Below are 288,358 nucleotides of genomic sequence, written 5' to 3'. Positions count from 1 at the left end.
ATAAATATATATGTCTTAAATGCCGTTCAGCGGTGAAGTTACATTGTACTACAGCCATTTACGTGGTGTATTAAAAGGAAATATATGTACGTTCCATTAGCCGTTCTGCGGTGAATTGTGATTGTTACATTTCTTTTTTTGGGGTGTAGAAATAGGGGGGAAAAAAGCAAAAAATATATGTCATAATTACGTTCAGTGGTGAAGTTACATTGTACTACAGCCATTTACGTATTGTATAAAAGAAAATATACGTACGTCACATTAGCCGTTCTGCGGTAAATTGTGATTGTTATATTTCTTTTTTTGGGGTGTAGTTGTAGGAAAAAGAATACGTCTTAATTGACCTTCTGCGGTGAATTGTGATTGTTATTTTTTTTAGTGGGGGAGTTCATTAATCAGAAAAATAAATATATATATATATATATATATATATATATACATATATCTTAATTACCGTTCAGTGGTTTAGTAACACTGTACTACAGCCTTTTTTGGGGAGTATTATTTTAATTTTATTATTTTATTATACGGTATGTCAGACAGACAGGTGACAGGTCCTTCAAAGGGAACGGGCAGTGGCCAAAAGGTTTCTGTCGCAGGCAGCAGAAGAAGGGGGGGGTGGCAGCAGGAGTCGCAGCAAGAGGCCTGCGCTCCCTGTGTCATCTTGCGGTCGTATTTTGACCAGCAACCCAGCAGTGCTTGAATGGTTGACTCTGTCTTTGACTTCATCTCAAGTGACATCAGACACCCCCAGCCAAGAGTCGGTGGGTTCCTCTGACATGACGCTTAGGCTACTTTCACACTCGCGTTTTAGACGAATCCGTCATGGATCTGCAAAAAACTGATCCATTTCAATAATATAACCGCATGCATCCACCATGAACGGATCCGTTTGTATTATCTGTAACCTAGCCAATACAGATCCATCATGAACTCCACTGAAAGTCAATGGGAGATGGATTTTCTATTGTGCCAAATTGTGTCAGAAAAAAAGGAACCGTCCCCATTGACTTACATTGTGTGCCCGGACAGATCCGTTTGGCTCAGTTTCGTCAAGCAGATAACAAAACGATACAGGCAGCGTTTTGCTGTCTGCCTCCAGAGCAGAATGGAGACTGATCAGAGGCAAACTGAGGCATTCTGAGTGGATCCTGTTCCATTCAAAATGCATTAGGGCAAAACTGATCAGTTTTGGACCAATTGTGAGAGCCCATGACGGATCTCACAAACAGAAAGCCAAAACGCGAGTGTGAATGTAGCCTTAGTTAGCATGGCCTGGGAGCAGGCCCTGTGCCGCCACCAGTCCTGAACCTTCCTCTGTCATTTTCAGTTCCCTCAGCACGAGAAGTGTTATATGCCGTAGACTCGGCTCCACTTTTCAGCAAGGACGAGCTACTAGAGGACAGTCAACAGCTACTGCTCAAAGTGCACGGCAGTGCCAACGTGTGGAGCTGTAACTGCGGTCAAGGACAATATATGTCCTTTATGGTCCACAGGGTAAATGTGGTTCCTGCCCAGCCACACCAGCAACTTGGTCAGGTGACGGCGCTTCACCCTCTCACGCCATTGGTCCTGCGACAATGTCCGCCTCTGCCTCCTCATCCTCCACTGTGGTTTTTATACACAGGTGACAGGAGAGGAGGAGCAGGAGCAGCCTGGGGAGCTACAGGGCGATAAGGAAGACGAGGCAGAAGACCCAGACACACCATGGCAGTATACAGTGGAGATGGAGGCAGGGAGTCCCTCCGAGTCACTTGGGCAAATGGCCCGATGTATGCTCAGTTGCTTGTGTAGTGACAGCCAAATTGTCACCATTCGGCAGAGGGATGATTATTGGCTCTCTACCATGTTAGACCCTCGCTACCAGTCCGAAATGGGGTACTTTTTTACACCCGCTAAAAAGGGAGGACAAACTGAACTACTATCAAGTAGTTAGTTGGCCGCTGCCTATGTGCGCCATCGCCCATCCTCACACAGGTCTGACCGGGGAGGGGGGGCCCTCTGCGCTCACGTTCCACTGCAATGGCTGCTGGGGGGATTAGGGGGGCAGGAGCAGTACTAGCTCCATTAGCAGCAACTTAAGTCTTCAGGCAGTTTTCAGGATTTTCAAACACCAGTGCCTGATGCATCAGACTAGATCATCCATGGTGCCACACCTACACTTTGACAAAAGAGACCTATTTCTTCTGGCTATCTGCTTCAGCTACTATTCTGATGATGCCAGCTGCCTGATGACACACCTGCTGCCAGGTGTTCCTACAGCCACCCACCATCTTCAGCTGGTACTGGTATTGCCCCCACCTCCCTACTATGTCACTGGGCCACTCTGTGGTCTCCTCATGCTGCTGCTACCTCACCACTATTTCACTGTGCCACTCTGTGGTCTCCTCATGCTGCTGCCACCTCATCATTTCCCGAACTCGGGTTCGGTTCCAAGTGGTACTTTGGAACTGAACCCGAGTTCAGGAAATGTTTTTTTACAGTACAAGTCATTGTGTGAAGTCTCACAGTAAATACTGGTAATGAGTTCATATTGAGCTAAAGACATAGATTTACATAATTCATTACGGTTTTCCAATGTTGGCTGTTGGAGATTTTGGGATAAGTTGTCCAGAAAAAATATAAATTCTGGTCGGCAAGTATAGGCATTTCTATAATAGGGACAAAGAAAAGTGCAGGATGCACATGTTTGGTATCTGTATTTTGCAGATCCACAGTTTGCAGACCACTAAATAGATACGGCCATATGCAGCATTTGCCATATCAAATGAGGAATGTACACAGCATATGACATGACTACAGTATGGCGCATCATAGCCTGGAGCTAAACATGTCTGACACGTGAAGGCGGATATTGCAGGGCACGAGTCTTCCTGTAGATGAGAAGCATGTGCTGTGTAATTACACTCACAAGAGTCTATATCACATGCTCTGAGGCCCTGCACCCTCTAACCTCTGCAATGTGTTAATCCTCAGCTTAACCCCCACACTGCCACTCTAGGTCAACTCTATGAGCCATGCTGGTAAGGGGTTATGATTTTAAATACTGCGGATCCGGAAAAAAGACGGATGACATCCGTATGTCATCCGTTTTTTTTGCGGATTCCATTGTAACAATGCCTAAAATGGACAAGAATAGAACATGTTCTATTTTTTATTTGCGGGGCTACGGAACAGACACACTGATGCATACAGCACACGGTGTGCTGTCCGCATTTTTTGCGGACGTATTGAAATGAATGGGTCCGCATCCTATCCGCAAAAAAAACAACGAATGGACACAGAAACAAAATACATTCGTGTGCATGTAGCCTTATGGGCATGATGAAAGTGAACAAGGTAACTCGAAGGGTTGTCACAAGTTTTCTCAGAGTCCTGAATGCCAAATCTGCCTGTTATGCAACAATGCAGAGACTGATGGATGTAGCACAGGGTTTGTCCAGTTTCAGACAGATGCTTCCCCAAATACTAATAAACTCCAAAAAGCACGGGGTTGCAATGCTCCACAGTGACCACCGCACATACAGAATACATGTACTGCTTCAGAATTTCTGCATCTTAAATATCTGCAAGTTCAGATGAGCTCCTAGGTCTTCTCTGTATTCCCCTTTCCATCTTCTGCCTGCCAAGGTGAAGGGACCTGACAGTTATGGTATAACTGATATCATGAATGTCATCTGACATCACATCCCTCAAGTGATATCCCATTCATTACACCATTACACTACATTGTGACTTTCATTAAATGATGTCTTGACTGTCTAAGCAGAGAGCTAAGAATACTTGGTCAATGTCTAGATGTTCTAATACTTGCTCTGCAGTTTCCCTATTGAAGTCAATAATTGAAAACCGTAAAAACTCAGCTTTTTTCTAAATCCCACAGCCACCAGAAGGAGCTCTGAGAGAGTTCAATAATAAATCTGTTGAGGCTTCCGGTTCCGGCGCGCACATGTAAGGCGGCAAGAAAGGAGAGCTCTGTCTCCCCAGACATTATCTGCGGGCACAGCAGAGACCCGGGGCTTAAGAACGCCGATATCATACCTCCTGCTGACACCAGGAGGTCCATGGAGAAGTTTGTAGTGCGCAGTGGCTCCCCGCTGACAAGTTCTCCCCTCCCGCCATGAGATATCTCTGCGCAGCAGAAAAGCAAGATGGCCAACGCTAAGAAGCCAGCGACCTGATCCTCGTCCCAGCCTCCCCCACCAACGGATGCAGGTGAGTCCCAGAACTATCAGCTGGAAACTACCCAGCTAAATTCTGGACTTGAACTGCCCTGTAAAGAAATGGCCATTACAGTGGCTAAACTATTGGCCCCGGACATAAAAGCCACACTGGAGGCTACAATGTAATGAAGTTCTTTCTGCAGAAAATGACGACAGCGGAAGACTATTGAAATTAACCTTAGACACGGACGCAGGTAAACTAACTCTGTTTAATGTATATGGCACTCAATATGGGGTAAATTGATCAAACTATTTATTTAAGGGAAGATTCCCACAATAGCAATAGAATATAACAATAAAATATTATAAAATACCATAAAATCACTTAAATTCACATAAACGAAAACACTGATCAAATAGCAGCAATGGTAGTCATATACTTTAAGATAGCAATGCGGCTTCGATTTTAAATACCGCAGCCATTATTCCAGTCTGGAAGAAATCGTAATTCCATATATTGTGAAAAGTCTTATGAACACTCGCCGGTCTTAAATCGGTAGTCACAAAGTGCAATTGTGCACAACGGTGGCGTCCCACCTAATTGAGCAACTATGTTGCTTTGTTTTACCTGGCCGGTATGTCCTTATCCTACGTCCGGACCTAAAGAGATGCGCTGTGGGCACGATGTCACCCGGATATCCACTCACGAAACTGTGTTTGTGGCTTTTTGTGCAGGGATTCCTCCGGTGTTCGTCGCTCTCAATCACAGCTGTTCGGTTTCAAAAGTCCAGGGGAGCTACTGTTCCAGCATGCCGGTACAAGGTGTTTAACCATACGCGTTTCGGGGTTCTCTGAATGACCCCTTCCTCAGTGGTAACCTTGAAGTGCTTCCCCACATCCTTTTATATAAAATCGTGGAAAAAGGCAAAGTCCGGACAAGGATTTCATCATACCAAAAACATGGAAAACTCGGATTGTCCGGTATAATCATTGTATGCGGTTTTTCCTATGCAATTCTTAAAGTGCGTTTTTTTAGAATGCGTTTTTTTTATAAATTGCGTTTTGTGCTCCAATGCTGCTTAAATATAAATTAAATAATATACCATATACTTTTTATTACAATGTAATTTTTAAAATGTGTTAAAAATGTAAAAAACATGTAAAACACACAATTATATCACAAAATCAACAATTCCCTCTATTCTTATTCATCAATAATTTGAGGGGAGGAGGGGAGAATCAAGAGTCATGGGATCACAGGAAGCCAAAAAGTTCCCAATCGGCATTCAGTCCCTTTGGGACTAGGGAACCAAAATCAAATATGAACTTGGATTCCACCCTTGACATCTTTTTTATCAAATCACCTCCCCTTCACTCTGGCGTCACCGTTGTTAAAGCTGTATAAATAAGACCTGTTGGGTCATTATTGTGACATAACTTAAAGTGCCTTGAGACGGTGTGATTTTCGTAACCTTTGCGAATATTCGCTACATGTTCCGAGATCCTTGTCTTAAGGCACCTCTTAGTGCGACCAATATATTGCTTTCTACAGGGACAAGTTAACAGATAAATAACATTCTTGCTGTTACATGTAAAAAAGGTTTTAATTTCATATGTGTATTCGTTTCATTGTTTTTCTCGGGAAATTTGTTATTTTACAATTTGAGCATGTTCTACATCTAAAAAAGCCCTCAAAACACAACCATTGGTTATCCTTTTTTTTTTATTACTTCTAGATGTTTTTATCGTAGGTGCTATTTTTAGACCCAAATTATTAGCACGAGTGTAAATTATTTTTGGTTTTGCCGGCATCAGTGGTCCTATAATTTTATCTTTCTGCAGAAATGACCAGTGCTTCGCAATGATGGTTTCGATTTTCTTATATTGGGTGTTGAAGGGCAGAATCATCTGTAACTCCCCACATGTCATCCCATCACTGCTAGATGCAACTGGTTTCTCTGCAAAAAAATCCTGCCGGTCTAAATTCCTCACCTTGCTCAAAGCTTTTTCGATACAATCATTAGGATAATTTTTTTCAACAAACTGCTGCCTCAAAATTTCAGCTTCATTTTCAAATGTTTCATTTTTTTGTGCAGTTTCTTTTGAGGCGCCTGAATTGGCTTGTTGGTACGTTCAGCAGCCACATGGGAAAGTGGCAGCTTGAGTGTAGAATAAAATTATTCCTCGCTGTGGGCTTATAATAAGTGCTACAGCTAACCTTATCCTTATCAATATTAATTTTCAGATCCAAAAATTCGATCCCTGTTTTGCTCACATTTGCTGCAAACTGAAGGTTTTGATCATTCGAATTGATGTTAGATAGGAAGGAGCCCAATGCCAAATCTGTACACCTCCAGACAAAAATCACGTCATCTATGTACCGCTTCCAGAGCACCAGATCCGCACCCAGTATTGGCAGAATATATTCATCCTCCCAAATAGCCATAAAAAGGTTTGCATAACTGGGTACGAACCTGGTGCCCATCGTGGTACCAGATTCCTGTAGAAAAAATTCTGTATTAAAAGTAAAATAATTGTGCTTCAATATAAAATTTACTGCTTCTAAAATATACTCTATTTGTGCTAATTTAAAATAACCACTTTTATCAAGTTGGGATCTCAACGCCTCAAGTCCCTGATCGTGCCTAATGGATGTGTAGAGAGATCGGACATCAAGAGTCCCCAGTGTCCAATTTTCCTCTACTGTTAATTCCTCCAAGATTTTCACTATCTGTGTGGTATCTTTTGAATAGAATTTTGTTTTTTTGACTACCGGTTGCAGCTGATGATCAACATATTGGGAAAGGTTGGCCGTAAGGGAATTAATCCCCGAAATTATAGGACGGCCAGGGGGATTTGTGAGGCATTTGTGTATCTTCGGCAAATAATAAAATACAGGAAGTCTACACTGTGTACTCAGTATAAAATTTGCCTCACTTTCTAATAAAATATTTCCCCTTGTGCCCTTCTCACATAGCTGTGTCAGCTGCGGGTAAAAATCATTAGTGGGATCCGCCCTCAATTTGGTGTATACATTTGTATCCGACAATTGTCTCTGACATTCTTTGTTATAATCGTCGGTACTTAGAATTACTATCGCTCCGCCTTTATCGGCGGGGCGTATGGTAATCCCATCGTCCTTCTGCAGCTGTTTGATTGCTGCAATCTCCTGGTTGGAAAGGTTTGATTTTTTCTTATTTGTACCACCTAGAGTTCTAATATCCCTTTCTATGTTTTTTCTGAATGCTTCTATCTCTGGACTAATTTCATTCCTAGGATATTTAGTCGACCTAGGTTTTAATTCCGTATGAATGAAGCCAGATGTTTCCTGAGATTCCAATGCAATGGGATTCTTCATAAAATACTTTTTAAGACAGATTTTTCTTACAAATTTTTCTATGCCCACATAGGTATCAAATTTATGTTTGGGATGATGTTAAGTTGACTCCACTCAGATTAATGATAGAGCTCTGTGATGGTGCTGCTGAATCTAATATCTGTGTCTGTCTTTTTTCTCTTTGCCCTTCGTGTTTTTCTCTTTGTCTTTGATAGTCTTGTGTCCAATCTAGTGACCTGTCTGGTGTCCTGTTGTGCCTCCAATGTGGGTTGTAATTCGGGGGTGGGCTGTGTAACGGTCCTCCGTGATTCCAATTCTGTGTGGTTTGTTTGTTCCGTAAATTGTACGTGTGTTGGGCTGGGGGGTCTAGGTGATGTGTTCTCTTGGGGGAGTGTTGGATACGTTGTCGTACATTCTGAGTTCGGTAATGTGCAGGACTTTGATCTAAAAAAGGTTCCCTGCTCAATACTTCATATTTATTTGAAGTTTTAATATTAGTGTCTAAATTTGTGTCTATTTCCTCTATAGTGTTTCTATGTGTTTCTTTGTGCGTATCTCTGTGTTTATTTTTTCCTTTCACCTTTGACTGTTGTGTAGTGATTTCCTTTGCCTGCACTACCTCACTTGTATGTTCCCTATCATTATCTGAGTGTCGTCTATTATATATTTTTTATTTTTTTATCTATTATTTCTTGTTCCAATCTATCTATATTTTTACAGATCCTCTGTTGCTAATTATTATAATCTTCATTTTTAGGTAATATTTCAACCTTATCTTTAATCCTCATAATTTTCCCAGATAGATCGTCCAAAATCTGTACACGTCTCTTAATTATTAATTCCATTAATACAATGGACTGGTTTTTAAGTAATTGGTCCCACTCTGCATTAAACTTATCTTCACATAGATCTTGTGCTGGAGTCTTTGAGAGCGGTAATCCCTTGGGAATAATCCCATTTTTAATATACTGTGTGAGGGATTTAATCTCCCACTGTTGTTTAAGTTGTTTTTGTAATAGAATTTCAAGCTCTCCAAATACTCCTGCTACAGACTCTGAGTAACTTCATCTGTCATCAAAATTAAAAGAATCTATTGTTTGTTTTTTGATCTCAATAAAACTCCATATATCCATGTTCCCAGCCGAGGAGCTCATCAGAAAGGTGGATAAAGTGAAATCAGAGTACGATATCTGTGGATCACTACAGCTGGGTAATGGATTCAAGGTGCTCTTGGTTTATGTGACCCACCCATTCACAGAAAGAAGTTGCAAAAAATATAAAGGTTAAACCAGGCACTCAATATGGGGTAAATTGATCAAACTATTTATTTAAGGGAAGATTCCCACAATAGCAATAGAATATAACAATAAATTATTATAAAATACCATAAAATCACTCTGGAAGTGGTACATAGATGACGTGATTTTTGTCTGGAGGGGTACAGATTTGGCATTGGGCTCCTTCCTATCTAACATCAATTTGAATGATCAAAACCTTCAGTTTGCAGCAAATGTGAGCAAAACAGGGATCGAATTTTTGGATCTGAAAATTAATATTGATAAGGATAAGGTTAGCTGTAGCACTTATTATAAGCCCACAGCGAGGAATAATTTTATTCTACACTCAAGCTGCCACTTTCCCAGGTGGCTGCTGAACGTACCAACAAGCCAATTCAGGCGCCTCAAAAGAAACTGCACAAAAAATGAAACATTTGAAAATGAAGCTGAAATTTTGAGGCAGCAGTTTGTTGAAAAAAATTATCCTAATGAATGTATCGAAAAAGCTTTGAGCAAGGTGAGGAATTTAGACCGGCAGGATTTTTTTGCAGAGAAACCAGTTGCATCTAGCAGTGATGGGATGACATGTGGGGAGTTACAGATGATTCTGCCCTTCAACAACCAATATAAAAAAATCGAAACCATCATTGAGAAGCACTGGTCATTTCTGCAGAAAGATAAAATTATAGGACCGCTGATGCCGGCAAAACCAAAAATAATTTACACTCGTGCTAATAATTTGGGTCTAAAAATAGCACCTACGATAAAAACATCTAGAAGTAATAAAAAAAAAAAGGATAACCAATGGTTGTGTTTTGAGGGCTTTTTTAGATGTAGAACATGCTCAAATTGTAAAATAACTAATTTCCAGAGAAAAACAATGAAAGCTTCTTCGACCAGCAACGAATACACATATGAAATTAAAACCTTTTTGACATGTAACAGCAAGAATGTTATTTATCTGTTAACTTGTCCCTGTAGAAAGCAATATATTGGTCGCACTAAGAGGTGCCTTAAGACAAGGATCTCGGAACATGTAGCGAATATTCGCAAAGGTTACGAAAATCACACCGTCTCAAGGCACTTTAAGTTATGTCACAATAATGACCCAACAGGTCTTATTTATACAGCTTTAACAACGGTGACGCCAGAGTGAAGGGGAGGTGATTTGATAAAAAAGATGTCAAGGGTGGAATCCAAGTTCATATTTGATTTTGGTTCCCTAGTCCCAAAGGGACTGAATGCCGATTGGGAACTTTTTGGCTTCCTGTGATCCCATGACTCTTGATTCTCCCCTCCTCCCCTCAAATTATTGATGAATAAGAATAGAGGGAATTGTTGATTTTGTGATATAATTGTGTGTTTTACATGTTTTTTACATTTTTAACACATTTTAAAAATTATATTGTAATAAAAAGTATATGGTATATTATTTAATTTATATTTAAGCAGCATTGGAGCACAAAAATGCAATTTATAAAAAAAACGCATTCTAAAAAACCACACTTTAAGAATTGCATAAGAAAAACCGCATACAATGATTATACCGGACAATCCGAGTTTTCCATGTTTTTGGTATGATGAGATCCTTGTCCGGACTTTGCCTTTTTCCACGATTTTATATAAAAGGATGTGGGGAAGCACTTCAAGGTTACCACTGAGGAAGGGGTCATTCAGAGAACCCCGAAACGCGTATGGTTAAACACCTTGTACCGGCATGCTGGAACAGTAGCTCCCCTGGACTTTTGAAACCGAACAGCTGTGATTGAGAGCGACGAACACCGGAGGAATCCCTGCACAAAAAGCCACAAACACAGTTTCGTGAGTGGATATCCAGGTGACATTGTGCCCACAGCGCATCTCTTTAGGTCCGGACGTAGGATAAGGACATACCGGCCAGGTAAAACAAAGCAACATAGTTGCTCAATTAGGTGGGACGCAACCGTTGTGCACAATTGCACTTTGTGACTACCGATTTAAGACCGGCGAGTGTTCATAAGACTTTTCACAATATATGGAATTACGATTTCTTCCAGACTGGAATAATGGCTGCAGTATTTAAAATCTAAGCCGCATTGCTATCTTAAAGTATATGACTACCATTGCTGCTATTTGATCAGTGTTTTCGTTCATGTGAATTTAAGTGATTTTATGGTATTTTATAATATTATATTGTTATATTCTATTGCTATTGTGGGAATCTTCCCTTAAATAAATAGTTTGATCAATTTACCCCATATTGAGTGCCTGGTTTAACCTTTATATTTTTTGCAACTTCTTTCTGTGACTGGGTGGGTCACATAAACCAAGAGCACCTTGAATCCATTACCCAGCTGTAGTGATCCACAGATATCGTACTTAGATTCTTTAAAGACCTAGAACTGAAGATCTTACAGGAAAATCAGGGTGGAGTTATAGTGGCGGGAGACCTAAATGCCATCCATTTGGATGGATAGTAGGAGGGCAGACAGCGCAAGTCTGCCTATGCGCGCTAATTCCACGGCCAGACTGTCTTTTGAACCCTTTTTGCAGTCTACAAATCTGATAGATGTGTGGAGACATTTAAACCCGATTGAGCACGAATTTACACATTTTTCCCATGCCCACCAGTCATGGTCTAGAATAGACTACATCCTGATTTCGACGCAATTCTTGGGAAAGGTTCTACGGTCGGAGATATCGGACATGGTAATATCAGACCATGCTCCGGTATCCCTGACTCTTTCGGAAAATGTACCTAGAGGAACAGACTATATTTGGCGTATGCCCAGCTATCTCGCTACTGATGAGGACTTTATCCTAAGACTAAAAGGGTGGTGGTGGGAGTATACAGATACAAATGCGGAGCATCGAGATAATCATTCACTATTTTGGGATGCGGCAAAAGCGGTCCTTAGGGGACGCATTATATCTTCTGCCGCAGCGAAAAAACTAGCCCTTAGTCTAAATGCCGCAACGGATGAAGTCCGTAAGATGTATACAGCCTACTTGGTGAATCTGACTGAGTTACATAGGGTACAATGGGTCACGGCCAAACACAATTATGACTACTATGTTGAGCAGAAGACGAAGCTGTTTTTAGATCATAAAACAGCGCATTTATTTAGATTTGACAACAAAGCAGGAAAGATGTTGGCAAACTTGGCAAAGCCATTTGTACACGGCACAAGTATCAGGTGTATTGTAAATACTTTGGGGCAAAGGATTATGGATCCTAAAGGCATAGTTGATTGCTTTGGGCAATACTACGCTAAGTTGTATTGCCAGACTGACTATGACCATGCCAAGGCAGAAGAACTTCTATCAAAAATTACACTCCCGCGCCTCACGGAAGATATGCGATCAAATCTTAATAAACAGGTTACAGAAGAGGAAGTTAAATCCACTATAAAATCACAAAAAAATGGGAAAGCACCAGGCCCAGATGGCTATGGGGCGGATTTCTATAAGGGCTTGTCGGCGGAAGTTGCCCCTATTTTGACGGCCTTGTTTAATGGTTGCCTGGGAGGAAAAGATATTATGCACTCGGGCAATATGGCGCATATTAAACTTATACCGAAACCGGGTAAGGATCCTGATCAGCCAACCTCGTATAGGCCGATTTCACTAATCAATCAAGACCTTAAGATATTGACTAAATTAATGACTAACAGACTGGCACAATACATGCCGAAACTTATAGGCACCCACCGGGTGGGATTTACAAAAGGGAGAGCCACAGTAGTGAATATAAGAACGGTATTAGCAGCACAGGATTATATCCTGCATAATGAACATAGAGGGGGCAGCCCTGCCTTTCTGTCTGTCGACGCGGAAAAGGCATTTGATACTGTGAACTGGAGGTGGCTAAGGAGGGCCCTGGAAGCTTTTGGGATAGAGGGCTCGTTTAGATCCCTATTAGAAAGCATCTATAAGAATTCACAGGCGCGGGTCAGCACCCCAGGTTTTTTGTCGGAGCCTTTCCGTCTCGGCAGGGGTACGAGGCAGGGCTGCCCTCTGTCCCCTCTTCTCTTTAACCTGGCCTTAGAGCCACTTGTCCAATACCTTATCCAGTCCGATACTTTTTCGGGGATTTGGATTGGAAGGAAGGAATTAAAGCTCGTCTACTTTGCTGACGACATCTTGATATTTATCAATTCCCCGAATCTGCATCTCCAAAAGATCTTAAACACACTTGAATATTATGAAGACACCACTGGTTACAGGATTAACGTAAGTAAAAGTCAACTGCTTTACTTGAGTAACCTTTTGTGTAGGCTCCCAACCCAGCAGGAATCGTGCGGAGTTGAGGTGGTACCCCATTATTTGACTTACCTAGGCATTAAAATAGGCAGACACCAGTCATCATTATACAAGTTAAATTATGACCCCTTAATTAGGAAGATTGAGGTTTAGTTGGACAAGCGGTCTAAATTGCCCCTATCACATTTTGGTAGGGCTCACCTTCTGAAGATGGTGAGTTTCGCTCGGTTGCTTTATCCCATTCAGACTATACCCCTTATGATAACACATGCTGACGTTAGCAGACTCCAGAAGGCATTCGTACGCTTCCTGTGGCAGGGGAAACGACCATGGATAGTGTACGATAAACTCTGTCTAACGAAATGGGAGGGAGGACTCCAATTACCGTACATAAGAAGATATAATCTAGCTTCTTTATTCCGACACGCTAGGGACTGGCTGAGAGGAACGTCGCAATTTTCTAATACTCCCCTGGAGAAAGAACTAGTGGCCCCATGGGATCTAGTGGCAATTTTGCATACTAGAGTGAGAGATCTTCCTTCTCCGCTTAAACATTATGTAATATTAAGACACCTTAGCCGCTTGGAGGGAGCTACGAAAAATTTATAGATTGCCTATGTACAATACTCCCTTTATGTACATTCCCAGAAGGCAGACAGTCCAGCATGTTCCTCTTATGAAAAAGCAAAGGTATCACCTCAGTGAGGCAACTGCTGAACGAAGCGGGTACTGAGCTCCTCACATGGCCTGACATACAATCCAAGTTCCAGATACCCGCTTCCCACTTCTTACCATATAAACAGATACATTCCTACTGTACGACCCAAGCCGAGAGATTGGGGGAACCTGAGAGATTAATGTGGTTCGGAGCCTTGGTGGGATCCCAAGACCTTTCACTATCGGACCTTTATAAGAGAATCCAAAATATCTTATCTACCTCACTGGGAGACTCTGTTTATAAGAGGTGGGAATTGGAAGAGGAGATGGTGACACCTAAACTGAGAGAGGGGATGGAAAGAGTTCGGCAGGCAATTAACAGCGAGACTTGGAGGGAAATGCATTATAAAATCCTACATAAAGCGACATGCATTTGACTTACCTTACAGAGATGCTCCGGCGCACTATTTGAGATGGTGTCCCAAATGTTTATTGCAAAAAGCCAATTTATTGCATGGGTTATGGAACTGCCCTAATCTGAAATCCCTCTGGGAAGACATTATTGAGTACATAAAGCAAGTCTGGGGGATACAACTACAACTTACACCATTGCATTGTATATTCCAATATATTCCCTTTGATAGTAATGGAGAAATTTCCCACTCCACGCAAGTTAAAGGAATACATCTATTTCTCTTGGCGGTGAAAAAAATAATACTCAGACATTGGATATATCCCACTGTTCCTACCATGCAAGAAGCTATAGGGACAATTAAATATATAATGTATATGGATAGACTAGATATAGAAAAAAACAAGGAGAAATCAACTAAAGTTTTTTTCCGTAAGTGGAGGAAATTCATTATTCACTCACTGACCTCTACGGAAAAAAAAGAGGTAATGACACCATTTATGGATACTAAATGGTACTTGGAGGAGAGGCTAAAAGGGACTCTGGGGAGTCTGGAGATGGTTTGAGGAGCATGGCATACAGTTTGGAGATAGGTGGGAAAGGGGGGAACCGTATTCTATAGATTAAGAAGGTGCATCCAAGCTAAATTGACGAGAATCACAAGATTTGTTATCATGACACTGTTTATTGGTAAAATGTTGGGGGGGAGGGTTTGGGTTGTTGGGGATATATAAAAAAATTAGGAGAATATAAATCTCTTGGTTTGAACTTGACCAAGTATATGACAAGAAAAAGGTCATGTAATTTAGATGTGAAGATCTGAAGTCCGATTGTCATATTTACACTTAGCCTACTTTCACACTGGCGTTTCTGGGTCCGCTTGTGAGATCCGTTTCAGGGCTCTCACAAGCGGCCCAAAACGGATCAGTTTAGCCCCAATGCATTCTGAATGGATAAGGATCCGCTCAGAATGCATCAGTTTGCCTCCGTTCAGCCTCCATTCCGTCCTGACTTACAATGTAAGTCAATGGGGACGGATCCGTTTTCACTGACACAATATGGTGCAATTTAAAACGGATCCGCCTCCCATTGACTTTCAGTGTAAGTCAAAACAGATCTGTTTGCATTATCATGAACATTTATTTTTTATTTTTTGTTCATGGTAATGCAAACGGATCCGTTCTGAACGGATGCAATCATTTGCATTATAGGTGCGGATCCGTCTGTGCAGATACCAGACGGATCCGCACCTAACGCAGGTGTGAAAGTAGCCTTACTTGTATACGGTAGAAAAAAGAAAAAATGTAGCAGCACTACAAAAATTGAATATTGTTCCTTACTGTGGTGGTGCCCGCTGTGTCAGAAGCCAGTCTTGTACTTCCCAGATGCAATTGTAACAAAACTGCAGCACTCTCTTACAATTGCATCTTACTTGTATACTGCTGATGTATGAGATGTCTATTTTGATATGTGCACAATCTCCCGTAATAAAAATGTTTAAAAAAATATATATAATATTAATAAATCTGTCTCCCCCAAGTGCTGGCTGGGTGAAAGGAAAGAGGGGATCTGGTGACTATACAGTAGTCCATAATAATGAACTGCAGGGACTCTGTGCCTCTAAATGGTGATTAAAAGGCAAACATTTCCAAGCAGGTAAGGCTAGTTTCAGACATGTGCTAAAGCTATCTGGCAGAGGAACAGCCTGCCGGAGTTCTCTATTTCTGGCAAACCAGGATAGTGCCACACACCGCCGGGCCCCATTGACTATAATGGGATTCAGCGGAGATACAGACACTCCCCAGCATAAACGCCAGGATTCAGCCAGACAAAAACTGTTTTGTGCAGAATTCCCAGCCTATAATAGTGACTGGGGTCCAGTGGGAATGCAGCACTATCCAGCTATGTTAGATCTAAAGAACCCCAGCAGGCTGTTAGATTTGCTTTGCCATGTCAAAGTAGCCTTAAAGGGCATCTTTCAGCATTTGTACCTATGAAACTGGCTGACCTGTTACATGTGCACTTGGCAGCTGAAGGCATCTATGTTGGTCCCATATGTGCCAAAATTGCTGAGAAAAATTAAATTTGAATATATGCAAATGAGCCTCCAGGAGCAACAGGGGCATTACCTTTACACCTAGAGGCTCCGCTCTCTCTACAACAGCCGCACCCTCTGTACTTTGATTGACAGGACCAGGCAGTGTAAATGTGATCATCCCTGACCATGTCAATCAAAGTGGAGAGAATATAGAGTTAATCCACGGCACTCCAAAAGATTTGTGCAAAATAAATTTTCACATTTAATTCTTAGTTTGCAGAATATCATTTGTGTACATCCAGAGCAATTCATTTATACATCATAAGTATTAAGCCATATCAGACAAATAATCCCGGACGTTTCGGTCATTGCGACCTTCTTCAGCGAGGTCTAGAGGGATATATAATGTATATACAATGTAGTCACAGAAGATTTGGAGTATAACAGATATTCTGCTAAAATTAGAAGAATAAGTGAGAAGAGAAGAAGTTTAATAAATTAGGGGAGGATGAGTCCTAATGGAGGTTAAGGAAAGGGGGAGAGGAAAAAATCACAGGGTAAAAGTCAAAAAGTGATAGCCCTAGTTGCAGTAAAATAGGAGATATAATCCAATTGATATCAAAGGCAAAAAATCTAGTGACCTAATTTAGGTTATCTTTTGGTGTAATATCGAGTAACAATTATAGCATATATCATAGAGTGATTCCATTTACTGGCTGTAGGTCTGGTGCTATTGAGAGTTCTAAGTTACCTTATGGCAGAGTAGAGAGGCAGGCGTTGGATGCGGCGTGCAAACAAATCTGGCGCTCTTTTAAGGCGGCTGGCCGTATTGGAAGGCGCTCAGTGATGACGTAAACACGTCTAGCGCTTCTAAATCCCACATCCGCCATCGCACTAAAAATTCAAAAAGTACTCAAACCATTACAAATCCACCAATATAAATCGATTACAATACAGTAACCTTTCTTACTAAGCAACATCCTATTACTCCTGTCTTTTATATACTTCCAAAAATCCACAAAAATTTGCAGAACCCCCCAGGACGACCGATCGTAGCATCCACTGACTCAATCCTGTCACCTTTATCAATCTTTCTAGACCGCTTACTAACACCACTCACCAGAACCACACAGTCATTCATTCTAGACACCAACGACTTTATCACCAAACTCCAGAATGTTAGTGACATCAGATACCTTACTTGCAACCATGGAAATAAATAGCCTGTACACCTCCATTTCACATGAGAAAGGCATTGAAGCAACCAAATCACTTCTAACATTACATTCAAAGTTATCTTCACCAGAACAGGAATTCTGTATACAACTCCTGTCACTTGTTCTGAAAGAGAATCATTTCTTATTTGGTGAACAATATTACATACAAAAATGCGGGACCGCGATGGGGCCCAATATGGCGCCGCCGTACACTAATACCTATATGACCGATTTCGAAACCAAGTTTGTATACACCCATCCCCTTTACCAACATCATGCGAAAATATGGTTGCGTTTTATAGACGACTGTGACAAACTCCCCTCTTTTGAGGTTGCCACGAGTGCTTGGAGAGGACTACTTACCAGCCTCTTACCATGCGATTATGGTCCCATGTTGAATGCACCGGTTTTGTGCAGAAAAGCCATGAGTACAGCCAGGCCAAAGAGACTTTTGAATTCCTGGTCTAATTCGTGTCATTTTGGGATGTGTTAAATGTCTATGTGTATTGTAAAGGGTGGGACATTGTATGTTTGAGTAAGTGATATCTGTTCCATTGTCTCTCTGTGTGTATTGGCGATTGTCCTCTGTCCTGGAGACAACCGAGTTGTAATTCGATTGTCTCTCAGGACAGAGGGCAATGTGTATTCTCCGCCTCCTCTTAACCATGGAGTCTATGTGGGTTGTAACCTTTGTGTTATGGGTTAATGTATGTTTGTTGTGGGTGTCTCCCTTGCATGGGAGCAGGGGATAAAAGCAATTGTATTTTTTCAATGTGAGGCCTTCCAGTAAAGTATTTCTAGCATTCAGCTTGGGCTAATGTATAGACTTATTTGGCGATACCGACGATACCAGCGATAATAGCGATCTATTGCTCTGTGGATTACTTGGCGGTGCTATTTCAAGGGGAGAAGGGAATATTAGACGGTGACACGGATGGTGGCAAGCAGCAGGATTTTCCCTTCTTTTTCCCTGCACAGAGGATTCAAGGAAGGCACTAGTGTATGGTGCATGGAGGGCAACGCTGGCACTCGTGCAGCGACCCTGGCTTTGAAGGAGCTCAAGGGACAGAGCTAGCTACCAGGCAGCGTTCCTAACCACAGCAACATGGAAGAGGAGTTTCACTGGAGGTTGCAGCAGTACTTGGCCCAACAGGATGGGCCTTTATCAGAGGAGGGCATACTGGACTACAGAGATGCCACTCGAAAGGGGCTGTGGTATGACGCTTTGGAGGAGGTACAGCGGCAGCGGAGAGAGAGTCTTCCCAGTGAGGAACAGAGGCTCCAGGTACTCGTGGCACTGCGGTCACCCTTCCTAGGAAAGCAACCCTTGGCTGAGTGGGTGACAGAACTGTGGACCCTGAGTTGGAGGGAGTTGTGGCTGGACAAAGCGTACCGGGCACTAAAGTGGTATGCCACCCAGCGCAACCCATGGATGACTAACCACTATCTGCCGGAGGGAGAGGATTATAATGGTCCGGGCTTACTGTGGGAAGCCTTTGATGAGGGCAATGACTTTGGATGCCCCACAGAATGTCGTTTCTGGAACATCCACGACATCAGGGAAACCGAGCTGGACCTTCCCCGAGCGGACGACCTGGGGCCAGACCTGATTCATCTAGTCACCATGGAGTGGGAGCTGGAGCAGAGCTACCGTCAACTGTTCAACCTAGCTCAACCACCATCCCTCAGCCCAGAGGATTGCCTGGAAATTATACCCTCTTTTGCCCAACCAACCTCAGAGGTGAGCAACCTCATAGACTTGTCCTGGGAGGACCCACAGATGGCAGGTGGAGATGGGACCGAGGTCTCTCTACCAGCCCTACAGGGATGCTGGGCCGCCTGCCCAGATCTCCAGCGGCAGTGCATATCACAGGGAGAGGAGACAACCGGTCTCTCTCCCCAGCGGCAACCTGAGTTCCAGGGGGAGGAGATGCTGGGTCCCTCTGCCCTACAGCAACCAGAGTCCTGGGGAGGAGAGGCAACCGGCCTCACCTTCCAACAGAAGCCAGAGATACCGGGAAAAGGGGAACACAAACCCCTCTACACGGGCGCAGATGAGACCGCGGGCTCTGTGCCAGTCCTACAGGGATGCTGGACGGTCGGTCCAGATCCCCAGCCATCTCTGCAGGGATACCAGGAGGATGAGGTAAGCGAGCCCTCCCCTTCCCAGCTACTTCCCAACCAAGTTCTGGGGGCAGGGGATGAGCCTGCGATGCCCACTGATCCCTCCAGCCGAGTTCTGTTGGCAGGGGATGAGCCTGCGATACCCACTGATCCCTTCCCAGCGGAAGAGCTGGCATCCGGGCAGAGCGGACCCCCTTGTTACAGGACTGGATTGCACCCTCCTCGCCCCAGCAGAAGTGCTGGCATCAGTGCAGAACACCGCTGGCCGCTGTTCCCCAAGTAGCCCCAGCGGTTTGCCTAGCTGCACCAGGGAGACTGAGGATGCGGAACTGTTTCACCACAACCTGGGACCTACAGACCAGTACTGTCCCTGGTGGGTGAGCTACCCTGTTAACTATTTACCGTGGGTGGGCAACTCTGCTAATGTTTCTTTGTGGGTGGGCTTCCCGACTAATCTAGGTACTGACCGACAGGAGGTCAGATACCTGTTTAGTCTTAACCCCAAAGGAAAGATATGTGACAAACTCCCCTCTTTTGAGGTTGCCACGAGTGCTTGGAAAAGACTACTTACCAGCCTCTTACCATGCGATTATGGTCCCATGTTGAATGCACCGGTTTTGTGCAGAAAAGCCATGAGTACAGCCAGGCCAAAGAGACTTTTGAATTCCTGGTCTAATTTGTGTCATTTTGGGATGTGTTAAATGTCTATGTGTATTGTAAAGGGTGGGACATTGTATGTTTGAGTAAGTGATGTCTGTTCCATTGTCTCTCTGTGTGTATTGGCGATTGTCCTCTGTCCTGGAGACAGCAGAGTTTTAATTCGATTGTCTCTCAGGACAGAGGGCAATGTGTATTCTCCTGCCTGTGTTGATTATGTTAACCATGGAGTCTATGTGGGTTGTAACCTTTGTGTTATGGGTTAATGTATGTTTGTTGTGGGTGTCTCCCTTGCATGGGAGCAGGGGATAAAAGCAATTGTATTTTTTCAATGTGAGGCCTTCCAGTAAAGTATTTCTAGCATTCAGCTTGGGCTAATGTATAGACTTATTTGGCGATACCGGCGATACCGGCGATACCAGCGATAATAGCGATCTATTGCTCTGTGGATTACTTGGCGGTGCTATTTCAAGGGGAGAAGGGAATATTAGACGGTGACACGAATGATACCGTCACAACGACATTTTCCTGATATGGGATGGACCTAAAGTCCACCTAGAATCCTTTTACAATGATCTCAATAACATTTATCCGGAATTAGGTTTTACTATACACATTGATAATAAAGAAGTTAGCTTTCTAGACACACTAGTACAAAAAGACACCAGGAACCAGCTCCAATTTGACCTGTATACAAAACCCACTGACAGGAATAGTCTACTCCACTATTCTAGCTGTCATCCCCACACCACCAAAAAGGCGATCCCATCATCACAAATCACCAGGGTCGAACGAATAGTTTCAGACTCAGCAACACGTACACTGAGAGTCTGAGAATTGAGCAAAAAATTAATAAACAGAGGATATCCACCCCATCTAATGAAACAGAAAAGTAAACAACCACCTGCAACACCCAAGATAGATACACCGCGCATCCCTTGTATAACCACATACCATCCTCTCATGCCCAAGATACATAGTATAGTGCGCCAGAACTGGTCCATCTTACAAAATGCATACCCATCAGTTAAAGAATTTGAAAACCCCCCACGCACGTGTTACAAACGAGGCCCCAATATAAGAGACAAACTCATCCGTGCGGACTTTGGAGGGATCCAAAAGATCCCCAAACAACGTTTCTTGACAAACCCTAAATATGGAACCTTTCCATGTTTGCATTGTGCTCAGTGCTCCAACATCTTGAAAGGCGACTTGATAACACATCCACATACAGATAAACCGTTTCATATCAAGGAATTTTTCACATTTGACTCATCTTTTGTCGTTTATTTGATCAAATGTCCGTGCGGCCTAGTTTACGTCGGGGAAACCACTCAACACATCCGTGACCGCATTTGTAAACACAAATCCACAATACAGACTAAGCAACTCCTTTTACCTCTACCGGCACATTTTGAAAGACATAAACATCAAATTTCTCAACTTCGGTTCCAAGTCATTGAACAGTTACACCAACCAAGACGTGGGAGTAACAGGATCTCGCTTTTACTAGAACGGGAATCATATTGGATTCATAAAATGGACACACTGGAACCAAAAGGTCTAAATAGGGAATGTGATTTCCGCATATTATCATGATTATAATTTATTCCCTGTTTTTCTCTGTTCTAGGCTCGTTGATGGGGACTAGGCGAACATGGGTGAGAAACCCTCCCCTCCCCTTCCCTTCCTTTCCTTTCCCTTCCCCTTCCTTTCCCTTCCCCTTCCCTTCCTCTTCCCCCCCTCTCATCCCATGCTAGCAGTTTTTCCCGGATTTCTGTTTACCAATATTACTAATATTATTCATCTATTGTCAATTGTAATCCTTTACCATAATTTGTTTTTGCTCATTAAATTATTCTTTTTCTGTACACATCTGTATATCCATACTGCTACATCATGCCAAATTTTACTACACTGACCTATGACATATTGTATATGCATACTTATGACTATATGCATCTTTTGCCCTTTTGCCTCCGATACACCCCTAGCAGAATCGTAATTACTCTTCTTCCCTTTCTTAATTAATCCCCCAGTATCTCCAATGCACTACCCTCGTCATTATTGGCCCCTCTGTCCCCCTCTTCTTCCTCCTCTTGCATCTCCTCTGCGTCTTTGCCCACACTTCTGCCCACACCATACCGGCTTGTAGAGTGCGCATGCGCGCGCACGATGGTACGTAATGACGTCCGCATGAATCGCTGATTCCCGGCATACAGCCCCATGCGCGTGCGTTCACTCCTTAGAAGCGCTACACGTGATTACGTCACTACTGAGCGCCTGTCAGCACGGCATGACGTCCTCTTGAATCGCCGATTCTCATCACATAGCCCCAGCGTGTGCGTTCACTCCTTAGAAGCACTAGACGTGATTACGTCATCACTGAGTGCCTTCCAATACGGCCAGCCGCCTTAAAAGAGCGACAGATTCGTTTGCATGCCACATCCAGCGCCTGCCTCTCTACTCTGCCATAAGGTAACTTATAACTCTCAATAGCACCAGACCTACAGCCAGTAAATGGAATCACTCTATGATATATGCTATAATTGTTACTCGATATGACACCAAAAGATAACTAGATTTTTTGCCTTTGATATCAATTGGATTATATCTCCTATTTTACTGCAACTAGGGCTATCGCTTTTTGACTTTTACCCTGTGATTTTTTTCCTCTCCCCCTTTCCTTAACCTCCATTAGGACTCATCCTCCCCTAATTTATTAAACTTCTTCTCTTCTCACTTATTCTTCTAATTTTAGCAGAATATCTGTTATACTCCAAATCTTCTGTGACTACATTGTATATACATTATATATCCCTCTAGACCCCGCTGAAGAAGGTCGCAATGACCGAAACGTCCGGGATTATTTGTCTGATATGGCTTAATACTTATGATGTATAAATTAATTGCTCTGGATGTACACAAATGATATTTTGCAAACTAAGAATTAAATGTGAAAATTTATTTTGCACAAATCTTTTGGAGTGCCGTGGATTAACTCTATATTGTCTAAGCCACTCTCACAGGCACCCACACCGGATCCTAGGTGTGCAGAATAAAATATTCATTGCATTAAAGTGGAGAGAGCACAGCAGTTCTTCGGATTCAGCATAGCCACCAGACCCCTTTCACTATTATAGGCTGGGAATTCTGCACACAACAGTTTTTGTCTTACCGAATCCCTCCATTTATGCTGGGTAGTGTCTTTATCTCCGCTGAATCCCATTATAGTCAATGGGATCCGATAGTGCGTGGCACTATCCTGGTTTTTATTAAGACATCATTTTTCTCAGCAATGTGGGCACATATAAACATGGGACCAACACAGATGCTGTCAGCTGCCAAGCGCACATGTAACAGGTCAGCCAGCTTCATAGGTACAAATCTGCTGACAGATGTCCTTTAAGTAACTAATTTAACATCCCCTTTGACACTGATATTGATCTGAGTGGTGGATAAACCCACATATCAGATCTAGAGAACACAGACCTTGTGGATTGCTGGGTTCCTATGAAGCGTATCAGCTTATGCTTATTTCCTGACCTTGTTATGTGTTTTACTGAGTCCACCAGTTCTGTGAAAAGAAGCATGATGACTGTGTGTGATATATCATACGCTTTCATACCTGCCAACTTTTTGGATGGTCAAAGAGGGACACTTATGGTTCATTGTGTAAAAGTGCACTTTTCCTATATATTTATACACTTTAATAGTTGTCGGGGATATAAAGCAAATGGGTTTATATAAAAGAAAGGATCAATGGAAAAATGTCAAAGGCTATTGAAACCTTCGAGGTGGACATATAAAACACCTCTGAAAGAGATTGTGCAACATAATTAAATTAACAACAATCAGTAAATCATGGTACAAGTGTCGATGCAAAAATATAAATGATTTATTACACAAAAACTCTGGAGTAGAGTTAACACTCCTGTTTTCTGAGATTTCTGAGTTGTGTTATCTAATCTAAGCAAACACCTTTAATTGCTTTTCAATGGCTTTTGTCTCAAGATAACATGATGAGTTAAGAAATTTGAGTTAAGAGATGGAGTGCTAACCCTGCTCCATCTGTAGATACGAACCCTTGCTCTGCACAAAACTATGACAAATCTCGGATAATCGGGTAGGATTGTCACACAACTTATTATCAATTTACATAAATTATCAAGCCTGGTATGACTATGGAATGAAATTATTTCAATCATGGAGTTTCCTCTGAAATCAATATTTAGATCTTTTATTCAGTAATATGCATCTTTACTGAATAGTGACAATATTGATGTAGCACTGTTAGCACTATACATCCGCCCTACAGTGGGGAGTTTTTAAAATATCAGGCTAATTAATTTATATCAACACTACCCGGACTAAATTTATATGTTACCTGAGAATGCAGATGATGTGCAGAGACTAAGGGAAGTCAGCTCCAAAGTCTGTTCTGGTCATTGGGATCTTTCTCTTGGGCTTTCTTTGTTTCTCTGTGTTTTCCTTGTTCCCCTGTCTCTTTCCTGTTGCTCTTCTTTTTTTCCTCTGTGTGTGGTTTATGATCACAAACTTATCAGGTAGACACACCTTCCTAACTTTCAGTTTTCCAATCATTGTCGGCTAGGCGTGTACATATGATAATGACGGTGATGTCATTGTATTACCCAAAATTCATTTCTGCTGTTGGTGTAATGTTATTTATTTACCCCTAGGTGACACTATTACCTAAACTATTAGTATTATTCTAGTAAGGGTTAAATATCCAAGTATGACTTTATCTCACATTCCATACACATGACATATGAAACCTTAAATCAGAGATAATGGATTAATTTTGACACAAAAACTAACTAAAACACAGACTTTTGGGCACTATTTAGATTTTTTCCATACTCTCAGAATTATGTACCGATAAGAATATAATGGACCTTGTTCTCTCACATATATAACTGTGCCTCCTCTGCTACTCCAATGGGTGATTGATGATTAGTGGAAATAACACATCTTTTCCTAGACAAAGACTCATTAACACGGTTTATACTTAAACTGTTTTCATCATACTCTAGGAATGCATGTGTTCTTATTGAGAAATATATATATGATAACAGATATATAAATGTCCTTAACCACCTCAGCCCCCAGTGCTTAAACACCCTGAAAGACCAGGCCACTTTTTACACTTCTGACCTACACTACTTTCACCGTTTATTGCTCGGTCATGCAACTTACCACCCAAATGAATTTTACCTCCTTTTCTTCTCACTAATAGAGCTTTCATTTGGTGGTATTTCATTGCTGCTGACATTTTTACTTTTTTTGTTATTAATCGAAATTTAACGATTTTTTTGCAAAAAAATGACATTTTTCACTTTCAGTTGTAAAATTTTGCAAAAAAAAACGACATCCATATATAAATTTTGCTCTAAATTTATTGTTCTACATGTCTTTGATTAAAAAAAAATGTTTGGGTAAAAAAAAAATGGTTTGGGTAAAAGTTATAGCGTTTACAAACTATGGTACAAAAATGTGAATTTCCGCTTTTTGAAGCAGCTCTGACTTTCTGAGCACCTGTCATGTTTCCTGAGGTTCTACAATGGCCAGACAGTACAAACACCCCACAAATGACCCCATTTCGGAAAATACACACCCTAAGGTATTCGCTGATGGGCATAGTGAGTTCATAGAACTTTTTATTTTTTGTCACAAGTTAGCGGAAAATGATGATTTTTTTCTTTTTTTTTTTTTTTCTTACAAAGTCTCATATTCCACTAACTTGTGACAAAAAATAAAAACTTCCATGAACTCACTATGCCCATCACGAAATACCTTGGGGTCTCTTCTTTCCAAAATGGGGTCACTTGTGGGGTGGTTATACTGCCCTGGCATTCTAGGGGCCCAAATGTGTGGTAAGGAGTTTGAAATCAAATTCTGTAAAAAATGACGAGTGAAATCCGAAAGGTGCTCTTTGGAATGTGGGCCCCTTTGCCCACCTAGGCTGCAAAAAAGTGTCACACATCTGGTATCTCCGTATTCAGTAGAAGTTGGGGAATGTGTTTTGGGGTGTCTTTTTACATATACCCATGCTGGGTGAGATAAATATCTTGGTCAAATGCCAACTTTGTATAAAAAAATGGGAAAAGTTGTCTTTTGCCAAGATATTTCTCTCACCCAGCATGGGTATATGTAAAAAGACACCCCAAAACACATTCCCCACCTTCTCCTGAGTACGGAGATACCAGATGTGTGACACTTTTTTGCAGCCTAGATGGGCAAAGGGGCCCACATTCCAAAGAGCACCTTTCGAATTTCACTCGTCATTTTTTACAGAATTTGATTTCAAACTCCTTACCACACATTTGGGCCCCTAGAATGCCAGGGCAGTATAACTACCCCACAAGTGACCCCATTTTGGAAAGAAGAGACCCCAGGGTATTCGCTGATGGGCATAGTGAGTTCATGGAAGTTTTTATTTTTTGTCACAAGTTAGTGGAATATGAGACTTTGTATGAAAAAAAAAAAAAAAAAAAAAATCATCATTTTCCACTAACTTGTGACAAAAAATAAAAAATTCTAGGAACTCGCCATGCCCCTCACGGAATACCTTGGGGTGTCTTCTTTCCAAAATGGGGTCACTTGTGGGGTAGTTATACTGCCCTGGCATTTTCCAGGGGCCCTAATGTGTGGTAAGTAGGTAAATGACCAGTGAAATCCGAAAGGTGCTCTTTGGAATGTGGGCCCCTTTGCCCACCTAGGCTGCAAAAAAGTGTCACACATCTGGTATCGCCGTATTCAGGAGACGTTGGGGAATGTGTTTTGGGGTGTCTTTTTACATATACCCATGCTGGGTGAGAGAAATATCTTGGTCAAATGCCAACTTTGTATAAAAAAATGGGAAAAGTTGTCTTTTGCCAAGATATTTCTCTCACCCAGCATGGGTATATGTAAAATGACACCCCAAAACACATTCTCCACCTTCTCCTGAGTACGGAGATACCAGATGTGTGACACTTTTTTGCAGCCTAGGTGGGCAAAGGGGCCCATATTCCAAAGAGCACCTTTCGGATTTCACTCGTCATTTTTTACAGAATTTGATTTCAAACTCCTTACCACACATTTGGGCCCCTAGAATGCCAGGGCAGTATAACTACCCCACAAGTGACCCCATTTTGGAAAGAAGAGACCCCAGGGTATTCGCTGATGGGCATAGTGAGTTCATGGAAGTTTTTATTTTTTGTCACAAGTTAGTGGAATATGAGACTTTGTATGAAAAAAAAAAAAAGAATCATTTTCCACTAACTTGTGACAAAAAATAAAAAATTCTAGGAACTCGCCATGCCCCTCACGGAATACCTTGGGGTGTCTTCTTTCCAAAATGGGGTCACTTGTGGGGTAGTTATACTGCCCTGGCATTTTCCAGGGGCCCTAATGTGTGGTAAGTAGGTAAATGACCTGTGAAATCCGAAAGGTGCTCTTTGGAATGTGGGCCCCTTTGCCCACCTAGGCTGCAAAAAAGTGTCACACATCTGGTATCGCCGTATTCAGGAGACGTTGGGGAATGTGTTTTGGGGTGTCTTTTTACATATACCCATGCTGGGTGAGAGAAATATCTTGGCAAAAGACAACTTTTTCCATTTTTTTATACAAAGTTGGCATTTGACCAAGATATTTATCTCACCCAGCATGGGTATATGTAAAATGACACCCCAAAACACATTCCCCAACTTCTCCTGAGTACGGCGATACCAGATGTGTGACACTTTTTTGCAGCCTAGATGCGCAAAGGGGCCCAAATTCCTTTTAGGAGGGCATTTTTAGACATTTGGATACCAGACTTCTTCTCACGCTTTGGGGCCCCTAGAATGCCAGGGCAGTATAAATACCCCACATGTGACCCCATTTTGGAAAGAAGACACCCCAAGGTATTCAATGAGGGGCATGGCGAGTTCATAGAAATTTTTTTTTTTTGGCACAAGTTAGCGGAAATTGATATTTTTTATTTTTTTCTCACAAAGTCTCCCGTTCCGCTAACTTGGGACAAAAATTTCAATCTTTCATGGACTCAATATGCCCCTCACGGAATACCTGGGGGTGTCTTCTTTCCGAAATGGGGTCACATGTGGGGTATTTATACTGCCCTGGCATTCTAGGGGCCCTAAAGCGTGAGAAGAAGTCTGGAATATAAATGTCTAAAAAATTTTACGCATTTGGATTCCGTGAGGGGCATGGTGAGTTCATGTGAGATTTTATTTTTTGTCACAAGTTAGTGGAATATGTGACTTTGTAAGAAAAAAAAAATAATTCCGCTAACTTGGGCCAAAAAAAAGACTGAATGCAGCCTTACAGAGGGGGGGGGCGGGGATCAATGACAGGGGGGTGATCAATGACAGGGGGGTGATCAGGGAGTCTATATGGGGTGATCACCCAACTGTCATTGATCACCCCCCTGTAAGGCTGCATTCAGACGTCCGTATGATTTTTACGGATCCGATCAGTCTATCAGTGGATCCGTAAAAATCATGCGGACATCTGAATGGAGCTTTACAGGGGGGTGATCAATGACAGGGGGGTGATCAGGGAGTCTATATGGGGTGATCACCACAGTCATTGATCACTCCCCTGTAAGGCTGCATTCAGACGTCCGTATGATTTTTACGGATCCGATCAGTCTATCAGTGGATCCGTAAAAATCATGCGGACATCTGAATGGAGCTTTACAGGGGGGTGATCAATGACAGGGGGGTGATCAGGGAGTCTATATGGGGTGATCACCACAGTCATTGATCACTCCCCTGTAAGGCTGCATTCAGACGTCCGTATGATTTTTACGGATCCGATCAGTCTATCAGTGGATCCGTAAAAATCATGCGGACATCTGAATGGAGCTTTACAGGGGGGTGATCAATGACAGAGGGGTAATCAATGACAGGGGGGTGATCAGGGAGTCTATATGGGGTGATCACCACAGTCATTGATCACTCCCCTGTAAGGCTGCATTCAGACGTCCGTATGATTTTTACGGATCCGATCAGTCTATCAGTGGATCCGTAAAAATCATGCGGACATCTGAATGGAGCTTTACAGGGGGGTGATCAATGACAGAGGGGTAATCAATGACAGGGGGGTGATCAGGGAGTCTATATGGGGTGATCACCACAGTCATTGATCACTCCCCTGTAAGGCTGCATTCAGACGTCCGTATGATTTTTACGGATCCGATCAGTCTATCAGTGGATCCGTAAAAATCATGCGGACATCTGAATGGAGCTTTACAGGGGGGTGATCAATGACAGGGGGGTAATCAATGACAGGGGGGTGATCAGGGAGTCTATATGGGGTGATCACCACAGTCATTGATCACGCCCCTGTAAGGCTTCATTCAGACGTCCGGATGCGTTTTGCGGATCGGATCCATCTATCAGTGGATCCGTAAAAATCATGCGGACATCTGAATGGAGCTTTACAGGGGGGTGATCAATGACAGAGGGGTAATCAATGACAGGGGGGTGATCAGGGAGTCTATATGGGGTGATCACCACAGTCATTGATCACTCCCCTGTAAGGCTGCATTCAGACGTCCGTATGATTTTTACGGATCCGATCAGTCTATCCGTAAAAATCATGCGGACATCTGAATGGAGCTTTACAGGGGGGTGATCAATGACAGGGGGGTGATCAGGGAGTCTATATGGGGTGATCACCTCCGTCATTTATCACTCCCCTGTAAGGCTGCATTCAGACGTCCGTATGATTTTTACAGATCCGATCAGTCTATCAGTGGATCCGTAAAAATCATGCGGACATCTGAATGGAGCTTTACAGGGGGGTGATCAATGACAGGGGGGTAATCAATGACAGGGGGGTGATCAGGGAGTCTATATGGGGTGATCAGGGGTGATCAAGGGCTAATAAGGGGTTAATAAGTGACGGGGGGGGGGGTGTAGTGTAGTGGTGCTTGGTGCAACATATTACTGAGCTACCTGTGTCCTCTGGTGGTCGATCCAAACAAAGGGGACCACCAGAGGACCAGGTAGCAGGTATATTAGACGCTGTTATCAAAACAGCGTCTAATATACCTGTTAGGGGTTAAAAAAATCACATCTCCAGCCTGCCAGCGAACGATCGCCGCTGGCAGGCTGGAGATCCACTCGCTTACCTTCCGATCCTGTGAACGCGCGCGCCTGTGTGCGCGCGTTCACAGGAAATCTCGCGTCTCGCGAGAGGACGCACCGGCGCGTCCACCCAGAACAACAGGACCGCCGCAAAGACGCAATCCTGCGTACGGCGGTCCTGAGGTGGTTAATAATATTCAATATAAAACAATACATAGGTCCTATTGATTTTCTTATACAAAAACCTAAGGTTGATTATACGTGTATATAGATATTAAAGATTTTCTGCTTCATTAATAGATACCAAACTGTAGAGATAATTAGCACCAGCTGCGACTAGAATATATCCTGATCTTAGAAATAAATCTATAAGGAGACAAGAATGCCTCTTCTCAGACTGGTACATTCATGAGAAGAAATCTTATGAACAGTGTCCTTTCCATGAACTTCTCTCGGCTGTCTTTAAAATACACATAGGTCTAATCAAATCCACTATAATTGGGATATTTAAATATGTAAGGGACATGTAAGGAGAAAAGAAGGACGGAGGGACTTGGGTCCAAAATAGGGACTGTCCCTCCAAAACAGGGACGCTTGGGAGGTCTGCACTTGTAAGGGGCGGTGTTGTCATATGTCGTGGTGGTGGCCAGGTCCCCTTATAGGCCCTAAATGAGATACGTGGCTCCTCACTCTAGCATGTCAGAGGGAAACAGGAGGACGCAGTTGTAAATTAAACACAGCAGCGTTTACGTGACTCACGTGGAGTAACAAACTTACTGTTCCAACAGTCTTTGACAGGAGAATTCTTCTTAGTAGGTGGCAAGCAACAGCACTATCTGTGTCCTACTAACATGTGACTCCATTATGTTGTGACTAGCACCTACGTATGCTTGAAAAAGGGTGTTCTTATAAACCTGAAACACTGCAATTAATTGATTCATGTGTGAATGGAAATGTCACGCACGTACTGGACGTCCCGGTGACAGTGAGTGGCAGGAGATCTGTGAGACTGGCAACTCGTAGTTTGATCTGACAGGTTTTCCTTGTGAATCAATAGGCGTCTATGTTGTTTCTGGTAATGGCCACACCCCTTGACTCCAGGTGTTGCTTATGTGGTTATTTAACCTTCCTTATTTATAGTTGCTTCTTCCACAATGCTGTGCAGTTTATAGCTTCTGTTGGACCTGTGAATAGTTGGTGGTTGGATCTCGGCTGAGTTCCTGGTGCTTCCATAGCGCCTTTGAAGTTAAGTCTTTCCTTTCCCTTTCGTATTTTGTTTGGGTTCTGTGTGTTGCATTTCCCTATTGTTTGTATTAGGCCTGAGAGAGACGCCTGCTCATCCTTCCTTTTGGAGGGACAGGTAGTCTCATCCCTGCCATTAGTACCAGGGTCCTATAGGGCTAGATAGGACTCTAGGTATTCCTACGTATGAACATACCTACCTCTGGGGTCTGTTGATACTGGTAGTCAGTCAGGATTTTGGTTAGGGTTATACTAGGAGGTGTCCATCTTCCTTCCCTAGTTCTCAGGCCTGATTCCCTGTTCCCCCTTCCCTCCTATGCTTGGTGTGGTGTTTCCCTCCCACACCGAAGTATTGCAGGAATCTTATGATATATAAGCTTTGGCAGAGAAAAATAAAGACTACCGAATTGCAGTAAAAAGTGCAGTCTTGATATATTGAATTAGGAGCTAACAGGATTAGTGGTTATGAGGGCATGGACAACAGTATAACTTGTCTTAACTGTCTTATTATATTACTGTCACACTAGCGTTTTTCTTTTCCGGCACTGAGTTCCGTCAAAAGGGCTCAATGCCGGAAAAGAACTGATCAGGCATATCCCCATGCATTCTGAATGGAGAGTAATCCGTTCAGGATGCATAAGGATGCCTTCCGTTCAGTCATTTTGACTGATCAGGCAAAAGAGAAAACCGTAGCATGCTACGGTTTTATCTCCGGTGAAAAAAACTGAAGACTTGCCTGAATGCCGGAATGCCGGATCCGTCCTTCCGGTCTGCGCATGTGCACTACAACTGCACTCACTCTTTTCCATCGCATAATCTCTGCATAGGGACAGATGATTATTAGGACAGAAAAACTTGAGGAATTTGAAATGATAACCACATTCTAGTCCTTGGTCTGTTGTACCCTGGAGCAAGGACTTTCATGAATATTTAGCCCTGTTGCTACTACTCAAAGCCATCAACTCACTACTTGCACTTGGAAGGGTTAACTTGCACTGTGATTTATGCTGTTGTGTGCAAACTTATTTATATTGTTGAAAGGCATTTTACATGTTTATTGTAATATATCCTGTTTATTTTTACCATTATTGCACTATATCTGCAATGTGGAAAGGGTTAATGCATAGTCATCTAATACTAAGAGACTTTGGAACTTTCTGTCTATGCACTGAGAAGTTAAAAATCTTCCGCAGTTACTATGGGACTATGCAAAGTTTTGGAAGAAAAAAACTGACACACTGACCTTTTAACTGTCTGGTTTAGCTCTATTGTCTACAACTGAAGACTTTTTTATGTCTTGAAAAACTGCTCAATTGTTCCCATAGACATGAAACTCTATACAAGTCCATGACAAACTGAAATTACAACATTGCTTCTGTTTAGACTGTTCTTCTCCACTACTTCCACTAGAAGGTTCTGTATATAAGGAGAGCAATCAGAGTCACTAGTTGTCTGCACATAGGGACCAGTGTTTAGTAGAACAGACTCTGAAAGACTGCATGAGTGCCAAGGCAAAGATGTCTTGACACTCTACAGACCCTGGGCCACCTGCCGAGAGAGATGCCGAGAGAGAGAGAGAGAGAGAGATGCCGAGAGAGAGATGCCGAGAGAGAGAGATGCCGAGAGAGAGAGAGATGCTGAGATGCCAAGAGAGATGCCGAGAGAGAGAGAGAGAGAGATGCCGAGAGAGAGAGATGCCGAGAGACTTTCCTCAGCACCGAACCTTCTTCTGCCATAGAGGAGACAGGAGAAGCCAGCTCAGTACCTTGACTGTATTGTTTTGCATATGAGGTTCTCCAGTAATAAAGCACACTGGTTTACTGCAGACTCTGACTCTCTGCACTTACAGTCAGGTCCATAAATATTGGGATATCGACACAATTCTAACATTTTTGGCTCTATACACCACCACAATGGATATGAAATGAAACAAACAAGATGTGCTTTAACTGCAGACTGTCAGCTTTAATTTGAGGGTATTTACATCCAAATCAGGTGATTGGTGTAGGAATTACAACAGTTTGCATATGTGCCTCCCACTTGTTAAGGGTTCAAAAGTAATGGGACATAAGGGAAGGAGGGAGAACAACATTCCAAACCGACATCAATACCACTACGAACAAGGCCAAAGAGAACTAGAAGGGGAAAGGGGAAGAAGGAAAAACCACAGAGATTGAGGACACATATAGAGACAGACTCGATTATCAACTTGAGCCACACAATACTTACCCCAACACAAATTAATTTGTTGAACGAGGGATTAAAATTTGCCCCAACAACACAGCCGAATAAATTAGATATCTATATTGGTATAGAAAAATTTGTTAGAAAATTATGCCTCAAAAAACACTTTATGAGGAATCCTATAATCGGAAATTCCATTGAAAAGAATACATACATTCATACCAGTTTAAAACCAAGGAGTAAGATGTACCCGCGACAGCAAATTGGACAGGAGATTGCAGCCTTTAAAAAATCAGTAGAAAAAGATATAAAGAAGCTGAAAGTAAACGCAAAAAATGGGAATAATATAACACCTCAGGAAATACAGGCGATAAAACAACTTCAAAAGCAGGAAAATATCACCATTAGACCTGCTGATAAGGGAGGGGCCATCGTCGTACTTGAAACACAAAAATATGAGGAGGAATGTCTGAGACAATTGTCGGACGCCACCACATATTCCAGACTGATGAGAGACCCCACTAAAGAATACAACAAGGAATTGAGTGACTATGCCAGAGATGGTTGGGAGCAGGGAATTTTGAATGAGCAAGAATTTAAATACATTACCACGCCCCAACAACGGTTACCAGTTTTTTATTGCCTCCCTAAAGTCCACAAAGATCAGTTCAATCTTCCAGGGAGGCCAATCATCTCTGGCATAGGATCACTCACCTCAAACTTGTCAGAATATATAGATAAACACCTTCCACCCAGCGTAAAGAAGAACTTTGCATATATCAGGGACACCACGCAAGTTATAAAAATAGTGGAGGGACTTAAATACGAAGCTGACTGGATACTGGGGACTCTTGATGTGAGTTCGCTTTATACGGTTATAGATCATAACCAAGGAATCAATGCATTAAAAACTCAGTTAAGAATGCATAGCAATTTCCCTGAGGACCAAGTTGAATTTATAGCAGAAGGGGTAAATTTTATCTTAACCCACAATTATTTTGCGTATAATCTTGATTACTACCTCCAGATCAGGGGGACCGCTATGGGTACCAGGTTTGCGTCCAGCTATGCTTATTTGTTTATGGCGCAATGGGAGTGTGATAAGATCTTGCCCGTGCTGGGGGCAAGCCTGGTACTCTGGCATAGGTTCATCGATGACATCCTGTTTATCTGGAGGAGTACGAGAGAAGATCTCAACTTGTTCCTGGAGGGAATTAATATTAATACACATAATCTAAAATTTTCTGCAAATGTTAGCACAGAGAGGATTGAATTCTTAGATCTGCAGATTAGAGTACAGAACGATCAATTGGTCTGCAGCACATACCAAAAAGAGGTCTCTCGGAACAGTTATATCATTTTTTCAAGCTGCCATCTACCTAGGTGGCTGCTTGAAGTTCCTACAGGACAATTCAAAAGGATAAAAAGAAACTGGACTTTGAAAGGGAATCTAGAACTATGAAAGAACAATTTCTAGAGAAAAAATATATCTCATTAACATATTGGAGAAAGCACTGACAAAGGTAAAACATATGCAGAGAGAGACCTTCTTTGTGGAAAAAAAACACACAAAACACAGGAGAGAAAAAAGAAGAGAAGTTGAGAATAATTCTGCCCTTTAACAAACAACATAAGCAAATAGAAACAATTGTGAAAAAACATTGGCACCATTTATTAGGCGACAGATTAATAGGTCCTATGGTAAGTGAGGGTCCCTTGATAACCTATACAAGGGCCCAAAACTTATCTCTAAAGGTAGCCCCAACAATTAAGAACAAAACAGGAAATCGAACTATACACAACTGGCTAAATTTGCAGGGCTTCTATAGATGTGGGAGTTGTGGGGTGTGCAAACTCACGTCATTCCCTAAAAAAAACAGAGATTCAATCAAGGGTTAATTCCTTTAAATGGAAAATAAAAGATTTCCTTACCTGCAGCTCAAATAATATCCTATATATAATTGAATGCCAGTGCAAGAAACAATATGTGGGGAGAACGAAACGGTCCCTTAAGAAAAGACTGGGAGAACACATTACTAATATTAAGAACGGGTATGAGAAGCATTGCATTACAAACAATACCACAACAAGAATCCTGGAGGTATGGTCTTCGCAGCCTTTGAGAAAGTAGATGTACATTGGAGAGGGGGGGACCATATCGCCAGGATGTCAAGACAGGAATCCAGGCAGATTTTTGAGTTTGAAACACTTCTTCCCCACGGTTTAAATTCCGACTTCGAACTATTTGGTTATTTATAGTGGGGGGGTGGGGGGGTGCCTTCCTCTGATGGAACGTCCTGAGTTAGGCTGTTTATCAGCACCAGGAAGTTCTCTCGGGGGGAGGCTCCCTTCCCTTAAACAACATTCTGCATTGGGATACATCATAACTAAGTGAACTTTTCAATACACAGTAGTGGCCGGGGAGATATAGGATAAAGGAGGCCAAGATTTTGATCCCTATATGGGGTAATAACTTTGCCCTCAATCTGGATGATATAGAGTATAGAAAAATCCTTGATAGAAGCATTATGAGTATACTTTATGATACTTATATATCTATATCTATATAACCCTTCTAGGAGTATACAGAAATCACGTTCTCAAAGAAATACACCTTTAGTAATATTTTTGAAAAAAACGCACAAGAAACGCAGGTGCGTTTTTTGGGAAATTGATGCGGCCTTTCGAGATCCCCTCATGATAGTATATAAAGAAAGAAAATGAGGTAAAAATTAGGAAAATTACAATAAAAGATATACTTCCGATATAGAAGATTGATTATAAAGCAGAATAACGAAAATAAATAAAAAAGAAGGTGAAAGGATAGACACTCAGATAATAGAAAACGCCCTACAATCGCAGATGCGTTTTGGTAGTGTCTCCTCCCTAGCTATGATCCTATGACTGACCATTTCCTTCCTTCTCTTTCTCTATTGAGATTTATCCACCAGGAAACAACTAAAAGGTGGAGAAGAGATACAATTAAATCAAATATAATAATAGGATGAGTGTTCTTAGGTTCTAATTGTGATTTTAGATTAGATTTTATGAGCTTAATCGGACTGTCATACATAAGTCTGGAGAATTCTCGATTTAACTAAGGAGAAATGTTAAAACAAGTATGTATATAACATAAATCCATGCCAGGGTTTAGGTGGGTGGTTGGGAACCACACAGTATATAAGTAGGGGGTAGTTGGATCTCACATCAAAGCCACTGAGGAAGAGGGCTAACCCTCGAAACGCGTCTGGACGATTTGGAGAGGAATAACTACCCACCTAAACTTAAAGAAAGCGTATCTAAGAATATTGCTTCTTAAACGGACTGGTATATCCACTCATCTATTTACAATCAGGAGCATTGATCTGGCTTATCGCGAGACAATACGAGAGTTGCCGGGATAGTGACACGCAAACCAGACAAGGTTTGATGACCTCAGAGGGAGGCCACGTGATACACTAAGAACGCTGAGGATCCCGTGAACAACTACCGGACCTGAGGGAACATTCAATATTATACGGGGACGCAATATAGTGATACTATACAGCTAATCCCACTGAAGCGGACCACTATTGCAAAGGAATAAACACCGCGCAGGGGAAGGTAAGAGGGCGCGCATCAGGGGGACGCCCCAGACGCAACCCCTATACACTAACACCTAACCCCATATACTAATACTTAACCCTCAAGCTGTATTGATTGCTAACATTGGAGGAATATTGATGAACATTGTGATACTAAAACGTCTGTCCTGAGGTTTGAACACTGCATGAGGACTTCATTATAGTTTGCAAAACTGGATATTTCTACATCTTTTTTATATTTTTGATATACCTTTTTTACGTTGGATACATTATTGATAAGTTTGACACATTGTGGACACTTTTTTGATGGACATTCTTTTTGCAATTGGTACACACGTCGTAATTGCACTAGGGACACGTTATAGGAATATAAATACCTAAGGCAGAATATTATATCTCCAGATATCAATATGAGCAAGACCTAGAGATACCTACCAACTAGCTTCAATACATAGGAACCAAAATAGTGTATTATTGATATGATAGATTTAATTGTGTATATGTTTTAGGCTATTTTATATATGATAATATGTTGTAATTGATTATTAGTGTATTTTAAGATATTGTATTAAGATAAACAAGACTAATAGTATACCAGGTGGTGAGTGCCTGTTTTATTTATTTAATTATTTGGAATTTCTTGCATATCGGGTGGATAGGTGAACCATCCGTAAAACAGAGCACCCTTACCATAAATCAGATACAGGTGAGCCACGATATATATTTTATCACACAGTTTGCATATGTGCCTCCCACTTGTTAACTATTTTCTATAAAGGACACTATCTGGGAAGGGCTTATTAATTACACAAACACTACTGCCTAACCGGCTACTAACCACTCTTGTCCCAGACTAATAAAACATAACATTTACTTTTTTATCTTTAAAACTGGTGAAAAGATATTTTGTGAGCTACCTAAAGGGTTAAGAACACTGTGCCCCATGAGAGATGCTGTAAATGCAGGGTCAGTGAGGGTGTATAGGTAGGTGGGAGTGCACTAACACCGCTCAACCACACACCACCATCCCAGCTGTATGAACAAGGTACTATGCTGTGCCTGATGTCTACTTGGCCCCCATATCTGGGGTGTTAGCACCAAACTCAGATGAGCCTAATGGCAATACGTGTTATTACATCGAGCACATAGGTTGCAGCAATAGCTCAATAGGGTCCAGCAGATTAAAACCTAAAATCCGCCCCCCAACATGTTTCGCCAGCTATTCTGGCTTCATCAGGGGTATCGGGCAGACTTGAATAACTAACGCTGGTGAGAGCATTTATCCTCTGCTCTCTCACTTCCTGTGAGAGAAAGCACCAATCCGAAGGGGGTATGGATCTAACTAGTTAATTGTAGCCTATCGTTATAGTTGTTATTGTTATGACAGGTTAGTGGCGTCATTAGGAGGGGAGGTCCAGTATGATCAGGTGCGCAGTAGTGACCGCCGCAAACACATGCGTGCCCATTGCCTTGTAGTGCGCATGCGCTGGGACTTAGATGAAAAAACCCAGCTGCGCAATAGCGATCGCCGCAGACACTTGTCCTCCATTCGCGCCCACTAGTTTCCACTGCGCATGCACCGGGACTTAGAGGAAAACAGGGCTATGGAGGGTACTGTGGCTGCTCCTATACTTGGTTCGTATTGCCACTAGCTAATATGCGCTTGCGCATGCAAAAAATGGGGCAGTAAGAGCCTGGCCAAAGATGTCACTGCAATTGCACGTATACTTAGTTAATCCTCATGAAACTTGATATCCACATGCGCATGCTGATTTTTGGCCATTGCGCATGTGGGAGAACTTAACCGTATAAAGGCCCTTTTCCTTCCACTGAGCATATGTTACAACTTCTAAGTAAGACTCCACCAAGAGTGATACTGCGGCTGCGCCTAAACTTAGTTCAAATGCGCCAAAGAGATCGCATGCGCCTCCGCAGAGCCGACTGGCTTTTATTTATTTTGTTTAATGGGCACTTTTATCTGCAGTTGGTTGGGACAGCTATGAGGAGTAAATGCGCACCAAATTTCGCAAACCTATTTCTAGGTTGGTGGGAGGACACTAGTTTTCACAGATGATTTTTCACAGTATACCAAGTACATTATGTTTATCGTAAGGATAGCATTATAAATGCAAAATCAATATACAGGGTAGGCCATTTATATGGATACACCTTAATAAAATGGGAATGGTTGGTGATATTAACTTCCTGTTTATTGGGAATTTCACAAGAAAAACAATGGTGTGCTTGGTTTTTAAATTTATTCTTTCATGAGTTATTTGCAAGTTTCTCTTTGTTTACAGCCATTGACATGTCGCTGAGGTTAACAAGTGAGGAGCGGATAGAAATTGTCTTGATGTCTGGTGAACGCAGTAACCGGGTCATTGCAGCAGATTTCAATGCAAGACACCCTACGAGACCACCCATCTCCCATGCTACAGTTAGCAAACTGCTTGCTAAGTTTCGTGAAACTGGCTCAGTGTTGGATTTGCCAAAATGTGGACGCATGAAATCTCTCTCTAATGAAGAAACATCAGTGGCTGTCCTAGCTTCATTCAGCAAGAGCCGAAAGTGTAGCACTCGCCGCATGTCACTGGAGAGTGGCATTAGTCGAACATCCCTTCGGCGGATATTAGCTACTCACAAATGGTACCCTTACAAACTCCAGCTACTGCAGCATCTCAACGAGGATGACCCAGATCGGCGCACTGAATTTGTAGAATGGGCAAAACAAAAATTGGAACAGGACCCTCAGTTTACGCAGAAGATTTTGTTCAGTGATGAGGCAAACTTTTATGTGAATGGTGAAGTTAACAAACAAAACCACTGCTATTGGTGCATTCCTAGATGAACAGTTTCCTGAAAAGTGGATTAGTCGTCGTGGGCCAGTTGAATGGCCCCCAAGGTCTCCCGATCTGACCCCCTTAGACTTCTATCTTTGGGGTCATCTGAAGGCAATTGTCTATTCTGTGAAGATACGAGATGTGCAGCACCTGAAACTATGGATACTGGAAGCCTGTGCTAGCATTTCTCCTGCGGTGTTGCTATCAGTGTGTGAAGAGTGGGAGAAGAGGGTTGCATTGACAATCCAACACAATGGGCAGCACATTTAACACATTTTATAAGTGGTCAGAGACTTGTAAATAACTCATGAAAGAATAAATTTACGTTTAAACCAAGCACACCATTGTTTTTCTTGTGAAATTCCCAATAAGTTTGATGTGTCACATGACCCTCTTCCTATTGAAAAAACAAAAGTTGGATTCAAAATGGCCGACTTCAAAATGGCCGCCATGGTCACCACCCATCTTGAAAAGTTTCCCCCCTCACATATACTAATGTGCCACAAACAGGAAATTAATATCACCAACCATTCCCATTTTATTAAGGTGTATCCATATAAATGGCCCACCCTGTAGTATAAAAACTTTATTTGAATAACTACCATCATAATATGAGGAGAGTGAGAGATTGTGTAGCCCTCAGGGTCTCTTACAGTGGGTCTGTAAACTAGAATAATTATTCGCATCATCCCCTGTGTGAGGATACTCAGAAACTGTAGTGTTAGTGTCGATCTATCAGTGGCACATATGATGAAAGTAGTGGTATAGGTGCAGTGGTAGTCCCTGTTGGCCCTGTTTTTTGAGGGTTTCTATAAGTGCAATAAAAGCCAGTCGGCTCTGCGGAGGCGCATGCGATCTCTTTGGCACATTTGAACTAAGTTTAGGCGCAGCCGCAGTATCACTCTTGGTGGAGTCTGCTTTAGAAGTTCTAACATATGCGCAGGAAAAGGGCCTTTATACGGTTAAGTTCTCCCACATGCGCAATGGCCAAAAATCGGCATGCGCATGTGGATATCAAGTTTCATGAGGATTAACTAAGTATACGCGCAACTGCAGTGACATCTTTCGCCAGGCTCTTACTGCCCCATTTTGTTGCATGCGCAAGCGCATATTAGCTTGTGGCAATACGAACCAAGTCCCGGTGCATGCGCAGTGGAAACTAGTGGGCGCGAATGGAGGACAAGTGTCTGCGGCGATCGCTATTGCGCAGCTGGGTTTTTTCATCTAAGTCCCAGCGCATGCGCACTACAAGGCAATGGGCACGCATGGAGGGTAAGTGTTTGCGGCGGTCTCTACTGCGCACCTGATCATACTGGACCTCCCCTCCTAATGACGCCACTAACCTGTCATAACAATAACTACTATAACGATAGGCTACAATTAACTAGTTAGATCCATACCCCCTTCGGATTGGGGCTTTCTCTCACAGGAAGTGAGAGAGCAGAGGATAAGTGCTCTCACCAGCGTTAGGGCTCTTTCACACCTGCGTTATTGTCTTCCGGCATAGAGTTCCGTCGTCGGGGCTCTATGCCGGAAGAATCCTGATCAGGATTATCCTAATGCATTCTGAATGGAGAGTAATCCGTTCAGGATGCATCAGGATGTCTTCAGTTCCGGTACGGAACGTTTGTTGGCCGGAGAAAATACCGCAGCATGCTGCGCTTTTTGCTCCGGCCAAAAATCCGGAACACTTGCCGCAAGGCCGGATCCGGAATTAATGCCCATTGGAAGGCATTGATCCGGATCCGGCCTTAAGCTAAACGTCGTTTCGGCGCATTGCCGGAGCCGACATTTAGCTTTTTCAGAGTGGTTACCATGGCTGCCGGGACGCTAAAGTCCTGACAGCCATGGTAAGTGTAGCGGGGAGCGGGGGAGCAGTGTACTTACCGTCCGTGCGGCTCCCCGGGCGCTCCAGAGTGACGTCAGGGCGCCCCAAGCGCATGGATCACGTGATCGCATGGATCACGTCATCCATGCGCATGGGGCGCTCTGACGTCATTCTGGAGCGCCCCGGGAGCCGCACGGACTGTAAGTATACTGCTCCCCCGCTCCCCGCTCCTACTATGGCAACCAGGACTTTAATAGCGTCCTGGGTGCCATAGTAACACTGAAAGCATTTGGAAGACGGTTCCGTCTTCAAATGCTTTCAGTACACTTGCGTTTTTCCGGATCCGGAGTGTAATTCCGGCAAGTGGAGTACACGCCGGATCCGGACAACGCAAGTGTGAAAGAGGCCTAAGTTATTCAAGTCTGCCCGATACCCCTGATGAAGCCAGAATAGCTGGCAAAACATGTTGGGGGGCGGTTTTTAGGTTTTAATCTGCTGGACCCTATTAAGTTATTGCTGCAACCTATGTGCTCGATGTAATAACACGTATTGCCATTAGGCTCATCTGACTTTGGTGTTTACACCCCAGATTGGGGGCCAAGTAGACATCAGGCACAGCATAGTACCTTGTTCATACAGCTGGAATGGTGATGTGTGGATGAGCGGTGTTAGTGCACTCCCGCCTACCTATACACCCTCACTGACCCTGCATTTACAGCATCTCTCATGGGGCACAGTGTTCTTAACCCTTTAGGTAGCTCACAAAATATCTTTTCACCAGTTTTAAAGATAAAAAAGTAAAAGTTATGTTTAATTAGTCTGGGACAAGAGTGGTTAGTAGCCGGTTAGGCAGTAGTGTTTGTGTCCCACTTGTTAAGGGACCAAAAGTAATGGGACAACTGGCTTCTCAGCTGTTACATGGCCAGGTGTGTGTTATTCCCTCATTATCCCAAGTACAATGAGCAGATAAAAGGTCCAGAGTTTATTTCAAGTTTGCTATTTGCATTTGGAATCTGTTGCTGTCAACTCTCAAGATGAGATCCAAATAGCTGTCACTATCAGTGAAGCAAGCCATCATTAGGCTGAAAAAAACAAAACAAACCCATCAGAGAGATAGCAAAAACATTAGGCGTGGCCAAAACAACTTTTTGGAACATTCTTAAAAAGAAGGAACACACCGGTGAGCTCAGCAACACCAAAAGACCCGGAAGACTACGGAAAACAACTGTGGTGAATGACCGAAGAATTCTTTCCCTGGTGAAGAAAACACCCTTCACAACAGTTGGCCAGATCAAGAACCTCCAGGAGGTAGGTGTATGTGTGTCAAAGTAAACAATCAAGAGAAGACTTCACCAGAGTGAATACAGAGGGTTCACCACAAGATGTAAACCATTGGTGAGCCTCAAAAACAGGAAGGCCAGGTTAGAGTTTGCCAAACGACATCTAAAAAAGCTTTCACAGTTCTGGAACAACATTCTATGGACAGATAAGACCAAGATCAACTTGTACCAGAGTGATGGGAAGAGAAGAGTATGGAGAAGGAAAGTAACTGCTCATGATCCTAAGCATACCACCTCATCAATAAAGCATGGTGGTGGTAGTGTCATGGCGTGGGCATGTATGGCTGCCAATGGAACTGTCTCTCTTGTATTTATTGATGATGTGACTGCTGACAAAAGCATCAGGATGAATTCTGAAGTGTTTCGGGCAATATTATCTGCTCATATTCAGCCAAATGCTTCAGAACTCATTGGACGGCGCTTCACAGTGCAGATGGACAATGACCCAAAGCATCCTGACCTAAATCCGATTGAGCATGCATTTCACTTGCTGAAGACAAAACTGAAGGGAAAATACCCCAAGAACAAGCAGGAACTGATGACAGTTGCAGTAGAGGCCTGGCAGAGCATCACCAGGGATGAAACCCAGCGTCTGGTGATGTCTATGTGTTCCAGACTTTAGGCTGTAATTGACTGCAAAGGATTTGCAACCAAGTATTAAAAAGTGAAAGTTTGATTTATGATTATTATTATGTCCCATTACTTTTGATCCCTTAACAAGTGGGAGGCACATATGCATACTGTTGTAATTCCTACACCGTTCACCTGATTTGGATGTAAATACCCTCAAGTTAAAGCTGACAGTCTGCAGTTAAAGCACATCTTGTTCTTTTCATTCCAAACCCATTGTGGTGGTGTATAGAGCCAAAAATGTTAGAATTGTGTCGATGTCCAAATATTTATGGACCTGACTATTTCTCATTGGGGTGCACCATGCCTTACCATCCCCTCTGGAGAGCAGCAACACATGGTGACACCTTGACGGTGTCCGGGGACCAAGCACAGTGTTGGCCAAACTGGCCACTGCAGACCCAAAGGCTGAATTTAACACCTGTTTTTTGAGCCACTATATGGACACATCTCATACTCCCCCTACTGTGGTTTCAAATCCCTAATCAACACAATCATCACCTCTTTTGCACTTGTCAATTTGTAACAAAACCACAGTGTTTATTGCTCTGTCTTATCTTAATTTTCATAGCTTGATGTAACATTCTCTAAAGCAGTGGTTCTCAACCCTTCTAAAGCCGTGACCCCTTAATACAGTTCCTCATGTTGTGGTGACCCCCAACCATTAAATTTTTTTCCTTGCTACGTCATAACTAATTTTGCTACTGTTATGATGACCCACCAAAAACACGCACAGACACCAATACACCAAATGTTAATTCAAATACACAAGTATTCATTCATAACCACAGAACTTTAGCATAAATACAAAATATTTGTAAACCAAATAAATAACTTGAAAATAAATAATAAACAACAAATACCCCCTAAAAAATAAATCAGTGGTGCGCACAGTACCCCTCAAATAAATAACTCAGTGGTGCTCACAGTACCCCCCCAAAAAAAAAAAATAATAATAATCAGTGGTGCTCAGGGTACCCCTCAAATAAATAAATCAGTGGTGCTTCAAGTCCCCCCCAAATAAATAAATCAGAAGTGCTCAGGGTCCCCCAAATAAATAAATCAGCGGGGCTTTAGGTCTCCCCCAAATAAATAAATCAACGGTGCTCAGGGTACCCCCAAATAAATAAATCAGTGGTGCATCAGGTTTCCCCCAAATAAATAAATCAATGGTGCTCAGGGTCCCCCAAATAAATAAATCAGATGTGCTCAGGGTCCCCCAAATAAATAAATCAGCGGGGCTTCAGGTCCCCCCCCAAATAAATAAATCAGAAGTGCTCAGGGTCCCCCAAATAAATAAATCAGCGGTGCTTCATGTCCCCCCAAATAAATTAAGCCTTGCTCAGCCAAATAATTAAAATAAAATTAGCCAGGCTCAGCCAGGCTCAATTAAATCATTGGTGGCAGTGGTGCTCAGCGGCAGTGTCATTAACGAAAAAACTCGGACCTCAGCAGACAGGCTTACCCGTCCAGACGTCAGGCTCCTTCAAGCACAGGCAGTGATAGGACATCACTTCCTGTGCGCGAGGATAAGGGGCCGCTGCCGTTGTGCGGGCGACCCACAATAGGAAGCCTCAGGCGACCCCCCGGAAAGGGCCGATCGACCCCCAAAGGGGTCGCGACCCCTAGGTTGAGAACCGCTGCTCTAAAGGCTATATTAGACAGCAAGATCAGGCAGTTGTCGGAATGGAAGCCTGGCTCTTTGGTCACAGGGCTGGTGACCCAGAGTCTGTGACTCAGCATCCCTATCCCAGCATCAGCTCACTCATGCAGTCTGGCAAAGTTTCTCCTAAGCACTGATCCGTAACTGCAGAACACTAGGGGCTGACTGCTCTCCTTATATACAGTTTCTAGCTGAAGTAGAAAATACTAGTGGGAGGGGTGGAGTGGAGAAGCACAACCCAAACAAAAACAATGTTACAATTTTCATCTGCCCTGGACAGTTTTTCCAGAAAAAAACAAGTCTTTAGACATAACAGCTTAGCTCAACCAGACATTCAAATGGTCAATCTGTCTGGTATTGGTAGTAAACAAGTCTAGCTTTTTCCATCCAAAATATACTCTTCTTTAACCCTTATGGTAACTGTGAAAGATTATTAGCTTCTCATTATTAGCCAGAAAACGCAAAAGTCTCTAATTAACCCTTTCCACAGTACCTTGCAAATACAGTGCAAATGAACAGGATATATATCACAACAAGCATATAAAATGCAGTTACACAGTATTAAACAGTATAAGGGCTCTTTCACACTTGAATTCTTTTCTTCCGGCATAGAGTTCCATCGTCGGGGCTCTATGCCGGAAGAATCCTGATCAGGATTATCCTAATGCATTCTGAATGGAGAGAAATCCGTTCAGGATGCATCAGGATGTCTTCAGTTCCGGAACGGAACGTTTTTTGGCCGGAGAAATACCGCAGCATGCTGCGCTTTTTGCTCCGGCCAAAAATCCTGAACACTTGCCGCCAGGCCGTATCCGGAATTAATGCCCATTGAAAGGCATTAATCCGGATCCGGCCTTAAGCTAAACGTCGTTTCGGCGCATTGCCGGATCCGACGTTTAGCTTTTTCTGAATGGTTACCATGGCTGCCAAGACGCTAAAGTCCTGGCAGCCATGGAAAAAGTGTAGTGGGGAGCGGGGGAGCAGTATACTTACCGTCCGTGCGGCTCCCCGGGCGCTCCAGAGTGACGTCAGGGCGCCCCACGCTCATGGATGACGTGTCGCATGGATCACGTCATCCATGCGCATGTGGCGCTCTGACGTCATTCTGGAGCGCCCCGGGAGCCGCACGGACTGTAAGTATACCGCTCCCCCGCTCCCCACTACTACTATGGCAACCAGGACTTTAATAGCGTTCTGGGTGCCATAGTAACACTGAACGCATTTTGAAGACGGATCCGTCTTCAAATGCTTTCAGTTCACTTGCGTTTTTCCGGATCCGGCGGGCACCTCCGGCAAATGGAGTGCACGACGGATCCGGACAACGCAAGTGTGAAAGAGCCCTACGTCAGTGCAAGTTAACCTTTTTAAATGCATTAAAGTAAGAAGTTGATGACTGAATAGCGAAACAGGGGCAAATGTCCACAAACATCCAGACTTTAAAGTACCCCTGCTCCAGGGCACTACATAATTATATAAAGAGAACGTCCTGGTTATACTACCATGGTATCACTATATACAAGAAGATGTATAACTTATACCAGCTGTACATATATAATTATATACATAAGATACCCAGGTTATACCAGCATGGCCCATATCACTATATGCAAGATGTATAACTTCTACCAGCTGTACATATATAATTATATACAGAATATGCCCAGGTTATACCAGCATGGTCCATACCACTATATACAAGAAGATGTGTAACTTATACCAGATGTACATATATAATTATATACAGAAGATACCCAGGTTATACCAGCATGGTCCATATCACCATATACAAGAAGATGTATAACTTATACCAGCTGTACATATATAATTATATACAGAAGATTCACAGGTTATACCAGCATGGTCCATATCACTATATACAAGAAGATGTATAACTTATACCAGCTGTACATATATAATTATATACAGAAGATTCACAGGTTATACCAGCATGGCCCATATCACTACATACAAGAAGATATATAACTTATACCAGCAGTACATACAGTATATAATTATATACAAGAAGATGCCCAGGTTATACCAGAATTATCCTGTCACAAATTTACCTTTCTAGGCTCCAGCAGTGAGATCTCAAGATGTGCTGCAAAGCCACGCCCCCTGGTGACATGACAGTATCCTTAGCAACAGGATGCAATGCCCATTCTCCCCACAGCGGGTGTGTGCTGGAGGAGACTAGCAGTGGGATGATTGCTCAGCTGCTTTATTCCTGTGTGCTAGTGTTCTGACTAATGGATCACTGAGTCATGACCTATCAGGTTCTGATCCTAGGACTCAGTGCTCTATGTAAATCCCTTCCTAGTCATATACCAGTGCCAGTTATAGTCTTGTTTGGGCTCACTAGCTAGGTTCCTTGTTCTTGGCTTTGTTTGTGCTTTTGACCTGGCTTGTCTTTTAAACACTCTCTGTCTCATGTGATTAGTACTGTGCATCCAGTCTGGTATTTGTCTTTTGTCTACTCTCTGTTTTTGTACTACGTTGTCCGCCTGGTTCTGACCCATTCACGGACGTCGATGCCTTTGTGTTGTTTTTTTCTCTTGGTGTTTGTCTGTCTCTGCACCTTAGTGGCGTAGAGACTGTCAACTACTTACGGTCTTGCCATCTAGTGCTTGAACTGCAAGTAGGTAGGGAAAGTATGCTGGGTTCCAGGTCAGGGCTCACTGTCCGTATTTGTCCCTATCTATAAGCATTACAGATCTATAACTATATACAAGAAGATGTATAACTTATACCAGCTGTACATATATAATAGTATACAGAAGATGCCCAGGTTATACCAGCATGGTCCATATCACTATATACAAGATGATGTATAATTTATACCAGCTGTACATATATAATTATATAAGGAAGATGCCCAGGTTATACCAGCATGGTCCATATCACTATATGCAAGAAGATGTATAACTTATACCAGCTGTACATATATAATTATATACAGAAGATGCCCAGATTATACCAGCATTGTCCATACCACTAGATACAAGAATATGTATAACTTCTACCAGCTGTACATAGATCATTTTATACAGTACTGAAGATGCTCAGGTTATACCAGCATGGTCTATATCACTATGTACAAGAAGATATTTAACTTACATCAGTTGTACATATCTAATTATAGTGTATACAAGAAGATACCCAGGGGTTTCCAACATGGACCATATCATTATATGGAAGAAGATGTATCACTTATACCAATTGTACATGCAGTACATAATTATGTACAGGTGATACCCATGTTATACCAGTATGCATAGGTTATACCAGCATGGTTTGGGAGGGGGGGGGGTAGTATCTCTCCTTGGAGATAGAGCGCCTTAATCGGCGTGAGGAGACTTAAAGTCCATACATAGTTCTCTGGAATTCTGGGAAGAAAGGCCTCTAATACCACCAGATGTAAGGCAGCAGTCAATGTTCGACACTTTAAATAGGCCTTGAGACATGACTCGGATATTAAATAAGCCAGCACCTCATCTGCAGACAGCTGTTTCAGGGTGATTGACCCTCATCAGTGCAGAGCAGAGAGTACTGGCTTAACTGGGTATTCCAGAGGAGCATGTATGGCATATAAGTCTCCTCACGCCGATTAAAGGGGTTGTCGGGGTTCAGAGCTGAACCCGGACATACTCTTATTTTCACCCAGGCAGCCCCCCTGAGGCTAGCATCAGAGCATCTCATGCTCTGTAGCGATCCCTTGCCCTACGCTAAATTGCGCAGGGCAAGGTCTCTTGTTTTCAATAACACACTGCCAGGCTGAAACTTCTGCCCGGCAGTGTGTTCGGTGACGTCACCGTCTCTGATGGGCGGGCTTTAGCGCTGCCCTAGCAGTTTTACTGGCTAGGGCAGCTCTAAATCCCGCCCATCATTGATGGTGATGTCACCGGGCTTCCTGGCAGCCCTATGGAGAGCCCGGTACGTCACCGGATCTCCAAAAAATGCCTTTGCCCTGCGCGATGTAGTGCAGGGCAAAGGAAAGCATCGGAGCATGAACTGCTCCGATGTTCAAGTCAGGGGGGCTGCCGGGGTGAAAATGGAGGTATGTCCGGGTTCAGCTCTTCATATTTTCGGCTCAACTGGGTGGAGCCTGCCGGTGTCTCCTTCTCCCAGGCTGGAGTGCTGGCCAATCGCAGCACTCAGCTCATAGCCTGAGAGAAAAAAAAAACCTCTCTCAGGCTATGAGCTGAGCGTTGCGATTGGCCAGTGCTACAGCCTGGGAGAAGGAGACGCCGGCAGGCTCCACCCAGTTGAGCCGAAAATATGAAGATACCGGAGCCTATACCGGGAGAACGGAGCGGCGCCCAGGGATAATAGTAAGTGCAGGGAGATCCCTGGGCGCCGCTCTCCATGTCTGTATGCTTAGTTTAGATTTTTTATTGCAGTGAAAGGTCCTCTTTAACGGGTCGAACATTGACTGGCATTAGAGGCAGATCGTGTTAAGAGCTCATTTGCATCCCTTTCTTACCTGCATGGTTAAACACTTTGGTACCATCTACTTCCACACATTAGATTAGTACACATCCACCCAATCACGAGGTGGAGTCATAGAGATATGTTACACTTGTTACACAAGGACATTAAATATTATTTCCCACATCCATCTTAATTTGCCATATCATTTTATCATTGGGATAAAGAAACATTTGTTCATAAAAGAAACCGTATTTCCTGCAAGACAGACCCGTTCATCTAGTCATGCAAGCAAGGCACTGCAGTGCCAGCCCTCTCTCGTACAAGCAATGATGCTGCTGTTCTGGTGCACATATCACTGTCCACATGCTCTACCAGAGCCAGAAATAAAATTTGGACCTAGAACAATTATATTTTGCTTTTCATCATCATAATTTGTATCTAAAAAGAAGAAATGCTTATTAAAATGTGACCATGTAGTTAACAAAGGAGCCTTGTGGGCATTCCATAGAAGTCATTCATTAGAAGTTTCCCAACAGTTTGATATTTAAGGCTGTATGTGACAAAAGGTCTATGTACCATAGGGGTGGCCCCAGACATTGCAATGGAGCGAGTCGAGAGAGGTGGGCTCCACTGATTTCCGGCCCCAGGATTCTCTCCACAAGTAGGAGCAACTGGACTAACCGTTATAATGCCCAATTCTACACACATGCGCCACATATGCAGCAAATTTTATAATACTAAGCCACACGTCTAACTCTACCCAGTGCATATCTACAGGGAGTGCAGAATTATTAGGCAAGTTGTATTTTTGAGGATTAATTTTATTATTGAACAACAACCATGTTCTCAATGAACCCAAAAAACTCATTAATATCAAAGCTGAATATTTTTGGAAGTAGTTTTTAGTTTGTTGTTAGTTTTAGCTATTTTAGGGGGATATCTGTGTGTGCAGGTGACTATTACTGTGCATAATTATTAGGCAACTTAACAAAAAACAAATATATACCCATTTCAATTATTTATTTTTACCAGTGAAACCAATATAACATCTCAACATTCACAAATATACATTTCTGACATTCAAAAACAAAACAAAAACAAATCAGTGACCAATATAGCCACCTTTCTTTGCAAGGACACTCAAAAGCCTGCCATCCATGGATTCTGTCAGTGTTTTGATCTGTTCACCATCAACATTGCGTGCAGCAGCAACCACAGCCTCCCAGACACTGTTCAGAGAGGTGTATTTTTTTCCCTCCTTGTAAATCTCACATTTGATGATGGACCACAGGTTCTCAATGGGGTTCAGATCAGGTGAACAAGGAGGCCATGTCATTAGATTTTCTTCTTTTATACCCTTTCTTGCCAGCCACGCTGTGGAGTACTTGGACGCGTGTGATGGAGCATTGTCCTGCATGAAAATCATGTTTTTCTTGAAGGATGCAGACTTCTTCCTGTACCACTGCTTGAAGAAGGTGTCTTCCAGAAACTGGCAGTAGGACTGGGAGTTGAGCTTGACTCCATCCTCAACCCGAAAAGGCCCCACAAGCTCATCTTTGATGATACCAGCCCAAACCAGTACTCCACCTCCACCTTGCTGGCGTCTGAGTCGGACTGGAGCTCTCTGCCCTTTACCAATCCAGCCACGGGCCCATCCATCTGGCCCATCAAGACTCACTCTCATTTCATCAGTCCATAAAACCTTAGAAAAATCAGTCTTGAGATATTTCTTGGCCCAGTCTTGACGTTTCAGCTTGTGTGTCTTGTTCAGTGATGCTCGTCTTTCAGCCTTTCTTACCTTGGCCATGTCTCTGAGTATTGCACACCTTGTGCTTTTGGGCACTCCAGTGATGTTGCAGCTCTGAAATATGGCCAAACTGGTGGCAAGTGGCATCTTGGCAGCTGCACGCTTGACTTTTCTCAGTTCATGGGCAGTTATTTTGCGCCTTGGTTTTTCCACACGCTTCTTGCGACCCTGTTGACTATTTTGAATGAAACGCTTGATTGTTCGATGATCACGCTTCAGAAGCTTTGCAATTTTAAGAGTGCTGCATCCCTCTGCAAGATATCTCACTATTTTTGACTTTTCTGAGCCTGTCAAGTCCTTCTTTTGACCCATTTTGCCAAAGGAAAGGAAGTTGCCTAATAATTATGCACACCTGATATAGGGTGTTGATGTCATTAGACCACACCTCTTCTCATTACAGAGATGCACATCACCTAATATGCTTAATTGGTAGTAGGCTTTCCAGCCTATACAGCTTGGAGTAAGACAACATGCATAAAGAGGATGATGTGGTCAAAATACTCATTTGCCTAATAATTCTGCACGTAGTGTATACACGCCCAATCCCACCCAGTCCACCTTAGTGCGCTCACATAGAACTTATATCTACATAGTGCCCCCTCACAGTAGTAATGTCCACATTGCGCCCACTCACAGTAGTAATATCGACATTGTGCTCCCTTCACAGTAGTAATGCCCACTTTGTGCCCTCAGTTATACAAGTTATATCTACATTGTGCCCCCTCACATTTGTTATGCCCACATTGTTCCCCTCACAGTAGTAATGCCTACATTTTGCCTCCTGGCAGTTGTAATGTCTACATTGTGTTCCCTCACAGTAGTATTGTCCACATTGTGGCCCCTCACAGTACATATGCTCACATTATGCCCCCCTTTCAGTAGTTATGCCCACATTGTGCCCTCCTTTTTGCAGCGGTCCACTGCCAGCATCTGGGGGATCCCTTGCGCCTTAGGAGGTTTCTACGAAGTATGTCCCTCTTATAGAGCAAGTAAACGTGACGTTAAGCAATGAGGACATGGAGTCCCCTTTGTAGATGGTAATGTTGTTACCCAGGGTAGGATTGCCAGAGTGGTGTAGAGTGGCCTACAATCTCTGTAGATGTTGTATACACAGTGTTTCTACCTAGATGTCCTTGGATCCCAGACGTGGTGTAGTCCGAAGCAAGTGCAAAAAGGGTAGTTGAACTTGGATGATGAGTAAATAGAATAAATGGAGTCCAGACTTGTAGTAACATTGAACACAGCTTTACTTTGCATGAACGGTAATCCAAACAGTTTCCAAACAGTATCTTGGTCATCAGCAGGTATTGGCTTAATCTGGCAGGCAAATACTTCTCTGCAACAATCTCAGCTCTGCTATGCTAGCTAAAGTAAATAGGAACTTTTCTTCTTCTGCAGGAACTTAGTTTAGCTGTCTGTAGTCTGTCTCTTACTTTAATCCTAGGAACTTCTTCTCCTGGCTTTGTAGTACCTCAAGCTCTAGCTTCAGCTTGGATGAAGGCAATGCAAGCCCAGGAGGGGACAAGCAACCATGTAGACTTTAGAGGCTGGGCCTCTGGCTCTAGCAGAGCCAGCAGTGCCAGCAGTGCTCTGCTAGCCAACACATAACTTCTCCCTAAGGAGGGTGGACTAGACTGACCCCACTAGCTAAACTCCTCCCTCTCTAAAGAGGGCTGGAACTTCTGGAAGGGAACTAGAAGGTTCCTCTCCAGAGAAACTATCTCTGCTCAGATCTGCTGCGACCCGCTGGTGAACCAGGCACATTACATTTAAACATCAGTTTTGCAAGGAAATTAATACACACATTGCAGGAAATGACATTAAATATCAGAGATGATGCAGGATGCATCAACCAATATAGTAGGGTACAAAGGAGGTGGTAATGCCCACTCTGGGGTATTACACTTTCAATAGTTATGCCCACATTGTGCATCTTTTTTAGTAGTGCCACCTCTGTTAATAAAATAAAAAAATGAAATACTCATCTGGGCATTGCCCGGTGATCGGGGCACATCCTCCACTCCCCAGTAGGCATAATCCACATCGCACTTGTTTAGCTGTGTAGGAGGAGACCACAGGCCGATTCCTGGGCCAGCACTTAGGGCCGGACTGCCCGTCTGGCAATTCTGGCAATGCCAGATAGGCCACTGCCGGAAAGGGCAGTCTGCTCGAGAGGTGTCACTAGGCCAAACATTCAGTGCTTGGCCCTTGCCCAGGGCACCGAGCATAGTGGCCACTACAGATACAATTGTATAGCTATTCTCAGAATGGCAATAAAGTTGCATAATATGGTTGGGCACAAGAGGCAGCTTAGGCTACAGCCAGAAAGGGCCTGCTTTTCGGATGGAAACCTGAAGAGGGAGTCAGGTGAGTATTTTTTTTTTCCTGTCACTTTGAGGGAACATTCTACTGGAGCTTTGCCCTGTAGAAGGGTACTACAGGGAGACATTAAAAGTACTGGGGCACTACAGTGGGCATTATAACTACTGGGAGAACTACAGGGTACATAACAATTACAGGGGAGCAACCGGATGCATTATAAATCTTGAGGTCACTATAGAGGGCATGATTACTCAGGAACTACAAAGGACATTATAACTACTTAGGGTACTATAGAGGGGCCTTTATTACTACTGGATCACTATAGAAAGGCATTATTACTACAGAGGGCACTACTGAGGGGTCTTACTACTACTGAAGGCTCTACAGGGGGCTATATAGAGGGTCTTTTCTACTACTTTAGGGAGTCTTATTAGTACTGGCGGCACTTTAGGGAGGCTTATTAGTACTTGAGGCCTTATTACTAGTGGGAACTATTTAGGGGGTGATGTCACTACTGAAGTCACATTGAGACATTATTACTTCTGGGCATACTGTGGGGGCATTATTATGGAGCAGAATATGAAGGGCACTACTACTAATGAGGGCACTAATAGGGAACATTATGACTTTAGGGGGCACTAATAGTAATGAGGACACTGGAAGAGAATTATAATTGGTGGGACTTTTGGGACCCCTATTAGTATGGGGGGCTATCTGTATGATGCTGTTACATCTTCAGTAGAGAATTTGGAGGCATTGAGATGCATAGTATTGGGCGTAGCAGCAGGATAACAGTGAAAAGTGAGGAATCTAAGATGTCTGCTTGGCAAATGTGCATAGACAAGATATGGCTGAAATAAGTCGTCATAATGGAGAAGATTAAGAAAGAGTAGTTGCATACTCAGAGGAGACATCATTTGATGTAATAGGTATGTAGTGCTGTATACCCCTATATTTTTGGTACTGCTGATTGTAATTTCCATCCAAATATGTCATTAGCACTGGGGTAAGTGGGAGCTGAATATCAGTCCCAGTCCAGCCCTACTCCTCCTACCCAGCCAGCAGAGCCATGTGTGACCCACATTGTACCTGCTGGGTTTACGGGGAGACAGTTGACAGTGGCACATACCTCAGTACTCCTGGGACTGCGGGACAGCCACCAAAATCCGGGGCTGTCCTGCCGGATCCGGGACAGTTGGCAGGTATGTAATAGGCCTGTTGGATCCGAACTCGGCGTCGGTTCCGAGGTACCAGTACCAAATTTTAAAGTTGTTTTGGACTTTAAAAAGCAAATACCGAAGTTATTCAGCGAAGTCTCGTGAGACACCGCGAATCACTAACTTCGCCTCATCGGAGGCCATATATTTTAATGCTGTATGGAGACAGATCTCCATACAGCATTAATCTGAAGTTTTAAGCGAAGCGACTTCGGATCTAGGATCCAAAGCTCGCTTCACTCATCACTACACCTGGGTACCAATACATAATCTAAACCCGACCCACCTAACATATGCCACAAGATGTCTGCCTATGTAGCAGAGGGATCTGGGTGCTTCTGTTGCACCCCCAACACCAGCGGTTCCCTTCAGTTGATAGAATTTTTTTTTTATTGCCAGGAAGAGACAGTCCCTCAGCAAATTAGAATCAGATTGTGATAATGCCGCTCACATGAGTCTCAGCTCTTTTCTCCTTAACTTCCAAGCCAAGCGGAGCAGCTTTCCACTTCCTTTTCTGCCATATAGCATGATAGAACGGAGCTGAGAGATCAGCCTGTGCCTTTCAGGAGGATGATGACTGCCACTGAGGGGTTCAAGGGCTGCAATGGCATGGATAAAACAGCATTCAAGGTAAGCCCCATTACCTCCTACTAGCCAGCTGTATGTGTGTACACCTTCTTCTCTGCTTACTGTTGGTGAATTGAAACAATCGAATTGAATAAAGTATTTTTCTGCAGTATTTTCCACTGTAGAATCAATTTACCATTGAATCGAATAGAGAGATTCTCATACCGGAAATCTGCAACATACTTCACACCAAGAAATCTGCAACAATCTTGCAGATTTTCTGGCAGAATTTTCCGCAAAGTTTGAAGGCACCCTTTAGCTCTATAAAGATTTTGCCACAATCAGATCTCTAAAACAACTATTTAAGAAAGTTGCAGTACTTACAGTGTGTATGTCTCATTGACATAAAATCAGGCAATCCTTTTAATCATTAGATAAAGAAATATTGAGCAGACATCACCATTTTCAAGATCCCTGCTTGCTGTCAGGGAACAGGGACATTCTTGTTTACATTTAGCAACTGAATACAGATTTTGTGCTACACACAGCGGAGGGTTAGTTACAAACCGGATCTGGCATGAAAATCAATGTAAGTCAATAATGGCAGATCCGTGGGGGGGGGAGTTATTAGTGAAAAAAAAAACGGATCCGCATTGACTTACAATTATTTTTATACTGGATCCGATTGGTTCAGTTTCGATTTAATACAACCAGATCCAGCTAAAAGCATGCATCCGGATATTTTAAATGGCACAAATCGGTTTGATTCTGGTTTTGAGATCTTCTGTGGGATCTAAAAACTCTAATGCCACAACGCAAGTGTGAAACTGTTGTATAAAGCTAAAACAAAGGTGGGGCTTTGGTTTCTACGAGTCTGTAGGCTAAGGGTGCCGTACATGGTCAGATTTCTGCATGCAGTTTTGGAAGCCAAAACCAGGAGTGAATTCAAGAAAGAGGAGAAGTCCCGTATACTTTCTCTCCTTTTATGATTTTGGCACTATGTGGCTGCACCCTTAGGCTACGTTCACATGACCGTAAAAAAAAAAACAATCATTGACAGTTTTTCATGGCCATTGTGCATCTATGTGTGCATCTATTTTCTGTCTGTTTGTCCGTTTTTAATGGCCGTTTTTGCATCTGTTTTTCATGGCTGTTTAGCAACCCAAACCTTGCAGTGCCCACAATACACCCCCGCAGTGCCCCCAGCATCTATAATGGTCCCCCTGTAGTGCCCCCAGTGTCTATAGCATAGTAGCCCCAGTATAAATAATGCCCCCACTGTTCCCCTGTATATAACATACCCCCCAATAATACCACCCTGTATATAAAATCCCCGAAATAGTGCCCCAAGTATAAATAAGTCCCCTCATAGTGGCAACCTTATCCACTCTGCACCAGAGAGGAGTGGAACGACATAGCATTAGGTGTGTCAGGTGGTTCCAGTCCCCTCCACTGCAGAGTGAATGTCAGCGCATTCAAGAGGGTGAGTAATTTTATTTTTTTATTTTAACCCTTGAAAGGCACTTTAACCCATTTTAATGGCCTTTAGATGAGTGCATTCCTGTCTATACTGTTGTTAAAAAAAACGGGCCCATTGATTTCAATTGGGGTACATCTGGCTTTGATAACAGCCAAGAATAGGACATGCACTATTTTTTGATACCCGCTATTAACTGGCCGTTAAAAAAAAAAAAAAGGCCATGTGAATATCCCCATAGATTTTGTTTGGTTATAAAAACGACCGTCAAGGCCATTACTAAAACAGACATCACAAGGTCTTCCTTGTGTTTCTGTGTGCTTCCGGGTCTGTGCCTCTGCTCCGTAAAACATAGGACATTTCCTATCATTCACTGCATCTTGTGGATCACTGACCCATTGAAGTCACACGGCCGGTGCCCATGTTTTTCAGACCTGGGGTTTGTGGTCTGTAACATGGGCACAGTGGCACCACGGATGCGATGTGTGCAGTGAATACATAGTATCTGGATAGAATCCTAACCTCATTCATTTCAATGGGTATGTGTACATGAGTGTCCTTTATCACAGATCATCTCTGCTTTCAGGAAAAATCGCAGCATGTTCTGTATTGTGAGTTGACCTGGACCCATAGACACGAATGGGGCTTGTGTGAAAAAATAGAAATCATCTGGATGCAATCCGGACACAATGCATTTTTCGCTGATAGTTGCTAGGAGATGTAGACTGTTGGGGTCCATTCACACGTCCGCAACGTGTTTTGTGGATCCGCGGATCCGCAAAACACGGAGAGCGGCAATGTGCGTTCCGCATTTTGCGAACCGCACATTGCCGGCACGAATAGAATATGCCTGTTCTTGTCCACAATTGCGGACAAGAATAGGACATGTTCTATTTTTTTCAGGAACGGAATTGCGGACCCGGAAGTGTGGGTCCGCAATTCCATGTCCGGGCAGCACATCGTGCTGCCCCTAGAAATGAATGGGTCCGCAATTCCGTTCCGCAAATAGCAGAACGAAATTGCGGACGTGTGAATGGATCCTTATTCAGTTTTTCTTCACACACATGAAATACACATCAAAAACTAATTGCATCCGTGCAAAAAAAAACAAAAAAAAAACACTGAACACAGTCACAGACAAAACTGATTGAATTTGTGTGCAAAACCATCAGTTTTTCCCTGGACAGACCCTGACTCATTCCATATCACTTGTGTGAAACGAAAACTTTTGCAGCTTTTCAATATACTTAACTGTCAGGGAATGGAGGATGTGGCTGTCTTGAACATGTCATGCTCACACACCATCAAAAAGTTATCAAGAGCACAAATCTCTATATCTACCTTTCATGGCCTAGTCTTGCGCACAGCTGATGATTTGTTATGCTGTATCAGTATAGAAATCTTCAATGATGTGCAGAAAGCCACAAGAACCAGATGGAAGCGGTAGTAGCTCAGTGGTTGTACCCACAAATCACAGTGTCAATTCTCACACTGGCACTTTAGATCCCCTGCTTTTGATGTGTTTGCAACTGGATACATTTGTCCAGTTGCCTGGTCTGTTCCCCTCTCCAGTAGGCATACATGACTGATGTAAACGGTTTTGAATGGTCTGACGTGACACTTGGATGCCTCTTGCCACCATTAAATATGCCTGGATATGCGAGGTATTCATCATTCGGTTCCGCAGGACACTGTTCACAATGAAGAAGTCATCAGTGTGGGATGTGGCCAAAGGACGTCCACTTCTATGCCTTACTTACTCTTTCAGTCTCTCTGTATGGCCTCTTTCACACTGGCGGGCCCCAAATACACGGGTGCCGTTCCGTGGGCATTCCGCATCACGGATGCGGACCCATTCACTTGAATGGGTCCGCAAATGCGGAATGGTGCAGAACGGAACCACGGAACGGAACCCTACGGAAGCACTACGGAGTCCTTCCGTGGGGTTCCGTCCCGTACTTCCGTTCCGCAAAAAGATAGAACATGTTTTTGCGCAACGGCCGGATCGCGGACCCATTCAAGTGAATGGATCCGCTGCGGCTGCCCCACGGACTGTGCTCGTGCATTGCGGCCCGTAGCACGACCATGGGCCGCACACGCCAGTGTGAAAGAGGCCTATCTCTGTTGTTTCTCTGTTGCAACCTGCTGATGACACTCTGACAATCTAAGCTCAGTGGCCACTTCCATCTGAGAACATCCTGCTTGAAGCCTCGCAATGGCGAGGTACTGCTGATCAATTGTTAGGTGTCGTCTTGATCTCATGATGTCAAAATGTAAACAGCATGAGGATGGGGACTGTTTAATAGTGTTGAGCACGAATATTTGAATAGCGAATTTTTATCGCGAATATCGCCACTTGGAGAATTCGCAAATATTTAGAATATAGTGCTATATATTCGTTATATCGAATATTCGTCATTTTCTTCCATCTGAACACATGATTCCTCTCTGCTTCTTGATTGTGGGCCAATGAGAAGGAAGCAATGTCAAGTTCACAATACTTAGTGCACCAATCAGTAATCTGTAGTCATACCTGCTAAAATGTGAAGTTGCACGTCTATCTGCATATAAAGCTATTCTATTGTTCTGCCGTGCCAACCATTTTCTCCAGTCTCAGGAAACTTATACCAGCTCGAAAAATGTAGCCAAAGTGACCTACGCCTGTATTTCGCGTTACGAATTCGCATTATGTGATTTTTTCATTGCCGATTTATCGCATTTAATAAAATAATCTTGAAATTCGCAAATATTCTACAAACTATTAGTGAAGTATCACAAATTCGAATATAGCCCCTGCAGCTAATCACTACTGTTTAAAGGGATTCTGTCACCTCGTCTTAGCTTATAGAGCTGTGGACATGCACGGCTAGATCGCCGCTAGCATGTCTGCAATATACCTGTCCCATGAAGCGGTGTCCTTTTATTGTGCTTAAAAAATGATTTTAGAGATATGTAAATGAGCCTGGTAAGGTGCCCAAGGGGGTTTACTAACCTTCTTCGTGCCCAGCACCGCCTGCGTCCTCCGAATATCCTCCTTTCTTCACAGTTAGATTGCCGTAATCTCGCGATGCGCGAGCTCGTGCATGCGCAGTTCCTTCCCTGAGGCTGATGCCAGCACAGGGAAGGAACACTATACCGTCACTGCGCATGAGCGAGCTCGCGCATCGCGAGATTACGGCAATCTAACTGTGAAGAAAGGAGAAGATTCGGAGGACGCAGGCGGTGCTGTGCTCCTTCACAGGGGGGCATGGCTGGGCACGAAGAAGGTTAGTACAGCCCCTTGGGCTCCTTACCAGGCTCATTTACATATCTCTAAAATCATTTTTTAAGCACAATAAAAGGACACCGCTTTATGGGACAGGTATATTGCGGACATGCTAGCGGCGATCTAGCCATGCATGTCCGCATCTCTATAAGCTAAAATGAGGTGACAGAATCCCTTTAAATACCAATTTTAACTGAACCAATTTAGTGGGTGATTCAAGGATCAAATACCTTGTTCTGTCTTCATACACGTTCACAGAGTTTGCAGTCTGACATTCAGTATAAACCATTCCTGCCTTACAAATAAGAGGACTGTTTTCTGTAGTCTAATTTGTTTATTGGTCAGCAGGATTGTGAATTGTTAAAACTACAGGAATACAAATGGCTTGTGTAAGTAAAACATAGAATAGCATGTACAGTAAAACATTGACAGAGAAAGCAGATGTCCAAAATGGCTGCCTATACATAGAACTGCATGTCTAGCTAACAGAAATAACTCCCTGAGTGACACTTATACCTAGCTAAACAGCTCTGCATAACATGTCCCTGAAACAAGGTAAATCTCACTCACCAGATATACTTACACAAAGATGGTGGAGTTTAAGAAGGAGAACTGCATGGAACAGCTCTGCTGATGTCCTGTAGTCTGTATGTAGACTGAAGACTGGGCTTCTCCTTCCCAGAATGCCTTGCACTACCCACAATGCCTAGCACCTCCCACAAAGCAATACTCTTTATTAACAAGGTACAATGCATTTTTACCACCGCTAGATGGTGCTGTTACCTAACTAATAACTACAGGAATACAGAAATTGCAGCAGAATGAGTTAGAAATTAAATCGACGTGAACTGAAATGAATCTCTCTCTGCTGGAGGCAGAACACTCTCCATCTGGCATCAACGGACACCACTATTTCCTTCTTTCTTAGCCACCCATTTTGGTCAATGGTGGGATCAAGCTTCTTCAAAGCGCTATCTTTAGAGACTGTTTTGCCTTTGCTGAGGTAGTCTATTTCCTTAGCATGACATTCACGTTGTATTGTGCAAATTATTATGTTCTTGGACCTTTCCAGATTAGGAGCGGTAGAGGTATGTTTGCAGTGATGCCAGCCTTTGCAGGGCTTCTGGCTCACAGGTAATGTCTGAGCTGTATGGACTACACAGGCTATAGAACAAAAGAGCAACATCCAGGTGGAGAACCTGTTGAAACGATGGGATTTGCGTTGGTGGTTCGAAGTCACTGTGTATAGAGCAGATACTTATGGTCGGATTTCTTCATTGGCATCTGGGTCTACCAATTTGAATGTGTCGGATCCGATGTTGCAAGTCATTGAACGGTACAGGAATGCAGGACCGATAAACCATGTTGTGTCCTTAAGGTGGCTTGGTGCGACAGACCTAGTTGCGTGGTCCGCAGGATTATTCTGTGTGGGCGCATAGTGCCACTGTTTAGGACAAGTGGATCTCCTGATCCTTAGCACCCGATTGCAGACGTAGACATAAAAACGTCTGGTTTCGTTGCAGATATATCCTAGTTATAAGTTCAGCCAACTCCACTGCAAGCACCACAGTGCAGAGCTCCTGTCTGGGAATCGTGTGTTCGCGGAGTGGCGCCAGTTTGGTCCGGCTCATGAAAAATCCTATATGGCATTGTTCTATGACATCAATGGTCTTTAGGTATTCTACAGCAGTAATCTCCTTGACTGAAGCATCGCAAAAGACATACAGTTCTTGCATCCCGACTTCAGTAGAAGGCACGGAAGCATATGGTCGCGCCACATGAAGGCTGGTCAAAGCTTCGAGAGACTTCTTCCAACCTGTCTACAGGTCATTTTTCTCCATGCAAAGTGGATCATCCCAATCAAAAGTCTCTTTGTGGGGAAGTCCCTTTGCATCATTTTACCTTGGATGGTAACAGGTGATATATAACCCAGAGGATCATATAAGCTGTTTATGGTGGACAGATCTCCTCTGCGTGTGAAGGGCTTTTCTTCCTTGCTGATTTGGAAGGTGAATGTGTCTGCCTTTAAATCCCAGAGCAAACCGAGGCTCCGCTGCATGGGAAGGGAGTCGGTGCTAAGATCCATGTCCTTGTATGGTCTTGGGGTGAGAAGGCATCCATTAACTCACGGCTGTTGGAGGCGATTTTGTATAACCTCAAATTATCTAGAGCGAGTATCTCTTGAGCCCTTTTTAGGAGACTGATTGCAGTATCGTTCGTGTGTGTGGATTTCAAGCAGTCGTCCACTTAGAAATCTTTTTCCACAAAGGATCTGACATCTGACCCATACTTTCCTTCACCCTCTCGGGCTGAGTGTCTGAGACCGTAGATAGCGACTGCAGGGGAAGGACTGTTTCCAAAGATGTGCACTCTCATTCGGTACTCTACAATGTCTTCATTGAGGTCGTTGTTGCGGTACCAGAAGAACCTCAAGTAGTTTCTATGTTCTTCCTTTACGAGGAAGCAGTGGAACATCTGTTGTATGTCAGCCATAAATACTACGGAATCTCTGCGGAAGCGTAGAAGTACCTCTAGAAGTCTGTTGTCTCGACCAGACAGTAAGACATCATTGAGCGAAACGCCTTCGCACCTGGTGCTCAAATAGAATACTACTCTTATCTGCCCTGGATTTTTAGGATGATACATGCCAAACAGGGCCGGGCCGACACAGAGGCTGGGGAGGCTCCAGCCTCAGGGCGCAGCTTGGGCTGGGCGGAAAAATAAACCTTTTTTTTTTTAATCTCTTACTTGTCAGCAGCGCAGCGCTGCCGGGCGCCCTCCCCAGCCAGTCTTCACTCTAAGCTGCGCTTGTGTTAAGCCACAGATAGGAGCAGGAGGCTGCTGATTGGCCAGTATCAGCTAGCTGCCCTGCCATTGGTCCATCCTTTCACACCCCCTTCTCTCTGGAGCTGAACACAGCAGGAGGCAGGCGTTCTCACAGTGGATCATGTGACCATGAAGGAGCATGTGACCAGTGACGTCACAGACCTCCTTCTAACAAATCCATTCCAGGCAGCATCTACCCAGCATGTAAGGCAGGACTCTGCTGAGCAAAGACCATGTGCCCAGGTGAGGTGACCACAGAAGTGCCCTGGCATCTGTCTGCTGCTGGAAGCTCAATGTGGAGCTTTATGAATGTAAAAATTAATACCCAAGAGGCTAAACAAAACCCTGCTTGTCTGCTTCTGACCCTAATCTTAACACATAACGTTCATTTGATTGCAATTTACTCTAACACCTAAAGGGATTTGTTTAAAGCCTGCTGTTTCTCTAGATGACCTTATGTTGATAGTAGTGTTAATAGAGTCTCAAAGGTCTGTAAAAATAGGGTAACTGCTTTTATAGACCCTTGAGACTCTATTAACACTACTATAAATATAAGGTCACCTAGAGAAAGAGCAAGTTTTTAAAATTATTTTTTTCCTTTAGGTGTTAAAACATAACTTATTTGATTGCTTGAACACCTAAAGGAAAACAAATTAAAAACCTGCTGTTTCTCAAGATGACCTTATGTCGATAGCAGTGGTAATAGAGTCTGAAAGGTCTATAGAAGCAGTTACCCTATTTTTACAGACCTTTGAGGCTCTATTAACACTACTGTCAACATAAGGTCATCTAGAGACACAGCAGGTTTTTAAAATGATTTTTCCTTTAGGTGTTACAGCAATCAAATGAAAGTTATGTTTTAACACCTAAAGGAAAAACATAATTAAAAAAACCTGCTGTTTCTCAAAATGACCTGATGTTGATAGTAGTGTTAATAGAGTCTCAAAGGTTTGTAAAAATAGTGTGCCTGCTTCTATAGACCTTTGAGACTCTATTACCATGACTTTTAGCATAAGATCATCTGGAGAAACATCCGTTTTTTTAAATTATTATTATTTTCTTTAGGTGTTAGAGCAATCAAATGGAGGGGGAGAAATGTGACATGGGTGAGGATGGGGTTACATGATGGGCCGGAGACAATGTCTGTAGCCTGCCTGTGCCATGGACGGGGAGAAATATGACATGGAGGGCTGATGGCTGACATGGGGGTCTGATCTGAGGCATTGGGGCTGTGCCTGTGAGCTGAGGTCTAATTAACATTGGTGGTCTGATGGCTGACCTGACCTGAGGTGGAATGAAAAATATTGTTTCCTATTATCCTCCTCTAAAACCTAGGTGAGTCTTGGGGTGGGTTGGGGTGCGAGATCATTAATAACAAACATACATATTTAAATGGTGTGGGGGGGGGGGCTTGACTTGAGTCATCTACTGATCAGTGATCATCAGAGCATTAGAGCTGCAGGAATAAATAACATCTAAATGTCTGGTGGGGTAGATGGGGGGGGGGGCGCACTTGGGCAGCTCAGCCTCTGTTGGTGGTGGACCTTGTCCCAGCCCTAATGCCAAATATGGGTAAGTACTGTAACAATGGAAAAATGGGCGAGCACTCATACACTTGGCAACCAAATTGACATATGCAGAAAATATTTATTGTTAAATCCCCATAAAATTGTAATAAAAATAATAAAAACAGTGTATTATAGCAATGACATACAAAAACTACAATCACAAACTATAGTACATATAATAGTATAGTCGATATTGTATTGAATGCTAAAATATATGATAATAAAATATTCGATACTAGTCTATAGTCAATAAATTCACTGATATAAATCACACACCAAAAACTTCAAGTATTGTCCAGGTCTTATATATGCTGTTATTGTGAAGGGGGAGGTAATTCCTCTGTGTATATATCTCAGATTGGGAAAATAAGTGTCACTTTAAATATTGTAGGTGTATTTCCCCTGGGAGCGTAGTGTATTCATAAAATGTCCACGGGAATCCTGATAATATTGGAATAAAAAGTCTCTTATGGTAAAAGTCGAGGTAAACTTTAAATCGGTATTTGGCTTACCATCTGGTGTCTGCTGTCTCCCTGGTGCTTGAGTGGAGCTTTAAATGTCTGCCGGCTTATTTGATCGCTCCTTCCAACAAGCTGGTTCAAATTTCGCGGGAGTTCGAAAGATCGCGGGAGTTGACACTCTGTTCCGCAATTTCCTTCGGTACAGCTTTTCGACGATAAAAGTAGTTGTTCCTTTACTGTAAAGATTTTTTTTTTCTCTGTATGGCCATACAGTTTTATCGGAGGCTTCTCAATACAGGTACATCACTTGTTTCACCATACACGTTTCGGGTAGATTTGCTCTCCCTTCCTCAGTGGTCAAGTGTCTGCCTGACTTGCCTCCATTTTTATCCATTCCTTAATTACTTCCCAACTCTCAAACACCTGCTGTTCATGCTGTTCCCAATTGGTCAGGAAATCCTCCCACATAATCAGGGGATAATTCTATACAGCATTGAAATTTTTATTTTTTTTTTCTACTTGCAGTTTCCATGCGTTTTTTGGGGGACACATGCGTTTTTTTGCCCAGATGTCCCAATTGGTGTGATATACTGGTGTATGAAATATAAACTTAATATCTAATTGCTAACACTTATAAAATCACATTTTAATGATAAAATATTATTAAACAAATTATTTAGATTAAAATCCGGATATAAAACTATAAATACTCCCCAACATTTATAATGGATTTGAGGAATCTTGAAAGTTGGAGATTTATAGGATTCTTGAAATTTGATAAAATTCTTGGAATTTGATAGAGAAGGAAGGGTGGGTATCTAGGAGCCAAGGACACGTCGCAGCGCCGATAAACGGCCTAGTATGCGACGTGCCGTCGGCCACAAGACACCCAACCTACATGAATCCAAAAATCTCCAACTCCGAATTAAGACCTTTCGGTTGTAGAGATCCAAATTCATAAATGCGCCTGGATTCTATCCTAGACATCTGTCTAATAAAATCACCGCCTCTCCAGTGTTTCTCCACCTTCTCCAGTGCCACAAACATCAGACTGGATGGATCCTGGTTGTGTACGTCTTTATAATGTTTTGATAGTAACATAGTAGTAACATAGTACATAAGGCCGAAAAAAGACATTTGTCCATCCAGTTCGGCCTGTCATCCTACAAGTTGATCCAGAGGAAGGCAAAAAAACCCTGTGAGGTAGAAGCCAATTTTCCTCACTTTAGGGGAATAAAAAATTCCTTCCCGACTCCAATCAGGCAATCAGAATAACTCCCTGGATCAACGACCCCTCTCTAGTAGCTATAGCCTGTAATATTATTACACTCCAGAAATACATCCAGGCCCCTCTTGAATTCCTTTATTGTACTCACCATCACCACCTCCTCAGGCAGAGAGTTCCATAGTCTCACTGCTCTTACCGTAAAGAACCCTTTTCTATGTTTGTGTACAAACCTTCTTTCCTCCAAACGCAGAGGATGTCCCCTCGTCACAGTCACAGTCCTGGGGATAAATAGATGATGGGATAGATCTCTGTACTGCCCCCTGATATATTTATACATAGTAATTAGATCTCCCCTCAGTCGTCTTTTTTCTAACGTGAATAACCCTAATTTTGATAATCTTTCAGGATACTGTAGTTGCCCCATTCCAGTTATTACTTTAGTTGCCCTCCTCTGGACCCTCTCCAGCTCTGCTATGTCTGCCTTGTTTACAGGAGCCCAGAACTGTACACAGTACTCCATGTGTGGTCTGACCAGTGATTTGTAAAGTAGTAGGAATATGTTCTCATCACGGGCATCTATGCCCCTTTTGATGCAACCCATTATCTTATTGGCCTTGGCAGCCGCTGCCTGACACTGTTTTTTGCAGCTTAGTTTGCTGTTTATTAAAATTCCTAGATCCTTTTCCATGTCAGTGTTACCGAGTGTTTTACCATTTAGTATGTACGGGTGACTTGCATTATTCCTTCCCATGTGCATAACTTTACATTTCTCAGTGTTAAACCTCATCTGCCACTTATCTGCCCAAGACTCCAATCTATCCAGATCCCTCTGTAGTATTATACTGTCCTCTTCAGTGTTAATTACTTTACACAGTTTAGTGTCATCTGCGAAAATTGATATTTTACTATGCAAGCCTTCTACAAGATCATTAATAAATATATTGAAGAGAATAGGGCCCAATACTGACCCCTGAGGTACTCCACTAGTGACAGTGACCCAATCTGAGTATGTACCGTTAATAACCACCCTCTGTTTTCTATCATTGAGCCAGTTACTTACCCACTTACAGACGTTTTCTCCGAGTCCGAGCATTCTCATTTTATATACTAACCTTTTATGAGGTACAGTGTCAAATGCTTTGGAGAAGTCCAGATACACGACATCCATTGATTCGCCGCTGTCAAGTCTAGTACTTACCTCCTCATAGAAACTGATTAAATTAGTTTGACATGACCGATCCCTCACGAAGCCATGCTGATATGGCGTTATTTGCTTATTTCCCATAAGATGCTCTAACATAGCATCTCTCAGAAAACCTTCAAACAGTTTTCCCACAACAGATGTTAAACTTACCGGCCTATAGTTTCCAGGCTCTGTTTTTGGACCCTTTTTGAATATTGGCACCACATTTGCCATGCGCCAATCCTGTGGGACATTCCCTGTCAGTACAGAGTCCGCAAATATCAGAAATAAGGGTCTGGCTATGACATTACTTAATTCCCTTAGGATACGGGGGTGTATGCCATCCGGTCCTGGCGATTTGTCTATTTTGATTTTTTTAAGTCGCTGTTGTACTTCTTCCTGGGTCAGACAGGACACTTTTAATGGCGAATTTATTTCAGCATTCAGCATTTCATCTGACAGTTTATTTTCCTCAGTGAATACATTGGAGAAAAAAATATTTAACAGCTTTGCTTTCTCCTCGTCGCTCTCTGCGACTCCCCCCTCCTTACTCTTTAAAGGGCCGACACCTTCAGATTTATACTTTTTAACATTTATATAATTGAAGAACATTTTAGGGTTAGTTTTACTCTGTTTGGCAATTAATCGCTCGGTCTCTAATTTGGCCGCTTTTATTTGTTTTTTACATGTTCTGTTTTTTTCCTTATAGTTTTTCAGTGCTTCCGTGCTACCCTCCTGTTTTAGGGTTTTATATGCTTTCTTTTTGTCATTTATTGCTTTCTTTACAGTTCTGTTTATTGCTTTCTTTACAGGGAATGTTTATCGTACCCCTTCCTGATGTTAGCAATATGCTCGGCCACTCTTTTTTTGAATGGCCTCTTAGTGCGTCCTATATATTGTCTATTGCAAGGACACTGGAGAAGGTAGATAACTCCACTGGAGTCACATGTAAGACAATCTTCTATCTCCCAATTAAAATCATTCTGAGTCGAGGGGACAGTCGTCGTTAGGCGGGGTTTCTTATTCATTCTACAACCCATGCACCTTCCACATTTATAATAACCCTTCAGACTCAGCCAGGTTCCTGAGAGACTCAACTTGTTCTGTTTCCAAGGTTTTACAGTAGGGGCCACCTTAATACCTAGATTAGGTGCCCTAGTGAAGGTAATCGTCGGAACAGTCGGAAGTAGATGTCCCACAATTTTGTCATTCAGCACGTGGTGCCAATGGGTTTTAATAATTTTCTGAATCTTCCTATAGTTCTCATTAAATGGAAGAACAACCCTAATAACTTCTTCTTTGTTTTGTGTTTTATCTTTCTCATTTTTATCTTTGTTGACTTCCTTCTCAAAAAACTCTCTTCTATCTAGTTTCATAATTTGATTCAGTGACTCCTCCACTAAGTTTTCAGGATATTCCTTTTCAATAAATTGTCTTTTCATCTCAATGGCCTCTATCTCAAAAGTGTGTCCCTCTGTGCAGTTCCGCTTTATCCTACGGAACTGACCAGAGGGAACATTTGTCAACCATTTTGGCAGGTGACAGCTCGAAAAATCAATATAGCTATTTCTAGCTGTGGGTTTGCGAAACATCTCACATATGTATTTATTACCAGATTTTCTGATTAGTAATCCAAGAATTCGGTGCTCTCCTGTATGTTTGAGGTAAAGACCAAATGTAAGTTATTAATATTAATTATTTCTAGGAATTTTTCCAATTCTTCTTTACTTTGTTTCCAGATGAAGATCACATCATCTATGTAACGGCGCCACAGGGCCAGATCCGTCCCCAGTCTCGGCTTGATGTGGTTATATTCCCACTCGGCCAAGAATAAATTAGCATAGCTGGGGGCGAATCTGGTCCCCATGGCTATACCCCGTTTATTGGTAAGTACTGTTGTCGCAAATTATACGACACACTTCTTCTTTTGTGTGGCTCCAAATCAGTTAGGATTATAAGTATGAGCTCATACAGCTTTCTCAATGAGACCAATACAGGCTGGTATCATGGAAAATATGCATATCTTTATTCCAGTCACATACACTTATATAGGCAATATGAGGTAGACAGAAGGGTGGTCCTAAATGAAAGTTTATTGGCTCTGTGACAAAAAGGGAGTAGTTTACTAACTTTATTCCTGAGTTTCATTGGCACATTTGAAACTAGCAACTTAACTCCTCCTTTCTTTCACCAATGATCTTACAACAAAGAAAATGTACACGAGGCTCTTAATTGATTTCTCTCACAAATCCCTCCTTTTTGCGGTAAATAGATACAAGATGAATAAGCAAAGTGAGGTACTCTCCCAACGCCCTAAATGGCGAAGAGCTGGACTTTCCTTATTGCTTCACCAGGTCCCCCCCAACTCCCTTTCGGCTTTGCTTTCATCTGGTTCTATTTATTCTGCAACTATCAACAAGATTTTATTTGTCTTAGGACGAAATCACATTCCTCAAAGAGGTGCTCAAAATAGACTTTGGGGTTGTCAGTGTCACATGGTACATGGTGTTTGCAGGCAAGGTTGAATTGAACATTTTAAAAACAATTTTTCTAAAACAAGGAATGACACAACACCCTATTAATGCCAATACCAAAAATACTACCACCAGTGTCATTAACAGATTAGCCAACACACTAGACCAGTTCCCAAACCACTGTTCTAGCCATGAAGTAAATGGGTTATTGATTCCAGAGTTTTCCTCTAGTTCATTTGATAAAGCAGTCAGTCCTTTCAAAGCCTTTGTGATGCTTCCATCAGGGGCAGTGTTGTTCGGAATAAAGGTGCAGCAGAAACTTCCAATCATCTTGCAGACACCTCCTTTCTCCGCTAGGATCATGTCGAGGGCCAGTCGATTCTGTAACGCCATCACCGATGAAGAGCTCAGTTGTTCTGCTATTCCTTTTATCGGATCTCGGGTATAATTTACGAATCTCTGTTGATTATAGTACAAATAGTTAATCCAGCCTACATTTCTATTTACGGAAATTATGGGAAATATTGATTTGAAACAAGCAGCTATCTGGTTTCTAGCCTTGAATTCATCAGGAACTCCTCTAGGGACTCCTATAGCATCTATGTATACATGAGAATCAAAAGATGTAGGGAGTGACCTCCTTAGCCGTGACCGGACACTGGTTTGCTTATTGACTTGATCCCACTCAAGAGTCGAAAATAGAACAAATGGCATCAGCACCTTTAATCAAGGTACATTGGCCAATCCATTCCATTCGTATCCTGGGTCGGAGCTTCAGATATCCGAATGTTGATAATCTTGGTGGACAAACCATTTGTCAGGGTAAGCGGCAGAGTCGCTCAGATAGATGTTATAGGAACAATATCCTGGAGGGAAAACACCAATGTCTTTGCCTGTACCATTGCGATTGAAACAGGTATAATTTCCAGGGTATGGCGTTATACCGAAACCCATATGGTCTTTATCATGAACAAAGTAATTCTAATGGCCTGCAGTGGGAGGTGTCATTACTGCGAATGGTTTCAGTATACATCTTAAGGATGCGCTTAAAACCCTCAGGATCGGTTACCTTATTCAAAGGGAAAGGTACCATACCCAAATGAGGTCGAGCTGCAGCACAAGCTATGCAGTTGGATCGCTTCTGGGACAGAACCGTATAGCGGATCCACTCTAGTCATACATTTGTGTCTGAAAACCCTGTCTCTAAGGCCATTTTGTCAATCATGGGTGAAGCTGTAGGAGATACAAATGCAATTACACTCTGATTTCCTTGTATTAATATTGCTCTAAATACGGAATCTGGGACTTGATCTGACTGTGCATTTTCCCCTGTACAATATAGAATGAACAGTAAGGCATGCAAAAATATTACGGCCCTTGCAGTCATTCCAACACTTGAGGTTCTGGTACTTCTTTGCAATGAGATGCGTGGACCCAATTAGGCTTTCCTTCCAACTTGACAGCAGTGGCGGTGGTTAACAGTACTTGATGTGGACCCTCAAATCGTGGTTCTAGGACTTTCCGCACATGTCGTTTCACCACTACCCAATCTCCTGGTTGTAGAGAATGAGTTGCCTCTATGCTGTCTGGATCTGGAAGAGAAGCAAAAACTTGGGAATACACATTAGACAGTCTGTTTGTAAGACAGATAACGTACTTTGAAAGACTACTATGCTGCATTTGGAGTTGTTGTGGAAAATAGAGTCCTAATCTAGGGGCATTCCCAAAGAGTACTTCATATGGGCTGAGGCCTGTCTTCCGGTTAAGTGTATACCGGATGGAGAAAAGTGCTAAAGGGAGACACTCTGTCCATGGCTTATTCAGTTCCGCCATAGCCTTCTGTATTTTTGATTTAATTGTGCCGTTAAGTCGTTCTACTCTACCGCTGCTTTGTGGCTGATACGCAGTATGGAAGGCTTGTTCAACACCCAGGGCTCCCATAATTTCACGCATGACCTCCCCTGTAAAGTGAGAACCTCGGTCACTTCCAATTGTCTCTGGGACCCCATACCGGCAAACTATCTCATTCAGAAGTTTCTTGGCTGTGTTTTGTGCAGTAGCTTTGGCCACAGGATAGGCTTCTGGCCACCCTCAAAACAAATCTACACATACCAAGAAGTATTCTAGGGTCCCCACTTTGGGTAGTTGGATTTAATCTATTTGCAGTCTTTGGAAGGGGAAATCGGGCCTGGGAGTGTGCCTCAAAGGTGTTTTTACCATCCTTCCTATGTTGTGATGGGCACAAATCATACAAGCCTGAGTGAATTTGGCTGCACTGAATCCTGGGGCATAGCAGTGATTATTAACAAGAGCTGTCATCGCAGTTTTGGACAGGGGAGTATTCCCATGAGTGGCCAGGGCTGTGACTGGGAACAAGGCAGGGGGCAAACACAGCTTTCCTCTAAGTTCCCATGTTCCTTTTGGGGTCATCACAGCTCCTTTTTCTAGCCATACTGCCTTTTCCTCTTTGGTTGCTTGAGACTGTAAGGTTTTAAATGTTTCATAGTTGACTGGCAGGGAGATTTGCTCTTGTACTGCTGCTATCCCTACTGGATCATCTCTGGGTTTCTGTGCAGCAGCTTTTGCTGCCAGATCAGCTCGATGATTTCCTCGAGCTTCAAGGGTTTTTCCTGACGAATGGCCTTTAATTTTCATAATGGCCACCCTCGTTGGCAACAGCAGAGCGTCCATTGGGGCTTTCACCCCTTTGCCATTTTTAATTGGCTTGCCATTTGCTGTAAGGAAGTCTCTAGCCTTCCAAATTGGACCATAATCATGGGTGATCCCAAAAGCATACCTGGAATCTGTATAGATGTTTTGCAGTTTTTCCCTCTGCATACCTACAGGCCTCTTCCAAAGTTTTAAGTTCAGCTTCTTGTGCAGACATGTGAGAGGGCAATGCTTCTGCTTTAATTGTATCATGCTGAGTGACAACTGCATACCCAGTATAAAACTTCCCCTGGACACCATACCGCGACCATCCACGAAGAGCTCTAAATCTGGGTTTTCTGAGGGAGTATCTACCACATGATCAAACCCTGCTGTCTCTTGGGACATTAATTGGAGACAGTCGTGTTTATCTTCCGGGTCAGGAAGATATTCCTCTAGATGACTCATACTACTACTCCCTCCCCCCTCCAGAGGCAGCAGAGTAGCTGGATTCAAAGTTGTGCACCTTTTGTAATTAATCATTTCTGTTCAGCAGATTTTGTTAAAAACGTAGTTTTAAAATATGCAAATTACCTTGCTACCAGCAAGTAGGGCGGCTACTTGCTGGTAGCAGCCGCATCCTCCTATCCTAAAGACGCCCCCTCCGCATGTTGATTGACAGGGCCAACGGAAGGGATCGTCCTCTGGCTGGCCCTGTCTGCTATCAAGATCTCGCGCCTGTGCCGTAACGGTATTCAGTCGGCGCACTGAGAGGCCGCTCAGCGCTCCATCCTCAATGCGCCTGCGCCGTTGACGTCACATCTACACCCGGCGCAGGCGCATTGAGGAAGGAGCGGCCGAGCGAGCGTCCTCCTCTCAGTGCGCCTGCGCCGACTGAATACCGTTACGGCGCAGGCGCGAGATCTTGATAGCAGACAGGGCCAGCCACAGGACGATCCCGTCCGTTGGCCCTGTCAATCAACATGCGGAGGGGGCGTCTTTAGGATAGGAGGATGCGGCTGCTACCAGCAAGTAGCCGCCCTACTTGCTGGTAGCAAGGTAATTTGCATATTTTAAAACTACGTTTTTAACAAAATCTGCTGAACAGAAATGATTAATTACAGTATGTATGCATAAATCGCATTATAGGCATTCTAAGTAACCAAAAAAAAAAACTGTTTAGTGGGGTGACAGAAGCCCTTTAAAAAAAAACTAGATAAAATCATCTCTGTAATCATACTGACCAGCAGAATAAAGTACGCCACAATAATAAACCCAAAAAGCAATGGCAGAATTGTTTTCTTTATTCCTTTATTTCTAAGAGATCAAAAAGTCAGTATGTACCACAAAATAGAACCAATTATGATGGCGACTTATCCAGTAAAAAAAATAAGCCCTCACACAGCTCCATCGAGAGAGAAGAAAGAAAAAAAAACATATGGTTGTCCGAAAATAGCTGTACTGGCATCTCTGGCTGTTTAAAAGCAGCATTGCACCTTTAAACCATTCCATTAAAAAAAGGAATTCAGCCCAAATGGCATTCCTTCCCTTCTAAGCTCCAACAGCATCTTATGTCCACGTGTATGGCATTTCTGTACCGAGTCTCAGCATGTGCTGGGTTCAACATATTGGACATTGAAATGCCATATCTGTGGAAAAAAATGCAGTTTTCATTTTGCACAGTCTGCTGCGCGTTCATTTCTGCAAAATACCTGCGGTGTTAAAATGCTCACTCCATCCCTTCATACCTTGAGGGACAGAGTTTCCAAAATCGGGTCACTTTTCAGGAGTTCCATTTATTACAGTTGTCAGCACCAGATGTGTAAATCACCAAATTGTACCTCAAAATGCACATGGTGCTCTTATACTCTTGAGCCCTCATATACTGTATGTTCATAAAAAATAACAGGGCCACATGTAGTGTGTTTCTAATCCCAGAAAGCACAGCATAATAAGAGGGCTTACTTACACATTCGCACCACCTGGGTACAACATATTGGGCATGGAAATGCCATATCTGTGGAAAAATTGTGATTGTTCATTTTGCACCATCTGTTGTGCATTCATTTAGCAAAACACCTGTGGGGTGAAAAGATGCTCACCCACCCCCTAATAAATACTTTGAGGGGTGCCGTTTCCAAAATGGAGTAACTTCTTGGGGGTTCTGAAGTGAGCCCCTGAGGAGCTGGTGCAAAGGATGGGAGTGGTAGTGGCCTTGATGAGATGTTGTCACCATGTACTCCCTCAGGGGTTGGTGCAATCAACGAGAGGAACCTTGTATTCTCTCTGGGCACTCCCTGAAGCTGTGGGATCCCTGCCTGATGGTAGTTTGGGGGTGCCCTTGAGGGTGCCCTTAAAAATGATGCAATGTCCAGCGTGTGGTGTTGGGAGAGTCAGCAACCAGGCCAGATTGAACTTAACCAAAGTCTCTCTTTAGACTTTTCTCACACAAGAGAGTTTTCCATCCTGGTGCAATGCGTGCATAGCATCCGGACTGAATCCTGATCCATTCATTTCAATGGGTATGTGTACATGAGCGTTGTTTTACACGCATGAGCCATGCATTCAGGAAAAATTGCAGCATGTTCTATATTCTCAGTTTTTCATGCAGCTCTGGCTCTAAGTGAATGGGACTTTCATGAAAAGCGTAAGGAATCCAGATGTAATGCCTTTTTCAGTGATGGTTGCTGATTGTATCTGTGTAGAAAAAATGTAAACACTGAATGTAATTGCACACAAAAGTGATTGAACTTGTGTGCAAAACCATCAGTTTTTCCCTGAACAGATCCTGACACAATCTATTAGAGAACTATTAAATCGGTGGGGGGTCCTATTGCTGGGACCCCCATCAATCACGAGAACAGTGGCCCCAAACCCCTGAAGCCTCCCTAAAAAAAACGGATCAGCCAGTTACATATGCATGCGGCCGCTCCATTTGTTTCTATGGCAATTCTGAAAAAAGTTGATGCTGTATTCGGCTATCTCCGAATTCCTATTGAAATGAATGGAGCAGCCACGCACATGTGCGACTGGCCACTCCGTTATTTGCAGGGGCTATGGGGTCCCCCTTCTCGTGATCGGTGTGCATCCCAGAGGTGGGACCCCAAGCAATCTACTAATAATAACTTCTAACAACCAGAATATAACTTTAAGAAAATAGTTAAAAGTTATGGCCCTCAGATTACCCTTTCTTTTGCTAGAGTCTTTAGTACTGGGGTTTTCTGGCTAACAAATGCAATATGTCACAATCTGCACTGCAGCGTGCAGTAATGTGACTGACCAAAATCTAACCTGAAGTGTGAAAGGTGTCTAAACTCATTATCCCTCGACTGCAGCAGAGTCTGAGAAAACTGTACGCTGATCACCTTACTGGCTAAAACATGGTCAGCTTTGAATCCAGGCATCTGGGGTGCATCAGTTCTCTTGACAGCAAAGTCTGTAATGCTTTATGCTGGTTCCCTTGCTGACTCTCGCACCGTAGCCTTAAAATTCTTTGAAATCATCTCTCTATATATCCGTAGAAGAGGCAGAGGACACATGGGGAACTGTTAGTCTCCGGAAGCTTTTAACCTAAATATCTGGGGGAAAAGAGCGCCTCTACTCCCTCTCTCCTTCAGGCCCATCCTCACACACTGCCTATTCCTAGTACACTAGAATCTTTTGGTGTTAGGGGGAAGGACCATCCCTCACCCTGAGCCTTAGAGAGGGCTGGGCAAGGATAGATAACTCTGTCCTTGCCTGACTTATGCTGGAACATACTGTAGGGTGTTTCTAAAATGAGGAATCTCTGTATAATAATAAGTGGGCTTACATTTCACACAACAACATACTGAGCACTGAAATAGCATATCTGTGGAAAAACTGCAATTGCAGAATTGTTTTTTTTTTTTTTCAATTTAACCCATATATGGCTATATGAACAGAAAATGTAAAAATATATGGCTATTGAAACCTTAAATGGGTCCAGTACTTAAGGAGTTAAAGGGTTTATTTTTTTTTAAAAATGGGGTAACTTTTTGGATTTTTACACTGTACTGATACCTCAGGGGCTCTTCAAATGTGACATGGCACCCGACAACCATTTAAGTGAAATCTACTCACTACACCCCTCCAAAAATTCCATGAGGGGTGTAGTTTCCAAAATGGGGTAACTTTTCCAGTATTTATGAAGGTGGAGTACATCAGGGTCTCCTCAAATGCAACATGGCATCCAAAACCATTCCAGCAATATCTGCCCTCCAAAAGCCATATAGCATTTCTTCCCTTCTTACAGGGGCGGACATATAGCTTTATTATTATTATTTTTTTCCCTCCCTTCGTCTGCCAGGGTAACCTGGTCACCTTGGGGGTGGGGAGGGGGTTGATTAGGACTTAGGCCTCTTTCACACTTGCGTTGTCCGGATCCGGCGTGTACTCCATTTGCCGGAAGTGCCCGCCGGATACGTAACACCGCAAGTGAACTGAAAGCATTTGAAGACGGATCCGTCTTCAAAATGCGTTCAGTGTTACTATGGCACCCAGGACGCTATTAAAGTCCTGGTTGCCATAGTAGTAGTGGGGAGCGGGGGAGCAGTATACTTACCGTCCGTGCGGCTCCCGGGGCGCTCCAGAATGACGTCAGGGCGCCCCATGCGCATGGATGACGTGATCCATGCGATCACGTCATCCATGCGAGTGGGGCGCCCTGACATCACTCTGAAGCGCCCCGGGAGCCGCACGGACGGTAAGTATACTGCTCCCCCGCTCCCCACTACACTTTACCATGGCAAACAGGACTTTAGCGTCCTGGCAGCCATGGTAACCATTCAGAAAAAGCTAAACGTCGGATCCGGTAATGTGCCGAAACGACGTTTAGCTTAAGGCCGGATCCGGATTAATGCCTTTCAATGGGCATTAATTCCGGATCTGGCCTTGCGGCAAGTGTTCAGGATTTTTGACCGGAGCAAAAAGCGCAGCATGCTGCGGTATTTTCTCCGGCCAAAAAACGTTCTGTTCCGGAACTGAAGACATCCTGATGCATCCTGAACGGATTTCTCTCCATTCAGAATGCATTGGGATAATCCTGATCAGGATTCTTCCGGCATAGAGCCCCGACGACGGAACTCTATGCCGGAACAGAACAACGCAAGTGTGAAAGAGCCCTTACTGTGAATCTGCTGCCCGTTCTATCTATACTTCATAGCTGAAGGACCTGTGATGACACCATAGTCATGTGACCTTTTCAACACTGGAAGTGGTGGTAGGACCTGTGATGAGGTCACAGTCATGTGCTTCCCTTCTCTTTGGAGCATGAATCCTACTATATCAAGCATTTTTTATGAAAAAGTTGCTTCTTTGGCTGTCTCAGAGATGAAGGTTCTCTGAGCTTGTGTCTAGTTCTAATGATCTTGCACATGGTCCTCAATATTCCTCAAGCAGAGTTGACTTTCTACTGACTAATCAGGGGGCAGACCCAAGTAATTATCCTGGCAACATAAGAGGATTGGCCAATGTAATTAAACATAACTGTCCGTACAATGATATAAGGCAGACAAATACAATAAATCAGAACATTCTTGCTTAATACAGCATTACAGCAATAAACCTTCTGCAGTAACCTTATTATAGGGTATTGCTATGGGGTATTGCAGATGCAGTGTAACAAACCCTCAACTCTCAAGTATGAGAACAGGTCCGATTTCCAGACACTGACAGCAGGCATTCGTCAAACTGATCTGCAATATGCTAAATTTACTGTTCTTATATAGAAAAAGGTTTTTTTGTTGTTGTTTTTGTACTGTGGTGCGGTTAAGAAAGAACCAGTTTTCAGGACTTTGCATTAAATGCTGTGTAACATCTGTGAGTAGAACCTTCTAGGAGTATACCTTCTTGTCACCAGCAGGTGGCAGTATTGTACTTTATCTAAGTTTAAGTCTATGCAAAGCTATAGATCAGGGATCAGCAACCTCCAGCACTCCAGCTGTTGTGAAACTACAACCCCCAACATACATACTTACTCATCTGTTCTTGTAACTCCCATAGAAGTGAAAGGAAGATTCTGGGAGTTGTAGTTTCAGGACAGCTGGAGTGCTGGAGGTTGCTGATCCCCGCTATGGATGATCCACTTAAAGGCTATGGAAACCTCTGGGGGAATTTTTTTTATTACTGCATTGTACTTATTTTGATCTAAAAATAATTTTTTTCAATTGGTCTTCATTAACAATATGGAGTCCTTTTTTCTGTACAGAGCTGACATGCTCTACTAGCTGCCTGTGGATTTTTTGTCCTTTCCGTCATCTGAGGAGCAGACAGACTTCTTATCTGTGCTCTCTCACATCATAACACTCATTAAAGCTACCTTCACACTAGCAGCAGCCTTCTACGGCAGGCTGTTCCGGCAGGTGATCCGGATCCGTACTGCCGCTAGTGCACTCCGACCCCATTGACTCAGCACAAAGTTCGAAAAACAGTTAACCCTTTGTGACAAACAGCTCAATATGTTTAATAATGGGCAATTGAAAATATGATTTTTAGCCAAAAATAAGTTAAATGCAATCATTAAAAAAATTTGACTCCAAAGGTGTACATACCCTTTAAGCCTTGTTTGCATTTCCATTTTTTACGGAGGTGTTATCCACATTCTCTATCGACAGCAAACGTACCCATTGACTTTAATCTTTGTCCACATATCAGTGGAAAAATCAGAGACAGGCAGTACTGTCATCTGTGATGCAGACCAACATGCCCACTGAAGTCTATGGGTCAGTGAAAAACCACTGACACAATACGGATGCCATCCGTGCTGTCAGTGTTTCACAGACCATGGGTAGAATATTCCCTAGAAATTAATTTTCAGCCTAGCAGAGTCCGTGGAATACAGATGACACAGAGTGCAATAAAACAGACACATGGATTTTTAACATCAAGCTGACGCAAAAAAGTAAACGGGGCCTTAGGATGGTTATTTTCATAAAGCAGGATCTCTGATCCTAGTACATTAGAAATTTGAAAAATCATATTTTGCGGTATTTTCACCACTACAGTTTTGCAGGGTTTTTGTATGTGCTGCAGTCATATGTTACTTTTTAAGGGTGCATCCACATGGTCAGGTTTCTGCAGGCAGTTTTGGAAGCCAAAATCAGGAGTGGATTATAAAAGTAGAGAAAGTATGTGTAATGGGCAGGTGCAACCTCTCCTCATTTTTTAATTCACTCCTGGGTTTGGCTTCTAAAACGGCATGCAGAAACCTGATCATGAGGCCGTACCCTAAAGCCGCATGAAAAACCCAAACATTTTTTAAATGCTAACAAAGTAGTGTGTGACAATGCTCCCTTATTATCCCATGATGATACATTTATGTCCATTCAAACAGGTCATAAAAGTTAGACCAAGTTCACGCTTCAGTTATTTGGTCAGGTTTTTTCCATCAGTTAGGGCTCATTCACACGAACATGTGCTGCCTGTTGCCGTATTGCTGACCCCATTTGCGGATCCGCATCACACGGGCACAGTTCCGTGTGCATTCCGCATCACAGATGCGGACCCATTCACTTCAATGGGTCGTCAAATCCGGAGGTGCGGAACGGAAGCACGGAACGGAACACTACGGAAGCACTACGGAGTGCTTCCTGGGGTTCCGTTCCGTGCCTCCTCACCGCAAAAAGATAGAACTTGCTCTATCTTTTTGTGGAACAGACGGATCGCGGACCCATTCAAGTGAATGGGTCCGCGATCCCCATGCTGCTGCGCCACGGTCGGTGCCCGTGCATTGCGGACCGCAATTTGCGGTCCGCAGCACGGGCTTCACACGGTCATGTGAACAAGCCCTTATTGTGAGCCAAAACCAGTAGTGAGGCCTACCCAGAAGTCAGGTATAATGGAAAGATTTGCACCTGTTCTGTGCTTTTGACCTAAACCTGGGTCTGGCTCACAATAACTGATGGAAATAACTGCTCAAATTACTGAAGTGTGAACTAAGTTTGATTGGGGTGTGGACTCATTGCTCTACATAACTATGGGAAGTGACAGGGCGTGCTCATCCTGCTGCTCTCTGGATTGATGGGGCGTATTAGTAAAAAGGGGTTTGGCTCAAGCTTCTTGACAACATTTATGAGGTCATTTATCGAACTGGTGTAAAGTAGAACTGGCTTAGCTGCCCATAGCAACCAATCAGATTCCACCTTTCATTTTCATAAGGAGCTGTCAAAAATGAAAGGTGGAATCTGATTGGTTGTTATGGGCAGCTAAGGGCTCTTTCACACTTGCGTTGTTGGGTTCCGGTGTTCTGAGAAAAAACCTTACCTTGAAATAAAAACTTACCCCACGTGACTTCCGGGGGTGTGTCGGGGGTGTGCGCCTCCACGCTTGCGCAGTACAACGGGCGACCAGGAACTTAGTGTGTTCAAGATACAGTGCGCGCCGATTCCTGGGTGCGCGCGAGAATGCCGCGCGTGCACCCAGCTGCGCATGCGCCGTCAGGGTTAAGGAGATTTCACAGTCTTTCGACATGTGAAAAATCTCCTTACCCTGACACTGCGCACGCGCGGATTTTCCACACTACACAGCGCTCATTAGATTATATTAGTTGCTGGCTTCTAGCAGGGGGCGTGGTTGCAGCATATTGGGGGGCAATGATTAAAACAGGTGGGGTGTGCAGCATTTTGGGGGACAGGGGGCAATGATTAATACAGGTGGGGTGTGCAGCATTTTGGGGGACAATGCTTCAAAGGGGGATGCAGCATATTTGGGGGGCATTGTGTACTCCACCAGGTGTGTGTAGCCTATTGGGGGGCATTTCTACATCCAGGCGGTGTGTGCAGCATATTGGGGGGCATTTCTCCATCCAGGCGGTGTGTGCAGCATATTGGGGGGCATTTCTACATCCAGGCGGTGTGCGCAGCATATTGGGGGGGGGGGCATTTCTCCATCCAGACGGTGTGCGCAGCATATTGGGGGGGCATTTCTACATCCAGGCGGTGTGCGCAGCATATTGGGGGGCATTTCTCCATCCAGGCGGTGTGTGCAGCATATTGGGGGGCATTTCTCCATCCAGGCGGTGTGTGCAGCATATTGGGGGGCATTTCTACATCCAGGCGGTGTGCGCAGCATATTGGGGGGGGCATTTCTCCATCCAGGCGGTGTGCGCAGCATATTGGGGGGGCATTTCTCTATCCAGGCGGTGTGCGCAGCATATTGGGGGGCATTTCTCCATCCAGGCGGTGTGTGCAGTACTTTGGGGGGCTTTGCTTCATCCAGGCGGTGTATGCAGTATTTTGGGGGGCATTGCTTCATCCAGGCGGTGTGTGCAGCATATTGGGGGGCATTTCTCCATCCAGGCGGTGTGTGCAGCATATTGGGGGGCAATGATTAATACAGGTGGGGTGTGCAGCATATTGGGGCATTGTTTAACCCATATGGAAGAGAAATATATTTTGAATATATTTAGTAAATACATTTATATGTTTGACATATATGTACAATATATTGTCTCACTCAAATATATTTTAAGATATTTAAAAAATGTAAATGAAATATATTTTACAAAGTTGTATATTTGAAAATATATTTTTAACATAAAATATCTGAAAAAATAACAAAAAAATGTATTTGGGAATGCATTCTAAAAATGTAATTCAAATATATTTTCCAAAAACATATTTAAAAATATATTTTAGATATTTTTTAAAAAGTGCGATGTGATCAGGTGGGTTTCAGTAAAAAAATTATACTGGCAAAAAAGCCCTTTAATCTGGTTTCAATACAAGAAACTGAGTTTTCTTTGTGTTTTTTTATCTCTAAATTTCATATTTTTGTTTCATTACCTACATTATAGAATATCAGCGATAACCAAATCAGCGTTATCAAATGCGTTTATTAATAAAACAATTTACAAAAATGTCAAGTTGTCTACAAAATACTTTTTCTTCAAAAATAATCAGTTGACAATTCATATGAATAATCAGGAATTTGTTAAAATTTGAAACTAGCAAAAAAAATCCACTGTAGTTTACAACATGGAGAAATTACATTCAGCTGTAAAGAAAAGCTGTATGGTATCAGGAAGGCAGTATCTTTATAATATAATGATCTCTCTCTTTGGGTGGTCCACACTTTGGAATCACTAGAAGAAGTTTCTGTCAGGTCTGCAGCCTGGTATGAATTGGCTAAGTGGAAGTTTACTATAGAATGGACGTTTGCTCTTCTTTTTAACCACTTCAGCTCCCCTAGCTTAAACCCCCTTAATGACCAGACCACTTTTTGCACTTCTGCACTACACTACTTTCACCGTTTATTGCTCGGTCATACAACTTACCATCCAAATGAATTTTACCTCCTTTTCTTCTCACTAATAGAGCTTTCATTTGGTGGTATTTCATTGTTGCTGACATTTTTACATTTTTTTATATAAATCAAAAATGACGACAGATTTTTTTTGCAAAAAAATGACATTTTTCACTTTCTGTTGTAAAATTTTTCAAATAACACTACATTTCTATATAAATTTCTCTCTAAATTTATTGTTCTACATGTCTTTGATTAAAAAAAAAATGCAATAAGTGTATATTTATTGGTTTGGGTAAAAGTTATAGCGTTTACAAACTATGGTGCAAAAAAGTGAATTTCCGCACTTTAACTTTCTGAGCACCTGTCATGGTTCCTGAGGTTCTACAATTCCCAGACAGTAGAAACACCCCACAAATGACCCCATTTCGGAAAGTAGACACCATAAGGTATTTGCTGATGGGCATAGTGAGTTCATGGAAGTTTTTATTTTTTTGTCACAAGTGAGCGTAAATGTTTTTGTTTTTTTTTTTACAAAGTCTCATATTCCACTAACTTGTGACAAAATAAAATTTTACATGAACTCACCATACCCCTCACAGAATACCTTGGGTGTCTTCTTTCCAAAATGGGGTCACTTGTGGGGTAGTTATACTGCCCTGGCATTTTAGGGGCCCTAAAGCGTGACAAGTAGTTTGGAATCCAAATGCGTAAAAATGCCCTGTGAAATCCTAAAAGTACTCATTGGAATTTGGGCCCCTTTGCGCACCTAGGCTGCAAAAAAGTGTCACACATGTGGTATCGCCGTACTCAGGAGAAATAGGGCAATGTGTTTTGGGGTGTATTTTTTACATATACCCATACTGTGTGTGAAAAATATCTCTGTAAATGACAACTTTTCCCATTTTCTTTATCAAAAGTTGTCAATTTACAGAGATATTTCTCACACCCAGCATGGGTATATGTAAAAATACACCCCAAAACACATTGCCCTACTTCTCCTGAGTACGGCGATACCACATGTGTGACACTTTTTTGCAGCCAAGATGCACAAAGGGGCCCTAATTCCAATGAGTACCTTTTAGGAGGGCATTTTTACGCATTTTTCTTCTCACGCTTTAGGGCCCCTAAAATGCCAGGGCAGTTTAAATACCCCACATGTGACCACTTTTTGGAAAGAAGACACCCCAAGGTATTCCGTGAGGGGCATGGCGAGTTCATAGAAGATTATTTTTTTTTGGCACAAGTTAGCGGAATTTTTTTTTTTTTCACACAAATTCTCCCTTTCCGCTAACTTGTGACAAAAAGTTCAATCTTTCATGGACTCAATATGTCCCTCAGCGAATACCTTGGGGTGTCTTCTTTCCAAAATGGGGTCATTTGTGGGGTGTTTGTACTGCCCTGGCATTTGAGGGTCTCCACAATCATTACATGTATGGCCAGCATTAGGAGTTTCTGCTATTCTCCTTGTATTGAGCATACGAGTAATGAGATTTCTTTTCCGTTCAGCCTCTGGGCTGAAAGAAAAAATGAAAGGCACAGATTTCTTCATTCGCATCGATCAATGTGGAGGTAAAATTCTCTGCCAAAAAGTATGCAAGAAAAAAAAAAAAAAAGGGGCCTGGCGATTGCCAGGACATAGGGGCTCCGCCCAAACATCCTTACCCACTCAGCTCCTATGTCCTGGCAAACGTGATTTCTCCATTCACATCGATCAATTGATCGTTGTGGAGGAAGACATCTTTGCCAGATTTTTCATACAAAGTGTTTGCCAAAGCATATGAACTCCAACACCTCTCCTCAGCTCATATGCCTGGGCAAACGTACCTGTACTGCAGAGGAGAAATCTCGTCTTGCAGCGCCGCATACACCGACTTCACATGTAAACTGACAGCAGCGCAATGCATCTCTCAGAATGCACATCAGTGCTGCAGCGTTTTCGTCGGTTGGTCCAGCTGGAAAATAAAGGGTGGTTAGTAAAAAAAGATGAAAAAACAAGCAGCAGGCTCATAAATTTGAACGTTACAAACTTTATAAAACCTGAACATCATAAAACTTTTAAAACCTAAACTAACTCAAGATTTCTTTTTCTTGCTGTTTAATTTTATTAAATTTTTTTACTTTTCACTCTATTTTCCTAGCAGAAACCTCTCCTTTCCCATGGGACAATGTGTAAAATGTAAATCACACAGAGATGGTGCGAAGTACATTATGCACTTTATCCCAAGTGAAAGGAGAGGTTTTTACCGTTTCACATAGCTGCAGTAGCACACTAGCACCCCTGTGTGTTAGGGTCTCTCAAAACCTAGTATCCCGAGAGACCTATGAGCAAATTATAGTCGTGGACCGAAAGGGGCTTTTCAATGACACTGGTTGCCCGTTCAATTTGTATTGTCGTGTCTGCGTGAATGGAGGAGAGCATATAAACGTCACACTTGTCTCTCCATTTCACCGCAAGCAGTTCTTCGTTACACAAGGCAGCCCTCTCCCCCCTTGCAAGACGGGTGGTAACGAGCCGTTGGGGGAAGCCCCGACGACTAGGTCGCGCGGTGCCACAGCAGCCAATCTGTTCTAGGAACAAATGCCTGAAGAGGGGCACACTTGTGTAGAAATTGTCCACATAAAGATGGTACCCCTTGCCAAATAAGGATGACACCAAGTCCCAGACTGTCTTCCCACTGCTCCCCAGGTAGTCAGGGCAACCGAACGGCTCCAGGGTCGGATCTTTACCCTCATAGATCCGAAATTTGTGGGTATAGCCTGTGGCCCTTTCACAGAGCTTATACAATTTGACCCCATACCGGGCGCGCTTGCTTGGGATGTATTATTTGAAGCCAAGGCGCCCGGTAAAATGTATAAGGGACTCGTCTACGCAGATGTTTTGCTCAGGGGTATACAAATCTGCAAATTTGGTGTTAAAGTGGCCTATGAGGGGCCGAATTTTGTGGAGCCGGTCAAAAGCTGGGTGGCCTCTGGGACGAGAGGTGCTGTTGTCACTAAAGTGCAGAAAACGCAGGATGGTCTCAAATAGTGTCCTGGACATGGCAGCAGAGAACATGGGCATGTGATGAATTTGGTTTGTGGACCAATATGACCGCAATTCATGCTTTTTTGTTAGGCCCATGTTGAGGAGAAGGCCCAGAAAAGTTTTAAATTTGGAAACTTGGACGGGTTTCCACCATAAAGACTGGGCATAAGAGCTTCCCGGGTTGGCGGTTATAAATTGAGTGGCATACCGGTTTCTTTCTGCCATGACTAGGTCAAAGAGCTCCGCAGTGAAGCACAGCTCAAAAAACCCCAGTGCCGAACTGATCTGAGCTGTCTCAACCCGAACTCCAGACTGGGCGGTGAAAGAGGGAACTACTGGTGCGGCTGAAAATGGGGACTGCCAATCAGGGTTTGCCAGCACCTCAGCGACTCTAGGGGCTCTACGGGCCTGTCTGTGCGGTGGCTGCGACGGGGGAACTATTCCACGTGCCACCGTACCAGCTTCAACTGCCCTTCTGGTGCTCGCCACTTCACCATGTTGTACGGCAGTGCTGGTACTAGGTCCAGGATGGGCTGCGCTGCTGGTGTATGCCTCACCACGTAATCCGACAGTCAGGGGCGTAGCTATAGGCTCATGGGCCCTGGTGCAAGAGTTCAATTTGGGCCCCCCCTACTCCACAGCAGAAGTATATGCAAATCGTTCACCAGCAAGGCAGTTGGCACTGGGATCTCCATGTTATTGGTCAGTTAATACATCAGGGACCCCCTGGCATGGGGCCTGGGCATAGCTAAGTGCAAACTGGGTGATCCATAGGCAGGACCGGGTGGCTGCCCTCATCCACCAGCCCGTCCCTAGGAAATCTCTCATCAGATGTGAGAGCAGCAGCGATCGATCAGCCAGGATTAATGTGCACAGTGGGAGGCCCCCCCTTAGGCAAATGACAAACTGCCCCCCCCCCTCATTCTTAGGCAAGTGACAAACTCATCTCTGCTACATCTACAATGAGCAACTACAACAAATGTAATGCCAAACTGCAGTTCCTCTATGTGATGCCTGGGATAGCTTCCACTGGACTCACAGGCTGTGTGGGTCCAGTGGAAGCTATCTAAGGCATCACAAGGAACTGCAGTTTGGCATTACATTTGTTGTAGTTGCTCATTGTAGATGTAGCAGAGATGAGTTTGTCACTTGCCTAAGATTGAGGGTGGGGGGGGGGGGGCAGTTTGTCACTTGCCCAAGACTGAGGGGGGGCAGTTTGTCACTTGCCTAAGGGGGGCCTCCCAGGCTGTGCACATTAATCCTGGCTGATCGATCGCTGCCTGCTGCAGTCACATGATGCATGATGAGAATACTGAGATTTCCTAAAGGGTGTATTGACTGGTCTGGTCTGGGCTTATTATCACAATCTCACCGGCGCTCCCACCAGGCGGGTCAGAGCCCGGATTCACTCAGGACAGACACAGAGTCGCAGTCACTCACTCACTGGACCGACCAGACCAGGACCCCGGTCGGTCGGACGCTCACCTCAGTAAGTCAGTCAGGTCAGTCAGTGTGTCTCGCAGTCACACTCACAGGATAGGAGAGCAGTGGCGTAGCGTGGGTTGCCTGCACCCGGGGCAAGCCAAAAATGGTGCCCCCCCCTACCCCGGGCACGCCCCTTTTAACAAATACTGTAGTAGATCACTAGCAGTCCTATGTAACACAGTGATAACTCTCTGAGTACAGATAATGTTGTAGATGGGTGTGAGGCCCCAGAATTCAGAACACAGTGTTACCTGAAGTCTGGGGCCGGATGCGGCAGTGTGGGTCAAATTCTATATACCCCTTACCCTACCGAGAAACAGATATGTGCATGGGTAATATTATTACAGGAGAATGCCGCACCATACCTGTTACATCCAGTGACGTCTCCTGTGATGTACACTTTTCTCAACGTCTTCATCCAGAGATAAGACCGCCATGACACCTTCTTTCAGCCGCTTCTCGTCTCTGCAGAGTTTCACAGATTATTTTTTAGGTTCCTCACTTTACTCTCATCCTCTCCTTCCTGGTGTCTCAACAACTCATCCTGCTGCCCCCCAATACTGGGCTAGAGCCAGACAGATAGCCCCCATTCCCCATAATATTATTCCCCCTGTATATTATAATGGCCCCACTTTATTATTAATATAATGGCCCCTCTTTATTATTAATATAATGGCCCCCTCTTTATAATGGCCCCTCTTTAATAACAAAGAGGAAGCCATTACATTAATAATAAAGAGGGGGCCATTATATTAATAATAAAGAGGGGCCATTACATTAATAACAAAGAGGGGGCCATTACATTAATAACAAAGAGGGGGCCATTACATTAATAACAAAGAGGGGGCCATTACATTAATAACAAAGAGGGGGCCATTACATTAATAACAAAGAGGGGGCCATTACATTAATAATAAAGAGGGGGCCATTATATTAATAATAAAGAGGGGCCATTACATTAATAATAAAGAGGGGGCCATTATATTAATAACAAAGAGGGGGCCATTACATTAATAATAAAGAGGGGGCCATTATATTAATAATAATGTATTGGCCCCCTCTTTGTTATTAATGTAATGGCCCCCTCTTTATTATTAATGTAATGTCCCCCTCTTTATTAATAATATAATGTCCCCCTCTTTATTATTAATATAATGGTAGTCTCTCCACTCTTATTAATACTATGACATTGTCCACTGAGTACTGTCAGTGGTCCTCCTCTCGTGCCCCCAGTGCCTCTGCAATAAGGGTAGAACGTAGGGTACATAAAAAAAAAATATTAATACTTACCTCTCTCTTTCACAGCTTGTGGCATCCTGGTACAGGCGGTCACCAATGCCTCGCTCACTGTGCCTTCCCGCGCCGCGTCATCTCGCGAGATCCGACGCAGGAGGTCACAGTGAGGTACGTGACTAAGTCCTGCGTCGCACCTCAATTGAAGCCGCTCCCCCGGCCCCTCCTCCTCACTTCGCCTGCCCAGCTGCCCTGCACAGTGCGCGTCACACAGGGCCTCTCTTCTCGGCCTCCGCTCCGCCCCCTGTAAATCTTATTTTAGTTATTCAGCTGCGGCTGCGTTCTTCTGGCTTGAGGGGGCCCTGTGGGCCCCCCTGACTCAGGGGCCCGGTCGCAATTGCGACCGCTGCGACCCCTATAGCTACGCCACTGCCGACAGTGCCAGCCCCACTCTGCTGCCCTTGAAGCGGATCCTGCGCAACCTGTGGTCTAGCGACACGGGGCCGGGTACGCCTGGTGCTATCAGGGACCTCAACCTCCTCGTCCGAACTTTGGGTCAGACTGCCACTGCTTTCTACAGGTTCGTATTCTGACCCACTGGATTCGTCAGATGAGGGTTCCCATTCCTCATCCGACTGGGTCAGAAGCCTTTAGGCCTCTTCAGAAGAATACCCCTTCCTTGCCATTTGGACAACTAAATTTAGGGGGTATTCCCTGAGACTACCCAAGAAAAAGAGCAAGCCTGTCTTACAAATGGGAGGCTAGCAAAGTACCGGAGGCTGCTGCGATTGATAAAAAAAAAAAAAAAATTGTCACTGCGGCGGGGCGAGCGTGGGTGAATGCACGTGTGGGCGACCAATCAGGCCTGATCGGGCAAACACTGCGTTTTGGGTGGAGGGCGAACTAAGGTGACACTAATACTATTATAGATCTGACTGTGATCAGTTTTGATCACTTACAGATACTATAAATGTACAAATGCTGATTAGCGCTACGCTAATCAGCGAATCAGTGACTGCGGTGCGGTGGGCTGGGCGCTAAGGGAAGCTAACTACCTACCAAAGGGGCCTAAACTAAGCTAAACCTAAAAGTCAATACTAGTGAAAAAAAAAAAAAGTGACAGTTTACACTGATCACTTTTTTCCCCTTTCACTAGTGATTGACAGGTGATGAAGGGGGTGATCAAGGGGTTAATTGGGGTGATGGGGGGTGATCTGGGGCTAAGTGTAGTGTTTGGTGTGTACTCACAGTGATGTGTGCTCCTCTGCAGGGTCCAACCGACGAAAAGGACCAGCAGAGGAGCAGAGAAGCCATTTAACACCTTATATTTATAAATATAATGTGTTAGGTGACTTCTGATTCGATTTTTGAAAATCACCAACCTGCCAGCGCTGATCATTGGCGACCAACTTCTTCTGCGCCTTTTACCGGCGCAAACTGCGCATGCGCGGGCCGCATCTACGCGTCATCTCGCGTGATGACGCTTAGATGCGTCCACCCAGAATAGCCCGCCGAACGCATCCGTGCGTTAGGCGGTCGTGGAGCGTAGCCATCATCGACCCCTTCATCTCCCTCGTATCCCACAGGAGAACAGGCTCATCGCAGTTGGCAATCAAGAAAAAATAAAAATAAAATGTTAGACTGAATAACTATAGACACAGCAGTCGGTCACAATTGCACAATTATTCTAAAAGGAACAGGGAATACAGTATTCAAGGCAAGGGATTCAACATGGAGATCTGAAAAGCACAAAGGTATTAAAGGTAACCTGTCACCGGGATTTTGTGTATAGAGCTAAGGACATGGGTTGCTAGATGGCCGCTAGCACATCCGCAATACCCAGTCCCCATAGCTCTGTGTGCTTTTATTGTGGGAAAAAAAACTATTTGATCCATATGCAAATTACCCTGAGACGAGTCCTGTATGTGAGAGGAGTCCAGCGTGAAGGAGCCCAGCACCGCCCCACATCTTCAGAATCTCCTCCTCACTCCCCGACGTCAGACAGCCAGAGCGCCGTAATCTCGCCATGTGTTAGCTAGCACATGTGCAGTGTCCTCATAGTGTTCCTTCCCTGTGCTGGCATCAGCCTCAGGGAAGGAACTGCGCATGCGCTAGCTCACACATGGCAAGATTACGGCTCTCTGGTTGTCTGACGTCGGGGAGCGAGGAGGAGATTCTGAAGATGCGGGGCAGTGCTGGGCTCCTTCACGCTGGACTCCTCTCACGTACAGGACTCATCACAGGGTAATTAGCATATGGATCAAATATTTTTTTTTTCCACAATAAAAGCACATAGAGCTATGGGGACTGGATATTTCGGATGTGCTAGCGGCCATCTAGCAGCCCATGCCTTCAGCTCTATACACAAAATCCTGGTGACAGGTTTCCTTTAAGTTTGTCTGTCCTACTTGACTCTCAAAATAACCTGCACCCCTTAAAGTTTCTCAAGAATATTGTTATAAATAGAGTGGTCTAATTAATATTTCATTTAATTCTAAATTTCCGTACATTATACTCATCTTATTGCTTGTTTTAGCTCAATTCATTATAGGACCACCTCCTGATGTGACTTATCCAACACCTATAAAGATAATGTATTTTACTTTCTGGTAAAGCATGTTAAAATATTAGTGAGTGTGTATTTTAACATTTAGTTTTTGAGTACATAAAAAATAAACATGTTTTCGGGTCAATGATTTTATCTTTGTGAATTTAGAGTAAAGAATTTTTTTTTCAACAAAAAGCTTTCATGTATTGTGTGATAAACATCACCTTTATTCTGGAGTAGGGCACAAGCTATTTCCAGTCTAGCATCCTTTACATATTCTGCTGATGTCTTCACTTCACATATTGTTCTTGTTTGTAGGAACTCCTTGGCAAACTGTAAAAGAACCATTCATTTTTGTTAATGCACTTAAAAGGTACACTGGCACCCCGACAATTTAAGCTATCTGCAGTGTTCTGGGTGCGGTGACCCTTTTTCACTTATTGCAATGTAAATGGTTGGGGGTAGTTTGGTAAGTCATGTGGGTGAACTATTAATCCTTTAGTGGCAGTTAAACTGTATTTATTTTTCAGCCACTATAGGAATCCCTTTAACATTTCATATGAGTGGATTTTACAAAGTTACAAAATGTTTTTACCATCAAGATTAAAACTCCACAGCTACTGGAATCCTGCTGGTTGCTGTGATCCATTATCCATATGCTCCATTGTGTTCCCTGGTCCTCAAGTTTATAATTCCTCAAGAAGATACTTAAAAATATATATAATAGATTTAAACAAAAAAACATAAGCAATATTTCACTGAAAATTTTGCCAAGTTAAATAGAAATTAAAACAGTTTTCAATTTCCACACTTACTTCCAATTGTGTATCACTTTTTCAATATACCCGTCTTCATTTCCCATCGGATCCATCAACACAACAACCTTCCTGGACAAGATGACGACCTAACAAAATACATTGGGAAAGCATACAAGTTTGTAGATTATTTTGATGTTTTTAATATTACTGGTGGACCAAAAGTAGAAACACATAGTGTGCTTTACATTTCATGCATGTAAAGATCTGAGTTAGTTCCAAAGAATAGTGGATATAAGACAAAAAAAACGTGGATTCTACAGCTATTATAGTGATTCTACTGTACACCAACTTTTGTTTTAACCTGTATACAGCAATTACTCATTTCATTTACCTTTCTTTACTTGTTGTCATGCCCTATTATATTCTATGTAATTAATAGATTAAGTACAACTGTATTACATCACAATGCTTATGCATTGTGATGTAATAGAGTTGTACTTAAGATATTAATTGCATAGAATATAATAGGGCATGACAACATAAGTAAAGAAAGGTAAAAAGAAATGAGTTCTATAATACATACCAATAAAATCCAGTGAAATCCAAAGTTAACAGGGCATAACCAGAGATCTTCAACTGGAAAATTCATCTGAAAAAAATAAATAAAAAAGACAAAATACTAATCTATTTGTAATGATAGATAGAGAGATTTTTATATACTGTATGTATATATGTATATATATATATATATATATATATATATATCTGTACTGTATAATATATAAATGTAAATAGTCACTACCCTTTCCAAGCCTATGGATTTGACCGGAAAATAACGCAGATGACAGGACTGCATCAAACTGTCGAACAGGTTCCTGTTTCAATAGATTAAAAGTTATGATGCCAACTAACACAACAAACATAACAAAAGAATAAAATTAATTTACACTTGCCTGATGCTTTACAATCAGATGATGAATGTATGCATCAATCACCTGCAGTGAATAAAATCAATTGATTAATAAAAAAATGTATTATTTCAGATTTGGAATTTTTTAAAATATTTTCTTACCTCATCAACCAGCCATTCGGTGCCACGCAGAGTATGGAACGAAGAAACATACAGCTTGTACGGTCCCACAACTGCTTGCACAGAACCGTCATCTTCTGCTTCCCACAGCATTTTAACAAAAAAATATATAAAGCAATAAAAGTTCATTCTAGTTCTTACACCCTGGAGTCAAAGCTTATACAGGTTGAGTATGCCTTATCTGTAAATTAATTATGGAACCCCAAAAAAAGTAAAAATTCATCCAAAATAGAACATCCAATTTCCAATAAATTTCATTATATATGCGAATATTCATAAATTCAATTCACTTATGTTAACAGGCATTACTGACAAGGTCATAACTCAACCTGTATACGTTCTTTGGTATAATATCAAGCTTGTAAGATTCCTGATAACAAGAACTGATAGAACAGGAAGCCAAACAGTGGCAACTTCTGACAAAAATGTATAATGAAAGGCCAAACCAACAGGGCATGGCCAAACAAATGACCAACAGGGTCAAATTCTAAACTTATAACCCAGTAATTGCTACCTCTGTCTTCTATACTTTGCATGACAGTCAAAGATACAGATTTCTTTGAAAAAAAATTAAGGATTAATATTAATCACATTAATTTACCATTACTTTTCAATAAAATTACTACGTAAAGGAAGTATGGATGAAGAAAAATAACAAGGTACACTAATATATATATAAAGCAAGGCAAACTATACATCTAGAGATCCTTCTCGAGAGAGATAGAGATATATATATATATATATATATACATACATACACACACACACACACACACACACACACACACACACACACTTGATTAGTAAATGTGTTTGTACCTCATTAGTGCTCTTGTTCGGTGCAGCAAAACAGATGACCGAGGTCCTTCGTGGTACAGAGGACACACAGGTGCCAATTTCCTCCGGAATTTCAACTTCACCTTGGGGATTGCTTTTCTCACCCCTCCTGAATGGCTTGATGTGGTCAACACTGATCTTCTTCTTTAAAGTAACTCCGTGCGAATTTAACAATTTAACCACCTTGCCACACAACTCCTTGATAATGAAAGGACCAGAGAAGTCCTTCTCTATCCTTCCGCCTTTTCTACCACGCTTCCTCATATTATACAGAAGGACCTCATCACCTACACGGTAAACCACATTCTTGTGTTTCTTCAGCACTTTCTTGGCATGACGCATCTTCTGTTTTTCCTGCGATGTTTCTATATTTTTCTTCGTTGTTTCCTGTATCTTCTCCATCGCTGTTATCTTATTAGTGTCAAATGTAACATAACTCTTCTCTTCCGGAAAAATTATGTTTGACAGCTATTAAGAACAATTTGTAAAAAAAAATTATAATATATATATATATATATATATATATATATATATATATATATATAAAAATTTATACCAATAATAAATAATCGGCTATCGGCCTGAAAGTTCACAGAATATCGGTATCGCCTGTAAAAAAAAAACAAAAAAACTATATCGGTCGATCCCTAACGTTAAACAGGAGCACCTTCCTCAGGCTTAAACGCTCAGAAGCAAGGGCAACAGGGCCATATACAAGCCATAACTCTGCAATGTGACTCATACACCACCTTTTCTACGTTAGGGCGCCCTTACATTCAGAAAACACAAATACACACACCAAATTTTCCAAAGAATAGTAAACTATACAATAAATTCAATTTTTGACTGATAAAATCATTTTGTTTTACAGTCGTATAGCTATTAATAGAAATCAGAATTGATAATTAAGATTATAATGTTTAAGAATAAACGAAAAAAATTTTTTAATAAGCATGTGCACTATATAAAAAAATAAGTTATGGCCGAAAACTTGGTAATATAATAGCTAACTAACAACCTATTTCTGTTTCAATTTCATGAAACATTTATGTGGCACTTATGTTAAATAAAGCAAGCAGAATGAGGACAATATTATTTACTTTAGAGGAGACCGGAAAAAAAAAATAACACACCGGCATTTCAACTGGAACCTCGCACGGGAAAACAGCTTCCCTTCCATACATCAAACGAAAGGGTGAAAATTTAGTTGTTTGGACTTTCGACCTCAATGAAAATAAGGTGGCATGTAAATACAAGTCCCAGTTATCTTGCTTGTCATTAACCAATTTAGTGAGAGCTCTATAAGGAATAAAATAAAAAGGACACATTTACAACAGTCTCACAAATTATGTGGAATTAATAGCTCTTAGCTTAATATAGTTGTACACATGTTTCAGAAATACATGTTTTTGTATACCTGACAAACTGTCAAAGTAAACCTATGCAGCATAGCGTTACTAAAAGCATGACGGAAAAAAAAGAGAAGTATACTAGCCTTTTTATGTCATCATTAGTCTTTTCATCCAGGCCGTTGGTCTGTGGGTGATAAGCCGCTGTCACGCTTCTTTCAATTCCCAATAGACTGCACATCTGGTCGTTAAGCTGAAAGAAAATCAATAAAAAAATAAATAAATAAAAATTATATTATAATATATATATATATATATATATATATATATATATATATATAAAATCAAATTTTAAAGACTTGTAGGAGATTCATAGTACACATACTTGATTAACAAATTCTCTGCCCTGGTCTGAAAGTATTCGTTTGGGACAACCATGACGGTAGATCATATCACAAATATGGCTTCCCACCTCAGCAGCAGTTTTTGTTTTTAGAGGAAAGGCCTCCACCCATTTAGAAAAATAATCTGTGGCCGTCAGAATGTACTGGAAACCGTCCAGCGTCTTCACGAGAGGACCCGTTAGGTCAATTCCAACAAGCTCCCAGACATCAGAGACCTAATGTCATGAATCAAATATATTTAATTTTTAATAAAACAATGTTCTAACATGTTACGCAATACTATAGTAGATATTTACCTTAATACATTGTAACGGTTGTGGAGCAGATAAAGGCTTTCCAAACCTCTGGCAATTATCACATTTGTTGATCTGTTTGGAAAGAGTTGTTAACCTGTGTAAAGCGTTTATAATTATTGTTACATCTAAAGATTACTATTGTGTGTACCCATTTTTTAATATCCATGGTCATTCCATGCCAGAAGAACCGCGAGGAGATAGCCAATTGTTTTCGAGTTATGCCTGAATGTCCTCCAATGGCCGATGCATGCAATTCCAGAAAGATCTTCTTTGCTTCTTTCTCATTGTTGATAACTCTTCTTGTTCCAAAGAAAATCTCTCCTTCTGTAATGAAAGTTAAAAATTAGGATAAACATTCATTGCAAAGCTATGTTAAAAAGAAAATAATCAGATTGACTGTATGTCTGATAGTCACCCTTTAATGTAAATTTTGCACAAGTTTGCCTGAAGTTCTGTTTCTGGGTTTTAGTACACCAGGATGGGTATTCTCCAGCTATGAGGAATTTCAAGATGTCATTTTACTTTGTCTCCATTTCTATAAAATTAAAACAGTTATCATTCTACAAGTCTTTAAAATCAATACAAAATTACATAAAACCATAATTTACATATTTAACGAAAAAAAAATTAAATATAACTTTCAAACAATAAAATAAACTAGGCCCCACCATGCAGTGTGGACACTACAGCGCAACTGAAAACATAAAAAAACAAACCAGATAAAATTTTACATTCATATTTATATTGTATTACAGGCTACAGGATGCAGTAGAAACATTTGATACACATATGGTTAAAAACTGCAGTAGTTCCTCTCTTATGCAGAAATGAAATACAGTGGGGGAAATAATTATTTGACCCCTCACTGATTTTGTAAGTTTGTCCAATGACAAAGAAATGAAAAGTCTCAGAACAGTATCATTTCAATGGTAGGTTTATTGTAACAGTGGCAGATAGCACATCAAAAGGAAAATCGAAAAAATAACTTTAAATAAAAGATAGCAACTGATTTGCATTTCATTGAGTGAAATAAGTATTTGAACCCCTACCAACCATTAAGAGTTCTGGCTCCCACAGAGTGGTTAGACACTTCTACTCAATTAGTCACCCTCATTAAGGACACCTGTCTTAACTAGTCACCTGTATAAAAGACACCTGTCCACAGAATCAATCAATCAAGCAGACTCCAAACTCTCCAACATGGGAAAGACCAAAGAGCTGTCCAAGGATGTCAGAGACAAAATTGTAGACCTGCACAAGGCTGGAATGGGCTACAAAACCATTAGCAAGAAGCTGGGAGAGAAGGTGACAACTGTTGGTGCGATTGTTCGAAAATGGAAGGAGCACAAAATGACCATCAATCGACCTCGCTCTGGGGCTCCACGCAAGATCTCCCCTCGTGGGGTGTCAATGGTTCTGAGAAAGGTGAAAAAGCATCCTAGAACTACACGGGAGGAGTTAGTTAATGACCTCAAATTAGCAGGGACCACAGTCACCAAGAAAACCATTGGAAACACATTACACCGCAATGGATTAAAATCCTGCAGGGCTCGCAAGGTCCCCCTGCTCAGGAAGGCACATGTGCAGGCCCGTCTGAAGTTTACCAATGAACACCTGAATGATTCAGAGAGTGACTGGGAGAAGGTGCTGTGGTCTGATGAGACCAAAATAGAGCTCTTTGGCATTAACTCAACTCGCTGTGTTTGGAGGAAGAAAAATGCTGCCTATGACCCCCAAAACACCGTCCCCACCGTCAAGCATGGGGGTGGAAACATTTTGCTTTGGGGGTGTTTTTCTGCTAAGGGCACAGGACAACTTATTCGCATAAACGGGAAAATGGACGGAGCCATGTATCGTGAAATCCTGAGCGACAACCTCCTTCCCTCTGCCAGGAAACTGAAAATGGGTCGTGGATGGGTGTTCCAGCACGACAATGACCCAAAACATACAGCAAAGGCAACAAAGGAGTGGCTCAAGAAGAAGCACATTAAGGTCATGGAGTGGCCTAGTCAGTCTCCGGACCTTAATCCAATCGAAAACCTATGGAGGGAGCTCAAGCTCAGAGTTGCACAGAGACAGCCTCGAAACCTTAGGGATTTAGAGATGATCTGCAAAGAGGAGTGGACCAACATTCCTCCTAAAATGTGCGCAAACTTGGTCATCAATTACAAGAAACGTTTGACCTCTGTGCTTGCAAACAAGGGTTTTTCCACCAAGTATTAAGTCTTTTTTTGTTAGAGGGTTCAAATACTTATTTCACTCAATGAAATGCAAATCAGTTGCTATCTTTTATTTAAAGTTATTTTTTCGATTTTCCTTTTGATGTGCTATCTGCCACTGTTACAATAAACCTACCATTGAAATGATACTGTTCTGAGACTTTTCATTTCTTTGTCATTGGACAAACTTACAAAATCAGTGAGGGGTCAAATAATTATTTCCCCCACTGTTATATATTTTCTTCTAGGAAATACTTGTTGAGATATCATACAATTGTTAATTGGGTATTATGATGGACAGCAAGGAAGGTGGCAGACAATCTTATAAACGTCTCAGACATATAAATTAATATAGGATAAGCTATACATGATCAGGGGTCAGGAAATATGTACTGGGATGCCAAGAATATTTATGTGGAGTAAAGCTAAAAATGAATAAAAGTAATATATAAGACGCTTTATAAGTGGTTATTCCCTTGGTTATCTGGCTTACAAATGAACTACATAATTTATGGTATACAAGCTATGTTAACAGGAGACAGTGCACAGAGTATTTAAGACCTGAATCGGCACTGTGTTAATTCAACGCGCACAAAAAATTGTTTGTCTGTCACACTGAACTGTTTCCTGCGTGCTTTTGTGATTTGTCTCCTGGAACTTCTCTTACTATGTCACACCAAGATGTGGGTATTACTCACCGTTGGGGTAGTCTGATGAGACCGGACACTGAAGGCGAGCGAGCGAGTGAATCAAATGCAAAACCTGCAAGGGGAAAAATTAAGACAAAATTAATTGTCTTGAACCGTTTCCTGCGTGCTTTTGTGATTTGTTTCCTGGAACTTCTCTTACTATATCACACCAAGATGTGGGTATTACTCACCATTGGGGTAGTCTGATGAGACCGGACACTGAAGGCGAGCGAGCGAGCGAATCAAATGCAAAACCTGCAAGGGGAAAAATTAAGACAAAATTTATTGTCTCAACACAATATCAAAGTTAATCACTGTTGGCAAATCTGATAATATTGGAAAATAGACAAGGGATTGAATGTAAACCAAAGTGTCTAAAGAGACAATGTAATGTAACTGTTGCAGTCTTAATAATGTCACACCACAATACGGGTATTACTCACAATCGGGGGTAGTCTGATGAGACCGGACACTGAAGGCGAGCGAGCGAATCAAATGCAAAACCTGCAAGTGGACAATAAATACTTAATTATAAAGGATATTAATTGTATCAACATTATATGGGTACAACTTAGGACAGTGTGTTCTATAGTACAATGCAGTAGTATGTTAGGTATAGCAAAATGTTATACATAGCACAGCATATTCACGTTACATATGAAAAACACAGCTGTTTGGGTTAGGCTACTTTCAGACCTACATTTGGGGATCCGCTTGTGAGATCCATTTGAAGGGTCCCACAAGCGGCCCCAAACTGATACGTTCAGCCTCAATGCATTCTCAATGGATGTGGATCCGTTCAGAATGCATAGGTTTGGCTCCGTACACCTCCGTTCTAGAGGTGGACACCAGAACGCTGCATTGACACAAAATGGTGCAATTGCAAACGTATCCGTTCCCCATTGAATTTCAATGTAAGTCAGGACTGATTTGTGTTGGGACTTGTTTTTTTCCCTAATACAAACTGATGCATTTGTTTGTATTTTCAGTGCGGATCCGCAGGACGGATCCGCACCGATCAACAGTATGAAAGTAATCAAAACTACTGTCAAATATTTAGACAAGCCTCCACCAGCAAACTACTGGAGCTCAGCCTTTCAGTTACCAGCTGAAAAGAGGAATAAATCAATAGTAATATAGGCTGGCTCACAGTATTTTTGCATAAAATTTTATTAATGCACTAAATCAAAAACAAAGCTAACTTTGTGTCAGCATATCAGCATACGTAATCAATAGAATGGAGTGGCTCACTGCTGATTGTGGGTGGTAAGGTGCTGCAAACTCAAATTGAGGACACCCAACCTCAATTGATGAAATTAAATAAAAGGCAAATTAGAAGAGCGAGCACTCACACTATGGCATCTACTAATATTTATTGGAATGAAATAGGATAAAATAGATCTGTCTATTGGCTAAAATAGACTAGCACATGAAAACATATAATAGCATAGAATAAAATGCATAAGATTTGATCAAATCAAGGCTAAAATATAAGCAATAGTGATATACAATAGACCGCAACAATATAAGCAATAGGAATATGCAATGGACCGCAACAGATTAGCAGCAAGTAGCAACAAAGTAACTTCTGATGAATGGAAACAATTAATGGTATAATAGTAGCCAGTGGTGTGCGCCACCAATAGAGACTGTATCTATTATGGTGCAATGTGCTATTGAATAAAGATATAAATATAAAGATAAAAATATAAAGTGCCAAAGTGCAAAAATAGTGATGATGTCACTCAGTCCTGGAATCCAAATCAGATGAAAGTGTCTCGATAATAGTAAAGAAATAATGAAAAAAGTTTTTTTCTGTGAAGCTTTGTGTCACTGTGATTTAACCAGTGATAAAATCCACATAAATAAGTGTAAAAACAGCCTCTTCTGCGGCTATAAAGGATTGTCACACCACTTGAATTGTCCCGTTTTATCAACTCATCCACACAGGATGATGCATATACGCTGCTTGAAGGACTCGTGGTTTTTTTAGACAAGATCCCAATCAGCAGTCCATATCGGACAGTCGAGCTGAATGCGTGGATTATATAGAGTCCTTGAATAGGAGAAAATTCTTACCTCCTTCCACGTTTGGTTCAGGGTAAAGCTTCTGGCTATGTGCCGATAGTACTCTGGAGACGCCAATACGGCCTCGTTGTTCGTGTTGTACACTGCTCTCACCTGGATCTCGCGGTGATACAAGCAGGATTTCCGTCCGGTAAGCCGAATCACTTGGCTCAATTTGATCAGTTAATTATATCCAGAATGTTCCGATTTAGTATATACCAAATGTGGAGTCTAGCATGGCCATGCAAAAACTGGTTGTAGTGGAGGTTTTACCAGAGAGTCCAATGTCCCAGACGCGTTTCGGGATGATTCCACATCCCTTCCTCAGTGGTCATATCCGGCACTCCCCACCTCCTCCCTTTTATATCATTTCAAGATCAAATCCAAAATGTGGTGACAAAATCCAGAATTCTAAGATTTTTCAATTTTTCACCTCTTGCGGTTCTGATGCGGTTTTGTTGCGGTTTTACCGCCATCAGTGCGTTTTTTCTCTTTTTCAATAGTACACATTGCGATTTCATACTATGTCTAATATGAGCTATACCTCACATTATAATATAGTTTTTATTGCATTTCTCCATTAATAATGCGTTTTTTCCATTTACAGTTGCTTCCATTGTGCTCATATACTGAATATAATATAGGATCCGTTGAACCAATTCAAACAAGAATTGGAAAAATTATGTGAAAAGGGATTACGTGATCAAATCCTCCTCCAGAAAGAATCAGAATTCATATTGGGCACACAGGGAAGACTACCCGTCTTCTACTGTTTGCCCAAAATCCATAAAAATTTACAAAATCCCCCAGGACGCCCCATAGTTTCTGGAATAGGCTCTATCACTTCAAATCTTTCAAAATATATTGACACTCATCTTCAACCACTGGTGAAGAAATCCAAATCATATGTAAAAGACACCACACATATTATTGGAATTTTGGAAGATTTGAAGGTAGAGCCTGGGTGGATCATGGGCACATTGGACATTCAGTCCCTGTATACGGTGATTGACCATACACAGGGACTTGATGCAATAAAGAAGCAATTGACCAAGGATGCTTCTTTGGAAAATCTCCAGATTAATTTTATATTGGAAGGAATCGAGTACATTTTGCAGCACAATTACTTTTATTTTGAGGAAGATTATTATTTACAGCAGCGGGGCACCGCCATGGGTACCAGGTTCGCCCCCAGCTATGCGAACCTGTTTTTGGCCGAATGGGAGTCATCTGCCATTGACCACAGGCTGGGTGCGGACCTGGTCCTATGGCGGCGTTATATCGACGATGTCATTTTTATTTGGAGAGAGGGAATTCCACAATTGGAAGAATTCTTGATATATCTCAACACCAATGATAGAGGTCTAGTCTTTACTTCAAGTATTAAGAATAAGACTGAGTATTTAGACATATTGATTGAGACACAGGAAGATAAGTACAAATGTAGTACGTTTCAAAAATCCACAGCGACCAACAACTTCATCCCATTTTCTAGTTGTCACCTTCCGAGGTGGCTACTTAATATTCCCACTGGACAATTCCGAAGGATTAAACGTAATTGTACCGAGGAAGAGAAATTTGAGGAGGAAGCTACAAAAATGAAATCTTACTTTGTAGACAAACATTATCCCATAGGACCAATTGATGAAGCTCTAAACACTGTAAGACAGCTAGATAGGAAATCCTTCTTTAAAGAAAAAGAAAAATCACAGGGGAGAGGTGATAATGATCTTTTTGACATCAGATTTATACTCCCTTTTAATGCCAATTACAAAAAAATTCAAAAAATGATAGGACTACACTGGCCATATCTGCTCAGTGACAAAACAATTGGACATCTCCTACCCCATGTACCAAAGATTACTTTTACGAAAGCCAGTAATTTGGGTCTAAAAGTAGCACCGTCTGTCCCAAATAAAATCAAAAAAACAAGTACTCTGAGTTCCTTTTTAAATATGAAAGGATTCTATAAATGTGGCAGATGTATAGGTTGTAAATTTAACAACTTATCACGGAAAACTGTAGATGTACGGTCAACTCAAAACAATTATATATGGAATATTGAAGACTGTATCTCATGCAATACATCTGGAGTGATATACTTAATCCAATGTCCATGCAATCGCCAATACATAGGCCGGACTAAACGCACTTTAAAAACTAGGATTAATGAACATATCGCAAATATCAAGAAAGGTTATGATAAACACACTTTATCAAAACATTATAAAGAGGCACACAATAGTAATCCAGTAGACTCAAAATTTATGGGATTAGAGAAAATAGACCAACATTGGAGAGGAGGAGATTTTATTCAGAAAATGTCTAGAGCAGAATCCAGACAGATTTATGAGTTTGGATCCATTCTACCATTTGGATTGAACTCAGACATGGAAATATTCGGGTTTTTGTAGGGTCGGCGTCCCATCCCCGATGGCGGATCCCATGTTTGGCCAATATCAGGCACTGGGACCCGCTCTCTGGTTTGGGATTCTGACCCAGCTCGTCTAATTCTAGAATTATTAGAAAATCTATGTCAACATACGAATTATTAGAAAATCAATGTCAATATATCAATTGTATTCTATCATGTTGGCTGTGATTTTTTGGCATCGTTATTTTATTCATACAAATTTGTGCTGCTATTTTTAGAGGAATTTCTGCTGCTAGTTATGACTAACTTCCAATTTTTATCATCTTAGATAGATAAATTAAACTATATTTGTGGTTTATTATTTTTTTATATTATATTCAGTATATGAGCACAATGGAAGCAACTGTAAATGGAAAAAACGCATTATTAATGGAGAAATGCAATAAAAACTATATTATAATGTGAGGTATAGCTCATATTAGACATAGTATGAAATCGCAATGTGTACTATTGAAAAAGAGAAAAAACGCACTGATGGCGGTAAAACCGCAACAAAACCGCATCAGAACCGCAAGAGGTGAAAAATTGAAAAATCTTAGAATTCTGGATTTTGTCACCACATTTTGGATTTGATCTTGAAATGATATAAAAGGGAGGAGGTGGGGAGTGCCGGATATGACCACTGAGGAAGGGATGTGGAATCATCCCGAAACGCGTCTGGAACATTGGACTCTCTGGTAAAACCTCCACTACAACCAGTTTTTGCATGGCCATGCTAGACTCCACATTTGGTATATACTAAATCGGAACATTCTGGATATAATTAACTGATCAAATTGAGCCAAGTGATTCGGCTTACCGGACGGAAATCCTGCTTGTATCACCGCGAGATCCAGGTGAGAGCAGTGTACAACACGAACAACGAGGCCGTATTGGCGTCTCCAGAGTACTATCGGCACATAGCCAGAAGCTTTACCCTGAACCAAACGTGGAAGGAGGTAAGAATTTTCTCCTATTCAAGGACTCTATATAATCCACGCATTCAGCTCGACTGTCCGATATGGACTGCTGATTGGGATCTTGTCTAAAAAAAACACGAGTCCTTCAAGCAGCGTATATGCATCATCCTGTGTGGATGAGTTGATAAAACGGGACAATTCAAGTGGTGTGACAATCCTTTATAGCCGCAGAAGAGGCTGTTTTTACACTTATTTATGTGGATTTTATCACTGGTTAAATCACAGTGACACAAAGCTTCACAGAAAAAAACTTTTTTCATTATTTCTTTACTATTATCGAGACACTTTCATCTGATTTGGATTCCAGGACTGAGTGACATCATCACTATTTTTGCACTTTGGCACTTTATATTTTTATCTTTATATTTATATCTTTATTCAATAGCACATTGCACCATAATAGATACAGTCTCTATTGGTGGCGCACACCACTGGCTACTATTATACCATTAATTGTTTCCATTCATCAGAAGTTACTTTGTTGCTACTTGCTGCTAATCTGTTGCGGTCCATTGCATATTCCTATTGCTTATATTGTTGCGGTCTATTGTATATCACTATTGCTTATATTTTAGCCTTGATTTGATCAAATCTTATGCATTTTATTCTATGCTATTATATGTTTTCATGTGCTAGTCTATTTTAGCCAATAGACAGATCTATTTTATCCTATTTCATTCCAATAAATATTAGTAGATGCCATAGTGTGAGTGCTCGCTCTTCTAATTTGCCTTTTATTTAATATCAGCATACGTACATAAATAAATGTGTGAAATAGGTATATGAGTGCGGAGCTCACGCACAAACCTAAATAACTTGAGTACTCCTAAGAATAGGACCAAATGGCTAGAGTGAGGCTGCAAGAAATATTCAATTAGACCGCTTGAATGTCCAGGACATTAAATGCCAATTTGCCGGGTGGTTGGAACCAGAAAGGTTCAGGAACGTCCTTGTTGTAATTTCCCACAAGGAAAACTCTGTATTCAAGTGTCCTCTAACAGATCGTAACCGCACTTGATCGGCAATGCTCCACTTACTTGTTACTTGCGGAGCAAGACTTCAGACCCGCTCGCTCAGCGTCCCACGTGTCCAGCCAGGTAGTCGATCGCTGGTTAGTGACGCAGGCGCCTGAAGCCGTCAGACCAACGAAAGCTGGTTAAGCTGAGCTGAGTTGGTAATTGCCTGAGCCTGTCGGGCCAGTGGCCAATGATTATGGACAATACTGCTCACCATCTTGTAGTCTTTATTATATGGTAGAATTATTTTAGCTGTAATGTCTTGTTCTTGTATGGTGGTAGATACTTCTTTGGGTTTGAAGAATAGGGCTCTATCCAGTTGTCTTACCCTTTGGATTGAATTCTCCAATAACCTATTAGGGTACTCTTTTGCTAAAAACTGTGCTTTCATATTCAGTGCCTCTGCCTCAAATTGTTCCTTTGCCGTACAATTTCTTCTTAAGCGTCTAAATTGGCTAAAAGGGACATTCAAAAGCCACCTCGGAAGATGACAACTTGTGTTCAGAATGAAGCTGTTTTTGGCCACATCTTTTTGATATGTGCTACAGGCAAAAGTTTCCTTTTTCTTTTCAATATGCAGATCCAAAAAATCCACTGTATGTGGATCAATATTGGCTGTAAATTTCAAGTTTAGCTTGTTAGTGTTAATATTATTTATGAACTCCAACAATGATGCATGGGATCCCTTCCAGACTAGCAGAATGTCATCTATATAGCGCCGCCATAGGACCAGGTCCGCTCCAAGCTTTGGGGTAATGGTGTCTTGTTCCCAAGCTGCCATGAATAAATTGGCATAGCTCGGAGCGAACCTGGTACTTATGGCGGTGCCAGTAGTCTGTAAATAATAATTGGACCCAAATTGAAAATAATTGTGGTTTAGCACAAAATTGATCCCATCCAGTATGAATTGAAGTTGTTCAATTGCCAGATTCCCTTTTTGAGACAGGATTTTGGACACTGCCTGTATACCCTGATTGTGATTGATGCTTGTATACAAAGAACTCACGTCCAATGTGGCAAGCATCCAATCTGGGTGACAGTACATATTTTCCAACAGTGTCACTACTGTAGAGGTATCCCCAAGATACGAAGGAGTGTCTCTGACATAGGGTTGTAAAAACCTATCTAGATATTGAGACAGGTTTGATGTTAAAGATCCTATGCCAGAGACAATTGGCCTTCCAGGAGGGTTGACCGAATCCTTATGTATCTTGGGGATACAGTAGAAAATGGGTAATCTTTTCTGTGTACCCAAAATAAAATTACATTCTGTATCATTTAAAATTCCTGTTTCTTTAGCTTTATTACACAACAATGATAATTGTTTGCAATATGACATTAAGGGATCCCCATGCAATTGAGCATAGGTTGTAATATCGGACAACTGCCTCAAACACTCTTTATTGTATTTTTCTGTGTCCAAGATCACAATCGCCCCTCCCTTGTCGGCTGGGCGTATTGTGATCTCAAGATCTTTCTGTAATTGCTTAATTGCCTGAATTTCTTGTTGGGAAAGATTTATATTTCCCTTTAGTTTTGGATTCAGTTTTCTTATGTCTGCCTCAACAGCTCCTCTAAATGTAACCAATTCCTTACTTAGTTCTTGTTTTGGATACATCCTAGATTTAAGTCTTACATCAACATGTTGATATTTAGTTGTCACTATTTCAGATTGGTATATATTGTTTTTCATGAAATATTTTTTTACAACACAATTTTTTAATATATTTTTCAATTCCAATGTATGAATCGAATTTGTTGAGTTTAGCACTAGGGGCAAATTTTAACCCTTTTGACAGTAATGATTTTTGTGAAGGGGTTAATTCCCTTGTGCTCAAATTAATTACATTATCTCCCCCTAATGCCACACTCCAGATATCCCAGCATGTGACATGATGTAATTTTTAATTTTAATTTTAATTTTTATATATTTTTATTATTTTCTATTTTTTCTATTTTGATTATTTAATTTTTATAAGTATTTGTGTAATGGAACATTGCAAAATGTATGCTGTAATGTACTGGTGGTTACTGATTATTTATGCAATATATGGTGAAGACTGTGACTGTGTGGTCAGCTCAGTCCGCAGTCCGACCCATACTTTCTATCAAATCTCCCCAATGCTATAACCCAGTCAATTCAGTATATGTTACAATTTAATTGTTTTTATTTCTATTTTGTATATTTTAATATGTATTTTGCACATGCATATATCTAATGCTATAGTAAGATATATGTTGCAATAAATTTGTGGGTAATTACTGTTTATATCGTGGAGGTGTGGATTGAGGCTGTGCAGTCAGCCCAGTCCACAATCCGACCCATATTTGATATTAACCCCAAAAAGGGTATTTAAAGTCATGTCTTGTGTCTGCATTCAGCATTCTATGATTATCTACTGAGGAAGGAACTTGTTTCCGAAACGCGTCTAGTGTGTATAGAGACCAAGGCTACCGGTGCGGTTTTTTACAAATACACAAGAAGAGGATTTTTTCTTCAACTTTTCAACTTTTTCAAGTACTAGAAGACGTCCCATACCGCTTTAAAGGTTTCCATTTACCAACTATCTACAAAGTGGACTAAACCTGTGTTGTTACATTAAACATTGCTGCAAATTCAAGGTAAAACCCTGTTGTGTCCACTGCCGCTGGCCTGACAGGCTCAGGCAATTACCGGCCCAGCTCAGCTTAACCAGCTTCCGTTGGTCTGACGGCTTCAGGCGCCTGCGTCACTAACCAGCGATCGACTACCTGGCTGGACACGTGGGACGCTGAGCAAGCGGGTCTGAAGTCTTGCTCCGCAAGTAACAAGTAAGTGGAGCATTGCCGATCAAGTGCGGTTACGATCTGTTAGAGGACACTTGAATACAGAGTTTTCCTTGTGGGAAATTACAACAAAGACGTTCCTGAACCTTTCTGGTTCCAACCACCCGGCAAATTGGCATTTAATGTCCTGGACATTCAAGCGGTCTAATTGAATATTTCTTGCAGCCTCACTCTAGCCATTTGGTCCTATTCTTAGGAGTACTCCAGTTATTTAGGTTTGTGCGTGAGCTCCTCACTCATATACCTATTTCACACATTTATTTATGTACGTATGCTGATATGCTGACACAAAGTTAGTTTGTTTTTGATTTAGTACATTAATAAAAATTTATGCAAAAATACTGTGAGCCAGCCTATATTACTATTAACAGTATGAAAGTAGCCTAACACAATATTATCAAAAGCTAGCCAACATCAGACAGGGAGAAAACAATGAAACCAGATAACAGACTCCACTCTGTCTCCCTAATTATGTACAGAGGATGGAGTCTGTTTACTGGTTTCATTGCTTCCCCCCTGTCTGATGTATTATGATGACCATCATGTGATAACAATGTTTAATGAATAAGTACCTGCACTACAGGGCATAATCTATAAACCACTGTCCCAGTAAAAGTTAAATGCACAAAGATAAAGATAACGGAATTTAAATACAATGCTACTTTATACTAGATCAAAACGGAATGCAATTTATGTCTGCCTAAACACAGCTTATACAAACATCAAAAAGCTGCAAACAACATAGCAAACATATGACTAAGTTTTAATGTATTATTTAAACACTCTAATTCAAAAGGGCACGGAATGGGCAGCACTCACCCAATATGCTGCACACACCATCTGGATGGAGAAATGCCCCCCCCAAAATGCTGCACACACCATCTGGATGAAGCAAAGCCCCCCAATATGCTGCACACACTCCCTGGATGAAGCAAAGCTCCCCAAAATGCTGCACACACTCCCTGGATGAAGCAAAGCCCCCCAAAATGCTGCACACACTCCCTGGAGGGAGAAATGCCCCCCAAAGTACTGCACACACGCCTGGATGGAGAAATGCCCCCCAAAATGCTGCACACACTCCCTGGATGAAGCAAAGCTCCCCAAAATGCTGCACACACTCCCTGGATGAAGCAAAGCCCCCCAAAATGCTGCACACACTCCCTGGAGGGAGAAATGCCCCCCAAAGTACTGCACACACGCCTGGATGGAGAAATGCCCCCCAAAATGCTGCACACACTCCCTGGATGAAGCAAAGCCCCCCAAAATGCTGCACACACTCCCTGGAGGGAGAAATGCCCCCCAAAGTACTGCACACACGCCTGGATGGAGAAATGCCCCCCAAAATGCTGCACACACTCCCTGGATGAAGCAAAGCCCCCCAAAATACTGCACACACCGCCTGGAGGGAGAAATGCCCCCCAAAATACTGCACACACCGCCTGGATGGAGGAATGCCCCCCAAAATACTGCACACACTCCCTGGATGAAGCAAAGCCCCCCAAAATACTGCACACACCGCCTGGGTGGAGAAATGCCCCCCAATATGCTGCACACACCGCCTGGATGGAGAAATGCCCCCAATATGCTGCACACACCGCCTGGATGGAGAAATGCCCCCAATATGCTGCACACACTCCCTGGATGGAGAAATGCCCCCCAATATGCTGCACACACCATCTGGATGAAGCAAAGCCCCCCAATATGCCGCACACACCATTTGGATGGAGAAATGCCCCCCAATATGCTGCACACACTCCCTGGAGGGAGAAATGCCCCCCAAAATACTGCACACACTGCCTGGATGGAGAAATGCCCCCCAATATGCTGCATACACCGCCTGGATGGAGAAATGCCCCCCCCCAATATGCTGCGCACACCGCCTGGATGGAGAAATGCCCCCCAATATGCTGCGCACACCGCCTGGATGGAGAAATGCCCCCCAATATGCTGCACACACCATCTGGATGAAGCAAAGCCCCCCAATATGCTGCACACACTCCCTGGATGAAGCAAAGCCCCCCAATATGCTGCACACACTCCCTGGAGGGAGAAATGCCCCCCAAAATACTGCACACACTCCCTGGATGAAGCAAAGCCCCCCAAAATACTGCACACACCGCCTGGATGGAGAAATGCCCCCCAATATGCTGCACACACCGCCTGGATGGAGAAATGCCCCCCAATATGCTGCACACACCGCCTGGATGGAGAAATGCCCCCCAATATGCTGCACACACCGCCTGGATGGAGAAATGCCCCCCAATATGCTGCACACACCATCTGGATGAAGCAAAGCCCCCCAATATGCTGCACACACCATTTGGATGGAGAAATGCCCCCCAATATGCTGCACACACCATCTGGATGAAGCAAAGCCCCCCAATATGCTGCACACACTCCCTGGATGAAGCAAAGCCCCCCAATATGCTGCACACACTCCCTGGAGGGAGAAATGCCCCCCAAAATACTGCACACACCGCCTGGATGGAGAAATGCCCCCCAATATGCTGCATACGCCGCCTGGATGGAGAAATGCCCCCCAATATGCTGCGCACACCGCCTGGATGGAGAAATGCCCCCCAATATGCTGCACACACTCCCTGGATGAAGAAATGCCCCCCAATATGCTGCACACACCATCTGGATGAAGCAAAGCCCCCCAATATGCTGCACACACTCCCTGGATGAAGCAAAGCCCCCCAATATGCTGCATACGCCGCCTGGATGGAGAAATGCCCGCCAATATGCTGCGCACACCGCCTGGATGGAGAAATGCCCCCCAATATGCTGCACACACTCCCTGGATGAAGCAAAGCCCCCCAATATGCTGCACACACACCGCCTGGATGGAGAAATGCCCCTCAATATGCTGCACACACTCCCTGGATGGAGAAATGCCCCCCAATATGCTGCACACACCATCTGGATGAATAAATGCCCCCCAATATGCTGCACACACCATCTGGATGAAGCAATGCCCCCCAATATTCTGCACACACCATTTGGATGGAGAAATGCCCCCCAATATGCTGCACACACCATCTGGATGAAGCAATGCCCCCCCCCCAATATGCTGCACACACCATTTGGATGGAGAAATGCCACCCAATATGCTGCACACACTCCCTGGATGAAGCAAAGCCCCCCAAAATACTGCACACACCGCCTGGATGGAGAAATGCCCCCCAACATGCTGCGCACACCGCCTGGAAGGAGAAGTGCCCCCCAATATGCTACACACCTAGTGGAGTACACAATGCCACCCCAAATATGCTGCATCCCCCTTCGAAGCATTGCCCCCCTAAATGCTGCACACAACACCTGAATTAAACATTGCCCCCCTAAATGCTACAACCAATTCCCTTCTAGGAGCAGGGAGAGACTGACCTGATCCTGCAAGAAGCCAGCCAGCAATTAATGTAATGCGCGCTGTGTAGTGATATATGTTAGAAAATCCACGCGTGCGCAGTGTCAGGGTAAGGAGATGTTTTGCATGTCGAAAGACTGTGAAATCTCCTTAACCCTGACGGCGCATGCGCGGCTGGGTGCACACGCGGCATTCTCGCGCGCACCCAGGAATCGGCGCGCACTGTATCATGAGTTCACTAAGTTCCTGGTCGCCCGTTGTACTGCGCAAGCGCGGAGGCGCACACCCCCCGACACACCCCCGGAAGTCACGTGGGGTAAGGTTTTCTTTCAAGGTAAGGTTTTTTCTCAGAACACCGGCATAGAGTTCCGTCGTCGGGGCTCTATGCTGGAAGAATCCTGATCAGGATTATCCCAATGCATTCTGAATGGAGAGAAATCCGTTCAGGATGCATCAGGATGTCTTCAGTTCCGGAACGGAACGTTTTTTGGCCGGAGAAAATACAGCAGCATGCTGCGCTTTTTGCTCCGGCCAAAAATCCTGAACACTTGCCGCAAGGCCGGATCCGGAATTAATGCCCATTGAAAGGCATTAATCCGTATCCGGCCTTAAGCTAAACGTCGTTTCGGCGCATTACCGCTTCCCACTACTACTATGGCAACCAGGACTTTAATAGCGTCCTGGCTGCCATAGTAACACTGAACGCATTTTGAAGACGGATCTGTCTTCAAATGCTTTCAGTTCACTTGCGTATTTACGGATCCGGCGGGCACCTCCGGCAAATGGAGTGCACGACGGATCCGGACAACGCAAGTGTGAAAGAGCCCTTAGCCAGTTCTACTTTACACCAGTTTAATAAATGACCCCATTAGTTGCTTGCGAATTGAGATAAAATCATAAAAAAACTGTGAGAAAAGGTGCAAATAAAAGTGAGCAGCACCAACCGGGGGGACACTCACAGTAATTTGAGCTTGTCACTACCTTTCCCTTACAGAGGGGGGAATATATCATTTTTGTACATATGAAAGTGTTGAATTTTGTCGCAAGTGACATTTTGCACCAAAAAATTTGACTTTTTGCACTCTTAGGCTACATGCATACGACCGTATGTGTTTTGCGGTCCATATGCCATCTGTTTTTTTTTTGCGGGTCCATTGTAACGATGCCTAAAACGGACAAGAATAGGAAAGGTTCTATTTTTTTTGCGGGGCTACGGAACAGACATACTGATGCGGACAGCACACAGCATTTTTTGCGGACCCATTGAAATGAATGGGTCCGCATCCTATCCGCAAGAAAAATGGAAAGGACATGGAAACAAAATACGTTCGTGAGCATGAGGCCTTAGAGCATCCTTGCCACTTTTACAAAAAGTGTGCAGGAGGAGGCAATCTACTTGCCAGGAAAATGGCACATATTAGACCGAAGTACATTTATTTACTTTTTGGCCCTCAAAATTCCTGATACCCCAGAATTACCACCTCTTAAAAATTCTGGCGCATAATACAGCGGTTTTCTATTAAGGACTTATGCACATGACCGCTAGGTGTTTTGCAGTCCGCAAATTGTGGATCCACAAAACACAGATGCTGGCTGTGTGCATTCCACATTTTCCGTAACAGAACGGCTGGCCCCTAATAGAACAGTCCTATTCTTGTCTGTAATGTGGATAGGACATGTTCTATTTTTGTGGATATATGGACATGGAATACACACACCGGGGGACATTTCTCAAAACTGGTGTAAAGGAAAACTGGCTTAGTTGCCCATAGCAACCAATCAGATTCCACCTTTCATCTTCCAAGGGAGCTCAGAAAAATGAAAGGTGGAATCTGATTGGTTGCTATGGGCAACTATGTCAGTTTTCATTTACACCAGTTTTGATAAATCTCCCCTAAAGTAATTTTTCGTTTTTTCTATCTTTGCAGCCTCATTGAAGTGAATGGTTCCACATACAGGCTGCAAAAAACAAACAAAAAAACCGGAAAAGACACAGAAAAAAATTACGTACGTGTACATGAGTCCTAAGACTGGTATTAGACAGTCTTCACACATTCCCTCAATAGGCCCCTTTCACACAAGCGAGTATTCCGCACAGGTGCAATGCGTGATGCGAACGCATTGCGCCCGCACGGAATCCGGACCTATTCATTTTAATGGGGCTGTGTACATGTGTGTTGGTTTTCACTCATCACTTGTGCGTTGCGTGAAAATTGCAGCATGTTCTATATTCTGCGATTTTTCACCCAGCGCTGGCCCCATAGAAGTGAATGTGGCTGCGTGAAAATCGCATCCGCAAGCAAGTGCGGATGCGATGTGTTTTTCACGAATGGTTGCTAAGAGATGTTGTTTGTATACATTCAGTTTTTTATCACATGCGTGCAAAACGCATCAAAACGCAGTGCACCTACGCGATTAAAGCTTAACTGAAAGCGATTGCAGGCAAAACTGAATGACTTTGCCTGCAAAATCACGCTTTTTTCACTGAACGCATTCGCAACGCATCCGGACCTAATCCGCACACGCTCGTCTGCAAGAGGCATAAAAGAGGAACACATATCTCCTGTGTAGACCCTCCTGTGGTTAAATAGAGGCTTTGGCTAATGAATCATTGTATTCAAAATTGTATAACAAAAAGTACTTAAAGGGACGGTGTCATATTTGCAGATTCCCTTCGATTAGATTATCAATACAATGCGTTATCAACACTGGGGGGTAATTAGATCAATTCAGTGCTTCAGGACAAGCAAAATGAGCCCAGCCCCGTGAAAGGAAACGTTTGGGAGGCATCCTATTCAGCAAAATTAGGGATGTAACCATACAGGGTGCAGCGGTAGCAGTTGCACCTGGGCCTTGTACCCTAAGCACCTACTACGGGTGCGTGTTTTGAACGGATCCGCACCAATATCCACGTTACTTGCATATTTTGTTGTGGATTTCTACAAAAATTTGCATTGCAATGAATTAAAAATCTGCAGAAACCATTGACATGCTGTAGACTTGAAAATCCGCATGGCACAGATCCTATTTACTTTGCAGGTAGTCTAAGGGGAACTGCACACAGGTGCAGGTTTACTAACAGAAAATCTGCACAGATTTCTGTGCGTTTCTGCACCAAAAACCGCATGTTACTTGCAGTTTTTATTTTGGTGCAAATTTAAAGCAGTTTTGCTACAGGTCTCACCCTGTGAAATCAGCATAAAAGAACCGCACAGACAACGGTCGTGCTGCAGATTTCAAAATCCGCACAGCAGATCAATTTCTGCCCAGAAGGAAAAAGCAAAGTGAACATATTTGTCTAATCTCACACACTTTACATGCGTAAGGGTCCATTCACACGTCCGTAAGTGTTTTGCGGATCCGCAAAACACAGACACTGGCAATGTGCATTCCGCAATTGGAACGCACATCGCCGGTACTATAATAGAAAATGCCTAATCTTGTCCAAAATTGCGGACAAGAATAGGACATGTTAAATTTTTTTGCAGGAACGGAAGCACGGATGCGGAAGTGCGGATCCGCAAATGCGGATGCAGACAGCACATTCCGGCCTCATTGAAAATTAATGGGTCTGCCCCCGTTCCGCAAAATTGCTGAACGGACGCGGACCCATTTTGCAGACGTGTGAATGGACCCTAATACAGTACTAGTAATGATAAGGGTACCTGCACACGGGTACGGGTGAACATGCAGAAGATCCACACAAATTTCTGTGCATTTCTACTTCTAATTGTGGTTTTTAGTGCTGTTCTGCCGCAGTTATCACCCTTCGGTTGAATAGGGTGAAATCGGCAGCTAAAACCGCAAGCGTAATGGACCTGCAGCAGATCCACACGGCAGGTCAATTTCTGCGCAGAAAGAATCTGCAAAGTGTTCATGACATTTTTTTAACTTTATACACTTTGCTGGTACTATAGTACTGAAAATCCACACAGAAAAAAACATGCACAATCCACACAGTGTGAAGACACCCTAAAGCTATAGGCAGAATGCACCCTGTCCTCATTTACAGCAAATACAACCGAGCTGAGCGGACTGCAGACAACTGACACACCTCACACAAACTCCTGTCTCTCTCTGCCTGGGAAAAAACGACACTAACAGCCAAATTTTTGTGGGTGAAAGGTCGGTCACAGCTTTATTCTTATTCATTATTTTAGACTCAATCCTTTAAGAATAACCATCAACTATAAACTGCCCGGCCCAAAGCCGGTCCCCGGAGTCCGAGAAGCGCTATGCCACACCAAACATTGGTGCGCAAGTCCGCCTTCCCCTCCGTTGTAACTCTTGTAAATCCTCCGACCTCCTGCTGTGACTTAAATCAGATCTGAAAAGAAACATGCAAAAACATCGGAACAATAACCAAAGGGAGGGAGGGGGGGGGAAGCTTCCTTCCAGAGGTGCCGCAGACTAAGAGGCAAGACACAGGGATGACCCTCCTTTTTATTAACTCTAAGGGTGGTATCTTCACCCATTACCCCGCCCCCCCAGGGAGGGGGGGAGCGAACACCAACAACCAGCTATGTAGCTTTAGCAGGAAGACAGTGGGATTTTAACTCCCAAACTGCCAGGCAGTGTCTGCAGTCCGGCGCGCCTGCGTTATACACTGTGGCGCTAGTATGCGTGTTGGGGGGACAGTTCAGGTGAGATATGTAGATACAGTCAAGAAAAATCCATATATGATACCACCATTATGCAGTTTCCATAGAAACTCCTGGTAGCGGTCACAACCCTAGGACTGGGCAGGGCCCTTAGAAGTGCCTACAGCCATCCTTCCTTTGGCCCTTTTACATTGTTCGAATGATTTGACCAATTATCAGGACAAGTATTTTTACCAAAGTCCGCTCCCAATAATTCGTCCTGGTGCTGCCAGTTACCCAACAAACAAGCAAAACGCTCATATGTCAGGTCATCACATTAGGCGCCTAAAATCCTCATTTGTCAGCCACTAGAGATGAGCATACGGACTCATACAAATTAATTCATATCATCAATAAGAGTATTTCACTTCTGAGGGGCTGACCCTGCTGCTCAAGAAGCTCCACACTGCTGCTTGATTCACAGGAACGGACATCTTGCCTGGCCCTGACAATGTCACACCTGCGCTACTACTACTCTGAATAGCAGCGCAAGCGCAGAGGCTTGTTCATGCTCATGTGTAGCCAGCGGTGCACCACCAATGAGGCTCAGGCAGCACCAGATAGGGGCATGAAGGGGGCAGCGGAAGGGCCATGGGCAATAAGCGCTTTCATTGTCGCAAAGGGGTTAGGTTAAGAAATTGGCATTGGGGGGCGCCGTTTCAGTTTTTGCCTCATACAACAGAAAGGCTAGGTGCACCCCTGTGTGTAGTGGTACATGCACAGTCGCTTTTACTCCGAGCAGTGTTGCAGGCGCCCAGGGGGGAGCTTCCTGAGCAGCGGGGACAGCCCCTCGCAGGTGAAGAACTTATTGACGAGACGAATTGATGCATACAAATCGATTCATTCATCACATTGTCCTGCATGAACATGGACGTGCTGCCAACAGTATGCAAAGTGAATGGGGGATGAACAATCAAACGGCAATCATTCATCCCAATTTTTTTTATGAAGGGGCCTTTAAATGAGCGCCAATTGACTTGAATACCATTGACCAGTGATTATTAATGAGCCATGTAAAATGTCCCGTACCCATATTGTGGCTGTGTGCACTCCGTGCGGCAGATACGGTCCACGATCCGCAAGATAGGGATTGAAGTGAAGGGGTCCGCACCCGTGATGCGGAATACCCACGGAACGGCGCCCGTGTATTGTGGACACGGCAACGGGCAGCACACGTGTGCAGGAGGCCTAAGGGTAATTATGGTAATTCAGTTTTGCTGTGTTCTCCCTTTGCTGGAAGAAAACACACTATAAACATATGTCTGACGTTCCTGCCACAACAAACAAGACCAACGTGACCTGACCATAAAGCCCTTACGTGCCAGCACCAGACAATGCACTGACTGACACAAGGTGCAGTAGTGGCTCTGTGCCATAAGGGTTACACCATCATTCAGTTTATTGTACTGGCAGTCTGAGGAGGAACTAAGTGCGCGGTTCAGCTCGATTGATTTACATAAGCCACAGATAGTTTCTCAGCTTCATTATTCATTGACTTGTGTTGGGAAACCTGGAGAGGAGCTGCAGGTCTCATACTGGTGCCTCGCATCACCTGGATCTCCATAGTGCTCAGTCTCACTCTCCCCTGCAGCTAGAGACATGGCGAAGGAAAGAGACGGCGTGGATAACCCAACGTTTGAGGTCAGAGCACGTCAAAGATATATATACTTCTTATATGTAATAGCCTCCTGGTGTATTGGTTGCCACTAAGAGAGGCTGAGACTAAATGACATTGGTAATTCATTCATATGAAAGTTTGTTTTTGGGGAGAGGCAACACCTTTTTATAGAACCAAAGATTGGGGCAAATTTATCCAAATGGTGTAAAGGAAAACTGACTTAGTTGCCCATAGCAACCAATCAGATTTCACCTTTCATTTTTCAGAGCTCCTTTGGGAAATGAAAGATGGAATCTGGTTACTGTGGACAACTAAGTCAGTTCTACTTTAAAATAGTTTTGATAAATGCCCCTCATTGTCTTAGCCCTTACATACCATACCATTGTTTTTTTGTTTTTGTTTTGTTTTTTAATAGCGCTATATGGTGGAGTTTCTACATGCCCCTCTAATGCCCAGGCCCCTGTGATTGCACCTGGATCCAAACAGATACAATTATTTAGAATTTTCTCCCTCCATTGAGTATATTAGTAAGGCCTCATGCACACGACCGTTGTTTGCTTCCGCGCCCGTTCCGCCGATTTTAGCGTTTCAGGTGCGGACCCGTTCATTTCTATGGAGCCGTTGAAAATGCGGATAGTGCACCGTTTGCCATCCGCGTCCGTGATCCGTGGTTCCAGTCCGTCAAAAAAATATAACCTGTCCTATTATTTCCGTGGAAAACTGTTCGCGGACCCATTCAAGTCTGGGACCGCTAAAAAAAGCGGAGGCACACAAGATTGTCATCCGTGCGTCCGCATCCGTTTTATTCCTATCATTTGCATGGCAAACCTGTCTTAGACTTTTTTTTTACATTCCTTTATATCTGGTGGTCCTCCAAAAATAAAGGAAGACACACGGAAACGGATCACGGAACAACTGAACCCCATTTTGCGGAACGGAACACAACGGTCATGTGCATGAGGCCTATGTCTGGTGGTCCTCCAAAAATAAAGGAAGACACACGGAAAAACGGAAACCCATTTTGCGGAATGGAACACCACAACGGTCGTGTGCATGAGGCCTAAAGTCCATCTTTCTTTCCCTGGAAGGCACAGGGAGATTTGGAGGAGGAACCAATCCGATTCCACTTGAGGCTCCTGTTATCAAAACTGGTGCAAATGAAAGTCGAGAACTTCTTTTTTTTTTTTTTTTTCTTCTTTTTTTTCTTTATTTAAAATATCCCCATTGTTGAATAGCTGATAAAAAATCTCACCAGTATCGCACCGAGAGGTTCTAGAAAAGTTCCAAAATGGGTGTACTTGACGGTAGTCTGAATCCTATAGAACTTTGGCGCACCTTGCACTGTATTTATTACTGTGGTGCAAAGTAAAAAATATATTTGGCACAGCTTAGGATGTACTAGGTAGGATCTCTAGCATCTAGGGGCTTCAAACTGTTCAGGGCCTACCATGTACATGTATGGCACCATTCTATATGCAGTGTATGGCTATATATTGTGAGTGTGTTCAGTTTGGGAAACGTGCTCCGTGTGATGGCCACATTCCCAAACATTGTTCCTCTGTCTGAACTTACAGTATCCTAATGACTTATGATTAGAGATGATAGAATTTTTAATAATTTGAAATTCGTTCACGCTTCGTTTACTGGTAAAAGGTGATTTGCGTTATGGACTCTGTTACCACGGACCATAACGCAATTCTATGACGGAATGCATAACGGAATGCCTTTAGAGGCATTCCGTTATTCATTCCGTCATAATAGAAGTCTATGGACTGCAAAACAGATCTGTTATGCAGGGGAGGCCAGCAGCATGGGGGCTGCGAACCGTAGCTGTGCAGGCCGCAGGTTGTGCACCCCTGACCTAGACAATGTGGTAGGCTCTGTATGCTGGATGAGTGCAGCTTCTCTGGGTATTACAGTCATGTGAAAAAGTGTCTAAAACAAATGTGGTGTAAAGCCTTATTCACACGTCAGTGATTGTGAGCCAAAACCAGGACTGGAGCCTCCACAGACATAAGGTATAAGGCCTCATGCACATGACCGTGGTGTGTTTTGCGGTCCGCAAATCGCGGATCTGCAAAACACGGATGGTGTCCGTGCGCATTCCGCAATTTGCGGAACGGCACGGACAGCCTTTAATATAAATGCCTATTCTTGTCCGCCAAAACGGTGGCTTGGATGCAGACCAAAACAACGGCCGTGTACATGAGGCCTAAGAGAAAGATCTGCACCTGTTCTGTGTTTAGAGCTGCACCTAGTTTGGGCTCAAAATCACTGACCGAACACTGACTGTATAAATTAGGCCTCATGCACTCGACCGTTCCGTTTTTTGCAGTCTGCAAATTGCGGATCCGCAAAAAACGGAAGCCGTAGAAATTCCTATTCTTGTCCGCAAAACGGACAAGAATAGGACATGTTATATTTTTTTTGCGGGGCCATTGAATGGAGCAACTGATGCGGACAGCACACGGAGTGCTGTCCGCATCTTTTGCGGCCCCATTGCAGTGAATGGGTCCGCATCCGAGCCGCAAAAACTGTGGCATGGATGCGGCCCAAAACAACGGTCGTATGCATGAGGCCTAAGGCATCAGGCTTAACCCCTTCAACCACCGTGACCTACCCATATGTCACAGTGGCTAAGGGCTTGTATGGAGCAGGCTGCTGCGCTGAGCCCACTCCATACATGGCCGCAATGACAGGGAACAGCAATCCCGCCAAACCCAGTCATTTAACCCCTCAGATTCCGCGTTAAACGGCAATCGCAACATCTGTGAGGTTAGGCAGAGGGATGCGGCTCCCTCTGCTTTCCGATCAGAGCCCCCAAAGTGAAATCACGGGGCTCCGATCGGTTACCATGAAAGCCTGGAGCCTGCTGAAGCTTCCCAGGCCTGCCATGGTAAGCTTCCTGCTAAGCTGTGCATGAGGCACAGCTCAGCAGGCAGGGCGTCAGAATGCCATTCACCTTAACCCTAATAGATCTCTAATAGGGTGAATTTGAAAAGGGATCAAAAGAAGCCTCCTAAGGGTGCTAAAAGTTACTGTTAGGCCTCTTTCACACGGGCGTTGCGGGAAAATGTGCGGGTACGTTACGGGAACACCCGTGATTTTACCGCGCGAGTGCAAAACATTGTAATGCATTTTACTCGCGTGAGAAAAATCGCCCATGTTTGGAACCCAAACCTGAACTTCTTCACAGAAGTTCGGGCTTGGGATCGGTGTTCTGTAGATTGTATTATTTTCCCTTATAACATGGTTATAAGGGGAAATAATAGCATTCTGAATACAGAATGCATAGTACAATAGCGCTGGAGGGGTTAAAAAAAATAAAAAAATAATTTAACTCCCCTTAATCCACTTGCTGGCGCTGGTGGCATCTCATCTGTCTCCTTCTTTGCTGAACAGGACCTGTGGTGACGTCACTCCGGTCATCACATGACCCATCACCATGATAAAAGATCATGTGATGGATCATGTGATGACCAGAGTGACGTCACCACAGGTCCTGGAATGAATGTTCACCACAGGTCCTGTTCAGCAAAGAAGGAGACAGACGAGATGCCGGCAGCGCGAGCAAGTGGATTAAGGTGAGTTAAATTTTTTTTATTTTTTTTTTAACCCCTCCAGCGCTATTTTACTATGCATTCTGTATTCAGAATGCTATTATTTTCCCTTTATAACCATGTTATAAGGGTGAATAATAATAATGATCGGGTCTCCATCCCGATCGTCTCCTAGCAACCGTGCGTGAAAATCGCACCGCATCCGCACTTGCTTGCGATTTTCACGCATACCCGATTCACTTCTATGGGGCCTGCGTTGCGTGAAAAACGCAGAATATAGAGCATGCTGCGATTTTCACGCAACGCACAAGTGATGCGTGAAAATCGGCGCTCATGTGAACAGCCCCATAGAATTGAATGGGTCAGTATTCAGTGCGGGTGCAATGCATTCACCTTAAAGTAAAAAAACTGTTGAAATCACCCCTTTCCCAAATTTACATATATCTATGTTTTATTGTTTATATATTTATATAACAGGTATAGCCGTGTCTGAAAATGTCTCAACCATTAAAATAATTTTTCCTGTGCAGTGTACAGTCGTGGCCAAAAGTTTGAGAATTACACAAATATTAGTTTTCACAAAGTTTGCTGCTAAACTGCTTTTAGATCTTTGTTTCAGTTGTTTCTGTGATGTAGTGAAATATAATTGCACGCACTTCATACGTTTCAAAGGCTTTTATCGACAATTACATGACATTTATGCAAAGAGTCAGTATTTGCAGTGTTGGCCCTTCTTTTTCAGGACCTCTGCAATTCGACTGGGCATGCTCTCAATCAACTTCTGGGCCAATTCCTGACTGATAGCAACCCATTCTTTCATAATCACTTCTTGGAGTTTGTCAGAATTAGTAGGTTTTTGTTTGTCCACCTGCCTCTTGAGGATTGACCACAAGTTCTCAATGGGATTAAGATCTGGGGAGTTTCCAGGCCATGGACCCAAAATGTAAACGTTTTGGTCCCCGAGCCACTTAGTTATCACTTTTTCCTTATGGCACGGTGCTCCATCGTGCTGGAAAATGCATTGTTCTTCACCAAACTGTTGTTGGATTGTTGGAAGAAGTTGCTGTTGGAGGGTGTTTTGGTACCATTCTTTATTCATGGCTGTGTTTTTGGGCAAAATTGTGAGTGAGCCCACTCCCTTGAATGAGAAACAACCCCACACATGAATGGTCTCAGGATGCTTTACTGTTGGCATGACACAGGACTGATGGTAGCTCTCACCTTTTCTTCTCCGGACAAGCCTTTTTCCAGATGCTCCAAACAATCGGAAAGAGAGAGAATATGACTTTGCCCCAGTCCTCAGCAGTCCATTCACCATACTTTCTGCAGGAGATCAATCTGTCCCTAATGTTTTTCTTGGAGAGAAGTGGCTTCTTTGCTGCCCTTCTTGACACCAGGCCATCTTCCAAAAGTCTTCGCCTCACTGTGCGTGCAGATGCGCTCACACCTGCCTGCTGCCATTCCTGAGCAAGCTCTGCACTGGTGGCACTCCGATCCCGCAGCTGAATCCTCTTTAGGAGACGATCCTGGCGCTTGCTGGACTTTCTTGGACGCCCTGAAGCCTTCTTAACAAGAGTTGAATCTCTTTCCTTGAAGTTCTTGATGATCCTATAAATTGTTGATTGAGGTGCAATTTTAGTAGCCACAATATCCTTGCCTGTGAAGCCATTTTTATGCAACGCAATGATGGCTGCACGCGTTTCTTTGCAGGTCACCATGGTTAACAATGGAAGAACAATGATTTCAAGCATCACCCTCCTTTTAACATGTCAAGTCTGCCATTTTAACCCAATCAGCCTGACATAATGATCTCCAGCCTTGTGCTCGTCAACATTCTCACCTGAGTTAACAAGACGATTACTGAAATGATCTCAGCAGGTCCTTTAATGACAGCAATGAAATGCAGTGGAAAGTTTTTTTTGGGATTAAGTTAATTTTCATGGCAAAGAAGGACTATGCAATTCATCTGATCACTCTTCATAACATTCTGGTGTATATGGAAATTGCTATTATAAAAACTTAAGCAGCAACTTTTCCAATTTCCAATATTTATGTAATTCTCAAAACTTTTGGCCACGACTGTACACCGTAGTGGAAAATAAAAATAAAAACGTGCCATTCACCATTTTAGGTCACCTTATGCCCCCCTGAAAATTGAAGAACTGAGCAAAAGTTGTATGCACCCCAAAAATGGTACCAATAAAACCTACAGGTCATCCCGCAAAAGACAAGCCTTCATACAGCTCTATGGACATAAATATAAAAAAGTTATTGCTGTCAGAAAATGGCAATGCAAAGAAAATTATTATTATTTTTTAAACCTTTTATTTTTTTTAAAGTAGGAAAAAATATATATATACAAGTTTGGTATCGCCATAATCGTATTGAGCTGCAGAATAAGGATGTCATGTCCTTTTTAGAGTGCAGTGAACACCGTAATATCAAAACCTAAAACACCTTAGCGGAATTGAGTTGTCACCGCCTGCTATTTGCAGAAGCGACGCGGTTGCCGGGGAGGGAGGTAAATACATTGTGTATGAGGGGTCTGGGCATAAGAGGGGGCATTTCAGGGTTGGATAACCCTTTTAATAATATATGTGGCATTGGGAGGTGTAGTCCAGAGGCTGAGGGAAAGATCACAGCAGGTCTCACTCCTGAGACCCGCTGCGATCGGGCGGCATTCATTCACTATTCTCCGCTACACTGTACAGACAGCTGATCTCTGTCACAATTCATAATCCCCGTCGGGTGCTCTCATTGGTCAGTACCTATTCACCAATCACAGCTCCTGGCGGGATTATGAATTGTGACAGTGCAGAGATCCGAGACAGTGAATGAATGCCGCTGGCTTATACAGTTAATCAGTTCTGATTGCAGTGGGTCTCAGAAGTAAGACCTGCTGCGATCTGTTCCTCAGCCCCTGGACTACAACTCCCACCATGTAAGAGTCTCTTGCATGCTGGGAGTTGTAGTACTTTTGTCCAAAAGATTAAAAAAGTTTTTTGTGTCCCTAACCTCTTGTACTATAACTCCCGTCATGAAACAGAGTCTGTTGCATGATGGGAGTTGTAATACTTCAAAAATATTAAATATAAATATATATATATATATATATATATATATATATATATATATATATATATATATATTATATTCATACTCTTAGGTCCTTTGGGGAAAAAACTGCCAAATGAGCCAAAAAATGCAATTTCCACACAAAGGCAAAAATGCCAGAAAATACGCCAAAATGCAGGGGAAAACTGTGGCAGCTTTTCTGGCGTTTTTTCCAAGACAAAAAATTCAGTGGAGTCCTAGTAGTTTTCAATGTATGTGCTACTTCAGAGGATTGTTTACTATGATTACTATAAAGTAAGCTCATGACTCTATAGCCAATGAGTGGCGGTTGCTTTCAACAGCTGGCACTCATTTTTAGGGTACGTTCACACATAGTAATATGCTGCTATAAATCCACAGCATATGCTACTCGATAATTTTCCATATATTACACTGAATGTAAATAATTAAACTAAAAAATAACTTTTTTTTTTCCATCAGATGCCCAGGAAGCCAGCCTGTGAATATGATGACATTATAAATGTCATCTGTGCTTCAAGGGAAAAAATTATTATAGGACATGCAATAGTATTCCCTTCTGAAAAAGTATGGGTAGACTTGTGTCAAAAATTAAACAACAAAATTTCCCCAAAAAACCTTTACACGTTTGTAAAGACAAACCGACACAATGTATGGCAAGCCCTTGGTCTGTACAAAGATGTCACAAACATCCCAAAACAACCTTCCAACATTGACAGCTCAGAAGGAACAGAGAGTCCTTCATCCGTTCAGTGCTATAACATTCAGTTTGAGTTAAGTCTTTCTTTTCAGAGCTGGATCAAAATTTGGCCTGAAAAAGTCATTTACAATGACCAATCTATGTATGCTAATAAAAGAGAATACACAGTATTAAAACCTGGTGCATGGACTCGCATATTGAATGAGGAGATCTGGAAAAATATCAAGTCATCGTGCACACTTAAATTCAGGAGGACAAAGGTTTATCCAAATGTTGTATCTCCCTACATAGATATAATAGGGTGCTGCACAGAGTGCGTTGCACAACTATCCATCTATACGTGTATCCATACATCTCCTGAAATACAGTGTTCCTCAGGTTGGAAGCATACACAACATTGGTCTGGATAAGTTTTTTTTTCCATTACTGGACCCCATATCAGTTGCAAGTGTACCAAATGAAGTCAAAGAACTTGGGTTCCTATGTAAGTTTTGATGCAACAGGTTCAGTAGTGAGAAAACTAAAAAGACCTGTTGGCATTTCTGGACACATCTTTTTGTACCAAGGGTTTTGTGTTCATGTGGAGATCATATCCCAGTAGTACAGATGCTTTCTGAGAGCCATACTATTAATTCCATAGCACAATGGCTGACAGAATGGAAACAAGCAGGTGCTACTGTTCCAAAGGAAGCAGTCTGTGATTTCTTCCTCACTTTGCTTGCAGCTCTAGTTAAGGCTTTCACCCCTTACTCAGACTTGAAGACATATATAAATGAGTGTTGACTAGGAATGTCGCATCAAACCTACCACCATGCTTTATTAGAATTGATGTTGCACACTATATCAAGCTTATTAGCCGATGGGAATGTCTGAGACAAGCTGGAAACAGAGTAAAGGAATTCTATCTCAGAGCAATGGCACAAATTCTACAGTCTACTTCACTTGATGCCAGAGAACTCATTCATTCAATTTCAGTTCTTGCTTTTGGTGAATCAGAAGGAAATGATGACAGAGGTACACCAGTTGTATCCGAGACATGCAAAGCTCAACTGAAGAGACGTATTGCAGAGGGATGTGTTTTACCCACTGTCACTGAAGATTACTATTTCGTAGAGATGAAAGAGCAGGAGGATAAGCCTATTAAACCATGCCGAACAGACCTGAAAATATGGGCAACAGAAATTTGTGAAAGGAGTAAGATGCTTGGAGGGGGGGGGGTGAGGAAGCAGAAGAGCAGTGCTCCGTCAGAATCCTGTATAAAACCCTGCTAACACTCAGCAAAATTGGGGTGATTTGAGCCCCCACTAGAACCAACAGGTCCCCTGAACATTAGGGACGTACCTCACCAACCTAGGTGCCGCGGATCCTGTGAAATCCTGAAGACGCTGACGGCGCAGGAGAGGGAGCAAGACGGCGCTGAGAAGGGAGAGAGGAACGGCGGTGTGACAGGCCGCAGTGGAGCGCTGAGAACACACTGCAGGAGCGGTTTCTCTCCAGTGGCACTACCGAAGGCTGCTGCCGGGGACTGCTGGTCACACGCGATCTGCGGCTGGAGCGGAAAGGGAGTCGAGTGACGTGCGCCATCTTTAATGTGGAGGTAGTGCGCTGAAGAACTCCCCCCTGGTATGGTAGACTGAGTGTGGCTGAGGGCCAGAGTGTGAGAACTTCTCTCCCCTACTAAGGTCGCTAGTGTGAGACTTACTGTGGTCTTCTGACTAGTAGGTCTTCCCTCTGGATGTTATAGTGGCTGCTGGGGGACCCTCTTGAAGCCTGCAGTGTTATTTAGTGGTGGGGCTCACACACCTATCTCCCTGTACAGTACAATAATTAATAGCAGTCTGACTGGCTGATACTTAGCTGTTCTACTTGATCCAGAAAGTCCTATCTGCTATACTGCAGGTGTGACACACTTAAGCCGGCCATTCAAGTGTCTGTGGACTGTTTCTATGGGCCGCAAAACCTCTTCTTTGGCTCCATCAACTGTTAAACAATACATGGATGCCATGAGCCAGACTGAGCAAGAAAGTGAGGGGTCTCATATCCCTGTTGCCTTTGCTGAAGCTTCTCAAATTATGAAAGCTATAGCAGCTTGTCAAGCTGCTCTCGCATCAAAAATAGATCATCTCCAGTCTGATCTTAGCTGTTTACGACACGACTTTGACAAAATACGCGAGAGAACGTCTGCAGTGGAGCAAAGAGTAAGCGACGTGGAAGATGCGTCTAGAATGGTTGGAAATGACACCAGGCAGCTGTTACAACAGGTCCAGATGCTACAAGCTAGAGCGGAAGACGCTGAAAATCATAGCATGCGTAATAATATTCATATCCGGGGCCTGACGGAGTGAGCGGAGGGGTCTACCCCAGAAATATTCGCGGAAGAACTTATAAAAGAGGTGTTGCATCCTACTACTCTCTCCAATTGCTTTGTTGTAGAGAGGGCACATCGGGCCCCTACTAGGCCTCTACCGCCGGGATCCCCGGCAAGACCTTTCATTATGAGAATCCTGAATTACAGAGATAGAGACGCTATTTTGCTGGCTGCCAGGCAGAAGGGTAACATCACCTATGAAAATGTCTGCTTGTCATTTTACCCGGACTTTACTGCGGAGGTTCAGAAGAAAAGGAAGCAATTTACTGAGGTCCGAGCACGGCTGAGAGAGAAGAATGTGAAATATGCAATGATTTACCCTTCCCGTCTGCGGGTACAGGATGGAGAAACTGTCTGTTTCTTTAATACTCCTGAAGAAGCAACAGATTGGATCGACAGGAATCTAAATGCAAGGCCCCATCGCTGACGGACTGTATTCTAGCGGTGACAATTAAAAGAGCTAATAATTGCCTAAATATTAGATTGCATTACTGACGGGAATGTTATGCAGGGGGTGGGAATGTTAGGCTTCACTGTTTTACTGTTATTCCTGTTATAATCCCTAATCTTTTGGTTCTGTCTCTTAATAGGTTTTAACCCTATATATGTTTGCTGGGTGATAGTACCCTGAATAGGCACACACTGTAATAGGAGAAATTGTTTATTTGCCTTTTCTCACTGACATACCTATATGGTATACATGTTCATTTAGAGGGTTAGAGTAGTGCTATCCTACCCGACAGGTTGTAAGTTAAGGGATTCAGGCTCAACCATGTTAGGAAGGATTGGGCAGGGTGGGTTGGGAAGGACTGGGCGAGGTGGTTGGGGAAGGGCGTTTGTATGGGAATTATCTTTGATATGGTATGTGTGTGTGTGTGATTGTACCTTCATCGGACCAAGATATTGGGTATCTCTTTACTGGCGGCTAAAATGGCGTTAATTAAGCTAGTTTCCTGGAACATTAGGGGTCTTAATAATAAGATAAAAAGGTCTTTGGATTATACTTCTTTAGATAATTAAAAACTAGATATAGTGTTATTGCAAGAAACGCACCTTCAAGGTCAGAAAATGCTCGCTTTGCGACGTCCTTGGGTGGGGTCCACGTATCATGCAGTATACTCAAATAATGCTAGAGGAGTGTCTGTTTTAGTTTCTAAGAGTCTCCCGTTTCAGATACTTTCAGTGCACTTAGATCCTCATGGTAGATATGTGATTTTACATGCCAGTGTCAGAGGGTTGCAATATTTCATCGTTTGTCTCTATATTCCTCTGCCATTCCGCAGAGAAGTCCTAGACTTGATTATAGCTAAGATGGCAATGTTTCCAGCAACGCCCTGCATTATTATGGGTGACTACAATGTCACTTTAGATCCAGTACGAGACAGATTGATTCCCCAGGCCTTTCACAACAATACGCTTTCGCGTTGGGCTGATGCCCATGGTCTCATAGAGACGTGGCGTTATTTTTATCCCACAGATACACAATTCTCGTGTTACTCAGCTTCCACTGGCTCATTGTCACGTATAGACTTGGCCTTTGTTAGCAGGGACCTATCTCCTTATATCAGGTCTAGTCATTATCTGCGAGAGGTGTTTCGGATCTTGCCCCCCTCCTTCTGATTCTGTCTCAGCCGTTGGCTTCAGCCGATAAGCAATGGCGGTTAAATCCCATGTGGCTAGAGGTCTTGCCGGTGGTGAGTGATAGCCTAGATGTTATGGGAAACTACTGGATAGAAAATAAAGGATCTACTAATCCTTTGGTAGAATGGGATGCTTTCAAGTCAGTAATGAGGGGGCATTGATTGCTGCAATAGCAACTCAAAGAAAGAAATTTAATATTAAGCGGTCGAAACTGGAGATGGAACTAGCAGATAGTGAGAGGTTGTTTCTACTAGATCCGTGTAGTGAGAAGCAAAATATGTGGCTGGATGCACAACGTAGGTTCAATCTACATTTGACTGAGTACACTCGGAAGAAACTCTTGAATCAGAGACAAACCATTTTTTCAGATGGTGATAAGTGTGGTAGAGCTTTGGCATATCTAGCTCGATCTGAGACCCAGCAAACGGTAGTGGCAAGAGTGCTGAATTATCAGGGTGTGTTGTTGAGGGAGCCTAAAGATGTCTGCCGTCAGTTTTCCTCCTACTATGCGAACTTGAACGCTTCCAAAACCACATGCTCTCCGGGAGAGATTACCAAGTTTCTAGCAGGTATTAACGTTCCCTTACTTTCTAGTGATGACAGGGGAGCCCTGGCGGCAGACATATCGGATTCTGAAATTGAAGTAGCCATCAACTCCTTAGCAACCAAAAAAAACCCGGGCCCAGATGGATTTCCAGCTGAATGGTATAAGCGTTTTTCTAAGGACCTTGTTACTAGAATGGGGAAGTTGTTGAGATATGTGTTGGAACAAGATTCACTACCTCCATCTTTTTCGGAGGCAATAATTGTAGTAATTCATAAGCAGGGGAAACCATGTGATCAATGTAGCTCCTATCGGCCTATCTCGCTTCTGAATCTTGATGTCAAAATCTTTGCGAAGGTACTGGCATTGAGATTGAGGGAGGTAATTCTCTCCTTGGTTCGGGTAGATCAGTCGGGTTTCATGCCAGGGAAGACTACCGATATTAACTTAAGGCGTTTGTTCACTAATTTTCAGGTCAATCATGATAATCGAGGTATGAGGGTTCTTGCCTCCTTGGACAATGAAAAGGCTTTCGATTCAGTAGAGTGGGACTTTATGTGGGCAGTGTTGGATCGATTGGGTTTCCCTGCAAATTTTTTGTGATTGGCTACAGATGCTATATAGATCCCCAATGGCGAGAGTCAGTGTAAATGGGTATACATCGGATTCCTTCTCCTTAGGTAGGGGTACTAGACAGGGCTGCCCTCTCTCCTCCTTATTATTTGCATTAATAATGGAACCTTTAATTGATACTCCTTTCATCTAACTCAGGTCTAGAAGGCTGGGAGATAGCCGGGATTACAGAAAAGCTTTCGTTATATGCTGATGACATGTTGGTATACCTAGCTGATCCAGGGAAGTCCTTAGATACCCTTTTAAATGTAGTGGATTGTTTTGGTAGCTTCTCGGGTCTTCGCGTGAATTGGGCCAAATCCAAGTCTTTGCTTAATTGATTGGTTTGATCCAATTCACATTTTATTGAACACTAAGATTCAAATTGTGGAGCAATTTACATATTTGGCTACTTTCAGACTAGCGTTCAGAGAGGATCCGTCCGGTGTCTGCACAGACGGATCCTCTCCTATAATGCAGACGTTTGGATCCGTTCAGAACGGATCCGTCTGCATTATAGTTTAGAAAAAATTCTAAGTCTGAAAGTTGTTCAGACGGATCCGTCCAGACTTTACATTGAAAGTCAATGGGGGACGGATCCGTTTGAAAATTTAGCCATATTGTGTCAACTTCAAACGGATCCGTCCCCATTGACTTACATTGTAAGTCTAGACGGATCCGTTTGCCTCCGCACAGCCAGGCGGACACCCGAACGCTGCAAGCAGTGTTCGGGTGTCTGCCTGCTGAGCGGAGCGGAGGCTGAACGCTGCCAGACTGATGCATTCTGAGCGGATCTGCATCCACTCAGAATGCATTGGTAGCTGGACGGATGCGTTCGGGGACGCTTGTGAGACCCTTCAAACGGAGCTCACAAGTGGAGCCCCGACGCTAGTGTGAAAGTAGCCTTTGGGGATAGTTATCCACAGAGGTGGCAAAGTTCTACGACCTAAATGTTGTTCCTACAATGCAGTACATTACCCAAAAATTAGAAGCATGGGAAAACTTACAGTTAAATCTCATTGGGCGTATCAATATTCTAAAAATGATTCTTCTCCCAAAATTGCTATACCTATATAGGGCTGCTCCAATACTGCTTCCCAGGAAACACTTTACTACCATACAGTGGGGGAAATAATTATTTGACCCCTCACTGATTTTGTAAGTTTGTCCAATGACAAAGAAATGAAAAGTCTCAGAACAGTATCATTTTAATGGTAGGTTTATTGTAACAGTGGCAGATAGCACATCAAAAGGAAAATCGAAAAAATAACTTTAAATAAAAGATAGCAACTGATTTGCATTTCATTGAGTGAAATAAGTATTTGAACCCCTACCAACCATTAAGAGTTCTGGCTCCCACAGAGTGGTTAGACACTTCTACTCAATTAGTCACCCTCATTAAGGACACCTGTCTTAACTAGTCACCTGTATAAAAGACACCTGTCCACAGAATCAATCAATCAAGCAGACTCCAAACTCTCCAACATGGGAAAGACCAAAGAGCTGTCCAAGGATGTCAGAGACAAAATTGTAGACCTGCACAAGGCTGGAATGGGCTACAAAACCATTAGCAAGAAGCTGGGAGAGAAGGTGACAACTGTTGGTGCGATTGTTCGAAAATGGAAGGAGCACAAAATGACCATCAATCGACCTCGCTCTGGGGCTCCACGCAAGATCTCACCTCGTGGGGTGTCAATGGTTCTGAGAAAGGTGAAAAAGCATCCTAGAACTACACGGGAGGAGTTAGTTAATGACCTCAAATTAGCAGGGACTACAGTCACCAAGAAAACCATTGGAAACACATTACACCGCAATGGATTAAAATCCTGCAGGGCTCGCAAGGTCCCCCTGCTCAGGAAGGCACATGTGCAGGCCCGTCTGAAGTTTGCCAATGAACACCTGAATGATTCAGAGAGTGACTGGGAGAAGGTGCTGTGGTCTGATGAGACCAAAATAGAGCTCTTTGGCATTAACTCAACTCGCTGTGTTTGGAGGAAGAAAAATGCTGCCTATGACCCCCAAAACACCGTCCCCACCGTCAAGCATGGGGGTGGAAACATTTTGCTTTGGGGGTGTTTTTCTGCTAAGGGCACAGGACAACTTATTCGCATAAACGGGAAAATGGACGGAGCCATGTATCGTGAAATCCTGAGCGACAACCTCCTTCCCTCTGCCAGGAAACTGAAAATGGGTCGTGGATGGGTGTTCCAGCACGACAATGACCCAAAACATACAGCAAAGGCAACAAAGGAGTGGCTCAAGAAGAAGCACATTAAGGTCATGGAGTGGCCTAGTCAGTCTCCGGACCTTAATCCAATCGAAAACCTATGGAGGGAGCTCAAGCTCAGAGTTGCACAGAGACAGCCTCGAAACCTTAGGGATTTAGAGATGATCTGCAAAGAGGAGTGGACCAACATTCCTCCTAAAATGTGCGCAAACTTGGTCATCAATTACAAGAAACGTTTGACCTCTGTGCTTGCAAACAAGGGTTTTTCCACCAAGTATTAAGTCTTTTTTTGTTAGAGGGTTCAAATACTTATTTCACTCAATGAAATGCAAATCAGTTGCTATCTTTTATTTAAAGTTATTTTTTCGATTTTCCTTTTGATGTGCTATCTGCCACTGTTACAATAAACCTACCATTGAAATGATACTGTTCTGAGACTTTTCATTTCTTTGTCATTGGACAAACTTACAAAATCAGTGAGGGGTCAAATAATTATTTCCCCCACTGTAGATAGAGCAATCACTCCTTTTCTATGGAACAAATCCTCTCCCAGAATTGCGAAACTCACCCTTCAGGCATCTTACTTGCAGGGGGGGCTTTGCTTTGCCCAATCTGTACATGTATTATGTAGCTGTGCAGCTGAGTTATGTGGCGTGGTGGGTAATCTGGCGGTAGTGTTGGAGGCAGCGTTGATGTGGTCCTATGAGGCGCTTACGAATTCGGCATATAGGAAAGGGGCTGGTTCTGCAGAATACTATACCCAATCGATGGCTGCGGCAGTGACGATTTGGGTTAAATGGAGTCGGATGCGTAATTCCGGTGAGAATAGTGTTACTTGGTCACCATATTTGTCATTGTGGAGGAATAGAGGGTTACCGGAATTGTTCTCATTAACGGAATTAGAATTTTGGCCCCAAAAAGGGGTGCGTTGTCTCACCCAACTGTATGATAGGGGTCTGCCCCAACATGGTTTGTACAGATACTTTCAGCTTAGACATGCCTGTCATGCCCAGTTTGGTAGAGAACCATTAAAACTGGAGTGTGGACCTGTAGAAGCAGTGGTCAGGAGGGTTCCTTTGGTCAAACCGTTGTCGGCTCTCTATGCCTCGCTAATGACGTTACAGGATTCTCCCCTTGATAACTCATTTGTCAAGTGGAGAAGAGATGTCGAAAAATCTAGAAGATGTACATATTAAAGAATTTAGCCATACATGGAGATCCACAGTGGTAAGCGCTAGAGAGCAATTGATTCAAGCTAAGTGGCTTCATAGGATATACTATACCCCTGAGAGATTATTCAAAATGGCTAAATTATCAGATCCTAAGTGTACGCGATGTGGATATGAGAAGGGCTACCTAATACATATGATTTGGCAATGTCCGGTCATTTATAGCTTCTGGGAAGAAGTTCACGCTTACATTAATGATAAATTGGGTTTTTCCAATGTCTGTACTGCGCTGAAGAGTTTGCTGGGGATAGCTAATGAGGCTGTTCCCACCAAATTCAATAGGAAATTATACTGAATACTCTTGTTCTAGGCCAGGAAGACCATCCTCCTGAATTGGAAACCCCCTAAGAGTCCTACTGTGCAACAATGGATACAACTAGTTAATACTGATCTTGTGCTATATAAGTTTGTATATGAGCATCGAGGAAACCCCAACCGGTTCATGAAGATATGGGATCCTTGGATTGAAGCCCAAACGCTGATACCCTAGGAGGGGGTGGTGTTTTGTATCCGGCCGATGAGGGTATTGTTTGAATGTGTGTATGCAGTACTCTCTATTATTCCATGACATAATATATTGGGTGCTATTCATACTATTAAATTACTTTTCGCTTCTGACCTGAGCAAGGGCTAAAGGAAACTGCTATGATCGATCCCATGAGAATTAATGTACTGGACTTATTTGGAGTTTGGTTGCAAATGGAGTGTTTGTATGCTTTTTGTTAAACTTTAAGGCCTCATGCACACGACCGTTGTGTGCATCCGTGGCCGTTGTGCCGTTCTCCATTTTTTTTCGCGGACCCATTGACTTTCAATGGGTCCGTGGAAAAATCTGAAAATGCACCGTTTTGCAGCCGAGACCATGATCCGTGTATCCTGTCCGTCAAAAAAATATGACCTGTCCTATTTTTTGGACGGACAACGGTTCACGGACCCATTCAAATCAATGAGTCCGTGAAAGAACACGGATGCACACAAGATTGGCATCCGTGTCCGTGATCCGTGGCCGTAGGTTACTTTCATACAGACGGATCCGAAGATCCGTCTGCATAAAAGCTTTTTCAGAGATGAGTTTTCACTTCGTGAAAACTCAGATCCGACAGTATATTCTAACACAGAGGCGTTCCCATGGTGATGGGGACACTTCAGGTTAGAATATACTAAAATAACTGTGTACATGACTGCCCCCTGCTGCCTGGCAGGTGCTGCCAGGCAGCAGGGGGCAGCCCCCCCCTGTAGTTAACACATTGATGGCCAGTGCGGCCGCCCCCCCCCCCTCCTTCCCCTGTAGTTAACTCATTGGTGGCCAGTGGGCCCCCCTCCCTCCCCTGTAGTTAACTCGTTGGTGGCCAGTGGGCCCCCCTCCCTCCCCTGTATTTAACTCTTTGTTGTCCGGTGCGGCTGGCCCCCCCTCCCTCCCCTGTAGTTAACTCTTTGTTGTCCAGTGCGGCCGGCCCCCCTCCCTCCCCTGTAGTTAACTCGTTGGTGGCCAGTGCGGCTGGCCCCCCCTCCCTCCCCTGTAGTTAACTCTTTGTTGTCCAGTGCGGCCGGCTTCCCCTCCCTCCCCTATAGTTAACTCGTTGGTGGCCAGTGGGCCCTCTCCCCTCCCTCCCAATTAAAATCTCCCCCCCCCCTATCATTGGTGGCAGCGGAGAGTACCGATCGGAGTCCCAGTTTAATTGCTGGGGCTCCGATCGGTAACCATGGCAACCAGGACGCTACTGCAGTCCCGGTTGCCATGGTTACTTAGCAATTTGTAGAAGCATTATACTTACCTGCGAGCTGCGATGTCTGCGTCCGGCCGGGAGCTCCTCCTACTGGTAAGTGACAGGTCATTAAGCAATGCGCCGCACAGACCTGTCACTTACCAGTAGGAGGAGCTCCCGGCCGGACACAGACATCGCAGCTCGCAGGTAAGTATAATGCTTCTGCAAATTGCTAAGTAACCATGGCAACCAGGACTGCAGTAGCGTCCTGGTTGCCATGGTTACCGATCGGAGCCCCAGCGATTAAACTGGGACTCCGATCGGTACTCTCCGCTGCCACCAATGATAGGGAGGGAGATTTTAATTAGGAGGGGGAGGGGGGAGGGCCCACTGGCCACCAATGAGTTAACTACAGGGGAAGGACGGGGGGCCGGCCGCACTGGACAACAAAGGGTTAACTACAGGGGAGGGAGGGGGGCCCACTGGCCACCAATGAGTTAACTACAAGGGAGGGAGGGGGGGCCGGCCGCACTGGACAACAAAGGGTTAACTACAGGGGAGGGAGGGAGGGGGGCCCACTGGCCACCAATGAGTTAAAAACAGGGGGGGGTCTGCCCCCTGCTGCCTGGCAGCACCTGCCAGGCAGCAGGGGGCAGTCATGTACACAGTTATTTTAGTATATTCTAACCTGAAGCGTCCCCATCACCATGGGAACGCCTCTGTGTTAGAATATACTGTCGGATTTGAGTTTCACGATCTAACTCATATCCGACAGCATATTCTAACATAGAGGCGTTCCCATGGTGATGGGGACGCTTCAAGTTAAAATATACCATCGGATTGGAGAAAACTCCGATCCTATGGTATAATAACTCCTGACTTTACATTGAAAGTCAATGGGGGACGGATCCGTTTGAAATTGCACCATATTGTGTCAACGTCAAACAGATCCGTCCCCATTGACTTGTATTGTAATTCAGGACGGATCCGTTTGGATCCGCACGGCCAGGCGGACACCAAAACGACTTTTTTTTCATGTCCGTGGATCCTCCAAAAATCAAGGAAGACCCACGGACGAAAAAACGGTCACGGATCACAGACCAACGGAACCCCGTTTGCGGACCGTGAAAAAATACGGTCGTGTGCATGAGGCCTAATAAAAAGATACTATAAAAAAAAAGGAGTAAGATGCTTGCAGCAAATCATGGTGACCGTGACAATTTACATTTCCTTCCAGAGCTTGTTCCAAATTTTATAAGAATGGCGTGTTACCTTCCAGTTTGGACAGCCATGATGGTCCCATACTTTAAAAGTGTGAACATGACCGCAAGTTCTGCAAATGTTGAGGCTGAATTTAAAAACCTAAAAAATGGCTTCTTAAAATACGAATGTCTCCCTATTAGAACTGACCAATTTGTAATTCGTCATCTTGAGACTTTCCTCCGCCCCCATAAAGAAAACAGAATGCAGTGAAAACATGAGGCAAGAGAATGGGCAAAAAAAAACTCGTTCACATAAAATCAGGTGATGAAAGTAGCTTCCAGGAGCAGCCTGTTGAAAATTGGAAAGGTCTCAGTATTCTTCCAAAAAAGAGATTGTCCTGACCTACCTAACCCCATGTTCCGAGTGGCTGCATATGGACACAACCTGTAAAGGAAAAAAAAAAGAAAAAAAAAAAAAAGGTGAGCATTTAGAAAAAATGGAAACCATCTAGCTAAAAAAAAACAATAAAAGTAAATAAAATGCTAATAAGTATCATTAATACCTGTGCATTTGATTCATTTTGCCAGTGTCTTTGTTGTGCATTCAAGGACAGTGGATTATTTTGCAAGTATGCCAACAAAGAGAACAACGTTGAAATTTTTGAATTGGTGCAGACAATTGGAAAAGAAGCTTATGCAATGAGGGCAAAAATACTGTCAGGAATATTTGAATATGTTCAGCTGAAGTCAGGTGTGAGGCAGGTCAATGCTGAGTGCAATGTTGCACACATAATCTCAATGACGATGAGACAGGTACCAAGTGCAGTAATGACAACACAGTGTTCTTCTGTGTACTGCATTAGAAATGTAACTTCTTCAAGGACAATCCCTCTTCTGCCAGTCAATGGACATATTTTAGAAACGAATGGACTGCGTAAACTTCAGCTAACATTGGAAGATGGGCTGAACCTAAATGTGTCTAAATGTCTGAAGCCATTAGTCACCTCAAGAGTGTCCAGATGGCTTGAAAATTCAGAATGCATCTTTATTGAAATTTCTTTGATTCGGTCACGCACAGCTGCACCACTGGACAAGTACTTTGTATTGAAATAAGTGCGGAAACACAATATACACTGTCTGACATACCTGTAAACATACACCTGGACAGTCATTCATTCATGTTACGAGGGGTTGTTGCCTTCATTCCAGGAACTGGCAATAAGTCTCTTCGTCATTATGTGGCTTAGGCCTCATGCACAAGACCGTTGTTTTATTCCGTGTCCGTTGTTCCATTTTTCGTGATTTTCTGCGGACCCATTGACTTTCAATGGGTCCGTTGAAAACTCGGCTAATGCGCCGTTTGTCATCTGCGTCCGTGATCCGTGGTTCCAGTCCGTCAAAAAAATATAACCTGTTCTATTTTTTCCACGGAAAACGGTTCGCGGACCCATTCAAGTCAATGGGACCGTGAAAAATGCGGAGGCACACAAGATTGTCATCCGCGTCTGCGCGTCCGTTTATTTCCTATCATTTGCATGGCAAACTTGACTTAGACTTTTTTTTTTACTTTCCTTCATGTCTGGTGATCCTCCAAAAATAAAGGAAGACACACGGAAACAAAAACGGAAACGGAACAACGGAACCCCATTTTGCGGAACGGAACACAACAACGGTCGTGTGCATGAGGCCTTATTATAGAAGAAAATTTAATGGCTGGGAGAAATATGATGACTTGTGTAACTGTATTACAACAGCCTCTGCAAAGACCAAGATGCAACCCCATGTTGTAATATTTACAAAGGAGGAGTGAATATTTTCTTAAAAGGATACCCTAAGCCCCAAAAAACTTTAGCTTTAACCTTCTCCAGACATAGGGCGTACCCTTCCCTGGTACTTAAGGACACAGGGCAAACCTGTACGTCCTGAGTAGTTCCGATCACCGGCAGGCGGTGATCGGAACTGGGAGCAGGCACCTCTGACATCACCTCTCAGGATTGCCTCTCATTGGTCGGCTGGGCGGGCGGGCATTTCAAATTACAGCAGCGCTCCTCTCCTCCTTTTCAGTCCGGGAGCCGAGGAGAGAGGAGTGCTGCACGTCGGATCCTTCAGAGATCATCAGCCAGCACCCCCATCTGTGTCCCAGCACCCCCATTTGTGCACCACATGCAAGGTATTTAGGGAAAGGTTAGGGACAGGTTAGGTTAGGCAGGGATATTCAGGGAAAGTTAGTGGAAGTTTTTGATTGCATCACCCTAAATCGGGTGTCTGGGGTCCACAGCACAGCTGTGTGACCCTAGACCCCCCAGGGGTGCTGCAGCTTGCCCCCCCCCCCCTGCCCCACCCCACATCTTTTTTTTTTGGGCGCAAGCATTTATTTTATTTATTTTATTTTTTCTGCGTACGCTGACTGTGGCCGGCACTCTTAGCGTCCGGCCACTGTTAGCGCATCGCACACTCCACCGCTGATCAGCTTTGGACGGCTGATCAGCGAGTTTGAATGAAATTTTATTTTTTTCAAATTTTTTGCCCTTTTTATTTGTTATTTTTATTTATTTTGTCAACACGCACTCACACCAAATAAAGTTTAACACGCACACACACACACACACACACACACACATTCCCTTATGGCCCGCCGGATGTTCTCGGCCGAGGAGGCATACGCCCAGCTTGTCTCCGAGTCCGAGAGCCCCAGTCCGGACGATGCTTACCCCACTTTCCTTTTGTCATCCGCATCATCATCTAGCGATGATATTGAGCCCCCAAGGCGGCAGAGACGCCGCCAGGCGGTGCAAGGGGACTGCCATGCTAGGGACCCTGTGGCCCACACTAGTATGAGCAGCTCTGGGGCTCGTACTAGTTTTCCGGTGAACTTGTCTGGTGTACCCCAGAGCATTTTGAGCCTGCGATTCCTGAATTTGTAGGCCAACCAGGAATCCAGATTTCTACAGCGGGCTTCACTGAATACGACTACTTTAGTCTTTTTTCATTGACCACTTTGTAAACCTGATGGTGGAGCAGACGAACCTGTAGGCCCAACAGTTCGTTGCTCAACACCCGGGCTCCTTTTTGGCTAGGGCCGGTGGCTGGACTCCGGTTAGTGCAGCCGAGATGAGGACGTTTTGGGGCCTTGTGCTGCACATGGGCCTAGTCAAAAAACCTAGTGTCAGGCATTACTGGAGTGAGGCAGTGGCGGATCCAGAGCCTGGTCTCGGGAGGGGCACTTCCAGATTATTTTCTGTCCGCCGCCACAAAACAATGGTGCTTATAGAACAGACTACACAGTGTAGAGGTATACTGAACATTGTGTGGCACAGTGTATGCTATATGTGTATAACAAGCATATTCCACATGAAAACTTACAATTACTTGGCTTGGCCCTTGGGGATCTCGGACACCACTTCAACACTGACCGGGGGGCTCGGCGGAGCTGCGGAGTTTTATCCTAATGAGAAAGATTTCATAATAATAAGAATTTGGAGAAGGGGCAGAGGGATAGAAGAGCAGGGAGAGGCTAGTGCTGCTACTAGGGGGTCACACCATGGGGGAGTAATAAAGCCCACCATAATGCCCCCCCAGTAGAAATAATTATCCTTTATAATGTGCAAAAAATACCCCCTTGTAATGCCCCAGGTGAGCTAATGTCCCCATAGTGCCCCCATAATGTGCCAGTATAAAATACCCCTATATAGTGCCCCCAGTAAATGCCCCCATAGTGCTCCACACCCTCCTTCCTCCTAGTGCCCCCCATAATGTACCAGTATAAAATGCTCCAGTAAATGCCCTCAGTGTCCCCCATAATTTGCAAGTATAAAATACCCCTTCTTAGTGCCCCTGTAGATGACCCCATAGTACTCCTCTCCCCCCTTCCCCATAGTACCCACCATAATGTGTCCCAGTATAAAATTGTACTGTACAGAGCCCCCATATAAAACACCCCTTCTTTGTGGCCTCAGTAGATGCCCCTATAGTGCCCCCAATAATGTTCCAGTAACAAGAGCAACCCCCCCAATCATGTGCCAGTAATAACAGCCCCCCCATGTGACAGAAATAACAGCCCCCCATGTGCCAGTATTAATAACAGTCCCCCCCATGTGCCAGTATTAATAACAGCCCCCCCATGTGCCAGTATTAATAACAGCCCCTCCCCATGTGCCAGTATTAATAACAGCCCCTCCCCATGTGCCAGCAATAACAGCCCCTCCCCATGTGCCAGCAATAACAGCCCCCCCCATGTGCCAGCAATAACAGCCCCCCCCCCCCCGTGTGCCAGTAAAAGTATTGTGTATATATAAAAAAAACACATACTTACCTCCATGTCAGCGATGTGATGCAGGCCTCTTCTGGCCTGTGTCCCGCGCTGTACGGCTCAGGTGGCGCGATGACGTCATCGCGCCGCCTGCGCCGGCCTCTGATAGGCTGCCGGCACTAGTGCCTGCAGCCTATCAGAGGAAGGGAAAGGGACACGCCTCTCCTCTGCCTCAGCACAGTCATCTGTATCGCTGTCCTGAGGACGGCGATACAGATGACTATGGAGATCAGCGCTTCCACAATGGAAGCGCTCATCTCCCTGTGCCCCGCCGCCACCAGCTTGGGCGGGGGCAATTGCCCCGTTGCCCCCCCCCTGAATCCTCCACTGGAGTGGGGATGTCCTCTACCAGACCCCACTTTACATTACGGCCACGACACGTACCCGGTTTGAGGCCATCTGGAAATGCCAGCATTATGCAGATAATGCAGCATGTCCCCCCCCCCCCCAAGGTGATCCTGCCTATGACCGCCTGTACAAAATCAGGCCGGTCATCGATCACTTCAGGGCCAAATTTGTACAGGCCTATGTACCTGGAAGGGAGGTCCCGGTTGATGAGTCTCTCATTGCTTTCAAGGGGAGACTCCTTTTCCACCAGTATGTTCCCTCAAAGCGGGCGAGGTATGGTGTGAAGCTGTACAAACTTTGTGAGAGTACCTCAGGGTACACTTACAAGTTTTTCGTGTGTACGACGGGCGAGATTCCTGTATTCAACCCCCAGAATGTCCCCCCACTCTGGGTGTTAGCGGGAAACTTGTATGGGACCTTATGCACCCACTGCTAGATAAGGGTTACCACCTGTACGTGGATCACTTTTATACTAGTATCCCCTTGTTCCAGTCCCTTGTCGCCAGATCCACGTCCGCTTGTGGGACCGTGCGGAAAAATCAACTCTGCCTCCCTACCCACCACCTCCAGGTACCTATCCCCAAGGGTGCGACCCGTGCCCTTACCAGTGGAAACCTGTTGCTTGTCAGATATAAGGACAAGAGGGATGTCCTTGTACTGTCCACAATTCACGGTAATTGCATCACCCCTGTCCCTGTGCGAGGTACCGCGGCAACGGTCCTTAAGCCCGATTGTATCGTCAACTACAATCGGTATATGGGAGGAGTTGATCTCTCTGATCAAGTCCTCAAGCCATATAATGCCATGCGCAAAACCCGGGCATGGTACAAAAAAGTTGAGGTCTACTTGGTACAGGTTGCCTTGTACAACTCTTTTGTGCTGTCCTGGAGCGCTGGCAACACAGGGACATTCCTTCAGTTCTATGAGGCAGTCCTCAAGACCCTGATCTTTTCTGACCGGGAAAGAGCAGGCCGGGGTACCTCGGGAACTGGAGGCACCCGTATCATCCCTGGCCAGGTGTGGTCCCCCATACTGTAAAGAAGGTATGGTCCCAAAAAAGTGCAGAGTGTGTCACAGGAGGGGGATACGGAAGGACACCACTACTCAGTGTGACACGTGCCCCGATCATCCGGGCCTCTGCATTGACGGTTGCTTCAGGGAGTACCACACTTGCATGGAGTACTAAATTTATATCCCAATTTAGCCACTGACAATCAGAGAAAAAACTATGGTTCTCAGACTTGAGACACTAAAACAAAAAATTTCAAAAATATTATTTAGTAAAACTAAAATAAATAAAAAAAATTGACATATCAGGTATTGCTACGTCCGTAAGAATCTGCTCTATAAAAATACCCCATGACCTAACCCCTCAGATTAATTGTAATAGCAAGCGATCAAAAAGTCATATGCCCCCCAAATTAGTGACAATAAAACCGTCCTCTCATCCCGCAAAAAATGAGCCCCTTCCTAAGATAATCGGCTAAATGTCACTATGATTCTGTGGAAAAAAGGCCATGCAGAGACACATAGCATTATAAATCATGATAATGCCGTGCGCTCCTGCAAGTCCAGAGCGGAGGATTACACTCACACACGGAGCGTGATTCCCGCAATGGACTCGCTCGTGTGAAACAGCCCTTAGGGTACTTTCACACTTGCTGCAGAGGATTCCGGCAGGCAGTTCCGTCGCCGGAACTGCCTGCCGGATCCGTCAAAACGTATGAAAATCCTGATCCATATGACAAATGCATTGAAATGCCAGATCAGTCTCTCCGATGTCATTAGTGGCGTCGCTAGAGGGGGGCGAGGGGGTGTTTCCCGCTGATTCCCCCAGATGAATACTATCTAATCAGCGCTTCCATTATGGAAGTATAATCATTATTAGGACCTAACCTGGGTAAGGTATTTTTACAACTATATTAACTGATGCCTAACTAGGCAGTAGAACCTATCTTGACCCAGGTTAATTAATACTTCACTTTTATTTCTATATGTGTTAACCTGAATAAGGTGGATATATAAACGTGTTACTTATCTTTATTAATTATTCCTACAAACCGTCCTGACCTCAGTCCTGACAATCGTCCTGACCTCAGTATCTGAGGAAAGGGATTTAGGAGTAATTATTTCAGAAGACTTTAAAGGTGGGAAGACAATGTAATAGAGCAGCACGAAATGCCAGCAGAATGCTTGGATGTATAGGGAGAGGTATAAGCAGTAGAAAGAGTGAAGTGCTTATGCCGCTGTACAGAACACTGGTGAGACCTAACTTGGAGTATTGTGCGCAGTACTGGAGGCCATATCTCCAGAAGGATATAGATACTCTAGAGAGAGTTCAGAGAAGAGCTACTAAACTAGTACATGAATTGCAGGATAAAACTTACCAGGAAAGGTTAAAGGACCTTAATATGTATAGCTTGGAAGAAAGAAGAGACAGAGGGGATATGATAGAAACTTTTAAATACATAAAGGGAATCAACTCAGTAAAGGAAGAGAGCATATTTAAAAGAAGAAAAACTACCACAAGAGGACACAGTTTTAAATTAGAGGGGCAAAGGTTTAAGTAATATAAGGAAGTATTACTTTACTGAGAGAGTAGTGGATGCATGGAATAGCCTTTCTGCAGAAGTGGTAGCTGCAAATACAGTGAAGGGGTTTAAGCATGCATGGGATAGGCATAAGGCCATCCTTTATATAAGATAGGGCCGGGGGCTATCCATAGTATTCAGTATATTGGGCAGACTAGATGGGCCAAATGGTTCTTATCTGCCGACACATTCTATGTTTCTATGTTTCTAAACCAAAAAAAGAAGTTTTAAAAATACAGTCTCAACTGCACTAGTGGGTTGTAGTGATAAGTGGTGAGAAGGGGACGGGAGAGTGCACTAACTCCCACCCTCTCACATTAGAAGCAAAATGCTACAGTGTCACCAATTTGCAGGGCTGTTACTAGCTCTGTGCTGCTGTCAGTTTGACCATGTATAGCAGTGGGGACCTAGAAGCGTCACCCCACTGTCAAAAGGATGCACACTGCACCCATATACTCAGCAGGTCAGCTAGGGGCCAAAAGGCTAGTGGCCCTACAAACTATTGATGCACACTGCTATATGCCACGTGAAGCCTGAATGCTTGAATAATCGCACTGTTGGAGTATAGTCCATCCAGGACTAACCACAGCTGATTCACTGTGAAGTGGGAGACTGCGTGTTAAAAACTACAACTGCCCCCCGACATGTTTCGCCAGTATTCTGGCTTCTTCAGGGAAAATGGGCAGCAATGGGTGTGACCGCAATACCAGGGGGTTAAATGCTGAGTGTAATTGACAGGACGATCGTCCATTCATAATACCATCTCATGTCGGCACTGACCTGTTATCTTTAACTACACACACCCACTGAGCACGTCTGGTGACCTGGATGGACTATACTCCAACAGTGCGATTATTCAAGCATTTAGGCTTCACATGGCATATAGCAGTGTCCATCAATAGTTTGTAGGGCCCCTAGCCTTTTGGCCCCTAGCTGACCTGCTGAGTATATGGGTGCAGTGTGCATCCTTTTGACAGTGGGGTGACGCTTCTAGGTCCCCACTGCTATACATGGTCAGCACAGTCCAGTTTAGAGCACAGTCGACTGAGGAGGGAGAAAATTGCAGGCGGCGTCCATCCAGGAGCAGGAGGGGTAAGTGTTTCTTTTATTTTATAAAAAATGTGGCTGCTGGGGGCATAATAGGGGCTAATTGGAGCCATATGGGGGCTAATTGGAGCCATATGGGGGCTAATTGAAGGCATATGGGGGCTAATTGGAGGCATATGGGGGATAATTGGAGGCATAATGGGTCTAATTAAAGGCATATGGGGGCTAAATATGCATAATGGGGGCTAATTAGAGACACAATAGGGGCTAATTAGACTATTAGAGGCATATGGGGGCTAATGAGGCATATGGGCGCTAATGAGGCATATGGGCGCTAATGAGGCATATGGGCGCTAATGAGGCATATGGGGCTAATAAGAGGCATAATGTGGGCTAATAAGAGGCATAATGGCTTATAATGGGGGCTAATGAGGCATAATGTGGGCTAATAAGAGGCATAATGTGGGCTAATAAGAGGCATAATGGCTTATAATGGGGGCTAATGAGGCATAATGGGGGCTAATAAGAGGAATAATGGGGGCTAATGAGGCATAAGGGCTTATAATGGCGGCTAATGAGGCATAAGGGCTTATAATGGGGGCTAATGAGGCATAAGGGCTGATATGGGGGCTGATATGGGGGTGATAAGAGGCATAATGGGGGCTAATAAGAGGAATAATGGGGGCTAATGAGGCATAAGGGCTTATAATGGGGGCTAATGAGGCATAAGGGCTGATATGAGAGGCATAATGAGGGCTAATGAGAGGCATAATGTGTCATCAACAGATGCCCCCATAACAGTGTGTCTTCCACAGATCCACCATAACAGTGCGCCTGCGGAAGCAAGCAGAGGACGGCACAGCAGACGACTGAACAGCTTCTTTTGTAAGTAAATTGTTTTATTATAAATGTATCCCTGCAGACCGCAATTCTCTCGTATTTTGTAATCTTATTTATATATACTTATTTTGTTTTTGCCCCCCCATTTTTGACTGTGGTATCTTTGTGCCCCCCCCCCCCTATATATTGTTCCTAGAGTCGCCACTGGATGTCAGCAGGAAAAACGGATCCGGAATTTATTTATTTTTTCACTTTTTTTTTTGCGGTCTGAGCATGCGCAGACCGCAATGCCGAATCTGTTTTGCCAGAACACTCGGGGCCGGATCCGACATTAATGCATATCAATGGGAAAAAATGCAGTGTTCCGGGGTTTTGGACGAAGATAAAACCGCAGCATGCTGCGGTATTATCTCCGTACTGAAAAGGCAAAAAGACTGAACTGAAGACATCCTGATGAATCTTGAACGGATTACTCTCCATTCAGAATGCATTAGGATAAAACTGATCAGTTCTTTTCCGGTATTGAGCCCTGAGGACGGAACTCGATGCCGGAAAAGAATAACGCTAGTGTGAAAGTACCCTTACACAGGTTTTTTTCTACCAGGTTTTCACTACACCTCCTGTTTTACATCTGGCCTACTCTTGCAGTTGCTCTCTCTGGCCCAGCTCTGTATGGATCCAGGTCCAGGCTGGCTCATGAGTCAGCAACATATTCTTCTCTCACTACTGAATCTAAGACTCTAAGCTCAGACTGACTGACTAATCAAGCGGCTGTGGACTATAGCCTGTTAGTACCTTGTGCAAATATAGGCAACATATTAATTAACCCTTTCCCGCATTTGGATGTCTTGTATAAAATTACATGCAATCTGGATGTACAATTGGGTGTACAGTTACACCCAAATTGTCTCCCGGGGTGTGACACTTTAAAGTAGAGGTGGGACGAATCCAATTTTTTTCGAATCCGAATCCGAAAAGGTTCTCAAATATATCGAATCTCGAATCCTACAAATCCTGTACATAAGAATTGTGTGAACGGTGTAAGAAACAAAGTGATCCAAACACTTATGGGGGGATCTGTGGATGACACTGTTATGGGGGGGATCTGTGGATGGCACTGTTATGGGGGGGATCTGTGGATGGCACTGTTATGGGGGGATGTCTGGATGGCACTGTTATGGAGATCTCTGGATGGCACTGTGATGGGGGGATTTGTGGATGACCCATATATAGCATCTTATGCTATGTGCCATCCACAGATTCCCCCCCCCCCCCCCATAACAGTGTCCCTGCAGTGTAAATGACCCCCAATACAGGGGCTGGGGGCCGGCATCTGGATTAGGAATGACAGCGGGGACTGGTGCAGTCCCTGTATTCTAATGCACCGGCCCGCTGTCTGTAGTATAATCTTATTTAACCTGCATTGTTAAGATATAATAATCATGTGTAATCCATCTGTATTACTTACAACATTAAGTTCCGTAGCAGAGAGGAGGGAGGAGGGAGGCCGGGAGGACGGGCGGGCGGCGCATCACTCACTACGTCACGCGCCCATGCCGCCTGTTTCATCAATAAAGTGGGCGCCGCAGGCGCATGACTTAGTGAGTGACGCGCCACCCGCCCTCCCTCCTCTCTGCTACGGAACTTAAAGGGACATCAGCATATTTAGTTATATATATATATGACATTACAGGTCTTATACAGTCTATTAAAAGCATCTAAGTATCCCCCCTGTCCACCTTATAAATACGGAAAAATAAAGTTTTATAACCTGCTTGTCTCGTCACCAATCTGCACAAGGGGCGGCGTTTCATCTCAAAATGCGCCCAGCCAGCCGCTCCCAACTGCCGTTCTGAAGCCCCGCCCAGCTCATCAATATACACTTCGCTGGGCGGCGGCTACAACTCTCCCCAGTCACGATCCTGCGCATGGGCAATTGAATCCTCCTGGCATCGTTCATGTCTAATCTTCTGCGCCCCACCGTGGTTACATCGCGCCTGCGTACACACCCAGCCTGCGTCTTCGAGGCCGCTGCAGCCTCTGCCTCATGCGCATGCGCCAGGCACTGTTCAGAGCGCTGCTCACTCACATCTCAAAGGGGTTAATGATAGTGCGTCCGACCTCCAAATCTTCACACCGCCCTCATTGTCTGTGTGTACACAGTGCAGACAAAGAGAGGCGGAGGAAGAGTTTGAGGTTCGAGTACGTCTAGTGTCAATTTCTGGTGGACCAATTTTTCATAATAAAAAGGTAAATAATGTTCCCCCCATTAGTTTCTGTTATACATTTATTTCCCTGCAATTGTAAATGAGATGTGAGTGAACAGTGCCTGGCGCATGCGCATGAGGCAGAGGCTGCAGCGGCCTCGAAGACGCAGGCTGGGTGTGTACGAAGGCGCGATGTAACCACGGCGGGGCGCAGGCGCAGAAGATTAGACATGAACGATGCCAGGAGGATTCAATTGCCCATGCGCAGGATCGTGACTGGGGAGAGTTGTAGCCGCCGCCCAGCGAAGTGAATATTGATGAGCTGGGCGGGGATTCAGAACGGCAGTTGGGAGCGGCTGGCTGGGCGCATTTTGAGATGAAACGCCGCCCCTTGGGCAGATTGCTGACGAGACAAGCAGGTTATAAAACTTTATTTTTCCGTATTTATAAGGTGGACAGGGGGGATACTTAGATGCTTTTAATAGACTGTATAAGACCTGTAATGTCATATATATATAACTAAATATGCTGATTTGGCCTGTCAGTGTCCCTTTAATGTTGTAAGTAATACAGATGGATTACACATAATTTTTATATCTTAACAATGCAGGTTAGATAAGATTATACTACAGTGAGCGAGGCCAGTGCATTAGAATACAGGGACTGCACCGGTCCCCGCTGTCATTTCTAATCCAGACGCCAGTCCCCAGCACCTCCTCCCTCTGTTGATGCACCCGCCCACAGCGCTGTGCGGCATGGCGGGGGCCGTGTATCATTAGGTTATATCTCGTCGCGGGATTCGGCGGGTTCGAATTTTACTAAATTACGTCGGGATTTGAGTCCACAAATCCCACAAGATTCGAGGGATTCGTGTATTTGACGGATTCGTCGTCCCACCTCTACTTTAAAGTATGACAGCCCCAGAGTCTCTGCCCTCACTGAGAGAAGCTGGCAAGGGACCAATCGGAGTGTAACATACAGCTTCCACTCTGCTGCAACGGCTGAGATTGGTGTTGGCACCGATTCTAGCCATTTACCCCCTTAGACAGCACCCAGTCCCATTGGGACGCTGGCATACCATGGCAACCGGACCCCTTTAAAAAGGCATCCAGGCTTGCCATCTATCTAAGCCTGCCAGACCCTGAGGGTCTGATCAGGCTTAGGGTTTATGCACACGACTGTTGGATGTTTTGTGGTCCGCAAATTGTGAATCTGCAAAACACGTATACCAGCCGTGTGCATTCTATATTTTGCAGAATGGAACAGCTAGCCCCTAATAGAACAGTCCTATCCTTGCCTGTAATGCGGACAATAATAGGACATGTTCTATTTGTTTGCGAAACAGCCATGTGGACATACGGACAAGAAATAAATGAAATTTCCGTTTTATTGCATCCCCACTGAAGTGAATGGTTCCACATATGGGCCACAAAATAAATAGAATAGACACAGAAAAAAACTAAGTTTGTGCGCATGAGCCCTTAGGGTGCATTCACATGATCATATGTATTTTGCGGTCCACAAAACACTGAGTCCCAAAAAATATGGATGACATCCGTGTGACGTTCGTTTTGCATCTTTTATTAATTTTTTTGCAGATCCATTGTAACAATGCCTATCCTTGCCTGTAAAACGGACAAGAATAGGACATGGTCTATGTTTTTTGCGGGGCTACGGAACAGACATACAGATGCACACAGCACATGTTGTACTGTCCACATTTTTTGCAGCACTATTGAAATGATTGGGACAGCATCCGGCCTGCACAAGATGCAGATTGGATGCTGACCAAAAATACAGTCGTGTAAATGGGACCTTGGTGTCAATGTAAAACTGACATTACAGTGCATTACATTAGATGACTATTGCAGTGCACTGAACAGCAATCAGACCCACTGGATCTTGAAGATCCAAGTGGGACTTGATTAAAAAAAACTGTGTAAAAATTAAAAAAGTAAAATAATTAAATAAAATAAAATTGCCTTTTCCCATATCCGCTGTCACGAACCAGCGGGTGTGAATCCACTGTGCCACGTGTCCTACCTCCTCTAAGGGCGTTGTCTAAGTGAACCCCTCGATTCTTCACAATACCCCTGATGGTGGGGAAAGACTTTCCCGAGGTGAACACCAGGTCGCTACCTCTTGAGAAGGATAGGTACACGAAGCAGCTGGTCCAGGCAGACCAGGCGGTACCTGAGAAAGGTACCAGAAGTACAGGCGTAGTCAGGCAGGCGCAGTTGTTATCAATTAACACAACCACAATAAAGGTTTGGTCAAACCGGTACCAATGTAATGGGCTAAACCCTTCAATCCAATAACTAATCACAATAATGGGTAGCTTATTAATACTTTTTTTTTTTTTTTATATTTTATTATTCTAATAGAAAATTTATATCCATAATACATTTATGATATTATAAAATCCATAAGTCCGTCAATTCTGATTCATAGACATGATTAACAATAATTGCATACAAGTGACCATAATTATATGAGCACTTAAAAATCAAGCGAGGATCTCTTACTGAGGAGGATAAAAGGATTCACCCGACATCCAAAGCTTAATAAAGCAGATGGACAGAGCATCTCATTTAGCATAATATAATCTATAAAGGGCAGGGATAAGAGGCCCGCAGCCCAGATGGCCACCAAGCAGCGAGCGCGCATCGCGCACGCCCTCCCCCAGACCTGGGTAAGCACGATCGGCAGGATTGACACTCATGTGGCCAATCACTTGATACTCACATGCTCCATACGAGGCGGGCTGACGGCAATCTTTAATCACAAACATTTCATAGAGCAGAGAATAGGAAAAAAGGGGGTCCAGCAGTCCTCTATCACAGTGGTAGAGAACCCACTCACATATTTTACTGCCTCATCCCCATGTGGTTAAGTTGAATATTAGCACCGTAATTAGCCGTATCTCGCATATATTCACATTGGTATCTCATGTGCCAAAGAACTCAAGTCGAGTATCGCTCGGCAGTCACCAGCAATTGAAGAGGATGTAGATAAAAAACACAACCAGAGATCCACTCTGTCACATACATAGTAGCACGCCTACCACATGTGTCATATCACTGCCTGCAGTCGAACCTCATGTCTGTCAGGAAGAGCCGCACCCCGAGTCGCGCCCGATATCCAGGTGCCCCGAGGTCCCGAGCCCTGATCCCCTGCCCATATGCCGCTCAAAATTAAAATTTCAACTATTATTTAATGGCGGAAAATCCTCCCATCCTCCAACATTCCTAGAGATACACCTGTGCTCCGGTATAACTTCACATACTTCACCGATACAATACATATAGAAGAGGCCAGACTAATAGAATTTTCCCTAGCCCACCCCACCAACCCACCCCCCCACCCTGCAGGAAAAAAAAAAAAAAAGAAAAAAAAAAAAGAGAAGGTTCCTAATTAATTAACCGTGTCCCAATCTTTCCATAAATTATTCTACTTTAAGTAGGATCCTCTTTGTTTGTAAAGAATCTTCTCGTAGCTTTTCACTTTCTCAACCAAACCCAGCCAATTATTACAGTGAACACCAGGTCGCTACCTCTTGAGAAGGATAGGTACACGAAGCAGCTGGTCCAGGCAGACCAGGCGGTACCTGAGAAAGGTACCAGAAGTACAGGCGTAGTCAGGCAGGCGCAGTTGTTATCAATTAACACAACCAAAATAAAGGTTTGGTCAAACCGGTACCAATGTAATGGGCTAAACCCTTCAATCCAATAACTAATTACAATAATGGGTAGCTTATTAATACTTAACGTTTAATTGTATCAAAAATTAAAATAATAGGCCCTTAAAGTGTAGATTAAAAATCTATGCTGAGTGCAATTAAAGTGCTGCATACAAATCTCCTGTTAGCAGATGCCAATTAGGAGAAGGGGGGACCAAAAAAGGAAGGGGATAGTAATATGGATAGATTGAGGAGAAAGGATGCACAGTAAGAGGGACACACTGTTGGGTCACAGGCCCTGGAAGTCCCTAGCTGTCGCTCCTTATCACCCTATATCCTAGCACTAACCCTATGTCCCCCTACCTAGACGTGGACTGCCCAACTTTGTCCGAGAGATAGTGTGGTCCCTAAGATCTAAAAAAGGGGAACAACCTATATCAGAAAGAAGAAGGCACAAGTTGTAGACTGACAAACAACAGATATAAGGTGAACTATGCTGATTGTTGGTATTGTAATTGAAATAAGCATAGTCCTCTGGGGTCAATAATAGATCCCAATATAGGTGAGCAAAAAATATCCCGACGCGTTTCCTTGAAGGTTAGCAAATCTTCAGGGGACTATAACCTTTAGATATGTAGGTCACTCAATCAACTGAAATATAGATATCACAGATTCAGTCGGATATCATAAATTCTGTAAGAAGTAGCCCTTAGATATCAGGACCACAGCCAATCTAGTGGTATACAGAAATCATGAAACTAAAGGATTTCAAGTCACTTCACCAAAAGTGGCTCAAGATCCCCAGTGGCCACCTGTTTCAGGGTCACTAGTTCATCAATCATCAAATAAATAGGTCTCGAGTCACTCTAGTCCAAGTGGCTCAAAATAACCAGTGACCACCTGTTTCAGGATCACTAGTAAGACACGGTGTATCAGATAAACCACCGATATGGTCAAGGTCCAGGTAAAAAACTGTGTAAATAACCTGGATTACATCACACTCAAAGATGTTAGAAGAGCTGGCTCTCAGGTGTTGAATAGGCTTTCTTGGTGTATTAACACCCACCAAATTGTATTCGGAGCCGTTCAACACTACGTGCAGAGAAACGCTAGACAGTGATGGTATTCAAACACAGAGTCAGCTAAGCACTTATCTGCACAATCTTGATAAATCGATTGTTCACAGAAAGGTGCGGATATCACTCCTTGGCATCCCGCGTGTGGCAGCAGCAACGAGGGTGAGTTCGCGGCTCATTTAAAAAGCCGTCCTGTTCCGCCCACTCCCCGCCCAGTGACATCATCTTATCATCTGTTCGGGTCACGTGACAACAGCACGTGATTACTCCCCGGTCAGATGACCTGGCAGTGGTTGGAGGCGCTCCGCAAGTAGTTCTATCTTGGCAACCGCTCAAACAACAGTTGTCTCCAAGGGGTGGAGACCGCGGTCAGTAAGCTATTAGTCTTGCAGCCGCCGCAGCCATAACGCCGCCCCACATTGCTCAGGATTATTGGCGTCACCAGAGGGCGGGTTTGTTACAATGTATCAGTGGAATCAGCAGGCAAAGCAGGTCCACCAAATGCATTGAACAGTAAAATCATGCCTCGGGAATCCATAGAGTCATGGATCCCGGGATTACATAATGGAGTTTTTATGGCTAGGCCTCATAATAACTGCCTTGATTTAAACTACATGGTACACCCACCGCAAAAACAGTAATATTAGACCCTGGAGCCGAGTGGGGATAGTGGGATAAGAGGATAGTTCTAAACATGTACAGGCTACAAACCAGGGAGACAAGTGGATCCATGGGGTAGTGACACATATAGTCCTTTAAGGATCGATGTAACTGCAAAATGACAATTGTTCATTCAGCCCCATCGGAGCCACCGTTTGCAGTTGAAAGATCCACCAAGTCTCCCTCTGTAAAATCCTCCTATCCCAATCACCTCCTCGTCTTGGTCTTTGGACCATTTCAATTCCCATAAAGGTCAGATATGTCACCTCCGTGTACAGTGTTCACATGTGTGGCTAAAGGTGTATCTCTATCATTTCTAATATCACCCAAATGTTCACCCACCCGCCGCCGAAGCTCACGGGTGGTCTTGCCCACATATTCCAGGCCACATATACAGTTGGCTTTGTATATCACGCCTCTTGTGCGGCAGTTCACGAAGTGTCTAATTTGGTACACAGTACCAGTGACATTACCACAAAATGAGCGTCCCTGCATAATATGTGGGCGCCACACAGCCACTGCAGCGAAAACTGCCAATAGGGCGCCGGAGCCAGGTTTCTCCACTATCCTGATTCTCGCTGAAGTGGCTGTGGACTAGCCGATCCTGGAGGCTCAAGCCCCTACGGTACGTGACCTGTGCTGTCTCCGAGATGACATTTTTTATATCAGGGTCAAGTAGGAGGACTTCCCAGTGATTTCTCAGTACCCGTTTCACTTCATCCGAAGCGCCATCAAAAGTGCCTATCAGGCGTATCGGGCCACTAGTTGTTGTTTTTGGTTTAGGGTATAATAGTTCATCCCTGTTACTACCACAGGCCCTCCTATATGCTGACCTCAGGACAGCATCAGGATACCCCCTCTCACGAAATCTGCACTGTAGATCTTTAGCTTGTTGTTTAAAGTCACACCAGGTGGAACAGTTCCTCCTGATGCGCAGGTACTGTCCCACCGGTATCCCTCTCTTCAGGGGTTGTGGATGGTGACTCGTCCAATGTAACAGCGAATTCGTGGAGGTAGGTTTCCTGAATGTTTTAGTTTGCAACATATTATCCTTGTCCCTTGATATCTCTATGTCAAGGAAGGGCAGGTGTTGCTTTTAAATTCCAAAGTGAATTTCATAATAATAGAGTTTATATTCAGTTCCTGTATGAAACCAATAAACTCACTCTCCTTGCCCTTCCAGACGACAAAAATGTTGTCTATAAATCTGGCCCACGTTAAGACGCATGGGATGTAGTTGCTGGGTGCATAGCTGAATACCAGGGTCCATTCCCACCAGCCCAGGAACAGATTTGCATACGACGGGGCACAGGAACTCCCCATCGCAGTGCCCCAGAGCTGGTGGTAAAGGACCCCGTCAAACAGGAAAAAATTCCTTGTCAAGACAAAGTTCAGTAAGTGTAGAACAAATATGTTATGTAGGTGGAACTGACGTCCCCTCATACTCAGATATGTTTCTACAGCCCTCATTCCTAGGGTGTGGGGTATTGAGGAGTATAGGGCCTCAACATCAATTGAAGCCAGGTATGTACCCTCCTCCAGAGATACCCCCTCCAGGCGCAGTTGTTACCAGGAGCAACAGTGCAGGACCGAAGGATGAGGCAGAGGTGTAGTCAGACAGGCAAAAGGTCAGGTCAGGCGGCACAGGTCAGGCAATCTGGTTTGGCAGCAGGAGAGTCAAGGCAAGCTGGCAGGGATCAGACGAGTAACAGAATCCAGGGACACAAGTACGAGTCAGGAACACAAGTGGTGATCAGGAACCTAAGCAGAGCACAAGGACCTTGACACTGAGGCATCTGGGAAGGGGGCTGAGCCACTTATATATGTGCATGAGGGCTAAGATTGGTCACGTATCTTGTTCTCAGTCTGAAAGATCCAATCCGGGTCAACATAAATAAGACCCAAGGCTCTAAAAAATGTATCTACCGACTGGAGAGACGGTGATCCGGTCAACAGAGAAAAAGCCCAAGACTGTGCATCATCCTTAAGCAAAGAAATGATCATACCCACACATTGACACTCATCCCCAGAAAAGTATGGACGCAGCTTAAAGTACAATTTACACGATTCCCTGAACCAAATGAAATTGTCACTACCCCCAGAAAATCTGTCCGAGAGGGCAACCTTAGGTTCAGGGCAAGCCTGGTACCCACCATCAGAACCAGCCGCCTGTGGTCTCTGAATCCGTAAGACTGTCGCGCGGAGGTCCGCTACCTCCAAAGACAGTCCCTGCAGCTGTTCGACCAGTACAGACATAGGATCCATAGCTGCACTGACCTGAACGAAATGGCGGATTTTGTGGTGGTTGATAATGTCACCATCAGTGTGGGGGGGGGGGGGGGGGGGACTCTACACTGAACACAGGAGGGAAGGGGGAACAGTAACTGGGCCTGGAAACTAGGGAAGAAACAAGTCGCCTCCTATACAACCCGTAATCCGGGCCCTGACTACCTATCAATATGAATAGACCTTGAAGGTAGGAATATTCATAAGCAGGATACCTAGGCCGTGATTTCCCTATAAGGCCCTGGAATAAGCATAGGACCAGAAACAACCCATTCCCCAGATGCACGAATGGAAGTCTCTGTCTCAGTCCCAGATACAACAACAGGGAATATAACAAATACAAACAAACGCGACACTAAACTTCTGTAGAGATGGAAGAACAGGAACACCAGAGAGGATCTCACATCAGCTCAGCCAAACCCAAATAAAGCTAACAACCGCATAGTCAGACGGGTGGGGTGAGACTATAAAGGTTAGAAGTGATGACCACTGAACAACAGCTGAGTTAACCCTATCAACACTGAATCAAGAAAAATCAAGGAGGCTGTTAGATTCCTCCACGCTCAGCCAATCTCCTTGATTTCCTGACATCAGTCACCTGAGGGACCGTGACAGTACCCCCCCTTCTATGGGTGAGCTCTGGGCACCCAGGACCGACCTTATCAGGATGGGCTCTGTGAAAGGCCTTCACCAGACAATTCGCATTAACATCGGCCGCTGGTACCCACATCCTCTCCTCTGGTCTGTAACCCTTCCAGTGGACGAGATACTGGAGGGATCTACGGAGAACTCGGGAGTCCACAATCCTGCTGATTTGAAATTCTAAATTACCGTCCACCATGACAGGAGCGGGAGGAAAGGAGGACGGCTTAACAGGTTCGACACATTTCTTCAACAACGACTTATGAAATACATTATGAATTTTCAAAGCCTGAGGAAGTTTCAAGACGGAAGGCTACAGGGTTAACAATGGCAGTGATCTTATATGGACCAATAAATCTTGGGCCCAATTTCCAAGAAGGTACCTTAAGCTTAATGTTTTTTGTGGCCAGCCACACAGAATCACCCACTCTCAGGTCCGGACCATTTATACGTCTCCTGTCAGCCACACGCTTATACCTGTTGCCCATCTTTTTCAGGTTATTTTGAATTTTCCGCCAAATCGAAGACAATCGTTCCTCCTCAGGAATACCAGAAGTTTGAGAACCAGAAAATGTGCCAAACTGTGGATGGAATGCATATGCCCCAAAAACGTATCAGTAGACTCCTGTCTACGGTTATTAATGGCAAACTCGGCTAACGACAAGAATGAAGACCACTCCTCCTGGTTCTCCAAAACAAAACATCTCAAGTAAGTCTCCAGATTCTGTTTGGCGCGCTCCGTCTGTCCGTTCGACTGAGCATGAAAAGCAGAAGAAAAGGACAATTGTACCCCCAGTCGAGTACAGAACGCTTTCCAAAATCTGGAAACAAACTGGGTCCCCCAATCAGACACCACATCAGAGGGAATGCCATGTAGTTTCACGATGTTATCGACAAAAACCTGTGCAAGAGTCTTGGCATTAGGTAGAGCAGGCAATGCTATAAAATGCGCCATCTTTTTCCCGAAGAATTCAGTAAATCCGTGATAAAGTCCATAGACAAATGTGTCAAAGGTCTGGACGGGATGGGTAATGGAAGAAGAGATCCAGAAGGTCGAGTATGTGTCACCTTAGCACGAGCACAGGTACTACAGGCTGACACATAGTCCTCAACACACTTACGCAGCCCCGGGCACCAAAATCTGTGTGAGATGAGATCGACAGTGGATCTACTCCCAGGGTGTCCAGCCAAGACAGTACAGTGATGTTCCTCAAATACCTTATGACCTAAGTCTGAAGGAACAAACAATTTCCCTGCAGGACAAGAGTCCGGAGCATCCTCCTGGGCCTCCCATACCTTAGCCACAAGATCAGGATATAGGGCAGCTATGACTACCTCTTCAGACAAAATAGGACTAGGATTTTTAGAATCACCCACCCCCAGGAAAGCTGTGCGACAAAGCATCCGCCTTGACGTTCTTAACCCCAGGGTGGTAGGTGATAATGAAGTTAAATCAGGTGAAAAACAGCGACCATCTGGCCTGCCTTGGATTCAGTCATTTAGCCGACTCAAGGTAAGCTAGATTTTTGTGATCAGTAATTACCGTAATAGGATGAATTCCTCCTTCCAACCAATGGCGCCATTCTTCAAAAGCCAACTTCATGTCCAGAAATTCCCTATTACCCATGTCATAATTTCTTTCAGCAGTCGAAAGTTTTTTAGAGAAAAAAGCACATGGGCGCCGTTTACTAGGTGAAGGACCTTGCGACAAAACTGCTCCCACCACTGCCTCGGATGCGTCCACCTCTACAATGAATGGCTGAGACACATCCGGTTGCACCAGAATAGGGGCTGAAGCAAAACATTCCTTCAGGCATAAAAGGCTTGTAATGCCGCCTCAGACCCTAATCGGGGCCCTGACTACCTATCAATATGAATAGACCTTGAAGATAGGAATATTCATAAGCAGGATACCTAGGCCCGGATTTCCCTATAAGGCCCTGGAATAAGTTTAGGACCAGAGACAACCCATTCCCCAGATGGACGAATGGAAGTCTTTGTCTCAGGCCCAGATACAACAACAGGGAATATAACAAATACAAACAAATGCGACACTTAATTTCTGTAGAGATGGAAGAAAAGCAACACCACAGAGGATCTCACACCAGCTCAGCCAAACCTAAATGAAGTCATCAATGGCATAGTCAGAAGGGTGGGGTGAGGCTATAAAGGGTAGAGGCCACTGAGCAACATCTGAGAAAAGGGAAGTGGTCATTAACCCTATCAACACTGAATCAAGAGAAATCAAGGAGGCTGTTATATTCCTCCATGCTCAGCCAATCTCCTTGATTTCCTGACATCAGTCACCTGAGGGACCATGACAATAATTGATTATAAAATAAAATAAACTACACATAATTGGTATTGCCGAATCCTTAACAACATGATCTATAAAATGATCATATTACTAATCCTGTATGATGAACACTGTAAAAAAACAAAATAAAAAAACAATGACTAAATTGCTGTCTTTGTCACTTCACCTTCCAAAAAATTGAAGAAAAAGTGATTAAAAAGTCATATGTATCCAAAAATTATTTCAATAAAAACTACAGCCTATCCTCACACAGTTACATTGGTGAAAAATAAAAATGTTATGGATGTTAGTATATGGTGATGCAAATACAAAAAGTGATTTTATGCTGAAAAAGTAGTAAAACATTAAAAAAAAAAACTATATACATTTGGTCTTACCATAATCCTATCAACCCACAGAATAAAATTATCATATATACCGCATGAGACATATGTACCCCAAAATGATACCAATAAAAACTGCAGTCCATCCTGCAAAAAAACAAGCCCTGACAAGGCTACATTGGTGAAAAAATATAAATATTATGGCGCCTAAAACAATTTCAGCAAATTCCATGTTAGAAAATCCCAATGCCACTCTTTCCCTTCTGAACACTGCCATTCCCCCAAACAACAGTTTATCGGCACAAGTGGGGTGTTGCCATATTCATGAAAAAATGTGTAAAATTGTGGGGTGCATTTTCCCCTGTTATGCCTTGTGAAAATGAAAAATCTGGGGCTAAAGCAACATTTTATTGGAAATAAAATGTAATTTTTCATTTTCACAGCCAAGTGTTTCTAAATTCTATGAAATGCTTGTTGTGTCAAAGCATTAAACTTCACCCCTCGATCAATTCCTTGATGGGTGTAGTTTCCAAAATGTTGTCACTTTTTGGGGTTTTCTTTCTAGAGGTACCTCAGGGTCTCTTCAAATGTGCCATGGCACCCAAAAACCATTCAAGCAAAATCTGCCCCCCAAAAACAATATTGTGCTCCTTTCCTTCTGAGCCCTGCCGTATGCCCATGAAGAGATTTATGACCACATAGGGGGTGTTTCTGCAAACTACAGAATCAGGATGATAAATATTGAGGTTTGTTTTGCTGTTAACCCTTGCTGGGTTGCAGAAGAAATGGATTAAAATAAAAAATCTGCACACACAAAAAAGAAAGTTTTTAATTTCACCTCCATTTTGCTTTAATTCCTGTGGAACACCTAAAGGGTTAACAAAGGTTGTAAAATCGGTTTTGAATAAATTGAGAGGTGTAGTTTCTAAAACGTAGTCATTTTTGGGTGGTTTCTATTATGTAAGCCCGTTAAAGTAACTTCAGGACTGAAATGGTCCTTAAAAACACGTTTTTTTAAATTTTATTTCCAAAATTGTAAGCCTTCTAACATCCTGAAAATTTAAAATGACATTGACAAAATTGTGCTAACATGAAGTAGACATATGAGGAATGTGAATTAATAACTATTTTGCAAGGAATAACTATTTTGTCTTAAAATCTGAGAAATTCTAATTTAGAAAATTGCAAATTTTTCAAAATTTTCTGTAAATTTTTTATTTATTTTTTTTATACATAAAGGTAAAACGTCTGTCAAGGTTCTCATTTATCCAGGTCATGGTATATCTGTAAAGAATAAATCAAGGCAACTGGACTTACTGTAAAGGGTAAGTCCAGTTGCCTTGATTTATTCTTTACAGATATAAAGGTAAAACGTTTCAACTCAAATTCACCACTAACATGAAGTATGGTGTGTCACGAGAAGAAGGTCTTAGACATCTTCTAATTTGCACGGGGGATGAACAATCTTTGTGACAATCATTTGTCACCCATCAACCATTGTGGAGGTCCTTTAAACTAGCACTGGCTTGTTTTATCAGCGATCAGTACAAGTTATTATTACCCCTTATCAGGCTGTCTCAAACCACCCTTACATTATTCTTATACCGATCCTAAGATACATGCCGTATTGTACTGCAGAGTTGCACTCACTGTATACATTCATTATATTACTTATCCTGTATTGATCCTGAGTTACTGCCTACATTATACTTCAAAGCTGCACTCGCTATTCTGCTGGTGGAGTCACTGTGTACACACATTACTTATCCTGTACTGATCCTGAATTACATCCTGCATTATACTCCAGAGCTGCACTCACTATTCTGCTGGTGGAGTCACTGTATACCAGTGCTTCTCAAATAGTGGGGCGCGCCCCCCAGGGGGGGCACCAGGCTCCGTAAAGGGGGGACTCGTTCAGGCGTTCAGGGCCGGCCTTTGGGGTGTGCGAATTTCTTCTGTATAATGCCGGCAGGCCGGGCGGCCGGCGCGTCACTCAGTGATGTCACGTGCCTGCGCCGCCTGCTTTATGAATGAAGCAGGCGGCGCAGACAAGTGACGTCACTGAGGGACGCGACGGCCGCCCGGCCCGACTGCCGGCATTATACAGAAGAAATTTGGATATACGGTACTATTAGGAGTGAGGGGGGCATGTTTAATAACTTTAAACGGCGGCGGCAGGCACACGGAATCTGTGGATGGCACAGTTAAGGGGTGGGGGTCTGTGGATGGCACTGTTATGGGCTGGGGGGGGCACTGTGTATGGCACTGTTATGGGGTGGGGGGTCTGTGGATGGCACATATATAACAGTGCCAGCCACAGATCCCCCTGTAACAGTGCCAGCCACAGATCCCCCCCATAAGTGTCCGTCATCCACAGATCCCCCCCATAAGTGTCCGTCATCCACAGATCCCCCCCATAAGTGTCCGTCATCCACAGATCCCCCCCATAAGTGTCCGTCATCCACAGATCCCCCCATAAGTGTCCGTCATCCACAGATCCCCCCATAAGTGTCCGTCATCCACAGATCCCCCCATAAGTGTCCGTCATCCACAGATCCCCCCATAAGTGTCCGTCATCCACAGATCCCCCCATAAGTGTCCGTCATCCACAGATCCCCCCCATAAGTGTCCGTCATCCACAGATCCCCCCATAAGTGTCCGTCATCCACAGATCCCCCCCATAAGTGTCCGTCATCCACAGATCCCCCCATAAGTGTCCGTCATCCACAGATCCCCCCATAAGTGTCCGTCATCCACAGATCCCCCCCCATAAGTGTGTGTCCGATCCACATTTCTTTCTTTTTTTATCCTCTTATACGTTAATAAGGATACAGTGTTATGCAGAGGTGTACTTATAACAATTTTATAGACAAATGATACTATTTACAGTGGCGCGGGGGGCGCGAAATGTTTTCTTCTTCCTAGGGGGGGCATGACAGAAAATAATTGAGAAGCACTGCTGTATACATACATTATATTACTTAGGGCCCTTGCACACGACCGTATGCCCTCTGAGATATACGGTCCGTGAGCGGGCCATATATCCCGAAGCGGCATTGATCGTGCGCACGGGAGCACACAGCATCATAGATTACAATGATGCTGTTCACGTCGGGCCGCCGGCGGGACTATAAGATCATATGAGTGAGGGACAATAGCTCCGCGGGCTGCCCGACTTGCACAGCATCATTGTAATCTATGATGCTGTGTACTCCCTTGCGCACGATCAATGCCGCTCCGGGACATATGGCCCGCTCACGGATGTGGGGATGTGGCCATTTTATTTCTCCTAATGATTGCTCCCTAGACAAAATGAGCCATTATAAATAATTAAGTTTTTTTGGGAATATATTTATAATAAAGCAATATTTAAGTATTTTCATTTTCTTAATTCCCAGAAAACCCCATTAAACTATTATTGCCACTGAAGAACTTATAGGGGGTGCAGAGATTACAGTCCAAAGGTTACTCGGCCACATGTGAGTTCAGCTGTGTAATGAAGGGACATTACTGAGATGAGATCATGATTACAAATAATGTGAAAATTCCAAACAGATCTAACATCCTATGTGAAGTCATTACACACAATGGCACTTGATTGTCCCATCACTAGCATTTCAGTCCAGAGTCCGGGGGCTGTCTGTCATCCATTACAGTACTGCACTGAAGTGAATACTATTGAGGCTAACAGATAGCCTCAATAGTATTCACTTCAGTGCAGTACTGTAATGGATGACAGACAGCCCCCGGACTCTGAACTGAAATGCTAGTGATGGGACAATCAAGTGCCATTGTGTGTAATGACTTCACATAGGATGTTAGATCTGTTTGGAATTTTCACATTATTTGTAATCATGATCTCATCTCAGTAATGTCCCTTCATTACACAGCTGAACTCACATGTGGCCGAGTAACCTTTGGACTGTAATCTCTGCACCCCCTATAAGTTCTTCAGTTCTACAGGATGCATAAAAATTGGCCATTTAGATTATGCAGCAACTGTTCTAGACAACCAAAGATAGAAAAAACAATGTGAGATTTATCAGTGACACTACCAACAAAAAGAAAAATTTATACCATCAGACTTCAAACAATGTGCCACAAATGACTGGTCATTTTTATCTTTATACATGTTTATGGGCAATTCACTCCTTCACTTTTGTGGCATACTATTGTTTGAAGTCTGGTGGTATTTTATTTTCTTTTTTGTCGGTATTGTCACCAATAAATCATATAGTTTTTTTTTTTTCTTAGTTTTTTATCGTTGTCTACAGTGCTTGTTGCTTTAATAATCTAGATGACCCCTTTTCTTGTATCCTGTAGGGGCCTATCTTTTTGCATCATGGGAAATACTATGTTACTGTGAGATGTTAAGTAAATTGATGTAGTCATTATTTGATCAGTGATTTGTGTAAAATAAGACTTTTCACTTTGTAATGATTGGAGAGAAGTAAAGGAGTGATCATTAATGTGAACTCTCTTACCCCTCCCTCTTCTCATACACTATACATTATGTCATCAGCATGTCCTCTGATTATATGGAGAGACATGTTGCCAACAACATCTCCTAATCTTAAAAGGGATATGATTCTGTCTTCTACAGTCCAAAGCCCATTAAACATAATAAAGTTCTTACTGGTGCCAACGGCCTGTTAATTTCTAAGTGAAGTTTCTTCTCTTTGACAGATAGAAGATGTTAATCATTATAAAATCATGTCGTCATTTGATACAAAAGACCCCAGCCTTGAAAAGAAGAAAATCTTGGACAATGCTCGGAACAAGTTGGCGTATACAGTGACAGATGTGCCCCCGTGGTACATGTGTATTTTTTTGGGCATCCAGGTAAGTCTATAAAGTTGGAAGACAAACCATGGCAGCTGTAATGGTGGCCATATTTGTAGACCCTAGAATAGCACCTATGTGGAGAGAGCATTGAATGATTTGTCTCTGAATTCACTTTGCAGCATTACCTGACCGCCCTCGGTGGGATTGTCGCTATTCCATTGATCTTATCCAAAGACCTGTGCATAACCCATGACCCCCTGACACAGAGTCACCTGATCAGCACCATCTTCTTTGTCTCTGGGATTTGCACCCTCCTGCAAGTTTTTTTTGGGGTCAGGTAAGCTCACACTTTTCCATACAATACAACAAAAAACAAGTCATCTAACTGTAGATCCTATAATAGTCTCCAAACAGAAGAAGCAGCACCAATTCTTCAGTGAAATTATGCATCCAATGCACAAGCACAGTTTCAGTTCTTCTATGATATCTTTGGAGTGTTGCTTCTTCTGTTTATAGGCTATTATACACAGTAATTTTAAGGGGTTTGGATACCAATCCTTCTGAGGCCTGCATCCACCATTCCTTGGCATTGACTGTGGTGCTCCACTCCACTACAGATATTGATTTGAATTAACTGGACATTTTATAGGATATCCTACCTCTGTGACCTGCTCCTATCAGATATTTAGTATGGGCAGCACGGTGGCTCAGTGGGTAGCACTGGTGCCTTGCAGCGCTGGGGTCCTAGGTTCGAATCCGACCAAGGACAACATCTGCATGGAGTTTGTGCTGTCCAATGAGTTCTGAAGCATTTGGCTGAATATGAGCAGATAATATTGCCCGAAACACTTCAGAATTCATCCTGCTGCTTTTGTCAGCAGTCACATCATCAATAAATACAAGAGAACCAGTTCCATTGGCAGCCATACATGCCCACGCCATGACACTAACACCACCATGCTTCACTGATGAGGTGGTATGCTTAGGATCATGAGCAGTACCTTTCCTTCTCCATACTCTTCTCTTCCCATCACTCTGGTACAAGTTGATCTTGGTCTCATCTGTCCATAGGATGTTGTTCCAGAACTGTGAAGGCTTTTTTAGATGTCGTTTGCAAACTCTAATCTGGCCTTCCTGTTTTTGAGGCTCACCAATGGTTTACATCTTGTGGTGAACCCTATGTATTCACTCTGGTGAAGTCTTCTCTTGATTGTTGACTTTGACACACATACACCTACCTCCTGGAGAGTGTTCTTGATCTGGCCAACTGTTGTGAAGGGTGTTTTCTTCACCAGGGAAAGAATTCTTCGGTCATCCACCACAGTTTTTTTCCGTGGTCTCTCCCAGGTCTTTTGGTGTTGCTGAGCTAACTGATGCGTTCCTTTTTTTTAAGAATGTTCCAAACAGTTAATTTGGCCATGCCTAATGTTTTTGTTATCTCTCTGATGGGTTTGTTTTGTTTTTTCAGCCTAATGATGACTTGCCTTCTTGAACAACAGTTTCACCCAATGAACAAGCGTTTTGCTCGTTCATCGGGTGATCTGCTGCGCCTTTAGACGGGCAGATTGTTGTGACAGCTCTTTGGATCTCATCTTGACAGCAACAGATTCCAAATGCAAATAGCACACTTGAAATTAACTCTGGACCTTTTATCTGCTCATTGTAATTGGGATAAGGAGGGATTAACGCACACCTGGCCATGGAACAGCTGAGAAGCCAATTGTCCCATTACTTTTGGTCCCTTTAACAAGTGGGAGGCACATATGCAAGCTGTTGTAATTCCTACACCGTTCACCTGATTTGGATGTAAATACCCTCAAATTAAAGCTGACAATCCGCAGTTAAAGCACATCGTGTTTGTTTAATTTCAAATCCATTGTGGTGGTGTATAGAGCCAAAAATGTGTGTCGATGTACCAATATTTATGGACCTGACTGTAAGTGCATAAAATAAATAAAATATCCCACCTCTGGGACCTGCTCCTATCAGACATTTATGGAATATGCTATCGATATGCCATAAATGTCCAGATGGGACAGCATATATTTACTTTTCATGTAAAGCAAAGACTACTGACAACCACTATTGAATAGCTAAGTAGTTTTTTCTAGAAAAGCTGTGCATAAACCACTGTGAGATTGACTTTAACAATCATTACTACGAAATAACTTGACAGAAAAGGACATTCCTCTTTCTACGAGTCAGTGATGCCTGTCAGAACAGTCACAATCTTAAAGTGGACTTAAACGGCCTGATATTCAGGAACAAACATTTCTGTGAACGCTCGTTCCCAACAATCTGTTCGTCTAAAGGCGCAGCAGATCACCCGATGAACGAGCAAAACGCTTGTTCATTGAGTGAAACTGTTGTTTAAGGAGGCAAGTAAATTATCGTTTCGGGGCAGCACATAATTTAACTTGTTCTCATACTGTGGAGGTGATTGCTTCATGTAAATACAGCGCTGCACCATCCACTGAACAAGCATCCAGTTGTTGGGAAGGAACCTCTAATGTTTTACTGTTTTACAGCCAGAAATATTTTGCTTTACTCAAGTCATAAAAGAGATTGCTCATTGTGATAATGCAGATAAGTGAGTTATACAAGACCCAAGGACGGAGTCTGGACAAACATCTTACGAAACATAGACCTTGTGTATCAGAAGTATAATAGTAAATAGTCTGCTATCAACCAGAGTGTAAAGGTGCATTTACACTGTATCAGGAAGGAAGAGTTTCTTTCCAGAAATCGCCATGCAGCCATGACCTCCACTGTATGAGGACAAGCAACGGCTAATGTCATGTCTCGTCCTCGTACAGATTTGTTGTTTCTGGGCAGCAGAATGCCCACCCATAAACGATGATTTAGGTGCCCTCACAAAAGATGAATTCACCCGATAAATGAGCATTTTACTCATTCAATGAGTGATCCGCAGCACCTTTATATAAGCAGTCTACTGGGGTGGGCTCCCCAGGATACAGCGAAGTCACAAACGAGAAAAAGCAACTCTGACACCAGCTTTTGTAAAACAGACTTTTTACTGTAACGGGTTATCAAACACAACCCCAAATGCAGTGAACATAAGATTAGATTACATACACTCAGCCCAGAGGCTGAGACCCCTGTGTCGCACAGCACGGCGCCCTCCGATGGTAGCGGGAAAACACTTGCGCAATTTACCTACTGCGAGCAGAGCTAACTCTGTTATTACCCTAAAGAAAATAACTGGGTGCGTAGGATGGGTTAGCCTGCGGTGCAACACAAGAGCTTACAATCTTGCAACATTACACAGAATTCCCCCCTTTCCCTTAACTGATAACGTAGCACGTGCCTAAGAATCACTTCTGGGCAAACACATTAAACTGGCTGGAGTTCCTGGGATTAATGATAACAACAGTTTCGGCCTGACACAAGATAGAAGCCCTAACTAGCTAAAGGCGCCAAAACTTCTATGAGGTGCATGCACAAATTTACTGACCCGGGTCTGTACTGTATTCGCTGGCAGCTCCGGACCGAACAACAAGTCCCTGCCACAACATGCGATTCTGCAGGGTTTGTAACTTTGCTCCCCCGTTCTCATCAGCTTCCTGAAATCGATGCTCTTTCCTCAGAACAGAATCTAGTTCTGGAACAAACGGTGAAGTCACTCAACTGCAGCTTCGATCGCTGAAGAATGCTCCAGACCTAGATGCAGAGAGATGCTAATTTTCTGAATGCATTCTGGGACTCGGACTGCGATCAGCCTCCTTCAGCTGCAACTCCGGCCACTCCAGGACTCCATGATGCCTGGATGCGACCGGATTCTGTTCCCCAGACCCTCTGCCTCTCTCCTAAGATGTATGCTGCTCTGCTTCCTGCTTCTTCTCCAGACCAAGAGAGTCTCCACCTACAATTGAATATTCAAATACTTGCACAATGTTAGCTGTGTTAAGAAACAGCAGCATCTAGTTTCACATGCCGCCCCACTATAGGTTGTCGTCCTGGGTAACCCTGTCCATACAAACTTGTTTTGTGCATAGTGCTGTGGGGTACACCAGTGTTGACCCTGGTTGACCTTCGCAGAGTGAGAGGTTCAGTAGCACTGGGGACATCTGATGGGGAAGGATTTGCTGACTGCTCAGCACTCTCTCGGTGGCAAACTTGCCATGGCTGGAGCCTCTGTGGGTACCGGGCAGGAGCAACCCCCCTATTTACTGTGTATGGGACCACCTCCCACCGCCTATCCAACCTCCCCGACGGCTGTTTGGCTTTGACCATCACTCTATCACCTGGGGCATACCCATCCCGCCTTATTGGTTTTGGATTTGGGTGTACCACTTGTCCCAGGCGCTCTCCCACAACCTTGTGGATCGCTCTCAGCTGGCGGCGGTACTCCTGCACCCATGCGGTGGCATTTCTCGGTGGTGGTCCCATCGGATCAGTCATGTGGAGGTCTTCAACTTCTCGTCCGGTGGTATTGTGTACCCTGTTTGTTGTAGGCCCACATCGGCTCTAGTGGCGCTGAAGTCCAGATGGGCTAGACATGAGCCCGCTGTTCAGTACTCTTACTCAGCCCACAGGGTCGACACTTAAGACATGTCTCAGCAACCATGTCTGCCAGACCTGGACAGTATACCAGCCGTTGGAGCCACTTGAACGCCTTGTCGTTCGAGAAATGGGTGCCCCTTTCATGGGCTTTCCAGGCAGCCTCCGGTCTCAATGACATGGGGATGATAGATGATAATCTGTTGCCGGTACTGCAGCTCTAACTGTAAGTATATGGTCCTGTATCAGTAGTTTGGAGACAGCACACCAAGGACAGCATATGGCTTCAATTCAATATTTATTTTAGCAGTGGTACAATCTCATAGTAACATTTATTGCTTATGCAACATTTTGGGCCCAATTTGGTGCCCTTTATCAAGCTATAAATGAAAACACACAAAAATACCGTATTTTTCGCCCTATAAGAAAATGTGAAAAAAAATCTTTTTAACCAAAAGGTGTGCTTTTGGTGGGTTTTGAACTAATTGTGGTCTGTGGATGACACTATTATGGGAGCATCTGTGGATGGCACTGTTATGGGGGCATCTGTGGATGGCACTGTTATGGGGGCATCTGTGGATGGCACTGTTATGGGGGCATCTGTGGATGGCACTGTTATGGGGGCATCTGTGGATGGCACTGTTATGGTGCATCTGTGGATGGCACTGTTATGGTGCATCTGTGGATGGCACTGTTATGGTGCATCTGTGGATGGCACTGTTATGGTGCATCTATGGATGGCACTTTTGTGGGGGCATATGTGGATGGCACTGTTGTGGGGGCATCTGTGGATGGCACATATATAGCATCTTATCTAATGTCATCCACAGATAACAGTGTCCCTGTGTAGTGAATGGGGGCCGGCATCTGGTTCTGTAATGGCAGCGGGGCCCGGTGCAGTCACTTTATTCTACTACACCGGGCCCCGCTCACTGTAGTATAATCATATCTAACTTGTGGGTATTGTTAAAGTATTCAAATCCTCTTAAATCCAGCGCTGTACTAATTACTACTAACTTCTTGGCAGTCAGGAGGCCGGGCGGGCGCCTGCTTCATTCATAAAGTGGGCGGAGCAGGCACATGACGTAGTGAGCTACGCTGCGAGCGCCTGCCCGCCCGGCCTCCTGACTGCCAAGAAGTTAGTAGTAAGTAGTACAGCGCTGCATTTAAGAGGATTTGAATACTTTAACAATACCCACAAGTTAGATATGATTATACTACAGTGAGCGGGGCCCGGTGTAGTAGAATACAGTGACTGCACCGGGCCCCGCTGCCATTACAGAACCAGATGCCGGCCCCCAGCCCCTCCTCCCTCTCAGCCATACACCCGACAGTCGCAGCATTCGCCCCATAAGACGGACTGCTATTTCCCCCCCCACTTTTGGGGGGGGGGGAGTGCATCTTATAGGGCGAAAAATACGGTATATCAATACAGATATTCAAAAAATTCATTAATTATAGTGTACAATATTTCATCCATAGAATTTTTCATTTAATTACAATGTACAATATTTCATATAGAAAAAGAGAGAAAAAACATAGTATGTCTGTGTGGTTAACACGGGCCAAAGAGTAAATGTGATGAAAATACATGATTAAATGAATAGGAAATGGTAAATTAAAATTACATGATTGGAAGACATGACCGTATATAGTGAATACCATGATTGCCGGAAGCAACTTCAGATGCAATCTAAAGATGGGAAAAAAAAGTAGCCAGAGAGCATAGTATCAACTGGCCTGCATGCTAACAGAGGGAAAAGACTCTGATAAAAGCACCAGGTCAGCCGAGTGGCCTCCAGAAAGAGATAAGCAATTGACAGGCTGGAGTCACCTTGTAGGGTTAATGTGTTATATTTTAGGGGTTAATGTATTATATGCTGATAAGAGGTATAATGTAAACCGTGCCCATGCATATGTAAACACCAATCACACATATATAAACCAGATGTAGTCAGTAGAGTAGTGAGGGTATACACACTACAAAATACTAAAAGGTTGCCTATACAAATCGGTAAGGTTTGTGACCCAACCAAGCGCACTGTGCAATCAAAGGTGTCATAAGGGCAATGGCGATGCCTTACCTGAGAAGGCCGGTAATAAGACTTCCACGGCGTGTAGTAAATCAGAGGCACGCCGTGGGGTTTATCAGGAGGTAGGCCGGTCACGGCCGGCGTGTAATAAGTCGCACTATTTCGGCATGATAGAGGGCGGTGTGCCGACGGCCGGCGCATGCGCCCTAATGCGTCTTGAGTTTGTGGCGCCATATTGGATGCTGATAAGACAGGGGGGAAAAAAGGCGCATGCTTAGTGTTGCCGCGAATTCATAGCGGCCATCTTGGGAACTGGAAATATCTCCAAATTGCAGATTATTTCTTAAAGGGCTTCTGTCACCCCACTAAACTGTGTCACACATGTGGTATCGCCGTATTCAGGAGAAGTTGGGCAATGTGTTTTGGGGTGTCATTTTACATATACCCATGCTGGGTGAGATAAATATCTCGGCAAAAGACAACTTTTCCCATTTTTTATACAAAGTTGGCATTTGACCAAGATATTTATCTCACCCAGCATGAGATAGTCTCCCTTTCCGCTAACTTGGGACAAAAATTTCAATCTTTCATGGACTCAATATGCCCCTCAGCGAATACCTTGGGGTGTCTTCTTTCCGAAATGGGGTCACATGTGGGGTATTTATACTGCCCTGGCATTCTAGGGGCCCTAAAGCGTGAGAAGAAGTCTGGAATATAAATGTCTAAAAAAATTTACGCATTTGGATTCCGTGAGGGGTATGGTGAGTTCATGTGAGATTTTATTTTTTGACACAAGTTAGGCTCCATTCAGACGTCCGTATGTGTTTTGCGGATCCGATCCATGTATCAGTGGATCCGTACAAATCATACGGACGTCTGAATGGAGCCTTACAGGGGGGTGATCAATGACAGGGGGGTGATCAGGGAGTCTATATAGGGTGATCAGGGGTGATCAGGGGTGAATAAGGGGTTAATAAGTGACAGGGGGGGGGTGTAGTGTAGTGGTGCTTGGTGCAACATATTACTGAGCTGCCTGTGTCCTCTGGTGGTCGATCCAAACAAAGGGGACCACCAGAGGACCAGGTAGCAGGTATATTAGACGCTGTTATCAAAACAGCGTCTAATATACCTGTTAGGGGTTAAAAAAATCACATCTCCAGCCTGCCAGCGAACGATCGCCGCTGGCAGGCTGGAGATCCACTCGCTTACCTTCCGATCCTGTGAACGCGCGCGCCGGTATGCGCGCGTTCACAGGAAATCTCGCGTCTCGCGAGATGACGCATATATGCGTGACTCTGCGCAGCGCTGGCATCTCCGGAACGCGATCCTGCGTTAGGCGGTCGGGAGGTGGTTAAGGACCACAGGTTTATACCCCCCTAGTGACCAGGCCCTTTTTTACAAATCGGCACTCCACAACTTTAGCGGTTTATTGCTCGGTCATGCAACTTACCACCCAAATGAATTTTACCTCCTTTTCTTCTCACTAATAGAGCTTTCATTTGGTGGTATTTCATTGCAGCTGACATTTTTACTTTTTTTGTTTATTAATCGAAATTTACCGATTTTTTTTTTTGCAAATAAATTATATTTTTCACTTTCAGTTGTAAAATTTTGCAAAAAAAACGACATCCATATATAAATTTTTCTCTAAATTTATTGTTCTACATGTCTTTGATAAAAAAAAAATGTTTGGGTAAAAATGGCCGGTGAAATCCGAAAGGTGCTCTTTGGAATGTGGGCCCCTTTGCCCACCTAGGCTGCAAAAAAGTGTCAGACATGTGGTATTGCTGTACTCAGGAGAAGTTGGGCAATGTTTTTTGGCGTGTCATTTTACATATACCCATGCTGGGTGAGAGAAATATCTTGGCAAAAGACAACTTTTCCCATTTTTTTATACAAAGTTGGCATTTGACCAAGATATTTCTCTCACCCAGCATGGGTATATGTAAAATGACACCCCAAAACACATTGCCCAACTTCTCCTGAGTACGGCAATACCACATGTGTGACACTTTTTTGCAGCCTAGGTGGGCAAAGGGGCCCACATTCCAAAGAGCACCTTTCGGATTTCACCGGCCATTTTTTACACATTTTGATTTCAAACTACTTACCACACATTAGGGCCCCTAGAATGCCAGGGCAGTATAATTACCCCACAAGTGACCCCATTTTGGAAAGAAGACACCCCAAGGTATTCCGTGAGGGGCATGGCGAGTTTCTAGAATTTTTTATTTTTTGTCACAAGTTAGCGGAAAATGATTATTTATTTTTTCCTTACAAAGTCTCATATTCCACTAACTTGTGACAAAAAATAAAAACTTCCATGAACGCACTATGCCCATCACGAAATACCTTTTGGGTTTCTTCTTTACAAAATGGGGTCACTTGTGGGGTAGTTATACTGCCCTGGCATTTTAGGAGCCCGAATGCGTGAGAAGTAGTTTGAAATCAAAATCTGTAAAAAATGGCCGGTGAAATCCGAAAGGTGCTCTTTGGAATGTGGGCCCCTTTGCCCACCTAGGCTGCAAAAAAGTGTCACACATGTGGTATTGCCGTACTCAGGAGAAGTTGGGCAATGTGTTTTGGGGTGTCATTTTACATATACCCATTCTGGGTGAGAGAAATATCTCGGCAAAAGACAACTTTTCCAATTTTTTTATACAAAGTTGGCATTTGACCGAGATATTTCTCTCACCCAGCATGGGTATATGTAAAATGACACCCCAAAACACATTCCTCAACTTCTCCTGAGTACGGCGATACCAGATGTGTGACACTTTCTTGCAGCCTAGATGCACAAAGGGGCCCACATTCCTTTTAGGAGGGCATTTTTAGACATTTGGATCCCAGACTTCTTCTCACGCTTTAGGGCCCCTAAAATGCCAGGGCAGTATAAATACCCCACATGTGACCCCATTTTGGAAAGAAGACACACCAAGGTATTCAAAGAGGGGCATGGCGAGTTCATAGAAAGAAAAAAATTTTGCCACAAGTTAGCGGAAATTGATTTTTCTTTGTTTTTTTCTCACAAAGTCTTCCTTTCCGCTAACTTGGGACAAAAATTTCAAGCTCTCATGGACTCAATATGCTCCTCAGCGAACACCTTGGGGTGTCTACTTTCCGAAATGGGGTCACATGTGGGGTATTTATACTGCCCTGGCATTTTAGGGGCCCTAAAGCGTGAGAAGAAGTCTGGAATATAAATGTCTAAAAAATTTTACGCATTTGGATTCCGTGAGGGGTATGGTGAGTTCATGTGAGATTTTATTTTTTGACACAAGTTAGTGGAATATGAGACTTTGTAAGAAAAAAAAATTAAAAAGAATTTACGCTAACATACGTCCGTATGTTTTTACGGATCCACGGATACATGGATCGGATCCGCAAAACACATACGGACATCTGAATGGAGCCTTACAGGGGGGTGATCAATGACAGGGGGGTGATCAATGACAGGGGGGTGATCAGGGAGTCTATATGGGGTGATCACCCCCCTGTCATTGATCACTCCCCTGTAAGGCTCCATTCAGACGTCCGTATGATTTTTTACGGATCCACGGATACATGGATCGGATCCGCAAAACACATACGGACATCTGAATGGAGCCTTACAGGGGGGTGATCAATGACAGGGGGGTGATCAATGACAGGGGGGTGATCAATGACAGGGGGGTGATCAGGGAGTCTATATGGGGTGATCACCCTCTGTCATTGATCACCCCCCTGTAAGGCTCCATTCAGACGTCCGTATGATTTTTACGGATCCACTGATACATGGATCGGATCCGCAAAACACATACGACATCTGAATGGAGCCTTACAGGGGGGTGATCAATGACAGGGGGGTGATCAGGGAGTCTATATGGGGTGATCACCCCCCTGTCATTGATCACCCCCCTGTAAGGCTCCATTCAGATGTCCGTATGTGTTTTGCGGATCCGATCCATGTATCAGTGGATCCGTAAAAATCATACGGACGTCTGAATGGAGCCTTACAGGGGGGTGATCAGGGAGTCTATATGGGGTGATCACCCCCGTCATTGATCACCCCCCTGTAAGGCTCCATTCAGACGTCCGTATGTGTTTTGCGGATCCGGTCCATGTATCAGTGGATCCGTAAAAATCATACGGACGTCTGAATGGAGCCTTACAGGGGGGTGATCAATGACAGGGGGGTGATCAATGACAGGGGGGTGATCAGGGAGTCTATATGGGGTGATCAGGGGTTAATAAGTGACGGGGGGGTGTAGTGTAGTGGTGTTTGGTGCTACTTATTACTGAGCTGCCTGTGTCCTCTGGTGGTCGATCCAAGCAAAAGGGACCACCAGAGGACCAGGTAGCAGGTATATTAGACGCTGTTATCAAAACAGCGTCTAATATACCTGTTAGGGGTTAAAAAAAATCGCATCTACAGCCTGCCAGCGAACGATCGCCGCTGGCAGGCTGTAGATCCACTCGCTTACCTTCCGATCCTGTGAACGCGCGCGCCTGTGTGCGCGCATTCACAGGAAATCTCGGCTCACGCGAGATGACGCCAATCGGCGTTAGTGTAGCCTGGGAGCGCCGCAGCAATGAAGTAGTTAAGGACTAGTAAGAAAGTTATGCCAATTGATTACACAGCTATTTTGGCGTGTTCCTCAGTATCCAGTGGATTGTGAGGACTCTATATAAAGCCCATCTGGTTTTGTGTGTTTGGTGTAGCATATACATGATAATTGACTTTATAAATTATATACTCTAAATGCAGTACGGCACCAATACCTCCCTGGGAGCAGGACAAGACACAAAACCCACCAGCCTCAATATATTACTGACGACAATGGATGATGATTGAGGGCTGTCTATATTTAATTCTCTAGTTGGGATCATGAGACTATGATTCAGGGGAAGGACCTATTGGAGAGAACATAAAGAGACATATGAGTCAGAATATAGAACACAGTAAAACTACTGAATTCACTATATACGGTCATGTCTTCCAATCATGTCATTTTAATTTTCCGTTTCCTATTCATTTAATCATGTATTTTCATCACATTTACTCTTTGGCCCGTGTTAACCACACGGACATACTATGTTTTTTCTCTCTTTTTCTATATGAAATATTGTACATTGTAATTAAATGAAAAATTCTATGGATGAAATATTGTACACTATGATTAATTAATTTTTAGAATATCTGTATTGATATATTTTTTGTGTTTTCATTTATAGCTTGATAAAGGGCACCAAATTGGGCCCGAAACGCTGCATAAGCAATACATGTTACTATGAGATTGTACCACTGGTAAAATAAATATTGAATTGCAGCTATATGCTGTCCTTGGTGTGCTGTCTCCAAACTACTGATACAAGTTATTTACCGACACCTCGGGTGGAAGGGGTCTGAAAGGGGCCGTGCACCCACAAAAGCCGCTGATAAGACGTGTGCTGAGGTCTTGCTGTGACTAGTAACTGTAAGTATATGGTCCGGCACAGGAGGCCCTGGGTAACGGTCAGCCTATCCCACTGCCTCAACAACTTTTTGCCCTCTGGAGTCAAACGGGCCCGCTCTTCTGGCCGAGGCCAGATCTTGGTCCAGACCCATTGTTTCACTTTCCACAGGTCCGGGCAGCCATTCTAGACTCTCTCCCAATCATCCAGCGTCCTTCCCAACACCATGGACACCCCGGACGCCACCCCACTTGAATGTGCCCTGTCCTGGAACAGGGGTAATCGACCAAGATTAGGAGTTTATGTCGTCTAGCTCCTCATCGGCTCTTCTTTGTTCTTGTCGGTATGGAATCTTCACCGGGGTCCATCGCGGCACCTTCACGTCTCCAATGGCTGACGGGACATGTTGCTGTTTTGCAGACTACAACCCCTGACTATCAAGTTTAACGTCGACTCGAACTCTGCCTGCTCTGGGCACTCTCTGGACACATGGCCATACCGCCAAGAAGCCCAACAGCAAGGCCCTCTTATGATGGGTTCCCCTCTCCTGGTCATCCTGGGTGGAGTGACGCGAGCGCTGGAGTCATTTCTGGAGACCGGGTGATACTGCCTTCATCTGGGGACACTTTCAACTTAAGTTCTGTCAATTCCATCCTCAGGGCCTGGACCAGATCCTTTAAAGACTCGGTTTCTTCCGACCCCGACCAGTCTCTTGTAGCATGGGTGCTACTCACTACTCTCGCCGCCACAGGTACATGCTCTTCCTCTCTCTCCACGGCAGCTTGGTAGACACTGGAGAATGTCATGTTGGCTGCCGTCCGGGTCATCTCTTGCAGCTTGTCCTGTAGGGGCTTGTTGGAGAGAGCCCCACTATGAACTGGTCTCTTAGTAGCCGGTCCACCTCCCGGAAGGCTCCCATGGCCTCTGGGTCCCGCCGCTGTATTTCATTTACTGTCTCCTGTAGGGCATTGGAGTACTGCATCAGGGTCTCGCTGTGGTCAGTTGAAGAAGTGAGCCCTCAACTGCACTACTTTGGAACGGGGCCCTGGGCTCTCTCCAGCAGGGAGAATATTTTCTCTAGAGTGTCTCTCTCGGATTCGGGCCTCACCATCACTGTCTATCTGTCGTCACCCTCTAGAGTCCCCAACGCACCCTCTGCCCGCAGCTCGGGGGTCAGATTACACATTTTAACCACACTTCACACCCTCTCAGTCCAGTCCAGCAAAGTCATGTTTTTACTGTCAAATTTTGGCAGATAAAGCAACAACGCCCCCACGGGGATGTATTCTACTGGGGGGAGCATTGCGTTGGGGGCAAACTGGCCTTGCACTGGCGAACCTTGACCTTGGTCCTGATCCGGAGCCATCGGCGCCGGGGGAAGGTCTCCCGACACATTCCCGTCCATAACAGTTGCTGTATCCTGCTGACTACGACAAGTTCTAAGCTGTGTACTGGGGTGGGCACCCCAGGATACAGCGAAGTAACAAACGAGAAAACAACTTTACAGCTTTTGTAAAACAGACTTTTTACTGTAACGGGTTAATAAACACAACCCCAAATGCAGTGAACATAAGATTAGATTACATACACTGAGCCCATAGGCTAAGACCCCTGTGTCGCACAGCACGGCACCCTCCGATAGTAACCGGAAAACACTTGCGCAATTTATCTACTGTGAGCAGAGCTAACTCTTCCTCGCCATACCTGTTATTACCCTAAAGAAAATAACTGTTTGGGTACGTAGGATGGGCTAGCCTGCGGTGCAACACAAGAGCTTACAATCTTGCAACATTACACAAAATTCCCCCGTTTCCCTTAACTGATAACATAGCACGTGCCTAAGAATCACTCCTGGGCAAACACATTAAACTGGCTGGAGTTCCTTGGATAAATTATAACACTTTCGGCCTGACACAAGATAGAAGCCCTAACTAGCTAACTACCGGCCGTAACTCTAGGGCGCCAAAACTTCTATGAGGTGCGTGCATGAATTTACTTGCCCAGGTCTGTACTGTATCCGCTGGCGGCTCCGGATCGAACAACAAGTCCCTGCCACAACATGCGATCCTGCAGGGTTTGTAACTTTGCTCCTCCGTTCTCATCAGCTTCCTGAAATCGATGCTCTGTCCTTGGGAACAGAATCTGGTTCTGGAACAAATGGTGAGGTCACTCAACTGCTGCTCCGATCACTGAAGAACGCTCCAGACCTGGATGCAGACAGATCCTCTTTCTCTGGAAGGACTCTGGGACTTGGACTGCGATCAGCCTCCTTCAGCTGCAACTCTGGCCACTCCAGGACTCCCTGGCGCCTGGATGCGACCGGGTCTGTTCTCCAGCCCCTCTGCCTCTCTCCTAAGACCGAGAAAGTCTCCACCTACAATTGAATATTTAAATACTTGCACAATGTTAGCTGTGTTAAGAAACAGCGGCATCTAGTGGCCAATACACAGAGTGACAGTGCTATTGAATCAGTATTCATATACACAGTATTCAGACAATGGTGACTGTTTCTCCATCTCACATATACACTGGCAGATTATCGTAAACGAGGGTTTGTAAAACATTCGACAATTGGACAGTCTAAATGAGCCATAACCTTTTGAGGTTTTTTAAAGTGGTTGTCAAGATTAGAAAAAGATGGCTGCTTTTTTTAACCGATCCACAGGTTGTGCGTGTGATATAACAGCACAACCCCATTCAATGGAGCTGACCTGCAATACCAGTCACAACCCATGGACAAGTGTGGAGTTGTTTCTGGAAGATAGGAGAAATGTTTTTTTCTAAACCTGGACAATCCCTTTTAGAAATGATAGCGGGGCGGGGGGGGGGGGGGGGGGGGGGGGGTGTGTCGCGTGTCCGGACTCTGACGATGATGGCTGCCTGAAAGAGCTGCTCCTGCCTGCACCGCAACTTACTGGCCAGCGACTTCTCTGTTCTGGATCATATGGGGAAAAAAGTGGCTCCAAAGAGACCCCCTCTCCCCTCCCCTGATCCCCCTCACCTACTCGGGCCCTTGTACAGTGCTGGGATTGCGCTCGGGTCCGGCGCTTCCACCATGCAGCACCAAGGCACAAGGGCCTCCCGCCATTACTCCCTCCCCCGCCTGATTCCCGCGCCCTGAGCAGGGAGAAGGACACAGTGCTACATACTTTGCTGGAACTCTCCAGGGAAGCGATCGCCACCGGCGGTGTCCACACACGGATCCACTGGGTTGGGGCTCTCACCGGCCGCCCCAGACTTTTGGCCTGCTGCTGCTGGAAGGAGGGATCCCGCCATGATGGCTCCTGGACCCACTTCTCAGGGGGCGACATCAAGTAAAGGTACTGTGGCTCCTAGGGGACGGGATATTATCCCAGGGGACCCTGCATCTAGCCTTCCTGGGACCCCCCTACATGAGCCCTGGCAAAATAAGCAGCCCACAGCCCCACCATTGCTGGACCAAGGGGACAGCAGCTCTCCTCTCCCTTCTGACATCTGGGCCGGATCCCCAAGCCCTCCATCACTTGCCGTTATGGACCCCCCATCCCTGCCTGAACCTCCACAGCCCTGGGCGAGCTATTTTAGCCGTTTTCCTACAAAGAAGGACTTTCGGGTTCTTATTTCTGAAGTTACAGAAGCCTGCAGAGCTGAAATTGCGGCAGTTTCGCACTGATATTAAACATGTGGTGGACCGGGTTGACTCCCTGGAAAATGCCCATGACGACACCAGGCAATATATATCCACTCTTCATGAATCCATTTCTGCCCAAACGGCTGTGCTCAGGAGCATGGGACGGCATTTAGAGGACTTGGATAACCGAGGGTGCCGGAATAATATCTGAGTACGGGGTCTTCCGGAGGCTACCGGTGACGAAGATCTCTTTGCTACGCTGGAAGCCATTTTTAACATGATCCTGGGGCAACCACCCTCGCATAAGATCAAGTTGGACAGAGCTCATAGAGCACTCAAGCCTAAGGGCTCTGCTGCATGTCCTAGGGACGTAATTTGTTGTGTCCACGACTTTGCCCTTAAAGAATCCATCATGGCTAAGGCGAGATCTCTACGCAACTTTGACTTTGATGGCGATCCAGTTCAATTGTTTCCTGACCTATCCTGATTCATGCTCCAGAACAGAGACATCTTCAGCCTCGTCTCACATTACTCAGGGACCGCCAGATCGCCTACCGCTGGGGATTCCCTTTTGCCCTAACGGTCCGTCATCAAGGAAGAACAGAGACTCTCCGTTCCTTCTCAGATCTTCGCCCTTTCTGCGAATCACTTGGAATTCCTACCCCCGACATGTCGGACTGGGAGTTCGAGTCTCCAGCGCTTCCACCACCCTGCATTTGGTCTCCTGTAACCAGGAAAAGAAGGCCTGGTCCAAGTGCGTCCTCTTCCCCGCGGTCTCCTCTGTCATCAGGGCATTGTCCATCTGCTTGACCGCCAACGGCTGGGGGGACTTGGTTGTCCAGAACTTGCCCTTAACCCTTTACGCCCTCAGGATTGATGGTCCCTGAAGGGCCCCCATATTGATCGTTTATTTCCTCTGTTAAGCCAGTTATTGCTTTCTTGTTGCTACATCACGGTGCAGGCTGTCTGACGGGCCCACCTAGTTGTTACTTGTTTTCGTTTCTCTCAGACAATTGTAGTTGGCTCCTTGGTCAGCCTCAATTTGTTGGCCTACGACACTTACACCCCCAAAGGGGCTTCTTATTTGCCCCTAGCAGGGATTATATCCCTGGGAATAGTTGTTTACTGCTATCTGTTTGTCTGTCTTTGTGTTGTCCTGTCTTGTCTCCCCCCCCCCCCTTGTGTTCTCTCTCCTGTTGTAGGTGCCTGAACTTCCTTGCCTGTGGAGATCGTGTACCTCAGTTCTGCCTCTGATCCATTGTCCGACTAGTGCGATCCTACTGACGTATACGGACTCCCTCGGTGAGAGCTGTACTCTGCATACATTGTGTATCATCACATACTCACATGATGCGGTGCATAACCTTCAATGTCAAGGGGCTTAACTCCAATGCCAAGAGGAAAACTGCTTGCTTTTGGCATTGAAATCCCTTTAAGGGGCTTCTGTCACCCCACTAACTCATTTTTTTTTTTGGGGGTACTTATAATCCCTATCCTGCGATATTGCTATATAATTTTCGTTCAGTAGATTTGGAAAAAAACGTACTTTTATGATATGCTAATTACCTGTCTACCAGCAAGTAGGGCGTCTACTTGCTGGTAGCAGCCGCAGAAAACCGCCCCCTCCTCCTGTTGATTGACAGGGCCAGCAGCGATCTCCTCCTCCGACTGGCCCTGTCAGCATTTCAAAAATTGCACGCCTGTGTTGATTTGGCGCAGGCGCTCTGAGATAAGGAGGCTCGCCTCCTCAGCACTCCCTCAGTGCGCTTGCGCCGATGACGTCACCGAAAGAGAAGACGTCATCGGCGCAGGCGCACTGAGGGAGTGCTGAGGAGACGAGCCTCCTTATCTCAGAGCGCCTGCGCAGAATCAACACAGGCTCGTGATTTTTGAAATGCTGACAGGGCCAGTTGGAGGAGGAGATCGCGGCTGGCCCTGTCAATCAACAAGAGGAGGGGGTGGTTTTCTGCGGCTGCTACCAGCAAGTAGACGCCCTTCTTGCTGGTAGACAGGTAATTAGCATATCATAAAAGTACGTTTTTTGCCAAATCTACTGAACCAAAATTATTACTAACATAATGTATAGCAATATCGCAGTATAGGGATTATAAGTACACAAAAAGAAAAATATGAGTTTAGTGGGGTGACAGAAGCCCTTTAAAGCGGACATTGTGTTCTTACAGGAAACACACTTTGATGGCAACTCCTCCTTCAGTTTTGCCTCCCACCTGTATCCTACCGCTTATTCGGCTACTCATAGCCGTCGGAGGGCGGGAGTTGCCATCTTGGTGTCTGCACGATGTCCCCTCAGGATTGAATCTTCAATTCTAGATCCACAGAGCCGTTATATTATTCTCCGTGGCCGTTTGGCGGATAAACCCATCACCTTATGTAACATTTATGCCAAGGGCATAACTAGAAGTGACTGGGCCCCACAGCAAATATTTGTAAGGGCCCCTCCAGCGCACTTCGCACCTCCCTCCTCCTGTGTAAACCCCACTCCTTTGGCACAGTGTAGCGGTATACTGTATATTGTGTGGCACAGTGGATGCTATATGTGTATAACATAAACATATTTCATATGAAAACTTAGTTACTTGACCCTTGGGGATCTCGGACACCACTTCAACACTTGGCCAGGGGCTCGGCGGAGCTGATGTTGTTCTTTATCCTTATGAGAAAGATTTCATAATAAGGATTTGGAGAAGGGGCAGAGGGATAGCAGAGCAGGGAGAGGCTGGTGCTGCTACTAGGGGGTCATACCATGGGGGAGTAATAAAGCTCACTATAATGCCCCCCCCCCCCAGTAGTAATAATTCTCCTTAATATGTGACAGTGCAAAAATACCCCCTTGTAATGCCCCCAGTTGAGCTAATGTCCCATAGAGCCCCCATAATGTCCCAGTATAAAATACCCCTATATAGTGCCCCCAGTAAATTCCCCCATAATGCTCCTCTCCCCCCTTCCTGCTAGTGCCCCCCATAATGTACCAGTATAAAATGCCCCATATATAGTACCCCAGTAGATGCCCCTCATTGTCCGGCCTCTGATTGGCTGCCGGCCTAGTATCCCCCATAATGCCCCCCAATAATGTGCCAGTAAGTGTCCCCATAGATGCCCCCCCATCATGTGCCAGTATCAAGTGCCTCTCTCCTCCCCCCTACATGTCCCAGTATCATAGTGCCATCTCCCCCCCCCCCAATGTGCCAGTATCAAGTGCCTCTCTCCTTCCCACCCCCCATGTGCCAGTATCATAGTGCCAAACCCCCCCATGTGCCAGTATCAAGTGCCTCTCTCTTCCCCCCCATGTCCCAGTATCATAGTGCCATCTCCCCCCCCCAAAAAAAGTGGCAGTATCAACTGCCTCTCCCCCCCATGTGCCAGTATCATAGTGCCAAACCCACCCATGTGCGAGTATCAAGTGCCAACCCCCCCCCCCCCCATGCCAGTATCAAGTGCCTCTCTCCTCCCCCCCCCATGTCCCAGTATCATAGTGCCATCTTCCCCCCCACACAAAAAAAGTGCCAGTATCAAGTGCCTCTCATGTGCCAGTATCAGGTGCCTCTCCCCCCCCAGGTGCCAGTATCAGGTGCCAACCCCCCCAGGTGCCAGTATCAGGTGCCTCTCCCCCCCCCATGTGCCAGTATCACCGAGATCACCTGACCGTGAGTAACTCCGCCCTGGTGATCGTCGCGTCATTCCACACATCCTCCGCTATGCGCACCGTTGCTAGGGACGCCAATGAGCCGATCCGCCCACCTCCACGTAATGAGAGCGGTCACCCCATAGCCCCACGTCACCAGTGCCGGCGGCCGGGTCCCGGGCCAAGCGATGCGGCGATCAGAACTCATCGCCAACCGCATAATATCCTCTGGCGTAACCGGGGACCGTCAGGAGAGATATAGGCAGGGGCCCTCAGTCTTTATGTCTCCGGCCGAAACCCGGCCTAGGTGACATAATGGCCCCGCCTCTCTATTATCCACCCAGCCCCATGTTGCCAGAGACGCATCCAGGATCCAACACCGCCCACAGCGGTGACGTGTGGAAGGAGATAACCACACCCACAGCGGGGGTGCAGACAGGAATGAGCCCCCTAATTACTCAGTGTGCCATGATCCAGTGTGGTTGGAACAAGTGTAATAGTGAATCAATGAAAAACAAAATACAATTAAAAAACACTATACAGTGAACCAGTTCAAAGGTCACTCTGAACCATTACACATTTGATACAGAGAATTCTATATTCATTCCGAATGGTTGGAGTGCTCTCATCTCAAAGATCCATTTGAGCTCTTTTTTACGTAGAATCCGATCCTTGTCCCCCCCCACGTCTCAGCGGACCGACAGAATCAATGATTCTAAACCTGAGTTGGTTGACCGAGTGTCCACGTTCCAGGAAATGCCTCGCCACCGGCTTGTCAATCTGGGCCCTACGAATATTGCTCTTATGGGAGTTAATACGCTCCCTGGCTTCCATTGTGGTCTCCCCTATGTAGATCAAACCACACGGGCACGTGATCATATATATCACGTCCCGTGATCGACATGTAAAGAAATTTTTAATCTTATAGGGCTTTACCACTATAGGGATGGGCAAAAGTATCAGCCTTTAAACATGTTGCCGCAGTTGCAACAACCGAGGCAGGGAAACAATCCCAACTTCCTCGGTGCCAGATACCTCTGCCATCCCCATGTGGCTCACCAACCTCAGTTCTCACCAGTTTTTATCGCTTAGGTTGGCCTCTCAATTGTATGCCATCATAGGGAAGCCCACAAATTCGTCTACCATAGGTAGCCCTTTCTGCAAAATGTGCCATTCTTTGCGTATAATACGCGCTATTCCCCACTGTTGGAGCCGTACGTTGGAAACAAACGGGATCCGTTTTTGGTCCCTCTCCTTTTTCTTTCCCTGGAACGTGGACTCCCGATCAACCTCCCCACCTTCTGAGAGATCCTCTCCACCAATCGTCGTGGATATCCCCTATCTAGAGGAACTTCTTCCCCATCTCATCCACCTTGTCCCGAAAAGCTCATCCCCCGATACCACCCGTCTCACCCTTAGCATCTGACTCCAGGGGCAATTGACTCCACCATCCGTCGTGGGTGATTACTTTTAAACTCCAACAAGTTATTCCTATCTGTTGGTTTTGGGAAGGATTGTCAGTTTCAATACTTCCCTCCCTGATATGTACTATCACATCCAAGAATTGTAGAGAGACTGCCGTCGCTGTCATGGGTGAACCCCAACCCGGGCACCATGTTATTAAGAAACTCAAAAAACAGTGTAGTTCACCACGAGAGCCTCCCCACAACCACGAAAATGTCGTCGATGTAGCGCCACCAGCAACGGGCTCTCTCAAACATTGCGGCTCTGTATATGAGTCTGTCCTCCACCTCCGCCATGAACATGTTGGCATACTGTGGGCGCCACGTTCGAGCCCATGGCCACCCCACGTACTTGTTGGTAATTAGGTGTCCCCAAAGCGGAAATAATTCCGCCTCAGGACCACCTCTAGGAGATGGAGGGACAAACCACGACCGCCCAAGAGAGGCCCGGGTGCCGGCCAGGGCCACATCGACGACATTCAACCCGTATGTGTGCTCAATGGAGGTGTACAATGAGACTACGTCGAAGCTGACAAGGAGAGGATCGGCAGGTAGGCTCAAATCCCTGAGCCTCAATAGAAAATGGCTAGTATCTCTAATATAGGACGGTGCGCTGGTTACGCCAGAGGATATTATGTGGTTGGCGATGAGTTCTGATCGTCGCATCGCTTGGCCCGGGACTCGGCCGCCGGCACTGGTGACGTGGGGGCTATGGGGGTGACCGCTCTCATTACGTGGAGGTGGGCGGGATCGGCTCATTGGCGTCCCTAGCAACGGTGCGCATAGCGGAGGATGTGTGGAATGACGCGACGATCACCAGGCGGAGTTACTCGCGGTCAGGTGATCTCGGGTCAGCTGGGTAGTGACGCAGTTCCGCCTTCCCTGACATGCGCACGGTGGCCTGGGAACGCCAAGGAACATGGTGTGCCCTGAAGGTATGTGGAGGTAATTGGATCTTATATATTATATGATGGTGTACATTGATACACTGAGGGGGAGCACTGCAGTATACATTTTTAATGACATTAGCACCTCACTCATTGTGTTATTGGCCACTCCTGTGTGAGTGGGTGTGTCTTAATATATTTAAACGGATACTTTTAGATTTCACATTGTGTTTGATAAAGGCTGCGGATCAGCCGAAACGTCACAACCTGCTGCACGTTAGTTCACTTGGCGATTCCCATTTAAAGGGTTTTTTTACCGAACATGCTGCCTCCATCTTCTTTTCTGGGACTTGTCCATATATGGAGTCAGTGCTTGTATTTCAGAAAAGTTTCTGCTGGCATTCGAACCCATGACCTTCTGTATCAGAGGCAAAGCACTTTACCACAAGACCATAAGAGCTGCCTTGCTGCTGACTGAAAAAATATGAGACTTCTACTGTTATAGCTGGCTAAGTGTATATCTATACACATGACAGCTGCTCATATATAGAGATATAGCAGAGCTGAGTGTGCTGGGACAGCTGTGATATAGAGATATAGCAGTGCTGAGTGTGTTGGGGCAGCTGTCATGTGTATAGATGTACACTTAGCCAGCTATAACAGTAGAAGTCTCATATTTTTTCAATCAGTTGCAATGCAGCCTTTATGGCTGTGTGGGTAAATGCTTTGCCACTGATCATTGGAGGTTGTGGTTCGAATCCAGACACATCAGGGAGACTTTAGAAGACAGTAGATTAGATCACATTAGCGAGGGGCCTGGTCAGCGCCGCGGCTGCTGTGAAGGGGCCCTGAACAGTAAGACAAGAATCGAGATTTAACTAACTTGAAAATAACTTTTTACACACGCTGCCGGGGCCGGCCCCCTTGGCAGCCCGGGCCCCGAAGCAGCTGCTTCCCCGGTAGTTACGCGCACTGATTTATGCACCCAAACACGTCCCAGATACGCTTTCCTCGGTGGAATCTTCGCAAGGTTTTTGTTGAGGGAGTGGACTCTTCGGAGCCCCTAGTCCCCCTATGTGGGGAGTAGTCTCCTATGTGGGGATTTAATGCAGTGTTCTCTGAATCGATGGATCGCCTGGGCCCTCCCGGGCAGACCAATGCACTCGACACAGGAGCGGCTCAGCCAGGGGCTTTTGTAAACTAGTGCGGAATACTCCCTGTATGACCTCTGGCGTCTCAACTTATCCCACTGATAGGTCCTTCTCCTTTTTAACTCTGCCCCACATGGTTCACACACCCTGTATTGATTACCTCTTTGGTACCATTTCGACCCTCAGATTATTGGAAGGAGCGGACATGGGCCAAATCACCTGGTCAGACCAGGGGCGTACATAGAAATCATTGGGCCCCATAGCAAGAATCTTAATGGGGCCCCACTAACTCCGTCCACTGGCCCATCCCCTGGCTTCTCCCCTGCCATACCCCCAGCAGTTGCAGCCGTGTAGACATTAGGAGCTACTTTCACACTTGCGTTTCTATTTTCCGGCATTGAGATCCGTCATAGGGTCTCAATACCGGGAAAAAAACCCGCTTTTGATTGTCCCCATTCATTGTCTTAGGGCACTGTCCACTATAAGCAGCACACAGGCACAGCTCATTGGGGGGGGGGGGGGGGGGGCTATGGTGGTGCTGGCATAATAGTATACCAGTGCCACCATAGCCCCCCTTGCCTTATGAACTGTCAGAACCTCCTAATGCATACCTCAGCTGCTGCAGAACATATAAAGCTTCGTTCACATCTGTGTTGGGGCCTCATTATGATCAGATACAAGTAGATATTACACAGAGTATAAGGCCGGGTTCATATCACCGTTTAGTTTTCAGTTCTTCTGATCCGTCAGATGAACAGAAAAATAAAGAAAAAAAATTATCCTGTATTTCAAGCATCAGTTCTGCACATTCTGTCGGAGATCCGTTATTTTAGACAGAAGAAAGTCCTGCATGCAAAATGGAAAACTAAACTGTGATGAGAATCCAGCCTAAGAAAAGAGAACTACAACTCTCAGCATGTCCCGATTATAGGACATCATCTAGTTGTACCAGGTAAGAGCTTTAAAAAGAAATAACTATAACCCCCAGTATGGCCAGACTTATTATGGGGCATCAGTATACATTCCAAAGAGGGGGTATAAGAGGAGAGAACTACAACTCCCAGCATTACCAGCCTGTACTAGGGCATACATTTAAATTACATTGAGAAACATATAATACGACAAAACTACAACTCCCAGCTTTTCTAGGATGTTATGGGTTATCCCAGAACACCACTAACCTCTCCTCCAGTCACCACACAGAAGCTCCGCCCCCTCACAGTGATATGCCACAGGTCTTTCACCAGTCCTCTGCACTGGTCACATGGTTGATGACATCACCAAAGGTCCTTTAGACTTCTGCTACTCTGCTATTTATTGGCTTCCTACACTGGTCACATGGTTGATGACATCACCAAAGGTCCTTTAGAGTTCTGCTGCTCTGCTATTCATTGGCTTCCTGCACTGGTCACAGGTTGATGACATCACCAAAGGTCCTTCTCCACCTCTTACTTTCTCAGGTAGCCATACAACGATTTAGCCTTTACCCATACAAGTGTAATTAGTGGGCAGGGCCTATCCTCCACTGCGGGCCCCCTTCCCCCAGGGGCCCCATAGCAGCTGCGTGGTCTGCCTCTATTGGAGGTACGCCACTGGGTCAGACCATGCTCCTGTACTAATGGACATTAGTAGTGAGTCGGGCCATGTTCGCCATTGCCACTGGAGACTTAATGACTCCCTCCTGAAACAGCCTATCATTAGGGAGGAACTCCGCGAACATCTGAAAATGTACTTTGACCTAAATGAGGGATCAGTAGGAGATGTCCGTCCTTTGTGGGAAGCGCATAAAGCGTCACGAGGGGTCATGGTATTGCAATATAGCTCAAAATTAAAGAAAGACTCGACTGCCTTAGTCAAGACACTTACGTCCCGCTTTCAAACACTAGAAGACAAGATGGCTTCTCACCCCTCACGCTGCACACTGAGACGAATTGTTGATACTAGGGCCCAATTGAAGAGTCTAGCTTTAGGTCGTGTCAACAAGTTATTACTTTACACACGACAGCGTTATTATGCTTGGGGGAACAAGCCCCACACTTTGCTGGCCAGACAACTCAGGAATCATAACTCCCAAACGGGTCCGAGTGCTATTAGGGGGGCTGACGGAACAATCCACTATGACCCCAGGGTGATAGCGGAGAGGTTCTCGACCTATTACTCTTCCCTGTACAATCTACCCTCCGACCTTCCCACAGATGAGGGACTGAGAGATAGTACACTCTGGTCTTATTTGGCATCCTATCACCTTCCTACCCTATCGACTTCCGACCTTGCCGCCCTTAATAGTCCGATCACGCCGGAAGAATTGGGGAGGTGGTGGAACATCTACCTGAGGGTAAATCCCCAGGGCCTGATGGCTTTTCGTACAAATATTATAAGACCTTTAGGACTGAACTAATCCCTCACTTAGTAAACCTATTCAATCATTTTCTAGCTGGCAAAGCAGTACCTGCCCCAATGTCTCACTCATATCTCACGATGATTCTGAAACCTGGGAGATATCCTCCTGAATGCCATAACTATAGGCCCATTGCCCTACTTAACTCAGACCTTAAGATTTACACCAAAGCCCTAGCTTCCTGACTAAACATCTTTCTCCCCTCCCTGATTCATAAAGACCAGGTGGGATTTGTCCCGGGCCGTCAGGGGGCCGACAACACACAAAGAAACATTGACTTGATAGATGTCATATCTCACTCGGATGAGGAAGCATTACTTCTTAGTTTAGATGTGGAAAAGGCATTCGACCGTTTAGGTTGGCCTTTCCTCTTTGCTACCTTGCAGGCTTATGGCCTTTCTGGCCCCTTTGTTAGTGCCATTCATAGCCTATACTCCTCCCCCACAGTGACGATCAGACTACCTCATGCTCAATCTCGACCCATACGCATTGCTAATGGCACGAGGCAAGGTTGCCCCCTATCTCCCCTACTTTATGCCATGTGTATCAAACCCCTGGCGGCCAAGATCAGGGCTTGCCCAGACATCAGAGGTGTTATGGTCAAGGACAGGGAGTTTAAGCTATCGCTATATGCAGACGATATCCTCCTTACCCTTACAAAGCTTCACATTTCCTTACCAAACCTACACTCCATCCTACAGGAGTTTGGTTGACTCTCAGGGTATAAGGTCAACACCCATAAAACTGAGGCCCTCCCTTTTAATCTTTCTCAGACGGCCCTGGGCTCTCTCAGGGTTAACTTTCTTTTCCATTGGAAGACAGACTCACTGCGATATTTGGATGTTGACCTCACTCCCCGATATGGGAAGCTTTACAAAGCTAATTTCCCACGTATATATGCTGAGATTAGGGGTCTTCTAGATAGGTGGCATCCTCTCCCACTCTCTCTCATGGGGCGTATTGCTGCGACTAAAATGACGATCTTTTGGGGGGTGTTTCGGTTTGCTGATATTGTGGACCCCTTCACTAGGGACCTTCTGCTGTTTTCTACCCTGCAGACCAAACATGATCTCCCCCCCCCTCCACCAACTTCTTTTATATCCAGATTAGTCACTTCGCCCAGTCCATTTTTTCAGGGGTCACAGTTTCCCTTCGGACTCCCTTTGAACGCCTTTGCAGGGAAGGGGTACATGCAAAAGGTCTAATTTCTGAGATTTACTTCATATTGCTGACTCCCTTCCCTGATCGGGTTCAAAGGCATTCCTACATGGTGCGGTAGGAGGAATATCTGGGGAGGGCCTTACCGGACTCACTCTGGCACCTTATATGGAGGAGGGCAGAGAAATCCTCTATGTCGGTACTTCATCAGGAGAACCAATATAAAATCTTAATGTACTGGTATCACACGCCCGACCTCCTCCATAGAATGAATCCAGTAGTCCCGGGTGATTGCTGGAGATGCGGCTTACATAGGGGTACATTGCCTCCTATTTTTTGGGACTGTCCCAAGATATGCCCCTACTGGAACGGAGTAGGCGCCCTCCTGAGTGATATCTTTGTAATTGAAATCCGACCTGATCCTATGTCCTTCCTGCTCAATGTGGTCCCCATCCAAGTTAAAAAACATGCACTCAAGCTATTGCTACTGATACTAACAGCAGCTTGTTGTCTAATCTCCCAAGCTTGGAAAAGCTCCGAACCACAACGGGTCTCTGATTTGTATGCTAGGGTGATGGAGGTCCGAACAATGGAGTACTCCACTGCTATGTTTCAGGACAAAATGGCACTTTTCAACCCATATGGGACCTATGGGATAATTACTGGGCCACTAGGCAACCTTGACGATCTCATGTGAAAGGAACGTTTCCTCCCCCCAACCCCCCCCCCCAATATGTCTTTGTCTATGTGCTACTTTTTTGCGGAAGCACCACGGAAGCACTCTGTAGCACTCATATCCCGGATCCTGGACCCATTGAAGTGAAGGGGTCCATGATGCGGGCTGCACACGGCAGTGTGCAGCCCGCATCATGGACCCATTCACTTCAGCATGCGCTACTTTTTTGCGGTGCGGGCAGTCGGATGCGGATCGCGAACCCCATTCAAGTGAATGGGTCTGCGATCCTCATGCAGCTGCCCCATGGTGTGTGTCCGTGCATTGCGGACCGCTATTTGCGGTCCGCAGCACAGGCACGGCGCCCTTACATTCGTGGGCATGAGCCCAGAGTGTGTTTTTACATACTTTTATATGTACTTTCTTTTATTTGGATCTTGATTATTATTTCATTTTATCTTTATCATTTTTTACTTTTATTAAACTTGTCTGCAGACATTACTTTTGCTGTTTAAACACATACCAAGTAAATGCTGATGCCAAATAATTGAGTCACCTGTAGAAGGAGGTACACTGACTCTGACTTGTAGCCTGCAGCGGTGTTCTGTCTCTGGCAGATTTCACTGCCCGGGAAGTTTTCAATACCCCTTGTCACTTCCTCCTCGTTCCGACGTCTATTAGGAGGTGCGTACTGCCGGCCCTACTGTGATGCGCGTGCGCTAATACTAGTTATCTTGCCTGTGGGACGCATTTACGTTCCACAAACTAAGAGAGGGCGTGTCTGCTAACTAGTATTAGCTTACGCGCATCACAGTAGGCCCTATGCGTCCCACAGGCAAGATTAGATTCCTCTGTAGTGCAGGATGGGTCGCCGTGGGAAAGAGCCGCATTGAAGGGTCTAAAGAGCCGCTTGTGGCTCGCGAGCCGCACTTTGCCGACCACTGGTCTAGAAAACCAACTCCAATTTCCCTACTCCACCCTCCTACTGGAGTGAGATTGCAACTTATTTGTGACTTTTTTTTTTTAATTCTCAGAGATAAATCTGGAATGAAACTCATTAACATCGCTAACTACATCCACTTTCCCACCCATACTTCAAAACGTGAACGAGTGGTGTAAGGCCCCTTTCACACGAGCAAGTTTTCTGGTTGGGTGCAATGCGTGACGTGAACGCATTGCACCCGCACTGAATCCGGACCCATTCATTTCAATGGGTCTGTGTACATGAGCGTTGTTTTTCACGCATCACTTCTGCGTTGCGTGAAAATCGCAGCATGTTCTATATTCTTCTTTTTTCACGAAAAACGCATTGCATCCGCAAGCAAGTGCAGATAGAATGCGTTTTTCACGGATGGTTGCTAAGAGATGTTGTTTGTAAACCTAAAGTTTTTTATCACGCACGTTAAAAACGCATCAAAACGCATTGCACTCGGGTGGAAAAACCTGAACAACTGAATGCAATCGCAGACAAAACTGACTGAACTTGCTTGCAAAATGGTGCGAGTTTCACTGAACACACTCTGAACGCATCCGGACCTAATCCGTCACGCTCGTGTGAAAGGGGCCTAAAAATGCAAAAAGTCACAAAATGTTTGTGCAAGTGAGGGGAAAAAGTAGAAAAAGCCAAATTTTGCAACTTTTTGAAGCCAGTATTCTGATGTGAAGGTGTGATAAATCAGGGCCATAGACTCCTGTCCATGGGTTGTGTTTGTTATTGCAGCTCAGATCCGTGGTAGTGAATGGCGCTCAGCTGCAATATTGCACACAACCTAGGGACAGGGGTGGTTATGCTTTTGGAAGAAAGCAGCCATGTTTTCCTAATCCTGAACAACACCTTTAGGGTCCATTCACACGTCCGTAGAATGTGTCCGCACCTGTTCCGCAACTCTATGGGGGAGGAATGGATGCGGACAGCACACAGTGTGCTGTCTGCATCCGCATTTCCAGAGTGCGGCCTGAATAGAACATGTCCTAGGCAGTTCTATGGGGGTGCCGACCAGGTGTATTGCGGATCCGCAATACACTACGGACGTGTGAATGGAGCCTTAAAATGAAAGAATCCATTAAAAGGTAATGATGGAGATTATCTGGTGCAGAAACCTCATTTTCAAATGTCCTATTAATTACTACATAATAGAGGACGAGTGAGTTGATGTATAAAAATGAAAATCAGACATCACGTAGTACATGACAATCTCTTTCTAAGGCCTCATGCACATGACCGTTTTTTTTTTGCGGTTCGCAATACGGATTTCCGTTGTTCCGTGATCTGTGACCGTTTTTTCTTCCGTGGGTCTTCCTTGATTTTTGGAGGATCCACGGACATGAAAAGTGAAAAAAAAAAAAAAGTCAAGTTTGCATTAAAAATGATAGGAAAAACGGACACAGATCACGGACGCGGATAACTATCTTGTGTGCATCCGTGATTTTTCACGGACCCATTGACTTGAATGGGTCCGTGAACCGTTGTCCGTGAAAAAAATAGGACAGGTCATATTTTTTTCACGGACTGGAAAAACGGATCACGGACGCAGAAGCCAAACGGTGCATTTTCCGATTTTTCCACGAACCCATTGAAAGTCAATGGGTCCACGAAAAAAAACTGAAAATGGAACAACGGCCGCAGATGCACACAACGGTCGTGTGCGTGAGGCCTAACACAGCTAGAATAGGCTCTCTATCTCGCATGAATCCAGGAGAGATTTCCCCAATTGCTTTGTTAAATTTCTTTCAAGCTGACAGCTCAAGGGTGTGTCCTTTCTGCTGCAGCTCTCTCCTTAAGGGCTCGTTCACACGAATGTTTTTTGCATTCCGTATACGGGCCTTTTTTTGCGTTCCGTATACGGTCCGTATACAGAACCATTAATTTCAATGGTTCCGCAAAAAAACGGTATTCATTCCGTTTACGAATTTCCTTTTTTCCATTCCGTTCAAAGATAGAACATGTCCTATTATTGCCCGCAAATCACATTCCGTGGCTCCATTCAAGTCAATGGGTCAGCAAAAAACACGGAACACATACAGAATGTACTCCGTATGTCTTCCGTATCTGTTCCGTTTTTGCAGAACCATCTACTGAAAATGTTATGCCCAGCCCAATTTTTTCTATGTAATTACTGTATACTGTATATGCCATATGGAAAAACAGAACGGAACCTGAAACACTACTGAAACAAAAAACGGAAAATCGGATCCGTTAAAAACGGCCCGCAAAACACTGAAAAAGCCATACGGTCGTGTGAAGGAGTCCTAGGGCCTCATGTACACGAACGTATTTTCATTCTGTGTCCATTCAGGGTTTTTTTGTGGACCGTATTTAGAACCATTCATTTCAATGGGTCCGCAAAAAAAAGGGAAGGTACTCCGTGTGCATTCCGTTTCCGTATTTCCATTCCGCAAAAAAATAGAACATGTCCTATTATTGTCTGCATTACGGACAAGGATAGGACTGTTCTATTAGGGGCCAGCTGTTCCGTTCCGCAAAATACGGAATGCACACGGATGTTATTAATATTTTTTGCGGATCCGTTTTTTGCAGACCGCAAAATACATACAATCGTGTGCCTAAGTATAGAACGCAGTATGTGTATGAGCAGGTGGATGTGCACATTACTATACAGGTTAAACACCAGGGGGAGCTATGACCAATGAAGTAAAGAGAACATTTTTGCAACTGAAACATTTTCATAAAATAAAGTAAATTACAAAAGTAACTAGCTTTTCATGCTGAATTATGTTTAAATAACATTTAATGGTGGCACAACTTCTTTAGAAAAATATCCCTTGACAGTACATCCACACAGGACAAAATCTGCAACAGATCCAAGGTAAAAAAACACATAAGTTATAAGTGAATTTGTTTGCTGTGGATTTCATCCACTTTGCTGTTTATGTTAAACGCTGAGGATTTTCGTACTGCAATTCTATGGCACAAAGTCTGTAGAGAATATGTCCAGTGTGAATGTACCCTTAAATATAAACAGGAGCAGACGGAATGGCAAGTATTACCCAATATTCTATGTTTTATAGATTACCAATCTTACAAGGAGGAACTTTTACCTTCTTGACCCCAACCCTTGCAATGCTCTCACTTCCCAAGTGGACATGCCCAGAGTGGACCCAAAATGCCAGCCTGGTCAATGCAACATCGCCAGAATTTGTGGATGTTTGGCAGTCACGGATACGGGAGGTAATATAGTATATTAAGCTGAACCGAGATGGAAAGGTTTGTTACTTGATTGGTTGGAACTAATCATTTTCATGTCATTACTTATTATGTACAGAATAAGTAATTTTACAGCTGTATTATACTCCAGAGCTGCACTCACTATTCTGCTGGGAGTCACTGTGTACATACATTACATTACTTATTCTGTACAGATCCTGTATTTCTTTTATTAAAATTTTAAAAACATAACCAATAAATAAATACAGAAATCACACCAAAACATAACATAAAACACAAAGCGAATATACAGACATAATGCTCCTCAGCATGGTACAGACAACACCGGTCCAGCCCAACACTCACTCCCCCTTAGAACAGCCACTATATACAGTATTTACAATTTCAATATCAATTTCAATATTGTGCTAACCTTTCTGATCTGGTTGCACCTGCCTACACACAGCAAAATACAACAAAATACAGAAATCTTGCAACACAAACTTACAAAAATCCCACACACCAACACCCCCATACAACACACATAATTTCATTTTTATTATTATTTATTAATTTTTTATTTTTATTTTTTTGGGCACTGAGCTGGTCCCGCATCCCATGCCCCCAGCACATGATAACAGACATCCATGAACCAGCCCAGTATTTTCTCAAATACCCCAAAAGTCACCAATGTCCCATGGAACTCTAGAACCCTCCCCCCATTTACCCACCACTCAACCTAACACTACACCCAACAACTCAAATTATAAAAGATATACATCACTATACAACATATACATACCAATATATACAAATATACATACAAATATACATATAGACATATAAACTAAAATACATGGCAGACCACCCATACCACCCGCAGTGAGGCTTTTCAGCCACACACAACCATTAAAGCCCAAGTTCCGCACCTGCAAGCCCTATGTCCTCATACAGCCACCAAAACAAAACAAAAATCTAGTGTCAGCATCAGCCCACCACCAGGAAGGGAGACAACAGGCTAGGGTACCCTAAAGGCAAAACCCCTCCAGAGGAGAGAGGCCCTACCCGCCCCCAACCTCTCATACTCCAGAGAGTGCATTTTCACCAGGTCTCCAAGAATGTTCCTAACCATCTCATCCACGGGGAGGATTTTGCACTGCGTTGAGACTAAACTCTGTGTATGCCACAGGGCTTATTCAGGTCCCTAATATGGAATAAGCAGTCTCCAAGAATCTGTTTAGAAACCCTACAAAGGAAGAAAGATAATGGTGGACTGGCGATCCCCAACCCGTGGTTGTATTTGTTGGTGGCACAGGCTCAGCAATGTAAAACATGGGGTACAATGGGTACCTTGGGCTCAGTGGGCGTGTTGATGTCTCACTTGATGGGAGGGAGGCCCCCAGGTTATATATTAGAACTTGGCTCAGTTATTCGTCCCCCAGAATATGTCCCGAGTGTAAACTTACTTTGTAAAGTATGGAAGAAATTGAAAGATATCACCAAAATTTCGGGGTGCAATGCCCTTACACCTCTTTGGAACAATCCCAATCTCCCTGAACTAATTAGGCAGAAAGGCTTTGGTACTTGGGAAACAAAGGTAATATACTGGGTATCACAACTTTATACTAAGGGGGTTCTCAAAAGCTTTGAGCAATTGAAGGAAGAGTTTAATCTCACCAATGTATATTTCTACCACTATTTACAATTACGGCACTCCTTGACAGTGCAGGGAAAGACAATGGATTTGACTGTACAGGCGTCTATGATAGCAAAACAAATTAGAAGGGGGTGGGGGGGGGAGAAATCACCGGAGTGATTTCAGTATTTTACAAGTTATTGCTCTCATTCTATCATTATTGCTCTCATTCTATCAGGACTGTTTTCCTTTGACTGTTAGGGAGAAGTGGTCCAGAGAGGTAGGCCCCCTAACTGATGCACAGTGGACGGAGGTGCTGTCTAAGAGCCCCATGCTATCATTGTGTGAGACACATAGACTCTCACAGCTGTATCTAATACATAGGGGTACAGGACACCCATGTTTCTTCATAAGCTAGGTATACGTGCCACATCTAACTGCCCCAAATGTGGTATTCCTGAAGCACATATACTCCACATGTTTTGGGAGTGAACTGCTATAGGCCCTTTTTGGCGAATGGTACTGGATATCATCTTTGAGGTATATAAAATCAGACTTCCAACAGTATGTATACTGGGCCTATTGCAAGATGATTCCACAGAGGATATTAGTATTGGTATAAGTAGATCATTATATCAGGCTAGGAAATTGATAGCCAAATATGGGATAAGCACTACAGTACCGACTAAAGAGGAGTATATTGCACTTATGAATGTAATAATTGGATTAGAGAGGGGAGTGTACTATAAAAGAGGAACGATTAAGAAGTTTGAGTCTATCTGGGGATCATGGTTACGGACGCCAGGATTGCCCTCCAGACATCTTCTAACAATGCAACTGGGGTGACCTGCTAGACAATGAACTAATGGGAACACTATTATATAGCTCTATCGACGGGTAGGACTTAGTGGGGAGCAGGAATATAACACCACAAATCAAGAAAAAGGGACAGGTGTAATGTCAACATGGCATGGTGCGGGTTAGGGTAGGGAGGGGGGGGGGGGTTATAGAACTATATATGTTTAGTCTTTGACTATTGTTGCACCCAAATTGGGTCTCTGTCTGTTCATTCAAATGATTACATACTAGGTATTTGTGTGTATAAAATTGAAAAACTCAAAAATGATTTGATAAAAAAAAAACATTGTGCATGCCATGTGTAGTACCTGACCACTGAGCTGACTAGGAATAAAGTGCAGCGGTCTCTACCACCCAGGTGTCTGAATGCTCCATAGGCCCATTCTGCATAGGAAAGAGTGACCAGCCTAGGCCAGCCGATGGAGGTCCCCACCCTGGTGTAAACCTCTGTGTTAAAGGGACAATGAAGCAGGAAGTGGTCCATGCTTTCCAGCACACCACCGCACTCCTCTTGGGGACACACCCTGTCCTCAGAGCTCCTACACTTCAGATTGTCCCTCACACACAGTTTCCCATGGAAGCAGCGCCAAGTCAAGTCGAAAAACTTCAAAGGGATCCTAATAGAATTCAAAAGCTGTAACCTGACCCCCAGATCCCGACTTGGGCAGTCCCTGAGGGCCAGAGGTTTCTGGAAATGGGTCAACAGAACCCTCTGGTCAAGGAGCTTCCTTGACTGGGTCCTGATTTCCCACATCCCCGGACCCCACCGACGTAATACCTTCAGAACCAGGGCAGCATAAGCCGGGAGATGCCCATGTGATGTGCGGAGATCCTTCACTTGCCCCCCTGTCTCCCATTCCTACAAGAAAGGCTGAAACCGTCCCCGACAGGAGACTACCCACGGAGGAGCCCTCTCTTTCCAGAGGCTTGCGAGATTAATCTTAATAAAGGTGTTCAGCAGGAACACCACAGGTTTGACCATACCCAACCGTCCTAGTCTTCTCGTACGGTAAGTAACCTCCCTCCTGACAAGGTTCAGTCTATTTCTGTCACGGATGGTGTTGCAGAAAACTAGAAGTCATAAATAAAGATCCAACTGACTTGATCCCAAACTAAGGAACATATGGGTGAGCCCTACAAAAGCCCTAGAGCTCTCCCTGACTGCTCAGCCCATGCAAAGATCTTTATAATAGAAATCTGCATGCCCCCATACCTAGACTGAGTGACCCCTGAAAACCCTATAACCAAAACAAAAGAACATCATGCAAGAGGTACTGAAGAACGTCTGTCAAAACTTCTCAGAGATCTGGCGCTGACAGTACCCCTCCCTCTACGAGTGGACTCCGGACACGCAGAGCCCAACTTCTCAGGATGGGACCTATGGAAAGCCCTAATAAGACAAGTGGCCTTAATGTCCGCCACTGGGACCCACATCCTCTCCTCAGGACCATAACCCTCTCAATGAACGAGGTACTGGAGAGAACCGCGGATAATACGAGAATCCACAATCCTAGAGACCTGAAATTCAAGATTACCATCAACAAAAATCGGAGGAGGAGGCAAAGAGGAGGGTACAGTGGGTTGGACATAATAGGGACTTGTGAAAAACATTATGGATCTTCCAAGTCTGAGGAAGATCAAGACGGAAAGCAACGGGATTGATGACGGACAAGATCTTGTAAGGTCCAATAAACTTAGGACCCAACTTCCAGGAGGGAACCTTCAATTTGATATTCTTAGTAGACAACCACACCCAGATCACCCACATTCAGGTCCGGACCAGGCACACGTCTCTTATCCGCCACACGCTTATATCTCTCACTCATGCTCTTTAGATTACCCTGAATCTTTTGCCAAATAGATGACAAAGACGAGGAAAATCTCTCCTCATCAGGTAAACCAGAAGACCCCTCTCCAGAGAATGTCCAAAACTGCGGATGAAACCCATATGCACCAAAAAATAGTGACTTATCAGAGGACTCCTGGCGACGGTTATTTAAAGCAAACTCAGCAAGGGGCAAAAAAGAACACCAATCCTCCTGATTCTCTGTCACAAAACAGCGCAGATATGTTTCCAGATTCTGATTGACGCGCTCGGTCTGGCCATTCGACTGCGGGTGAAAAGCAGAAGAGAATGACAACCGAACCCCCAAGAGAGAACAGAAAGCCTTCCAGAATCTGGAAACAAACTGCGTGCCCCTATCAGAGACTATGTCTGAAGGAATGCCATGCAATTTGACAATGTGGTCAACAAATGCTTGCGCCAGCGTTTTAGCATTGGGTAACCCAGGAAAAGGAATGAAATGCGCCATTTTGCTAAAACGGTCCACCACCACCAGGATCACAGTCTTCCCCGAGGAACGAGCCAGGTCCGTAATGAAGTCCATGGACAGATGTGTCCAAGGACGGGAAGGAATGGGTAACGGGAGGAAAGGACCCGATGGCCGTGAATGAGGGACCTTGGCACGAGCGCAGGTCTCGCAGGCTGCCACAAAACCCTCAACCGTCTTACGAAGAGCCGGTCACGAGAATCTCCGAGCAATGAGATCCACTGTGGCTCTACCCCCCGGGTGCCCAGCAAGGACAGTATCGTGGTGCTCCTTAAAAACCTTGTGTCGTAAAGCCTCTCGCACAAACAACCTCCCAGGAGGACAAAGATCAGGAGCCTCTGCCTGGGCTGCCTGAACCTCTGCCTCTAATTCAGGATAAAGAGCAGAGACGACCACCCCTTCAGCCAAAATGGGACCCGGGTCTTCAAAGTTCCCCCCTCCCGGAAAACAACGTGACAGGGCATCAGCCTTCACATTCTTAACCCCAGGGCTAACAACAAAAGTAAACCTTGAAAAGAACAAAGACCATCTGGCCTGTCTCGGGTTCAGACGTTTGGCTGACTCCAAGTAGGCCAGATTCTTATGGTCGGTAAACACAGTAATAGGGTGTCTGGCTCCCTCTAGCCAATGGCGCCATTCCTCAAAAGCTAACTTGATGGCCAACAACTCCCTATCTCCCACATCGTAATTTCTCTCTGCGGAGGAGAGTTTCTTCGAGAAAAAGGCACACGGTCGCCATTTGGCAGGAGAGGGACCCTGAGACAAGACCGCACCCACACCCACCTCAGAAGCGTCCACCTCAACAATGAAGGGCTGAGAGACATCAGGTTGTACCAAGATGGGAGCAGAAGCAAAACTCTCTTTGATACTAGAAATGGCCTTACGCGCATCTACCGACCAGGAGGAAAAATCTACCCCCTTTTTAGTCATGTCAGTGAGTGGCTTAACAACCGACGAATAATTCAAAATGAACTTCCTGTAATAATTGGCAAAACCCAAAAAGCGCATCAGCGCCTTCTGATTCTCAGGAAGCTCCCAATCAAGCACAGCGCGGACCTTCTCAGGGTCCATGCGAAAACCAGAAGCGGAGAGAAGAAAACCCAGAAATTGAATTTCTGGAACCGCAAACACACATTTTTCCAGTTTAGCGTACAATTTTTTCTCCCGCAAAATGAGCAAGACCTGACGTAGGTGGTCCCTATGAGTTTTGAAATCAGGAGAAAAAAATCAAAATGTCATCTAGATACACTAGTACAAATTTCCCCATTAAATGATAAAAAATGCTGTTCACAAAATGTTGGAAGACGGCTGGAGCATTCATCAAACCAAAAGGCATAACCAAATTCTCGAAATGGCCCTCAGGGGTATTGAAGGTCGTCTTCCATTCGTCCCCTTCCCTGACCAGGTTGTATGCCCCTCTTAAATCGGACTTAGAAAAAACTTTAGCCCCAACAATCTGGTTAAACAGGTCCGGGATCAGAGGAAGCGGATAAGGGTCACGAATTGTGATACTGTTCAGCTCCCTGAAATCCAGACATGGTCTTAAAGAACCATCTTTTTTCTTAACAAAAAAACAAAACAGCGGCCACAGGTGACTTCGAGGGTCGGATGTCTCCCTTTCTCAGGCTCTCAGAGATATAAGTACGCATAGCGACCCTTTCAGGTTGAGAGAGATTGTATAAACGAGATTTAGGCAGCTTGGCGCCTGGGATGAGATTAATAGGGCAATCGTACTCCCGGTGAGGGGGCAACTCCTGGACACCACTCTCTGAAAACACATTCGAAAATTCAGAGAGAAAAGATGGCACAGTGTTAGTAGAAACCTCTGAAAGAGACGTTGAGAGGCAATTCTCTCTGCAAAAGTCACTCCAACCATTTATTTGCCTCGCTTGCCAATCAATGGTGGGGTTATGTTTAGTGAGCCAGGGTAGCCCCAACACTAGAGGAGTAGGTAATCCGCTTAAGACGAAACATGACACATCCTCAACATGAGCATCACCCACAGTCAAACGGATATTGTGAACTATGCCCTTTAACAATTTTTGAGAAAGTGGAGCGGAATCAATAGCAAAAACAGGTATGTCCTTTCCCAAAGTGCATACCTGGAAACCATGTGTTATAGCAAATTTATTATCAATGAGATTGACAGCTGCTCCACTATCTACAAAAATCTAACAAACCATGTTCTTGCTCTCTAGCGCCACCCTGGCAGGTAGGACAAAACAGGAACTACAAGCAAATGGAAAACCTTCAATTTCCGCATCAATCTTGCCAATAGTAACAGATGGAACATTTTTAGAGGACTTTTTTCTTTTTGTTTCATTATTACCCTCAACAAACTCCCTGAATCTCCTAGAGGGGCAAACATTTGCCAAATGATTTATACCTCCACAACAGAAACAAACCCTCCTCTGAGAGCTGAATCCTTTATTATTAGAGGCAAGCAAACCCAGCTGCATGGGCTCCGACTCAGAGGGGATTGAGAGAGACTGAGGCCCCTGTGCACTGAATGAGACCGACCCAGTGTCCTTGGACTGAATATGACAGGAAGGAGTGATCTCTCCTCTCTCTCTAAGACGCCTGTCAATACGAACAGCCCGAGACATGGCCGACTCCAAGGAGGCTGGTCTCTCATGAAAGGCAAATGCATCTTTCAATCCCTCCGAAAGACCATGGCAAAATTGACTTCGGAGTGCAGCATCATTCCAACCAGAATCAGCTGCCCATCTCTGAAATTCTGAACAGTATATCTCTGCGGACTGTTTACCCTGGCATAAAAGAGGCAGTTTAGATTCAGCCAGAGCAATACGATCCAAATCATCATATATCTGACCCAGGGCTACAAAAAATTCAAAGGCTCAAGACTGAGCGTTATCCCTGAGCAGCGAGATGATGATCCCCACCCTCTGCTCCTCATCACCAGAGGAATGGGGAAGTAGGCGAAAATGGAGTTTGCAAGCCTCTCTAAAACGAACAAAATTCTCACTACCCCCGGAGAACGTATCCGGAAGCGAGATCTAAGGCTCAGAACAAACTCCATGAACGCAAGCAGAACCGGTCACCTGAAACTGAGAGACAGTTTTACGGAGATCTGCCACCTCCAGTGAAAGACCCTGTACGCGGTCAATCAAGGCTGAAACTGGATCCATGCTTAAGACGGTTTTGGCGGTTTATAATGTCACGGATGGTGTTGCAGAAAACTAGAAGTCATAAATAAAGATCTAACTGACTTGATCCCAAACTAAGGAACATATGGGTGAGCCCTACAAAAGCCCTAGAGCTCTCCCTGACTGCTCAGCCCATGCAAAGATCTTTATGATAGAAATCTGCATGCCCATGTACCTAGACTGAGTGACCCCTGAAAACCCTATAATAGTGAGGGGAAACGACCACCGCCTCCCTGCACTCAATACGGAGGGAGTCAGGGTTACCTAGAATCAAGCCAACAGGAAAACACAAATAAAGGAATAGACTTATCTGAGGAACCAGCAGTTGCAGCATCTAGCAGTGAGCACAATCCAGGAAGTAGTATAAACCGCAAAGTGAGGCAGTATGGGAGGGGATATAAAGGGAGGCAATCACTGCTAATAGATGACAGCTGGGAGAGGGAGAAGAGATGACAAAGTGAAACCAAAACAAAAGAACATCATGCAAGAGGTACTGAAGAACGTCTGTCAGAACTTCTCAGAGATCTGGTGGTGACAATTTCCCTATAACATCTGGAAGAACAAACTGTAGACCCGAGTCCAGAAAGGTTCTGGCAAGATGCACACATTGCCCAGATATAACAGCAAAGGGATCAGGTAGGTTTTGATAATGTTCACCCTTTCCCTTAAGGGTCAAAGATCAACCCTTCGACTGGTCCACCCTCTGAGCGGCAATTTTAAGCCTGCTGTCCCAATTTTGATATGGGTAATCCCCCTGGCCAAATTCAATGTCGAGGACTTTTGTAGACTCCTGTGGCTCTGGACGGGTGTCCGGGAGATCAAAACCAGGATCTCCACCCCCCAGCCAGAGACTATCATACTTATCCCGGTTGATCTTGGACCCAGATGACTCTGAGTAGCATTCTACCTCCGTCAGCACCCACTCTGCCTCCCCTCTCGAAGACACAAAGATAGTTACGTCATCAGCATACGCCACCACCCTCAATGGGGTCTCCGGAGCTGCCCGCTCCATCCTGACACCCGCCAATGGCCACGATCAACCCTCAATCGCGAACATGTACAATAGCGGGCTCAAAGGACAACCCTAGCAAACCCCAGATCCCACCTCAAAAGGGCGGCCAATCCAACCGTTCACAAGTGGGAAACTCTCTCCTCCTGCATACAAGGTCTTAAGCCAATCAACAAACCCCCCCGGCAGGCCATATCTCAGAAGGACAGACCAGAGGTACTCGTGGTCAATGCGATCAAGCGCTTTTGCCTGATCCAAGGACATCCTGTACCCCTTCCAATGGCCTGCTCTGCCCTGCTCCACGGCCTCCCAGACACTGAGCACAGCACTAAAAGTACTGCGGCCTGGAACAGAGCAATGCTGGGCCCCGGAAAGGAGCTGGGGCGCAAACTTCACCAACCAATTAAATAGCCCCTTCGCCAGAATCTCTGTTCACACCGAGGAGCGCTATGGGACGCCAATTCTCAATGTGGAACGGATCTTTTTTGCTTTGACAGAATGATCAGGGCCGACCTCCTCATTGACTTTGGTAGAGTGCCCGAGGAGAGACACTCATTGAATACCTCAGTCAAGAGGGGAACTAAGGTGTCCTTAAAGGTCTTATAAAACTCAGATGTTAAGCCACCCGGACCTGGTGATTTTTTGGAAGCAAGCCCCTCAATCACCAGACTGACTTCCTCTTTCTGGATCATTTTAGTCAAAACCTCAAGAGAGGGGTCTACTCCTGGTTCAGGAACAGTTTCAGACAGGAAAAGCCGATATCTTATCACGATCCTGTATTATACTCAGGGTGGATAAAAATCAATGATTTAAAAAAAATAATAATCTAAAAAAATCAGATTTTTGGGTAATCAGATTTTTTTTATTTAAATCGGATTTTTTTTTAATATAAAATGCTTTTTGAGGAAAATATATTACCATCCAAAAGGTTATTGCATCATGAAATAAAGATTCGTTTTTTAATCATGTAGAATATGGCTGTATATGTTTTTAATTTTTTTGGTAAATAAATTCCATTAATTCATTCACAATCAGTGATGGCCAGTTCGCATTGTTTGCCCGCGAACACATGCGGGCTGCCATCTTTTTTCACAAGTCCAGCGATGCACAGGTAAGCCCTTACCTGTGCCTGTGCGCTAACCAGTCTGAAATCAAATGCGGTCACCGGGAGCAGGCAGTTCCGAGAACAGCCGCTGGGGGCCTTCATCAGGCTGTTCTCTGAACTGCCTGCTCCCGGTGACCGCATTTCATTTCAGACCGGCTCGCGCACAGGCACAGGTAAGGGCTTACCTGTGCATCGCCGTACTTGTGAAAAAAGATGGCAGCCCGCATGTGTTCGCGGCAAACAATGCGAACTGGCCATCACTGTTCACAATGTCATGCTCTTGATGATCATCAAGTGTGCAGTGGGTCTAGACAGAGGACGCAAAATAGCTGGGCTACATTATTGGTAATGATTCGAACTATGGACTAATTTGGTACGGAGACAGGGTGCTTTTTTAAAAATCACATTAGGTTGTTGTGGGATTTCTTTACCTATCACAGGATCGTTCTTCAAAGTAGCCCAATTTTTTCTTATCGCATTTTTAATCAGACCGGCTTCGTTTTGGCCTGTTTGCTTTCCTATATCCATGTTATCTAACTGTTTCTAAAGTGTGGAAAGTCTGTTATTTCTGGAGCAGCGCGGTCCAACTGAGAAACGCACTAATATAGTTATGTTCAGCTGACATTAGCACATCACTAATGCAGCCAGCTTAATACCCATTTTTCAGGTGACAGAAACCCTTTAAACAAGGGATTATTTTTCTATAGTACAAGCAGGGGCGTGCACACATAGGGCTCAAAGCCCCTGCCCCCTTCTGCCCCTTTAATGCCCTGCGTTTGCCAGGCCGGTGCGGCGCATCCACACAGCAGTGTTTATGGAGGGGGGGGGGGGAAGATGTGCTGCTGTGCTGCCAGGCCCATGGAGGGGGAGAAATGTGCCATTGGGGGGGAAGAGGTAAGATGTGCTGCTGCCAGGCCCATGGAGGGGGAGAAATGTGCCATTGTGGGGGGGGGGGGGCGGAGGAAGTGCTGCCATGGAGGGGGGGGGGGGAAGAAATGTGACACGAAGGGGGTGCTGTAAAAAGGAGGGGGTGATGTGACATGGAGGGGGAGAAATGTGACATGGATGGAGGGGGAGTAATGTGACATTAAGGCCGGGGGGCATCATTGGGGGCACTTTTTACTGGCACATTATTAGGTGGCACTATGGGGGCACTTCTTGCTGGCACATTATTGGTGGGAACTATAGGGGCATCTACTGAGGCCACAAAGAAGGAGTATGTTATATGGAGGGCTCTGTACAGTGGCATTTTATACTGGGACACATGGTGGGTACTATGGTGAAGGGGGGAGAGGAGTACTATGGGGTCATCTCCGGGGGGCACTAAGAATGGGTATTTTATGCTTGCAAATTATAGGGGACACTGAGGGCATCTACTGAGGCACTATATAGGGGCATTTTATACTAGTACATTATGGGGGAACTAGGAGGAAGTGGGGAGAGGAGCACTATGGGGGATTTACTGGGGGCACTATATAGGGGTATTTTATACTGGCACATTATGGGGGACACTATGGGACTATGGGAACATTAGCTCAACTGGGGGCATTACAAGGGGGTATTTTTTGCACTGTCTATTATAAGGAGAATTATTACTACTGGGGGGCTTTATTACTCCCCCATGGTGTGAGCTTCCTAGTAGCAGCACCAGCCTCTCCCTGCTCTGCTATCCCTCTGCCCCTTCTCCAAATCCTTATTATGAAATCTTTCTCATTAGGATAAAACACATCAGCTCCACCGAGCCCCCGGCCAAAGTGTTGAAGTGGTGTCCGAGATCCCCAAGGGCCAAGCCAAGTAATTGTAAGTTTTCATGGGAACGATGTTTGTTATACACATACAGCATACACTGTGCCACACAATATACAGTATACCTCTACACTGTGTAATCTGTTCTATAAGCACCACATTATTTTCTGTCCGCCACCACAAAACAATACAGTATCAATAAATTAATGGAGAACAAGGTACGGCTTCTAGAAAAGTAAGCTTCGTGGTACAAGCATTTTTTGAAATTATGACAAGTGCCCTTTTTTGCCCCTGCCCTTCAAAATGTCTGTGCACGTCCCTGAGTACAAGTATTTTCTCAAAAAATGCTTCTTAGAATGCTTCCCCTATTCCATGTCTAATCCTGCAGCTAAGATTCTGAATACCAGAAATTGGCAGTCTTAAGAGAAATGACTATAACCACAATGTAGTACTGCACCAGCAATGGAAAAGCATAGAGAGAGGAGTAAATGAATTCTGTGTCACATAATACTATTCTGTGGTAATTAATTTAGTCACAAAATAAGGCTACATTCACATGACTGTAGTGTTTTGCAGCCCCATTGAAAAGAATGAGTCGCATCTGATCCGCAAAATTGCGGAACGGATTTAGACCCATTCATACAGTCGGGTGAATAATCCCTTAGTCTGCGTGTGAGTTATTCACAGTATAGGAGATGATTAGCAGATCATCGGGGTCCTACCTCTGGCACCCTCACCGATCACGATAACGAGGGCCCCTTTAACGTTGTCTAGTCTATAGTAACCATTGAATGTGTCATTAGTATACCTGTGTACCGAACCTTATCTGTCTACTGATTCTGCTCTTTGCTGCCAGTCTGAACTTTGGAACTCTGACCTGGACTATGCATGTACTCTGCCTGCCCTGACATTTAAAGGGTGAATACCAGGGAACAACTAGGACAACGGCCTTAGGTTTAGCCCAAAGTCGAACTGGTTAATTGGCACAGTGAGTCCACACCCACTGCCGGTTTCAATCAATTGCTCACTGAGAACTTGCAGTGTAACAATTTTCACTGTAAAAAAATCCCCAAAAAACTCCCTCTCGAGGATCATCTTGTCTCAGTCCCCTCCTTCCCCTTCCCCAATAAGGGGTTTGACAAGTTCAAGGGGGACAAATTTTAAAGGGAATCTGTCACAAACCAGCAGTGTAATGCACACAGAGGTCTCCTTTTTGAGTCCTCTCCATTATGACCATTTACTGCTGGTTTGTCGAAGCACAGCAACAGAATGCAATTGAGTATGAAGATACAAATTACATAATCTTAGTCTGTGTTACTTACACAATGCCTCGCTTACTCTAGTTTGTGGGTGTCTCCGAGTTGACACATTCCCTATAACGCAGACACTATCCCTCCATGCTAAGTACTGATGTGTCTGGGCAGGAATCTCACAACAGTTTTACATACAGTACAGACCAAAAGTTTGGACACACCTTCTCATTCAAAGAGTTTTCTTTATTTTCATGACTATGAAAATTGTAGATTCACACTGAAGGCATCAAAACTATGAATTAACACATGTGGAATTATATACATAACAAACAAGTGTGAAACAACTGAAAATATGTCATTGTAACGGGGTTCCGAAGGTGCACTCGGTCTCCCATTAGCCGCAGACCGGCTGCTTAGCTTCAGGAGCGAGGATCTGTGTTTGACCTCGTTCCCAGGGCGGCTTTGCTAGCTGGGAGGCCCCCTGCTCCTAAGTCTGCCTTGAGCGCCGAGCTGATCACTCGGTGCTCGACTGGTTGGTCTGTCGGTCATCTGACGCTGGCCACGTCACATGACCCTCACTCCCCACTATAAATACAGGCAGCCTGCTGGCCACAGGTTGCCTGTTAATTTAGGTTCCACCTGTGATTTGGTCTTTCCTGGCGTACTTACCTCCTGCTGAATTCCTGACGATCCTCTGCCTGCTCCTTGTATACTTTGCTGCTCTCCTGGTATTCTGACCCCGGCCTCCTCCTGACGATCCTCTGCTGACTCCTTTGGTACTTCACGACTCTCCTGGTATTTATGACTCGGCTTCTCCTGACAATTCTCTGCTTGCTCCATTTGTACTTTGTAGCTTTCCTGGTATTGACTCGGTCCGTTCACGTTCTGTTGTTTGTCTGTCTGTCATCCCTGCACTTATTCTAAGCTAGGGATTGCCGTCCAGTTGTCCCCTGTCATTAGGATTTGCGAGGCAAGTAGGCAGGGCCAGGAGTAAGGGTGGAGCGCAGTGGTCACTTCCCTCCCCCCTGTGTGTGTGTGTGTACGCGACCGTTACAGTCATATTCTAGGTTCTTCAAAGTAGCCACCTTTTGCTTTGATTACTGCTTTGCACACTCTTGGCATTCTCTTGATGAGCTTCAAGAGGTAGACCCCTGAAATGGTTTTCACTTCACAGGTGTGCCCTGTCAGGTTTAATAAGTGGAATTTCTTGCCTTATAAATGGGGTTGGGACCATCAGTTGCGTTGAGGAGAAGTCAGGTCGATACACAGCTGATAGTCCTACTGAATAGACTGTTAGAATTTGTATTATGGCAAGAAAAAAGCAGCTAAGTAAAGAAAAATGAGTGGCCATCATTACTTTAAGAAATGAAGTTCAGTCAGTCAGCCGAAAAATTGGGAAAACTTTGAAAGTAAGGGCTATTTGACCATGAAGGAGAGTGATGGGGTGCTGCGCCAGATGACCTGGCCTCCACAGTCACCGGACCTGAACCCAATCGAGATGGTTTGGGGTGAGCTGGACCGCAGAGTGAAGGCAAAAGGGCCAACAAGTGCTAAGCATCTCTGGGAACTCTTTCAAGACTGTTGGAAGACCATTTCAGGGGACTACCTCTTGAAGCTCATCAAGAGAATGCCAAGAGTGTGCAAAGCAGTAATCAAAGCAAAAGGTGGCTACTTTGAAGAACCTAGAATATGACATATTTTCAGTTGTTTCACACTTGTTTGTTATGTATTTAATTCCACATGTGTTAATTCATAGTTTTGATGCCTTCATAGTCATGAAAATAAAGAAAACTCTTTGAATGAGAAGGTGTGTCCAAACTTTTGGTCTGTACTGTACATGAAGACTGGACTGGGAAGTGGATGAACCACAGCAGCAACATTGAAAAGGAGCGCACCTAGAATATTACCTATATATGCTATATGTTTTGTTAAATTTTTACTGTGAACCAAAGGGTTGCTTTAAAGCAGGGGTGCACAACCTCTGTCCCGTGGGCCACATGCGGCCCCCAGAGCCATGGTTTGCGGCCCCCGTCCTGCTGGGCAGAAACACAGCTGATCCTGCGATCAGCTGTGTTTCTGCTCGGAGCGCCGCACAGCGATGGAGAACAGCGGCTGCTCCCTCACTGTAGCAGGAGCGGAAAGGGTCCCCGGCTATTAGTGAGAGCGGGGAAGCCGAGGAGAAGACAGAAGCGCTTTATTAGCGCTTCTGCCTTCTCTATAAGCTCTGCAGTGTGGACCTGGCGATCACGTGATCGCTGGGTGTCTCGGGCGCAGAGGAGCACAGAGCTGCAGGGTCAGGAGACCCTGATCAGCTCTGCCCTGGTACAAAATCCCCCCCAGGCTGGTTTCCCTGTAACTGGGGCTCCTTTGGATGCTCCAGTTACAGTGGAAATAGAACAAAAAAAAGTCACTTATTGTCTCCCAAAGGTCTTTGTGACCTCTTGGGGACAAATTATTAAAATATTTTTTTTAAATGTAAAAATGAAATAAAAAATATAATAAAATATAAAGAAAAGAGAAATAAAATATTATGTGGCACAAAAAAATAGAAAATTATTAAAGAAAATAAAAAAATAAAATACAATAAAAAGGAAAAAGAGTGTTCACTGTCCCGCAACAGTCTTTTTAACCAAAATACAAATAAAATAAAAAGGAAAAGTGTTCATTGTCCTCCAACAGTCTTTTTTTGACCTCTTGTTGGACATATTATGTGGCAAAAATATATTTAAAAAATAAGTAATAAACCAATTATAAAAAAATAATACAATAAAATATTAATAAAATACAAATAAAAGTAAAAAATAAAAAGGAAAGTGCAAAATTTTAAAAAGTGACGGTGTCCCCCAAGGTCTTTTTATGACCTCTTGGGGGGACATATTATGTAGCAGAAATATATTAAAAATTAAGTTATGGAATTCAATCGTCAGAAAATATGACACTCCCAAGTTCATTCTTCAAACAGCAAAACATCAGGAATGATGACATTTACAGGTGCCAAGATTAGGCTACTTTCACACTAGCGTTCGGAGCGGGTCCGTCTGATGTTTCCTCAGACGGATCCTCTCCTATAATGCAGACGTTTGCATCCGTTCAGAACGGATCCGTCTGCATTATAACTTAGAAAAATTTCTAAGTGTGAAAGTAGCCTGAACGGATCCGTCCAGACTTTACATTGAAAGTCAATGGGGGCGGATCCGTTTGAAGATTGAGCCATATTGTGTCATCTTCAAACGGATCCGTCCCCATTGACTTACATTGTAAGTCTGGACGGATCCGCTTGCCTCCGCACGGCCAGGCGGACACCCGAACGCTGCAAGCAGAGTTCAGGTGTCCGCTCGCTGAGCAGAGTGGAGGCTGAGCGCTGGCAGACTGATGCATTCTCAGCGGATCCGCCTCCACTGAGAATGCATTAGGGCCGGACGGCTGCGTTCGGGGCCGCTTGTGAGCCCCTTCAAACGGAGCACACGAGCGGACACCCGAACGCTAGTGTGAAAGTAGCCTTAATCCCTTCTATCCCAGGCCAGTTTTCACCCTCCTGCCCAGGCCATTTTTTGCAAATCTGACATGTCCCTTTATGTGGCAATAATTTTTAAACATTTTTACTTATACAAGCGATTCTGAGATTGTTTTCACATTTGTACTTTGTACTTCATGTTAGTGGTACATTTCTCTGCTTTTAAAACAAAGTGACACCTCATAAAATATTTATTATTTAACATTCACCATATGTCTACTTTATGTTGGAGTCATTTAATTTTTTTAGGACGTTAGAAGGCTTAGAATTTTAGAAGCAATTCTTAAAATTTTTAAGAAAATTTCCCAAACCCACTTTTTAAGGGCCAGTTCAGTTCTTAAGTCACTTTGTGGGGCTTACATAGTAGAAACCACCCATTTTAAAAACTATACCCCAAGTTATTCAAAACTTTTTTTTAAATAATTTTATAGACTTTGTTAACCCTTTAGGTGCTCCACAAGAATTAAAGGAAAATGGAGATTAAATTTCCAAATTTCACTTTTTTGGCAGATTTTCTATTTTAATCCATTTTTTCCTTAACACATCAAGGGTTAACAGCCAAACAAAACTCAATATCTACAGTATCACCCTGATTCTGCAGTTTACAGAAATACCCCATATGTGGAGGTAAACTGCTGTAAGGGTACACGGCAGGGCGCAGAAGAAAAAGAGACCGTATGGTTTTTGGAAGGCAGATTTTGCTGGACTGGTTTTAGACACCATGTCCCATTTGAAGACTCCCTTATGCATCCCTACAGTAGAAACTCCTAAAAAGTGACCCCATTTTGGAAACTACGGTATAAGGTGATAGTTTTATTGGTATTATTTTGAGGTACATATGATTTTTGATCGCTCTATATTATGCTTTTTGTGAGGCAAGGTAACAAAATGTTTACAATGTTCATCTGACAGGTTAGATCATTGATGGGCAAACGTATACGGCCCGACTGACCTTTTTATTCGGCCTGAAGAGCTGCTCATGCGACTGCGATCCGGGGTGGAGTTCAGGCGGCGATTGAGGATTGCGGCTTCCGGATTCCATTCTTCCTCCCAGGGCCGTTTCTACAGCCGGGTGAGGTCAAAAGAGGGGGGCGCCGTCAGCAAGGCCCAGCGCCGGAGGGTGGCCCTTTCTGTCCGGAGGCAGCAGGAGTGGAGATGAGCGCTTACATTGTGCAAGCGCTCATCTCCATATTCATCTGTATCGCCGTCCTCAGGACAGCGATACAGATGAATGGTGCGGAGGAGCAGGGGAGAGGCATCTCTCTTGCCCGTTCTTCTGATAGGCTGCAGGCCTAGTGCCTGTAGCCTATCAGAGGCCGGTGCAAGCGGCGCGATGACGCCATCGCGCCGCCTGAGCCGTACAGAGCGGGACACAGGCCGGAAGAGGCCTGCATCGCATCACTGACAGCAGCATAAGGTAAGTATATGTGTTTATTTTTATTATTTATAGTATACTGTGGCAAGAAGAGGGGTGGGGGCCCTATATACTGTACTGGCACAATATGGAGGGGTACTATGGAGAAGAGGGGAAGCACTATGGGGGCCCTATATACTGCCAAAATATGGGGGGGGCCATTATGGAGAAGAGGAGGAAGCACTATGGGGGCCACTATGGAGAAGATGGGAAGCACTATGGGGGCCCTATATACTGGCACAATATGAGGGGGGGGGGGCACTATGGAGACTTTGATGCCTTAGCAAAAAAGGGAGACCAACAGCACTGTTCCCACTAAAATTTAAGGTGAGTTATACATACTATGTTATGAAAGAAATACATTGCATAAAAGTTTTGTACAATAACTCTTTTTATTCTTTTCTACCTTGAATTAAACTAAACCTTTAATGTTACGAAATTTTTATTTAATTAATATTAATTCACACAAACGCCCCATCCATCTACTCTTGGTCTGGCCCCCGGGTCCAATATATGAACCCATTGTGGCCCACGAGTCAAAAAGTTTGCCCACCTCTGGGTTAGATAATGTGCTATTTTTATAGAGCAGGTTGTTACGGACGTGGCGATATAAAATATGTCTACTTTGTTTCAGTTTTACATAATAAAGCATTTTTGAAAAAAAAAATGTTTTTGTGCCATAGTTTTTGTCTAGGTAGGGTCTAATTTTTTGCAAAATATGGTGACGGTTTGACACTATTTTGGGGTCATACGCCTTTTTGAACGCTTGGTGTTTCACTTTTTGTGATGTAAGGTGACAAAAATGGCTTTTTTGGTACAGTTTTTATTTTTTTTACAGTGTTTATTTGACGAGGTAGATCATGTCATATATTTATAGAGCCAGACGCAGCGATACCTAATATGTGTGTTTTTTTTCTTTTTTCTTATAAAATCAGGGGAAAGGGGCTTTTTTTTTTTTTTTTTTTTTACTCGCAACTCTATTTTTTATTATTACAATTATTATTGTAATGCATTGCCTGTTAGTGTATTACACAGTGTAATGGCTGGATCTCCCAGGCTTCCGTAGAAGGCAGGTTCCGATGCCTTGCAAAGGCAGCCTTCTCACCCATCGGGTCCCCGTCACCACAGCGCAGGGACCCCATGGGATCCCTCACCCACCGTAAACACATTCTAAGCTGCAGTCAGCGCTGACCGTAGCATAAAAGGGGTTAATCTGCCAGCATCGGCTTTTACAGCGATGCCGGCGGATACAGCAAGGGCCCGGCTAAAACCGCACTGATTGGGCGGGCACCGCTCTCGCAGAATATATAGGGCTGGGAGCTGAGCATTTGTGTCCACCTCAGCAATGTTACTGAGGTGGACAGAGAAAAGAACAAACAGCAGGTGGCACTATACAGATACATTTTCTTGGGAAAATTCAGAGGATACACAATTTTTTTTTAATTACGATTTTATTATTGATCTTCTGCTTATTGGAGATTCATATCGATCTCTGTACTCTGTCCTTTTTATTCAGTTCCTAGACTGTCTTTGTTTCCTATATAACCCACTTATTCTGTGTATTATATACAGCCCCTCCAATCCTTCATACAACCCAGGAGTAACATACAACCCTCGCAGATACTTATATATAAAAATACTTTGCTGGTAACATAGAGGTGACAAAGAAATGGACATTACATGAAGATATAAATATTACATGGAATACACCACCACACACAGCTAACTCCTTTCCTGCCCTCCCTGGAAGCTAAGCAAATGTGGCTAATAAGGCTACTTTCACATTAGCGTTTTTTGCGGATCCGTCATGGATCTGCAAAAACGCTTCCATTACAATAATACAACCGCATGCATCTGTCATGAATGGATCCGGTTGTATTATGTCTTCTATAGCAATGATGGATCTATTTTGAACTCCATTGAATGTCAATGGGGGACGGATCAGTTTTCTATTGTGCCAGATAAAACGGATCCGCTCCCATTGACTGACATTGTGTGCCAGGACGGATCCATGGGTGTCCGCCTTCAGAGCGGAATGGTGACTAAACGGAGACAAACTGATGCATTCTGAGCGGATCCTTTTCCATTCAGAATGCATTAGGGCAAAACTGATCTGTTGACGAATCTCACAAACGGAAAGCTAAAACGCTAGTGTGAAAGTAGCCTAATGTATATGTGTATATGTATGTATGTATATATATATATATATATATATATATATATATATCCAAATCCCAATATATATTGTCTACTGGATCTACACAACTAACCAACTCCCATCCAGTACCTGACCATTAGTACATGTGCCGGCCACAGGATCCACAGTCTCACGTGTGAATGGAATACAATTGCAGACTACAAATATCTATGGGAACACATATAAAGTCTACTGGGATAATATACTTACACACATACACAGAAAGCACACATATAATATAACAGCTTGTTCCTGAGATGCTGTTGGTCCAGGGGTTGCAGGGAGTTTCACGTAGCCTACATGTTCCTGTGTCTCAGCCCATCGACTCTACCCTATGACCACCCAAATATCGTCCAATCTGTTGGCCAAGAGAAAGTTCTCCAACTGCATTTACAACGTGCCCTTCCTGTCTTTGATATGCTAACAAGGGACTCAGTGCCCAAATGGCTTCTGGGCATATTGATGTCTATATTGATATCACAGAATAATATCAATATATACTATATCCAATTATTAGGCTTTTTTGTGTGATCATCATATTGAGGGTCTGGTGGGAACCATATTTTTCTGTAACAGATCTCCAGATGTTGGTTTGAAGAATGTAGAATATTTAGCATTTGACAACCTGTTTATGTGACCCAAAGTCATTCATTAGTTGCCAAAAAATCAATCACTGTATCATTGTGTCAGTAAAAAAGAGTGCACCTGTTTTATAGGGACCTGAAGGTTGTTTAACCCCCATCCTCACCAGAACTGGCCAAATATTAGGGCAGAGTTGTAAATTTCAATTTAAAATGATATCACATTATGGAGACTAATCTGACCCTGATAGGTCAGTCATGATGCGGTTCTGTTCCTACCTACTAACATATCTGCTTGAGTTTGCATGAGCCATTGCCTAGCAGCAGCCCATATTGTTGCTCCTTCATCCTGCACGATCTGCTGTTGTCACTAAAATCTGCTTTAGCAAAAGATTATGGCCATATCCATGTAGTAAGGACAATAATACCATTCAGTGCCACACCAAATACATCTATAAGGTGAGATCATTTTCTATGGCTGTTGTAGTGACATTTAGTCGCCATAATTAACACTTTTCTAAAAAAAAAAATGTAATCATTTTACACTGATTAATTAACCATGTAATCTCCAATACATATTTCCAGGTTCAAGGAGCCATTATGGTTGCATCCTGCTTTCAGATCATAGTTGGCTTTTCCGGTTTGATTGGCTTCCTTATGCGATTCATTGGTCCCTTAACAATCGCTCCCACTATTACTCTCATCGCTCTTCCCCTCTTCGACTCTGCTGGTCACGAAGCAGGAACCCACTGGGGGATATCTATTATGTACGTAAAAACTGTGTGGGATTTCTCAAGCCTTTTTGAGCTTATTTGCACAAATTGTTGCTTTCTTGCAATATGTAGTATTTTTACATCAGAGAGCCCACATTTGAAAAGTGGGTGGGAAGGTAAGTGCGTTTAATTATGTTAATTGGTTTCACAGATTTATTACTGCAACTTTTTAACAAACTCTAATAGTAAAAAAGGATAGCATTTGATAAAATTGTCTCAAAGTTCCCCAATGTAGAATGAAGCAAAACTGACTTCATATATTACCCTCATTATACATATCCCCTTATACAGGGGAGGACTGAGAACTTAAAGGGGTTGTCCGGGTTCAGAGCTGAACCCAGGCATACCCCCATTTTCACCTAGGTAGCCACCCTGACTTGAGCATCGGAGCAGTTCATGCTCCGAAAGCTCTCCTTTGCCCTGCGGGATTCTGGAGTTCCGGTGACGAACCAGGCTCCCCATAGGGCTGCCAGGAAGCCTGGTGATGTCACCGTCACTGATGGGCGGCTTTAGCGCTGCCCTAGCCTGTAAAACGGCTAGGGCAGCGCTAAAGCCCGCCCATCAAAACCGGTGATGTCACCGAACACACTGCTGGGTGGAAGCCTCTGCCCGGCAGTGTGTTATTGTAAATAAAAGAGCCCTTGCCCTGCGCGATCCAGCAGAGGGCAAGGGAGAGCATTGGAGCATGAAATGCTCCGATGCTAACATCAGGAGGGCTGCCTGGGTGAAATTATGGGTATGTCCGGACAACCCCTTTAAAGTAGCCCTGAAAAAAAAAACTAAAAGTGGCTCCATGTTATAGGCAGATCCAGATTGACAGAAGATGGGGCAAACAAGTAGGCAGGGACAACAGAAGTAGGGGAGGGCCAGCAATACTGTAGTACTGCACAAAATATCGCCCCAGCAGAACCAAATACCACAATGTAGCATAAAAAACTGTCCCAGCAGAACCAAATACCACAGTGCAGTGCAAAATACTGTCCCAGCAGAACCAAATACGTGCAGCACAAAATACTGTCCTAGCAGAACCAGATACCACAGTGCAGTGCAAAATACTGTCCCAGCAGAACCAAATACGTGCAGCACAAAATACTGTCCTAGCAGAACAAAATACCACAGTGTAGCACAAAATACTACCCCAACAGAACCAAATACCACAGTGTAGCATAAAACACTGCCCCAGCAGGACCAAATACCACAGTGCAGTCCAAAACACTGCCACCCGCGCCGCAGTATTCAACTGTATCATTGTCCTGAGAATGATGATACAGTTGAATTCAGGAGGGCACCTTTGGATAAGTAAATGATGCTCCTAGCATACATTAATGCTCAGTCCATCAGATCATTGTGTACTCAGCAGGTGACCATGAGGAGGGTTTGGGCGGCCCTATGGACATCAGCCCACTGGAAAATATCCCTGTGGGTTCTATGGCCAGTCCGCCCCTGCCCCTATATACTTAATGTTAAAAGGCATCCTCCCCAAGTCCTGAGTCATTCCCTTCTATCAAGTTATTAAAATATATATTCAGATGTTTCTTAGTTGTATCTGTTCTGGAAAGCTGGGTGACGATGAGTTCAGCTGTCATATTAGCAATCGGCAAGGACTGTCACTCACGTTTCCCAGATTCCTGAAGAACAAATCTGCCTGGCTGCACCCCAATATTTAGTAAAATTCCCAATTAAAGGGGTTATTTAGGAGTTAATATTGATGACCTATCCTCAATGTAAAGTGTTGTGCTTGGTAAGCTGCTGGGGGGCTGCAGCACTCACAGGAGCTCTGGTGAGCACCACAGCTTCCCGAAACAGTTGATAGGCAGGGGTGCCGGGACTGCAAACCCGTTGATGTGATAATGATGATGTATCCGGCTAACACCTTTAAATTTAAACATGAACCTGCTATAATATGTTTACTGATCTATTTCTTATTTCACTGCCATCCAGGACGACCTTCTTCATCGTCTTGTTTTCTCAATACCTACGGAATATCCCCTTTATTATCCCGTACTACTCAAAAGATAACAGAAAGTGGCAGTACTCCAGAACATATATCTTCCAGATCTTTCCGGTAATGTGACTTCTTTTAGCTATCCAAGATGATTACTAGAAATGTGATTACTCTTAGGCTACTTTCACACTAGCGTTGTTTAAATCCGGCGTTCAATTCCGACACCGGAACTGCCCGCCGGATCCGGAAAAACGTGTGAAAACTGATTACATTTGAATCCTGATCAGGATTTTGATCACAATGAAAAAATGCATTGGAAATTCAATTCTATGGGGCTGTTCACATGAGCGGTGATTTTCACGCATCACTTGTGCATTGCGTGAAAACGCAGCATGCTCTATATTCTGTGTTTTTCACGCAACGCAGGCCCCATAGAAGTGAATGGGGTTGCGTGAAAATCGCAAGCATCCGCAAGCAAGTGCGGATGCGGTGCGATTTTCACGCACTGTTGCTAGGAGACTATCGGGATGGAGACCCGATCATTATTATTTTCCCTTATAACATGGTTATAAGGGAAAATAATAGCATTCTGAATACAGAATGCATAGTAAAACAGCGCTGGAGGGGTTACATTTTTTTAATAATAATTTAACTCACCTTAGTCCAATTGATCGCGTAGCCCGGCATCTCCTTCTGTCTCCTTTGTTGAATAGGACCTGTGGTGAGCATTAATTACAGGAACAGGACCTTTGATGACGTCACTCCGGTCATCACATGGTACGTCACATGATTTTTTACCATGGTGACGTACCATGTGATGACCGGAGTGACGTCATCAAAGGTCCTGTTCCTGTAATTAATGCTCACCACAGGTCCTATTCAACAAAGGAGACAGAAGGAGATGCCGGGCCGCGATCAAGTGGACTAAGGTGAGTTAAATTATTATTTTTTCCATTACGCCCCATGACAGCACCTGTGAGAGATCCTCCTCCTTCCGGACAGGAAACAGGAACTTCCCAGATCTTTAAATTGGTCCCATGCCTTCCACCTTCAGTTCTTTCCTGTTTCCTGTCCAGGGACAGGAGGATTTCTTCCAGGTCTATTTTTCGGCTGCAGGACCTCTAGGGTTAAGACGAAACCTAGTGGAGGTACCTGTCGGCGTAAGTCTCCACTAGGAGCCGCTGAGAACCCCGGCGTCTACAATTTCTTTTCCCTTCTTCGAGCCATGGGGGGATGCCTGGGCTGCCTCGTGTCCCTGCCTGCCGGCGAAGTCGCGGCATGAGGGGGGAGCTGCGTCTTCCCTCTCATTGAGGCTGGCTGTGCTGGACGTGCGCGTCGCACCGGAAGTGACGCGTGTGTTGCACCGGCCGGAAGGGGAGGAGCTAAACATGGCGGGCGCTGCGCGGCCCATTTGAAAAAGGGAACGCCGGCCAGCCAGCGTGGAGGGAGTAGCAGCAGGATCGACCGGCACAAGCGGAACCTACAGCCCTCGATTGGCCCCCTTTACACAGCATGATGATGCAGGAAGAAGGGGATGTACAACAGCGCACCGACAGACAGGAGCAGCTTTTGGAATCCAGCATGGTACTCCTGGGGGTAAGAGGGGTTAACCCCCACCATCTCCCTTTGGGGAGTTATTATTATGGTCAGGTTAAACTGATGGGCTGTTTTATTAAATGCAGGCTAAAGAGGCCCCAAAGAAAGCTTCCCACAAAAGAGCTAAGGAGTGTGGAATCTGCAAGAGGAAGTTGAATCCATCTTACTCCAAGACATGTTGTCAACCATGTCTGGATAAGTTAGTGGCAGAGGAGTCGCCATCTTTATTACAGAGTATCCAGAATTTAGTAAAAAATGAAGTCCGTTCGTCCGTAGAGGAGCTTAGAAAATCCCTGCCTAGCTCATCCAGGCATAAGAGGGCCCAGGCGGTAGCGGAGGATACTATGGACTCTGGGTCTGAGGAGGGCGCTATTGTAGACTCAGATTCCTCTTCCGAGGATTTGACAGGGAAGCCGTTGTAGAGCTGAAGATACGGACCTATTATTGAAGGCGGTTAGATCCACGATGGAGCTGGGGGAGGAAAAGGAGTCCAGGTCTAGACCAGAGCTGATGTTTGAGAGTCTTAAGCCCAAAAAGTCTAGAGTTTTCCCCATTCAGGACTGTATCAAGGACCTGATTAAACGTGAATGGGAGAAGCCAAATTCTTTATCCCTAGAGCGGTCAAGAGAAAGTACCCCTTTGATGATTAGGAGGTCTCAGCTTGGCAGGAGGTACCAAGGGTAGACGCTCCTGTAGCTAAGATAAATAAGAAGTCAGCTCTCCCGTTTGAGGATCTAGGGTCCCTTAAAGATCCCATGGACAAAAGGGCTGATGCATACTTAAGGAAGAATTGGGAAGCTTCCACTTCTGCCTTTAAGCCAAATATAGCAACTACCTCAGTGGCTAGGTCATTAAAGCTCTGGTTGGAGGAATTAGAGTCTCATATAGAGAATAAGACTCCTAGGGATCAGCTGCTCGAGGCGATACCAACTATGTCCAGTGCAGTGGACTTTATTTCTGATGCCTCCGCTGACGCATTGAGGCTTTCCGCTAGGGCGGCTGCACTATCCAATTCAGCCAGAAGGTCGTTATGGTTGAAAGGGTGGAAGGGCGACGTAGCTTCAAAATCTAAGCTTTGCGCCTTACCTTGCCAAGGAGATTTTTTATTTGGATCAGCCTTAGATGACATTTTAGATAAGGCATCCGATAAGAAAAAAGGATTTCCAGCACTGTCCTTTCCTAAACAGGGGAAGCCATTTCGGAATAATGAAAGAAGGAAGGCTTTTGGGGATCCAAAGAAAAGATCTGATAAAAGATCTGATAAATCAAAAAGTGTGCTGTTTAAATCCAGACCTCAAACATCAAGCTCCACCCAACAATGACGCCAGACCCCAAGTGGGCGGTCGTCTTTCTTTATTTTTTCCAGCCTGGCGAAATATTACCGCAAGCGCCTGGGTAAAGGATATTATAAAGGAAGGCTATCGCCTAGACTTCAAGAGACTACCACCCAGGACATTCAAAGTTACTTCTTTAAATCAAAATTCTCCAAAACAGGTGGCACTTTCGGAGGAAATAAACAACCTCCTGGAAAAGGCAGTCCTTGTCCCAGTCCCAAAGGACGAACAAGGACAGGGTTTCTATTCAACCCTATTTCTGGTCCCCAAGCCCAACGGTACGTTCAGACTGATTATAAATTTAAAAGGTCTCAACCAGTATCTGTCCTACCAGAAATTCAGGATGGAGTCCATCTCCTCCACGGTCCTCCATCTGTTTCCCAACTGCGTGATGGCCTCAATAGACATAAAGGACGCCTACTACCACGTGCCCATCCATCCCTTGTCCCAAAGATACCTGAGGGTGGCAGTGAAGATGGGGGAATCAATCGTCCATTTACAGTTCAGAGCACTTCCTTTTGGGGTATCACAGGCGCCGAGGCTCTTCACAAAGCTGATGGCGGAGGTAATGGCAGAAGTAAGGAGGTCGAACATCATTATAGTCTCATACCTGGACGACCTTCTCTTGGTAGGGCAGTCCCCAGAGCAGTTGAAATCTCACATACAGAAGGTCCTGGGGATCCTGATGAGCCTGGGCTGGTTAATAAATTGGGACAAATCATCCCTGATTCCAACATCCAGATGCGTTTTCCTCGGCATCCTGTTAGACTCTCAGACTCAGAAATCTTATCTTCCAGCAGACAAGAAGGAGGGGATTCAGCAGAAGATCAGGTCTTTCAGCAAGGTCAAGGAAGTCCCCTTAAGAAAAGCTATGTCTATTCTGGGTCTGATGACGGCTTGTATTCCGGCTGTGAGGTGGGCCCAATTCAGGTCCAGAATACTGCAACGGCTCATTCTATCCAAATGGGATGGGAGGTCGCTATCCCTGGATCACAAGATTGTGGTCCCGGGTTCAGTAACCCGGTCCCTAGCTTGGTGGCTAAAGGCTTCGAACCTCGGTCGGGGGGTAGCGTGGGTGAGACACGACCCCTTGATAATAACCACCGACGCAAGCCCTTGGGGATGGGGGGCCCATTCAGTTTTGGGGTTTTTCCAAGGTCCTTGGTCAAGAGACCAGAGTGCTCAGTCCCAAAATGCCAGGGAGTTAAGAGCAGTCCTGTGCGCACTAGAGAAAAGTCTCCCTTTTTTGTCTCAAAAGCATGTCAGGATCCTATCAGACAACGCCTCGGTGGTGGCTTATATAAACAAACAAGGGGGGACAAGATCCTATCAACTAATGGAGCTGGCATCCAGGATTTTCTTGTTAATACAGGGGAAAGCTCTGTCTCTCTCAGCGGTTCACCTGAAAGGCTCAGAGAATCACCAGGCGGACTTTCTCAGCAGACACAGATTCAGTCAAGCGAATTGGTGTCTGAATCAGGAAGTGTTTCACCAAATACAGGCCCTATGGGGATCCCCTACGATAGATCTATTCGCCTCAGTGGAAAAAAAAAGTGCAAAAAGTTATTTTCTCTCAGCAGGGAGGATCAGTCGATAGGCACAGATGCGCTCTCACAGTCGTGGGGGAAGGGCCTAGTCTATGCGTTTCCTCCCATCAGCCTATTGCCCAGAGTGATCCAGAAGATCAGGGGGGAGCAGACGACGGTGATACTAATAGCACCATTCTGGCCAAGAAGAGTCTGGTTTGCTTGGTTGAGGAGACTATCAATAGCCGATCCCTGGGTGCTTCCAGAAAGACAGGACCTATTATATCAGGGCCCTCTACATCATCCGGAAGTCAAGAACCTCCACCTGACGGCTTGGATTTTGAGAGGACATTCTTCAGGTCTAGAGGCCTATCAGAACAGGTCATCGGGACTCTCCTAGCTAGTAGGAAAAAAGTCACCTCCGAAATCTATCTGAGAGTATGGAAAAACTTCCTTCGGTTTGCAGGTCCAGGCTTAGACTTGAACTCACCCAACATCCCGTTAATTTTGAACTTTTTGCAGGAAGGCCTTAACAAAAAGCTTAAAGGGTTTCTATCACTTCATATCACATATTTAGGTGTCAGACACTAGCGATCCGCTAGTGTCTGCTCTAACAAACCATCCTAATATAATAGGTTTTGGGGCAGCCGTTTTGCTAAAATAACAACTTATATCTATATGCTAATGAGCCTCTAGGTGCTATGGGGGCGTCATTAGCACCTAGATGCTCCGTCTACCTTCCTAAACTGCCGCCGCCCAGCGCGTCCCTCCAGCCCGCCCATCTCCTGCTGAATGCGGAGCACTATGATGTTATCGGCGCAGGCGCAGTGGAGATGTCTAAGCAGGGAAGCGGTCAGACATTCACTGTGCATGCGCAGAACAGAGACGCGCACGGAGAGGATCGCATTCAGCAGGAGATGGGCGGGCTGGAGGGAACGCTGGGCGGCGACAGTTTAGGAAGGTAGACGGAGCCTCTAGGTGCTAATGACGCCCCCATAGCACCTAGAGGCTCATTAGCATATAGATATAAGTTGTTGTTTTAGCAAAACGGCTGCCCCAAAACCTATCATATTACGATGGTTTGTTAGAGCAGACACTAGCGGATCGCTAGTGTCTGACACCTAAATATGTGATATGAAGTGATAGAAACCCTTTAAACCCAGCACTCTCAAGGTGCAGGTCTCAGCACTGAGTGTCCTGTTTGACTTTCGATTGGCTACTCATCCTTGGGTCAAAAGGTTCATTAGGGGGTCCTCTAGACTATGTCCTATAGTTAAATCTAAGTCAGCCCCTTGGGACCTTAACCTGGTTCTTTCTGCTCCAACCAAGGCACCGTTTGAGCCTCTGGGGGACATCCCCTTAAAGATGTTGTCCTATAAGACCGTATTTTTAGTGGCCATTACATCTGCCAGACGAGTAGGAGAGCTGTCCGCCTTGTCCTCTTCCCCACCATATACTCAGATTCTGGAGGATAGGATTGTTTTCAAACCAGACCCTGCATTCCTGCCCAAAGTAGTGTCGGTATTCCATAAGTCTCAGGAGATAGTTCTCCCTTCCTTTTGTCAGGACCCAAAGAATGAAGGAGAAAGATCCTTTCATACTTTAGACGTTAGAAGGTGTGTCTGTGCGTATTTAGAGTCTACGAAGGACTTTAGAAAGACCCCGCAACTCTTTGTTCAATTTCAGGGTCAGAACAGGGGCTCAAAGGTTACAAGCCGTACCTTAGCCAGATGGATCAAGAGAGCGATAGGTTTGGCATATTCACTATCAGATTGTCAGGTCCCTTCAGATTTTTGAGCCCATTACACCAGGGCAGTAGCCTCTTCCTGGGCAGAAAAAGGGTGTGCTACCATAGAACAGATCTGTAGGGCTGCAACGTGGAGTTCCCCCTCTACGTTTTACAAGCACTACAGGTTGGACCTTTCATCTGTGCAGGATATGTCTTTTGGGAGAAAGGTGCTGCAGGCTGTAGTCCCTCCCTAATAGTTATCTAGTCTAGTCTCACAGGTGCTGTCATGGGGCGTAATGGAAATACTTCAATTACTCTTACCGGTAATATGTTTTCCATGAGCCCATGACAGCACCTACATAATTCCCTCCCTTAATTAAAAAAATAAATAAAAATAATAATATTTTTATTTATAAAGAATGATGATGAAAAAAAAAAAAAAGAGAGAAATTTACTCTTTAGTATGGTGCCAAAGAAGAGATATGCCTGGCATATATTTGGCGCAGAGTTTTTTTCTATTATGTTTTCTCGCCTATGTTGTTAGTTTTTACTATATATAGGTGCGTTGCTGGTCCCAGGAATCTTGTCAAATACTGAAGGTGGAAGGCATGGGACCAATTTAAAGATCTGGGAAGTTCCTGTTTCCTGTCCGGAAGGAGGAGGATCTCTCACAGGTGCTGTCATGGGCTCATGGAAAACATATTACCGGTAAGAGTAATTGAAGTATTTTTAACCCCTCCAGCCCTGTTTTACTATGCATTCTGTATTCAGAATGCTATTATTTTCCCTTATAACTATGTTATAAGGGGAAATAATACAATCTACAGAACACCGGTACCAAACATGCACGATTTTTCTCACGCGAGTGCAAAACGCATTACAATGTTTTGCACTCGTGCGGAAAAATCGCGGGTGTTCCCGCAACGAACCCGCACATTTTCCCGCAACGCCCGTGTGAACCCAGCCAAAGTGTTCAGGATTTTTGGCCGGAGGTAAAAATACAACATGCTACGGTTTTCTGAAAAGCCTGATCAGTCAAAAAGACTGAACTGAAGACATCCTGATGCATCCTGAACGGATTACTCTCCGTTCAGAATGCATTAGGATAAAATTGATCAGTTCTTTTCCGGATTTGAGCCCCTAGGACGGAACTCAGCGCAGGAAAAGAAAAACGCTAGTGTGAAAGTACCCTTAAATGCTTTTTTACCCATTTGATACATCATGTGTTAAATTTCTGTCAAATCTAAAGCTGCCTTCAAAATTCTGCTGGTTTCTGCAACCAGTGTATTGTGGGAAATTTGATTACCCTTATACAAGTAGCCACTAGAAACAATTTTACATGGATGTTAACAGAAACAAGATTACACAATGTTAAATATCTTTTATATACACTCATTGACACACCAAAAAAACATACTGCCTCCAGCCTGGAATATCGGATTGCTGCAAAACTCTGCATGCAGTTATGTCTTAAGCAGATATGTAAATGATTACAGGTTTGGTCTGACGGCATAAAAGTGCTTTCCTCACTTTCCTATAAAAAGGCTTGCAGAGGCTACTTTTGGTCAGTGTACCTCTTGGTGAGAGATTGTTGAATGCTAAACATGCCTCTAAAAAGAAATCTAAGACACTTTGCCCAGTTAACATACTTTGAGAGGGGGGGGGGGGGCATCATTGGAATAAGAGAAGCAGGATGGTTGTGTTGAATTGGCTGCCATCTAGGCCATTCTGACCTGTTAGGTGTTGGGAGTAATGGTTAAGTGAGGATGTGCACACAAGACAAACAGGCTCACACTCATCTCTCTCTGACCAGACCATTTCTAGGTGTTTAGCGGAAGGACATTTGGTAGGACATCACCCATTACGTGTCTTGCCACTGACATCCAGCCACAACTGCCTTTGTTTGCAGTGGCTTCATGAACAAGAAACCTGGTGTCACGACCATGGTCATGGTCGTGACTCTTTGGTCGCATGCAGTGGTCAGCGGTTTCCTTTTTGTTGTCAATCACAGGTGAGGGCTCTGTGTATGTTGCCTCACGTGTGGTTGCCGCTGGCAACATGACTGGTGGCTAGGCTGCTCGCTGTCATAGCATGCGGTTGCCTCTGGCAACATGTGCTTGAATGTGTTCACGGTCTATGTTTGGTATGCACAGGATTTAGTTGTGTGTGCATTTCCCTTTAAGTGACACTTTCCTTGTTTGGTGATGGAAGGCTTAACTCCTTTCCGTGTGTGTGTGGCTGCTTGGACTATTTAGCTCCTGCTGGAAGCCAGAAGTCTGAGGGGTACTTCAGCCATGGTTTATGCTGAAGTCATCCTCCTGGTTTATTTACCATCTATCCAGTGAGGGCCACCCTTGTGGTCATAAGTAATGTCTAGGCATAGATGTTCTGATGTTATGCTATCTCTTTATGTTTATTGCAGCTTATGGTCCTGGGTTCCTGTGTGGTGTGTGTGCTGTGTCCGTTTATGTTGTTGTGGACTGCAGCACTTATGCATGGATTCCAGGCTGTGTGTCTGTGGCAGATAGGTGTGGTACTAGTTTGACTACCTGCCATTGCCATATGCTGTATATGTTCCCCTTTCCTGTGCAGCTTGGCCAGTGAGACTCCTGTTCGTCCGTGCCTAGCAGGAACAGGTCGTCTTACCCTGCTCCTAGCACAGGGCTATCCTGAGGGCTAGTAGGGACCCTAGGTTCCGAAGTATGAGCCCTCCTACCATCAGGGTTGGCTCATACAGCTAGGAGTCAGGGTCAGAATTAGGGACGCGTTAGGAGGTGACCTGCTCCCTGATCCTGTCGTCCTGGCCTAGCAGCTCCCCTTATCTTTGATACTGCACGGCTGAGGGTTTCCCCCACTCTCAGCCATAACACCTGGACTGCTACATACTGGACCCGTATCGTCTTTGGCGACGAATCCAGCTTCTGTTTGGGATCCGATGACTTCATTTAGAGTATAGAGGCCTGGTGGTGAGCGCTTCAATACTGCCTTTGCAGTGGAGCAACACAATGCCCCAACTGCTGGCTGATGACCTGGGGAACCATTTTATATGACAGGCAGTCATCCCTAATAGTGCATTTATTTCCATGTTCTAAAACCTGATTATTTTTTTTTTAGATGTCCCATTACAGCTCTGCTAAGCATTTCTCCTAATCCACATTCATTCCTTATTTCTTCTTGTCTTGCTCAGGTGCTTCTTGGTATCTCCATTTCTTGGTTAATCTGCTATGTTTTGACAATCACCAATGTCTTCCCATCCAAGCCTGAGACTTATGGGTATTTTGCTAGGACTGATGTCAAAGGGAATGTCTTATCTCAAGCTCCGTGGTTCCGTTTTCCTTATCCAGGTATAAGTAATACAAGCCTTTTTCATACACAGTCGAGTGACGTTATTACGACCACCAGCTGATATCCAGTGTAACCACGGTGTGCAGCAAGGTAGGCAGCTAGACGGGCTCGCAGTGACTCAATAAGGTCCTGGTAGGTTGTCACAGGTATCTGGAGCCATGCTTCAAGTTAAAAAACCTGTCAGATGGCAGTCAACATCTCTGTAAGGGCTCATGCACACGGCCGTTGCTATTTTTGCTGTCTGCAAATTACAGCTCCACAAAACATGGATACCGCCCGTGTGCTTTCCGCATTTTGCGGAATGGAACATTATGCCCTCTATAGAACTGTCCTATCCTTGTCTGTAAAATGGACAAGAATAGGAAGTTCTATTTTTTTTTTGCTGGTGCCGCAGAATGGACATACAACACCGTGTGCTGTCTGCATATTTTGGAGCACCATTAAAGTGAATGGGTCTGCAACCGTCCCGCAAAAAATGAGGATCAGTTGCTGACAAAAACAGTGGTCAAGTGCATGACCTCTAAGTCAAACCGAAAACAAGGAGGCGTTAGGCTCTCTGTCCCATCACTGTATCATGTCTCATAAGTGTGAAACACCTTCACAAATAAGAATATAAGGTTTCAAAAATGTACTTTCTTCCCTTGGTAATTGTGGAATATTTCTTCTCTTCCTTCCTTATAAGCCTGAAGAAGAAGGACTTTAAACTGAACAATAAACATCTTCCTACAGAACTATAGTGCACAATAATAGACCTTATATGGCAGAAAGGGCCCATTTACATGGGGCAATGATTGACCAAACAGTTGTTCACACAAAAGTTCATTCCCGATCATTGCTCCATTTAAACATATATGCCAAGGAGATCAGACTGCAAAAAGTGAATGCCCTTTTGTCATTGATTGCAAATTTTAGGAAGCTTAAAAATAATTTGTTGGCAGAATATCCTCTTGTGTAAACAATTGTAGGAACTGTTGTTCTTTTAAGTCCTACACGGACTGTGACTAACACACACTTCTATCATACTCATGTATTCCAACTTGTCTACGAGTCTTGGTTCCTTATAAGTGCTATATGACTATATGAAGTCAGTGCCCATTAACATTATAACCTGACTGATTCCTTGCCAGATTCTATTTTACAGAACCATGGTTGCATTGATGAGGTCTAACAAGTCTGAAACAACCCTCCTTGTCATCTACCTATTGTTATATAGGTATATTATTTATATACACACTCAATGACAAAAGAAAAGAATGCACCAAGAAGAAGTTGTTGGAATAGAATGAAACTTTCTATGTTTGAATGTAATAATGATATGTAATATATGTAAGGCTACTTTCACACTAGCGTTCGGTGCGGATCCGTCTGGTATCTGCACAGACGGATCCGCACCTATAATGCAAACGCTTGCATCCGTTCAGAACGGATCCGTCTGCATAACAGCTTTTTCAGATCTGAGTTTCCACATCCGACAGTATATTCTAACACAGAGGCGTTCCCATGGTGATGGGGACGCTTCAAGTTAGACTATACTAAGAACTGTGTACATAACTGCCCCCTGCTGCCTGGCAGCACCCGATCTTTTACAGGGGGCTGTGATCCGCACAATTAACCCCTCAGGTGCCGCACCTGAGGGGTTAATTGTGCGTATCATAGCCCCCTATAAGAGATCGAGTGCTGCCAGGCAGCAGGGACCAGACCCCCCTCCCTCCCCAGTTTTAAATTCATTGGTGGCCAGTGCGGCCCCCCCCTCCCTCCCCAGTATTAAATTCATTGGTGGCCAGTGCGGCCTCCCTTCCCAGTATTAAATTCATTGGTGGCCAGTGCGGCCCCACCTCCCTCCCTCCCCAGTATTAAATTCATTGGTGGCCAGTGCGGCACCCCTCTCCCCCCCCTAATTAAAATCACACCACCCCCCCATCATTGGTGGCAGCGGAGAATTCCGATCGGAGTCCCAGTTTAATCGCTGGGGTTCCGATCGGTTACCATGGCAGCCAGGACGCTACTGCAGTCCTGGCTGCCATGGTTACTTAGCAATTTTAGAAGCATTATACTTACCTGTGCTGTCTGTGGCCGGCGGTCGCTCCTCTTACTGGTAAGTGAAAGGTCTGTGCGGCACCTGAGGGGTTAATTGTGTGGATCACAGCCCCCTGTAAGAGATTGGGTGCTGCCAGGCAGCAGGGGGCAGTTATGTACACAGTTCTTAGTATATTCTAACTTGAAGCGTCCCCATCACTATGGGAACGCCTCTGTGTTAGAATATACTGTCGGATCTGAGTTTTCACGATCTAACTCAAATCCGATAGTATATTCTAACATAGAGGCGTTCCCATGGTGATGGGGACGCTTCAAGTTAAAATATACCATCGGATTGGAGAAAACTCAGATCCGATGGTATATTAATAGGGACTCCTGACTTTACATTGAAAGTCAATGGGGGACGGATCCGTTTGCAATTGCACCATATTGTGTCAACGTCAAACGGATCCGTCCCCATTGACTTGCATTGTAAGTCAGGACGGATCTGTTTGGCTCCGCACGGCCAGGCGGACACCAAAACGCTGCAAGCTGCGTTTTGGTGTCCGCCTCCAGAGCAGAATGGAGGCGGAACGGAGCCAAACTGATGCATTCTGAACGGATCCTTATCCATTCAGAATGCATTGGGGATGAACGGATCAGTTCAGGGCCGCTTGTGAGAGCCCTCGAACGGATCTCACAAGCGGAACCCCAAACGCAAGTGTGAAAGTAGCAAGTCATTACAATATTACAGCGAAATGATAAGTTTATTGGGGAAAACTGTTCAACTGAAAGGAGGCTCAAGGAACCCTGTTGGGCCACCTCTTGCCTTGATGCAAAATGAGTTACATTTGGACATGAAGACATCTAGGCTCCCTTTCGTATCCTGCAGCACATTTTCCCACAGTTGTTGCAGCTAGGTCTGTAGGTCCCGCATGCTTGTAGGTTGCTGAAGTTAGCGTCCAAACTGGTCCCATAAATACTTGATTGGCGATAAATGTGGGGACCGGGCAGCCCAAGGAAGTGTTGCAATCTGGCAAACTTAGTTTATTTTCAAATGGTCCATAAGACCAATAAAGCCTTTTTTATACCATGTGCTATTATTATATCTTAAAACAACTTTTATTTGCTCCATGTTACTCGTCTACTGACTAATTAAACGGTTTACAATTAAGGCTACTTTCACACTAGCGTTCGGAGCGGATCCATCTGATGTTTCATCAGACGGATCCGCTCCGATAATGCAGACGTTTGCATCCGTTCAGAACGGATCCGTCTGCATTATTACTTTACATTGAAAGTCAATGGGGAACGGATCCGCTTGAAGATTGAGCCATATAGTGTCATCTTCAAGCGGATCCGTCCCCATTGACTTCTATTATAAGTCTGGACGGATCCGCTCGCCTCGCACGGCCAGGCGGACACCCGAACGCTGCAAGCAGCGTTCGGGTGTCCGCTCACTGAGCGGAGCGGAGGCTGAGCGCTGGCAGGCGGATGCATTCTCAGTGGATCCGCCTCCACTGAGAATGCATTAGGGCCAGACAGATGCGTTCGGGGCCGCTCGTGAGCCCCTTCAAACGGAGCGCACGAGCGGACACCCGAACGCTAGTGTGAAAGTAGCCATATCAGCAGTTTTTTTTTCTGTGGATACTTTGTTATTGTCTATATTGTAACACTGTTTCACTTCACCGTGTACTATGCCAAACATAGGGATACAGCGAGTCATCACAGCTCAGCTGCAAGCTCACTGAACTTTGTCCCTGCGTTAAAGGGACTCTGTCACCACTTTCTAACCCCCCCTTTTAAAAGTATTGTTATCTCCATGGCGCCCCTGTGATTACAAAGGTGTTGTTAGAAGATAAATTCGCCGTCTCCTTTTGATAAAAAGAGCTTTTATCTAACCTGTCAATCTTCTTGATAAGGTGCCCAGGGCGTTTCTGTTGGTCTCAAGCTGCCGCCCGCCGCCGCCGCTGTTGGTGCCCAGCTCCTCCCCTGATGCTTTCAGCGCCGCCTGAATATAATGAAATACGCCTCCGGCTCTCGCTCAGTGCCCCCTCCTTTTAAAAGATCCCGCGCGTGCGCACAGGCCTGTGCCTGATGCGCCCGTGCGGACATTTACAATCAGCCTCATTGAGCGAAGTGCGCATGCGCGCACTTCGCTCAACCTCCTCATCAGACGAGCACTGCAGCCGGCCGGCTGCAGTGCTCGTCTGATGAGGAGGTTGAGCGAAGTGCGCGCATGCGCACTTCGCTCAATGAGGCTGATTGTAAATGTCCGCACGGGCGCATCAGGCACAGGCCTGTGCGCACGCGCGGGATCTTTTAAAAGGAGGGGGCACTGAGCGAGAGCCGGAGGCGTATTTCATTATATTCAGGCGGCGCTGAAAGCATCAGGGGAGGAGCTGGGCACCAACAGCGGCGGCGGCGGGCGGCAGCTTGAGACCAACAGAAACGCCCTGGGCACCTTATCAAGAAGATTGACAGGTTAGATAAAAGCTCTTTTTATCAAAAGGAGACGGCGAATTTATCTTCTAACAACACCTTTGTAATCACAGGGGCGCCATGGAGATAACAATACTTTTAAAAGGGGGGGTTAGAAAGTGGTGACAGAGTCCCTTTAAATGCTACTGCTTGTACACATTAGTTTCTTGTATCCATAGACACTGGCTGTCTAAAATCCTCAAACACTGCCCCCCGTGCATGATCTCAGAGTTATATGCCGCCGATGCTCTTGATTGTTAACTGCGCATGTCTTTAGACTTTGTTTTCCTCCACTTAATGTTCCTCTCGCGGCGCATATCAGCAGCCCTGCCTACCTGCGCATGTCTTCGCACTTAGTGTTTTTCTCAAAGTGGATCTGGGTTTACCTTTCTTTGATTACTTTGTAACCATCTCAAAGCCAGAATGGTCTAAATGAGTAATAGATAGAAATCAACTACTGAATATATATATTTTAAAGAGGACCTTTCACTAGTTTAAAAACTAAAAACTAACTATATCAGTGGGCAGAGCGGCGCCCAGGGGTCCCCCTGCACTTACTAGTATGTCTGGGCGCCGCTCCGTTCGCCCGGTATAGGCTCCGGTGTGTGAAGCTCCCTCTTTTGCACACACCGGAGCCTATACCGGGCGAACGGAGCGGCACCCAGACATACTAGTAAGTGCAGGGGGACCCCTGGGCGCCGCTCTGCCCACTGATATAGTTAGTTTTTAGTTTTTAAACTAGTGAAAGGTCCTCTTTAATGATGTTCTCCATTTATTTATATATTTCTCTAGAAGATTAGATGATCAGAATTATGTAATATGAAGTAGTTCGGTACCTTCAAATTATGATATGATGACACTAGAATAATGTAATTAAATCACTATTAATCATGATAAAATATATAAGACCAAGATTCTGTCCCGATGGTACTACTGCCCTTCCACCCTCCATAAAATGTTTCTTTCAACTACTGATATTTGTTGGAGATGCAAATCGGAAGTTGGCACTATGCTGGTGGGGTTGCCCTAGGATTAAAAGATTCTGGGATCAAGTGCTAGACGTCTTTAAGCAGTTTTCAGAAAAAGTGATTACTAACTCACCTGACCTTACGCTTCTCTCCTTGATACCTGGCTCGGTTTCCATGGTAAAGAAAAGTGCTTTAAGATTTTTTCTCACGGCGGCCCGGATGACTATTCCGAGGCACTGGAAGATGGATCGCGCTCCCTCTCTATGAATGGGCTGGGGAATTAAGGTTTCTGATTAGGATGGAGGAACTAATTGGTACCTCACACGATCGGGATGATAGATTTGATGCTAAGTGGAGGCCCCTTCCTGATTTTATTGGTTCTCCTGAGTTTTCCACAAGAATACAGGATCTGGGGTCTTCAACGTAATAGATTATAGTGTTCGGCTGGTTCCAGAGACTAGAAATACCTGGTTGCACTCAGAGTTTCCCTCCTTTCCCCCTCACCTTCCTTCCCCGTCTTCCTTGCCTCCCTCCTGTTTTCTGCTCTTTCTCTTTTCTATTCTGTCTTTCTGTGTTATTCGTTATTAGCTCACTCAGATTGTGATTGGTTCATAGATTCTTATTTCACCTTATTGCTATTAACAGAGGATCCGTTGTGGTCCTTTAAGGTCATATTCTGCTTTGACTTAGACGAACACCTTGTTTACCAATTTTTAGCTATTAGCAGAGGAGTCTGTGTGTTCTCTTAATGCCTGTATATTGTTATGACATACACTCACCTAAAGAATTATTAGGAACACCTGTTCTATTTCTCATTAAGGCAATTATCTAGTCAACCAATCACATGGTAGTTGCTTCAATGCATTTAGGGGGTGGTCCTGGTCAAGACAATCTCTTGAACTCCAAACTGAATGTCAGAATGGGAAAGAAAGATGATTTAAGCAATTTTGTGCGTGGCATGGTTGTTGGTGCCAGACGGGCCGGTCTGAGTATTTCACAATCTGCTCAGTTACTGGGATTTTCACGCACAACCACTTCTAGGGTTTACAAAGAATGGTGTGAAAAGGGAAAAACATCCAGTATGCGGCAGTCCTGTGGGCAAAAATGCCTTGTGGATGCTAGAGGTCAGAGGAGAATGGGCTGACTGATTCAAGCTGATAGAAGAGCAACGTTGACTGAAATAACCACTTGTTACAACCGAGGTATGCAGCAAAGCATTTGTGAAGCCACAACACGCACAACCTTGAGACGGATGTGCTGCAACAGCAGAAGACCCCACCGGGTACCACTCATCTCCACTACAAATAGGAAAAAGAGGCTACAATTTGCACGAGCTAACCAAAATTAGACTGTTGAAGACTGGAAAAATGTTGCCTGGTCTGATGAGTCTCGATTTCTGTTGAGACATTCAAATGGTAGAGTCTGAATTTGGCGTAAACAGAATGAGAACATGTATCCATCCTCTGATGGCTACTTCCAGCAGGATAATGCACCATGTCACAAAGCTCGAATCCTTTCAAATTGGTTTCTTGAACATGACAATGAGTTCACTGTACTAAAATGGCCCCCACAGTCACCAGATCTCAACCCAATAGAGCATCTTTGGGATGTGGTGGAACGGGAGCTTCGTGCCCTGGATGTGCATCCCTCAAATCTCCATCAACTGCAAGATGCTATCCTATCAATATGGGCCAACATTTCTAAAGAATGCTATCAGCACCTTGTTGAATCAATGCCACGTATAATTAAGGCAGTTCTGAAGGCAAAAGGGGGTTCCAACACAGTATTAGTATGGTGTTCCTAATAATTCTTTACGTGAATGTATATGTAAAACATGGAAACTGTTTGTTTGGCTTTTGATTGTTTTCGACTAAGGATCCTGGGTGTTCCTGTCGTGACTATATTTGCTTTGAATATTCTGAAAACTTTAATAAATTCAGAGTAAACATAAAATACATAAGACATACTACGATGTTATTATGGTGCACCTTGATGAAATGCTGCACTAATCATGAATCCATTTCCAATAGTAGCCGCCAGTGTATTTATACCGTTTCACAGCTGAGCTGTGATGACTCACTGTATCCCTATGTTTGGCATAGTACGCTGTGAAGTGAAACAGTGTTACAATATAGACAATAACAAAGTATCCACAAAAAAAACACAGCTGATAATTTTAAACAGTTTAATTAGTCAGTAGACAAATAACATGGAGCAAATAAAGGTTATGTTTTAAGATATAATAATAGCACATGGTATAAAAAAGGCTTTATTGGTCTCATAAACCATTTGAAAATAAACTAAGTTTAATAGGTGCCTTGGGTCAGTAGTTGACTAAGCAATCTGGCAAAGACATGCCTGGGAAACCCTTGCTGTGTGTGGGCAAGCATTATGCTGCTGAAAAAAAGCCCTGCTACGAGAGGCAACACATGTCCTACACATATGGCTGGGCTGTTCCTTGTATCATCACCAGGGGGGATAGGCTGTTGTATGTGATGGCTCCACAGATCATCACTTCAGCAGTTGGGGCAGTGTTTTGCTTCACAGCAAAGGCAGGATTGAAGTGCTCACCACCAGGCTTCCATACTCCAACTCAACTGTGATCCGATCCCAAACAGAACAGGATTAGTCACTAAAGACAATATGGTTCCTGCCTGTAGCAGTGCAGGTTTCTCATTCACCACTGCAAATGAAGGCAACAGTGGCTGCCAATGGCAGGAAATGCAATGGGCGCTGTGACACCAAATTTCCTTCTGCTAAGCGTCTGTAAATGGTCCAGGCAGAGACAGGGATGTCTGGATGATGAATAATGAAACTGTGGGAGCTGATCGTGTTTGTTAGCAGGTAAAACAATTCTCTCTACTGGTGGTCTGTCTGGAGCCTGTTCGCCGTGTGTGTGCCCTCATGTTACCACTGCTCCCGACACCTCCTAACAGCTAGGTCAGAACAGTCTAGATAGCACGTAATTCATTGAAACAACCATCCTGCTTCTCTCAGTCCAATGATGTGTCCCCTCTTAGTCTGTCAACTAGACAAAATGTCTTTGAGTTCTTCATAGCGGCAAGTCTACCAGTCAACGATCTCACCAAGATGTACACTACTCAAAAGTAGCCTCTGAGAGCTTTTTTTATAGGGAATAAGGGGAAGCACTTTTATGCTGTCTTGTGGCAACAGCCAGTGTCTACACATATCTGATTAAGACATAACTGCATGCAGAGTTTTGCAGCAATGTGACATTTTTTATTTGTTTTTCAAGAGTGGATGTCAAAACTATAAATCCAGCAGCTAAGGTGCATATCACAATGCCAGTCACAACTATGGCTGCCTCAAGGGATGGGTGAGAGGTGTTATTGCCATGAACACTGTTCCTTATCACTAATGTAGCTGAAGGAGCTTTTATTTTTCCCCCTCCCCCACTCCCAGCTAAGGAGCAGCACCCTGGTTGAAAGCAATGTTGAGCATTTCTTCAAGAAAATATGACTCCTCACTATAAGTCAACAAGCATTTCAAGTCTTCTGTGTTTATGATTTATTTTACTGACATACTGTCTTTTAGGCCAATGGGGTGTGCCTACCGTCAGTCTGGAGGGTGTGTTTGGAATTTTGGCTGGAGTCATTTCATCCATGGTTGAGTCGGTGGGTGATTACCATGCATGCGCACGTCTTTCTGGAGCACCACCCCCACCAAAGCATGCCATAAACAGAGGAATTGGAATAGAAGGGATCGGTTGCCTATTAGCCGGAGCCTGGGGCACCGGAAATGGGACTACATCTTACAGTGAGAATGTCGGCGCCCTGGGAATCACAAGGGTAAGTGTTCATGTTCACCAATGCTATCCAAATAAAAAATGGAAAAATACTCTTAAAGGAAATGTGTCACCAAAAATGTTATCTGCCAGTTAAAAATCATTTAGTAGGGGATATATCTTTTTTTTCTAATGTTTTTATTTTCTGATTGCATATTTTTTTAATTCTATTTCCTGAACATGATCATGGGGGCGGTCATCTTGCCTGAGCTGTTCTTAACCACATTTAGAATGCATTAACAAAAATTGCTTCACGGCAGCCCCATGGTCCATAGACACAATAGACAGGAGGGGATCCTATTGACTTACATTGGAATGTTTTCTAGGCATGCTCTATGCACTGTGCAGAGGTCATTGTACAAGGAAAATAGATAAGCTCTGACAATCACCTGTTTTAGGGTACTTTCACACTAGAGTTTTTCTTTTCCAGCAGAGAGTTCCGTCCTAGGGGCTCTATACCTGAAAAGAACTGATCAGTTTTATCCTAATGCATTCTGAATGGAGAGCAATCCGTTCAGGATGTCTTCATTTCAGTCTTTTTGCCTTTAGGACGGAGATAATACAGCAGCCTGTATTGGTGCCGGATCCTGCATTCAAATTGCCGCATTGACGGATCTGGTATCCAAAATTCCAGAATTGCCTGAATGCCGGATCCCGGCATTAATAAATTTACATTGAAATATATTAGTGCTGGATCCAGCATTAAAAATACTGCAATGCCGGATCCGTCCTTCCGCATGCCCAGGCCTTTAACCCCTTAAGGACTCAGCCCTATTTCACCTTAAGGACTTAAGGACCAGTGTCACTTTAAGTGCTGATAACTTTAAAACGCTTTGACTTATCCAGGCCGTTCTGAGATTGTTTTTTCGTCACATATTGTACTTCATGACACTGGTAAAATGAAGTCAAAATTTTTTTTTTTTTTTGCTCAAAATAATACCTAATTTACCCAAAAATTTGAAAAATTTGCAAATTTCAAAGTTTCAGTTTCTCTACTTCTGTAATACATAGTAATACCCCCAAAAATTGTGATGACTTTACATTCCTCATATGTCTACTTCATGTTTGAATTGTTTTGGGAATGATATTTTATTTTTTGGGGATGTTATAAGGCTTAGAAGTTTAGAAGCAAATCTTGAAATTTTTCAGAAATTTACAAAAACTCAATTTTTAGGGACCAGTTCAGGTCTGAAGTCACTTTGCGAGGCTTACATAATAGAAACCACCCAAAAATGACCCCATCTAAGAAACTACACCCCTCAAGGTATTCAAAACTGATTTTACAAACTTCGTTAACCCTTTAGGTGTTGCACAAGAGTTATTGGCAAATGGGGATGAAATTTGAGAATTTCATTTTTTTGCCTAATTTTCCATTTTAACCCATTTTTTCCACTAACAAAGCAAGGGTTAACAGCCAAACAAGACTGTATCTTTATTGCCCTGACTCTGCCGTTTACAGAAACACCCCATATGTGGCCGTAAACTACTGTACGGCCACACAGCGGGGCGTACAGTGAAAGGTGCGCCGTTTGGTTTTTGGAAGACAGATTTTGCTGGACTGGTTTTTTGACACCATGTCCCATTTGAAGCCCCCTGATGCACCCCTAGAGTAGAAACTCCATAAAAGTGACCCCATCTAAGAAACTACACCCCTCAAGGTATTCAAAACTGATTTTACAAACTTTGTTAACCCTTTAGGTGTTGCACAAGATTTAATGGAAAATAGAGATACAATTTCAAAATTTCACTTTTTTGGCAGATTTTCCATTTTAATATTTTTTTTCCAGTTACAAAGCAAGGGTTAACAGCCAAACAAAACTCCTTATTTATGGCCCTGATTCTGTAGTTTACAGAAACACCCCATATGTGGTCGTAAACCGCTGTACGGGCACACGGCAGGGCGCAGAAGGAAAGGAATGCCATACGGTTTTTGGAAGGCAGGTTTTGCTGGACTGTTTTTGTCCCATTTGAAGCCCCCCTGATGCACCCCTAGAGTAGAAACTCCAGAAAAGTGACCCCATTTTAGAAACTACGGGATAGGGTGGCAGTATTGTTGGTACTAGTTTAGGGTACATATGATTTTTGGTCGCTCTATATTACACTTTTTGTGCGGCAAGGTAACAAGAATTAGCTTTTTTGGCACCGTTTTTTTTTTTTTGTTATTTTCAACATTCATCTGACAGGTTAGATCATGTGGTAATTTCATAGAGCAGGTTGTCACGGACGCGGCGATACCTAATATGTATACAATTTTTTTAATTTATGTAAGTTTTACCCAATGATTTCATTTTTAAAACAAAAAAAAAGTTTTTGTGTCTCCATAGTCTAAGAGCCATAGTTTTTTCAGTTTTTGGGCGATTATCTTAAGTAGGGTCTCATTTTTTGCGGGATGAGATGATGGTTTGATTTGCACTATTTTGGGGTGCATATGACTTTTTGATCGCTTGCTAATACACTTTTTGTGACGTAAGATGACAAAAAATTGCTTTTTTTACACCGTTTTTATTTTTATTTTTTTACGGTGGTCACCTGAGGGGTTAGATCATGTGATATTTTTATAGAGCCGGTCGATACGGACGCGGCGATACCTAATATGTATACTTTTTTTTAATTTATGTAAGTTCTACACAATGATTTCATTTTTGAAACCAAAAAAATCATGTTTTAGTGTTTCCATAGTCTAAGAGCCATAATTTTTTCAGTTTTTGGGCGATTATCTTAAGTAGGGTCTCATTTTTTGCGGGATGAGATGACGATTTGATTGTTACAATTTTGGCGTACATGCGACTTTTTTGATCACTTTTATTACTTTTTTTTGGGAAGTAAGGTGGGCAAAATTTCTATTTCATCATAGTTTTTTATTTTTTATTTTTATGGCGTTCACCGTTCGGGTAAAGTAACATGACCGTTTTATAGATCAGGTCGTTACGGACGCGGCGATACCAAACATGTGTAGGGAATTTAATTTTTTTCATTTTTAATCAGTGATAAATGTGTTTTTTTATTTTTACTTTTTTTTTCACTTTTTTTACTTTTTTTTTTACCCAGACCCACTTGGTTCTTGAAGATCCAGTGGGTCTGATGTCTGTATAATACAGTACTGTACTCTATATAGGGTACTGCACTGTATTTTACTTACACTGAACAGATCTCTGCCTTCAGCACAGATCTGTTCAGCACCATGGACAGCAGGACGCCTGAGCAGGCGTCCTGTTGCCATGGGAACCTTCCCCGTCTGCTCAGAACTTCGCAGACGGGGAAGGGTGAGCACGGGGCTGCGGGGGGCTGTCTGGGGGCTCTCTCCCTCTCCATCGGGGGGCTGCAAAGGCACAGCAGCCCCCCGATCGGAGAGGGAGGGAGCTCCCTGAGCTGTTAACCTTTTCCATACAGCGGTCTGTACGGACCGCTGTATGGAAAGGGTTAAACGGCTGACATCGCATCACCGATGTCAGCCGTTTATACCAGGGTGCCAGCAATGTGCTGGCACCCTGGTATATCCACTGTACACCAACGATTATTCAATGGGAGGCGGGCGGGGGATTGCGATCCCGCCTGCCGCACCGCCCGCCTCCCGCACCGCCCCCACCGCCCGCAACCCCCCCCCCTGCACCTCCCACCGGGCTAAAATCATTCAGAGGTGCAGGGGGGGTGATAAATATATATTTTTGCCACACTAAAGTTTCTGATCGCCGCGGTCAGGGACCGCAGCGATCAGAAACTGCAGAAAGCGCAACAAACCGCAGGTCTGAATTGACCTGCGGTTTGTTGCGATCGCCGACATGGGGGGGTCACGGGACCCCCCCGCGCATTTAGCCGAGGTGCCTGCTCAATGATTTGAGCAGGCACCGGGTTCCGATCACTGCCAGCCGCACGGCAGTGATCGGAACAACACATGACGTACCGGTACGTCATGGGTCCTTAAGGACTCGGGAAACATGCCGTACCGATACGTCATGCGTCCCTAAGGGGTTAAAAATGTGAAAAAAAATAGAAACGTATGACAAACGGACAGACGGATCTGTTCTTGCAATGTATTTGTGAGACCGTTCCGCATCCGGATCCGTCTACAAATGCTGTCCGTTTGCATGCAGATTGCCGAATCCGGCAGGCAGTTCCGGCGACGGAACTACTTGCCGGATCACTCTGCCGCAAGTGTGAAAGTACCCTTATCTATACACAGAGGTGATATCATTACAGGCAGGATTAGAATGGCAGATAACTGCAGATCTGTACAGACCAAGAAATTACACCAAATATTAGAAAAAATCAATTAAACAGCAGCTCATTTTCTAATGACACATTCCCTTTAAGGCTTCTGAGTTGACCACTCCTAAAGCAATTATGTGAGGCCAATGTCATGATGTAAAATAAATTTGCCTGCAATCTAGTACTATGTAATCCAAAAGAATGTCACAATAATCTGTCAAATTCAACTACAAGTGACCAAAGAATTCATATCTATTCACTGTGCCAAATTTTCCAGAAAGGTGCTACAATCTGAATAATAAAGCCCCTGCGCTGGCGGTGGATCGCCGAAGTTATGTAGAGGCGCCAGCTTCTACATAACTTTGGCGCATCCAGCGCCAGTCTAAATGTAAGCCAGTTAGACCATTTTGTATGCCTAAACCAGGCCTAGAAAATGATGAATGAAACTGGTCTGCTGGCCCGTTCCCTTCCCCGTCTACTTGACCGACAAGACTTTTGGCCCCAATCTGCGCCTGAAATACGCCTAATATAGATTTTTTTTGCAAAGAGCTCCTTTTCTGAACCAATGATGTGTAAAAAAAAAAATAATATAAAAAATATTTTATAGCACCATTCACTTGAATAGGACAGTATTGCTGAGTCTGGTCTTGTGATTGGTCAGGAGTGGCACCATGTCCCATAAAAGCAGAAAGGGCTGTTCCCCTTCATTCTTTGGGGAAGTCAGATCCTCATTGATAGACACATTGAATTACACTATCAAGGTGAGAATGTGGCCTTGTGCAGGTATACAAGAAATAGGTCTGATACTTTTTTTTTTTTTAGGTTGGGAGTCGGATGGTGATCATTGCTGGTGGGGTACTGATGCTTCTGTTGGGAATTTTTGGTAAAATTGGTGCTGTTTTTGCCACTATCCCCTCTCCGGTGATCGGTGGAATGTTTCTGGTAATGTTTGGAGTAATATCTGCTGTCGGAATGTCCAATTTGCAGGTAAATGGAAGATGAATGACCAAACATCCTTTTCACTCAATTGGGTTGTTCCCTTGGCATAGAATACTTTTATTAAAAGCACTCCTTAAAGGATTATTCCCATCTCCGCCTTTCATGGGTGGAGCGCCGCTGTTTCCATAACTCCTAAAGCAATGAAAGAGGGCTATGCAAACGGCTTAGCACAGCAAACTACAGCAAACTACAATGTTTCCACTAGAAGTGTGGCTTGCTGTGCTACACTGTTTTCCTAGCTACCATTCACTGCTATAGGCATTCCGGAAACAGCAGAGCACAGCCGGCACGCATGTTTCTTTAAGGCTACTTTCACATCAGTGTTTTGCAGTAAAATGCTTGTTTTCTCACTATTCATTTTCAATGGGGACAAAACGGAATGAACTTGAACGGAGTGCATCAGATTGCACCCCGTTCAGTTTCGTTGCGTTACCATGCCGCACACAAAAACACTGCAAGCAACGTTTTTGTGTACGGCATGGGATACTGAGCAAGACGGATCTGGCGTGAAACACAATGTAAGTCAATATATAACCGGATCCATTCTTAACAGATGCAGACGATTGTATTACAGGGAGTGCAGAATTATTAGGCAAGTTGTATTTTTGAGGATTAATTTTATTATTGAACAACAACCATGTTCTCAATGAACCCAAAAAACTCATTAATATCAAAGCTGAATATTTTTGGAAGTAGTTTTTAGTTTGTTTTTAGTTTTAGCTATTTTAGGGGGATATCTGTGTGTGCAGGTGACTATTACTGTGCATAACTATTAGGCAACTTAACAAAAAACAAATATATACCCATTTCAATTATTTATTTTTACCAGTGAAACCAATATAACATCTCAACATTCACAAATATACATTTCTGACATTCAAAAACAAAACAAAAACAAATCAGTGACCAATATAGCCACCTTTCTTTGCAAGGACACTCAAAAGCCTGCCATCCATGGATTCTGTCAGTGTTTTAATCTGTTCACCATCAACATTGCGTGCAGCAGCAACCACAGCCTCCCAGACACTGTTCAGAGAGGTGTACTGTTTTCCCTCCTTGTAAATCTCACATTTGATGATGGACCACAGGTTCTCAATGGGGTTTAGATCAGGTGAACAAGGAGGCCATGTCATTAGATTTTCTTCTTTTATACCCTTTCTTGCCAGCCACGCTGTGGAGTACTTGGACGCGTGTGATGGAGCATTGTCCTGCATGAAAATCATGTTTTTCTTGAAGGATGCAGACTTCTTCCTCTACCACTGCTTGAAGAAGGTGTCTTCCAGAAACTGGCAGTAGGACTGGGAGTTGAGCTTGACTCCATCCTCAACCCGAAAAGGCCCCACAAGCTCATCTTTGATGATACCAGCCCAAACCAGTACTCCACCTCCACCTTGCTGGCGTCTGAGTCGGACTGGAGCTCTCTGCCCTTTACCAATCCAGCCACGGGCCCATCCATCTGGCCCATCAAGACTCACTCTCATTTCATCAGTCCATAAAACCTTTGAAAAATCAGTCTTGACGTTTCAGCTTGTGTGTCTTGTTCAGTGGTGGTCGTCTTTCAGCCTTTCTTACCTTGGCCATGTCTCTGAGTATTGCACACCTTGTGCTTTTGGGCACTCCAGTGATGTTGCAGCTCTGAAATATGGCCAAACTGGTGGCAAGTGGCATCTTGGCAGCTGCACGCTTGACTTTTCTCAGTTCATGGGCAGTTATTTTGCGCCTTGGTTTTTCCACACGCTTCTTGCGACCCTGTTGACTATTTTGAATGAAACGCTTGATTGTTCGATGATCACGCTTCAGAAGCTTTGCAATTTTAAGAGTGCTGCATCCCTCTGCAAGATATCTCACTATTTTTGCCTTTTCTGAGCCTGTCAAGTCCTTCTTTTGACCCATTTTGCCAAAGGAAAGGAAGTTGCCTAATAATTATGCACACCTAATATAGGGTGTTGATGTCATTAGACCACACCCCTTCTCATTACAGAGATGCACATCACCTAATATGCTTAATTGGTAGTAGGCTTTCGAGCCTATACAGCTTGGAGTAAGACAACATGCATAAAGAGGATGATGTGGTCAAAATACTCATTTGCCTAATAATTCTGCACGCAGTGTATTGAATGGAAGAGTTTTTGCTGATCCCCTGCTGGATCCAGCAAAAATGCAGAAGTGACAGTAGCCTAACTCTGACCTCCCCCGGCCAGCGATTTATTCCCAGCTCAGTCATGAACAGTAAAGGGGTGATCCCAAGCTAAGAGCCTCTTACCAGAGATTGTTGTGCTGTACAGGCACCACGCTGTTGTAAGTATATAGGATGAAAGGGCCAGAGAAAATTGCAGCAGCTCCCTCCTGCATCAGGAGTCCCAATCGGATTCTGCACAGACAACGGATAAGGCCAGATAAAAAATGTAGATCTGAGGACGCCATTTCCAAAATTTATTGAAGGACTGATGGAGTCATTTATCTATAATATATATTTATGTATAAAGTAGAACTGGCTTAGTTGCCCATAGCAACCAATCTGAAAAATGAAAGAAGGAATCTGGTTGCTATGGGCAACTAAGTCAGTTCTACTTTACACCAGTTTGATAAATTACCCCATAAATTTAAAAACTGAACATAAAAACTATAATGGAGGATTCGTGCAACCCGTTTCGTCGGCATACCGTCGGTTTCCTCGTGTTCAGTTTTTAAACTTAGTCCTTCAATACATTTTGGAAATGGCGCCCCTCAATAACCATTTTTTTACCTGACCATGATAACCAAAATGCGGCCCCAGCTACAGGAAATAAAAATCACTGATCGACTCGATCCACTCCAGCTGTCTGTCAACCTGTAACCGTGACAATCTACTTGGACAGAAGAAAAGGGTATAGTCCTGCACCAGACAAAGGTCTTAATAAAACATTCTCTATGTCCATTTGAAATCAAGCAGGACAACAGGATTCCCCCAATAGATGACCCAGAAGGGTCATGAATAAGGACTATTAAAACCCCTTAGTGACCACTAATAAGCCTTTTTTTAAAAAAAAATTTAGGTTTTATTGAAATTTTTCGGTACAACCAAAATAGAGACATGTGCACATTCAAACAATGTTAACAGTTCAAACATGATGTCTACAAAACTGTGGTGGGTATACACACCCGTCATCACATAGTGCAGCTCATGGGAGAATATGAGTTAGACATATCTAAATGGACATGTAAAATTGCAGTAACATATAGACAGACAAGACATTGGACAAGGGAACAGGGGGGAGGAAAGGAAGGGGGAAGGGTACACTTTCTGCTGAAGCGGTTAAACCTGCGCATCACGAAATGCGGCTGAAGAGCGAAAGGCTTCCCAGGGGCCCCATATCTTCACATATCGTGCGGTGTCTGCGGGCGTAATACTAATGAGATCTTCCAGCCTCTGATACAGAGCAATTTCGTCAAACCACTCCTCAGGTGAAGGGGGAGAAGGGGATTTCCAGTGCCTGGGAATCACCGCCTTTGCTGCCTGAACCATATATTTTAGGAGGGATTTCTTATATGCCGGGACATTCAGGACACTGTAGAACAATAAAAGAGCTTCTGGGGAATTTTGGAGAGGGACACCCGTGACTTCTTTAATTATTCTATGAACGAAGTTCCAGAAGGGCCGTAAGCCGCTACAGTTCCACCACACATGGATCATCGTGCCTTTTTCTTTAAGACATCTCCAACATCGGTCCGATACTGTCGGGAACCATTTGTGGAGTAGTGCTGGTACTCTGTGCCATCTAGATATAATTTTGTAGCTCGTTTCCTGAGCTTTGGCCGAAACCGTTGATTTGTGTGCTAGAAGGAAGCATCTGTTCCACTGGGCTGGGGTATAATGATTCCCCAGATCCCGCTCCCAGGCTTGACAATATGGAGGAAGGCATGAGGATCGCTGGTGTATCAGTAGTTTGTATACCGAGGATATGGGGTGTAGGGTCGCTGAGGAGGAGACACACATCCGCTCAAACTCAGTGAGTTTCCTGGCCAGAGTGTGGGTTCTACTTAGAGAGGTATAAAAGTGTTGGAGCTGCAGGTATTCGAAGGAATTGCGGGTTAGTGGAGCCTCTAAAATCTGGGACAGGGGTTTTAGTGCGGGGCCAGAGAGAACCTGGCAGAACCTGATCGGTCGGGTTCTTGAGCCTTGAAGAAAATGTTTAGAAGAGTGTCCTGGAGGGAATCTAGGATGATTGTGACTGGCACCAGAGGGCCTTTAGGGTCAATCAGTGAGGTTGAGCGACTAATGGATGCTAAGGTTGCAAGGGTATGGTGAGCAGAGAAGGACAAATGTGATGACGTTTGGCGTGGAGAGCCCACTAGCCATGGGAGGGTTGATACCGCGCACATTGAAGTATCCTTTGTAATTTGCACCCACGACTTGGGAGAATCAGTACGTGTCAAGTCCAACAGTCGGGTATATGCTGCAGAGTGATAGTATAGTCTACAATCTGGAAGACCCACTCCTCCTGTTTCCTTGGTGCGAGTCATTATCTCCCATTTTATCCGCGGTCGGCCAGGGGCCCATACAAATTGCGTGAAGCATCTACGGAGTTGGGACCAAAAAGTGGACGGTATGTGAAGGGGGATAGTCTGTAAAAGGTACAGTAGTTTTGGCAAAAGGGTCATCTTTACTATACTAATCCTTCCAAACCAAGAAAAGTCCCGTTTACGCCATCCGTCTAAGTCTTTTTGGAACTGTAAGAGGAGGGGCGCGAAGTTCAATTTATGAAGTCGTGAGAGGTCTGCTGTCACTTTAATCCCCAAATACGTTATGCCTTTAGGTGGCCAGGTAAAGGGAAAAGAAGCCTTAAGAGCAGGGGTCAGGTCACTTGGCAAAGTGACGTCTAAGGCCTCTGACTTTGGACATGTTAATCTTAAAATTGGACCAAGTACCAAATTGAGATATTTCCCGAAGTAAGGACGGCAAAGAGATACGTGGGTTGGTTATGTAGAGAAGGAGATCGTCAGCAAATGCCGCGCATTTATACTCTTGTGATCCGATCTTTATTCCTGTTATGTCTGGATTGGCACGTATAGAGGCCAGCAGGTGTTCCATAACTAGAACGTACAATAAGGGGGACAATGGGCAGCCCTGCCGTGTCCCATTATGGATTGGAAAGGGGGGGGGGGGCCCATTTACTTTAACTCTAGCGGTGGGATGTTGGTACAGTGTCAGGATCTTTGACAGGAATATTGGGCCCAAATCTATATGTGAAAGAGTCTCATGGATGGCGCGCCAAGATATCCGGTCAAAGGCCTTTTCTGCGTCTAGAGAAAGCACCATGAGGGGGACCTTTTTAGATTTGGCATAGTGGATGATGTCTAGGGTTTTAAGAGTGTTGTCCCGGGCCTCCCTCCCCGGCACAAATCCAACCTGATCAGCGCAAACCAGGGAAGGCAGATAAGCATTAAATCTGTTTGCCATTAATTTGGCGAAGATCTTGAGATCAACGTTTAAAAGGGAGATAGGACGATAGCTGGCACACAGGTGCGGGTCCTTTCCTGGTTTCGGAATGACCGTAATATGCGCCTCCGTGGTCTGCACCGGGAAGGGGAGCCCAGGAGACACTCCATTGAAGACTTGGAGCATAATAGGGGAAAGATTGGAGGAAAAGGCTTTGCAAAACCTAGCCGTGAACCCGTCAGGGCCTGGGCTCTTGCCGCCCGGGAGCGACTTAAGTACCGTATGAAGTTCAGTGTCTGTGAATGGAGCCTCCATAGTGGCAGAATCGAGCGCAGAAAGCTTGGGAAGTAGGAGAGGTAGGTCAGAAGATTTGCCCACTACTTGAGGGGATGTTTGGGGCAGATTATAGAGCTTCGAGTAGAAGGAGTGGAAAGTAGCCGCGATATCAGCGGTTGTGTGAATCATACGATCCTGGGCATTTTTGATAGCGGGAATATGGGAGGCTGCTAGTCTTCCCCTTAGAGCCCTTGCCAACATACGGCCACTTTTATTCCCGTATTCGTAGAATTTACTCCTGCAAATTTGTACCATACGTTTGTAGGATACATCTAGGAGGCGTTTAGCTTCCATACGTGCATTCTGGAGATCATGCAGGGTTTGCAGGGTAAGTGCTCGTTTGTGGGCAAGTTCCAGGGAAGTGACTCTTTGTAGAGCAAGCTTAAGTGAATGGGCTTTCTCCTTCTTGAGACGGGAGCCGTGCTTAATGAGCACACCTCGAAGAACACACTTCAAGGCCTCCCATTGGATCGGTATTGGGGTAGAATCCTCCTTGTGATCTGATAAGAAGTTTGTTATACTGCTAGCAAGGTCAGCCGCGCACCCCGCGTCAAGAAGGAGACTTTCGTTTAATCGCCATGTTCATTCCTGTCTAGAGAGGAAGGGCAAATTCAGGGAGCAGTATATGGGAGCGTGGTCAGACCAAAGGATATTTTCTATTTGTGTGGAGTCAAGCCAGGATAGGGCCGATTGCTGGATAAGGATATGGTCAATGCGACTATATGAGCCATGGGGGGCGGAATTAAAGGTGTAATCCTTATCAACTGGGTGCTGGATCCTCCAAGCTTCTCGCAATTGCAATTGGAGCAGTGCCCGTTTTACCTTTTTAATGGTGGAATATGTGAGGGAGGCACGTCCAGTCGAATTGTCAAGTGTCGGGTCAAGTGTCAGATTAAGGTCACCACATAAGATAACTGTCCCCCGGAGCAACGGTATGACGTTATTAATGAGGTTTACAATGAAGGGAGCTTGATTTTGGTTAGGGGCATATACGTTAAGGAAGGTTAATTCCTGGCCTCCAATAAGTAATGCGAGGGCCAGATATCTCGCATCTGGGTCGACAGTACATCCCAGCACTTGATGGGGTAAAGACTTATGGATCGCTATGGCGACTCCTTTAGTCGTATTTACCGCATTATTTGCAAAGTGCCAGGTGGTGTAGTGTCGATGTCGTATGTTCGGGGCACTACCCTCCTTAAAGTGCGTTTCTTGGAAACAGACAATATGTACCTTTTGGCGATGGAAGTGATGAAGTACCTGGGCCCTTTTTTCGGGAGTGTTGAGACCCTTCGCGTTGAATGATGCGATCTTCAGAGACCCCATTGCTGTGGGGGGAGGAAAAAAACACAAGGGAGGCACGGGGAGACAACCGACAAAAAACAAAAAGAAGAGAGAAAAAAAAAACAGTTAGAAGTAAACAAACAAGAGGAAAACCCTGAAAAAGGGAAAATAGAGTGGTTTTATGTGACCCGAAGGTCCAAAGAGGCTGTCGCTTGGGGAAGGCATCCCAAGGGAAAGTCTCCTACTTATTTGGGGGAGAAAGTGTCAGCCAGACAAGAGCTGACCCTCCACAACACCAGTGGATGCAAATGGAAACTTATAAGCCCCAGCAGATTTAGAGCATAAAGACAGATAAAGAAAATGGGCAAACAACTAAGAACCAATAAGGAACATTCAGCACGTTAAAGCTTTAGTAGTCCCAGGCAGGTTAAGCAGGGAGCCCCTCAGGTGGTGAGGCGAGGTGGGGATCTGCGACTTGAGTAGCCTGGTCCTTTCTGGCGTCGTCCTCTTGAGGCCGGAACAGAAGAACTGGACGCTCTTTCAGCAGGCGGTGGACAATGTCGTCCCATCGACTCAGAGGCAGGCGGGAGGAGAGAAGGCCAGGGTCCCAAATCAACCGGTGGGACTGCTGTAGAAAGTGGGGGAGATCTGTAGGGTCCCGCAGGGTGACGACTTGATCTTTAGGGCCCGCAAGTAGAGCAAAAGGAAAGCCCCAGCAGTAAGAGATACTGCGCACTTTGAGGAAGTGCAAGAGTGGGCGCAGAGCAGCACGTTGGGCTAGGGTGTAGCGGGATAAGTCCTGTAGCAAGATAAAGGGGACACCATCGTAGGACAGAGACGACATCTGTCGGGCCTTGAGCAGAATCTGATCCTTGACGGCATAAAAGTGGACTCTGCAGATGACGTCCCTTGGCTTTGAGGGGTCAGGGTTGGGAGGTCTTAATGCCCTATGGGCTCGGTCGATTTCGATGTTGGAGCTTGGCGGACGTCCCAGGAGGTCATTGAAAATTTTTACAATGGTAGGTAAAAGAACCGCCTGTGTTATTAACTCAGGGAGGCCTCTGATCCGAATATTATTGCGACGGCTCCTATTTTCGACATCATCCAGATGATATTGCAAGCCGTGTAGCTGTGCATCATGGGATTGTAGTTTGTCTTTCAATACCTGCACATCTGCAGACAAGGAATCATGTTCCTGTTGAACAGTGTCCACCTTTGTATCAATCAAGGCCATCTCAGAGCGCACTTGCGTGAATTCTCTTTTACATTCTTGTAAAATGTTGGCTGCAAAACTAGAGAGGTCTGCCTTGGTGGGAAGTGAGCACATCAGGTTGCGTAAGTCCGCCATGGTAGGTGGCCGAGAGTCCTCGTCAGGTAGAGGAGCATGGGGCACAGATCCCTGGGGCAAAGGTGGAGAGCCCCATGAGGCTGACGCTGCAGGGGCAACCAGGGTCTGTGTGCCTGATGAAGCGGTGCCATCATGGCGTGGGTGGGATCCGTCCCACGACGACCCCCGTGGACCAGTGTGGGGAATTTGCTAGGGACGGCTCAGGAGAGCGAGTTGAGGGAGGCTCCCGCAGCGTGCACGGGGAAGAGGCCGCAGCCTGTGGTGATTTTGAGGCCCTTTCATTAGCCTTTTCAGGTTGCCACCGGTGAGAAGGGTCTCTCTGTGGCTGGGAATGTCCCATAAAGCTGGCTGGAGCACCCGACCAGGGGGACCCAGTGGGAGATCCCACCCCTGGGCTTAGTGAGGCTGCAGGCGAGGTGGGGGTTCTAGGACCCCAGGCGACAGGGTGAGGGGCCAACTGAGGAGCCCTCTGTAGCGGGGGAACTCCTCCTCACTAACCTGAATCGCCGGAAAGCAGGGAGACATCGCGGCAGTTGTCAGGCCTCCTCCCAGGGCTGAAGATGAGGGATCAGCGTGCGTTCCAGGGCCCTCTTCTTCCTGGGCATGAGACACCTGGGTCTGGTCAGGGCTGCTGCCCAGAGGCGGTACAGATGCGGACCAGACTCTCCGTCGATCCGGTAAGTGCGACAGCTGTTTCGGGTGCTCAGCTCCAGGCTCAGCTAGTACCGCTGTGAGTGGAGTTGCATCAGGGCCGGCGGCGCCATCTTGGATACGCTCGGTCATGTCAGGGCCTGGTGTTGCAGGCTGTCTGGCGAAAAGCCTGGGTATGTCCCTCTGTGAAGATGTCAGGGGGGTGAGACCCACCTGTCGACGGCGGACTTCCACAGGATGAAGAAGTTGTTGGTGGGGGAGGTATATGGCTCTGCGGCGGTGGATAGAAAAGCGGGCGTATTAGTCTTAGTAGGTCGTCACCTGTCACATACTGTTCACTCTGCAACAGCGGATGATGCAGGCAGGGTGATACATTTGCATATTTCTGGCCTGTTTGGGGACCTTAGCCTTTACAATATTTACGCACCCAATACGGGCCAGAAAGCCTTCTTTGATTCTTTATGCACCAGAATGCTGCAGGATACGCATGGTGCAAAAGTGTTAGGGGGGGATTTTAATGCCGTAATGAATCAGTTTTGAGGACAGGAGGACTACCAGCGATATTAGTCGTCATCATTCTCTGGGGGACTTTGCCGAGTCGTTGTCTCTCAGGGATATGTGGAGGGTCTCCAATCCTCAAGGTCGGGAGTTTACTCACTATTCCCATGTGCACAAGAGTTGGTCTAGAATTGATTACTTGTTTTGTATCAGCAGCAATTGTGCATAGAGTGACTGATATTGTTATAGGGGATATGGTAATATCGGATCATTCACCTCTCCTAATGGATATCAGGGAAGTGTATAATGGGGGGGGGGGGGGTGAGTATATATGGAGGTTTCCTAATTATTTGGTGAGGGATGCCGAATTTGTAACTATTGAAAGGGTGGTGGATGGAATTTGTTGATGACAATAGGCAGCATGTGAATGATCCGATATTATTCTGGGAAATGGCCAAAGCTGTACTGAGGGGTAGGTTGATGGCGTATGTATCCTCTATTAGGAAAATAGCCAGGAATCAGTATGAGAAGGCTAGTACATGTTTAAGGGAAGCCTATAGTAATTTTCTCTTGGCCCAGACCCAGATTGCTAAAGAACGCTGGATCTTGGCTAAGAGAGACTTCGATGAATGGGCAGAGAAAATAGAGATTTCAAAGAGATCTCAACTAGAGGCCCAGTTGCACAGATTTGGCAACAAGTCTGGGAAGCTGCTAGCTTCTTTGGCCAAAGGTAGGCGTCCTCTAAATCATATCCAGGTGGTGAGGAAAGGAGATGGGACCAGGGAGCACAGACCACAACAGATCAATAAGTTGTTTGAACGCTATATGGAAGCATTTTATCAAAATACTGGGGATAGGGTGGAAGAAGGGAGGGCTTTCTTGGAGCGTATGTCCTTGCCAGCTTTGACAGTGGAACAGTTGGATACTTTGAACGCCCCATTGACGGCAGCGGAGGTTCAGGCGATTATAAAATCCTTTCCTTCTGGTAAAGCCCCAGGCCCGGACGGGTATACGGCTGACTTTTACAAGGCATTAGATGCTCAGGTAGTGCCTTATTTGACGTCCCTGTATTCTTCCATAGTGGAGGGGACTCTGTTGCCGGAGCATATGAACACGGCTCATATAACGTTACTTCATAAAGCTGGGAAAGATCCGGAGGATTTGGCATCTTATAGGCCAATATCCCTGATTAACCACGACATTAAGATCATATCAAAATTGCTTGCCAATAGGTTGGCTGCGGTTCTTCCCTCTTTGATCTCCCCTGCACAGGTGGGTTTTATTAAAGGTAGGGCGGCTGTCACCAATTTGAGAAAAGTGTTGTTAGCCCTCTCTGTGGCCGGTAAGGCGGAATGCCGGGGGCAGAACCCAGCCATCCTCACTTTGGATATGGAAAAGGCTTTCGATAGCATTAATTGGGGATGGCTGGGTCTTGCTTTGGATTCGGCGGGCATTAAAGGATTGTTTCGCACTCTATTAGATGGGTTATATTTGGGTCCAAAGGCAAGGGTCTGTACAGGGGGGTGTATATCCGATTCTTTTTTGTTGCAAAGGGGAACTAGGCAGGGTTGCCCCTTGTCTCCTCTCCTGTTTGACTTGGCTATAGAGCCATTGTCTAGATGGCTGGACTCAGGAGATTTCTTTGAGGGTTTGGGGGTGGGCAAGAAGCAGCTGCGTACGGCTCTGTTTGCTGATGATATTTTACTTTTCTTGTCTAACCCTCAAAGGGATATTGGGAGGAATATGGAGGCGCTAGAGGAGTTCGGTCTTCTCTCAGGGTTGAAGATAAATAAATCAAAAAGCGAGATACTATTTTTAAAGGGCGGGGGGCAGAGGGTGATGGGTGATGAACTGGGGGGCATACCTATTGCTCGGTCTTACATAACTTACTTGGGGATTAAAGTGGGGATCACTCCCGAGTCTATATATAGACTTAACTATGACCCGTTAATAACTAAAATAGTTCAAGAATTGCGTAGATGGCATGATCTGCCGCTGTCGTTGCTGGGGCGTAATCATCTTATTAAGATGATGTCAGTTTCTAAATTACTCTACCCTATGCAGACTATCCCCATTCTGTTAAAACATAAAGATGTCTCCAAACTTGTCAAAGCGTTAAAAAATTTTTGTGGCATGGCAAGAGACCTAGGATATTAATGCGTTCCCTGATGAAGGGAATCGAGCAGGGAGGGATAGCATTTCCTGACATTAGGAATTACAATCTGGCGTGCATGGCAAGGCATGTTTGCGACTGGATTAATGGCTCTAGTTTTTATTCAGCTTCACTGTTGGAAAAGGAATTCTGTGCTCCCTGGTCTCCGGTGGCGTTGCTGCATTCGCGGTTGCAGGTGATTCCTATTTGGATTAAACAGTCTTTATTGTTTAAGGACACAATAGCTGCATGGAGGATTCTTAGGAAAAAAGTACTGGTTGTCGTACAGAATCTCCAAGCATCTTCCATTGTGGAACAATCCTGAATTCCCACAGGGTACTAGGAACAAGCTGTTTGAGGAATGGAGGAGAAAAGGGATTTTGTGTGTGAAACATTTATTACACGATTCGGACCCTAGATAGCTGACTGGTGAAGAAGTGATTGCAAAGTTTTCTTTGTCGTCATTTCAGACTATTCAGTGGTCTCAAGTGAAGGAGGCAGTGGTGAACCAGCTGGTATTGGTACAGAAGGAGATACGTAGAAACATCCTGGATAAGATCTTGGACCTGGGAGGTGGGAGGCAGGCATGGGATCCAGCCGGTTCTCTCCGGTTCTGCCGAACCGTTTGTTAAAATTACAGGCGGTTCGCAGGACCGGTGAGAAGCAGGGATCCCGACCCGGTCCTGCAGCTGCGCCTGCACCCCTGTATTTTTCAGCCTGCGGCCGTTACTTACAGTCAGTCAGCGTGAGCATGGCTGTGTGTGTGTCAGCCAGTCTTCCACAGTGCTGCCGCCCTCCCCCCGCCCCCAGCCTCGCAGTCATGGCAACAAAGGGGAGTGTCTTGAGAGTGAGCAGCGCCGCGAAGCTGCCAGCCCAGAACAGAGAAGGAGAGAGGAGTCCTCTCACTGTCTGCAGAGTGCCCTAGTTGCTGACAGTCCACACCCCACACACAGCCATGAAAGATTGAAGAGCCGGCCCCTAGCCTAACAGAAAGGAGTCTGGACAGGTCAGGACTCAGGACAGCCTGGTTGGTTGAGTGTGATTTGTGTGACACTGACAAGTTGGCATTAAGGAGGGGACCACCGACCAGGGGCTGAAATTGAAATGTGACAACATAACAAAAATGGAGGTGGCCATGAATCTGTGGGGAGAAGCTATATGAGAAGTTTGAGAACATGGAGGGAGCCATGAATCTGTGGGGAGAAGCTATGTGAGAATATGGAGGGGGCCATGTGGGGAGAAGCAATGTGAGAACATGGAGGGGGCCATGTGGGGAGAAACAATGTGAGAACATGGAGGGGGCCATGAATCTGTGGGGAGAAGCAATGTGAGAACATGGAGGGGGCCATGTGGGGAGAAGCAATGTGAGAACATGGAGGGGGCCATGTGGGGAGAAGCAATGTGAGAACATGGAGGGGGCCATGTGGGGAGAAACAATGTGAGAACATGGAGGGGGCCATGTGGGGAGAAGCAATGTGAGAACATGGAGGGGGCCATGTGGGGAGAAGCAATGTGAGAACATGGAGGGGGCCATGTGGGGAGAAGCTATGTGAGAACATGGAGGGGGCCATGAATCTGTGGGGAGAAGCAATGTGAGAACATGGAGGGGGCCATGTGGGGAGAAGCAATGTGAGAACATGGAGGGGGCCATGTGGGGAGAAACAATGTGAGAACATGGAGGGGGCCATGTGGGGAGAAGCAATGTGAGAACATGGAGGGGGCCATGAATCTGTGGGGAGAAGCAATGTGAGAACATGGAGGGGGCCATGAATCTGTGGGGAGAAGCAATGTGAGAACATGGAGGGGGCCATGTGGGGAGAAGCAATGTGAGAACATGGAGGGGGCCATGTGGGGAGAAGCAATGTGAGAACATGGAGGGGGCCATGTGGGGAGAAGCAATGTGAGAACATGGAGGGGCCATGAATCTGTGGGGAGAGTGCTCCAGATTCGGTTGTTAAAATTACAGCGGCAGCAGGAGATGAGCGCTTCAATTCCAGAGTTTAGCTCCTAAGGCTTTTTAAAAGTTGAGTGGTATGTGTGTAGTGTATATATAGTGTATTTGTGTGTAGCATATATATGGTGTATGTAAATATGTCGTGACTGTGTTGCATATATATGGTGTATGTAAATATGTGTCGTGACTCGTGACGCGCTGCGTATCCACCGCTGAGTAGGGAACCTGTTGTTAAAAATTTGAATCCCACCCCTGGTGGGAGGGTCTCGATTTCGATGATCTATGCGGATATGAGGAAGGAAGATGGGATTAGGGATGGGAATAAATGCTTTGGAAAATGGGCGGAGCAACTGGGTGACGGTGACATTGAACCAAAGATAGTGAAAGGGTGGGAGGTAGTGAGGAGACATATAATTAATGAGTCTTGGAGGGATACTCAGGTTCGACTCATGCATAGAGCTATTTATGGTTTTAATATTCCCCCTCATCCAGCTAAACCAGACAGGATTACGAGTTGCCCGAAGTGTGGGATAGGGTTCCCCGATCTATTCCATGGGATCTGGACCTGCCCAAAAAGTAAAAGGTTATGGGAGGAAGTGGGAAATTTGGTTCGGGGGATCTGGGGAAGGGAGCTTGCGTTGTCAGCTAAATTGTATTTATTCCACTACGAGGAGGGAGAGGTAGGACAAGGTGGGATACCCCGCTTGTTTCATACGATATGTATGGTAGTGAAGCGTAGTCTCCTGCGACAATGGCTTCAAGACGACACACCAAGTTTACAGGCTATAATTGAGCAGCTAAAGCATGTTTTTCATATAGAAAGGTTAAATTCTCTTGCGGCGAAGGAACGACAGGCAAAAGGGTTGTTTCAAAAATGGAAACCGTTTATTGAGCATTGTATATCAAATACGGAGATACAGCTGATCATGAAGCCGTTTACACTCATGGAATGGTACCTGGTGAGTCAATTGAAAGGGACACTTGGTCGTCTGCTGCTCAGACTGGCCAGCTCCTCTTGATTCAATGCAAGTGTATTGATTGTGTATGCTACTATACATTGATTGTGAATTATGACCGCTCTGTACTAAGGAAAACATATTGCCCTATGTTTGTGATTGTACTGTCTGTGGCACTTGCAGTGCCTTACTTTTGTTTTGTTTTTCGTGTTTTAAAATAATAAAGAATTATAAAAAAAAAAAAAGATGTCAGGGGGGCCACAGAGCGGGTCCTGACCTTTTTAGGAATTTTTTAGGGGTCGCTGGCGGTGGATTAACTCCGGTGCTGTGGAGGAGCTCGCAGCACACACGTCTTCACTCCTGCATAGCTGGCCACGCCCCCAATAAGCCTTTTTTACTGATGTAAACAACGGGGGTTTTAGCTAAACAGCTGGCTTTAATCAGTCATTACATGTTCCCAAAATGGTGCATTAAAAACTATAACTTATCTTGCAACAAAAAAAGACCTCATACAAGTACATTGATGAAAAAACAAAAAAGTTATAGCTCATGGGATGGGATTTTAAAAATATGTGTGTGGTCACTAAGGGGTTAACAACTCAACATGCGTAGACCAGCCTGCTCTATTGTAGGAATCTGGTGTTGTACTGCTGGATTTTAAATGGACATTAGTAAATTGGAGCATGTTTTAGTAAGACCTTTGTCTGGTGCAGGACTATATCCGTTTCTTCCATCTACAGGAAATAGTCCAAGAGTTGTCTGGTAGACCCTACCGGTCACGTTACTACATTTACATTTTTCCTTAATTTTTACAACATAATAAACAGCTTTTGTGTTTTACTCTTACAGTACGCCGACATGAATTCGTCAAGGAACTTATTCATTGTTGGATTCTCCATATTTTCTGGTCTTACTGTTCCAAACTGGGTGAATAAGAATCCAACACTGCTACAGACAGGTAAAGATCCAAACTGGCAATCGAGTTCTGTGGTTTTCTAAAATTGCTAACTTTCCTTACACTTCAATGAATCCTGACTTCTTAGTTTCTCTATTAAGAAACAATAGTGTTGTTTTAGTTGTGTCAATTTCTAGAACCTGAAGAGTGAGTACAACAAGCAAATTCTGAGACTCCACTTTTATTTGGTTTTCCATTTCTGTACAGGTATTATTCAACTAGACCAAGTCATCCTGGTGCTGCTGACCACAGGAATGTTTGTAGGTGGGTTCCTAGGATTCTTCCTGGATAACACTATACCAGGTAATTTTCTGGGCATCATTCTAGACCACAGACATACAGTCAGGTCCATAAATATTGGGACATCGACACAATTCTAACATTTTTGGCTCTATACACCACCACAATGGATTTGAAATGAAACGAACAAGATGTGCTTTAACTGCAGACTGTCAGATTTAATTTGAGGGTATTTACATCCAAATCAGGTGAACGGTGTAGGAATTACAACAGTTTGCATATGTGCCTCCCACTTGTTAAAGGACCAAAAGTAATGGGACAATTGGCTTCTCAGCTGTTCCATGGCCAGGTGTGTGTTATTCCCTCATTATCCCAATTACAATGAGAAGATAAAAGGTCCAGAGTTCATTTTAAGTGTGCTATTTGCATTTGGAATCTGTTGCTGTCAACTCTCAAGATGAGATCCAAAGAGCTGTCACCATCAGTGAAGCAAGACATCATTAGGCTGAAAAAACAAAACAAACCCATCAGAGAGATGGCAAAAACATTAGGCGTGGCCAAAACAACTGTTTGGAACATTCTTAAAAAGAAGGAGCGCACTGGTGAGCTCAGCAACACCAAAAGATCCGGAAGACCACGGAAAACAACTGTGGTGGATGACCGAAGAATTCTTTCCCTGGTGAAGAAAACACCCTTCACAACAGTTGGTCAGATCAAGAACACTCTCCAGGAGGTAGGTGTATGTGTGTCAAAGTCAACAATCAAGAGAAGACTTCACCAGAGTGAATACAGAGGGTTCACCACAAGATGCAAACCATTGGTAAGCCTCAAAAATAGGAAAGCCAGATTAGAGTTTGCCAAACGACATCTAAAAAAGCCTTCACAGTTCTGGAACAACATCCTATGGACAGATGAGACCAAGATCAACTTGTACCAGAGTGATGGGAAGAGAAGAGTATGGAGAAGGAAAGGAACTGCTCATGATCCTAAGCATACCACCTCATCAGTGAAGCATGGTGGTGGTAGTGTCATGGCGTGGGCATGTATGGCTGCCAATGGAACTGGTTCCCTTGTATTTATTGATGATGTGACTGCTGACAAAAGCAGCAGGATGAATTCTGAAGTGTTTCGGGCAATATTATCTGCTCATAATTAGCCAAATGCTTCAGAAGTCATTGGACGGCGCTTCACAGTGCAGATGGACAATGACCCAAAGCATACTGCAAAATCAACCAAAGAGTTTTTAAAGGGAAAGAAGTGGAATGTTATGCAATGGCCAAGTCAACCACCTGACCTGAATCCAATTGAGAATGCATTTCACTTGCTGAAGACAAAACTGAAGGGAAAATACCCCAAGAACAAGCAGGAACTGAAGACAGTTGCAGTAGAGGCCTGGCAGAGCATCACCAGGGATGAAACCCAGCGTCTGGTGATGTCTATGAGTTCCAGACTTCAGGCTGTAATTGACTGCAAAGGATTTGCAACCAAGTATTAAAAAGTGAAAGTTTGATATAGGATTATTATGTCCCATTACTTTTGGTCCCTTAACAAGTGGGAGGCACATATGCAAACTGTTGTAATTCCAAAACCGTTCACCTGATTTGGATGTAAATATCCTCAAATTAAAGCTGACAGTCTGCAGTTAAAGCACATCTTGTTCGTTTCATTTCAAATCCACTGTGGTGGTTTATAGAGCCAAAAATGTTAGAATTGTGTCGATGTCCTAATATTTATGGACCTGACTGTATATATCTACTCATGGGCAATTCCGCTATTCTTTTTCTTTTATTCTTTATGCTGGATCCTATAACATTTAGACTTTTAAAGGGAACCTGTGTATAGAGCTGAGGACATGGGCTGCCAGATGGCCGCTAGCACATCCGCAATACCCAGTCCCCATAGCTCTGTGTGCTTTTATTGTGTAAAAAAAAACAATTGGATACATATGCAAATTAACCTGAAATGAGTCCTGTCCCTGACTCATCTCACGTACAGGACTCATCTCAGGTTCATTTGCATATGGATCAAATCATTTTTTACACAATAAAAGCACACAGAGCTATGGGGACTGGGTATTGTGGATGTGCTAGCGGCCATCTAGCAGCCCATGTCATCAGCTCTATACACAAGATCCCAGTGACAGGTTCCCTTTAAGCCTTCACCTTTATTTCTGAACATCTGAACCACCATTTAACAAAAATCCGATAAACAAGGTAGTAAGATGGTTTAAGGTCCTGTCAATATTTCTCTCCTTTTTAATTCACTTAATTCATATGAACTGTAGACCTGACCTACATACTATAGATGTGACGTATTGCAACCGTATATTACAGTTTGTAGCTATGTATAAGGGGTGAACAGCAAAGGTAGGAGCCGGTTAGCCATTGGAATGGACGAAATGCAAGGGGAGAAGCGGGTGGACTATTTGAGTCTCGCTTGGAGACGATAGTTGGCAGGCGCAAAAACATGAATGGAGAGATGACGGACTGTATACCTTTTATTGTTTTTCAAATAGACAATACGTTTCGGGGTACCCAGGACCCCTTTATAAAGTTTGATTAAAGTGATGTGTCTCCTGAACTAACGCTGCTTGAGATCGAGGCTAAACAGAATTGGCACAGAACACGTGCGTCATCTGAAGGACCAATTAATAAAAAGTATACAGTCCATCATCTCTCCGGTCGTGTTTTTGTGCCTGCCAACTATAATCTAGAAGTGAGACTCAAATAATCCACCTGCTTCTCCCCTTGCACAACTCCTGATGTAAGCAGCTCCTAAACTGCATTATCAATCAGATTTTTCTTACATAAAAAAAATTTATATCACAGAAAAAAGTACCCCTAAAATTTAACTTTTACTAAATACGTTTTAGAAAAGAACAAAACCCCAAAATCAATTGTACATACAGTTGCAAGAAAAAGTATGTGAACCCTTTGGAATGATATGAATTTCTGCACAAATTGGTCATAAAATGTGATCTGCTCTTCATCTAAGTCACAACAATAGACAATCACAGTCTGCTTAAACTAATAACACACAAAGAATTAAATCTTACTATGTTTTTATTGAACACACCATGTAAACATTCACAGTGTAGGTGGAAAAAGTATGTGAACCCTTGGATTTAATAACTGGTTGAACCTCCTTTGGCAGCAATAACTTCAACCAAACGTTTCCTGTAGTTGCAGATCAGATGTGCACAACGGTCAGGAGTAATTCTTCACCATTCCTCTTTACAAAACAGTTTCAGTTCAGCAATATTCTTGGGATGTCTGGTGTGAATCGCTTTCTTGAGGTCATGCCACAGCATCTCAATCGGGTTAAGGTCGGGACTGGGCCACTCCAGAAGGCGTATTTTCTTCTGTTTGAGCCATTCTGTTGTTGATTTACTTCTATGCTTTGGGTCATTATCCTGTTGCAACACCCATCTTGTGTTGAGCTTCAGCTGGTGGACAGATGGCCTTAAAGGGGTTGTCCCACTTTGCTTTTTCAATCTTACGAGCAGTAAATGTCCTGATAACTTCCTGGTTTGGCTCAGGCAGTTGAGTGAAGGCCGGCCACGCCTCCTCATGACTCACCCTGAGAGCTCAGTCCTTGCGTGCTCGTTCATGTGGATGAGTCATCTTTCTGGAGCCTGCAGAGTATGTAAAGCCCATCCACCTGCTGGGGAATCACTCAGTGACCACTGACCAATGCTAGTGAACTAATGTAGTAGTAACTTGTGCTGTCCTGTGTTACAAACCCATTCTGTGCAGCAAAAACAATAAATCACTACAGCCCAAATGCATGTTAGCTAGTAGCCATATGATCTGTGCTAAATATAGATAGATATATTCACTGACTTATTACCCAGCTTTCCCGATGTCTGATATTATCACTGACCTATTACCCAGCTTTCCCGGTGTACAATATTATTACAGACTTATTACCCGGCCTTCCCGGTATCAGATATTATCACTGACTTATTACCCAGCTTTCCCGGTGTACAATATTATTACAGACTTATTACCCAGCTTTCCCGGTATCAGATATTATCACTGACTTATTACCCAGCTTTCCCGGTATCAGATATTATCACTGACTTATTACCCAGCTTTCCCGGTGTACAATATTATCACTGACTTATTACCCAGCTTTCCCGGTGTCTGATATTATCACTGACCTATTACCCAGCTTTCCCGGTATCAGATATTATCACTGACTTATTACCCAGCTTTCCCGGTGTACAATATTATCACTGACTTATTACCCAGCTTTCCCGGTGTCTGATATTATCACTGACCTATTACCCAGCTTTCCCGGTATCAGATATTATCACTGACTTATTACCCAGCTTTCCCGGTATCAGATATTATCACTGACTTATTACCCAGCTTTCCCTGTGTACAATATTATTACAGACTTATTACCCAGCTTTCCCGGTGTACAATATTATCACTAACCTATTACCCAGCTTTCCCGGTGTACAATATTATCACTGACTTATTACCCAGCTTTCCCGGTGTCTGATATTATCACTGACCTATTACCCAGCTTTCCCGGTATCAGATATTATCACTGACTTATTACCCAGCTTTCCCGGTATCAGATATTATCACTGACTTATTACCCAGCTTTCCCGGTATCAGATATTATCACTGACTTATTACCCAGCTTTCCCGGTGTACAATATTATCACTGACTTATTACCCAGCTTTCCCGGTGTCTGATATTATCACTGACCTATTACCCAGCTTTCCCGGTATCAGATATTATCACTGACTTATTACCCAGCTTTCCCGGTATCAGATATTATCACTGACTTATTACCCAGCTTTCCCTGTGTACAATATTATTGTACACCGGGAAAGCTGGGTAATAAGTCTGTAATAATATTGTACACCGGGAAAGCTGGGTAATAGGTTAGTGATAATATTGTACACCGGGAAAGCTGGGTAATAAGTCTGTAATAATATTGTACACCGGGAAAGCTGGGTAATAAGTCAGTGATAATATCTGATACCGGGAAAGCTGGGTAATAGGTCAGTGATAATATCAGACACCGGGAAAGCTGGGTAATAAGTCTGTAATAATATTGTACACCGGGAAAGCTGGGTAATAAGTCAGTGATAATATCTGATACCGGGAAAGCTGGATAATAAGTCAGTGATAATATCTGATACCGGGAAAGCTGGGTAATAAGTCTGTAATAATATTGTACACCGGGAAAGCTGGGTAATAAGTCAGTGATAATATCTGATACCGGGAAAGCTGGATAATAAGTCAGTGATAATAAGTCTGTAATAATATTGTACACCGGGAAAGCTGGGTAATAAGTCAGTGATAATATCTGATACCGGGAAAGCTGGGTAATAGGTCAGTGATAATATCAGACACCGGGAAAGCTGGGTAATAAGTCTGTAATAATATTGTACACCGGGAAAGCTGGGTAATAAGTCTTATAGACTTATTACCCAGCTTTCCCGGTGTCTGATATTATCACTGACCTATTACCCAGCTTATGGGGGGGGGGGGGTCATCTGTGGATGGCACTTATGGGGGGGAGCATCTGTGGATGGCACTTATGGGGGGGGCATCTGTGGATGGCACTTATGGGGGGGCATCTGTGGGTGGCACTTATGGGGGGGGCATCTGTGGATGGCACTTATGGGGGGGCATCTGTGGATGGCACCTATGGGGGGGGCATCTGTGGATGGCACCTATGGGGGGGCATCTGTGGATGGCACCTATGGGGGGGCATCTGTGGATGGCACTTATGGGGGTGAGCATCTGTGGATGGCACTTATGGGGGGGGCATCTGTGGATGGCACTTATGGGGGGGAGCATCTGTGGATGGCACTTATGGGGTGGGGGGATCTGTGGATGGCACTTATGGGGTGGGGGGCATCTGTGGATTGCCGCCTGGACTCCTTCTGGGCACCAGAGAGCACGGCGTCCTCGGTTGTTATGACGCCGTGCGCTCCCTCCTGCCGCCGGAATACAGTGATACTCTCTTATAGATCATAGCAGTGTATCACTGTATTCCGGCGGCAGGAGGGAGCGCACGGCGTCCTCGGTTGCTATGACACCGTGTGCTCCCTCCTGCTGCCGGAAAACAGTAATACACTGCTATGATCTATAAGAGTGTATCACTGTATTCCAACGCCAGGAGGGAGCGCACGGCGTCCTCGGTTGCTATGACGCCGTGCGCTCCCTCCTGCTGCCAGAAAACAGTAATACATTGCTATGACCGGGCGCCCGCGCATGCGCAAAACTATGCGACGTGCGCGCTCACAGTGTGAGTGAGAGGCCGGCTGCAGGATCGCAATAGATACCTGTCACGGCCACGGTTTTGACCGTGACTCCTTGGGAGCCGCATACTGTTGCCCGCGGTTTTGGGTTGTAGTGTCAACCGCAGCTTGAGGCATAAGGTTGTTAGTCTCAAGTGCGGTTGCCGCGGACAACAGCTATGTGTGCGGTTCCCTCGGAGTTGTGTGCGCGTTTGTAAGCACTTTTGTATGTCTGTGTGCACTTTGTTTATGTTTGGTGTGCACTGACATTTTCCCTTCACTGTGGCTGTCCGTGGCACCGTTTGGTTGTATGTTGTACATGTGGTGGCAGTGTCCCGGCCTTCGGGCTGACTCCCAGGACACGCTTGCCACCCATGTCGTTGCCTGCGACAACAGCCACTGTGTGTTTGTTGTTTGGACACTTCCCCTTTAAGTTATGTTTTTCCCTTCTGTGGTTTTGGAAGGGTTAACTCCCTTTCAGTGTGTGTGAGTCACGGGGTGTGTCTGATTGTTGGGTGTGGCCTCTTGGCCCTATAAAGCCTCAGTTGTAGGCAGTAGCCAGAGAGAGTGTTTCAGCCATGCTGGCTGTAGACATCCTCCTGGTTACTTACCAACTGCCAGTGGGGGCCAACCTTCTGGTCATAAGCAAATATATATGTCCTTTGGTGTCTGGAAGATGTGTTTGGTTTTATGTTGTTTTATTGCACCTGTGGTCCTGGGTTCCCGTGTGTTGTGTGTTTGTGTGCTGAGTCCTGCTGTCTGTGGGCAGTACATCCACATGGGTTCCAGGCTTGGTTGTCTGTGGTAGGTCTTTGCTATGTTTGTGACAAGTACCTGCCATTGCCACAGGTTGCATTTGTTTCCCCTTGCTTGCAGCTTGGCCAGTGAGACTCCTGTTCCTCCGGATCCAGAAGGAACAGGATGTCTTACTGACTCCTAGCCTAGGGACCGGCGGAGGGCGAGTAGGGATCCGAGGTTCCTGCGCATGGGTCCTCCTACCTTCAAGGTCGGCCCATGCAGGTAGGAGTTAGGGTCAGGTTAGGGAAGCTGTAGGAGGTGACCTGCTCCCTAATCCTGTTTGTCCTGGTCAAGCAGCGACCATCATCCTTCCGGCACACGGCTGAGGGTTTCCCCCATCCTCAGCCGTGACAATACCAGTGCGCAGGTGCGGCATGGATGCGGCCGGCGAGATGTGGCCGTATCCATGGGATACCAGCACAAACAAAGGCAAGTGAAAGGAGCGTTTTTAGGCTGAATGCTATGTTTTTTTTTAATTAGATGTATTATAAGAAATGTTCAGTGGGGGGCAATTAATTAATGTAACCCTGTTTAATGAAGTGGTACAACCCCTTTAAGTTCTCCTGCAAAATTTCTTGATAAACTTGGGAATTCCTTTTTTTCTTTGATAGCAATCCGTCCAGGCCCTGACGCTGCAAAGCAGCCCCGAACCATAATGCCCCCACCACCATACTTCACAGTTGGGATGAGGTTTTGATGTTGGTATGCTGTGCCTCTTTTTCTCCACACATAGTGTTGTGTGTTTCTTCCAAACAACTCAACTTTGGATTCATCTGTCCACAGAATATTTTGCTAGTACTGCTGTGGAACATCCAGGTGCTCTTGTGCAAACTGTAAACGTGCAGCAATGGTTTTTTTGGACAGCAGTGGCTTCCTCTGTGGTATCCTCCCATAAAATCCATTCTTGTTTAGTGTTTTACGTATCGTAGATTTGCTAACAGGGATGTTAGCATATGCCAGAGACTTTTGTAAGTCTTTAGCTGACACTAGGATTCTTCTTCACCTCACTGAGCAGTCTGCGCTGTGCTCTTGCAGTCATATTTACAGGATGGCCACTCCTAGGGAGAGTAGCAGCAGTGCTGAACTTTCTCCATTTATAGACAATTTGTCTTACCGTGGACTGATGAACAGCAAGGCTTTTGGAGATACTTTTATAACCCTTTCCAGCTTTATGCGAGTCAACAATTCTTAATCGTAGGTCTTCTGAGAGCTCTTCTGTGCGAGGCATCATTCACATCAGGCAATGCTGCTTGTGAAAAGCAAAACCAGAACTGGTGTGTGTTTTCTATAGGGCAGGGCAGCTGTAACCAACACCTCCAATCTCATCTCATTGATTGGACTCCAGTTGGCTGACACCTCACTCCAATTAGCTCTTGGAGATGTCATTAGTCTAGGGCAGGCATCCTCAAACTGTGGCCCTCCAGCTGTTGAAAAACTACAACTCCCAGCATGCCCGAACAGTCTACAGGTATCAGCCTACAGCAGGGCATTGTGGGAGTTGTAGTTTTACAACAGCTGGAGGGCCGCAGTTTGAGGATGCCTGGTCTAGGGGTTCACATACTTTTTCCACCTGCACTGTGAATTTTTACATGGTGTGTTCAATAAAAACATGGTAACATTTAATTCTTTGTGTGTTATTAGTTTAAGCAGATTGTGATGGTCTATTGTTGTGACTTGGATGAAGATCAGATCACATTTTATGACCAATTTGTGCAGAAATCCATATAATTCCAAAGGGTTCACATACTTTTTCTTGCAACTGTAGATAATATAAAATAATTTACTCGTGCCCGCACTGAGATATATATTCATATGGTGCATGTGTATAACCACAGATCAGCAGGACAATAAAGCAACAACACCAGCATATAAGATACTCGGAACAATGCAGAGCAACACCGTTAGTTGTGATCCATAACTCACGGTTACTTGTTACCATTCGCTTAAGCCCAGCCGGTCTTCAGGGGTAACAGCCGATAAGAGAGGTTGGGGAAGATCTTCTATCCCTAGGGCGACCCTACTGCTCTCCCTGCCTAAAAGCGGAGCACCCGCCCCGAAAGGGGCGACCCCACTTATCGGTGGCTAAACCCTGAAGCACCCTGGTTGTCCCTGCTGAAATCTTCACTTCCCGACTCGTTTCCCCACGTGGTTCATCAGGGGAATAAGAAAGCAGAAAAGGAAGATGAACCTAAACTACTCAAACATATAGATGATGGTCTATCCCTAGGGATAGAAGATCTTCCCCACCCTCTCTTATCGGCTGTTACCCCTGAAGACCGGCTGGGCTTAAGCGAATGGTATTAAGTAACTGAGTTATGGATCACAACTAACGGTGTTGCTCTGCATTGTTACGAGTATCTTATATGCTGGTGTTGTCGCTTTATTGTCCTGCTGATCTGTGGTTATACACATGCACCATATGAATATATATCTCAGTGCGGGCACGAGTAAATCATTTTATATTATCTATGTACAATTGATTTTGGCGTTTTGTTCAATTTCTTTAAACATATTTAGTAAAAGTTAAATTTTAGGGGGTACTTTTTTCTGTGATATAACTTTTGATTTTTCCCCTATTGCATATATATTTCTATACTCTGTGAGCAATAAAACATTTTTTACTTCAGAACCTCTTTAAGATGAATTGATTCAAACATCATCCTTTCCTTTTGTTTCTTGATAGGTACAAAAGAAGAAAGGGGAATAGCCGCATGGAATGAAGTCAATGAATCGAATGAGGAGAACTGCTCTGATGTTGGAGAAGTCTATGATCTTCCATTTGGCATTGGCACAAAATTCTGCACTTCTGCTTGGCTCCGATATGTTCCTTTCTGTCCGAAACCCAGAGAGTTGCCCTTTGTCACTCACGAAAACAGCAATCTGAATAACTGCACAGAAACTAACCACTGATTGTAAACATAGATTTGGCACCAAATGAATAGGATCACTGGAGAAGCCTTGCTCCACGTTTTGAAAGCACGGTGGTGTATGAAAGTTGTTGAAGTCTAAACCACATATTATCTACATTTCTAACAGTCCATCATCATCATGCTTTTGTGCAGATGAAAGCGGTGATCAGTCTTCCTATTACACATGTAATTAATAATTGTCATTACAGTATTGTAAGACCTCTTGTAAGAAGTTTATTAAACCCCATTTGCTGGAAAAAATCTTCATCCAGATATACTGTAATAATTATTAACATGGACAATAGGGACAAGTCATTATGGATAGACCTGTGGTTTAGGTCAGATGGTGTGCAATTTGCATAAAAACTGGTCTTTGATCCCTCAGCATAACTGGAAGGTTCATGGGCTTGGGTGCCCCTAAGGGGTGGGCATCTGGTGAGGAACTGAAGGTCTGAAAGGAAGGCCACTAACTAGGCCATGGCAGAACTGATTGCCGCTGACAGCATTTGTAGGCTGCAGTCCAAATTTTCATGGCACTAGAAGGGATCCAAGATGACCCAATGGCGTTCTATAACTAGTTTGCAGAATTTCTGCTTCTATAGAAGCAATACTCTTCACTAAGGCTGGGTCTACAGAGACTATGGCTGTGACAAGTCTTGTGCAACCAACGATCACTGTGTAGCAGTGCAGCCACTGAGCTGATTGAGCTGCAGTACAACTTGCAGGTTGCCGTGACTGACTCCAGAATCGCAAAAAATCCAGCACTGTAGGATTTTCGGTGGACACTGTAAGGCTACTTTCACACTCGCGTTTTGTGCGGATCCGTTCAGATAATACAGCCGTCTGCACCCGTTCAGAACGGATTCGTTTGTATTATGTTTAACATAGCCAAGACGGATCCCTCTTGAACACCATTGAAAGTCAATGGAGGACGGATCAGTTTTCTATTGTGCCAGATTGTCACTGATCTGTCTCCATTGACTTACATTGTGTGCCAGGACGGATCCGTTTGGCTCAGTTTCATCAGACGGACAGCAAAACGCTGCAAGCAGCGTTTTGGTGTCCGTCTCCAAAGCAGAATGGAGAACTGAACTGAAGCAAACTGATGCATTCTGAGCGGATCCTTTTCCATTCAGAATGCATTAGAATGCAAACTGATCCGTTTTGGACCGCTTGTGAGAGCCCTGAACGGATCTCACAAACGGAAAGCCAAAACGCGAGTGTGACAGTAGACTAACTTGAGCAGCACTGCAACCCCATTCACTTGTGAGGCTATACTGCTAGCTATTGATCTTTGCTAACTGGAGCTTAAGGACTAATGCACACAACCATTGTTTTTGTCCACATCCAATACACATTTTTTGCGGAGCGGATGCAAACTTATTCACTTCAATTGGGCCGTATGTCCATTCCATGGCACCTGCAAAAAAAACGGAACATGTCCTATTCTTGTCCATTTTACAGACAAAGATAGGACAGGACCGTAGGTTCCGTGGAATGCATGCAGCCGGTATCTATGTTTTGCGGATCCACAATTTGCGGTAGCCTAACCACACCAAGCCCTTCGTCCCACAAACACTAGTAATTTGGCAACATGTCTCACCTTAGTAGATTCCACATTCCATAGTTTCAAATCTCATCTTTATGAACCTTTGTGATCCTCAGCATACCAGTTTTCAAAAAAGTTTGCATAATGGCTGTGCTTCTTTGTACAATCATAACTGTGAAGACATGGGTCTTTTATGGGCTTCCCTGATGTCTTTTTCAGCCATATTATTCCCTGTTTAAGCTTAACAGCCAGATACATTTCTCTCAGAAGCAGGGGAAGTCTCCCTTCTGTGGAATCTGCCAGCACTGTACTGCTCTGACGTCCCTTTCCTTACTTCCCTCTATGTTTGTTTTGAGTCATGCTTACAGAAAGGCAGGAGGCTCCTTCTTTAAAAGCCGCGTGAGAAGCAGTTCTTTTACCAGGCTCAGGATCTCAGCTGGCCCTGACACGCCTCCACTTCCTCTCAGCCTTCTTCTTTGTCTCTGTTACTAGGGACAGATCTTGCCTGACAACAGACAGTGTACTGCAAATTAGGTGGAAGTGAGACCCCTAGTGGCCATGAATTTACAGCTTTTTTCAGGGGGATGCAGGTATATTTTTTAACTAAGTGATTTAGAAATTTGCTAGTTGCACCATTCAATATTAAATTAAGTGAAATTGTGTAAAAGTAGAGTGACTCTTTAACTCTAGCTCTGCTTATTCTGAGTTTGTATTTCATGAATATCACTGAAGGGTGTCAAATACATAGGCAGGGCAAGAAGCCTGAAAGTGATGAGGGATCTAAATGATGATAATGTAGATTTGTGTTTTACTCAAGGGTTGTGAACACATTTGTGAAAGTCTGTGAGCACAGTAGCAGCTGTGAATAGTGAGTGTTTGTCAGCATCTATTACCTCTGTAGGAACACTGCTCAAAAAGGTGAGACTGGGATACATATAAACAGGTCCAGTAAAAGACTAGGTGATGACCCTCCTGCTTGACGCGTCAGGTAGTGTGATGGGGCCCTGGTTAAAGTGGACCTGTCACCAAAAAATGCAATGCAATCTGACAGCACCGTGTTGTAGAGCAGGAGAAGCTGAGCAGATTGATATATAGTTTTGTGGGAAAGGATTCAGTAAAACCTTTAATTTATACATTTACAGTTGCAAGAAAAAGTATGTGAACCCTTTGGAATGATATGGATTTCTGCACAAATTGGTCATAAAATGTGATCTGATCCTCATCTAAGTCACAACAATAGACAATCACAATCTGCTTAAACTAATAACACACAAAGCATTAAATGTTACCATGTTTTTATTGAACACACCAAGTAAACATTCACAGTGCAGGTGGAAAAAGTATGTGAACCCCTAGACTAATGACCTCTCCAAGAGCTAATTGGAGTGAGGTGTCAGCCAACTGGAGTCCAATCAATGAGATGAGATTGGAGGTGTTGGTTACAGCTGCCCTGCCCTATAAAAAACACACACCAGTTCTGGGTTTGCTTTTCACAAGAAGCATTGCCTGATATGAATGATGCCTCGCACAAAAGAGCTCTCAGAAGACCTACGATTAAGAATTGTTGACTCTCATAAAGCTGGAAAGGGTTATAAAAGTATCTCCAAAAGCCTTGCTGTTCATCAGTCCACGGTAAGACAAATTGTCTATAAATAGAGAAAGTTCAGCACTTCTGCTACTCTCCCTAGGAGTGGCCGTCCTGTAAAGATGACTGCAAGAGCACAGCGCAGACTGCTCAATGAGGTGAAGAAGAATCCTAGAGTGTCAGCTAAAGACTTACAAAAGTCTCTGGCATATGCTAACATCCCTGTCAGCGAATCTACGATACGTAAAACACTAAACAAGAATGGATTTCATGGGAGGATACCACAGAGGAAGCCACTGCTGTCCAAAAAAACCATTGCTGCACGTTTACAGTTTGCACAAGAGCACCTGGATGTTCCACAGCTGAAGCTCAACCGAAGATGGGTGTTGCAACAGGACAACGACCCAAAGAAGTAAATCAACAACAGAATGGCTTAAACAGAAGAAAATACGTAACATTTAATTGGTAACATTTAATTATTTGTGTGTTATTAGTTTAAGAAGACTGTGATTGTCTATTGTTGTGACTTAGATGATCAGATCACATTTTATGACCAATTTGTGCAGAAATCCATATCATTCCAAAGGGTTCACATACCTTTTCTTGCAATTGTATATCTCTGCTTTTTATACCTTCTGTGAACAGCATTGGTACAGGAGTGAGGTGTTATCACTGATTAATGGCAATGGGTGTATAAGTGTGCATAGAGAGATAGCTGTCAGTCACTGATAACACCTCCCTTCTGTACCGATAACTCTTCACAGGGTTGCAGATATTACAAGTTTTACTGAATATATCAATCTGCTCAGCTTCTCCTGTTCTATAACATGCTGCTTCAGATTGCATTGCATTTTTGGTGACAGATCCTCTTTAAATTTCAGTTTATTTTTTAATATAGTGTATGATGTAAAACACTTTTGTAATACACTTTATTAGAGAAAGATTTTTCTTTGTACTGGAAAACAGGGTGTAAAAATCTCAGCATTGCTAAGGAGAGGCAGTCTTTAGCATTGTACTAAGCACTAAAGAAGCTCTGCTAGTTTAGCTCTCTTTCCTTACCTTCTTTCTTAGGCTACTTTCACACTAGCGTTCGGGGCTCCGCTTGTGAGCTCGGTTTGAAGGCTCTCACAAGCGGCCCCGAACGGATCCGTCCAGCCCTAATGCATTCTGAGTGGATGCGGATCTGCTCAGAATGCATCAGTTTGGCACAGTTTGTCCTCCGCTCAGCAGGCGGACACCCAAACGCAGCTTGCAGCGTTCGGGGGTCCGCCTGGCCGTGCGGAGGCAAACGGATCCGTCCAGACTTACAATGTAAGTCAATGGGGACGGATCCGTTTGAAGTTGACACAATATGGCTCAATTTTCAAACGGATCCGTCCCCCATTGACTTTCAATGTAAAGTCAAAACGGATCCGTTTGCATTATCATGAACAAAAAAAAAAAAAAAAAGTCTTTTTTTTTTGTTCATGGTAATCCAAACGGATCCGTTCTGAACGGATCTAAGCGTTTGCATTATAGGTGCGGATCCGTCTGTGCAGATACCAGACGGATCCGCACCTAACGCAGGTGTGAAAGTAGCCTTAATTAGTAAGCACGGGGGAGAGAGCAAGGATCAGGGGCTTCCTTAGCTATGACAGCAAGTGTACAGTGAACACAGCTCCCCTCTTTATATTTCCAATGTGTCTCTTAGGAGCAGAGAGATGGGGAGATGAGCAGGGCTGCAGCGTTCTTACTGTAGACTTACTGTCATCACTGGAAGCCCTGATCCCTGTACTTACTAAGAGAGAAGCACAGGGCGAAACTAGCAGAGTTGACAACAGTTGGCACTGGTGGCAAGTCTTGCAAAGTCAGACTCTCTCATTAGCAATGCTCAGTTAGAGCTTTGCTAATGAGACTCTTCACACCCTGTTTTCTAGTACAAAGAAACCTGTTTCCCGAACTTCCCTCTCCCTAAGGCCTCATGCACACGACCGTTGTTGTGTTCCGTTCCGCAAAATGGGGTTCCGTTGTTCCGTGATCCGTTTTTGTTTCCGTGTGTCTTCCTTTATTTTTGGAGGATCACCAGACATGAAGGAAAGTAAAAAAAAGTCTAAGTCAAGTTTGCCATGCAAATGATAGGAAAAAAACGGACACGGACGCGGATGACAATCTTGTGTGCCTCCGCGTTTTTTCACGGTCCCATTGACCTATGACAATAGGACAGGTTACATTTTTTTAACGGACTGGAACCACGGATCACGGACGCGGATGACAAAAGGTGCATTAGCCGAGTTTTCAACGGACCCATTGAAAGTCAATGGTTCCGCAGAAAATCACGAAAAAAGGAACATAACAACGGTCGTGTGTATGAGGCCTAAACTATATATAAACTGACACAGTTACAAGTTAAATCTAGATCAATCTGTATCTTCCAATCTCCAATAACCTGACACCACAGGCTTCCAAACATACTTATTTTTTTTGTTTCTTTTTGGGGCAAATGGCCACCTTTTATCAAAATCAGATGCTTTAGACTCAGTTCATACGGCAAAATTTGCTGGAAGAATTTGTTGTGGATTCTGCACCAGAAAGCTGTTGGACACATCCTAGCCAGCTTGTGGTGGCTTTTTGGCATGGAATCCATTCCCTTAGGCCTCATGCACACGACCGTTCTGTTTTTTGCGGCCCATTGTAGACATGCCTATTCTTGTTCGCAAAACTATGCTATATTTTTTTTTGCGGGGGCCTCTGAACGGAGCAACGGATGCGGACAGCACACGGAGTGCTGTCCGCATCATTTGCGGCCCCGTTGAAGAGGATGGGTCCGCACCTGAGCCGCAAAAAATTTGGCTCGGATGCGGACCCGAAAAACGGTCGTGTGCATTAGGCCTTAGGGTAAGGCCACGTGGAGTCACACCGACATGCAGTTTTACCATAAATTGTGCAGTTTGTGATTTGACTGATCTCATGATTTTGTAGCCAAATAGTAATTTTACTTGCATGGCCGTTAAAATAAATCTGAACATCACACAGATTTGTGGATTTCATCCATATCTTGGCCATGTCCTTCCCACCTGACAGCCACTTATATATAATTCTAAAAAATCCAATCCAATCACATTTCACAGATAAATAATTTTACATTTTACTGTATTTGCTCAGTAGTATAAACAGTCCAACAACAAGTCATTAGAAATCCTTAAAGGGGTTATCCAATTACTCAACACCCCCCATCCCACATGTGCCGGGTCCCTCACCAGTAATATACTTACTCCGCTCCTGGTCCACCTACTGCCGCTTCTCCCTGCACACGGATGAAAACATCCGGTGTGTCAGGGGGGGGGGGGGGGGGGGAGCAGCCAATGGCAGGCGGGGACGAGCCTCCCTAGCGTCACCCGCGATACTAGGGAGGCTCGTCCCCGCCTGCCATTGGCTGCTCCCCCCCCCCTGACAGGATGACAGGAGCAGGGTAAGTATATTACCGGTGAGGGGCCCAGCACATGGTGGTGGTGGGTTTGACTAATTGGATAACCCCTTTAAAGAGGACCTTTCGTGGTTCCAGACATTATAAAATAAGTAGCACGTTATGTAAGGCATAAAGCAGGGATCTAATGGCGCTTACTATTTTTCCTGGGCGCCGCTCCGTTCACCCGCTGTGCCCCTGTTAAATTCTTCCACCTAGTATGCTAATTAATAGCATCGGAACAGGGAGGAGGAGACGCCAGGGTTTCTCAATGGGCGTCTTCTTTTCCCTGGCTGTAGCGCGGTCCAATCACAAAGGAGAGCGTCACAGCCAGGGAGAAGGTGATTTTTTTTCTCCCTGGCTGTGATGCTCTCCTCTGGGTCCGGACCGCGCTACAGCCAGGGAAAAGGATTAGCCCATTGGGAAACCCTGGCGTCTCCTCCTCCCTGTTCCGATGCTATTAATTAGCATACTAGGTGGAAGAATTTAACAGGGGCACAGTGGGCGAACGGAGCGGCTCCCAGGAAAAATAGTAAGCGCTATTAGATCCCTGCTTGTATGCCCTACATAGATGCATGGAGTGGAATATGTATCACAACATAACTGTATAGTAAAATTATTGGGGCTGTAATATTTGGTCATATTGGTTGCTACCCAGTTTTCCCTGAAACTGATATGACCAAGAAAAGAATGAACGGAATTCAAATTACATTTTTTTTGTGAGGGTACTGGGGAGAATGATCAAATATAACAAATACTTAACATAAATAGCATATCAGAAGAATATCAAATGAATATAATCTTTTATATATTTCCCTGTTTATAAATACTGGTATTTCCCATAAAAACTTTTTTTTATATTTATTTTTAATATTTATGCACATAAATATCAACATTTTTCTTTTGATGAATAAAACTCTAAACTGTTTCATATAAATAAGTATAAATTAGAAACAGATGATCTCGGAGGGAAGGGGTGGGAGCATATGTAATAACCTGAACCGAGACATCTAAATAAAATATATTGTAAATGTCACCTCTCAGTACTGGTGATCAAAAATAAACGTAAAAGCCACTTGTTTCCAAAACACAATGGTGGGCTAATATTTATGGGTAGATGGGGGTAAATTTCTGTAAAAGTAGCCACCAAATATAAGGCCCCTTTCACACGGGCGAGAATTCCACGCGGGTGCAATGCGTGAGGTGAACGCATTGCACCCGCACTGAATCCAGACCCATTCACTTCAATGGGGCTGTGTACACGAGCGGTGATTTTCACGCATCACTTGTGCGTTGCATAAAAATCACAGCAAGCTCTATATTCTGCGTTTTTCACGCAACGCAGGCCCCATATAAGTGAATGGGGCTGCGTGAAAATTGCAAGCATCCACAAGCAAGTGCGGATGCGGTGCGATTTTCACGCATGGTTGCTAGATGATCGGAATGGGGACCCGATCTTTATTATTTTCCCTTATAACATGGTTATAAGGGAAAATAATAGCATTCTTAATACAGAATGCTTACTAAAATGTCCATTGAGGGGTTAAAAATAATAAACAAATTTAACTCACCCCATCCACTTGGTCGCGTAGCAGATCTCCTCTTCTTTCTACTTTCTTCAGGACCTAGCTAAAGGACCTTTGATAATGTCACTGTGCTCATCACATGGTACATCACCATGGTGAGGGACCATGTGATGAGCGCAGTGACGTCATCAAAGGTCCTTTAGCTAGGTCCTGAAGAAAGTAGAAAGAAGAGGAGATCTGCTACGCGACCAAGTGGATGGGGTGAGTTAAATTTGTTTATTATTTTTAACCCCTCAATGGACATTTTAGTAAGCATTCTGTATTAAGAATGCTATTATTTTCCCTTATAACCATGTTATAAGGGAAAATAATAAAATCTACAGAACACCTAACACAAACCCAAACTTCTGTGAAAAAGTCCGGCTTTGGGTCTGGGTACCAAATATGCAGATTTTTCAAACGCATTAAAACACTTTGCACTTGAACGGAAAAATCGCGCATTTTCACGCAACACACCCGCATCTTGTCCGCCCCTCACACGCGACGCCCCCGTGTGAAAGAGGTCTAAGGGCAGTGACCAGGTCCAATAAATGCCCACCAGCAAAAGGTGTATGACTGTCTGCAACTCTGGTCACGAGATCTCAGACAACAATGAGACTTTTTATAGCATTAGAAAGATTTAAGTAATAAATAGCTGAACATTATTTGAGGACACAAGGAGTTGTGATTTTGTAGTTTAGGGGGATGGAGATTTTAGTTAGGGTCCATACAAACTCCTGAGGCGCCTACCACAGACTGTGAATCTTTTGAGGAAAGTTGGTGACCAATCTGGAGGTAGACGTAATAAATACTGTATGTCTAGACAGAGCTTGACTCCTCAGAAGTCGTCTTCATCATCAAAGGTTTCTGTACACCTCAGAAACACAGTTTCATAGTCACACTGTAGATCAGATGCCTTAAGAATAAGAAGACATGTTATATACCTGTATACAGATAACATAGAGAAGCAATTGCTGTATAGCAGAGAGAACTTTCTACTTCAGTACATGCTGGTCACCCAGACAGGAAGACAAATGATTGCTAGGAACAAACACTTTACAGTCTACAATAAGGAGCATGCAATAACAAAAATCAATATATACCCTTAAAAAGGTCGGTGGTACCCAGGGGTGGTTTGGCCATAGACCTTACAGGGAAATTTTTTGGTGGGCCGATGCCCCGGGGCCACCTGGGCCCTCCTCACAGCCGGTCAGTGGAATTTTCTGGGGATGTATTGTGTGTTGCTGCCAGTATTCTGTGATGGATGTTGGTATTTGGCTATGTTGGGGTGGTATACTGTACCACAATATGGTATTGCTGGCCCTGCCTTCCATCAATTTGGACCCGACTACAAAACTGGGTCCACTTTAAGTTCCCAGTCCACCACTGGTGGTACTAAATAAACTCTGTGGGTCAGATTAAGGCTCCATTCACACGTCCGCAAGTGTGGTCGGGATCCGTTCCGCAATTGTGCGGAACCAGGGCCGGATTAACGTAGGGGCTGATGGAGCTGCAGCTCCAGGCCCCTACCATAAAATAGGCCCATCCGCCAGCCAAAAGGCCGTCGGGAGGGTTAAAAGTCTGTTGTACACAGCGTCACACAGCACACAGACAATGCAGAGACGCTCACCTCACGCTGGCAGCAGGAGCCTGAGGGAGGGACTCGGGAGGAGCGTAATATGATCCTAGAGTGGAAGCTGCTTCTGCCAGCCCCTCCCCTCCCCGCCCACCAACCAATCAGAGCTGAGGCAAGGCAGGCACTAGCAGCTCTGAGTCGTCTCAGGTCCTGTAAGGGAAGTGCACAGTGTAAAGTGTAGTTCCCAGGTTAGAACAGTGCATCTGCCAGGACCTGTGATGACATCATCTTCAGCATCACAGGTCCTGCAGAATCTAGCAAAGGAACTGCACCAAAAATGGTGTAGTTCCTAGGTTTGAAAGGTACATCTGCCAGGACCTGTGATGACATCATCACAGGTCCTTCAACCCCTAACAGCAAGTATTAGAAGTTCACAAGCAGCTCTGCATTGATCCATACAGACTGGAATGGAGTGGTAAGAGGAGGTCCTCCACTTTTCATCATTTACCCCCCCTCCATGCCCTGTTTTTACTCAATGCTCACTCATGTATAATACTTCAGACAGGTACAGTGACCACAACCTCATGTACTTCACACACACAGTGACTATAATGCATAACTGACCACATATTTCTATAAACACTGCATCTACAGTATTATACCTTGTATGCCTCACATCTATATATATCTATATATATATATACACACACACACACTGCATATATTAAACAGTATTATAGATGCAATATGTACAGATATATAATATATATTGCAGTGTACTGATATGTGAGGTACAAGGTATAATATATGCAGTGTGTATAGATATATTGTATATACAGCAGTGTACTGATATGTTAGGTACGAGGTATAATAGATGAAGTGTGTACAGGTATATTGTATATACAGTATTGGATTGATATGTGAGGTACGAGCTGTAATTTATACCTCATATATCAGTACACTGCTGTATATACTATATACCTGAACACACTGCATCTATTATACCTCATATATCAGTACACTGCTGTATATACTATATACCTGTACACACTGCATATATTATACCACGTTCCTCACATATCAGTACACTACTGTATACACTATACATCTGTACACACTGTATCTATTATGCCTCTTTTGTGTGCCAGGCCTGTTTTGTAATCCCAATCCGGCCCTGATGGCATAAATTATAAAACAGCAGCAAACATAGTTCATGGAACAAAGAAAGAGGCCTGGAATGGGTAGTGGGAGGGGCTATAAAGGGGGAATGGGGGCCCAATTTAGATTCTTGCTATGGGGCCCAGAGAGATAAGAGAAGTGACAGATGACACAGAGTTTAGATTACAGGTTGAATTAACCCTTTAGGATCAAATTGGCTTCTCAGGAGATATATATGTTAAAGGCATCTCATTCAGTAGCTATATAACTAAGGGTGGGTTCACATCTCCTTTATGGATTCCGTTAAGTGAGGACTGTGGGGACTGTTTTATTATCAGCCAGTGACTGTGTTACTGTAATACTGTTATCAATTCAGCACATAGTTTTCCCTGTGCGTGCATTCACATTTCACTTCACTTGGTTCGTTGTACTACTGTCAGTGTCAGACTGTTGTCACTGTGGGTAACAATGCACAACAGACAACAATGCACACCACAGTGAAGGCTCCTGAGTCCTCCTGTCCGGCGTCAGCCTCAGCTTCCCTTCACTATCACTATAATCAATCACTCTTCCTGATCCTGACTCACTCATTAGCGAGCTGAAGAGCCGACTGAGTCAGCAGCAGCAAGTGAATCGGATGGATAGCATCTGCGCATGCGCACCGGCACCTAGAGTTTTCGGTTCACTTGCGAGTCAGCTCAGCAGTCAGTGACTCAGCAAGTGAACCGAAGATCCGATTCATGAACCGATTCATCTGAAAGATCCGAACTTCCCATCACTACTGAGGTCATATCCGGCTGGCCGCGGCATTACAGGAACAGCACCAGCTGCTCTGACGTCCTGCCGCCGGATATACGTCACAGGATATCCGGCGGCAGGACGTCAGAGCATCTGGTGCGGTTCCTGTAATGCCGGCCCGCCGGATATGACCTCAGTGCGCCCGCGGTTATCCCTCCTGCACGCTGTGCTGTGTACAACCTACTCAGCAGTTTCGACCAGCACACGGCCCACAGCGCTCAGCCACACCAGCCCGTGAGACAGCAGGAGCTTCTGGAGCAGGGCAGGTATCAAATAAACTCATCCAGTTGGAAGGGAGGGCAATCATAGTGCTGTTATGATTTATGGACACAGCTCTCAGCATGCTTAGCCAGCCTTCTATCTGGCTGTTTCTGAGCCTGTGGACTGTGACTCTCAAGAAGCACAGCCAGATAGAAGGCTGGCTAAGCATGCTGAGAACTGTGTCCATAAATCATAACAGCACTATGAAAATTACTGACTGGCTAAGCATGCTGAGAGCTCAGTCTCTATAACATAACACATTAACCCCTTAAGGACACATGACGTATGGGTACGGCATGTTTCCCGAGTCCTTAAGGACACATGACGTACCGGTACGTCATGTGTTGTTCCGATCACTGCCGCCCGGCCGGCTGTGATCGGAACAAGGTGCCTGCTCAAATCATTGAGCAGGCACCTCGGCTAAATGCGCGGGGGGGTCCCGTGACCCCCCCATGTCCGCGATCGCAACAAACCGCAGGTCAATTCAGACCTGCGGTTTGTAGCGCTTTCTGCTGTTTCTGATCGCTGCGGTCCCTGACCGCGGCGATCAGAAACTTTAGTGTGCCGAAAATATATTTTTATCACCCCCCCCTGCACCTCTGAATGATTTTAGCCCGGTGGGAGGTGCAGGGGGGGTGTTGCGGGCGGTGGGGGCGGTGCGGGAGGCGGGCGGTGCGGCAGGCGGGATCGCGATCCCCCGCCCGCCTCCCATTGAATAATCGTTGGTGTAGAGTGGGTATACCAGGGTGCCAGCACATTGCTGGCACCCTGGTATAAACGGCTGACATCGGTGATGCGATGTCAGCCGTTTAACCCTTTCCATACAGCGGTCCGTACGGACCGCTGTATGGAAAAAGTTAACAGTAAGAGGGAGCTCCCTCCCTCTCCGATCGGGGGGCTGCTGTGCCTTTGCAGCCCCCCGATGGAGAGGGAGAGAGCTCCCAGACAGCCCCCCGCCAGATCCCATCCTTACCCTTCCCCGTCTGCGAAGTTCTGAGCAGACGGGGAAGGTTCCCATGGCAACAGGACGCCTCTCAGGCTGAAAGCATAGATCTGTTCAGTGTAAGTAAAATACAGTACAGAACAATATATATTGTACTGTACTGTATTATACAGACATCAGACCCACTGGATCTTCAAGAACCAAGTGGATCTGGGTAAAAAAAAAAGTGAAAAAAGTGAAAAAAAAGTAAAAATCCAAAAACACATTTATCACTGATTAAAAATTAAAAAAATAACATTCCCTACACATGTTTGGTATCGCCGCGTCCGTAACGACCTGATCTATAAAACGGTCATGTTACTTTACCCGAACGGTGAACGCCATAAAAATAAAAAATAAAAAACTATGATGAAATTGAAATTTTGCTCACCTTACTTCCCAAAAAAAGGTAATAAAAGTGATCAAAAAAGTCGCATGTACGCCAAAATTGTAGCAATCAAACCGTCATCTCATCCCGCAAAAAATGAGACCCTACTTAAGATAATCACCAAAAAACTGAAAAAACTATGGCTCTTAGACTATGGAGACACTAAAACATAATTTTTTTTGTTTCAAAAATGAAATCATTGTGTAAAACTTACATAAATAAAAAAAAAGTATACATATTAGGTATTGCCGCGTCCGTATCGACCGACTCTATAAAAATATCACATGACCTAACCTCTCAGGTGACCACCGTAAAAAAAAAAAAAAAAAAACTGTGTAAAAAAAGCAATTTTTTGTCATCTTACATCACAAAAAGTGTAATAGCAAGCGATCAAAAAGTCATATGCACCCCAAAATAGTGCCAATCAAACCGTCATCTCCTCCCGCAAAAAATGAGACCCTACTTAAGATAATCGCCCAAAAACTGAAAAACTATGACTCTTAGACTATGGAGACACTAAAACTTTTTTTTGTTTTAAAAATGAAATCATTGGGTAAAACTTATATAAATTAAAAAAATGTAATACATATTAGGTATCGCCGCGTCCGTGACAACCTGCTCTATGAAATTACCACATGATCTAACCTGTCAGATGAATGTTGTAAATAACAAAAAAAAAAAACGGTGCCAAAAAAGCTAATTCTTGTTACCTTGCCGCACAAAAAGTGTAATATAGAGCAACCAAAAATCATATGTACCCTAAACTAGTACCAACAATACTGCCACCCTATCCCGTAGTTTCTAAAATGGGGTCACTTTTCTGGAGTTTCTACTCTAGGGGTGCATCAGGGGGGGCTTCAAATGGGACATGGTGTCAAAAAAACAGTCCAGCAAAACCTGCCTTCCAAAAACCGTATGGCATTCCTTTCCTTCTGCGCCCTGCCGTGTGCCCGTACAGCGGTTTACGACCACATATGGGGTGTTTCTGTAAACTACAGAATCAGGGCCATAAATAATGAGTTTTGTTTGGCTGTTAACCCTTGCTTTGTAACTGGAAAAAAAATATTAAAATGGAAAATCTGCCAAAAATGTGAAATTTTGAAATTGTGTCTCTATTTTCCATTAAATCTTGTGCAACACCTAAAGGGTTAACAAAGTTTGTAAAATCAGTTTTGAATACCTTGAGGGGTGTAGTTTCTTAGATGGGGTCACTTTTATGGAGTTTCTACTCTAGGGGTGCATCAGGGGGGCTTCAAATGGGACATGGTGTCAAAAAAACAGTCGGCGCACCTTTCACTCTACGCCCCGCTGTGTGACCGTACAGTAGTTTACGGCCACATATTGGGTGTTTCTGTAAATGGCAGAGTCAGGGCAATAAAGATACAGTCATGTTTGGCTGTTAACCCTTGCTTTGTTAGTGAAAAAAATGGGTTAAAATTGAAAATTAGGCAAAAAAATGAAATTCTCAAATTTCATCTCCATTTGCCAATAACTCTTGTGCAACACCTAAAGGGTTAACGACGTATGTAAAATCAGTTTTGAATACCTTGAGGGGTGTAGTTTCTTAGATGGGGTCACTTTTAGGGAGTTTCTCCTCTAGGGGTGCATCAGGGGGCTTCAAATGGGACATGGTGTAAATAAACCAGTCCATAAAAATCAGCCTACCAAAAACCAAACAGCGCACCTTTCACTCTACGCCCCGCTGTGAGGCCGTACAGTAGTTTACGGCCACATATTGGGTGTTTCTGTAAACAGCAGAGTCAGGGCAATAAAGATACTGTCTTGTTTGGCTGTTAACCCTTGCTTTGTTAGTGGAAAAAATGGGTTAAAATGAAAAATTAGACAAAAAAATCAAATTCTCAAATTTCCTCCCCATTTGCCAATAACTCTTGTGCAACACCTAAAGGGTTAACAATGTATGCAAAATCAGTTTTGAATACCTTGAGGGGTGTAGTTTCTTAGATGGGGTCATTTTTGGGTGGTTTCTATTATGTAAGCCTCGCAAAGTGACTTCAAACCTGAACTGGTCCCTAAAAATTGAGTTTTTGTAAATTTCGGAAAAATTTCAAGATTTGCTTCTAAACTTCTAAGCCTTATAACATCCCCAAAAAATAAAATATCATTCCCAAAACAATTCAAGCATGAAGTAGACATATGGGGAATGTAAAGTCATCACAATTTTTTGGGGTATTACTATGTATTACAGAAGTAGAGAAACTGAAACTTTGAAATTTGCAAATTTTTCCAAATTTTTGGTAAATTAGGTATTTTTTTGTGCAAAAAAAATAATTTTTTTGACTTCATTTTACCAGTGTCATGAAGTACAATATGTGACGAAAAAACAATCTCAGAATGGCCTGGATAAGTCAAAGCGTTTTAAAGTTATTAGCACTTAAAGTGACACTGGTCAGATTTCCAAAAAATGGCCTGGTCCTTAAGGTGAAAATGAGCCCGGTCCTTAAGGGGTTAAAGAAATTACTGTTTCTAGCTGCGAGTCCACAGCAGCTAGAAACAGTAATTTCTTTAAAGGGATTCTGTCACCAGGTTTGACCCCTGTCAGCTAAAAATATGCTGATGTTCAGGGCGTCTTCACGATTCCTAATGTGGGCTTATAAATGTCATCTGTGGGCTTATTTAGCTAAAAAAACAGCTTTTACTAACCTGTCAGTCAAACAAATAAGGTGCCTAAGGGGATGTTAATGGGTGCAAGATGCCCGCCGCACCCACCGCCGTTCGTGCCCAGCGCCGCCTTTCCGGACTTCTGCACCGCCTCCTAATCCTCTGTGCCGCCTTTCGCTCTCCCTCCCTCCCTCCCCCTCCTTCTGCTGTAAGATCTCGCGCTTGCGCACAGGGCTCTGCCTGATGCGCCCGTGCAGACCTCTCCATTTGGCTTCTTACAGCGAAGTGCGCATGCGCCGGCACTTCGCTCAACCCCTGTATGCGCGAGATCTTACAGCAGGAGGAGGGGGAGGGAGGGAGAGCGAGAGGCAGCACAGAGGATTAGGAGGCGCCGCAGAAGTCCGGAAAGGCGGCGCTGGGCACGAACGGCGGCGGGTGCGACCGACACCTTGCATCCATTAACATCCCCTTGGGCACCTTATTTGTTTGACTGACAGGTTAGTAAAAGCTGTTTTTTAGCTAAATAAGCCCACAGATGACATTTAGAAGCCCACATTAGGAATCGTGAAGACGCCCTGAACATCAGCATATGTTTAGCTGACAGGGGTGAAACCTGGTGACAGAATCCCTTTAATGTGTTATGTTATTTAGACACAGCTCTCAGCATGCTTAGCCAGCCTTCTATCTGACTGGCTAAGCATGCTGAGTGCTGTGTCCATAAATCATAACACAGCTCTATGAAAACTACTGTTTCTAGCTGCTGTTGTCCACATTCCACAGCAGCTAGAAAACAGTAATCTTCATAGTCATGTTAAATGATCACTATAGTGTCAGGAAAACAAAGCGGTTTTCCTGACACTATAGTGCCCTGAGGGTGCCCCCACCCAGGGCCGGCTCCAGGTTCATGTGGGCCCTTGGGCGATAAATCCCAGTGGGCCCCCATGAGGCATTTTTTTACATTGACATGTCCCCCTGTGGCTCCTACACGGTATAATGACCCCCAGTGGCCCCTATACAGTATAATGACTACTAGTGGCCCTTCACACAGTATAATGAACCCCCAATTCCCCCCCACTGTATAATGACCACCTGTGGCCCTGCATTCACAATAATAACCCCCAGTCGCCCCCATTTAGAATAATGACCCCCAGTAGCCCCCACACTGGGGGAATACTGTATGGAGGGGGCACTGGGGGTATTTATACTGAATGGAGGGTCATTGGTGATCATTACTAAATGGGGGACACTGGGGGTCATTATACTATGTAAAGGGCCCTCACAGTATAATGACCCCACAGTGGCCCTCCATTCAGAATAATGACCCCCAGTCGCCCCCACACTGGGGGTTATACTGTATGGAGGGGGCACGAGGGGTTATTATATTTAATGGGGGCTCTGGTGGTCATTATGCTAAATGGGGGGCACTGGGAGTCATTATACTGTGTAAGGGACCCTCACAGTGTGATGAATGACCCCCCAGTGGCCCCCTCACATACCTATCATTGCAGGGGAGCTGGTGGTCCTGTCATTCACTAACCGCAGCTCCCAGCTCCCCACATGAACCTGGAGCCGGCCCTGAATGACCCCCAGTAGCCCCCACACGGGGGGAATACTGTATGGAGGGGGCTCTGGGGGTCATTATACTGAATGGAGGGTCATTGGTGATCATTATACTAAATGGGGGACACTGGGGGTCATTATACTATGTAAAGGGCCCTCACAGAATAATGACCCCCAGTCGCCCCCACACTGGGGGTTATACTGTATGGAGGGGGCACGAGGGGTTATTATATTTAATGGGGGATCTGGTGGTCATTATGCTAAATGGAGGGTCAATGGGGATCATTATACTAAATGGGGGGCACTGGGAGTCATTATACTGTGTAAGGGACCCTCACAGTGTGATGAATGACCCCCCAGTGGCCCCCTCACATACCTATCATTGCAGGGGAGCTGGTGGTCCTGTCATTCACTAACCGCAGCTCCCTGCGCTCCTTCTCTCCTCCGGCCCGCTGCAGCAGTGAGCCAGGCCTGGAGGAGAGAAGGAGATGTGCAGTGATGGAGCTAGAACTGACTGGGCCCCACAGCGAAATTTAGTACGCCCCCCTCCCCCCCAATGTGTGTTCACATTACGTTTTTCCTATCGGTTTGATGTATACACATGTGCAGCGCTCCACGTTTTTGTATCCTGCAGAGTCAAGTAAAAAATGCAGACGTTAACGTATATGTTTTTTTCTACCATGGAACTGTATGGTGAACGGACGCCACTGTACGGCATCAGTCTGAGGCATCTGTCAATGCATACATTTTCAGTATGCATTAAATGGATGGCAAAAATAGGATGTGAACCCAGCGCTAGTGTCAGAATAAGCCCCAGTACACAGCGGAGCAGCGTGGCGGAGAGGGGAGGCCGCCATGTACTGACAGAGCGCTACCTGGTGGTCAGGGATGAGGACTGTGCTTCCCAAGGATCATTTTCTACTGGGGAATACAGGGCACAGTATAATACACTAGAATCTATATAATATAAAGATATTAGCCCCACCCCCGAATAATCATACGATTAGGGGGTCATTTATTATATAGAAATACGTCTATATTAGGCGTATTTCTGACACAGATGTGGCGCAAAGGTCCTTAACACCGCAATCTGTATCTTTTCCCGCTCATGCCAGGTCTAAAAAAAGTGGTGTGGGCAGAAAGGGATACAGTTATGGCCATCCAGTTATTGGATACCACCGCCATATAGTGATAACACCGCCATATAGTGATAACACCGCCATACAGTGACCGGATAAAAGGGTATAGGAGGGCATAGTACAGGGAATGACTATGGGCACTGCACAGAGTGTGGTAAGAGGGCACAATACAGGGTATAAAGGGGCACAGTACGGGGTGGGGGGCACAGTCACATGACCCTGTGATGTTAGAAGGTCCTTATGGTGAATGCGGTTCAGATGCCACCATAATGAGAGGCAGAGGAGTGAGACAGGGGCCCGGGGCCCTGGATGGACAGGAGGGGTGGACACAGCAAGTAGGTGGAAGGGGCTCTGAGGGGGATTCATACAAGTAGTGGCAGGAGGTCTGTGCAGGGCAGCAATAGGAGATAGGAGGGTGGGACAGGAGCCCTGGATACATGAGGGAGAAAAGGAGACAGCAGGGGCTCCATGAGGATGAGAGAGGACAGGATAAGGGGGGGGGGGGGGGGGGGGGGGGGGGGCAGGTGTCATGGAGGCAATCAGCTTAATAAAACAGTAACACAACTAAATAGAATGAAGCAGCAGTGTCCCCCCCTTTCCTTCTGTCCCACAGAGAAGAGACAGTCACAGTGCAGACTCACTCACAGACTGTCTCCACACTTCTCTGCTCCAGCTCCAGCCGTGCGGTCTCTCTCCAGTCTCCTCAGGCAGCGTGTGTCCTGTGTAGAGGGGGCGTGTCCTGTGTAGAGGGGGCGTGTCCTGAGTCTCTGCAGCTCAGGGGGCCCACCAGAGGGGTACTGCGTATGTGAAATGACAGCAGTGAGAGCTCCCATCTGTATTGATGGAAGTGCTCATAGCAGCTCAGTGGGCCCCCCCAGGAGCATTGGGCCCCGGCACTTGCCCGGGGATGCCGGGTTATGACGCCGGCCCTGCCCCCACCCTCAGGGTCCCCCTCCCGTGGTCCCCCTCCATGTTGCCAAGATAGACGCCAAATGAAGGGGTAGTTGCAAGAACAAAATACTTTAATGGTATCGATAAAATATATATGTAATTAAGACACTGAGTGCAGTTCCATAAAAAGGCCCAGCAAAATCCTCAGCACCAGGCCCATGATGCTCTTAATCCGGCCCTGTGCGGAACGGGTGCGGACCCATTCATTCTCTATGGGAATGGAATGGAT

The 288,358-nt window shown here is 44.4% G+C and overlaps 1 protein-coding gene across 4 annotated transcripts; it reads left to right on the top strand.

Moving 5' to 3' along the window:
* The first annotated feature begins 55,839 nt into the window (after nucleotides 1-55,839).
* Nucleotides 55,840-268,825, top strand: LOC121005501 (solute carrier family 23 member 2-like). Of its 4 annotated transcripts, XM_040438292.1 has the most exons (13): nucleotides 118,059-118,153; nucleotides 124,111-124,211; nucleotides 164,024-164,179; nucleotides 164,302-164,459; nucleotides 195,122-195,281; nucleotides 216,653-216,834; nucleotides 218,782-218,905; nucleotides 228,158-228,314; nucleotides 237,336-237,589; nucleotides 242,614-242,778; nucleotides 258,235-258,343; nucleotides 258,548-258,643; nucleotides 268,331-268,825. In XM_040438292.1, the coding sequence occupies exons 3-13, from the start codon at nucleotides 164,051-164,053 to the stop codon at nucleotides 268,555-268,557; spliced, it is 1,761 nt and encodes a 586-aa protein (XP_040294226.1). In that variant the 5' UTR covers nucleotides 118,059-118,153; nucleotides 124,111-124,211; nucleotides 164,024-164,050; the 3' UTR covers nucleotides 268,558-268,825. The 4 variants fall into 4 exon arrangements, with proteins under 4 accessions (XP_040294205.1, XP_040294210.1, XP_040294226.1 ...); XM_040438271.1 differs by lacking the exons at nucleotides 118,059-118,153; nucleotides 124,111-124,211 and adding an exon at nucleotides 55,840-55,939; XM_040438276.1 differs by lacking the exon at nucleotides 124,111-124,211 and having other exon boundaries at nucleotides 118,014-118,153.
* The last annotated feature ends 19,533 nt before the right edge of the window (nucleotides 268,826-288,358 follow it).

Source organism: Bufo bufo, chromosome 1 (assembly GCF_905171765.1).
Source record: "Bufo bufo chromosome 1, aBufBuf1.1, whole genome shotgun sequence".
In the NCBI taxonomy this organism is placed as follows: domain Eukaryota; kingdom Metazoa; phylum Chordata; class Amphibia; order Anura; family Bufonidae; genus Bufo; species Bufo bufo.
Note: the sequence above shows the minus strand (reverse complement) of the source record. Positions and strands in the feature narration are given on the sequence as shown.

Excerpts from the sequence above, each read along its gene's own strand:
- LOC121005501 (XM_040438271.1), top strand. The coding sequence starts at position 55,880 with ATGATGACTGCCACTGAGGGGTTCAAGGGCTGCAATGGCATGGATAAA. Across the intron at positions 237,590-242,613 it reads GCGCCCTGGGAATCACAAGG|GTTGGGAGTCGGATGGTGAT; the intron begins GTAAGTGTTCAT and ends TTTTTTTTTTAG. Across the intron at positions 242,779-258,234 it reads TCGGAATGTCCAATTTGCAG|TACGCCGACATGAATTCGTC; the intron begins GTAAATGGAAGA and ends TTACTCTTACAG.